The following is a 211,820-nucleotide window of genomic DNA, read 5'->3' as shown; positions in this document are numbered from 1 at the left end:
AATTTCAAAAAAGTGGAAAAAGTCCCAGCATTACAAGATATTTTTGCTTGTGAAAAGCCGAAAAATCTGCCAATGGAAAATGTCAAAATTGGCTTAGTTAGATTTCTTGAAATAAGCCTTCTATATCAAAGGGACTTTGCTGTATTTACTAGTATTACGACATTTTGAGTCTCATAACAAGCTATCGATGCGCAAAAATAGTATTTTTCCCCTCAGAAGTAACATTTCTTTTACCTTCATTCCTCACAGGAAAACAAGTTTGAAAACAAATAAATCCAAGATATTTTTGCTTGTAATGTGTGTATATTTAACACATATCAACTTCCAGTTGTGAAATAAGATCAGAAATTGGCATTTCGAGGGAAAATGTCATCACTGACTAATATTAGGAAGCTGTAATAGCAATACGGTTAATGATTCAAGTCATTAACCTACTTCTTAAAAATAAACATAAAAAGAAACAAGTCTTGCACTAAATCACCCCAAACTTATTTAGGCCGTGAAACGTCCTAAAGCAAAAAGTCGTGTATATCTGCCAAACAACCTCCTTGATATACCAGCAAAATCTTTGCACAGGTAAACTCAGAGAATAGTCAGATACATGACAAGACACAAGCTGATCAACCTGTAAACATTCATTCTTTTTACAAAGTTATTGTAATAAATAACATTCAAATGATGGACTTACGGTCCATTAATATTTCACATAATCACATATTTCACTACCCAGAAAGTGATTGACTCAACATTGAAATATTGTCAGGCTGAAGACTGGAATCAGCATTGATGTCTGACATTGACAAAACACTGAATGTGCTCGCTGTGGTCAACATTGAAATAACACTGAATTGCCAATTAATTGTGACTATAAATCAACCTTGATTTAACTCTAATGATCAACATTGACATAATGTTGAATTTCCAATCAACTCCAACAATGAATCGACCTTGATTGTACTATATGATCAACACTGAAAGAATATAGAACTGCATCATATCACTTTAATATAACCACTTTATTTCTCTATTTATGGAATAGTTCAACCGGGAGCATGCCGAGGTGGTCTACTTGTCAGTGATATCACTGCCATAAGCCTAAATGGCAATGCTATCACTAATAGACAAGTTTGGAGCAACCCCCGCAGAACTTTAAAACACCAACTAGAGTTGAATGATTTTTTTCAAATAAGGCACATAACAAAGGTCAAATGCTCAAATGGTCTATTAAGTACGCTGTAGTGCGGTGGTTCTAACATTTTTATACAAAGATCCCACTTTACATTTGGCGGATCCCATACTTGATTGTAAATATGTCAGGGGTGAATATTTGGAAAATGTGTTGTGAGCTTGTAGATTGGCCATTTCCATTTCTTTTAAGAAAACAAGGTGAAAAAATAGAAATCTGAAATGACATCACCGACCCACCGTCACCTCATCACCATCACATGACCAGAAATGATCTTCAATGACAAGCCAACATAATAATCTGAATATTTCGACATGATTCACCTCAATCGACATTCTCCTGATATGTTGTTGTCTTATGCTCCATGTTGACTCGCACAAGTAATTCCACTTCTTGTAAATCCAGCTGGGCCTTGGAAAGGGGAAGATGGACTGATGCGCATGCGTTCTTTCTTCTTCTATGGTTTGGTGTGTCACGCGGTTCTGTCTGCGTGTCTGTTCACATAACCACCCGTAGGTGTGCCTTGTGTATTACGTTGTTTTCACTCAGTGATCTTTTCCCGTCTGGATGCAACTATTTACTAATCCTGCACAGTGTGGACGCACATTTTTTTCAACCCACAAAAAAAAAGGAGCATTGCCGTGTGGACAGGGCACTAATGACAATAGGGTTTCTTAAATTCAAAGGATTTTAGACACAATCACACTTTTCCCATTCATATAATTTGAATATGTTTCATGTTTGTTGAACAGCTCAGACATCCGAAAACAATGAGTGTGGTGATCAACACGGCATGGGAATAGTGAGCATGTGCACAAGTAACCAAATATGGTAACATGTTGTCGACAATAAATGTTGGCTGCACCGTGGCTGGAGCGGTTGCCATGTTGGACGCATCAGGTGACCTGGGTTCATATGTCTGCTGGAGCAGCTCTGTGTGGAGTTTGCATGTTCTCCCTGTGGATACTCTGGCTTCCTCCCAAATTCCAATAAAAATATACATGTTAGGTTATTTGGTGACTCTAAAAATTGTCCATAGGCTTAATGGTTGTTTGTCTTTTTGGTAAAATCTCTGTTGAAGATCAATGAAGAACAATATCCTTAAATCTAGACTATGTAATCTTTTTTTAGCCTCATAAAAGCACATGTTATCTCAATATATGAATCTTATAAGAGCGTTTGACTTAAATCTTACCTTGTTATTAGAACGTTTTACTTAACTAAGCTATTTGATAAGAATAACTTGCTTAAACTTTAAATTTAGTTTACTCCATTAAAATATTTTTTGCTTGAAATACGAAACGCTGATAACAATAATAAGATAATTTGGCTTGATTCAAGTATGTCTGTCTTTGCAGCGTGTGAGCAGAGGCTAGGAGAGGGAGGGGGAATTGAGCCAAAGTCTGCAACGGTACGAATGGCCTTGTCCGAGTACACCCTACGTGTGTCTAAACTTGCACAGGTTTATATAATTGAAACCAGTTTTGGGCTAGAGCTGGAGATAGTTACACTAAACAGTATTGACCAGCATGGCTGTGTGTGATGGAGCCCATCTGGAAGGAAATATAAACTGATGCATGCCTGAGTCTGGTTCATAGCCTTGACAAAGGTGTTGTGTAAAAAACAACCTAGGCACCTTTCAGTCTGAGACAAAAAACAGCCAGTGTAACACAATCCAGAAAGAAAAGTTTTAAAAAGTCCCAAACTGGAGGTCAAAATGTCATTTTACGTGACAAGCAAGACTCCAGAAACTCTCATGAGACTTCAGTATATCTTGTGAAAGTGTAACCCATTGAACATCTGAAGTAGAACATCAGTCTTTTTTGCACCAGGGACCACCTGCATGCATGATAATAGCGCAAGAGGGTAGCTGTTGGGGGTAGTACTGGGCGGTTGTTTTTTTGATTGCGTACAAAACAGTACACAATCAAAACAACAGTTAACATAATGCAAAGGCAGTCAGTGCATCTTCATTTCTTTTTTTGTTTTATTTGTTATTGCAACATCAAGATATATTCAATATAATACTACTCACCATAACGCAGAATCAATGAGAGTCATGATCTTGTTTCACTGTACCACGGCACCTGGGGGTGATGGGGAACACCTGTAACCAGATGACACACATTGATGTAGCGCAGAAGCAGAGCATGTGAAACAGCTGTTGCAATGAGGACTCTTTGTATTTGACTGATTTCGCGAGTTCACAAGGTACAAAGTGTACCTTCCCCCTTTATGATGAAAATGATCTTCGAATCATTTTCTTAATTAATTTATTTGTGTTTGTCACATTTAAAGTTGATAGTTTTCCCGTGTTTTTAACGACACATGTGTGTGTTATATTGTATTGTGCTTTCTCTGAGTCCCGCAGCCGTGCCAGTACCATATGCATTTGTTGTTTGGCAACAAATGGCAAATTTTGTATGTATTATAGTACTAGACCATCAGAATGCCTCTTTGAGAAACCCAGCAAAGATCACTGCTTCCTCGTGAACTGCTTTAATGTGCTAAGCTTTCTCAAGACAAGTGCCTAAGTTTGGGCTATCATTGTGTTACGTTCCACGGGCTCTTGCTGGTTACCCCTGTCTCCCGTGCCTTTTTTGTGTTTCTGTCCAGATCCTAAGTTCCTGGCTGGAGGCGGAGCTGCTGAACGCACCTGAATTTGAGTGCCTACGCCACTACTGAGGCTGGCTACTGACAGCTGGAGAACGCCGGATTATACCTTCGCTACACCACGCTCCAGCTGTATGCGTTCCTTAGCCTAACAGTACTGTTTCCAGTCTCTTACTTCGCTACACCACGCTCCAGCTGTATGCGTTCCTTAGCCTAACAGTACTGTTTCCAGTCTCTTACTTCGCTACACCACGCTCCAGCTGTATGCGTTCCTTAGCCTAACAGTACTGTTTCCAGTCTCTTACTTCGCTACACCACGCTCCAGCTGTATGCGTTCCTTAGCCTAACAGTACTGTTTCCAGTCTCTTACTTCGCTACACCACGCTCCAGCTGTATGCGTTCCTTAGCCTAACAGTACTGTTTCCAGTCTCTTACTTCGCTACACCACGCTCCAGCTGTATGCGTTCCTTAGCCTAACAGTACTGTTTCCAGTCTCTTACTAGCGCTCAGCAGACTCTGCCTTCAACCGCCATTATTTGTGTTCAATTTCTTCATGGTGAACCTGTTTTGTCACCATCGCTTTGCGTTTGAGTTATTAAGCAGAATAAATTCTGTACTCGCACACCTGCCTCCAGCCTCAGAATTTGGGGTTTCCAGACCGGCACCTAACCGCACCGTGACATAGAGACTGTTTAAATATGGTTTAGCTCGCCAATAGCTAGTTCGACTGATTGTTTTGTGATACTATACCATGTAGTCTTCAAATGTCATGGTCTTTAAATCTAGCTTGCTGAAAATCACGGCTGCTCTTCATCTGCTAAAAACAAAAACCCCAAAAACAAGCAGATCACTGTCTTGCTATTAGCTGGATGGGAAAAAAACATGTGACGTTATTGCTCTCCCACACGTTAGCTAGCGGTATACCGTACTGTAGTAGGCCGTTAAAGAAATCAACTCAAGACCACATTTTCAGTGAAAGCCTTCTAAAAGACACAGAATCTAGAATTACCATGTAGATTCCAACTATCTTGCTGTTCGAGTGGTTTTGCGTAAATCATTTCCCCTGGTTATGATGGTCATCAGGAGAGGTGTGGACTCGAGTCACACAACTTGGAATCGAGTCAGACTCCAGTCACAATTGGATGGTATTTTTTTTTGGTAAACACTTAACAGTGCTTATGACTTGTAGCGACTTGAAAATTTCAAGCCTATGACTTTGATTTATGACTTCGATTTATGACTGTCTTGCCTTTACTTGAGACTTGACTTGAAATTTGGGATTAAAGACTTCAGACTTACTGGAGACTTGAAACCCACTGACTTTCTCCCACTTCTGGTCATCAGTGTAAGGTGGTTACTTATGGTTTTTTCTTTTTAAATAATGTGTTTCCCAACTGTAGTGTGTCTTATAGCCCTCTATATTATTCATTTAACAGTTGATGGATCCCAGCCCAATAGCCATCTCAGACAAATGTGTTCCATATATCAAATTAAAGGACCTGATGAAATCTACTGTATCTGATACTGACAGAGTAGTGGCGCAAGGTGAAATAAAATTGTGTGTGTGTGTGTGTGTGTTGTTTGTGGGGACTCACTCCTACAAGGAGTAATTACATTGGCTCTGTATAAAGTTTGTTGAAATGTCCTATATCACCGACCTAACGTACTCTAATATGGTGGCAAGGCCCAGCAGCAAACTGTGTTATGTCAGGTCTGTTGAGGAGAAATCCATCAATTGTGAAGTTTTACAACATGGCCCAGCAGCAAAATGATGCATGAGCACGGCTGGCTACTCATCAGGTGTGGACTCAAGTCACGTGACTTGGACTCGAGTCAGACTGGAGTTGCAATTTTGATGACTTTACTTGACGATATCATCAAAGACTCCCTACTTGACTTGGACTTTGACATCAATGACTCGGAACCCGACTCGGACTTTAGTCAGATGACTAGAAAACATCGACATTTTCAGTGAGTGTGTTGAGTAAAATGTGTCCCCATTCAAAGTATTCAACTAACGGGATCGTTTATATGTCATTATGTCAAGTTTTAAAACAGAATCTGCCTCATTGACTGCATCTATTAACATTCGTTAAGGTTTAAGAACAAAAAAGGAGGGTGTAGATTACTTTGCTTGAGACTTGACCCGAGACTTGAGATTAAAGACTTACTTGAAACTTGCAAAATACTGACTTTCTCCCACCTCTGCTACTCATACACATACACATATTGATAACTGGTTATAAAAGTGCACAGACAAGACAGCATAAAGCACATTCAATAAAGTAAGCGTCCCGAACATGAATTTGTAAATATGCCAAAGTGTGTATCTGCATGTATCTAGCTCTCAAAATTGAGGTTTTTGAATTTGAATATTTAACCCGAACCTTGCATATTAGTCATGTAAGCATGTGGTTTTTAATACCGTAAAGCACCGTGTATAAACCGCACCCGTGTATTACCCGCACCCCCATTTTCAGGCTCACGGCGGGGAAAAAAAAAAATGTTTAGTTCATAAACGCTTGCCAAATCTTTCATCTTAAATCAACATGCGTAAAGGTGCTAAGCAATTTCAAAAAGAAGAATAAAGGAGAAATCTGAACTTCGGCATCTAGCTCTTTAATATTATGGCTAAGCACAGATTAATAATAATAATAATAATAATAATAATAAAAAATCAAAATAAAGAAATTCGCAATTTTCAGAGATGTTTTGATATCTTTCACTGCTTCTCTTTTTCTCTATTATTATTTTATTGCATTGCATCCAACGTTGTATTGTATTTGACATCATCTGCAATGTTTTAATGGAAGCTTAGGTTAGCTTCAGTGTATATAGAGATCGTTTCACTGTGTGAAAATACAGACAGCCGTCATAAGTTAGTTGCATACACTAGCATTTTCAGCAACTGTACAGCAGAGGGCGTTAAAGTCAAAGCAACTGTCTGACCCACAGCCGGCTATTCTAAAATGGACTTCTAGTCAATTTCTGCGTCTGGTCACAGACCTGTCATCATGTATAAACCGCACCCGGATTTTTTGCTTCTTACCAGTGGGAAAAAAAGTGCGGTTTATACACGGTGCTTTACGGTACTTCTTCATGACCGGTTGCAATACTAAGCTTTTGTACGTGTAATGTACAAATACACATTGCTATGTATTTGTTGGTTAACAAATTGTTACAAGTTGTTGTACAGTCGTCCCTCGCCACGTCACGCTTCGAATTTCACTTCACTCTATCACGGTTTTTCAAAAATATACTGTATTAATGAATAAATCCTACTGTTTCATGGTTGAATACGGCCTATTATTAGTAAACAAAAATACATATTTAAGACATTTTTCGTATTTATTGCCTAAATTAAGCATTTTCAAGTGTAAAAATGGCGAAAATTAACTCAAATTCAAATATAAGGCATTAAGAAGGCGCATTGAAATTGAGAAAATATGTATCTACACTGGTCACTCCGAGTCAGTAATTTTACTATAATGCTTGGTGAGACACACAAGCACCAGACTTGGAATAAGGAATTCACTTGCACGGAATTTGGTTCTTACGGTCAGGTCTGGAACCAATTAACCACGATAAACAAGGGATTACTGTAAATCTTAAGTGAGAAAAAAAGTAAATATTTCATTTCCAAATACGATGCATACAGTGGAGATAAGAGTTTATACCATTTGTGTTTCTTGTTTCCAGATATGTCAGCACACAGCACTGTACTGTGTTGTGTTTCTCTTCTTTGTAAAATATATTGTTGTGTTACAATATCTTACATCTATTTTCAGTGTAATTGTACTTATCTTATGCAGCTATTACCACTCCAACTACATGCAAAAATGACCCTGATCAGGGTGTAACAAACCATGATATGTTAAACTGAGCCATACCCGTCAACCTTCCCGCTATTACCGGGAAACTGCCATATTGTGCCCTTTCTTTCCGGACGTGTTCCTAATTTAACAGTTTAATTAGTTTAGTTGAATTATTTTTTTGTATTTTCCCCATATTTCAATTTTCATGAAAACAAAAAAATCCTCGCTCGTTCTGCCGGCGCAACACAACTCCTGGTCCAACATTCGGGCAACATTTGTGTAATACATCCTGAAGCTGATAGGCTCACACCTTCAAAATAAAAGAAGCACGGCAGTAAAATAACACGGTTTAAGCACAGTAGGCAGTCAGGTCTTTACACCAGCACGCCCGACCCCATGTTGTAAAAAATGTACTTGCATCGGAGGTCGGGGTGCTGTTACGTTATTATCCCTTGTTCTGTGATGCAAATATTGACAGATGTGAACTGAGCTGAGGTGAACTGCTTGGTGGAAACGCAGCTTTTGACGTTTTTTCTTTAGTATGTCACTGACCTGTGGTCGTAGGGGGGCCACAATTAGTCTCTCCATCACCTTCATGCAATGTGATGTCAGTCCAACAAGTCCGTAGCCATTTCTGTGGTACCAGACAGGAGGTTTTTGGATGTTTCCTGAGTTTTACTTTCAAAGACAAGAAATAACATCTTGTGAGGTAATTGCAGTACCAGAGTCCAACAAAGTGGCAGAATTAGCCTGCATCCTGCATAGCTTGCCTGATTCTGTCCTGAAAATGAAGCGTTTCCTGATATTGTAATGCAAGTTTTTTGTTGTTGTTGTTGGGGAAACGGTCCTTGATGGAATGATGAAGTTGATTTATTCGGTGATTCAGTCTGTGAGGTCATCAATATTGGCCCCATGTTGATAACATAAAATGTCACACTTGACTTCTGACTTCATTTTCTAATGAGTTGGGAAGTGACAGGAAAGCTGCAGTATGAACTGCAGAAACATACGGAGGTCTGATGATCCGAGTTGCGGGGAGTGGTGAAGCACTGTGTGTAACACCAAGGATGCATGCATGTATTTTCTCTTCAACTGGCCAAGATTAATCCCCACATTAAAGGCAATGTATTTTCCATTAGCCATTTCCTCTCATTGGAACGCATGCAAGCCAAGTTCTGTAAAAGCTTGTCCATCAACAAATTCTGAGAAAGAACATTTCGAACAAACAGGCAGGATGTAGCACATTAGCACAAAGCATGCAATCTAATTTCCATACATCCAGTATAATCATACTCTCAAAAGATAATAAATCATTCATGAAAAACAGAGACAGAGACAAAAAAGAACACCCTTTTAAACAGTCCACATGAACGGGCGTCTCTGTTCCATTTCCAAATCCAAACGACTCTGATACTCACCACAGCTATTTCACCCTCAGTCAAATTGAACCATCGCTGGCGTGGAGGTCAGTATGAGAAGCCGTTCTCAGAGTAAGAGGAGAAAGACTGAAAATACAGACATTTGGAGTTGAAGAGCAGGAGGGAGACCTGATTGACTGTGTGGTAAGAGTCAAAAGTCTGTTTCATCTGTGCTACATCATTTCACGGAATTATGATTAATTATTAATCAATTGATCAAATTATGATTACTTTCATTTTGAAATAAATGCAGGCAAGTAATTCACATTTTGTAGTAGTGTCGCCAAGACAAAACAAACTTCAATGAAAGTCGGGATGTCATGTTCCACGTGCTCTTGTTGTTGTGCCCCTGTCTCCACCTTGTTTTCTTTCTTTTCTTTCCAGATACCCTGGTCCCGGCTGGAGGCGGAGCTACTGGGCGCACCTGATGCTGATGACTGCCAAACTTTTTATGCTGATTGCTTCCAGCTGGGAGACGCCGGTTTATTCCTCCAGGTCTCCTGTGTTACACATGTGCTGCTATTCCCTGCTACTTTGCTTAACCCTGTTATTCGCCGTACTACTGTTTTTGTGGGTGTGTTCCAGTAGTTACCGGCTTCAATCAGGCCTTTTGCGTTTTTTTTTTTTTTTATAAACACTGAACTCGCCTCACCTGTCTCTCACCTCTGCATCTGGGGTCCAGACTTGCACCAAATTAACAAGAGACTGGAAAATATCATCTATGAATTTCTGTATGTTTTCAACATGACTGACGAAATACAAAAATACTTGGAACCATGTGGACCTTCTTTGATTTTCCCCACAATGCGTGCACCTTATTTTTCTTTCCCTGCCATTCCTGTTTGTATTGTTAATTTAAAAAAAAAAAGGCTGATGTGAGGTTGGCAGTATACTGTAGAACAGAGCATAGAACTGACAGGTCGGCTGTCGAGAAAGCAGGCTTAAGTGGTGCATGGAGACAAGATAGGAAAAGTAAAAGCGTGCCAGGAATCCTGAGGAACAAATGGTTCCGAGGAGGCACGAGGGAATAAGTTTGGCATTGACTAAACAGGCTCGCCAAAAGAGTAGCTGCCACAACAGTCAGCTCAACAATGTGACAAAGGGTTGGTGGGGAGCCAGGCGTCGTGAGCTTCTTCACTGATGCAGGTGAGATGAATCAGCAATGAGGAGAGACAGAGTACATCACATAGAGGTATGGGGGAGGCAGGCAAGACACTCAAACACAATAGCCTCTTTTCAAACAATGTCCAGGAACTTTTAGTTCTTGGTAATTATACTGTAGTTTCTGGAACTAAAAGGTTCCTGTGTTTTGTGTTTGCACAAGGTCCGCGGAACGTTTATATAAATCAGGCTGATGACGACTTTACTTGATTGGACAGTACTGACTTACCAAACACATCATCCGTTTTAGAAATAACAGTTGTGCTTAAGCAATACCACACTACCTATAGATTAAAATGTATAAAATGTAGAACAAACACATATGATATGCAAGATTAATGAGCAGACACTGAAGATGATACGTTTATTGTGCAATACAAATGTGTGCAAAAAGAAATGTGTGCTAAAAGGAAAAACATTCGTAGAAAAACATTAGTAGACCTCGTCTAAAGCAGTGACATTCTGACTACTGTCAATATGAAAAAACAAAAAATAATAATGATAACATAACATAAATATCAATATTTGTCCTCTGATTTGTGTATAAATGTATATTCTGTATGATTGCAATAATATTAAGCATGTTCTTAACTAAAAAAATCACTGATTTAGCTAATTTCCAGATCAAATTATTCTTGCTGATGGGACAATAAACTGTGGAGAAAAGACATAAAGTAAGGCAGACAGCTCTCTGCCACACCTGAGGGGGGCCTTCATGTAAACTTTGGAGTCAGTGCCTCACCAGCCATGAAACTCACCCCGCATCATTAGTCGAAAGTGTCATTTTCTTATATTCCCTCCTCAATTCAGCACGGATCCTTAACTCCATGTCCGTCGTCAGGCCCTCTAAATGGAGCAGCATCGTGTTGCTGCCCAGGTTGAGCTCTCCATCCTGCAAGATGTCCAAGTGTCTGTCCCGCTGTCTCATTCCTCCTAAACGCTGCACAGAAACACACCACAGCAAAACAACAACACAGTGTTGCATTCTACCACTCATTCCTGACCAACAATACTGCTCTTTTGTGTCTTAACCAATTACATTACAACGTAATGCACAAATAATCTTAACTCATGCATGTCTCATGTATGCGAACTGATGGCTGGTCATAAAATGCTTAAAGTAGTCATCCAATCAGATATGTTCAGCGCTCCAAACCCCGCTTAAAGGGTCATAGGTACTTAGAAAGTACTAAAAAATGACCAGGAATTCGATTATGCCGGCCGATCTAAAAAAAAAAACAAAAAAAAAGACCAGGAACTTCATTGCGGCCCCATTTCCCACAGTCCAAACACACATAGTTCTGGGTTCTTAGCTAGTTCATGGGGAACTAATTGGGTCTATGAAGTAAGGTTTTCCTCTAATTTATTCATTAGTCACTAAAGGGTAAAATACAGCAGTTTGTTGGGTGCAATGTTGTGCAGTATCAGAGATAGTGTAAGAGAGCCAAGGCAACATTTTCGTCAAAAACCAAATCATACAAAAACAAAGACATTTGAACAGCAATGGTTGACTATATTTTGATATTGAATTCACCTTTTTAATATTCATACACCCACGACTACATTTGTGTGTGTAATAAAGATGTGTCATTCAATTAACCTTTTTAAAAAACAATCAACATATTTACACACAATTAAGAGTGTCATGATCGAGCAACACAATTGTGTCATAGTTTTGTGATTAAATGTTCGCTTTCCCATTTAAACTGAGCTCCCACTCCGTCCTTATTCTATTGGTTTGATGGAAATTGCTGTGGTGTTTAAAATACACACTGTAGTGTTTGTCACTTTATGGATCGGAAAGCCCCCTGAGATGCAGCATTGCATTATTGTGGCGAGAAGAGCATAAGGCTGGCACAGATACAGCCAAACTTAGATTTAGATTTCAAAGTAATGGCTCCAGATCTTATCTGAACTCAGTAAAGAACATCCAGCTTGACTGGATGAAATGAAAGATTTGTGCCACCTGCATCAAATTCCAGACAGATAGTCAGACATACCAACAGGGGGAAAATAAACACGGCAGCCCTGCAAAGGCATGAGCTGTCACAACCACCTACAGACCAATATCTAACCTGCCTTTCCAATTCATTGACAAAGTAGAAAGCAAACACTTGTAAAAAGAACATCACCTTTAAGAAAACTACAATAACAAAATATGGGACTGGACAAACAGACTTTTTCATTTAACTGAGTCACAAAATGCAGGTACATTTTGAAATGTTGTATAACTTTCCATGCATAACCTACTAAGCATGATGCTTTTAACTGTTTCCAAGCTTTTAACTTTTTTCCACCACAAAACAAAACAAAAACTAAAAATGATGACAGCTAAAATAATGACGGCCGTTGTTGCTGCTACTACTAATCATTCACGTTCATATGTAGTTATGTAAAGAGATATGTAAAATAGATTGTAGATTGCAGTAGATTACTGTAGTTTTATGTTTACATTACAAGAAGTACAATTCCCATGATGTTTATAGTGCGGAAGCAGGAAGTAGTGAATTTTTTGTGAGTGTTTTGATATGATTCATATGCAGCGATCGTGTTTGATTTGACAAATCTTAAGTACGTTTGATCAAATGTAGAATTACTACAGCTTCTGCTTTCTGCTGTTGAATAAAAAAAAGCATTCCAATGATGAGTGAAAGACAGAGGTAGGTTGGATTGCAAGGTTTATAGTGTGCACAAAGCACTTCATGTGTGGTTCCAATCCTGCCTCGTACACTTTCACTTCCATATTGCGTGTATTATCATTCACAGTAGTGATGCCATAGCTCACACTGTGATAGGCTGCTCTGTTCCCGCGAGACAGCTTTTGTCTTCATGTTTTCATCTCACGAGATTGCGAGACCCCTCGTTATTAGCTTTAACACTCTTTCAATTTTTTGTCAATAAGCTTCAGGAACCAGCTCACAAAACTGCAGCCGTTTTCTTAACTGATTTGTAACCTAAACTTTTCTTAAGGCTATTATTTAATGTTGCTTGTGTGTGTGTGTGTGTGTGTGTGTGTGTGTTTTTGTCATACTAATAAAGATGATTTTGATCATGATAATAACAGAACGGAATGCACACCACAAAGTTGCCTGTGTTTTGAGTCTTTCTCTGCTAATTTGCTCACAGCGGTTAACTTCTCATTACTCATTACTGACAGTTAAAATGTGAAACCTGGAAAAAAGATGCACGTACTGCAAGAAGAGAGCAGTCTATGGGAGTTCGAGGCTTTATGGTGTGTATATATGCTCCCTCTAGTGGTACACCAATGTTGATTGCGCAAAACAGGGAACACACCAAAGCAAAGATAAATGTAATTTATCTTTATTGTTTAAATTCACCAAAACTTTTCTGCAACTACATCCAATAGCATTCTATGTTGGCGTCACTGCAACACCAACATCAGGATGTCGTCATGACGTCACAGCATAAAGACACTGCAAAAAAGAAAATAAAAAAACAAGACAGTTCATCCCGTAGTCCATCTTGAATAAATGCATCTCGCCACGTCCCGGACAAAGCACAAACATTGCACATTAAGTCATCATAGCATTGCATTAAATCTCTGTCCTAAAATAACTTCGTAAAGACCATTTCCAAGCTTTTTTTTTTCTGCGGTGAAATCAGATGAAATGTTTATGAGTGGTGATGGTAATCTCTTCAACTTGTATTACAAAACACTGTCTGCGTGAGCTCAAATGTTGTGTCGTTTTTTTAGTGATTCTTTGAATGATTCAAAGCAGAACGGCATCGATCAAAACGCTCCAAACAACAACGTCCACGTCTTTTATATATCATGCACAGGCCAACAATACTGCGTAACAAAATACTTCATTGCCTTCTGATTTCAATGGGCTGATTCTAGAATGCAATCAGTTCTATTTTAAATGGGTTTTGCGTGTTTAGAGGATTTACATTGTAAAGCGAACACACGTTTGAACTGTTATGGTTTCGCTAAAAGATACTATGATTGTGCAAATAATAAATGGATCTTACATAGGTTTACCTTTTAGAAATTGAATGCTATACAATAGCATCTTTGCATTGATTCTGCCAACTTTCAGGCTTTTTAAAAAGTGCTAATTTCATGTTAAACTATTTTATAAGGTTTATCTGTCTATATCTATACTACATCTCAAGTGGACACAAGCCCTCACCTCGTCTCAGGCATACTCTCTTTTGGTAACATTGGCTGAAAAAACATTGTACATATTAGCTGTTTTACTTCCACTTGGCAAAAAAAAAAAAAAAAGATACATATGGCTGTTATCTCCTTTGGTGACCATCTCGGTGATTAGGAGCTCTTTGTACAGTACACATAGTACCAAGGTTTCCAGTTCTCTCGAGAGGCAATATTTAGACTGTGACATTCTTGTACAAAAGATTGCAATATTTTGACGTGTATGGCTATATCAGCTTGTTCAAACATTGGAAATGCTGTAAATGCAGCAAACAGATGCATTACAGGCATCACCTGCCGCATGTCCCTCTGAACTTAACACGTTTTGTACCATTTTTAAAAATGATGTCATATAATGATCTTTTTTGTAATACAATGGGACAAGACGTTGCTGAAAACGTGTAAAGCCTTCACAAAAGTCAATGAGTCCATCATAAATGCAGTGAAAGAAACAACTCATCAGAACAATGCCAAGAAAGTATCCCTCCCACGCAACTTGCATAAATATCTTCGATAAATCATCTGCTATATACAGAAGTACATGAAAATGGTACATATACCGCTTGCCCAGTACCTCGAGGTAACTCGAGCAGCAGTACTTAGTGCAGTGACTAAATATCCATTTAACTGCTCCCCTGTTTAAGACCTAAATGACCCAAAATCAAGCGTCATCATGACATCTTTCAAGTAAATCATTCATTTTCTTAAAAAAAAAACAAAAAACAAAAAAAAACATACTTGGGTTTCAGTCGCTGAGGGCCGAGAAACGACTCCCATACCAGTGAGAGTTTGCACCCATGTTTGCCTCATGTTTCACAGACAAAATATCATAAGCAAATGACTGACAAACATGTGAGTGATTCCTTTTTTTCCTCTCTGTTCAATCAAATGAAAGAAAACGGTAAAGAAAGTACAGAAATGTTTCTGTATTCATTTTTTTTTTTTTGCTTTGAAAGGTGGTGAGTGAAAGAAAAAACTCACTTTTTTAGTTTGTTTTTTTTACAGTAGTCAATGCACAAATGTAAAGACGAAAGCACACATCTAGAACCAAAAATTTTAGACATACAAGATAGTTAGATTTTTTTTTTCTGGTTTCTTTCACTTTTTCTCACTTCAGTTTAAATTACACAATAACTAGTGGCAAAAGGTTTACACAGACATTTAGATTCTTCCGAAAAAAGAAAAAAAAGAAAAGCACAGTTTCATATCAGTCCAGCTTTCTTGGTTTGATGGTGGACTTCATGGTCAAGCCCAGGATGGCCCAGTCCTGTGTGGGCCAGTTTAATAGTGGACCAGAATACTGATCTGTGCTGGGGCTCGACGAGACTGATGATATTGCGGCATGTGCTGTCTCGTGCTGGGCAGGTGGCAGTTATGGTGACCGAAGACGGGCCGGTCACATTGCGTCTGTTGTGAGAGGCACAGCTTCACGCTATTGAAGCGCCGTACGGTACAGTAGGATGAGGATCTTTTTGCTGTACAGTGCTCACCACACAGGAGCCAGGATATAGAAGTTGTGGACTCAGTGGGCCCAGTGAGGTCAGGGGCTCAGGGAGCAGAGAAATATGGCTGTTGGTGAGCAAAAAGATCTCTGACCGTGTGAGGGGGGCCGTACAGGACAGAGGAGTTTCAGACAAAGTGGGGCGAAGAAGCGTCAGGGCTGAAGGTCCAGCAGAAAATAGGAAGATGTGCAAGCGAGGGATCCTCCACTTGAACAGGACAAATTCAGACAGGAACCGGAAAGAGAGGGAGGCCATCTTCCCACCAAAACAAACACCTGTGGGAGAGATAGTGACAATGTAAGACTCTTAACGGTGTTCTAAACAAATACATTTGGTTCATAACTGTACGTTTACTCAGAAGCAAGCTTTTCCCCGTATGGACTTAATGTCAGCGCAAATCCCTTACTGTACATGCCGCAGTGGCAATGCTGTCATTTGCAATCGTTCATTAAAAAAAAGGTTGAAAAGCAGGATTATCTATTATTACGCTATACGGACTCACGCCTTTTTAAAGATTTTGAGAGATTACGTCAGATTGTTTTCATATTTTTGTTTTACTACACTCAAACAAAAATATAAAAGCTATGTAAAGACTTGTTAGCGCCTACCTTTGGTGAAAACAAAAGAGCTAAAACTTTTTCTTTGTACACAAAAGGCCTATTTCGTTCACATATTGCTCACAAATCTGTGTTTGTGAGCACTTCTCTTGTTCCGAGATAGACAGACAGCGTGATTATTGCACAGATAGGCTGCCCACAATAAAATGCCACTCCAAAAGGTGCAGTTTTACCTTCATTGAAGGCGTGAGACAAAGACACGATGTAGCAGCGGGAACAACACGGACACCACCTTTGTATTGTGCTGAGTTATTTCTTCGATTGAATTCTTGCATGTTTTTCACCTTCTGTATCAAAATGCTGGCACTTGCAACTTTCTACGTCTCCATTTTAGGTTGTTTTAGGTTGTAATCAAAACAAAAGCAGAGATTTGAGGTGACAAACGCTAATGAATTCAAGAAATAAATCATAGCAAAACATGAAGGTGGTGTCCATGTTGATCTCGCTGCCACAGAGTGTTTTCGGAAACAATCACGTCTTCAGTTAAGGTAAAAGTAACCTTAATTGCTCATTTAGGCCAGGGGTAGGCAAGCAGTGGCTCCGGAGCTGCATGGGGCTATTCAGCCTCTTTATTGTGGCTTTTTTGGTCATAACAAAAGCAAAAAAAAGGTTATTTATTAATGAAATTATTATCTATATATTATTTTACTTTGGTTTATTATATACCTTGGAGTTCGAAGTGAAACTTTAACATGAAATTGTAAAAAAAGTATGACCCTCGCCTTTAGCTGCAAGAGGCTTCTTGAGTGTGCAATGCCCGTGATAAGCTAACCATGAACGCATAAAAAAAAAAAGAATTCATCAATATTGGTCGCAAATGAGAGCCTACAGTCCTGTGTTAAGAGCAAAGTCACATCTTATCATCGAGTATCATCGGGCGCCACAAACACAAGTCACATTTAACAGATGAGAACACTAGCATTTAAAAAGGCTGTTATTTGTCAGAAAAAATATACATTTATACATTTCATACGTTTTTTTTTATAATTTTTTATTAAAGTGGGTTACATTTTAATTTAATTTTGCACAATTTAATAAGAGAAGGACTCAAAATAGCCTCATAAACTCCTCTTCTGTTTGTTGTATTGTTTTGTTGTAACGGGTAACATTAAAAAAAGACTACAACTCTTGTTACGTTGGGGGCTCCAGACTATTTTTGTTGAGCATTGAGAGGCCTATCCCTTTCATTCATCATTTATAGTGGTGTGAAAAAGTGTTTGCCCCCTTCCTGATTTTTTTTTTTTTTGCATGTTTGTCACACTTAAATGTTTGAGATCATCAAACAAATTTAAATATTAGTCAATGACAACACAACTGAACACAAAATCCAGTTTTTAAATGATTTTTTTAATATTAAGGGAGAAAAAAAATCCAAAGCTACATTTCCCTGTGTGGGAAAGCGATTGCCCCCTAAACCTAATAACTGGTTGGGCCACCCTTAGCAGCAACAACTGCAATCAAGTGTTTGTGATAACTTGCAATGAGTCTCTTACAGCGCTGTGGAGGAATTTTGGCCCACTCATCTTTGCAGAATTGTTATAATTCAGCCACATTGGAGGGTTTTCCAGTATGAAGCACCTTTTTTAAGGTCATGGATCAGCATCTCAATAGGATTCAGGTCAGGACTTTGACTAGACCACTCCAAAGTCTTCATTTTGTTTTTCTTCAGCCATCCAGAGGTGGACTTGCTGCTGTGTTTTGGATCATTGTCCTGCTGCAGAACCCAAGTTGGTTTCAGCTTGAGGTCACGAACAGATGGCCGGGCATTCTCCTTCAGGATTTTTGGATCGACAGCAGAATTCATGGCTCCATTTATCACAGCAAGTCTTCCAGAATTTGAAGCAGCAAAACAGCCCCAGACCATCACACTACCACCACCATATTTTACTGTTGGTATGATGTTCTGTTTATGTTAGATGTAATGGGACACACACCTTCCAAAAAGTTTAACTTTTTTTCTTGGCAGACCACAGCGTGTTTTCCCAAAGGTCTTGGGGATCATCAAGATGTTTTCTGGCAAAATTGACATGAGCCTTAATGTTCTTTTTGTGCAGCAGTGGTTTGCGTCTTGGAACTCTGCCATACAGGCCGTTTTTGCCCAGTGTCTTTCTGATGGTGGAGTCATGAACACTGACCTTAACTAAGGCAAGTGAGAACTGCAGTTGTTTGGATGTTGTTGTGGGGTCTTTTGTGACCTCTTGGATGAGTCGTCGCTGCACTCTTGTGATCATTTTGGTCGGCCGGCCACTTTTTTTCTCCCTTAATAATAATAAGTTTCATTTCAAAATTGCATTTTGTGTTGAGTTTTGTTGTCGTTGACTAATATTTAAATTAGATGATGATCTGCAACATTTAAGTGTAACAAACTTGCAAAAAAGTGCAAAAAAAAAAAAATCAGGAAGGGGGCAAACACTTTTTCACACCACTGTTTTTCTATGCATTTCTAATTGTTTTTTGCATATAACGATAATTGTAAAACTATACATTTTTGTCCGTCTGGAATGGACGAATGGGATTTACATTATTTCTTATAAGGAAAAACTGATTTGGTTAAAGTACATTTCGGTTAGAGTTGGACCTCGTGGAACGAATGCAATTGCAGCATACTTCATATTTATTTATGTTCTTACTGATTCGTCACCACATTGTAGTTGAGCAGATGGTTTCATCAAAAGACCCGTCAACAACAGATGTCTTTGACGACTCAGACAATAAACACTGAAATACACAAAATGTGACGTGTCACTCAACAAACGATCAAACTTCCAAACAAGCTACCGACTCTTACCACTCAGTGATGTGGGACTTCAGCAGATAGTTTCGAGGTGGCGTGAGCTCTGTGGAGGAGAGGGAGTAAGAATTTCTTCGTACACTGTATCTGAACACATGATATACATGCGTTCGTTTCGGCAATGAGTGTCTCACCGGGGGGTCGTTCCACTGCCGCGGAAGGTCTTCTGGCTCAGGTGGGTAGGACATCCAGGATGGGCTACGGTACGAAGATGGAGGCGACATGACAAAGTAGTCTGAGTAACCTGGGTGGTTGGCTGATATTGCGTACACTGCTGTTATTGGGTTTCCTGTGACACGGAAAGGGTACATTTCATTGTTAATGTATATAAAATCACTGCCAGACATTCAGTATACACCTTTTCCTGGGTCACAATCAAGTTTCTTTGGAAAAACTTTCAAATATTAAGCTTTTTTTGCAGCCCAGAAAAAAATACAGATACAGTACATCCCCCACTATGACAAGTTAGATAAGTCAAAATGATCTACCTCTTACTATAAAAACATGTAACATATATAAATAAAACTAACCGGTAGACTTTTAAAATACTTTACTAAATACTAATGATTAGTATTTCACATTCACAGTTTTAAAATTCACAGGTGATCTAAATAGTTGATATTCAATAATTGACAATTATTGAATTACTATAATTCCTCAATAGTTGTGTCCATAACTTCAGTAGTGTTTCGGTCAAAATAGCTATGTAGCATTCATTATACATACTGTTCATTCATTACGTCCGGTTACTATTTTTCTATCAAACATTACAGATAAAATGAAAATGATAATGCAAAGACAATGTAACAGACGTCAAGACGACATATTAAGAAGGTTTCAGGAATGGGCACATTTTCCAATTAATCATGATATAATAGTTGCACAAACGAAAGTGTAGAAAACACATTTCTATAGTGGAGTTCAGGAAGCACAGCGCAGCCATCAAGCAATTCACTTTTTTCTACATAACTAGTTTGTAAAAGTGAACGGATAACTTCTGATATAGATATTGGCATCTTACCGCTCCGTAATCGTTTATGACGTGGGTGACACAGGCGAGTGACGGCTGTATAATACTACACAGCGTTTTTGAGTGCGTATTCTGAATGCCTTATATTTGTATTTAAGTTCATTTAGCATTTTTATGCTTCAAAATGCTTAATTTAGGCAAAAATACATCAAATGTGCGTCAAGTATGCTTTTTTAAAAATGACTACTAATAGGTCATATTCGACCATGAAACAGCATGATTTATTAATTAATATATTTTTGAAAAACCTTGATAGACTAAAGCCGCAAAATTTGAACCGCTAAGTAGAGAGGGATGACTTCATATTAAAAGCAAAGGAGAGAAATCAGCAAATATGCAGGGGATTGAATGCCGAACCATGAATAGACGGGAATCTCCTGTGAATCTTTATCATAAAATAAGAGTATAACTTTCTGATAAACTAATTACATCAAACCCTCCATACAAATCTGTGCACTTTTCTTTTAAATGCAACACCAAAATTCAAGCATTTTCAATAATCTATGCTCCACTTCTCTGTTTTTTGTAATTCTATATTTGGTTTAACCTGAGTAGGTGCTGATGGACTGGTCAACAGTAACAGCAGGGAAGGTGGTCCTGGACAGTGGCAGGTAGGGGGCACCGTTGTGCTGTTGGGCCTGCAGGTCTGAGGCCTCCGACACTCGAGGTTTCAGGCTAACATCAGGAGTGGAACTGTAAATGGAACAAAGGCTAAGGTGAGCAGGTTGACCTCATGTACTGCTGATTGTCAAAAAGAACGAAAAGTCAGAAGCCTTCAGTAATCGGTGCCAGTCAAGTGGTTAATAAGCCTAATAAGCCTTATCAAAACCTATTTTTGTTTTGCTTGTTCGATAGTGAAGGCATTTCTGTTTTTCAACATGCTAGTACTTTTTTCATCCAAAAGACTAACCCTAAAAATAAAATGGCTGCCCAAAACACTGATTTGGATGGGTCACCGCTTTGCCAAGACCTTGAAAAACCACACACTGTCACCCTCAGACGAATGGAAATTGGTGAGGAACCCAGCAACAATATGTAGCAATATATACTTTATACAAAACATTTGGTGTCTATCACATTTAAGTTGGAATAGAAATTGCATGTAATAAAAGCATATCTGACATAAGACGAGAGTAGTGCTGTAGTTTTCTTGATAGGCTATATTGCCTAGGCAGGCTACATCACAACTTTTTAAATTGAACTGGACACAAATGCAGATGTACTGTATGTTATGACGACAAGAGATTATATGAGCTAGGATAATTTCCCCAGCCTTCCACCAGATGGCGATCACGCTCTTTATGCGATCCAAATCCGTGCTGAGGTGCTTGGCAAGAAAGCTCACACAGCAGTTGAATTTAAATGAAGAAGCCGCTTCTTCAAATGATGCAGTCCATCATATGATGGGGAGAGGCGGAAGTGATGGAGGGAGGACGGTAATCAGTTCAAATCCTGCTGCAGTTATCTTTTTTCTGTATTCTTCTGAGCACAGTTCACCCCCAAGTGTTTTTGTTTATGTAATTGAGTGATTAGCCTCAAGGATGCATTTGGATTTACTGTGGAGTCTTTGAAGTCTGCTAAGAGTCCTGGGGGGCTGGTGTCTACACCAGCTGACTTCGGGTGAGAGGTGGAGTACACCATACACCAGTCAATCACATGCACAAATATTATATTAGTATTATTTTTTTCTTGTGTCATATGCATGTGTGTGTGTGTGTTTGTGTGTGTAATTGCATGATGAGGAGTACCGTCGCAGTGAAGGTCCAGGTAGTGGTCCTGGTCTTGAGGGGATTAGTGGCGGAGGAGTCCCAATGCCCATATCAGGGAGCTGCGTGAACCGGAAACCCTGCACATAAAAGCATGATTGATGTACACCACGTACTCTATGACCTTGGAGCAAGAGTCAAATAATTTGGACCACAAAAGCAGGTAAATGTCAGATCTGAACATGGCACAAAAAAATCAGAGAGATACTAAAGCAGAATATGTAATGCAAATGTATTTGTTGGCACGACTCCACTGGTTGTTTTAATCTCTGTAAAGCCCTTTCCTTGCTAATCAGCTGTTGGTAAAGCACTGGCTGATAGCATTAAATGACAGATTTTTCACAAGTCCACACACACATATGAAATATCCAACTGCATGACCTCATCTACTGAGTAGTAGTGATGGGAATTTCGGCTCGTTTTAAGGGAGGCGGTTCATTTGGCTCACCCCTGTCAAAAGAGCCAAATCTTTCCTCAGGGTTTTTTTGTTGTTGCTTAACTTGATTTATCACCAAAATAAGTGTAAAATGAATTTGTCATGTAAAAATAGAATTATATGAATTATTTATATGGCTTTATTTACATGCTCAACATGGAACAGATTGCTACAAAAAACAAATTCTACACCACCAAAAGAAAGACCCATCTCAACCTTCCGGTCCCTTCAGCAACACAAACTCAACGTAACACTTCCTGTATCCAGTAAAACAGGCACTGACAAGGACTTTAACTTTATTCATTTACAATACAACCTAAAAAAAATCCAGCAAAATCCTTTCTGGGACACAGGTGGACATCTAATTTGTATGTATTTTGTAATAATATTTGCCAGAAGAAATAATGTCAATTAAAAGATTTTTCTGTCATGCATAAAAATGTTTTTTTTGAAAGACAAGTTATGTGTAGTATTCTGGACACTCGGCGTCAGTAATGTTACATTGATGGGACATATTATCTTACATTACGTGAACTTGCACTGGAGTCAGTCATGGCTGCAGAGTCTGACATGACAGTGGGGAAAAAAAGTTCTCCTCCCATGCTGTGTGGAAGTGGTAAGTTTTTGGCTTCTTACTTTGTACTTCTTCCCCACTCAGTTTCAAACCCTTTCTTAATGGAGAATGAATAAATTGGAGGCTGGCTTGCTAGCTCGGTAGCTTGCTATGGTTAAAGTGGCAGCCGTGTCTTATGTCCATGCAGAGAGTCGCGCAATGTGGTGTAAACAAAGAAAGCAGGAGTGCAGCATCATTTTACAAATGTATGTGTATGTATGCCAGATGAAAGTCAGCTTGGCTGTCCTGTACATCAATCAAGTGACAAACGGCATTAATGCTATATGATCGACCGACATTACGTTTGAGATAATGCAACAAGGAACTTTCCCAATGCTAACGTGTGAGTTATTACCTCTTATCGCTTATCATGTCTACTTTATTGTGTAATACGACTATAAAGGTGACAAAGGGGTGTTATTTTATGTCTACAGGGCTAATAGTGTTAGATTATAAACAGGTTTTCTATGCTCTAACTACAAAAATATTACATTTATTCACACTGAATCCTACTTTGCGGAAATTCACTTATCATGGCCAAGTCTGGAACCAATTAACCATTATAAACAAGGGGCGACTGTAATATGAAACTGAACGCAACTGAAATTACTGACATTGATGATGTTTGATGTTGCATAGTTAACTCACAACCTACAACTTAACATTCTTAACTGTCATTCGAGTGTAAATGCACGGTAAAAGTTGGGCTATTCACTTTAACATAAATCACGGCAGCTTTTGTAGTCCAATATCCTATGTTGCATTTGTTTGTTTGTTTACTTATGTGATTAGGACAGTGCATAATACTCAACATGTGAGCAAAAGCATCACAGTAAATATGCCAGTTAGCTGAAATAGTTAAATTTCATCTGTTGTCCTAAGGCATAAAACACATACATTTAAAAATGACACCAGCAAAAAAACGTTGCATTTCCATTTCTATGGTATTCATCATTCATCATTCAACTCCATTGAGGGGTTCCGGTTTGGTGGCTGCAGGATTGGGTCTCTACTTTTTTCAAATTATGTGGTAATGCTGGCTTCATCGAGCCGTGAACTCTCACTGGACCGGTTCGCAGCTGAGTGTGAAGCGGCTGGTATGAGAATCAGTACCTCCAAGTCCGAGTCCATAGTTCTCGTTCGGAAAAGGGTGGAGTGCCATCTCCGGGTGGGGGATGAGATCCTGCTCCAAGTGGAGGAGTTTAAGTACCTCGGGGTCTTGTTCACGAGTGAGGCAAGGATAGAACGCGAGATCGACAGGCGGATTGGTGCTGCGTCTGCAGTGATGCGGACTCTGCATCGGTCCGTTGTGGTGAAGAGGGAGCTGAGCCGAAAGGCAAAGCTCTCAATTTACCGATCGATCGACGTTCTAACCCTTACCTATATGGTCATGAGCTTTAGATAGTGACCGAAAGGAAAAGGCCGAAATTAGTTTTCTCCGTAAGGTGGATGGGCTCTCCCTTAGAGATAAAGTGAGAAGCACTGTCATCTGGGAGAGGCTCGAAGTAGAACCGCTGCTCCTCCGCATTGAGAGGTGCCAGATGAGGTGGCTTAGGCATCTGGTCAGGATGTACCCCGGACGCCTCCCTGGGGAGGTTTTCAGGGCACGTCCGACCGGTAGGAAACCTCAGGGAAGACCCAGGATACGTTGGGGAGATTATGTTTCTCAACTGGCCTGGGAACGCCTCAGGATCTGCCGGGAGGAGCTGGACAAAGTAGCTGGGGAGAGGGAAGTCTGGGCTTCCTTGCTTAGGCTGCTTCCCCCACGACCCGACCTCAGATAAACGGAAGAGGATGGATGGATGGATGAATGGATGGTCATCATCAAGATCCTGAGGCCCATGTTGAAAGGACTTGTAAACAATGCCTGGAAGCTGAAAACAACCCAGTTCTTGTATGGCTATCATACTAACCAGACAAGTCACCTATTGAGCATGTTTGGGATGTTCTGAATCAACGTATACAATACTTGAGGCAAATGGTGGTCACACCAGATACTTACTGGTATTCAGTTTACAGTGGGTTCTTCCAAAGCCTTTTCAAAGCTTTTTCCAAAGCCTCCATGCCTCTAACAAGTTCAGTAGAAATATTTTTTTTTATTTTTTGCCTAATCTGTATGTGTCCTACTTACTATTTATTACTATTTTCTATTTACTATTTTCTGTTTAACTGTGTTAAAACGACTGCAGTGCATTATGTTGAGTTGTTTAAGTCTGCTGTGTGTTAAAACAACAAAGTTAGTGGTCACCGTTTCACAGTTCTGGATGCGCTCACCGGTTTGGGCAGGCTACACTGGTGTAAGTCATCGTAACCCAGGCTCCTCTGTCTGCTTCCACAGGGATGGTTCATGGTCCCAGGGGCGCTGGTCACTCCATCACTGTAGTGGCTCATGTGGGACGGCTTGTAGGCGCTGTGGGCACGGTGGTGGTGATGGTGGTGTCTACATGTTAAAAGAGGGGGAAATACCGTCAATAATCTCCTGGGAGTCCTGGGTTACTCTCCAACATACTCAACATTACCAAGTTAACTTTCAGTTTCAAATTTCAAATACTTTGCTCTCTGCATACATTTACACAAAAATGCTCAAATCCAGCCTTCAGGCACTTTCATAGTTTCTTACAGACAAAATAGTGAAAAACTTGGAGAATTGCTACATGACTTGCACTACTATGAAAATAAAGTTTTGTAAGGAAAGTAAATGTACTTAGTCGGAGGAGAAGGTGGGTCATGGTCTGAGGGTGCCAGGCTGAAGGCGTTGCCAAGCAACATATGCATCTGTGTGCGAACGTCGTCAATGGATGGCTGAGAGCTGAGTGTGGAGGAGTCTGAGCCACGGTGCGCTTTCACCCCCAGGCTACCATTCCCAGTGCCAGTCGATCCACCTCCATAACCAAGAGAGCTCATCAAACGGTCCACATTGGTCTCCTCATATGGCTCTGGTTCACCCTGCATAGCACACACACACAGAAAGACTCAGCATCCTAGTCATTGTAAAATGAAGATGCACTAGTTTAATCCATTCATTTTCTATGCCGCTTATTCTCATTAGGGTCGCGGGGGTATGCTGGAGCACAGCTGACTTTGGACGGGAGGCGGAGTACACCCTGGACTAGTCACCAGCCAATCATAGACAAAATCATTCACTCTCACATTCATACCTATGGACAATTTAGAGTTGCCAATTAACCTAATGTGCATGTTTTTGGAATGTGGGAGGAAACCCACACACGCACAGTGAGAGCATGCAAACTCCACACAGAGATGCCCAAGTGAACCCAGGTCTTCTCGATCTCCCAATCTCCTGACTGTGCGGCCACCATGCGGCCCCACTACTTTCATGTGTTATTCAAAATAACCCAGCCTCTTTAGGCAACAGTTTATTTACACACAACCATTTTTGTTTCACATTTTGGCTCTAAAAAACCAGGTCGATTATTTGCATGTTTCAAAGAAAAAATACCACTGCAATATTAGAAAATAAGGCAGCCTTAGATTGGCACAGTGACATGTTTCATATTACATTTACAGACTTATATCGGAACATCTTGAACACCCTATCATGTTCCGAACAGGATTAAAATGTTATTCATTAATTGCTTTAGAATCAGGAAAAAAAATCTGAATGAAATTATGAGGTGACAGATTGTTGCCCTATTTTTCAACAGTTGGTTTAGTCATATTTTCACTCATAGCGCATGAGAAATGTAAATAACAACTATCGCCACTTCGCAGTTTGAATTTCGCGGCTTCACCCAATCACCGTTTTATAAAAATATATTATGTTGTTTCTTGGATGAATACTCCCTATTATTAGTCAACAAATATGCATATGGAAGCAAAGTTAACGTATTTTTGCCTAAATTAAGCATTTTCAAGCATAAAAATGGCTAAACGAACTGAAATACCAGTATAAGGCATTCAGAGACACGATGAATGATATGTAGCATTCTACATTGGTCACTAGGTGTCGGTAATATTACACCAAACTTGATTTCCACAACAACAGGCTTTTATTACAGGTTTGAATTCTCACAACAGGGACAAAAATACGTAAAAAATCTCCCTAATAAAACCATGGGCTATTGTTGTGGCAGTAACCCACAGCAAGCTAAAACCCTCCGACGTCACTTCCTGCCCACCCGACACCCAGCTCCTCTATGGAACGCATTTATAGCAACACACAAGCACTGGACTTATGTCTTAAGTGGTGTATTTTTACGCTGATTATGTTTACTGCATTGGGTAATGCAGGTGTAAAGGTGACTATAGAGGTGTTAGTTAATGTATAGAGAGCTCTAATCATGTTAAAAAAACGTATTTCACTTATCACGGTCAGGTTTGCAACCAATTAACTGTGATAAACGGGGGATTACTGTAATGAAATAACAATTGGTTATTCAAACCATGTGCCTCTAGTAAATATGCATGTTTCCTCACTGTAAGACGTTATAAATTCCACTCAAAATGTAATATAATAAGGTAAGTATAAGATAGTTAACAGCATATTGACTATTTCTGTATGGATTTTATTCATGGTGTACGGATATATGTGCACACAAACAGTTTGAGCAAAAACATGCATTTTGAAATGTACATTTTAATTGTCTAGGTCAAAGGGGAGTTTTGAATTATAACATATTATTAATATAATTAGAGTACACTGTGAATGAAATGATCGCTAACTGTATTTACAGGGGGTGTGCTTCTTGCACACCTTTGAAGCTGATGAATGACCTTATTGTACATTTTGTAATTCAGATGTTTTCATGCAATATTCAGGCACAAGCCCAAACAAAATACGTGTTCTAATTGTGCTTTGTTTCAAATACTTTGGCCAAGCCAAGGTTATGAACTCCTATCACATCATCATCATATGCAGTCACTGACATTCAGAAAGATAGCACTATTACCGTGGTAGCCAAGAGGCAGCAGAAAGCAATTCCACTCATTCCTTCTGCCCCCATTTGTCTATCCCTCTCCCTGCTTTTCCACCTTATCTTCTTGTCTTTCCTTTCTCGCCTTACTTTCTTGTCCTTTATCCATGCGGTGCAGTTTTTCAAGGGTACTCAAAGCATCTCATCAAGTCAGTGTGAGTTTAAAGGAAGGGAAGTTAGAATTAAAGTCATAAATACTCTGAGACGATTATCTTATCATTTGGGCATAGCAGAGCTTTACTTTACTGCCATCATCATCACATGGTTTTCATCATCACATTTAAAGTCTGACTCACCTGCCTAAAGGTCACACCTGAGCTTCTTTAATACAGTTTGTAAAAGAATCAAACTTCAAACAAAATTGAAAAAGTGCTCAGTCTTCAGGCAAAATTCAGTACAACTGTCAGAGCCTCTACTCAGGAACCTTAAAACTAGTGACATGCAGTCAGGGGAGGCAGGTGAGGCAGAGAGATGAAAAATTTAAAAAATGAATAATCCATCCATCCATCCATCCATCCATTTTCTATGCCAGTTAATCCTCATTAGGGTCGCGGGGGTATGCTGGAGCCAATGAAAACGAATAATGATAACATTAAATAAATATTAATACTTGTCCATTGAACTGTATTATAAATGTATTTTCTATTTGATTCCAATTGTTTTTTTTTCTTTTCTTAAAGAAAAATCTCTGAATTTGCACAGCTCCTGATCAAATACAGGGCGGAAACCGAAGATGGGGCTGCAGCGAATGTCTTCTTTCGGCTAAGTGCGCAAGCCCAGCCTACCGTCTGAGTGCAGTCAGTGAGTGCACTGAGTTAGATCATGGCGCCTGCCAGTTTGTTAGTCAGCATGTCACTGATAATATAATGTTGCAGAAACATTTATTATACACCATGACTTTCTACAGCCCGTGTATTGTCTTTAATGTAAGTATGACGTCATTATTTTTCCTCAGCGCATAATAAAATACATGGAAATGTCATATGGGAGGCACTTGCGGTACTCAACACATCCTGAATGGATGGGGCATGCTTAAGCTGGAAGGTGCTTGTCACTGCCGTCCTTCCATCAAAAGGAAAATTCAGTACCGTTCTCCAGCAAGTCAAATCTAAGATTTTTTTATATATATATTTGTATTTGACTGCCAACATGAAGTATTTGCATGTACTTCATATACAGTTACAAGGCGAGACCACAAATGTTTTTCATGTAATAAATAAATGAGATTAAGAAGTATTTGAAAACATTTTCTTCACCAAATGAATTATTCTTTTCTTTTTCTTGTCTTCTTAATGAGCAACCTGTATTAACATTAAAAAACAAACTCCAAACGAGTCATGAAGCTCAGCCATGAACCACACCGCATGTCACTGCTTAAAACGTAGTCACAAAAATGTCGGCAATTTTTTATTTTTGAGACCATTCAACATCGTAAACTGTCTCTGCACACTCACATCATAGCCATTGTTGCGGATGCCCCTCCGAGATCGCTCCCTAAGAACCAGAAGGTCCATCTCTGTCTCCACTGGGCTGGGGCTGCTCAGGGACTGCCTGCTCCAATAGGTGGGCTCCCGTGGATGGGAGTACCTGGCAAGTGGAATACATTGCACGTCAGATAATGGCAGAACATTGTATTATTTTTTTTTACATCCATTTCATCATGAGTTCTCTCCCTCTCATAATTGAGCAAATATGACCTGTATAGGTAAACTTTGAATGCAGATGATTTGCCCCCACACTAGTGCTATACAGTAATAACTCGTTTACCTCAGTTAATTGGTTCCACACTCGACCGTGATGAATGCATGATGAATGTATTTCCGCAAAGTAGGATTCCTTATTTATAAATGGAACATTTTTGTAGTTAGAGCACAGAAAACGTGTTAATGACCTTCTAAATACGTTTTTTTAACATTAATAGAGCTCTGTGGAGACTAAATAACACCCCTCCAGTCACCTTTACACTCATATTACCCAATATACTACACAAAATAAGAATAAACAAGCCATTTAAGAAATACAAAAGACTCATGCTTGTGTGTGTTGCTATAAATGGGGAGCAGAGTGAGTGGTGGACAGGAAGTGATGACAGGGGTTTAGAGGTGAGTTTCATCTTGCTGTGGGTTACGGCTGCAACAGTAGCCCGTCTTTTTATGAGGGATTATTGTGCTTGTTGTGAGATAATTCAAACCTGCAATAAAAGCTTGTTGTTCCAACGATCAAGTCTGGTCCTTGTGTGTGTCATCAAACATTACCGTAATATTACTGACGCCTAGTGACTAGTTTAGAATGCTACATCAACGTCTTTGAATGCGACTTTTGAATGCCTTATATTTGTTGTATTTTAGTTTATCTAGACATTTTTATGAAAATGCTTAATCTAAGCAAAACATATGACACATTAGCTTAAATATGCTGACATTTTCACTAAAAACAGGACATATTCAACCACAAAACAGCATGATTTATTAACTGATATATTTTCTGAAAAACCATGATAAAATGAAGCCACAAAATTCGAACTGCCAAGTGGTGAGGGGCGTCTGTATTTCTTCACAATGCCTTACCTTTTATGACATCCGGCAAAGGAGGCCCTCTTCTCCTCAGCAGTCATTGGTTCCTTGATTCCGTTGTCATGTCGACCGTGCCGGCTGTGACTATAACCATGGCTGCCACTCTCGGAAAGGGAGAACTCTCCGTAACCCTTCCTGCGGGCTTTCTGGCGCAGTTTGTTTCTGTAGTGTTCAATGTCTGACTTCGGCTTCAGCCCGCCATGATTTGCCTGTAGGACATATGTTTATCTCTCCAGTATTTGTTTCACTTTTGAACCACTTCAATGATTTCTATCTGGCACTATGAGAGAACACTTCCCCAAGTCTTTGGTCATCCCCTACACGTGACATTTTCGATATGATAATTATTTTCAGGTAAATGATTATATTCAAGGCCCTCTATAGTTATTTTCTAGGGTAATGACAACACACTGAGAAATAGCGTCATTACGGTGAATTGCTGCCCTTGATAGAGAGAAGCGAGGGGAAAATGTGATGCTAAAGAGTGAAAGATGACAGACTGGGTGGGAGGAAAGCGACGGGAAGCGATTAAAGTGGAAGGCAGAGTGTTTGTTGCAATAACAACGCAATTCATCAGCAGTGCCAAGTATGAAAGGAGATGTTGGGAGGATGCTACAGTACATAAGTGGGCCGGATGACAGAGGCCTAATAGTGTTGTGAGTAGGGGTGTCACGATACATTCAGCTCACGAGACGAGATGATGCACGATATTGGGTTCACGGGATGAGACGATACATTAACATTACTTTGAAGAAAACTACAATACAACTAAAATATAGAACTTGACAAACAGACGGATTTATTTAACTGAGCCATGAAACAAAGCTGATACATTTTGATTTTATAACTTTGCATGCATAACCTAAACGTGATGCTTTTAACTGTTGAACTTCTTTGCACAAATTGAAACAAAAACTAAAAATTATAAAAGTTAAAATAATGACAGCAGTTGGAGCTGCTACCACTCATCATTTATGATCATTTGTAGGTACGTAAAGACGCATGTACAATAGTTTTCAGATTACAGTAGATTAGTTTTATGTTTAAGCTAAAAGAATTGCGGTTCACATGATGCTTGGAGTGCGGAAACGGGAAGTAGTGAATTTCCTAAATAGATGCTAGTATGACATTTTTTGATAGAAGTCATATTCACCAATTGTGTTTTGAGCGGACAAATCTTAAGTAAATTTGATCAAATGTAGAATTACTACAGCTTCTGCTTGGACAATAACACCGCTGCAGTTCAGAAAAAAACACATAACACGAGTGACGCTGGGAATGGCGAGTGCAGGTAGGATATCAACGTTTACTAAAGCAATTAATGTGCGCTTCCAATCGTCCCTCGCGCACTGCCACTTCCATATTATGTGTATGTGATGCCATTCAAGTTGCACTACGCTGCCCAATTCTGTCAGGACAATGGACATAAGAGTGTGTGTGTATATGTATGTGTGTGTAGTCTCACCTCGCCATTAATGATGACAGAGTCTTGGCTGTGGGAGGAAGATGAGGGGTAGGAGTAAGTTGGCTGGGCTGTCAAGGGTTTGATGGTGATGAGCCGGAGAGAGCCTGTATGATCTTCATACGGGTCTGTGAAGAGAAAGAGGATGAAGGTTAGCTGTCGCTCCAGGCTGCTATGATGTTACAGTCAGAAACATAGCAATGTTGCCACATCAATTTGTCTAAATCCTCCTTGATGACAAATCTTGTGTTTAATAACTATAACTTAACATGAAAACAAGAAAAGAAGTGTACTTACCCGCATATTAAACCAAATAATATGTGTGCTTCACTTTTATTTACTTTGTGTAAAAGAGAGTATAGTCACAATACTTTAAACATATAGACATGTATGACTGATAAGTACAATTCTGACATTAACAAAATAAATGTGAAATCAAGTATAATGCCTTGTTTGTGATATAAAACTATCAAAAAGTGTGTGAGAGATTATTTTCAACTAATTAGTAGACAGAAAACATTTTCAAAATGAGCAACTGTTGAAATCTGTGAATATGACATGTTGGAAATCTCAAGCATTACAAACGATTACAGAAAAAAGAGAGAGAAGTTTAGCGCTTTCAGTTGTTTGAAATGCATGGTTTTAGTATTTACTGTATGTGTGCATGTTATTGCAGGCAGCGGCATATGGACAGTGTTGTGTTATGCTCTGGAATACTCTGACTCATTTCCTGACATCATATGGCAGACGGCTTCATTGTAGGACTAAAACAGTCTGCCATCAACTCAACTTGAAACCCACACAACCGCAATTCATCCTGGCTGCAGCTCAGCTGTCCATTGTTATTTGTTGCTTCTCCTGCACCTTAAATCAAAGTCAAAGCCGAGGTCTGTTGTGGTCAACGTAACGCAATCGCGAGAGCACAGCTACAAAAGGCACAGCACTGTGCAAGCACAACGCAAACTCCACAACACAACTGCATATTAGCACAAATGAAGTGACCCACAGGGGAAATGCTTCTCACAACAGAAATAGATGATGCAGTGCAGGCCTGAAAGACTGAGTTGTGAGAGGAAAGTGAAAAATTGTCGCTAGATAACTGTAATTATTGCTCTTATGTGACTGCCTTAATGAGCAACATTTAATAATATGTTATAATCTGCAACAAAACTCCAATACATAATATGAAATCAGCATTAGCAGTTGCATTCCTTGTTTGTGTTTTTTACCATTACACATCAGGAACAGCAAAGCTGTGTACAAAGAGTGATTCCACTTTTCCATGGTTATTTTCCTTCTACAGTCATGGAAAAAAATGATCAGACCACCCTTGTTTCTTCAGTTTATTGATTCATTTTAATGCCTGGCACAACTAGAGGTACATTTGTTTGGACAAATATAACTCATAAGAGTTGAATTCAAGAGCTGATATCTAGCAACTTCTATTGGTTAGATGGAGGCAATTGATTCGCTGCGGCGACACCTGAAGGGAAAAGCCGAAAGGAAAAGAAGAAGAAGAGGATATCGAGCAACTTCCATGGTTTTCTTGATAATAACCAAAATCACTTACTGTAAGTTCTTTCATGAATAGCTACGGCATTGTACTGCCAAAAAATTTAACTCTTATGAACTATTTTTGTTGTCATTGTTATATTTGTACAAACAAAGGTACATTTAGTTGGATCAGGCGTTAAAAGAACAAGAAACTGAAGAAACATGGGTCGTCTAATCATTTTTTCCATGACTGTACATGTTTCCTGAGATTAAATGAACGGTATGTCAAAACGGTTATTTGAAATAGGAATAGCATGGGCATCAACTCATATTTGTCGCATTACGTGTCACATTTGGAGTTGGAGCAACTTGTTCACTGAACACAATACATTGCATTGGACTGTGACCGTGTACTTTATCAGTGCTGTGTGCACACTTCTATTTTGGAAATATTAATTGCTTAGTCTGATGACAGCAATTTCCCTCATCCAATTTTTCTACTTTATCACAACTTCTGTAAGCTTTGGGAACAGCAGTGAGAAAATGAGACAATTACCCAGCCTCAACCCTCCTTTGGGTATTCATTCATTTGCTTGTATAAAAGCCATAAATCACACAAATCACAGGGAACACGGCTGTGCTGAGATTGGAAAGCGATGAAGAACAACAGTGACGAAGAAAATCATCAAAAAGAGAAGGTCTGAGAACAATGTTCATGCAACAAAATCAGAATTGGCCCAGATGGACAAAGAGCCACCTGTTGAACAAGTCTACACGGTATGAAAGTGGGGAGCACATCTTTTATCATTGTCAGCTAAAACTGCAAAAACAAACGTAAAGCCTCAACGGATGTTTTACATGATGAAGCAACATTTTTAAATGTGTTATTTAGGGATGTCCGATAATATAAATTGGGATAAAATAATAAAAGCAATAGAAAAAATCTGAAACAGATAAGAGATATTTTAACTTGAAAAACGTATAACTCACCGATCAAAAACAAGAATAGATCTTTTATTCTCAAAGAAAAATGAATGAATCGTTAAAACTTAAAATTTTCTAACTGGTCTTTCTGATCACACTGCCATCTTTTTTGCTAGAAAGCTAACTAAAACAGAGAGTAGGCAAAGAAACCAAAAAGCCCACAGAAGCAAAAAGGAGAGGAGTGGTAGTCCCTTATGTAGCTGGGGTCTCCGAAAAATTCCAGAGGATCTTATGTCAACACAAAATTCCAACCTATTTTAAACCAGTAAATACCCTGAGACAAAAATTAGTGCATCCTAAAGACAAGGCTCCAAACCAAAAACAGAGCAATGTGGTCTATTCCATCCACTGTAAAGAGGAGGAATGCAAAGAGCACTACATTGGGGAAACTAAGCAAATGCTCCAAAGAAAGGTTTTATCAACACCACAGGGACAATTCTAGTGGTCCTCAATCAGCAGTACATCTACACCTTAAAGCAACCAATCACTCTTTTGAGGACAGCGAGGTAAAGATTTTGGCCAAAGAAAACAGATGGTTTGAAAGAGGAGTAAAGGAAGCTATTTTTGTCAAACAACAGAACCCATCATTGAATCGGAATGGTGGTTTGAGGTTTAATTTGGACCCTGTGTTCAGCAGGTTACTGAGACCGAAACCCACAGCTCTTAGTCATACAAATGAGGTGGAGCCAGGGCCGAGCCAGAACAATAGATGCTAACGAGCCAGTATCAGAGTCGTTCATACCCAACTACAGGGAGCTACACTTCCCTTTGATCGGAGGTGCTAATGGCAAGAGAGGATTAGACCACACTCCGCCCAGGCTTAGTGTAAAGAACCAATAGGAGGAGGGTGTTGGCACACCGATTCCGCCCACTCTTACTGTATTTAAGGCCTAGGCTACCAGCACTTGTTAGTTCGCTGACGAAGCTCTTCGGATGAGGAGCGAAACGTCCAACACCTTCTTCACAGAAGTACAGATGACGTCTCAAGAAGCCTTTCCCCCGTCTAACTAAAACACGTTTTCAAATGTCTTGCGCCATTGCCTTTTATAATGTAATCCCAACAAGCCAACATCAAAATCTGGCAGGGAGATAGATCGGACTGAAATTGTCTCTTGTGACAACGTCACAGCAAATAGTGTTACTTGCTACTCTAAAATTAAAGATATCTTAGCTTCATTTACAAAGAGGAGAAAGAGAAACAAAACCACTAAAGGTGATCTACCATGGCTCGATAAGGAATGCAGGAAATTAATGAAGATGAGGGATCAACTACTTAAAAAAGCACTTAAAACTGGACTAGCTTCTGATAGACGACTGCTCACATCTGCAAGAAACAAAGTAATTCAAACAATGTGCAAAGCCAAGGCAATTGTTTTATGCCACTGATTGAGTCTGCTCAAGGCAATGGTAAAAAGATGAAGGTACAAATCAATAATGAAGTTGTTACAGATCCTGTCATTGTGGCAACTGAATTTAATACGTTTTTCAAAAATTCAGTGGAAGAAATTACACAACTTTTTACTTCATGTGAAAATGTATCCTACCCAATTAACGAGTCCCAGCCTATCTTCACAACAGCCCAAATCAAGGAGTCAGATGTAGCTTCTGTTATCAGTGAATTAAAAAGTTCAAAAGCTAAGGATGTGTATGGTCTGGATACATTTTTTTATAGAGAAGCACAAAGATTCCTTAATATGTCCAATAACACATCTAATTAATCTGTCAATTATTCATTCTGTTGTTCCCGTAGCATGGAAAGGGTGCCACAATTACTCCCATTTTCAAATCCAGTAACAAAGCAGATTTTACGAGTTATAGACCAATCAGTCTATATCAATGCCTTTTGTATCTAAAATTATTGAAGCATGTTGGCCACACAGTCAGGAGATCGAGAAGATCTGATTGAATCTCTGTTGGGCAACTCTGTGTGGAGTTTGCATGTTCTCCCCGTGCGTGCGTGGGTTTTCTCCGGGTACTTCGGTTTCCTCCCACATTCCAAAAACATGCATGTTAGGTTAATTGGTGACTCTAAATTGTCCATAGGTATGAATGTGAGTGCGAATGGTTGTCTATATGTGCCCTGCGATTGACTGGCAACCGGTCCAAGGTGTACCCCGCCTCTCGCTCGAAGTCAGCTGGGATAGGCTCCAGCATACCCGCGACCCTAGTGAGGATGAGCGGCATAGAACATGTATATATAGTATTAGTTATATGTATTGTCATTTTAATGGAACAGCATTTGAGGGCTCATTAAAGTATGTTATTCATTGATGTATAGTACTTCTGCAGTCATGTGGAAAAATAGGACATCCCATTAGATATTTAGGTATTTAATGAATAAGAAACAGAAACATCAATAATTTATCTTCTTTCAAATGATATATTCAGATAAAGGTGATGTGATGAAATCACAACTGATTTAATGAAAGATATAAACAAAAATGAAAATCCTACTGAGGAATAAGTTAGGACACCCCATGCTCCAACAGCTGCCATTTCTTCCCGTTGTCTTAAATGACCTCTATGAGACATATTCTCTCATGTCTCCTGTGAATGTCAAACTTCAAACAAATAATAGAATTGTATCAAGTGAAGTGAAGCCTGCTTGTTGCATGGCAGTAATAATCTATACACCTGCATCATGTTTACTTTGCAACCACATTAGAAGGCAATATTTTGCAGCAATATCCACTTTCACCGACAATTATTTACTCATAATGCTCGCTCGCAAATGTGACACAAAATCCTTTGGCGGTGAAATGAAAATCCTTTTATTTAGTTACCCTTGTTCCTTCCCACCTCGGATTACAGCTTCTGTCTCCTCTCACAGCGGCAACATGCTGCCACTGCCAAACAAAATCTAGTTTATCAATCTCCATCTCGAATATAACACTGTATACACTGTATAACACACTTTACCATTGATCAACAGATTAATTTGTGATTGGAGTGAGTATGATTTATAGAAGAAAGTTTGCAGATGCACGCTTTTGTAAGTTTAAGTAATTTTCAGCGATAGTGCGTACACACACCTTTAGTAAGAATGTATAAATGAGACCCCCAGGCATGTTGGCAGATGTTTTAATTCAGGGGTGTCGAACTCGTGCCGTGGAGGGCCGAGACACTGCAGGTTTTCTTTCCAGCCAGTCACTAAAGCAGGTGATTTTAATGATCAACACCTTCAGTTTGAGGGAAGGAGCTCATCAATTAAATCACCTGCTGAAGAAACTGCTTGGAGAGAAAACCTGCAGCGTCTCGGCCCTCCAGGGCACGAGTTTGACACATGTGTTTTAATTGATCTCCACTTGTAAATTATTTTCTGTAGAAGTGCTGATTTTATTCTTTCCCATTCTTTTCCCAGACAATGCATCAACAATCTTCTTTTCTGAAGGCCTCAGAGAGCTCTTTGGATCTCACCATGTTGATACCACTTACTTCAACAATGAAGTTCAAACGAAACTAAATCTGTGATGTTCAATCAAGACATTTTCCACATGCAGTTGCCCTGCAAAAAAAATCTCACCAATCTCATGTACAAAACTGTGTTATGTTCATTTTTTCTTGAATCTAAATTGCTTTTTTTCCTCCAGAGGGTTCAAACACCTAATGCATCCTCCTTTTTTTTCTCAAGTAACCTGCTGCGATAATGCTCTAAAATGTTCTTCCAATAATGCTCTGTGATGAAAGCAAATGAAACACGGGTCACTCTAAGAGCAAGTAATAATGGTAGTAATAATTAGTAATAATAATAAATAAAAGTAATAATAATAATCATAAAAGTAATAATTTTATTTGTGTGACCTCAAGAGTGCACAGTGTGTGTCACCACTAGGTTGCATGATGCAGCAGCATGCTGACTCACTGCGTGCATGATTGTCTTCAATCTTTTAGGTCATGCGCACTTCATTAGTTTGCAGGAATTATCCTTCAGGCGAGATGTCACCAAATGAGAATGTTGGCAACACAAGTGTAACAAATGTGTGTGCATGATGGGCCAGTGTACTTAGTGATTACTATATAATTAGCAACCTACTGTCGCGGGAAGAAATATGAGGAGATGAAGACTTCCTCACCATCTGTCTCTCTCTCACTCCCTCTGTCCTCTCCTGTACTTCCCAACTTTATATTCTGAGTTTTAGCTGTAGTATTTTAGCTCCGTGGTCATCCCCACCCCCTCTCACCATTGGTGTTTCTCTTGTGCAAATCCTCCTTACCGTTTTTGCAGCTGCCGCCAGTGGCTGTCTTCCGGGCCGAGGAGCTCTTGCTGGCATTGAGTTTCCCGGAGCTGTTACTTGACATTGAACCATCCTCGCTTGGCAACCGCCTGTAGTAGCCATGGGAACAGAGAGAGGTGCGGAAGACAGGGACAGGGGGAATGTTTGAGTCTCAGCATGGACACGAACACTCAACTCAAACTCAAACTCAAAGAAAATAATGTCAGCACATCCAATAAATAATCCCAATTTCTTAAACATGTAAAACGTTGTGCATTGCCAGATGAAGTCATAATAATGTCCTTTTAGTTATTCCAGATTCAAAGGCTAATTTGGTTTGGCTGTCAGGCGTGAACTGACATTTACAAACTCTTCATGGATGTGACTTATATTTATGAGCTTTCATAAAGAGAAGTTAAAGTATTAGACAGTCTTTATTGTTTCATAGAATGTAGTAAATTACTTTTTTTTTTTTAAAAACACTTGGTATTCAGACAAAAATAGACCTTTTCTATTTGTTTTTGTTTCTGCCTCAGAGGCACCAAGCATTTGAACTGTGTACAGGCCCCCAACCACACACAACCCCCATACACACATACTGTACATACATGATTACACACACACACACACACATGCATGGACAGCAACATATTCAAACACACACACACATACGCACACTGCTTTGAGGCATGTAAGCCACAGTAGGTACACAATGTGACAGGTCCATCTACAGGTGGTTTGACGTGCACCGATTCCCTAGTTCAGACATAAGTGCCACAAGCAAGGCTAACATCCAGGAAAATACACACACACACACACACACCCACACACACACACACACACACACACTGGGCCCAGTGTTGCATTCAATTCAGTCAAGTCACATCTCAAGTCACGTGGTCAAAGGCAAACTGCCAGAGAAACAAAAATGCAATGCTTGTGCTGTTTACATTTGTCAGGACAATGTTGTTGAAGTTTATTATTTCTTTTTCTCATAAAATTTTTGATTGCGGGTTAAATCAGATGGAAAATGCAGTGGTAAATACCCTCCACTTTCAAAACGATTATCGGTGTCTCTCTGTTTTGCCCTTGTGACAAGTAGACAATCAATGGTTGAAATGATTGCTCGTGTGGCTCTCAAGAAAGACAAACTATTGTGTTAACCTCATTCAAAAAAACATTTCAAGAAATAAAACGTAATTGTACGTATTTGCCATGATCTGACTCGAAAAGTCGGGATTGCACATCCAGGCTATTCAATCCTAAATTGTGTTGTTTTTGCACATGGATGCATTTGGGTTAAGCAACACTGAAGCAGCTGGTAGCGCCAGCTGGTAGTTGGATACATAATTTTTTGCCTTATACTCCAAAGTGACTCGGGGAAGTATTTTCATTTCGTCATAAGTCTAGTATGGGTGTGTCAAGTGTTTCTGTCAGTGTGTCTGTTTACAGCGCCATATGTAGGCGTCCCTTATGTATTACATTGCCAGACAGGGGACAGGGCTGCAATGTACAAAACATTATTGTTTTGTTCTATTACTCTATAAATCCTATTGAAGAAACTGTGCAACATGCAAATATTACCTCTCCACTCAGCATGCTACTGGTTTGGCGCTAGCTGCCTGCATCTTCCTTGTTATTACAAGACAAAACAAGTCAAGCAGGCAAACACAACGGGAGCGTTCAGCCACAAGCAGTTTTGCCAAAGATGGGCTTACACCCGTCACATATAAACCGGGACACGGACAGAAGTCTTATCAAATGGAGTAGAGACAGTAAACGGATTGATTAGCATTTGACTATTTTCATTATAAATTATTATATCAGATTCTAAAATAAACGCAAGTAGAAGCAGTTCAGTTTGAGTACTTTGCTGAAAGAACTTGAGTTTCTTTGAAAAAATATCACACAAGCAATATATTGGAAAATTCAAATAACAATTTGAACACATCAAATAATCGAGGAAAAGGTTTCTTGAGACGTCATCTGTACTTCTGTGAAGAAGGTGTCGGACGTTTCGCTCCTCATCCAAAGAGCTTCGTCAGAGAACTAATAAGTGCTGGTAGCCTAGGCCTTAAATACAGCTCTTAGTCTTGCAAATGAGGTGAAGCCAGGGCCGAGCCAGAACAATAGATGCTAACGAGCCAGTATCAGAGTCGTTCATACCCAACGCAGGGAGCGACACTTCCCTTTTGTCGGAGGTGCTAATAGCAGGAAAGGATTATACCACTACTCCGCCCAGGCTTAGTGTAAGGAACCAATAGGAGGAGGGTGTTGGCACACCAATTCCGCCCACTCTTACTGTATTTAAGGCCTAGGCTACCAGCACTTATTAGTTCGCTGACGAAGCTCTTCGGATAAGGAGCGAAACGTCCGACACCTTCTTCACAGAAGTACAGATGACGTCTCAAGAAACCTTTTCCTCGATGGACAACTCCTGTACGACTGAGAGCCTACACAGACGCACATCAAATAATGTGGATTCTACTTAATTGGTTATTTCGGCTGATCACCAGGACCTCAGTGACTAATTTTATTATTTTCTCAAGCAAATGTAGACAAGGATGACAATAAAGTCTTTTTGAAAATACGCTTGTGTTCACTCATCTTATGTCAACCACAACTCTCTTGTGATCAATGTTATTATTTCCATCAAATAATGCCCTAATGCTCGAATGCCTGCCTGCTCCCAAATCTTTAAACCTTTTTCAAACTGTCTAATCGTTACTCCATTTACCACTCGGCCCACATATCCTGCAACTAGACAGAACAGCAAGGTTCACTAACTGCACATGTACAATCATGGCCCAAAATGTTGGGTGTGCCATTTTGTGCTTCACTGACTTTGCTTCATTTTTGTAATCCCCATAAAAATGCTTGTTTTTTCAGTACATAACAGACACGTACAATTTTTAAATGTAAAAAAAACCCACTGTGGCAGCAGAATTAATGAAACACCAAAACCAAAACTTTTGGCTATAATGGTACTACTGTTTTCTTGTGGAAATCATATCTGCTTGATGGTCACCCTTTAATTTGGCAAACAAAGCTTGTTCCGAGTCAGTGTATTAAAAAAAATACACAAGAAGTCCATGACTAATAGTCTGATGCTGGAGTATCATCTTATACTGCAGCACTTTATGCAACAGATACTGCCCTACTTTGTAATTACCTCCATATACAAATGGTGGAAAATGTCAGCCCTCTATGGTTTGGTAAAGCTGATTATGCCAGTCTTTTATACGGTCATCATTGTTCCTCTCCCTCTGGCATGGCTAAAGTCAGGGTTATAAATAAACATGTGTTTATTGTCCTCAAGGGGCAAAGCACAACTAATCCCACCTCAATGCATTTTCGTTTAGTGGTGTGTAAATATGAGCCTGATTTGTGTGCACGTTCCTCAATTTGCATTTCTGTAAGGAGGCAAAATGCATCTCATTTGTGCCTTCCGAAAGTAAAGAGCACTAGCGAGTGTGGGCGAGTGGATGGAAATGTCTTAGGATAAGACATTTTTTAAGTCAGCTTTTTGGATTCTGTTCCAGTTTTCTGTAATTATCCAAAATGTATTCTATTATAAATCATAAAGATTATGGCTAAGGGAATGTTTTGCACATTTGGACATAGTTACATTTGAAAATTGACTAATTTGATTTATATTATTTGAAGCGCTGTATATTAAAATTGCACGTTACCCATGCATAAAACTACTACACTACAGTGCAGACAGATAAAACACCAGGAATAAAAAATAAGCATTTATAAATATTGTCATTGTCCAATTTTAAAATTAGCATTCAAATATAGCCACTATGAATTTCTATCACCATTCTTTTTCAGTGAGTCGGTCACCATTTCACATCTTGTTTTGGCAAACACAAAGATAATAGGTCTGCTTTCATGGATGACGAAAGAAATTATAAAAAAAACACATTTCAAAGGCTGTAATCAGAGAATATTTACAGTACATATTTCAATAAAAAAAAAAATTAAACAATTACCAAAATAGTTAATTGGGTAATCAATTAACCATCGATTAATCGATTAATTGTTGCAGCTCTAGTTGGGGGCACTCCCTTTTTATTTTTTAAGAATTACCTATTTTTGAGAATTGTCCTAACATTTCCCCCCTATATCGCGCCCCTGGCCAAAAGCCTTCATCATAAATAAATTGAGAAATTTACAGTTAATCCTTGTAATCCGTATCGGTAATGTCCGATCTCACGCATGGATGATTGGTATCTGACTCGGCAGCATAAACCCTGATTGGAGTCTCCCTAATTATTATTATTGTGCCTGCTGTGAGATAATTCAAATCTACAATAGAAGCCTGGCAATCAAGTCTGGTGTTTGTATGTTACACCGAACATTGCAGTAACATTACTGAAACCTGGTGACCAGTGTAGAATACTACATATCACAATTTGAATGCATTTTCTTCATGCTTTTTGTATTTTAGTTAATTTAGCCAGTTCATTTATGCTTGAAAATGCTTAGTTTAAGCAAAAAAAATGTATAATTTGCCTAAATATGCACATTTTTTTCACTAATAGGCCGTTTTCAACCACAAAACAGTGTGATTTATTAATGAATATATTTTTGAATTGTGCTAAAGGCAGACAGATGATCTAAGGGCATACTCATACATTCTGATTATTTGCATAAGGTGGCAGCTGTCTTTAATAACTTGAGTAGCTTCCATGAGGAGTGCATGTGCATGTGCTCTGACCCACCTCTTCCAATCCAACAGAGGAGGGGAAATGTGCCGTGTGCGCACCCTAACCATGCTTTTTGTAGCATGACGACTGGCCTAGTGTGAGAACTGTACTCCTAAAATAACATGTATTAAATATTAAAAGGTGCAATGAGAAGAGCCAATGATTTTATGGGAAAAAGAGAAAAGTTTGCCGTGTAGTGTTTTTCTGTTAGTGTGTTTTTACATAACTTCAAGTCTTCAGCTCTTACATTGGGGGATGTCATAATATTTTGGTTAAAATAAATACATAAACAAAATAAATATATTATTACGCTAGGCTTTCATGCACTAACCCTAATACTTAAACTGACAGATACTGATAATCGGGCCGTTTTTGCTCTGATTACAGAGTCATGGGTCATGGGTGAGTTATTGGCGACCTGTAGCGTATCTAGAGCGAGAGGCAGGGATACAGATACAGGATACAGGGATACAGGTAGGAAACACATATTGGCAAACAACCATTCACACTCACATTCACACAAATGGACAATTTAGAGTGTACATTAATTCCCTAGAGGGGATATACACTTTCCACTATAGGGTGTGCTATGTTTGTTGCTATCATTAAACAAACGCACAGATAACGTACGCACAACCCATGTTTCATGGGTTCTATGGACATACAGGTGCTCAAAAGGGCGTCATGCTCTTAAGCCAGGCAAATATCAGGTTCTAAATACTGTAGCATTTAAAAATGGGGGGCGAAATTATTAACATCCCCAAACATTGCCCCCACCCCTCCAGGGTGTTAAGCCAAACAGTAAAACAGAGTGGACTTTGCATGTACACACACACACACACACACACACACACACACACGCAAACATGTGCACACACATTACTACAGTAACCAGATCTGAAAACCTAATAGTTTACATCCTCTAAATCCAGTAAATGCCTGTGTTTTGCTGTCAAAGTGTCTGCAGACAGCTTCTTGTTAACACAGGACTTATCTTTAGATCACATCAATCTGTTAGAATCTTCTCTGCTTACTGGAGGCTTCTGTCTTGCTTTACACAAACACTGACGTCTGCTTGTGCTGAAAGACTCTGGATTTTGTCATTGTGTTGATCAGTGACAAGAGCAGCCGTTCCAGCACAGCACGCCCGGCTGAGAACAGTATGTGTATCAGAGGACAGTTCAGTTGTTATCTCACCCTCCTTTGTGTATGTCCGCAGATGGTGGCCTCTTGTTGGCAGTCCCATCCTGGTAGACCTTCTTATCCAATGACATTGAGAGCGGGGCATCTCGCACAGGCAGGCCCAAAACCAATGTCTCCTTATTTAAAGAGATGGCCTCATCACCAGTTCGACCCATGTGCTTCTTGGCGTAGTCAAAACCCTGGACAGGCTGGCACAGACAAAAACACTCAAAACTCGTTTTAAGGCTAATACACAACTACTTCTTTTTTGGCTTCTCCGGGTCAGAAAGCAAATTAAAAAACAACAGTAAACAAGTTTCCATTGTTTTCCTTCCTAATTGCAAAGCACAGGCAGATGACACATTAAAATGACATGGCGAGTGCATTGACAGATGTAATCATCAGGCATCAAAGCACAAGCGCATACTGTATAAATGTTATGTACCATTTGTTTTCATGCAAATATAAAGAAAGAGTGTTGAAATACTGAAACGCCGAACACTGCAGCATATGGAAACCCTTCGCCGTTTTTAACCTTTGTAACGGGTTGGTTGACCATGCTTCGTAATTGCACAACAAAGCCATTTAAGAAAATATAACACAAATATAACAAGAGTATTCAGGGATGGAGATGGATATACTGGACATATTGTGAAGGTTGATATAATATCTAATGACCACACTTTGTTTATCATTTACAAGCAAGAAAGAAACATTGTATGAAGCACATTATGGAGATGCATGCTCCAGCAGGTAAACAATGGGTGTGTGAAGATAGCCCGCTCCAGTTCTGCTTATCAGTTCCTACATTCACATATTCCAGTGTAGTTCTTGAGTGGTTTTCTTCGAAAAACATGAGCAAAGAGCACTCCAGTTCATCCCTTGGGAGTGCTCTCTAGCTCAGAAACTCCTTTAGCCACGATGGAAAGACAAGCAAGGATAAATGTCACTGAGCAGACACAAGATTTGTGGTGAAAATCAGCCGCTTGGAATGGCAGATTATGCTTACTTCAAATGGAAGATGTACTGAACCATGTATAACTTTAATCACACAAGTATCCATGGGTTTATGTGGTATTTCCTCGTGACAGTGCATGGAACATCTCGCAAAAATAACACTGGAACCTACAGTACAATAACAAAAATCTCAAAAATAAATGTTGACTTCTCATATAAAAATGTTGTTCTTTGTCAAACTAATTGAGTTGACCACTAATTGCAAACTGTCAAACTACATATCAGACATAATTAAATAAGGGTAAACACATAATGCAGTGCATTGGAAGTCAGGTAAGCGTATGGGCATAAAAAGAACAAAGAGGAGAAAAAGCATTTCCCCAAACCTTGTCATAAATACAGACATTCTTTGCACTCCTACATTTCTCTGTTCTTGCAGTACAGAGGTGTAGGAGAAGAAAGGGAGCGTCAGATCATTTTTATGTTGCACAACAAAGAAGACGAAGCCCAGATTTGTGCCTCCTTTCTATTTTGAGCGTCTCTAAAATGGGCTGCCTAAAGTATTTGATGATGCATACTAAATCCTGAGTGCATGTGAGGTTAAGCAGAGCGGGCATCAGGCTGACAGCATTGTTAATAATGCATCCGTAATACACACCACTGTGCCATAAGCAAGCCTAAAAACACATGGCTGAGTGTCAGGGAAATTGATACATGCTCATGTTGACACATGCACACAATGATGAGAGCGGTACTCACGATGGCATGAATACACAGACAGGGGTTGAGTATGTTTGCACTCCAGCAGCTTAAGTGATGACTAATGGCAGTTGTGTCTTTATTTGTTTGAAAAATACATGGAGAGTGCAAACAAAACTTTGGCTGACACCCACTGCTGTTTACAGGTTGTGAGGGACTTAAACTTTATGTGTGTGTGTGTGTGTGTGACGTAAATAAGGGGCAGTAGGCAAGGAAGGGATGAGGGAAACAGGAAGTTATACGGTTATAGAACGCACTCCATAAATCATTCCTGCTGTACAAAAATACAATAACCCAGAGCCATCACCCATGTCAAGTATGGTATCTCATAAGACTTCAGCTCAGCAAGCATCTAATTGATTGACTGCACGAATATGTTTTGCTTTGTTATGGCTTCCACAGAAAGGTAAAGAGGGAAATGTAGTGATGACCATAGAATTGGAAATGGAACTGAATGAGACAAAGCAAAGCAGCAACTGTCCCAGCTGGTCAATGCGATATAGCTAGGGACAATAGCTCAACGAGAAGAATAAAAGAAGAACAAAATGTGTGCTGTAAAAGAGGTGCTTTAAGTCTTTATTTAGCAAGCATAAGCAGTTACTGTATCTCGCACAGTACATTTTTCACTCGTCTATGTTCGTCTATATTTATATTTCCTATTACAGTAATCCCTCGTTTATGTTTTCAATTAACTGGTTTCAGACGGAACCAAGGTAAGTTTATTTCCGCAAAGTAGGATTCCTTATTTCTAAATGAAATATTTTCGTTGTTTATTTTTGCCTGTTTACAACCTCACCGAACATTACAGTAACATCACTGACACCTAATCACCAGTGTGGAATAATGCATTTTCAAGCATCATTGAATGTGTCTTCTGAATGCCTTATATTTGTGTATTAGTTCATTTAGCCATTTTTATGCTTGAAAATGCTTAATTTAGGCAAAAATATATAACATTTGATTAAATATGCATAGGTTTTGACTAATAATAGATAATATGCAACCAAGAATTTTAGATTTATTCATTCATAAATTTTTGAAACCGTGATGGAGTGAAGCTGTGAAATTTGACCCGCAAAGTGGTGAGAGACGACTGTATAAGCTATTGGGAAAATGTTAAATGAGGCCGAATTGAAGGTCAACCTTATAGGCCCCACTGCATATATAGAAATAGAAGGAAAACATTAGACACGGTATGGCGTGCTGGGAGGACATGCTGTATCACTGAGAACCCATTAAGCACTGATCATTGGCATTTGTGGATGCATCATCATGCATTGATTGTGTAAGCGTTGTCACGCGTAGTGAATGGTTATAACCTTGAAAAAGACATCTGACAGTTGTTGTTGTGTGTCTGTTTTTGTCACTGTGCATCTAAGCTCACCTCCTTGTATTTGTGCATCTCTTGAACAGAGAGAAAATACGGTCTGAGCAATTCTAAAAGGTTAAGTGGCTGAGCGAGCGACCACTAACACTAAATGTCCTTGCATTCCTTACCTGCACTATCAAACAGACACTTCTCTACCTGTGCAATTGTACCTTAGATAGCAGCTTGATTAGGTGCAGCAGTCATAAAAATCTATGTTTAGCACCAGCAAAGCTTATAGCCAAAGCGCACGATCATGCTGCATGCACAGAATGTGGCCTGACGTGCACCCCGTGACAAGAGGCTGCACCAAACAACAAAATCCTAAATAACTTAAGCCCTTCATGTACTAACAAATGCATTGCATACCCTTTGGTGCACACATGGGAATTTAGAACTCTTACACCTTTAACGGATCCATATATGGAGTACAGACCATTTAGATGAATACCCCTGCTGCCCAAGAGTCACAGTGTTAAAGTGGTCCGAATCGTCATTATGCCATCCTTAAAAAACAAATCCAGGCATTAGCGATCCCAGAATGGCCGTCTGACTGTATGAGTCCACCCAGTGACTGACTGATGATCAGCCAGGGTATACCCCACCAATCAGCTTGAATAGGCCGCAGGTTCCTATGAGCCTGAACTGAATAAGCAGTATAGAGCTGTCACTGTAGTTTTATTTTGTTGATATAATTGATTTAGATGCAATTGTTGTGTGATCTAAATTCATTGGTAACAATGATAATATTTTTGCATTCAAAATGTAATTTGAGGAGCTTCTATGTACTGGTGTATTAACCATTACAGAAATATGAAAAAAACAAATTAATAATTATCAATGCTGTTAGTTTAGGACAACTGTGAAATAAATCTTACACTGTGGTGGTGGTCTAATATATCGACGTTACATCGCTAAACATATATACACTCCAAAACGGCAACTCACATTTTTATGCAAAGATAAAATAATAATAGTGGCAATACAGGCTGCATGATGATGATTTTACTTTCTTACTGTAAAACTGTTTTTACTCGTCCAAAATCATCTGAATTTGTAATCACTGTAACTGTAAAAGTGTAGCGTTGCAAAAGCAGCATTGCAAGACATACGATAATTATTGTATTTGTGCAATAATTTCACCCACTGTCTGATGTATGAACAATAATTCCACGATGTAGGATCAATGCATGGCTATGAGCAAACACAAAGAGGCTACATCCTGCACTGTGCCTGACATGCGTTGTCTCACGTGCCTCTTTACAGCCAAACAATGCAGCACGAGTGACGCACGACATAGCACGGAAACACAAAACCTAAACAACAATGGACAATGAGCAGGGGCAGGCACGCAAAAAGAAGGAGCGGGAGGACGAGGAGGCAGGCACGACAGAAAAAAACATGCAGCAACATTGCCAGCAGTGAATTGACTGAGGTATATTCATAATGTATTAACAGATTAAGCGTAAAAATATTTATTATACAACACCTTGATACATGACGAGTAAGAAGATCGTTAATACGACCGATGTTCGCTGTTGTTCAGTGCAGCGGCTCATCCTGCACACCACACAGGTGGGGATGTTGTTCTACCATTGGCAGTTTTTTTTTGTTCAATAGTGCTTTAAATTTATTCAAAGGTAAAGTTGTAGCATATACAGTCTATGGAAATGTTTTACCGCAGCAGATGGTCCAGAGCAACATCAAATCGGGTATGTACGATAAGTTTCCTCTAAATACAATCATTTTAAGCTTCTGGTATGATAATTAGTCATTTCCCATCTGGCAACACTGTGCAAAAGTAAAGATTGTCAGGGACATGTTCTCTTGGGTGTACTTTACCCTTCCATCCCACTTTCAAACATGGATAAAATAACCCATAAATTTGCTGGCACACTTCAGTATGACAAGGACAAACAATAGGAGGACCTCTTGATTGGAAACCACATTTCTCTAGGTATGTTACCTTCTGCAACCACCGTTTCACTTGGGGAAATTTAATATATTTTAACATATAAAACCTCCTCGGAAAATAAGATCGTGTGCAGGGAAAGTCGATAATTTGTTGCTTTAGCCAAACGAAAGAGAAAATCAAACTGAATTGAAAGTAAAGATAAATGTGAATGAGTCAATCTGAGCAACTGAAACAAATTTTTGTCACTTTTTATGGATAAGACAAAAAACATTTAGACTACAGGTGTTAAGCTTTTCCCTTGTTCATAGTTATGAGCCTCAGTAAAAAAAAAAAAAAGGCTGCTGGCAGTCAGAATTAAACCCATTAGGCTGCTTTTACAGATGCCGTGTTTAACCCAGCCAGTTGACTCTAACCCAATAACTTTAAATCTTAAGGAACAGGCTAGGAATTTTACACGCCTATTACTTTCACTTTCACGTATCCTCATGACCCCTCCACATCTCTCACACGTTCTAGTGATCTGTCATGGCCAGTGAGGAGAATGGATCACATTATGTTGGTAAAACAGCCGCCACTGCACATGATTTCACAAAAGCAGCACATATAGTAGCAATGCACTAATCCAATGATGGAAGCATTCACTCAGAAAGTCACTCCATCAGCCATACAGTCTTCCACTAAACCCATATGTCTTAGACAGTACCTGGTGGTGGTAACTGCCCTCCCGCCGATACGAGGTCTGAACAGGAAAGAGTCAAAGGCAAAATGTCAGGAAGGGGTTAATAAAATTTAGACGAGAATAAAACTGAAAAGAAAGAAAATGAGTTGACTGTGATTTTTAGTTAGCACAAGTGGTTTGATGAAAGGCATGAAGGAAGGGTTTGGGTGGGCATCTTGGGTTGTCGGCTATTCGTGCATGTCTTGATGATTTTGGTGTCTTCAAATTCATGAACTTGGTGACATACATGGTGGGTGGTATCTCGAGTTTTTACAATACAGTGATATATTTTCTGAAAATACAGTGGAACCTTCGTTAGCATCCGCCCCGGTTAGCGTGCTTTTCAGTTAACGTAAAAAATTGACACCAAAATTTTGCCTCAGCTTACATACATTTTCCTCTTAGCATAAAATACAGTGCGCGTCTTCTCGTGTTATTATTACACTGCATGAGTCCAACTGTGTCCTTAATGTATTCTATCACAAAACGTCCTTAGCTTCTAACAAGGTTGCTAACAAAATGGCAACCGGAACAGGAAGTCAGCAACATAGCCCGTCTATGATGTCACCAGCGGTTGACTCTCAAAAAAAAAACACAAAACACATTTTTATAGTTTTACATGCATAAAATAATTCTAAATGCATACAAATGATGAATGAAAGAGATGATCACTGTGCTGCACTTTTGTAGTTTTTGTCATAAGAAATTATTTAAAACATTATCTCATGTTTTCAACCTTATTTAACAACAGAACATAAAGTTACTACGCGCACGCACGAGTAATGATAAAAACGTTCACCGTGACCCCCGGGCTGCATGTAAGTGATTTTAAAGCTAATGTACACCATGCAGAACAAGTGATCAAGCAGCCTGGCAATGACGAGACAATTAAGACCTATGGCGTGACATTAGTGCCAAAATCTGCATGTGTAAAAACCATAATCAGCACGTATAAAGACACTCCTCGCTCACGGCGTGTATAAATAACTTCATAAAATGCCCTCATTCTACATGCTCGGAGTTGCTAGACACTTTAGCACTCTGAATCCCCTCCTTTCTTTCACCTCGAGCGCAAGGAGAGTGGTCTTTATGTGCTGATTATGGTTTTTACGTGTGCAAATTTTGGCACCAATGTGACGCCACACATAATGAGCCCATGAACACGAATGAGCCAGTATGGCAAATTTATTTTAAAGTGCTAGCAACATAAAAGGCAACACAACGAACTTGCAAAATGGTGTACGTTCACAGAAAGTGCTACATCGCAAAAGAAATGCTTCTCTTTAATATAGCTGAAATGCTGGCATTTCAAGAAATGCTCGTTAGAAATTCCAAAGTAGTTGTTTGTTTACATTACAAGAACTACAGTTCCCATGATGCTTGGAGTTCTGTACCAGGAAGTAATGATTTTTTCACATTTTGATAGAAGTCATATGCAGCAATCATGTTTCAATCTGACAAACCTTAATGAAGTTTGATTAAATGTAGAATTACTAAATTGCCAGAGCCGTTGAACTCCAGTAAGAAAAAGCACTAGGAACACGGAGGTAGATTGAATTGCAAGGTTTATAGTGTGTGTAAAGCAGTTATTGCGCAGTTCCAATCCTGCCTCCTCACACTGCCACTTCCATATCACCTGTATTATCATTCACAGTAGCGGTGCCAATCTGACTTCTGGATGACCTGTCAATCACGTTTTAATCTTGCGAGATCTCGTGACACAAGATCACGTGACACCCTTACCTCTCAGTGTGCCAGAAAGAAAATGCCAGAATACATGAGAAATGTTGTCACTTAACTGTTACTATTACAAGAGTTTCACAGCTTGTGGTGGCCCAAAATATGACTTATTTAGGTTTTTCCACAGTTCTAAATTCTAATTACTTTGATGTCGGCACAGGGGGTCGGCACTTCCCAAAGAACATATCATGAATCTACGTCAAAGTTGTGATTTTTTTTTTAATTAAATGAGTTACTTCTTTGTTTTTTGGATACGAAGAAAAACTCTACATTTGGATGCTTTTCATTACATTAGTTTACGCAGCACCATGGCATAGTGATTAGCATGTCTACCACACAGTTGGGAGAACCGAGAACCTAGTCCAAATTACCACTGGTGCCTGCGTGGGTTTTCTTTGGGTACTCCTGCTTCCTCCCACATCCAATAGCATGCATGTTAAGTTAACTGGAGACTCTAAATTGTCCGTAGATGTGAATGTAAGTGTAAATCGTTGTTTTTCCACATTTGCACAGCAATTGACTGGCTGACCTCTCGTCTGAAGTCAGCTGGGGTAGGCTCCAGCTCACCCACGACCTTAATGAGGAAAAGCATTATAGAAAATGGATGGATGGATGAATATACAGGGTCACTGTACTGTACTGTGGCCAGAAAAACAATATAGGCAAGTCAAACTAGTCAGTACAATCTACAAAACACATGCTCTTTAAAAAAACAGTTTAACCTCAAATGAGTGTCTGTGAATGATATAATTTTAAAGAGCACATATAACCTAAAGGATCCCTTCCAGTGCAGTCATCCTTGGTTGTCTCCTCTCCGCCCATTAGTCTTTGCAGCATGCATGATTAGCAATGACCAAGGGCTATTGGACAGCGAGAAAATAAATGAGCCAGACCCACACAGATGGGATTCAATTTTCTTGTCCTGAAGGGACAACTTAACACGATCAGTTCTGAGTGTAAGTGTCACACATCCTGGTTACGTAATCCAATCAAAACTGTTTATGGATTGGGTGACGGTGAGGTTAAAAGAGCCTGTGTGTGACCGAACACCACCAGTGTCATTGCGTCATTGGAAAGCGAAAAGGGGAGATTTTCGGAAATCGCAGATTAAACATAAAGTTGAAGGGTCAATGTCATTAAAATCGCTGCCTTACTTTGGTGCGGCTCTTGAAGGTTCTGAAGGCACCAGCTTTGAAGATGACCCGGTTCCTCTTACAAAGGATGAAGACCACCATTCCAATTACCACCATCAACAAGAATAGAGGTGTGAGAACAGCCATGATCCACAGGTTGTTCTGTTGTATTTTCACCACAGCTGCACACAAATAAGGACCCTTTGTTAGCATTTACAATTAGATTCATGTCAAACCAGAAAAGGAAGAACCAGGTAACAACCATTCGGAATCAGCCTTTCCGATGGTGATTTCAGGGAGACAAGCCCATTTTAACTTGAACTAGCTATCTTTTTTACTATGCTTGCATGGATTGTCTCTGGGTACTCTATTTTCTCCCGCAGTCCAAAAAAGATGTGAATGGTTACATCTACATGTGTCAACAATGCGACTGACAGGCAATCAGCCCAAGGTGTACGGCACCACCCATAGTTAGCCTCCAAGTAAAAAGGCAGCTTCCCCTTCTCACTGAACTGCATAAGCTGCAAAATATAGATGGATGGTGGTTTGGATGCATTTTAGTGTTCACCTCCTTCAGCACTACTTCAGAATTAATGAAGATATTTGAATGTCCCAGAAAATTCAATGTCTTCCTCAGGGCAAGTCCAGAGTAATGGGTAGTGAAACCAGGTATTGCAGGGTGGCGTTTGCACCACGAAGGCACAATTTTACTTGTACATATCTCTCATCCTCCAACATATTCTACCCCTCCCTGTCTCTGTGTGGCGACTGGAGGCCTTCGCTAATTAGGACAGGGTGGAAAAGGCAAGAAAATTGACACAGGTCCAAAAAATTTAGTGTACAAACTTTCCATCAACCCAATAAAGACCTTCAATAGATCTAGACCCAAAACTATTATTAATGATTTTGTGGACATGTAAAATGCTAACACTCAAACCTTTTTCTTTGTTTCTATCATATTTATTATTTAATAAAGCACTTTTTATTTTATTTACCTTCAAACTTTTTTACTTGGATTCAAAAACTGACTAATTAAAAAAAACATCTGTTAATTCTGAATATTGTTGAACTAAAAAGAAACTGCCCACGCTATTATGCTAAGGCTTGTAGGACACATTAAAGCAACACTTGGTACGATGATTTCTGAAGTCCAGCTCACTTTTAGCTTTGCACTACCAGACAATATTCGGCTCTTTGTATGCTTTGCTTCCCTTTTCTGACAATGACAATAACAGATATGAAGACTTTTGGTTGGAAAGAAGAAATTGGGCTCAAAATCGGTCCAATTATCTTTGTGTGTCCTGGGCTTTAGTTATGCTGCTAAACGCCTAGACTGAGGGAGGTCCCAGGATGAACTGAACTAATCTCTCCTCCTCTCCATCTGTATATGTTCATGTTTTATTCATGTATAATTTGTGACAAACACTGCATCTTCTCGCTACTGTTGCTGTGTTTGATAAGGGCAAAACTAAGGTAGCGTACAGTATATGTGTAGCGTAGGGCTCCATCTTGAAAGTGGAGGGTGATTAATGAAAATTGCCTGCGATTAATCTAAATCAATACACAAGAGGCCTCTGATTAATCAGATTAAACATTTTAATTTTACCCCTAAAATATGTCCAGTTTCTTATTAGTACATCATTTATAAAATCAGACCAAGTGAATAAAATTGGTGGAAACAAGCTTACGTTCAGCCTGCACTTGTACAAAGTATCCCAGAGTCAGTGCCATGGTCTGGGAGTCCAAACTGCTCAGTGTCTTGGCGGCAGTGGTTCCAGTGATGGGTGCTCCATTCAACTGTGCATAATATGTCATCTCCGCTGGGTTCTTGGGACCAGGCAGCCGACGCATGCTCACCATCTGACAAAGGACAAGGAGAGGCCTTTAGTGAAAAGCTTTGTGAAGACTTATTGTGATTGAAGTGCTAAAATGCTATATGTCATGCTATAAGCATTTGGAATGCATGACTCACTGGATAGTTAAAGCCACAATAAATTTAAAATATATGAAAAAATATATGAAAATTCACCATAACCTTCACGGCTGAACTTTGAGCTTCTGTGAATGCACATGAACAACCGTTCATTGCTTCAGTAATTTTTGCACAACTTGCTGTTCGCTAACAAGGCAAAGCAACATTGTTTATAGCGCACAATTCGTACACTGAAATTACTTGATAAAAGCATTCTAAAACTTTACATAAAATTCCATAAAATCATTCCATTAGTAATAATTGTACCCCGACTCTCGCCCGAAGTCAGCTGGGATTGGCTACAGCATACTGTACCCTCGCGACCCTAATCAGGATTAGCGGCATAGAAAATGGATGGATGGATGGATGGATAGTAATAATAATTCAAAGTGAAGAGTGCAGATAGACGTGCAGATGCATAGCTAAATAGAAGTGTTGCCTGGATTTGAACATTGTCAAAGTTGAGAAATAGTACAATATAGAAACAATCTAATTAGTGAATCCAGGTATGCAATATTAATATAGGCTTCCTATGAAAAATATACATCCCACCCACCTGTACGGTGTAGGCCCCCACTGTAGTTGCGCGCCTGGACCGTAAAGTTTGAGAGCCCTGCCTGCCAGCCACATGGAAGAGTTCAGCTAACCGCTGCTCCATCAAATTGGCAAAACTTTGGTAGTTGGCCTCCAGGGAAGACCTGTCCACATCCTGGATCACTGTGTGCAAAAGCATGAGAAGACATAGGATGGATTGGAGAAAAGTGTGAACAGAAGGTGTGGGAATGATAGTGCAAGCCAAGTGGAGAGTACAGTAAATTGAGGTAGTGAGGAAGAGAATCAACAGAAGGGAGAATGGGGGGACAAAAACTGGACAAGACAGTTCAGCTCATGCAGTGGCACACTGATCACACAATTTCTGTTGGTACTCTGTACACAAACACACACGCACACACGCAAAGCATCCATCAGTGAGCAAACAAATTAACCGCAGATGCTTCAATTTTGCTACCGAGTACATCTCCTACTACAGCTAACGAGAAAGCCAGAAGAGTGTACAGAAAGACAGACATTTCAGCATCATTCACACTTGACCACAATGTGATGTGAAGCGATTTCTCTCTCTCTCTCTGCCAAACCTGTGAATTATACATCAATAGCTTTTTCACACAAGCAGTGCAGCTAAAGAGAAGTACGAGCCAGCATGTAAGGGAGCCCTTGGATGAGTTGTGGAGGGTTGTTAGGACAAATCACTTTTTTATACTTTCTTGTTTGGTTATGATGAGCAGATTTGACTTTGATTGTTTCAGCATTGCGTGCTGAAATGGCCAGAGATTGTGTTGGGCTTGTGCTTAAGCCAGATGATATCGAGCACCCTATGACATCTGTTTTATTTTTACCAATTCCGTGTTATTTTTTTCAAAACTCCACTTTTTCCATTTTAACTTTTTAGAATGATTTTTTTTCCCTTTTATTACTTATTTAAGCACCATAGAGTGTGTGCTTTTTGGGTTAGTGAATAAAATGTCCGTTATTTAAATGCAAAAATCCTTACATTTATTGATGCATCATGGGGCAATTTTGCCCAATATTTCAGAAACGGATGTAGCTTGGCTAACTTGTCTGATGGGATGAGAGCCTCTGCACACATTGCTACAAAGTCCTCAACAATCTGTAATACCCATGCTTGTGGATTAAGATATTTTTTATGCCACCCTTAAGACAGGATGTGACGAACAACACACAACGGTGTAAACACACTCATCCAGCCAGACTCACACACACACATCCGCACTAGCATGCTCTGTTAAATTAAGCTAACTCAGCTAGCTTCTATTCGTGCGCCCTTGAGGGGAGTTTAAAAGTTTTGTCACCTTTTTGACATGATTACTTCGGGAAGTGGTGGGCTATTGTTTGTGATGATATCCCGCCAGGATTGAGCGGTCCGCTGGGGAAATACTTCCCCACACAAATATTGTTTCTTCTCATGATGACGGCATTTCATTCACATTATTTCAATTTCCGCAAGATTCAGTGTTTAACAGTAGATTCTGTTTTTATTGGCCAATTCTGCGATTGCCTTAACACAGAAATCATAGAGCCCTAAACATCTCACCAATAACATCTGCTGGTGCTGACTGGCCACCCCTCAGAAAGGTTCACTATACTGTACCAGCATATACAGAGGGGTAAATAATTATTCAATCCCCTGTTGAATTGAAACAGTCTACATTTTTTAGAGATTTGGTGTAAGATGACAGAATGTTAACAAGAAAATACAGTCAAACTTGTCTATAGCTGCCACTAAAGGGAGTCTGCAAAAGTGGCCGCTATAGACAGGTGGCCTCTATAGACAGGTTGGCGTCCAGTTTGAATGTTGACCAGTAGAGGAAAAAAAAGAAAAAAAAGGGAAAAAAATAATAATAATAATGTTGACCAGTAGAGGGCACTGCGGACTGCGGATAAAAGTTGTACAGCACTACTAGGCTTGTTATTATCATGGTTCATGGTTCATGGTTTTAATTCATCCTGAACATGCATGAGTCAAACAGTAGCACATCACATAGTACAATTCACAATTTTGCATGTCCAAAAAGGAGTAGGAAGAAGCAAAGCTTATTTAATCCTACCCCTCATCAGTTTCACATCAGTTGCAATACATTTATTCACCTCTTGTTCTTCCAAGTGTACTTTGTAGGTCTACATGACAATGTAGTGCAATCATAGCCAAGGTTTTTACTTACTAAAAGGAAGCTACAGGCTTAATAATAACTGATAGAATATATCCACGACCCACAAAACAAAGCTGTGCTAGTAATGTCTTACGCTTGTTTTTAATATTTTACTTTTTATACGGCAGAGTTGTCATTACAGCTTATTTCATCAGGAAGTGACGGGAAGTGACGGTGGGCGTCCCGAGCAGGAGAGCTAGGCTCAGTGCTAGCTGTGAGTTTCGAGAGAGTTGGGAAGTGTGTTTATGTTGGCGTGGATGTAAAGTCCTGCAGTGTTCTTCGCTGTTAATAAAGCCATTAAAGTGCATCGGCGACGTGAGTCTCTTCTTCCCCACAACGAGCGGCATTACAGTATTGACCAGTGCACACCAGGAAATAAACGGAGTCATTTCTTACAGGCATTGGCTGGACAGCTATGTAGTGGGGCTTGTTTAACCTTTGCCTTGTGGGCAAGCAGGAAGGAGAGACGATGCTGAGAGATGTGTGTGTGTGTTCTAAGCTGCTGTCTGGTGGCCGCGTTCAATAAATAAAGTTGGCAGAAGAAACAGGAGAAGTTTCCTTCTTTGCTTCGGAGCTGAATAACACTGACAAGTTAACAGACTAGTAGCGAACGGAAAAGAAGACGGCTTTGTTTGTGTCGAATACAGAAGATGAGGACTTTGATGGATTTGTGGATGAGGATTGATGAAAAATAACGTGAGTACATCCTAAAATACTTCAATTAAGTACAACCAAACTCAGTTTTGCTCCCGCTGCCGCATGCATGCTAGCGTATGTTTTTTTTTTTTTATTGTAGCGTCGCTGGGAGCACGTCCTGTTCTCAGCCTAATTTGCGGTAATGTTTTGGTGCAAATGCTCTTAAAGTTACATGTTTGACCAGGAAATAGCAAGCTCAAAAGAAGACGGCTTTTTTATGTGGAACAACTGACAGTTTGTGTGGATCTTGTGAATGATTGTGACTGAGCTAGGACTCAGTAATTAAAGTCTACACACAACGGCTTTATTGATTGAAAAACAAAACTTTTTCGTGCATGAAGCTTCTACTTGAGTTGGTAATTTGGCCTCTATATGCAGGCAGATATTGACCAAGGGAGACAAAATGGGTGGCCGCTGGCTGCGTTAGACAGGTGACTGCTATACACAGGGTCTATAACATGTAAATTTGCTGGGGGGGATTTTTCAGTGGCTGCTATAGGCAGGTGGCTGTTCTATACAGGTGGCCGCTAAGACAGGTTTGACTGTACAGACAAACAATACTTAAACGTCATAAATGATTGTGCAACAGGGGAAAAGAGAGTAGATAATCCATGTCATGCATATACAGTACCATAATACAGCAGCTTACCTGTTATAACCCAGTAGTCCCTGGTCGCAGTGGACGTGTTGAGATTGTGGTATTCAAGGGCTGGAATGAGAAGAAAAAAAACACATTAATGAGGGTTTAGTTCATGTTGTAGTTTAAAACACCAAATAACATAAAAATAACACTTTAGTTTCATTGTGTGGAATACAAGACAAGGCGTTATCCAAATATTTAAATATTTTGAAGCTCTTCACATCTACACAGTATATGTGAATATTCCATGCGCACCAGTTACATTGTTGTCTGCTAATTAAAACAGCAAAAGTTTAACTTTTAACATACGCTGTCATATAGCCTATCATCAACCCCATGACTAAAAACTGTTGATCACCTCTCTGGGACTGCTTCTCTGTGTGTGCATGTGCTACGGAAGTCTACATGAATACCAGACACCTGTGTCATCTTATTCGGGCCGAACGCCAATTTATGCCAATTTTATGCAGTTTTTTGGACAGTCTGTTCTTTTCAACCACTGTTGGTACCACATGCTAGCCAGCGATGGTCTTCTAATATTGTTTTGTTGGGGAAAAAAAAAAAAAATCCTGTATCTTTTAATATTTGGATTCTGAAGTCTTTGAACCAATGTCATGAACCTGCTGTCTTTTAAAAAATTAGGTTAATTTTACACACACACACACACACACACACACACCCACACACACACACACACACACACAGGCATGTACTAAATGAACTGCAACTCAACCAAGCAAGGTTTCTGGCAAGTAGTTACTGCAGTTGTAAAGGCAATATGTGTATAATCATTGATCACATACATATTCAGGTTAGTTAGAAGCCTTTGTGGTCCAATAAAATAACAGCAAAAATGTGAATTTGTTGATAAGATTTAAATTGAGTTCAATATCTGTTATATAGCTGAACAGCTCTCAAATTCAGACAATATACTGCATGCAACCAACTCAAATTGTTCTTTAATTGGCCAGACTCAGTTTAGGAATGAGCTAATCGGCCTTGAATAATTATTTCTTGCTGGAAGCGCAGATAATTAAACTAATCAAGGTTGCATTGTTAAGCCTCTTGCCTCTTAGTGTGAAATTCCCTGTTCACATACTGTACACCCCATCTAACCCGTCATTGGGCCGGTCTCTGCCTCTGCCGGTTTACCTGCCAGCACCATTTGTCTCTGGATCCTTTCCATCCAAACATTTCCAAGTTGGCCTTACTTCAGTTTGTCAGCCTCTCCCTGGAACCCTTTTCAGTCAAACAATATTCTGCCTGCTGACACCTTGCTTGACACCGTGCACATCAAGCACAATCATGATGTGTAATTTTGTGCCTCGTCCATATCTGCTTGAGAAGAGCATTTAACAGGAAAGCTGTTCGACTAAAACTAATCCAATACAATGGAAGCTCTAAAAGTCGAGCAAAGGCTGTTCTGTGCAAGTCATTGTCATTATGCTTTTTGACGACATGCTATTCATACTGCTAAAATAGCTTTAATACTGCACTGGGCAGCAATGTTCCCTCTAAGGTGCCCGAATGCGCAATTGCTAAGGAAGTAATGAGTACCGTAGTTGCTGAGGAACTAAGGCAAATACATTTAGAGTACTTACTGAGGAACTAATAAGGAACTAATGAGTAGTGGTTAGGGTTATGGTCATTCCTCATTAACTACTGTAATTTTGTATACCTAATTGTAAGGTTTTACTGGTGAGTTTTTTCTTTTCAAATAAGAAAGGGCTGCTCTGAAAAACACGCTGCCAAGCAAAAGTAGCCAGCCCCTTTTCTGAGTAAAAAGTGTGGACTGAATGTCTCGTGTGGCTTGACCGTTCATGTAGTACTGCCGTGCTTTTATTTTGATGGCCAGACTTACTGGATGTTTTACGCCGAGTTTGTGTTGCCGAGGGGACCATTATTTTGACATTTAAAAACATTTTCTTTTCATTTACACAAAAGTAAACATACACAACAAATATGGCATGAATTTCAAGTAAATTTCCAGGATGAAATAGCGCCGGGACAGGCTGCTGCAAAACAGAAAGGAAATAAGGAAATGAATTTATACATAATTAACAAAATAAATGCTAAACAAGAAAAAAATAGAAATAATACATAGATAAACTAGGGGTTTCCTATAAGATTCAGATCATTAATTGGATGAGAAGATAGTTCCATGGCATTTATTGTTTGACTTCCTTAATTCTGAGGAAGTCCGACGTAGCGCATCAAAGAAGAGGTATTCTGTTATTTCAACACCATGAATGTGTGAACGTTAATCATATTGATTGTGCACCCGCCTTTGCATGATATCACTGTGTTGCAAATGTTGCACTGAGCCGACCGCTCTTTTTTATGAAGTTAAGCCAAACTTTTTAGCCGCTTCTTCTTCGCTGGTGCTCGTCAACTTCCTCGTTGTTGCTCGCGTCTATTTGCTATTTCTTCCGGTTGGCAAAGTGGGCATCAAAATTAGGAGTCAAAACAAAAACATTTGAACGATCCCGGGAGAATGGGAATGTTAGTCCCAGTTCCCATCAACGGTCAAAACTCGATGCCCAACCCTATCCGTCACCCTTTCGCGGTTTTTCAAAATATAATTAATTAATTAATGATCGCTGTTTTGTGGTTGACTATGGCCTGTTATTAGTCAAAATATATTGAAAGACAAGTCATATAGTAGTATAGTATAGTATAGTATAGTATAGTATAGTATAGTATAGTATAGTATAGTATTGTGGTCACTAGGCATCAGTAATGACACAAAACATAGATGAGACATGACATAACATTACATTACATGAACACCACATCAAGTCAGCCACGGCATGTCTAACACGAAGCTTAGAATGAACAAATTGGAGGCTAACTACTGTAATTTCCTCACCGGAGCTGTTACCTAGATTTACCTACCTGTTTATGTGTCAACAGAGCGTTTTCCCCTCTGTCTCTTTTGGTTTGCTCCAGTCTTTTTGTGAATACCTGCGCCGGTTTCATTAAAGATTCCTTATTTTTGCACGCCATCGCCTCGTCTCTGCATACCAGGGGTCAAGCTTTCGACAGCAGAAACCAAACGTGATAAAATTAATTTTAAAAAATATTTCTCTGCTACTTATATTTTTATAATTTTATTACCTTCTTTGATTTTAATTTTTAAAATTATTTTTAAACACAACATTTTTCATTTTTGTGCATAATATGTGCGCGCACAAATTCAAAATGGCCACCAACCTGTCTATAGTGGCCACCTGTCTATAGTGGCCACTTTTGCCGTTTCCCTTTAGCGGCCGCTATAGATAGGTTTGACTGTAGTTAGTTCGCTAGCATTCTATGCTTAAAGCCGTTGCTGTCTCTTGTGTCCCTGCAGTGATCTCGTAGCCTGCACATTTGCAATGTGGTGTAAACAAAGAATAAGAAGAGTGTAAAGGTGACTATGGGGTGTTATTTCATGTTACAGGGCTCTACTAATGGTCGAAAGAATATATCTAGAAAGTCATAAACAGGTTTTCTATGCTCTAACTACAAAAATATTCCAGGTATTAATATTGAATCCTACTTCGCAAACATTCACTTATCACTCTGGAAACAATTCACTGCGATAAAGGAGGCACGACGATACGACTGTAGCCAACTAAGATATACAGTATAAGATATCAATGTGGAGGGGATGTTTGGGCCTGCACTGTATGTTGTTGACAGAATGCAGAAACAGATACGGATCTAATCTTTCAGGGCTAAAATTAGCTCATTCAAGGGCCATGAACAGCAGACTGCCTCTGGCATGATTCGGATGGTAGAAGCTGTGCAGCTGTTTGCCCTTTTAAAGCTCAAAGATGGAATTAAGGGGGTGGGCTGTGGAATACAGATCAAATCACCTATGAGGGCAACATACTTTTAGCTTATGTCATATATATATATATATATATATATATATATATATATATATATATATATATATATATATTCTAAAATAATATGTTAGCATTTGTATTATATGTTCAATGATATGTTATATAATATATATGTACCGGTAGATCTTGCTTAGGTTCATGGTTGAGACTAGGGATCTTGGGCAAAAGGTTGGTGGCCGCTGCTCTACACTATTACAGTAATATAATGGCACTGAAATGAGCTAGGGTAAAAATGAGGTATAGGTACTGGCGAGTCAACTGTGGTAACAGTGTTTTGCTGACATGAGTTTTTCACCTGCACAGACGACAGTGAGCACCTAGCTGAAATGCTCAAGTTTGGTGGTTCGTCACCTCAAAAGATACAGACTGCATCACCTGCAACAAGGTTGACGGTGATGTTGTGCAAGTAACATCTTGTAAGTATCTTCATTTTGCTCAATTAATACACAACCCTTGTATGTAGGATTAACTAGCACAGCTGCAATGCTATTCAAACACAGACACACTGTGTATCAATTATCAATGTCAAGATTTTGTAGAATGTATGCACTTAAAATAGCATAAAATCTTGCTTTTTTTTTTACATTCCCTGTGTTGTATGTCACTGCTGGCTTTTCTGTGATAATTATGAATTTTATTTCATATTGGTGAATTTAGTACTTAGTTATATTATTGAAGTATATACATGACTCGTCTGTTAAATTTGCATTTAAAATTACAAAATTTGTTACAAAATTCTGTAAGAAGAAAAAGACATTGTTTTAGGACCAAACGTGTAGGTTTTCCTTTTTTAAGGACTGGTTTGGGCACCTTTTAAGCAGCAGAACTGTTTTAAAATTACTGATTTGGCATTGATATCAGCTAATACGTAAACGACACCTAACCCTACCAATAACCATGCATGTTAGAAAACGGTAAAAGGTAAAACACAAACAAGTATCTGCTACTGAGTATCAATGGCAGGTGCTTCCACAGATGTGAATTACCATTCTTCATTCTGCAATGACTTATACTACTGTTTTTTTTTACAGACAAACTTATGAAACACCATGCAGGTATTTGTGAATAGGCCCCACTGTCCCTAAATTTCAGTTTGGTGGTCAACGCGTGGTACAATATATTGCTCCTCTGGCGAACCATGTTCCCTTTTACAGAAGAAGTGACTTTTTATCCTCAAATCTACTGTGAATAATGAGGAATTAATCAGCAATGCATCAACTGTGCTGCAGTGGGTGGTAAGAGGTCCATCAAATAAATGACTACTGAGCACTTCACTTTTATTTATGTTTGATAAAAAAACATTAATTATTGAGCATCCGTGCCCACAGTTGAGTAATGAATGAACAATGAAATGTCCTCAAGCAATTTTAATTAAAGTGGTTGGAGGCCACATAGTCATAAATGAGGAGCTTATTCTCTTGCACAACAATGTGTGACCTTTCATACATATGACCAAATTAGATGTCTGGATTGTGACATTTTGTCTCTATCAAAATGCAGCGGAGAAAAATTCTTCAGGTTGAAATGTCCACTGCAGTGTCTACTTCCCCTGGAATTTACATTTTAGGAGACTGCACTGGTCATTACATGGACCCTCTGTGTTTTTTTTTGTAAAAGAAATGGTCCCTGGGCCACACTTTGAACACCTTTGCTACTTGTTCATGGCCTAGCAGAAGATTTTGATCAATTTTACTTAAGATTTGTCAGCTCAACCTCATGTAGGTGTTTAGACTTGTCTGCACCATTAATCACCGATGCTCTTGCCTCTTACTTACCTACCTGTCGCTGTGAGTACCTCTCCCTGCTTGGTAGTTCTGGCAGTGGTTATTGTAGCCTCATCAGCTAAGAGTAAAGTTACCTGGTTGGTTTTCAGCAGTGTCTTTTTTGTTATACCTGAGCAGTGTATTATATATTTTTTCCCTGTTTGGTTTTCAGCAGTACCTTTAGTTTTGTATTGTACATTCTTCCTGATGTTACCTTTCCAGCAGCGCTTTCCGTTTATCCTTTTTGTGGCTTGGCCTGATATTTTTGTCTTTTTGGACTGTACCATTTTTTGTATCATTTTTGTATGTCTTTTGAACTCCTGTGGAGCTATCTTTTTTGAATCAAATATTTTGTTTACTACCACTGTTGTCTTCTCTGCATCTTGGGTTCCATACACTAGCTTGCGCCACTTGTGACAGAACAATCTGGCCAAGATGGACCCCGCAGAGATGGAACATTTTCGGTCTGCCCTGTCGCACCAGGGTCAGCTTGTGAGCAACCATGAGAAATCCCTACGGGAGATCATGGAGGCCATTACGGCCTTGTCGGCCATTATGGGGGCACTAGACTAGCGTCTTGAGCATGTGTTGGCTCATGGCCTACCGAAAGAGGCCACTCCTTCTCCTAGAGTAGTCGCTATAAGCCCTCCACAGTTCCTTCAATGCTTCCTGGTATCTGACCAGCAGCCTGGCACCTAGGCTTCGGACCACTCCAACGTAGCATTTATCACGAGTTTGTTCACGGACAAGGCAGCAGCTTGGGCCATTGCTATAAGCAAGGCGAAACCCGAATTCCCTTTTTTCTTGCCATTTTTGGAGCAACAAAGTCAACTGATGTTCACAAGGGTATATATATATATATATATATATATATATATATATATATATATATATATATATATATATTTGTGTCCCTTTTGTCTCTTTTTGTATCTTGGCCAGGTCTCCCTTGAAATGGAGGTTATTAAATTGCAGGCTCAATGTGCCAAAACTGCACAAGTCAAACATGTTCCAATGATGAACTGTGTGTTTACGTACGCTCAGCAATAACCAGGGGTGGGTAGAACAAGAAGTAGCCGACCAGCTCAGCAGTCAACTGGTTGAGGAGGCCGCTTGAGATGGTTCCATTCAGTTCTGTGTCCTGATTCTTCACGACGTACACGAGAGAGACTGATGGAGATCCCAGGTCCTGGGACACGCTTTGAATCTGATGAAATGAAATGGGATAATTGAATTCAATGTGCATCATTTAAATCTCCTAATTCATTATTCAACTGCATACATGAACAGGCTGCAATGGACTAATGTATAATATATACATTTCTAGAGAAGCATGTAATGGTATTGTACAAAATGGTGATGATGGCCATAAAGAATGCATAACAGAGCTCCAGACACAGTATGACACTCTGAATGTTGTTCCCCTCACCCATAATAAAAAACCTGTGTACTGCTTGGGAACAGTGAAACTGAGTCACCACAGCAAAGTGGATGATACTAGGAATTCCTATCAGATGGCTCCATGTGTGTAAATATTTCAGAAGATGAATTATAAATGCCCCCTATATCTGCCACTGCTTGCGTGTCTATGTATATTCGTGCCAACCAGAGGGATGATAGAGAAAGGAGAGCGAGGGAAGAATAGCAGAGAACATGAAGGAGCAAAGATTGTTGACTGTTTATTCAAAGAAGGATGGGCTAAAATACACCTGTATGGGCACATACGGACAAACAAAGTTCACACCGATGGTTCATGTAGGTTTTGGGGATGTGGGAGGAACCCAGACCACCCAGAGAAAACCAAAGCAGCAAAGGGAGAACATGCAAACTCCAGAACATGGCGTAAAACCCGGACCAATGAATTGCCGATGTGCAATTTCCTTTGTTTTACAATAGAATTTGCAGAGAGTGAGAATTAAAACTGGGACAATCACGCAAAGGATCAGCAGAGCTGTGGCTGGCATCAGCAAAAGTGTACTTTCAGCAAAAGTCCCTAATAATTCTTTATTATGCATTTTGTTCATTGGCATCCACCACTAATAATATACACGACAAATCCATGCACTACCTCCACAGTGAGCCTGCTGTAGGTCTCTAGCACTTTGTCTTGAGCCTCATCGAAGGCGCTCTGCAGCCTCTGCTCCAGCATCTGGACAAAACTGCAGGAGTAGATGTTGTCTGTCGGGCCAACAAACCTCAACACTAGAGAAGGGAGAAGAATAGGTAAGTGACAAGAAAGACTTTCTATTGGGATTGGATTCTTTTTTAAAAATCCCAACAATTGTAGCTATATGAATGTGGTATTAATGAAAGTGATATAGTGTAAACATGTGCCCTAATCCTGAAGTAAATACCTTATTTCAATATAAACTCAGCTTTAAAAGGAAAATCAATTCAAACACTGGTGATTAACGCTTCACTGGTCTTATAATCTGCAACACATGCAGACGTAAACAAGGTTGACCCAGTTGCTAATCTTATGCAGATTGTGTTGCGGTTGATAAAATGAGATATCCTCTGTATTTCATTTATAGCTCAGCCAGTTTTTATAATGGAAATTTGCATATCCTCCAAAATGTTCTGAAGAGTGATGTGATGAGCGGCAATGAATAGCAAAATCCCTCTTCGGCATGAAAATGAACTTATTCCCAAAAACACAATTTCCACTGCATTTCAGACCTGCCACAAAAGGACCAGCTGACATCATGTAAGTAGTTCTCTAGTTAACAAATGTGAGAGTGTTGACAAGGACAAAGGCTGAAGATTATTATGTCATTTTGAATTAGGTAGAATAACAGACTGGAAGTTTTAAAAAGGTTTGAAATATTTTTTTTTCCTCTGTTAACTATGGTTACCTGCAAGGAAACAGGTGCAGTCATTGGCTCTTTGCACAAAAAGGGCTTCATCGGCAAGAATATTGCAACTAAATCAATCATTTATCAGATCATCAAGAACTTCCATGAGGGGAGCACAGGAGCTGTGGGATCTGGACGCCACCAATGCAGCGCTTGCTCAGGAATGACTGAGGCAGGCGTGAGTGCATCTGCTTGCACAGTGTAATGAAGACTTTTGGAAGATGGCCTGGTGACAAGAAAGGCAGCAAAAAAGCCACTTCTCTCCAGGAAAAACACTAGGGACAGACTGGTACTGGCAAAAGATACAGGGTTTGTGCTCCTGAAGACCGGGGTAAAGCTTTCTGATGAAAAGGTGAGCGCTAACATCAGTCCTGTTTCATGCCAACAGTAAACCATCGTTATGAGCTAATAATTCTGCCGATGCTGACGGTCTTGCTAGCGTTCAAAGCTAGCCCTCACCCCAGCTCCTTTGGATTATGCCAGTGAAGCAGGTGATTTTATTCATGCGTGGTAAGTATAGGTCTTCTGTCAAACACACATGCCATTTTCAATTATTTATTGACACAAATTAGTCTGTTCTTGTATCAAAATAGGCTTTTTATAACAAAAACAAAAGACGTTCTTTACAAAAACGTATGCTCAGAATCAGCCGTGGTCACCCCTCATGTAGTCAGAATGGTACATATTTGATCACATGACATTTTTATAACATTCAACGGCAAAATTGATCATCAAATCAGACTCCTCCGAATTAAATCGTCGAATAGTCGACTATTCTAAGACACCCTGGATAGTACAGTATGACTATGATAGTATAGTATGAGACATGATCAAAATCATATACCTGAAAGTTGATGGAGAGTACGTCGTTTTCGATCAAATTATTTTCTTATTAAACTATTCCGTGAACCCTATGGATTGTCCTCCAGTTCACCCACTGTCATTTTTCCCAAAGTTTAAATCCATGCTTTATATAATGCATCTTTTTATACTTTAGATTTTATCACTTTTTTTTTAAATTACATTTAATTTTATTCAGTCACAGCCAATCACAAAAACACATTTATTTCACCAAACAGCATCACAACAAGTCTGTTAAATAAGCTCAAGGATGATGGAGAATGTTGGTAAAATGTGTGTTGACGAACACGTGCATTGTACATCTCCTTTTAAGTGCCAATTTGCTCAGGACCAATTTGATAATCACATGGATTTTCATCTTGATCCCCATCCCATTAGACTCTATGATTCCGTAAGGCATGTAGACATGCATTTTCTTACAAAGCTAACTAATTGAATGGACCAATTTCCCTTTGCTTTGCAATCATGAGGGTTTGTACTGGATTTAGTGTATCAAAGACAGGGCAGGTACGTAATGAGGAAATCCTATTTTTGTCTTTGCTCTACCATTCTCCACTTGCAGAATCCCTTTGGTCTACCACTGGAATATTTTCTGCCATGCCTTCGCTGTTTTTTGTCTTTTTACTTTCATGCACAAGTAATGCTGTGGATTTGGAAAAAAACAAAAAACTGTTGGAACTATAACACCTACCTATAAGATAATTTTAGCCAAGTACATGCCAGAACAAAGGCACAATAACAATGATGAATGGAGGGAAAAAGACAATCACACCTGTGTGCTAGCTCATCTTAAATAATTCAGTTCACAACATAAAAAAGAAAAACTATCAGTGAGCTAAATGCCTTACATTACTAAATATTGTACACTAAACAAAAATATAAACTCAACACTTGTTTTTGCTCCCATTTTTAATGAGCTGAACTCAAAAACGTACAACGTTTTTGATGTAGACAAAAGGCCTATCCCTCAAATATTGTTCACAAATCTGTCTAAATCTGTGTGGCATATCAAGATGCTGATTAGGCAGCATGATTGTTGCACAGGTGTTGGCCACAATAAAAGGCCAGAAGGCCAGGTCAGAAAACTAGTCAGTAAAGCCAATCCAGAGCATCCCAAACATGCTCAAGAGGTGACATGTTGGTGAGTATGCTGGCCATGCAAGATCTATAGATTTTTGCAACATGGAGCCATGCATTATTACACTGAAACTTGAGGTGGTGGTCATGGATGAACCGCACAACAATGGGCCTCAGGATCTCTTCACGGTGTCTCTGTGCATTCAAAATGCCATCAATAAAATGCACCTGTTTTGTGAATTGAGTGGCCCATGATGGCGGTGGAGTCATGGTATCAGCGGACGCCTGTTTGGGATGCTCTGGATTGGCGTATAGGGTATTTGAGGAAAATGATGGTCACATCAGATAGTGACAGGTTTTCAGACCCCCCTACCCACCCTGGACCCTACCCCAAATACAGTTAAACTGCACATTTTGGAGTGGCCTTTTATTGTGACCAACCTACGGCACAGCTGTGCAATAACCATGCTGTCTAATAAGCATCTTGACATGCCACACTTGTGAGGTGGATGAATTATGAATGCTCACTAACACAGATTTAGACAGGTTCATGAACAACATTTCAGAGAGAGAGGTCTTTTTGTGTACATTGAAAAAGTTTTACATCTTTGAGTTTAGCTCATGAAAAATGGAAAAAGGGTATATAATATTGATAGAATTAATTATACACAAGTATGTGTGGCCGTGGCTTTGCAGCGTACCTGTTTTCAGTTGCAGGTGGATGTTTGGCGTGGGCATCCAGGTTGCCACGGGGACCAGAACAGCCTTAACCAATGGCGTGTGCTGCCTGATGTCAGACAACAGCTTATCAAAACCATACACACTGAGTGCCTCAGCTACATATGAAGAAATATAGACAGTTTTAACACCAGCCACATAGTAGCCCAGTGTTACATTGTATGGGCTGCAGTCATCACGTTCCACCTGTGTGAGAGACAGAGAGAGAGGTACTTGGTTCCAAAGTACATGCAAAAGCTCAGCACGGGCATTTTTTCGTCTGTGCAGAGTAGCAAATAAAAAAGCTAACATGTTGTGTTATTTAAATCACGGGTGACAGTTAAACAGATCAGCTGAACATTTGGAAGCACGTAAGAGCAATATGCTGGCCTATCATTTTTTATTATTATCTTTTTCATTTCAAAAAAGCACAGGCAACACAACCCATTTATTCCTTTAAGATTCAAAACTGACATTTTAAACATCTAGTAGGCACAGCAACTGGCAGATTTTGTAGAGAGAAAAACAATTTGTAACCCAGACATAGGCCAGTGAAAAATATTCCAGGCCAACCCCCTCTTGGCTGAATGTCAAATTAGCTGCTGCTTAGCTGGCTCAGTTGAATCAGGGCTGCGTATTAAATTAATAATACATATTTGTGACTGTTGTTACTGATCAGTTCCGTGGCGGGAAACATTTTCATCGTTTTCATTTCTTATTTAGTGTTTCTGAAGGAAATTAGCTAATAATTGATCAATCACTGTGATTGTCTCTGACCTCAATTCATTTGCCACATCCTACTTTACAAAATTGACTGCTGTGTTTGTGATTTTATATTTAGTGACATTAACTGGTATGTTATAGGCAGTACTATTCATTGAGGTATCCTCCAAAGTCAAATTGTGTGTGTGTGTGTGTTTATTTTAAGGTTTCCCAATATGAAAACTATTAAATATATTCCCAGATTTGATCCCACATACATTTTTCAATATTTCCCACTGTAGATCTTAACTTCTGGCTCCTGACTGTTTACCAGTGTTTATTATTTCTTGACTTGTTTAATAGTAAATGCGACTGCACAGGACAGACTGACCTGTGCATAAGCAGTGGAGTCATTCAGGGCTCTCTGCAGGGCATGACTCAATCCTTTAGCTAGATTCTGTTTTAGGACCAGATCAAGTCGGTTCTTTTGGATCTCAATGGACAAAACTGCGGAGAAAGGCACATGGAAAATGCAGTGTGATCGCATAATCTGTAACGCACGATAGTTTGTTTCTTTTTGTAACATGAAATTGAACTGTGAGAACTGTCTGCATGTCCTTTCAGCGAGGAGGCCCACTGGCAATCAGGGTAAAAGAGCATTTATTTTACAACAGAGCATTTTGCAGTCTACATCATCTTTTTAATTGTTTCATGCACTGGGAAAATCTGCCCTTGCTTTAAGCACATGTTTTAATTAATCTGAGTGCATGTAATTACATCTTGGTCCCATAATAGGTACACTGAGTCTGAGCCGCTGAAATGGCACCCTACCTGTTCATCACAACTTCATTATCATTTTTATAAGAGCATGGTTGAAGCCCACCCTTATAGTGTATAATAATTATTTCAATACAGCAATAAAGTACCTGATGTAATAACTTTTATTTTTTTTTTACAATTTACCCCCTAAAAGTAGGAACATATAATTCAATTGTACTGTAGAGCTGCAAAAATTAATGAATAATCAATTATCTAATTCATTGTATTATCTATAGCTATAACTAATGAATCTAACTATTTTGGTATTCAATTAATTGTTTATTATAAGAAAAAATGTTAGCCTCCCATATGTCAATATTTGTTAATTTCCTTAGTCATTCCAGAAAGCAGACATGTCTTCTTTCACATTCTTTTCGAAAACACACATTTCCCCTACTTCAGTGTTAAAAAAAAATCACGACCCCAGCAAAGGGAGCCGCAACAAGGAGCCTTAAGAGCCACATGAGGCTTCGGAGGCCCCTGGCCTAACCGATGACTCAATTAGTCGAAACAACAAGCTTCAGATTAATAGACTAAGGAAATAATTGTTAGTTGCATGCCCTATTCAGTTGTTTCACTTTGGTGAGTAATTCACAAAATAAGTCGAATGTGAAGACAATGTAGATAGATGACTGATATTGCTTAAATCATTGCTTATTGTTAATATTCAAACAACAACTTGAAGGTTATTTACCTGTTTTGACCCAGTACTTCTCTGTGATGTTGCATGGCAAAGGACTTTCCTCTGTAATGGTGCTGCTTGGCAGTTCTGTGGTCATAGCTGTTGGTGGTACAGTTTGGACTGGGACAAACAAGGTGGTAGGAAGTACCTTTTTTAAAGTAGTGGTTGCTATGGTAGTAGTAGTAGTGGTGGTCGTGGCTGGAGTAGTAGTTGTAGGTGTAGGTGTAGTGGTAGTGATTATTAGAGCGGGGGTGGTTGTGGTTGATGAGGCGGGTGTAGTTGTAGTGGTTGGCGGTGTTGAAGTAGTAGTGGTTGTTGTTGCAGGCTGAGTTGTAGCTGCTGTTGTTAGTTTGAGGCTTGGTGACGGCTGCATGGTTACAGCAGCTGTAGTATTTGGGGAGACTGTTACAGTAATGTTTGTGGTCACTGCTGGCATTGTAAAAGCAGAGGTGCTCACAGTCGAAGTGGTTACTGAGGGCTTCGCTGTTGTCAGTGTCTCGACCCGCAGGGTGCCATCAGTAACGCTGTCCAAGCTTGCGGTGGGTGGAGCAACAGTGGACACCTGTGTTATCGTCACACTCGGAATGGTGTTTGATGGTAAAGAGTGTGTGGAGGCGGTGGTGGGCGACAGCGTGTCCGTGGTAGTTTTTGTAGTAGTTGTAGTCTGAGTGGAGTTTCTGGTGTGTACGGGCACAGTGGTATTCCATTGGTGAGTGGAGAAAGGGCTGGTGACATTGTCAGGAAGTGTGATGTCATGGTCACCCGCTGTGGACAAGAGAGACTCTGGAACAGTGGGCAGATCCCAGGCTGGCAGGCTGCTCGCTGATTCCTTTGTAGATTGGACAGCATCTGCATCAACAGTGTTAAAACGTGTTAAAAACAACCATTCACGCTCACATTCATACCAGTGGACAATTTAGAGTTGACAATTAACCTAACATGCATGTTTTGGGATTGTGGGAGGAAACCGGAGTACCCGGAGAAAACCACGGTGGGGAACATGCAAACTGCACACAGAGATGCCCAACGGGGATTCGATCCCGATCTCCTGCCAGTGTGGCCAACATGCTAACACTAGGCCACCGTGCAGCCCCTGCGTTTAAACGTGTTAATGGAAATAATGCCACTATTTAACACTTTACCCAATATAGTAGATAGAATCAGAAAAAATAAGCCACGTAAGACAAATAAAACTCATGCTCGTGTGTGCTGGAGTAAATGTGTTCCGGATGTGCGGAAGACAGGAGTAGATCAGGGTTGAGTTTTTGGTTGGCATGGGTTACGGCCGCAACAGTAGCCCGTGGGTGCCGATATTTGGAATTTTGACGTATATCGGTATCAGCCTTTATTTAAATCCGACTGGCCGATATCAAGAAATCAATTTAAAACTGGGTTATTTCGGCTCAGAGTAGCTGTGTGTCTCTCTCTCACCTTCCACTGCTGTCTCCAGCATTGCTCCATCCACGGCGCCATCTGATTGGTTAAGCAAGCCACAGCACACGTTAGTGACAGAGCTAATCTGAAGCGGACGCTGTCCACACACACACACACACAGGTGGAGGTGGAGATGGAGGAAAGTTTTCTCGTATAGAGAACTGAGAGCAAACACACATGTCAAGGAAAAATGCAGAAAACTTTCTCGAAATTGTCTCGAAATCCCAGTGCTCTACATCTCACAACTACTACTGATATTACAGTGTGTGGCAGAATAACGTAAGAGCGGAGTGAACATTAGCGCCAGCGCTGCTAGCTGGTAGTACGTCCCGACATATCTGTGAATTACTTTAAAGAAAGCTGCTCATAATGTCCACAGTCGAAACAGTCCGTGATAGTTAAAGTATGTGAGTGTTTGAGAGAGTGCTGAAAAACTTACTTCACTTGTTTTATTGGAGGGAAGCCCGCCAAGGTGGAGGCTGGTTAGCTAGTTTACCATAACATTAGTCCGCCCGTCTGGCTCTGTCTAAAGGCTCAGCAGACTATATATTAGCAATGGGGAGAATGTATGTAATGTATGTAATCTACAGATCACGACTACTACAACAACAACGTAACGTTAAGAGCGAAGTAAACACAAGCGGCAGCTTTGCTAGCTCGTAGTACCTCCCGATACGTCTGTGAATCAGATTGTAGAAGCCTGTGTGTGTGATTGTGGGAGAGAGTAAGAAATTCAGTTCAGTCTTGTTTTGCTGCAGGGAACTACGCTAAGATGTAGGCTGACATTAGCATCATCGTCTGCTCTAAATGTATAGATGAATGTTACTTTATTTACCGTGGAAACATTTCAGGGAGTTATTTATTTCAGTTTTTATTCAACTTCTAAGAGATGCTTCTGAGTCTAGGAACTCCATGCTCTTCTGGATCTATTTTTCTATTTCTTTGGTTAAATAAACATGCTTTAGGCAGTTAAACGAGGTTAAGTGTTTTTGTATTATTCAACATTTTTACACCAATTTTTACACTTTTACTGAATTTCGGTCATCTGCCTCCTTAACTACTATCGGTATCGGTCCTGAAAAACCCATATCAGTCGATCTCTAGTATTCCGAATATTATTATTATTAGGGCTGTCAAAAATAACACGCCAACGGCGTTTATTTAATTAACTGGTTTATCTAATTAATTATGTGTAATTAACGCATGCGCACCAGAGCAAGCACGCCTCTCTGTTATGATGGCAGACAGAATGACAGTGGCGTGTCCTCAGGCAGTCACAAAGCGTCTGCCGCTCTTTTATAACTTCATTCTGACCTGAACACATCAAGAGTACAATTCCAACACCACATACTGTACGTATCGCCAACTCACACACGTCTCTAGTCCGTTCATCCTGGGGACGACACTCATTCTCCTTACAAGAACGCGAGATGCGATTCAGGGACACTCCGAACATCACAAAAACGGCTTTGTAGTACTCGTGTCAAAATAAACAGGAAGATAAAGAAAAACATGAAGTGGGTATTCTTAACACTCACTCTTAATTCGGATGTACAATTTTAAGTATGCTGGAAAATACACTGAAAACAAGTAAAATTACCTTAAATTACGTGATGTCTTTGAACGCAATCCCTCATTGCTCATAATAACACGGTTTAAATGTTGCTACTATTAAAGAGACTAGTGTTAGACAAATAGAAAGATAGATTTAGACGTGTGTGTTATCTTTTAGCTTGATTGGCGTATTCCTTTTATCTGGAGCTGTATATTTGTACATACAAATATATAGATAATATATATAGAGAGATAATCCTTATCTTCCTGTTAATTAAATACAGCCAAAATTGGCATATTTCAGACATAGTTGCTAATGGTGATTAATCATGATTAATTAAAAACTATGATTACTCTGATTACATTTTTTAATCATTTGACAGCCCTAATTATTATTATTATTATTATTATTATTATTATTATTATTATTATATTATTGTTATTATTATAATAATTATAATAATATTATTATTATTATTATTATTAGTAGTAGTAGTAGTAGTAGTAGTAGTATTATTAGTATTATTATTAGTATTCTTATTATTGTGCCTGTTGTGAGATAATTCTGCTGTTTATTGCAGGTTTGAATTATCTCACAACAGGCACAATAATAAAAATACTACTACTACTACTACTACTACTACTACTACTACTACTACTCCTAATAATAATAATAATAATAATTATTATTATTATTATTATTATTATTATTATTATTATTGTCGTTGTTATAATGTTATAATTATTATAATAATAACAATATAATAATAATAATAATAATAATAATAATAATAATTTGGATGATAGTGATATAGCCAGATTTTGAACAGCCTCAGTTTAATGTGACAGCTCCATGATCTTAAGACAAAAACTACTGTTAAAATCAATGATGAATAATTAAAATAGTTCTGATCTGTACAAACATGGGAATGTGCGCTTATGTGTGTACATTCTTCACCTGAACATATAAAGCAATGCAACTTAAACTCACTTACAGCAAGCACAGAGGAACAGGTAAGTTCAACGTGTGCTTATCAACATGCAGTGTGAGCAAATATTGGAACCATTTTGACACATTGAAATCAGATTTTGAAGTGTGAACCACAGGGTAATTGTAATATAACTATTAATTATTTATTATACTGTATCTGTAAACATGAGATGCATGCCAATGGGAGTGAAAGAAGATGATGGAGAGACCCAACAAGGTCACCTTTTATTGTGACTGAGGTGTTATTCTGTGCAGTACCTTGTTAAGTGCCTGTATAATAAAATCAAGTGAATGCTAATCTGTGTACAGCACAGAGGTTGTTTGATGTGCGTGAATTTACTTTGAAATCATACTGTGTCACACTGCAGTCACAAGTCAGAAATCTCAAAAGTTTATATACAACTTCGAGATGATTTGGGATAAACAGCTTTCTAGACTTGTAGAGAGCATTTACTGTAGGTTGCGCTGATGGCTATTATGGTCCCACACCTTTAAAAAACTGCAATGTCAACTGTCTGGCATCACGAAAACAAGCAAACGTAACAGAGTTCATTTTAACCAAACCAAACATGACAAGTGTGAGCACATCCTTAATGCCATTCTATCCGTTTCATGATTTCCTCAACTGTGAAAAATTGGGCTAATCGGATATTAAGCAGTCACAAACACAGATTAGAGTTCTGTTAATACTGCAACCCATCAACATAAAGTAACAAATGAGGACAAAACTTATTCAAATATAAAACTTTAAAATCAATGTGCCATCTCGCCACAGTATGGAAATGAAGCTGTTAATTTGCCGAGCATGAACGTATGAGGGTAAGAGAGAGAGGTTATGGCGTGATAACCTTCTAAAAGTCTACTCGATAGCTGGATTACACAAAAACGACATAACCCAGTCCGTGTGGAAGGAAACCAAATGTGGTGAAGAAGAACCTGGGTGCCGGCCAATAATTTATTTTCAGTAATTGTTACAATCCGCTTGCATTGGCTGTAAGTGGTGTAGTCATCATTCAGTTCCAGCAGATGGACCTGCACCAACAGGGCTTGAGTAAAGTAGAAAATTGGAACATCAGTTAGCGAACGCTTCAGTTAGCCTGTTTTCTGTTTGTGTACATTTTTCGATTAGTGTACAATATGGCACCCGTCTTGTTGCTTTATTAACACACTTCATGCGTCCAACTTTCAATGTATTTTTATCACAAACGTCCTGTTAGTGTCCTTAGCTTGTTAACAAAATGGCAACGGGAACGAAAGTTAGCGATGTCGGCCATATATAATGTCATCAATGGTTTCGGTTTATTTGAGAATATATTTTTCTGAAAATGTTGTTTCATTGTATAGATGCATAATTGTATGGCTCTCATTCTCAAAAATGTTCACATAAAAAAACGTTTATATAGTTTTGCATGCATAACATTTGAAAATGCATATGAAGGTATATAAATGATGAATGATGAATTCAATGGATAAATGAACATATAAGCTTACTTTTACCTTCACTGACGAGTCATGTCTTGCTGCCACATTGCGTCTTTGGGAACAGTCATGTCAAGAATCACGTGTTCAACGAAGGTAGTAACCTCAAATGTTCATTTATCCCTTTCCTTCATCATTTATACGTATTTACCGCAATTTCCGGTGTATAAAGCACACCAGTGTTTAATCTGCACCCACTAAATTTAGAGCGGAAAACAGTTTTGTATATATATAAGCCGCCACGGACTATAAGCCACACATGGCCACGCCATAAAATGGCATATTGTGGCACGCATTGAGTCCGTGAGGATGAGGCAGCTCTTTATTTGACAGGAGCCAACCATGAGCTATGAAAAAACTCACAACGAGTTTGTCGACCCTTTGGAAATCGCAGGAGGTCATTACTCAATATAATAACAGTCTGACTGACGGTGTCATCTTGCAAAGAACACTAATATCATCACACAGCAACTTAACACTCAAAATGAAAATGTAGCTAAGAAATATACAAGTTCCAATAAAAGTTTAAAATAAAAAACAAAAACTATTTTAACGGCTTCCCATCAAAGCATTTCATTGGACATGGCTGCAGAGGGAAAGGGAGAGGGAGGAGCCTCCCTCTGGGCTCCTCTGGCTCCCTCTGGTGGACAAAGGCAGGCAGCCATGTCCAATGCTTTGCTGGGACGAAATGCATGATGGGAAGTGGTTGAAATAGTTGTTTTTTTCAAATTTTTTTTATTTTAGGACTTGTATTGTTAATTTCTTAGCTGCCTTTTGAATGTTAAGTTGCTGTGTGATGATTTTAGCTTTTTTTTTTGGTTGTAATTGTCATCTTACAACATTCAGACTGTTTTATGAAGTAATGACCTGCTGCCATTTCCAATTGGCTGGCAAGCACGTCGTGAGTTCACTTATAGCTCGTTATTGACTCCTGCCAAAGAAAGAAATACCATTTCCTCACTGACTCGCAAGCGGCACAGTATTTAAACGATTAGTAGTAGTTCTGAAGTCAAGGAGATGTCACGAGATTAGAACATAGCCACATATTAGCTGCACCGCTGTTTAAGCCGCAGTAGTAGCGGCTTATACACCGGAAATAACAGCATATGCATTTCGAACTGTTTTCTGCATGTAAAACTATAATTGTAAAATTATAAAAATGTTTTGTGTTAGCATTTTTGGCTTTCTGGAACATTATTCCTTGTGGAAAAAACGTATTCGGTTTCAGCTAAAGTCGGACCTTCTGGAACAAATTAACAATGCTACCAAGGTTACACTGTGTTGCCTTGCATGTCATCATTTGTCAGTCAAACAAATCAGACGCACTTTGATTGAATTGATTGGTCGGCGTTATGCTGAGTGAAATCTAGTTTAATAAATTCCTTCATCTCAAACTTACCTAAAGTCATGCTGCTGTTGCTGTCCGAGGAGTTCTTAGAGCTGTTGCTGACATCAATTACAGAGACAGTGTTGAACCTCACTGCCTGTATGCCACCATTAATGGCTGGCGTGGAGGATGAAGACGTGGATGGTGAAGGTAAAGTTTTTCGTGTAGAGCTTGAAGAGGAAGAGGTTTTGGATGATGATGACGATGAAGAGGATATTTTAGTCCAAGCAGCCTTAGACAGCAGTCCTAAAGGCTTTGTCCCTGCTGGTGGGTTTGGTGTCTCTGCCTCCATTGTAAAGACGGATGAGGAGGATTCCTGCCCTCCTTGGTCCTTTCCAACCGCCTGCAACCTCTTCTGACCAGACCAGAGAGCCAGGTCCCTGTGTGAACTTGGCGACTTTGGTTCCACCAGCTTCCCTTTAGCCTCGGTTCTTGTTGTGGTTCCAGGGTCTGATATGACTTTGCTGTCTCTTCCAGCAGCCGCTCCACCTTCTGATTCTTTCCACTCTGATGTTCTATTCTCAGCTAACACTTGACTCGGGTCAGTCCCTTTTGTTGTGTCTTTGTCATTGGTCCCAATCGCCAAGGTGGCTGGGAGGCGCGAGGGCAAACTTGGCAAGACAGACAGCCTTGTCAAGTCATGATAATCGGCCTCAGCTGAAGGAAACACAGAAAAGGAAGGGAAATGAGTTGTCTGCACATTTAATGTATTGATAAATGTTAGATGAATAGGAAATTGAAAGTTTGACAAGAACACGGTTGTTTTAATCACTGCAGCTGTAAAAATACGTGTAGTTTTTTGTAAAAATATATTTACACAAGCAGGCTTCAGGACACAAAAACACAAATAGCATGCATGCATGTTTCTACAAGCTGTACAACTGCTACTGTGGAGAAAATGTAATAATAATATCTAAAGTAGGCCATGTAGGTTTTGGAGGATAAAGCATAGGGAATTAATTTAGATGTCTCAGAGTGACTGCATTATACTGATGCAAAAACACACACATGCATGCCCACACCCACACCCACACACACACACACACACACACACACACAGTTGCTTGTAATTGCATAGATGCTAATCTGATGTGTTGTGTTGTTCATGCTGGATTCATTGTCTAGGAACATGCAGAACCACTCAGGCTGGGGTAGTGTATCAAACCCAAGAAGATTTAGGTGTCACTTTCTCCCCCCAGAGACGCAAACCTATCTTTCTATCTGGGAAATAGAGAGTTTTACAGTAACAACCGCAGACCCGAAATACACTTCCACTCACTGAGCATTCTCTTCATAACTCCAATGCTTCATACTCATTTTAAGAGATGAACTCAATGCAATATCTTATTAAAAGTGATACTGTCTGATAAAATACACACTGATTTTAAGTTTTGTAAAGTCATCCCAAGTATCTCATAGTAGATGGATTTTATTAAAATATAGAAGTTTTGAATTTGAAACCGGCACAACGTTTTTCATTCATTAGCCATTTATGTGATTATTTAAATGCAAAATTAATGCAACAGAATTTGTTTTTTGCTATAACCGTAACGGTACTGATTTTGGAGCTCTTAGTGTCTGTCTGACATTGTTTGTGTATCAGCCAGCCCTCCCTGACCTCTCTGTGGCAGCTTCCAGTTGCCAAGGAAACAGCATGGTGAGTGTGACTGACTGGCATGTGGCAATCTATAATTTGTACCTGCGAGTGGTCGCACAAACACAGTCTGAACAGGCATGTTGATTTACGGCGCTGAACTTGATAGCATATCGACACTTAGTGTATGTGTTTTGTGTCGTGGTCTTAAATAAACACACTTGTGATACACGCATACAAATGTACACTACAGTCTAAATTTAAAGTCTAAAGTGGTTTGTGCCCCACCAGAATTTTTTTTTTATATAAAGATACATTTGCATATTTTCCTGAGAATATGAGGTAGGAACAAATCACATTCATTTATTTTCTCCATTACTATGTAGAAATATATGAGTAACATAACATCACTGCTCAATGTTATTGACAAGGTGGGATGTCCTGCACATTATAAAACTGAAGCGAAAAGGCCAAAATACAAAAACACTTAATAATTGCATTGATCATTAATTCGAACTCCTATTGTAATCAAACTGAGGAGCCTGGTGTGTATTTCATAGCATACAAAAACACTTTTCTCATCAAATTAACTCAGAATATCCATGTTGTGGTATAACTAAAGAACATTTTGCTGTGTTTGCTTGTTTGAATGAACGATTGGACAGGCAACGGCTGAAGGCAGCGGTGGGTGACAGGATAGATAGAAAGATTATAGCATATGCAGGAATGTTAGCTGTGCCTTTCTCCCCCAACTGTTTACCAACTGCTCTGACTGAGCGCAACATATGCGACCCAGCAACCAACCTGTGACATGCTAGGAAAGAAGAACCTCCACTGAGAACAAATATGGACAGGGTGCTTGGGTTAAGGAATGGATGAGAGGTTCAGTGAGGGCTTGACCTGCTTTAGTACTGGACAGCACATCGGGTGGGGCAAAAGATACATCATGTCATATACCGTAATGTGATCTCTTATGCACCAGCAGCACATATCAATATAGTCTGTTTCTGATTAAAACCAGGTCTGCAGAGTTCAGCAGAAATATGTTTTATTACATAATGTTTGTGACAGTTGACTGCTGTGCTGCTGTCCACTTTATTCACTTTTTTTTTTTGCGTTATCAAGACCATACCTGTGAACATTTGCGATGGAAAATTAGGGACATTTTCCGTAAAATGAAGAAAAATAAGCCATCGTCAATGTCGATAAAAATAAGCTATGCATTTTGTGCCTCCATACACTATATGCAGCACACATGGAACAAAACAGTAGTGTAACTTGCACTGTTGACTTCTGTGAGCCGTTACAACACAGGAATTGACTGTAAATTCTTGTCAGCTGACATCATTGCCCATCTGCTGATGGAAGCTGTAAAAGCCAGGCCACAACAAGCTTCCAACCATTCATACTTGCTCTCCTATGGCAGTGGTGCCAAGACTAAAGCCATGGCTTTAGCCCTGCGTTGTATGACACGTGTGTGCCACTGTAGGTAGGCCAGTTGGGGAGGAAGCGTGACAAATGGCACTCTGCCAACTGGTGCTCATTTTGCAGCTCAGATAAAATGAAGGCGAGGGATGGAATCTGTTTAGTTACATTTGCCAACTAGTATTCAGTGATTAAGAGCGCAGATAAGTCCGAACAACTGCGTGTTTTGATCTGACAGTCTGAAGTCTGCATAAACACCTCCACAATGCAACCTAGCCCCTGACCAGCGCCAGGGCCAAGAAGCCAGAGTTTGTAATGAGAAAAAGCTAGAATATTGACACTAAGAACTAATAAAAACACAAACATTTGTCTTTAAATATATGTATAACGTTTTGTTTTAATTTTTATAAGTCGATAAGTCGATAAGACAAAAACAGGGATCTGGAATTGTTCAACTACACACTGGAACTATTAATTCTGCACTTCAGCCAATAAGGGACTGACATATAGCCTTGTAACCTAGCACTTGTAATGTAAGAGTTTGTTTTTTAAGCGGCTGCTTGGCGTAGTGGGTAACAACGGCACAAGGGACAAAATCCTATCAGGGTAAATGGCAACGTATGACAATATTATTAACAATTCAATTTTTATCATAATTTTTTTAACAATACTGCCTCTCACAGTGTCTGCCAACATAAATTCTGACTGGTCAAGTCCTCACTGAAGGCCCAGCTGCCAAATCCACCATCACACTGATAATTACACATCGACATAAATGATTAGTAGCAGCTACAACGTCCGTCATTATTTTGCAAAAAGTCTTTCCGTCTTCCTTACGTCTTATCTTCATATTCAGTGTTTGTGTGCAGATGTTTGCTTGCCTTGATACCTTATAAATTACTACATAATTGTGTGCAGCTTTAAAAGAACTTTATTTAACAGCAGAACACGTCTAATAATTTGATTGCCTTACACAAACTACTTTCATTTTGTACATTTCATAATGACAGACTGCTGATTGTAAACGTAATCACTCATTAAATTGATGAATGAAGGCGTCAGAATGCTTCTGGTGGGCTAAATCGCACGGGGCTAAATCTGTTGGGGAATGGCCAACACAGGATGAGGCCATGTGATCTCACAGCTCCCTCAGCGTCCTCGCTCCACCGTCACTCCTGTTAGCATTTTTTAATCCTCTATTTTTCTGGTAGCCATTGATCATCAGTGCCAGTAAAATCATTCTTGGCATTGATGTTATTCGCTCCACTGTCCTGCAGTCTTTGTTATCATGCTCTGCACCGGACCTCATGGATCGTCACACTCATCATAGAACTTATTTTCACAAAACACTGGTGCATTGTGATAAAAGATCCCTGGTGCCGTAGTGGTACATGCTTCTGCCTTTCATGATATAGGGCACAGACTCGACTCCTGGCCAGGGTTGCATCAGGAAGGGCATCCTCCACAAAAACAAACCCAAAACCATTCATGTGATTGGACATTTCCCTAACAGGAAAAATGGGAAAAAAATTATACATTCTGATAAAAACTAAATGTGCATCCTAATATTATTGATTCAGAGCCAAAATCTTACTCCAAATGACGTACTCCCATGTTCAAATATAACCAACGATTCATGATGTCTAATTTAGCGGACACATGATTGATCTTCTTGCCGTCACACTACAACGCTTGGAAATGTCAACAATTACAAAGCTCCTTAGTTGTTGTTAGTTGTTGTCCCCGCATTTTTTTTTTACCTGCAAGAGCCTCCCAGGAGAGGAAAAAATGCACATATAATTCTTTTTCTGCACCGCATTTCTTTTGGCCATAAACGCGGAAAATGAATATACCGACTATAAAAGACACAAGCACAAAATTATTTCCAAATCTTGGTTCTGAGGACTTTTTTTTTGCACTTACAAGCATGACCAGTGCTTTACTGTGTTTACATTTACTGTGGTGACTGATGCAACGTTCAAGCCTCGAGACTCATGCATATGGAAAAAGACAGTTTTTGAATAAGTGTCCCCTGCAGCCCACCAGTGGGCATGTGCATTGTGTGTGGACACATGACAAAAAAGGTTCTTGCTATCACCATCTCATTGAAAGATGGAGGTGACAGCAAGAAGCTTTCTAGAATAAGGCATTGGCAAATATTATTTGGTGAATAAACTGCTGGATGGTGGATGAATGGGAGCAAAAACACAGAGATTTTCACTTTTCAAAACTCACCATAATATTTAACAACTTTGTAGAAAATGTATGAAAATTCAAAGAGAGCGAGTTCTAGAGAGAGATCTTTTTTTTTTTTAAACTATATGAGATACAAGTAATCAGTACCACATTCAATTTGACAGCAGTGCTACTGCTGCTGCTGGGTTTCCACAGCAACCGTAGGGATGCTGTCACCAAGGTGACCATTACCATAGACAAAAAAGGAAGCAGTACTGTGCTTCTGTGATGGACATCCTGTCCACCATGTATTATGTAACAACAGGGAGCTGGGGTAAACGCGGTGTGATATCATTATTTTATCAAAACAAATACACACAGTAGCACTACACAGTTTATAACAAGCCTAAGAAGTTTAATTTGATATAGACATGATGAAATTAAGGCTGCACCGTGGCCTAGTGGTTAGCATGTTGGCCACACAGCCAGGAGATCAAGAAGACCTGGGTTCGAATCTCTGCTTGGGCATCTCTGTGTGGAGTTTGCATGTTTGGGTTTTCTCCGGGTACTCCGGTTTCCTCCCACAACCCAATAACATGCACGTTAGGCGAATTGGCGACTCTAAATTGTTCGTAGGTATGAAAGTGAGCGTGAATGACGTCTATATGTGCCCTGCGATTGGCTCCCGACCTGTCCACCCGAAGTCAGCTGAGATAGGCTCCAGAAAATAAGCAGCATAGAAAATATGATGGATGTTGAAATTAATAAATTGGAAAGTATGAAAAAAATGAGTGTTAAATGATAAGCATAGTCAGCTACAATAAGAGAAACGGACACTGACAACATGTAAGGCTGCTTCCATTTTAAATACTTTTCCAGATTTCCACATGAGAGATGACTAAAGTAGAGGTTTTATAAAGCAATGCTAAGAGTTCCAGTCAGCTCCAGCGCTCATGCAGCCTGCAGGCGGTTCTGTTTGATGAGTGAAGTTTGTGGGCTCAGTAGTTTGCCCTCACACCGAGGAACCAATGGGGAAATCGTTTTTCAATTGACTGCTGATTTTGGACGTTTATCAAAAAGATAGTCCATCATTTTTAATGTACGTTTATTTCAACAGAGAGGGACAGAATATCAACATCAAATTCAGAAAAAAACATGAAACAAAGGTTAGGAATTATCGCGTATTTGCTGAAATAAAATAAGTATTTGACTCCCACAGGCCAGCTACGTACCCATGACGTACACAAATTACCCTGTCCCTTCACCAAGAAAGTTATTTTCTTCTCAATTCACACAGTAAATTGGAGGTTGAACATTTCGTTTTCGTAACCCCATGAAATATAGCAATGGCTATCTAAAATAGCAGTGATCAGGTGGAGATGAGTCAGTCTATTGTGAATTATCGGCATGGCGTTCAGCAACCAACCTCACACTGAACACCACAAAAACAAAGGAAATAATACAGTCATCCTATATCGTGGTTTGAATTTCACTCCTTCACTATATCGTATATTTTTAAAAAAGTAATTAATACACGATCGCTGTTTTCCGTGGTTGACTGTAGCCTATTATTAGTAAAAAAAACAATATTGAAAGATACGTTATACGTAGTATTCTGGTCACTAGGCATCAATAATGTAATGAGACATTAGCTTTTACACTGCATGGAGACTGACGAACGAACATGCCATGGCTGAGGCCGATATGCCATGGCGGAAAAAAAGGTTCTCCTCTCATTCTGTGTGGAAGTGATACATTTTTGGCTTCTTTGTCCTTCTTCCCTTGAAACTAAGCTAGTGGAGACCGTCTGTCATGTCCCTGCAGTGATCCCTTAGCCTGCGCAATGTGATGTAAACAAAAAATGATAGGAGTGTAAAAGTGACTACTGGGGTGTTATTTCATGTCTACGGGGTAGTAATAATGTTAAAACCCATATTTAGAAAGTCATAAACAAGTTATTTATTAATATTGAATCCTACTTCTCGGAAATTCACTTATCACGGTCGGGTCTGGAACCAATTGACCGCAATAAACGAGGGACGACTGTACTGGACTTCAGGAAGAACAGTGCAGATGCTGTCTGACAACACCACAGCAGTGGTGAAGAAGCCCCAGCAGCGGCATCATTTCAAGCACCTTTGTTTTTTTCGCACATCTAATCTCGGTGTATGCAAATACAATGACAAAAATGCTTAAATCTTGAATCAATAGCTTTTAAGAGTTCTGCAAATCTCGCGAGACACCACCATGCCTCATGAGACTTCAGCATAGTGAGCATCTAAAGCGGTATACGTCTCTGTCCTGGCTGCTCAATGTAGCATTGTATGCACACTGGAAAGTGAGCTGTATTTAACCCCTTAGGCAACCGACAATTTTTTTCGGGGGATCTTGTGTGTCGCCACAGTTAAGGAGCGCAGCACTGAGCAGAGTCTCTTATGTGAAAGCCACACCTATCCATTAGGAGCACAAGATTTTGGGCGTCTTTTAGAAGCAGCATTAGCAGGATTACTTCTACTTTCATTGAAGATGTGATTGTTGACAAATACACAATGTGCCAGCGAGATCAGCAAGGGCACCACCTTTGTGTTTTACCATGAGTTATTTCTTAAATTAAATAATGTTTCTGACCTCAAGTCTCTGCCTTTCTTTTGCACATGACTGCAAAATAACCCAAAACAGAGTCAAAAAACCTTGCCAGTAAGTGAGAAACGCTATTGAATTCAGGGAAAAACTCATAGCGAAACACAAAGGTGGTGTCCGTGTTGATCTTGCTGTCACATTGTGTCTTTGTCAAAGATCACATCTTGAGTGATGGTACAAGCAACATGAAATGTTCATTTATCCCTTTCATTCGACATTTATATGCATTTAGAATTGCTTTCCGCATGTAAAACCATAATTGTAAAACTATAAAAACGTGTTCTGTGTTAACATTTTTGAGACCTGTGGAGTCATTGTGTTAGAACTACAGAGTCACGACATCATAGACGGGCGACGGAACTGACTTCTGGTTCCTGTTTCCATGCATTTGCAAGCTGCTAACAAGGATTTGTGATAAAAATACAACAACACAGTTGGACTCATGCCATATTGCTAACTGGAAAATGTACGCAATGTACGCATAAAACACGCTAACTGAGGTTCTAGTGTATATGTACTGTATAACATCAATTCCACATCGGTAATAATGCTCCGTTCTGGTTGTGCCAATGGTATTATACAGATAGATATGTTTTTATTTTCTCCCCTTCATGTAGCTACTGTAAGGAGGAAACCAAAATATTACAAACCCCACTCTGTACAATAAAATGCTGTGTGCAAATTAGACCGCAATAATATGCATAGCGCCATAATATATTACACAGCTCTTGTACTGAAGCTCATTAGATGGCGCAGGTGCACCTCATGTGAAATGTGGTTGTTGAGTGTTTACAGTACTGTTTGAGAATGTTACCAAAAAAAGGATCCACCATTAAAACACAGACAAATAAAATAACCTTGGTAAAGAAGGATATTGTTGGTAAGGAGATCCACTTTGCATTTGTGCAGTAATTAAGATAAACACACGCAGGCAGGCTAACACAGTCATATGACGAGCTTGGGGGCACTCAGTAGGTCAGCCCGTCTAGCAGCATAAACACAACGCGCACACACACGCGTACACTTTTAATTGGTACTTGCACTTCCAACACACATCAAGCCAGCGGACATACTCTGAGAAAGACAGTTGGCTCTCACAAACAAATATTTTCAGGGACAAAAAAGATGCACTCCTACAGAGCCAGAGAGACGACATGGACGTGTTTTATTTTTTGATCCTTACTATGAAGTCGTGTTAGGAAAATGCAAATCCAGCCCACCATACTTGCTTCAGTCACGTTCAGTCTCAGCCTTCGCATGAGAAAATAAAATTACAGAAAACTTTCACAGAACCTCAAAAGCATATTTAGGCATTTACGCTGAAGATGGCTAAACGATGCATGTTATGGCGTAGAAAACCTGTTTACAATCTTCTAAATACGGGTTTTAACATCATTAAAGCCCTCTCGACATGAAATAACAGCCATACAGTCACCTTTACATTCATATTACCCAATATAGTACACACAATCATAGAAAATAAGCCATTTAAGACATAAATAAGATAGGTGTGTGTTGCAGTAAATGTGTTCCGGATGTGTGGAAGACAGGAAGTGACGTCGGCGGTTCAGAGTTGAGTTTTTGCATTGCTGCGGGTAAGGGCTGGAGCAGAGCCTGTGTTATTATTATGATTCTTGTTATTATTATGATTATTATCTCATTTTTATTGTGCCTGTTGTGAGATCATTTAAACCTGCAATAAAAGCCTGTTTTCCCGGTCATCAAGTCTGGTGCTTGTCTCACCGAATAATTACTGACACCTGCTGACCAATGTAGAATACTACATTCACCTTATGAATGGGTTTTGCTAAACACTTGTATTTTAGTTCATTTTGCTATTTTTAAATAATAAAATAACAAAAATACATAACATTTGCTGAAATACGCATTTGTTTTTACTAGTAGGCACTATTCAACTATTCAACCGAAACAACATAATTTATTAATTAACCCATTGACTGACAGCCGTGTTCAGAGCAGAGAGTTCCGTACTGCCAGAGTTTTGGGGCATTTTTGTTAGGACTACATAATCATTGAAAATATCTAACGAAAATTTTGACTGTCTTCTTTCATCAGAAAGTAAAGTTTGTTTCTAGCCTTTTTGGGTCTTTAGATATTGGCGGTAGAACATATGGACGTTTCATATCTCGGCTCATGGCTCTGTGTATGAAAGATCCGCTATAGTCCGCTTTCTACTTTATGCACTAATGCAGCCATTCTCTGTTTTCCGGTTTAAAAGGCTTTGTAGGCGACTCAAGTTTATGTCCGATTTGTCCCTTATTTAATGACACCCTAACACAGAGTGTCCAAGATTTTTCCACAAAGGGCTGCATCCTCCAAAGGGGAACTCTTATATGTATTTTAACATTTTGTAAAAAGGTTTTTAAAAATTACAGCAATCCCTTGTTTATTGCAGTTTATTGGTTCCAGACCCGACTGTGAAAAGTGAATATGATTACTTCTTTAAAAATTGAATAGTTTCATTTCAAAATAATTTTTTGACATTAAATTTGTTGAATACATTTTTTAACAAAGTGTGAAATAGCACCAATATATTCACATTTACATTCGTTTTACCCACTATAGTATATGTAATTTGAGAAAATAAGCTGACATGTGTGTTTACATTTGCTCCAGTGCTAGTAGAGGAGGAGAATGGATGGCAGACAGGAAGTGAGGGTTCAGAGTTGAGTTTTAGCTTGTCTTGGGTTATGGCTGCAACAGTAGCCCGTGTTATTATTATGATTATTATTATTATGTTACAATTATTGTGCCTGCGAGATCATTTAAGCCTGCAATAAAAGCCTGTTTTTCCGGCGATCAAGTCTGGTGCTTGTCACATCAAACACCTAGTGACCAATATAGAATACTACATTCACAATATGAATGTGTTTTCTTAATGGTTTATATTTTCCTTCATTTAGCAAATTTCATGCTTGAAAATACATACAATTTGCTTAATTCTATGCATATTTTTGACAAATAGTAGGCCATATTGAACCATGAAACGCCAACGGTTTATTAATGAATATATGTTTGAAAAACTGTGATACAGTGAAACCATGAAAATGTTTTGGTTTAAATTTATTAGTACATGTTCTGCAGGCCAAAAAATGGCCCCCGGGCCGCACTTTGGACACCGTTGCCCTAACATGTTACCTTAAAGAAATTACATTTGGATCTTTGAGGAGTTTTGCAGTCTTTGTGTATCAGTAAATCTGTTGGAAAAACTTGACAGTGCAGATTACATTTGTCAGAACTCCAGAAGATTTGGAAACAACCATAAATGAAGCAATTGAAACATGTTTTGGACAAGGAAGGATAGATAGAACGCTGAGAGAAACAAATGTGCCAGTGATTAGGTTGTGTGCAAGGTACAGGAAACTGCAAGATTATTGCAATTGTATTTTCAGCTATTTATATAGTAAGTGCTATTGTAAATATAAGCATATCTTTGGTTACAAATCCTTTGTTGTCAAAGGCTGACTGAACGTTTACACTTCAATTCCATCCCGATTGCTTTATTTCAAATGGTGGTGTTTATTAGCAAAATCACAAAAGCTCTCTTACTTTCCAGAAACTTCTGGGCCTCACTGTAGTTTTTCGTATAAAAAAAAAGGACGGAGCTATTCTAGAAAGAGAAGTGGCAGCAACAGCTCTGAACAAAATCTGGGCCCACTGGCTTTCACCTCTCATAGCAAGTGTAAAACCTTTATACTGCAGGAAAGAAATAATGTGTTTTAGCGGGGATCTTTTTTATGGTTGGAACGTGGCCAGTGAGTGAAACATCGAAGGCTTTATGATGCTGCTCTCTAATTGTCAGGATTCAGTGTGTGCTGCCAGGGCACTACTCAGTTTGGCCAAGATCTCCCCATCCTTCCTCCACCTAATTGGTGTTGTTTTCATGTAATGTCATTTAATTGGAGCATTCTTCTTGAAAGCGAAGCTGTCATTCATATGGATGCTGTGAGGGTGTGTGTTTGTCTTATCGCTGGTATTTAGGGATGAAAATCCTCCTGTTTCTATGTGAAGTATGCAGGCCAGGAACACTAAGTGTGGTAAATTGGTGTTAAAATATGTCGACTGGATCAGAGAGATGTGTATGTGAATTGGGTCAGCTACAGTGGATCCCCACACTTTCGTGATTCAGCATTTGCCACAAATTCACAGATTTTTGGTCAGAATTATTATTTTTTTTCAACAAAAATAGACAGAAAATGGTAATAATATATACATACGTCATAATATTGACATGTCTACTGTAGGTCTTTATGCTTCATTGAAGTTTTTTGCCAAGATGTTGCATTTTGTTCAGCGGACCTTGAATGCACCATAGTTGCGTACCGGGATGACAGGCGGTGTACACCAGCCAATCACAGGGCACATATAGACAAACAAGCATTCACACTCACAATCATACCTATGGACAATTTAGAGTCGCCAATTAACCTAACCTAACCATGTTTTTTGAATGTGGGAGGAAACCGGAGTACCCGGAGAAAACCCACGCACGCACGGGCAGAACATGCAAACTCCACACAGAGATGCCCAAAGGAGAATCGAACCCAGGTCTTCCCGATCTCCACACTGTGACTGTGTGGCCAACGTGCTAGCCACTAGAGCAGGGGTCACCAACGTTTTTCCTTGTGAGAGCTACTTTTACAAAATGAAAATGGCCAAGAGCTACATTTATTTTCAGAGCTTATTTTAAACCCAAACAAAGCGAATATGCTTGTTTTACCAGAACATTAACAAAATGCTGGCGTCCACAACTCACATTTTGTATTTCAGAACGCATTTCTTTCTGCTGTTCTTTCATTATTAACTGAAAACCTGAATGAAAAGCAGGCTTGCGGGCACCTCATGTGGTCGTGGGGGGCTACCTGGTGCCCGCGGGCACCACGTTGGTGACCCCTGCACTAGACCAACGTGCGGCCCGGAAGTGGAACATATGTATTTAAAATAAATAGCAAAATATAACTGAATTATTTCTAAATAAATAAATAAAATGCAGTTCTCAGTGCAGTCTACTGTGGCTAATCGTGCAACTCAAGTCACAACAAGGAAAAGGCTTCTTGAGACGTCATCTGTACTTCTGTGTAGAAGGTGTCGGACGTTTCGCTCCTCATCCGAAGAGCTTCGTCAGCAAACTAATAAGTGCTGGTAGCTTAGGCCTTGATACAGTAAGAGTGGGCGGAATTGGTGTGCCAACACCCTCCTCCTATTGGTTCGTTACACTAAGCCTGGGCGGAGCAGTGGTATAGGCCTAAGCTACCAGCACTTATTAGTTTGCTGACGAAGCTCTTCGGATGAGGAGCGAAACGTCCGACACCTTCTACACAGAAGTACAGATGACGTCTCAAGAAGCCTTTTCCTCGATGGACAACTCCTGTACGACTGAGAGCCTACACAGACTCAAGTCACAACACAAATATCTTTTTATATTTCCTTGCTTTTTTTAAAAAAAACAAATCAGTTATAGTGATTATAGTTTTTACAATGATGTGCATTACAGTTCTTGTCATTCTCATCACTATCATAGTTAGTCATTTCATTACTACTATTATGTGTGACTGCTTCAATGCAGTATTGTCGTTGCGGTTGTTGATATTATTTTGTCCTTTCTGTCAGGGTCTTTATAGTCATCACAGACATTTGCTGTTTGTTTCTGTTGTTCTGTTATTGTTGTTGCTGCTGTTGTCCTTGTCTCTGTCTTTTTTTTGTCCCCCTCTTATCCCCGCACCACCCCCTCTGTTCTCTTTTCTCTTCTTCTCTGTCCCCTCCTGCTCCAGTCAGGGGAAGGGTATCTCACACTTTTCCCTGACAAGTAAATCTGTTGAGCACTTGAGGGCATTTAGATCTACAATTCTATCTGCCTTAAAGGCTGGACAGGACAGGGGGGAAAAAAAAAAATCAAAATGCCAATAAATGGAATCAAGTAGCTCAAGCAAGTCATAACATAAATAATTTAACAAAAAAAAGCGGAATGTTACGTTATTATTTCATAGTTGTGAATGTGCAGGTCACACTTCTGTTTCTGGGTCATGTGATTGTTGTTAGCAACTGAGACGTTGTTAAGTGGCTGTTGCTTGTTGCTCAGTGGAGAATAAGGGTGATACAAATTATCCTCCACTCCCGTCTCGTTCTGAATCACATCTCCACATTTTGGTGACCCCTCGACGTAAGCAATATGTCGACCGACAATGGTGACAACAGAGCGGCCATTCCGGCCCCGCTCGATGCTGAAGAGACAGCTAAACACGGAGCTATCTATGCCTGTGATATGAACACATTGAAGCCCAGTTTCAACTGCGAGGAATAAAACAGGATGTGACAGCCACACTGGACCTCCACTTCCTCTCATATCGTAAGAACGGTATGACAAACTGAAACTGTGACTTTTTCATACCGTGGTATACCTTGAAACAGGTAACTGGCCCATGTCCAGTCACCAGCTGTCAACTGCAAAAACAATCGTAGCACTGGTGCCTCAACAGCCAGTAACAGGATCAGTCTGTCAGCAGTCAGCTACTAGTCAAATTAAATGGTTCTTGCACAAGGAATTATTGCATTACTGCTGATGCCTCCTGCCCCATGTTTCTGCAAAACCTCCACATTATATCCAGGATTCTTCACTATGGAAACAGACCAACTGAGCAGCAGTGTGACAAGCCAGCTGCTATCAGAGTAGTGTGAGGCAAAGCGCTCTATAGTAACAAATGGTTATTGTTTTATTTAGTAGAAGGCAGGGCTATTATATAATTTGCTTTCTACATTCTTGTCTTGTCTCTAGCACAGGGTCTCACACTTTTTGGGAAAAAGGACCTCCTCGTAATCTTCATGCCGATTAAAAAAAATTCTGCCATTTGTAGTATATGCCATAGGAATGATATAAAGCCATGAAGCTAGCATCATTCATTTGTTCCAAATGGTCGCACGCAAACTGAATCAAATTCTCCCATAAGAAATCATTTAAATCCAATTCATCCATTCAAGAAAGCCAACATGTTTTTTTTAAATATGTTTTTATAGTTTTACAAATTATAGTTTAACATGCAGAAAACAATTCAAATACATATACTATGCATATAAATAAATATAAATGATGAAAATGAAATAATGAATAAGGATAATGAAAGGGATAAATGAAATTTAAAGGGATAGTTTGGATTTTTTGACATGAAGTTGTATGACATCCCCATCGGCAGTGTAGACTTACCCCCCGCTTGGTGTCCTATGTCCAGTTCCGGTCAGATTTGCGTGGCGAACGCACAGGCGACCGTGCGTAGGGATACGGCGGGAGACAAATATATAACGCCAAGCGTTTTGTGAGGTCTGATTTTTTTTGAGAAGGCATTTTTGTGATGCAAATGTTTTAATCTTTTGAACGCATCTTGCTTTTAGAAGCCAAACTCTTTACTTAATTGTCCCCAGCAACTAAGCGGAACTACGTTCTTCATCACAGAAATCTGACCAGAACTGGACTTAGGAGAATAAGAATAGCTGTTTCCGCACCCATGCAAGGATTTCACACAGCTAAAGCCCACTTATTAGAACTGGATGGTCTGATGCTGTACCACGACCGTACTGTGAATTCCCTCTAGTTTTATAGGTTCCTCTAGTGTTTTTTGTCAGCCACTGATAATGATGAGAGTTGAATTTCAATCACATGTACCGTATGTCTGCATAACTTCAACGCCGCTGTCACGCTCAGGTTTGTATACATTTTCATAAACAATTCTAAATGTTTTATTAATTTGCTTTGGGTCAGCAGAAATACTACCATCTGAAGGCTTAATATTAGATATATGATATGATGATAGGATATGATCTCTTGAAGATAAATGAAGTAAAGTATCTAGCTAGCTAGCTAGCTAGCTAGCTAGATATCTATCTATCTACTTACCTATCTATCTATCTATTTATCTTCCTTCTAGTCATCTGCTTCTTTAACCTTAATGGACGGAGCTTTCCAGTTTGCTCGTATATCCATCCATCACCCATAACAATAACAGAATCAGCATAATCTGCCAATTTGAGTTCCGTTTCACCAAAGAATGAGGGTTTATCATCATTGGGTGCATAATTATATGTTTACCAATGTGATATTATTATTATCTACTTAACAAACATGTATCTGCCCCTTGGATCCAAAAATATGCGATTTGTAATCACTTTAAACATTTAAACAATACTGCAACACCAGCATTTTTTGACGACAACCCAGAACCCAGAATTATTACCCCAACCCACCACTTTTTAAAATATTTCAAATGTTCAGTCTTCAAGCGTGTTTCCTGCAGAAAGGCAAATCTCAATAGAAAGGTTGCTTACAAGTTTCATAATTTTTTATTTAGGGGTCTATTCTCCCATTTGCGCTTAAGTGTTTTCCTACGCACGTTACGCAGGTTTCCCTTATTCGTATTCTCCCATTCACACTCCTGACACGCCCACCACGCGTAAAGCAGACCCATGCGCACAGGTTTTTGGGCAGTGTAAAAACCATGGAACATGGAGTTTTCCTAATACTTGCGAATGTCAGTGAAAAAAGAAAAAGGACACTTTTAATTTGAAAAGGCCTTATCCATCGGGGAACGGAGAATTTAACAGGTTTAACTGATAGATGTGCCTTTCACCGAGAAGACTATTTGGCTACATTGTACTCTGCCGCATACCCTCTTTATCTGTGCTTGTGTGCACGTGTTGTCACGGTGATGTGAGCATGTGTACATGTGCTACAACCAGCGCCTCTTCTTTTTGGTAGTATGTAAATAGTAGCTTCGTAGATGAGTTTATTTCAGTTGTTATATAGTGCAGCGACCCTGAACTTATGTGTGATGCTAAGTGTTCTGTTGTGTGGGCCCGAGGGGGAGCGTGACAGTTTGACAGTCCTCTACATTTTTCTCGCATTCTGCCTGCTACATTCTTGCTGATCTTTGTGGCGTGATTGTTGATTGATCACTTCGGCCACCTCCTCGTCCTTATGTATACAATATGTACTTTCTATTAGTCGCACAGTTCAAACCGTCAGACCGTGAATGATGGACTGTAACGGCTGGAAGTAGCTTCCCTGTTCTCCTGGCTCAGGCTCTGCACACACGCTTTACCTCGCAATTGAAGCAATCGGATGACTGCCTGATTGATAATCATCACTGAATCTTTTGTGTTCATTTCAGATGAATGAATGGTGTAGTGAAAAGACCCCCAAATTTGGGAGGTTTATAATATTATCCAGAAAATAAGAAAGAAAGAAAGAAAAGTCAATGAAAAAAACTTGGTGACAGTCACAGTGTGAATGGATACAGATTAGTATGCTACAAACTTCAAGTGCAATATAATGTTTCACCTTCCCCGGGCGCTGGACTTATTGCAGCCTCACAAGCGCTCAGGGACGAAAGTGCTTCAGTGGAGGGGAGAATACGGGCAAGGCCAGATTGGACAGGAAACGCCCACATTTTAGGGTTGCTCCACCCAACGTGCTTATCTTGAATGACTGTGCAGTGACAGACTTAAGTGTGTGTGTGTGTGTGGGGGGGGGGGGGGGGGGACACCGCGCATCTGCGCACCTTTTCCTGGTAACGCACATGGGCGAATAGGTTCCCTTACACTCTTTACATTCCCAGATGTAAGTCTCAAACCCTTTCTAGGCATTACAATAGCCTATATTGTTTGAGTTAGCTGGTTTGCTCCCTTGTGTTTAACAACAAATTTGATCTTTGATTTTTTGGAATAAAATTGACTTGAATTTTTAGAATGGGGTACCATACAGAAAAAAAAGTTACGATACAGTTCTTTGTTTTATATGATTCATTGCGTATTAATACAGAATCTGAAACAACAAACTGAATCCCCATGTTATTATGTAGAAATTATGTTGTTTTGTAAAATAAAATGTAGTACATCTGAGTCATTTTTTTCAGTATCACAAATCTGAATGCATCTTCTGAATTCCCTACATTTTGTATTTTAGTTCGTTTAGCCATTTTTATGCTTGAAAATGCTTATTTAGGCCAAAAATACCTCAAATTTACTTCAATATACGTATGTTTTACTATTAACATACTGTAGTCAACCACAAAACAGCAATGACGCATTGTCTGCACTCACTCACCATCAAACTGAGTCTCTGTCAACTATTTCATCAGCTATTATCAATTTCCTACCATGATAACGTCGGTTGTACATTGAACAAATGTATTGCAACTGATGTGTAACTGATGGGGGGTAGGATTAAATAAGCTTTGCTTCTTCCTACTCCTTTTTGGACATGCAGAATTGTGAATTGTGTCATGTGATGAGCTCCACTGTAATTGTGTGCATGTTCAAGATGAATAAAAAAAAAAAAAAAGAATTAATTAATCTGTTTTGAAGAACCATGATAGAACAAAATGGCGAAAGTCAAAGTGCAAAGTGGCGAGGGCCGACTGTAATTAATTTATTGCAAAAAAAAAAATAATTGCAGACCCCCAACTTATTGCCCCAGCTTGAGAATCCCTGCCCTATCATACACTATAACAATATATATATATAATATATATAACTATATAACAATCTGGCCAAACAAACTGTTTAAAATCAAGTCATACAACTTATGCTGCCATGGCCTTGAAGACTGCTTGTTTTCAAAAGGCATGTTTAAAATTACTAAAAAACCAGCCATTCCCTCTGAGGAAGATCGAAATGAGGTCAGGCCTCTTTGTAGTGTGACACACAAACACATGCACCCACACAAGCACTGTGCACAATCTAATTCTTATTAACTCAAGCGGGCTCACATAACAGAACACTTGTGCCACACTCACACATGCTCAGACTGTTACGTGAAAGCTTGATTTGAATGAATTATTTAAGCAGTCGAATGATTTGAAATGCTACTAGATGAGACAACATAAATGTGTGTGTGTGTGTGTGTGCGCTATATCGATTTCCTACTAAAACGCATGGTAGCAAAACTGCTGCAGGATGCCTCATGTGACTGCACAAACCAATGAGTGAGCTGCGTGCACGTGATTGGCCTTGAGCTCTTGACGTGGCTTTGCCCTTATTGTGTCCCCTGTGGCGGCGCTGTGAGTATAGGTGTGGGAGTATAAGAGTGGATCTCATATGAAGGTAGCTTCAGTGACACTACCTTAGCGACTGTAGACATCAATTTGAATACGCGTGGCCATATTACTCACTGCCTCAATGCAGTCAGGATGTGATGATGAAAATGACAAGATTTATGAAAAAAAGAAGTCTCTGCAGTCTGTAAAACTTTCCTAAAGAGAATGAAGTCGACTCTAATTAGTCGCTACCTCTTATGTAACAAAAGCAACGCACCCAGAAGAGCTATGAGCATCATCTTCACAGGCTTCGTAGTAAATCTCACCCAACCAGTTCTTAATAATTCCATTTTAAGAACCACAGTTTAATTAAGTTCTATCTGGTAATCTATAGTTCTCCTCATCAATCTGAACAGCATGTACCCATTATGCATGGTTGGGAATATTTCCTAATGTACAGTGAGGTCTGATCTGTGCAGGTTGGCTTTCACTGACTCAAAGGGATAATTACCTTCCTCATTGATGGCAATTGCTGTGCTCACACATCAGTGCACCTTTGTTTCACCAGACAAACATAATGAGAAAAACAAGCTGTCATGTGGAAATGGATTCACTTAATTTCCACTGACTGAAGGAGTTTAAATCTACTCATAAATGAAGTGGCTTGAAATGCGTGTTGACGAATGAAGTCCATCCATCCATGCATCCATTTTCTACTGCTTGTCCTGTTCAGGGTCGTGGGGAGCTGGGGTCAATGCCAACTGACTTTAGGCAAAAGGCGGACAACACCCCGGAGTGGTCACCGGTCAATCACTGGGCGCATATACTGTAGCCAAACAACCATTCATACTCACATTCACACCAATGGGTAATTTACAATGTCTAATTAACTTAATGTGCATATTTCTCCCACGCAAGTCCTGTGATTGACTGTTGACCAGTCCAGGGTCATTCGCTGAATGGCAAATTTGCAGGGGTCCACTATACTGTAGAACAATTTTGAAACAAGAAATTGTAATTGCTTCGTGTAAATGCTAATAGATGCTGTTGCCAAGCCAAAATCCCCAAGAGAGAGGACTTTTATTCCAGCTGCATGGCCCTAATGAGGACAAGGGCATAGAAAATGGATGGATGGAAATGGATGAGGGGGCGGAACCAAGTGTTGTAAAAGTTTGGTTTTTTTTTTTGTGATATTATCATTCAAACAAGCTCTCTTATCTGAGCAAATAAGTCCTAGTGTAGAATCAACCGTGGGCGTCTTTGACCTTTTAGACTTCAAGCCGGCAAACTGAATTTGGCAACATATTCCTCCTGAAGGAAGTTTTTTGCACATAATTGAATTGTAGTTGTTGCTGTTAAGGGTGGCCCAACCAGTTATTATGTTTAGAGGGCAATCACATTTTCACACAGAACCACGTAGGTTTAGATTTTTTGCTCGCTTAATAATAAAATGTTTCATTTAAAAACTGCATTTTGTGTTCAGTTGTGTTGTCATTGACTAATATTTACATTTGTTTGATGATCTGAAACATTCAAGTGTGACAATTAACTCATTCATTCATTTTAACTCATTCAGTGCTTATCATAACCAAAAGAAACATTAATGCACTACTTTTTTAAAAATCACTACTTTGGACATTTTCATTTTCCACAGAATCACTTCATTGCAACAAAACAGAAGAGAGTCTTTCATAGAACATGACCAAATTTCTATTTCTAGTCATCCTTAATAAGCAAGCTTTCAGGACAGTTGTGGCCACCAGCTTCAAAAGAAACATACAACATTAAATAAAACTAAGCCGTCTGTTCAACTCAGTTTTTAGCTTCTTGGCCTCTGTAGGCTCGTCAACAGTCACGGCAATTGATGCGTGAAGAGACAGACGAACATGTTTAGGCAGGAAAACAAAAATCCCAGACACACACACACACACACACACACACACATCTGTGACTCCAAGACCCCACAGACTGTGACTGTGTTATGGAAAGGTGGTGAGCAGCTGCAGTGATACGTGGGGAGTTGAACAAGATGAGCCCATGCAGATCTAAATCCTTCTCTCCTCCAGTCACCCTAAAGAGGTGACAACTGATTCCTTTTTCATTTTGGTCTCTGGCGTCGTTTCCCCCCCTCCTCTCTCACTTGCACAGATGCTACAATCGAAATAACTGTCTCACACCCATCTGTTGGTGTGTTTGGATGCCGAAACAACCTCCTGTGGGAAAAAGTAACTAATCAACATTCAGCTATTTTTTTCAATGCCCTGGCACCTCTTCAAAGTTGAGGATTTTCTGCTACACTGCAAAAACTACATTTCAAAAAACGAAAAATGCCCTTTTTAACGAACAGTTTTTTTTTCCTAAAAAATCATATTTTCACATGAGAAAAATAATCTTATATTAAGAAGGTATATCTAGCCAATTCTTATGAAGATATTTTTTTGCCAGAAATGAGTTATTTTTTGTAATAACAAGCTTTTGATTCAACAACATGTTAAGAACATTTATCTCAAATTACGAATAAAACTAGTGACCTCTTTTCATTCTTTCATTCATTTTCTATGCCGCTTGTCCGCACTAGGGTCACGGGGTTATGCTGTAGCCGATCCCAGCCGACTTTAGGCGAGAGGCAGAGTAGGGTTAGGATAACCCTAACCCTAACCCACTCCTAATCCTAACCCTAAACTCAAAACCTAACGTAACCCTAACCTTAGCCCTAACCCTAACCCTAACCCTTAGCCCTAACACTAACCCTAACCTAACCCTAACCTAAGCCTAACCGGTGGTGGTGGTGGTGGTGGTGGTGGGGGGGGGGGGGGGGGGGGGGGGGGGGGGGGTGGATTGACTTTTGTTAAAAAGCCTAACCCTAAACCGTAACCCTCCTAACCCTAACCCTAACCCCAACCCTAAACCTAACCGTAACCGTAACCGTAACCCTAAACCGTAACCCTCCTAACACTCCTAACAATAACCCTAACCCCTAACCCTCCTTACCCTAACCCCTAACCGTAACCGTAACCCTAACCCTCCTAACCCTAACCCTAACCCCAACCCTAAACCTAACCGTAACCGTAACCGTAACCCTCCTAACCCTAATCCCTAACCCTAACCGTAACCCTCACCCTCCTAACCCCTAACCATAATCTAAATATAGAAAATGTTACGCCTCACCTGGTCAAAGGCATTGTAGGCTAATTACCATGTCAACAAGTAGGAAATGACCTTAAGCTCATCAGACGTATCAGAGTCTCCTCAATGTTAATACGCCCCAAAAAAATGAAAAGAAAGGAAAAAAGAAAACATAATGATTGTTCACGAGTCCCAAAACACACGTCCGAATCTGAAGTCTTTTGAGCCCAAATACAAGTCAAGTCTGAAGTCTCTCTGTGTGCGACTTACATGCGACTCGAGTCCGAGTCGCAAACTTGAGTCCATCTCTGACAATAGGTTTTCTTACATTAAGCAAATTTTAGACACAATCGCACACTCGTTTTTGTAATGAAAAAGTCCCATTCATATGAGTTGAATATGTTCAATGCTTTTTGAAAAGCTCAGACGTCGAAAGGAAGGTAGGTAAGTAACCAATTATGGTAACGATATACGAGTTATATGAGCATTCGGCATTCTTACCTCATAATAAGAACATTTGATTTAAATCTAGCTGTGTGATTAAGAACAACTTGTTTAAACTTAGACTTGATTTCTTATTTTAGGACTTGTCAGGGTTCGTTGGAGCTGTTGGAAGGTTGACCCCCAGGGTGCAGAGAGAAGGCGGCGAAGTGCAAAAATAAAAGTAATTTTATTGCACAAGACAAGAAAAAACTAAAAGTGACAGAGGAAAAGCTCTGTGGGAAAAATAATACAAAATCTAAACAGGTAGGTGACAGCACTGGAAAGTTAACGAGGTTCAATGACAGTGACAACCACAATGAACCAGCGCCGCGCATTCGGCGGCGCTGGCCTTTTAACCGCCGCTAATACAAATTGTCCGCAGCTGTGCGGACACCAGGCGTGGAGCGGCTGTATCTTCCACCACACCGGAAGTACACCTCGCCAAAATAAGGGCGCAGGACAGGGAACACTCGCTCCTGTCCTGCAAAACATGACACATTATATTCTTAAAAGTCACAAGAAAAATATTCTAGTTATAAGAGTTATAGCCAAGCACATTTTGCTTACCCCATTGGCAGAATTATTTGTGCGAAAAAAGATTTGGCCTTTTTCAAGTATGGCTGTTTTGTAGTGTATACTATAGATCCATTTAGATCCATGCTATTGCGGGGGTTACTCTCTAAGACCACCCATGAATGGCAAAAAAAAACGCAAATAATTGTGACGCCCATGAAAATGTCTATTTTTGACACTGTAATCAAGCCTGGGTTATGCTGCTACATCTAAGCGCCACCGTAAACTACACGGCATCGCTCCTCCCTCTCCAAACCTTAGCTTGAGGTTGACTCCTCCTGTGAGATTAGATCAACATTTGCAATAAAAGTGACTGTTGCGATTCTTAGGTTAGATTCATCTGAAATACGCCTCTCCATCTCTTTAATTGCCATGCCTCACACACATTTCAATTGTAAAATATACACACCACTAATCAATTATAGCGATGATGATGAAATTCGTCGTGCAGTATGAAGGTGGTGAAGACATGTACGGCACAGCACGTGCGCGAGCATGCCTTGTGTTTGTGTTGATTGCACCGTGAGTGAGATAGTTTACTAAGCTACTGTTGGCAAATAAAATGCACTTTATGAGATGAGATGGGTTTTCTGCAAAAAAAGGCCTATGTTTGGTGTTTGGAGATAAAAAGAACAAATGGGTGATTTTTCTCACAAAAAAAAAATAAACCTGAATTTGCGGGGTCATGAATGTTGAATCGTGCAATTGCAATTGCCTCATGTGAATGCCAATAGATGCTGTTGCCAAGCCAATGTACCCATGTACACAGGTAAATACATCGCAGCATATCATACCATGTGAAATGATACTGTATCAGAGCAGTCTGATTGGATGCATAGATGGCACAATAATCTTCTACTGTATGATACCATGCATGATATCACTGCTGTATTGTTGGCTGCTGTGCAAGGAGCCCTGGAATGACCAGATCAAGTCCAGCTGCTTCTGTGGATTGTGAGTGAATTCATATTAATGTAACACTTTACAATACGGTACACAAAATTAATGAGGAACGAACCTACCTAACCCTAACCACTACTCATTAGATCCTCATTAGTTCTTCATTAGTTCCTCAGTAGTTACTGTATTTTTGTGTACCTTATAGTAAAGTGTGACCCATATTAATGACGTGAAAGTGCTCATGACACCCAAACACATGTTAATCTTGTTATAAACAATGCTTTAGAAATACGGTAGGACTGGATTGGATCAGAAAAGGCAATGCTACAGCATCATAACCACAACATATTTTTTCTTATGGCAATGAACTTGCCTTTCGGCTTGCTGAAGAAAAAAAAAAGCAATATTTTGGTGCTGATGAAGTGTGGCCTGAGACGTGTGGCCTCACGTGTCTTCAACTACCCACGCATTTTGAATTTCGGACACGGCAAAATCTTGGAGGGTCTGATAATGTCGGCGATGAGGATGATGAAGCAAGCGCTAGTAAATCAAATGACTTCCGTGGCTGTCCGACTGCTGCTGTCTTTCAGCACAGCATCATCACACGGCACAGTGTGTACCCTCCTCATGCGCTGTAATGCCGGACGTAGCTAATATTACCTTGCATGATTGGTTTATGATGATGTTGTTCTAAAACCCTTTCCATCCAATCAGTCCTACATCAGCGCTGAAATGTTCTTTCAACCCACTGGCATAAATTTGATTTCCCGACCCTGAAAAATCATGAACAGAAAGACAAAATTATTTCTCAAAAGGATTCTTAAACAAACATAATGACATTTATCTCTACATTATTTCTACGTCCTGCAGAAAATAACTTGCATGAATGATCTCATAAGAATCTGAAACATTTGTGAATGTATTCCAGACATACCAGATATACCCTAAGTGGCCACAACGTTACGTAATGCTGCACAGTCTAATTACATGGACTTCCTCTATGTCGCATGTGTCAAACTCGTGCCCTGGAGGGCCGAGACGCTGCAGGTTTTCTCTCCAAGCAGTTTCTTCAGCAGGTGATTTAATTGATGAGCTCCTTCCCTCAAACTGAAGGTGGTGATCATTAAAATCACCTGCTTTAGTGACCGGCTGGAAAGAAAACCCGTAGTGCCTCGGCCCTCCATGGCACGAGTTTGACACCCCTGCTCTATGTGAAAAATGTCTTGAGAGTAACCTTTTTAACCCTTTAAGGCCACCATACTTAAGGCCAGCAAAGAACATCTTTGTGTCCTTTCACATGCAAACATAAAGTAAATATATTTGTCCGTCAACTGCTGGGCCAGGACCCAAAAGTGGATCCATTCTTGGTGGGTCGTACGCAGCCAGTCAAAAATTGCATTACAACGTGAAATATACAACTGATATCTGACTTGTTTGTTTTTTTTATGATTATTTTGAAATAAAATTGAGCAATATTTTACTCATCTTAAGTGTCTATAAGTGAAACATCTGATTTTGTGTTATTTAGTGCAATTTTGATATTTCGTTAATGAAGTACTTGTTTGCATGCAGTTATCATGCGTGCCCCCCCTCCCCTTCGTTTGCTTAATAAAATGCCTCAAGAAACAAACAAAGAAACAAAAGCATTTTCTAGGTTTGACTTGTCGTGACTTAATGACCCGACCGTTTCAGAATCACCGATGTACACGTTTGTCTGCTCATTCCTATACAGTACATACATACCGTACAAAATGGAGAAAACAAAAGGCGCTTTGGGGAGCTCTAACTGCTACACCGGTTATGGAGGGAAGCCAGAGAACCCGACCAGAAGAAGCACTGAACCTTTAACCTTCTTATTATGGGGCATCATTGTGCTGCCTCAAATGCATCGGCCCAATGTTTCCAAAAGCACGACGCATCATATTTTGAATTAGCCTTGATGCAACCAAGGACAATTCTGGGCATTTGACCTTCAGGATTTCCGTAATACTGTGGTCAGTCCTCTCACTATAACTTACTGCGGGTCGTGATCCAGCACAGCAATAAAAACCCTTTCCTTGCACGACACAACATCTGGAGGAGATGCTCAGTGCATAACAAATAGGTGTCTCCATTATCCAGTTAAACACCTGCACACTTGGCATGTGGGACAACTTCACACATTCCCCACAGAGGAGAGGAAAACCGTGTTGCTAATTAGATGGCAACAATATCCAAGAAAGCTCCTATCTGTATACTTGTAACTGAGCCTTGCCTTGCATGATGTAATTAATCTCATCCAAAGTGAGGGAATTACTTTTTATCTGATTACCGCCCTCTCGTCTGTCTCAGTCCTTTTGTGACTTTGAGCCTATTTTAGTCTACACAGAGACACACGCCTGGAATACGGAGATTAATTTAGACTAGCAGGCAGGAGCTGTCCGTTACTGCACTTTGCTTTCGACCTTTGTGTGTATTCATGTCATTATGTGAGATGTAGGCTAAAAGACTGATGTGTCTACAGTCTCTGAGTCGGTCAAAGCAACATTTGGGGCTGGGGGGGAATGCTCACAAAGACATCAATACGGCTTGAACCAGAAGTGTGTCTGCGGAGTTCATCAGCGCATCCCTGTACAACACCATCAAGCCGCTTCCATGTTTCTGCCTGGCAACAGAGGAAAGAATAACAGCGCTGCCTGTGGACCCTTATAATGCTTGTCAGTAGTAATGAAAAAGAGTGAATATATTTTACAAACAGCTAATAAAGCAACGAGATTGATGGTTGGCGTGGTCACTGGAGATTATTTATTCACATCTCCAAGGTCATGCTGTTTTAAATTTAGCCTAAGATGTAAAAAAAAAAAAAAAAAAAAAACACATTTTCTTTTTTTTCTCTCTCGCGTCAGTCCGAGGAAGAGTGTGAAGAACCACAGCGATGCAAAACCAGGGCAGCACAGAGAACAGATTGCAGCCATACAGAGTGAAGTGAAATTAGTAACGGCTGCTTTAATGCTGGGAACACGTGCAGGGTGCTGATGTACCGCACCTCCCTCGGCGAGGGGGACGTGAAGGACCTTTGGCCTTGGACTGATTCCTGCCAGAATCATCTTAGATGTAATGGCACACCTCTGATCGCCTGCCATCTTAACACATCAGCAAAGACACAAAATGTAAATACAGGATGGCAGTGGAGACCTGAACAAGGGAAACGTTGTGGCTTGGTTATGTTTATTATCATCTCATATTCACCTTGATGCCGGCAGTCCGCAAATAAGTTGACAATGATTGACGCCTTACCATTGTGTACTTGTTTGTATGTTTATTTATGCAAAGAAAATGTAGAGTTGCACTCTAAATCATTCAACCCATACTTGAAATCCTATTTCCAAAGTTTATACATTTGTAGTAGTTTGCAATAAACCATAAACAACTGCAATAACTCAACACTAGAGCTACAACAATTAAACGATTAATCGACGATTAATTGTCGATTAATCTGCAATTAATCAACAAGTATTTTGGTATTTGATTAATTGTTTTTTGGTGCAAATATCCTCTGATTTCAGCCTGTCACACGTGAATATGATTTTATTTCCTTAGTCATCCGTGAAAGCAGAACTATTATCTTTGTGTTTTAGTAGGAACAAGATAATCACACACATCAGCTTTGACTCTGGGAAACCGTGATCAACATTTATGCCTCTATTCTAAAATGCAGCACTAAATGTTTGTGTTTGGTTCATACTGATTGGGTCCATCTAGGGCAGTGGTGTCCTAAGTGCGGCCCGGAGGCCATTTGCAGCTCATGACTCATTTATTAACGGAGAGTGGATTTTAGAGAAATAAAATTAAACACAAAAAAACCCCCAGCAAAAATGGAGGGAAAAAAAGAGCAAAAAAGCACAATGTACAGAAACGAGCTGGAATTAAATGACATTTTTTTAGTTAAAAATTTGAGTAATCGGATAAAATTATAAATCCATTTTCTATGCCGCTTGTCCTCACTAGGGTTGCAGGGGTATGATGGAGCCTATCCCAGCTGACTATTTAATAATGAACAACCAATTGGATTGAATTTTTTAAATAAATTAACAGTTTTATTTCTTAAAGGGATAGTTTGGATTTTATGACATGAAGATGTATGACATCCCCATCAGTGGTGTAGTGCATCAGCAGGGACTTACCCCCCACTTCGTCCCGTGAGCCGAGTTCTGGTCGGATTTCAGTGATGAGGAACGTAGTTCCGGTTCGTCGGTGGGGCCATGATTTTGGAATGTGGGAGAAAACCCACGCACGCACGGGGAGAACATGCAAACTCCACGCAGAGATGCCCAACAGAGATTTGAACCCAGGTCTTCCTGATCTCCTGACTGTGTGGCCAACATGCATGTTAGGTTCATTGGCAACTCTAAATTGTCCGTAGGTACGAATGTGACTTTGAACGGTTGTTTCTCTATATGCACCGTGGCTGACGACCAGTCCAGGGTGTACCACACCTCTCGCCTGTAGTCAGCTGGGATAGGCTCCAGCACACACCGACGACCATAGTGAGGAAAAGCGGGATAGAAAATGGATGGATGGATGTCTACTCAAAGGTCAAAGCTCTCGGTGATAAAAGGACATCTGTGCTCACAGAAAAACACATCTGCAGTTTAGTACATACAAAAACAAACAAGTCTGTAAAACCATTTAGCCCATCACAAACCTCAAGCCATTCATTTCCTCAAGAGGTTGCATGAATTAGACCCACTTTAAAAGCCCTAAATCCTGACATTTATTAGAGAAAAATAAACCCACTTAAATGCAGGACGCAACAACACAGCTTCTCTCCCTTCACATCCAAATAAACTTGGCGAAGTGAATATGTATTTGTCAGCCTCTTTGTGCAACTGCAGTGTGCAAGCTCAAACTAGCAAAAAGTTACACATAACAAAAGAATTGTTTGCTCAGAGCACACGTCAAATTTTTAATAAAATGTGAGCTCAGACTCACAGAGATGCTCCACAGCCAGAGGGCAGGGAGGAGACAGACGAACTATTATGCACCTACTCCTCATGCCTTTAGTGTGCCCTTTAGTTCTCTTCAAACCCTTTCTTTAAAAAGCAAACCAAATCAAGCACAATTAATACCCCTGAGGTCATACATTTCATAGTTCAACTGAGATTTTTTCGGGGGGAAAAACTCCTCTAAAGTTGCACAAAATCCACTGAAACCGCTGTTTTTGGGTTTTTTTTGTTACACTCAACTCAGTGACAGGGTTTCCGCTACATGTAATGGACGTGGTGCAGCACCACGGTAAAATAAAAGCCGCCACACCTTGGAAATGAGAAATGTTTTTTTACCTGAAAACAATGTTAAGTAATCAGGGGTGCCCATTACGGCGGTGTCGGTCGCGTATCACCCACATCATAAGCATCGCTTTGCAGATTTTACATGACATCAGTCAGCTGACATTAAGCCCCCTCCTGATTTGCTCCTGTGCTGCGGTGGCGGCAAAAAAAAAAAAAAAAAGTGGAGAACAGATATTGGCAGCCACACACGGAAAATGGAACTTTCATCTTTATAATGTTTATAGTAGGAGATAGATCTTTGGAACGTGGTCATATTATTTTTTTTTTTTTTTTTTTTTTTTCCCCTGTCCTGTCCAGCCTTTAAAGCAGATAGAATTGTATACCTAAATGCCGTCAAGTGCTCAACAGATTTACTCTGCCAGAGAGAAGTGTGATATACACTTCCCCTGTCATACAAAATTTATTCGACCTTGATGCTTGTTATAAAGCAAATTTGGAGCGCCCGGACCGGAGCAGGAGGGGACAGAGAAGAAGAGAAAAGGAAACGGGGGGGGGGGAGACAAAAACAAAAAAAAGAGAGACAAGAGACAAGGACAACAGCAGCAACAACAACAATTGTGACAGAACAACAGAAACATACAGAACGACATCAGCAAATAAATGTCCGTGACAACTATAAAGACGAACAAGGATAAAGGACAAATCAATATCAACAACCGCAATGACAAAGCTGTCAATGACAATCAGACATAATAGCAGTCATGAAATGATGAACTATGACAGTGATCACAATGACAATACTGCATTGAAACAGTCGCACACAATAGCAGTCATGAAATGATGAATTATGATAGTGATCACCATGATAATACCGCATTGAAACAGTCACACATAACTGTAGTAATGAAATGATTATCCATGATAGTGAATAGAATCAAAGTTACTGTAATGCACATCATTGTAAAAAAAAAATATACATATACACACATATATACATACATACACATACATACATATATATATACATATATATATATATATACATATATATACACATATATACCGCACATACACACATATATATATATATAGTCATACTGCTGAAATCACCGTCGCTGTAATAAAACCAACAACATAATAACACCCTGGATAACTCAGTGAGTAATGTGGGGAAGTACGTATGTACTGTGAGTGTGCACATGTACAGGTATCTCTGTATGTAAGGAAGACTTCATATATATATATAAAGGTGCAGGAATGTGTGGGCGTGTGATTGTCACTGAGAGTGCATGAAAGGAAAGGGGCCGCCTTCCACCTCCCAGAGAGCCCCGCCCCAAATAGCAAGGCCGGGCCCCGGCCGCCAGAAGGCCACCAGGCCCATAGGGGCAGGCAGCACAAAGATCAGTGCCCCAAGAGCCAGCCCAGAGAGCCCCCCCCCCGGGAAGACCAGTAAGGGGCCGAAGAGAGGCAATCCCAGCCAAGGACAGGGCGCCAGCGGGCCGGAGGACTGCCAACCCCTGAGACCAGCGAGAGATCACACCCCACAAAGGCAGACGGGTACCGGGGGCCACAAACCGGCAGGCCCAGAGACGCCTCCACAGCCGGAAAGAAGCCCGCCCGCGCCGGAAGCGCCAATTCCCCCCCACCGCCACCCCCACCCCCAGGGAGCGGAGCCCGGCCCGCCCCGGGCCAACCCCCGCCCGACCCCCGACACAGGGCCGCCCCGCCAAGGGATGCAGGAGGCACACCCTCCACCCACCCGGCGGAGGCACGGGCGGCAGAGATGTATCGCCCAGCACCTGACCCCACGGAGCAAACCCCTGTATGCCCCCCCCCCCCCCCCCCCCAAATAAATAACTAAAATAAATAAATAAATAAAAATACACACACGCACGCACATACACACTCCTACGCACCCACACACACGCACATAAACACTCCTACGCACAAACACACCCCTATGCGCACGCTCATACACACTCTTACTTACTCAAGCGCGCACACACACACACACACACACACACACACACACACACACACACACACACACACAGTGGTCGACTGCCCGACACCCGGAAGCCCCACCCTATCCCCCGTTGGTAACCCAAGGAGCAGCGGAGCCGGGGACCCCGGGGTCCCAGACATACGATTCAGAACCCAGGGGCGGAGAGCGCAGACCGCCGGGGAGCAGGAAGACACCCGGCCACACCCCCCCAGCGGTAGGACGCCGCCAGCGAGGCAGACAGCGGAGTCAGCGAGGAGGACAGCGGGAAACCGAGCAGGCAGGCGGGAAAACGGGCGAGCAGCCAGGCGAACCACCACACAGCGCCAACCGAGACCCGCGGGCCAGCAAACCCCGAAGAGAGAGCGGGAGCACCACACCCCAAGCCGCAGGGAGGCCAAGCACCAGAGCCGAGAAGGCGAGACCAGCAGCCGACCAGCCGACGTGGTCATATTAAAAGTAGCCCACAGGCTGAAAAAGTGTGAGCACCCCTGTGTTACAGTATGTAGATGCATGTATCGCCTATTATTTAAATATTGACCACAATTAATTTGAAATATAATATCAAATATCAATATCAAATATTATTTTAAAAAACATGCACCGGAATCACCTGTCTGCCCTGGTGGCACTTTACAGATAAGGAGAGGAAGAAAAAAAATCCTGCAGCAGCAGCACGATACAACGACGGCAGTCCGCCTCACATGCAGCCCACCACCACAGCTTCGAAAAAAAATCCTAGGGGAAACCCTGAGAGAGCTTCTAAAGCAGGGGTCGGGAACTGAGGCTTCATTTAAGAAGCGGACAGGCAAGCTTAGTGGCACAGGAAGAAAAAATATATCCACTCCTGAAGAACATTTTAATACAAGTTGAAAAATTGCAAGAATGTACATTTTGCACTGTTGGATCTTAACGAGGCTCTAAGTAGAGTTTAAAATGCAAAATGAAGAGAGTGAAACAAAAACTATTTTTGTTTAAGCAAACCAGTATTAAAGTGAAATCGGCTGCTCATCAGTTGATAAAAAAAAACCCGAAACCGCCCTAAAATAAAGATAACATTTTTACAGAGTAATGAGTAGCTGCGCCATTCTTGTTAATCACCTCAAAAATTGGTTTGGGCATGCTTGATGCTAGGGTTTCCAGGAGGCTAGTGGGAATTTTGCTCCAGGTGGTGAAGATGGCTTCACCAAGCGTACAGATCCACTGTCTGGAACTGATGTCCATTTTTGTGCAACTGCCATCCACGCCCAAATGTTTGCAGGAGGCACGCATTTTCATATGGTGTCATTATTAAAGAATGAATAATAATACAGAGGTTTTCATGACACACTGACTTACTAAGAAAATCTACAGTGGAACTCCACAGCAAAAAGGTTGCCAACCCCCGAGCTAGCGAAGAAATCTCTCTGTTCTCTTGTAATTATCGTCGCCATTCTATTCTTATGTAGACAGCATGGACTCAAGAAATAGAGGTAAAAAAAAGAACAGAATGTACCCTGCAAAGTCAGCTGTGTTTAGTCTCAATGCAGGGTAACCTGCATCCTCCCCCCCCCGCCTTCCCCGTGTTTGTCATCACATACATTGCGCATCATCAAAGTGGAAGGACTCTACGGTGGCTGACAGGAGCAAACATGCAGCGACAATCAAACACTCCAAACACAGAAATGATCCAATGCAAAAGAAAAAGGCTTCAAATACAAAAAACACACACAAACCCCCAAAACACATGCATGACAGAAATGCTGCGAGCTCACAGGACAAAAGAAAAGTTAGCCAGATTCCCAGGGGCACCTGACCTGAGGGGTGCCCTTTAAAGGCACGAGCGGCATGCTTAGAAGAAAGTAATGGAATCATGTCTTTGTTCAACACCTGGTCATAAAAAACGGTTTCACTGTTGTCTTAACAATCGCAACCTTGCGTTTTGGCACGACTTTAATGACCACATAACTGGAATGTCACTTATTGGGGCGCAGACCTTGTTTGTTTGTCCATCTGTTTGTCAGTTAGCAGCAGGGTTGAGCGATCATTTTTCTATTCCACCATATAAAAAATAATTCTATAATTCTTCCAGTGATAAGAAAATGACTTATTCCAGTAAAAATGACCATTTAAAAGTGCAAAAAAGCAGAGTTTATGACATGTTTTTCCTGTGACTGAGCGACGCACCGCACTGTATTGGCGCTCACGTCTACCACAACATGGTCCAGCGGTGGCGGAGAAAGCAGAAAAAACAACCAAAGGAGAGAAAATGAGCATGCTAAGGTCCATATGGCCCAACCATAGTAGGGAAGCTACTTCCTAATTCATGGAGGATGACAAACAGTCAGGCCATTAGGATTGCTCGGGTTGGACCAAACTGTAATAATAAAATCCTGTACAATTGAAATGTCTGTTATCATTATGTCTGTTGAAATGATGGATTAACTATTTCTTTGTTGAATAATTATTGAGGAATATTGAAGCCCAATGGGAGGGGCTTCAGATTTATAAGGAGAGCCTTTTCAAGCAGGTAGGGAGTCGACCAGAAGTTACAATGCAAGTAGCATGGTCTGCGGCTCTTCTTGTGTTCCCATTGAATGGACCAGCTAGTTAAGGTAGAACTCAGAGGTTGACTCCTTTATTTTGTTTATCTGTTTACTGTTTTTCGTAGTTAGATCATAGAAAACCTGCTCACACCCTTCTAAATATGTTTTTTTTAACATTATTAGAGCCCTCTAGACATGACCTAACACCCCTATAATAACATTTACACTCTTACCACCCAATATAGTAGACATAAATAAGTTTTGTGCTCGTGTGTGTTGCTATAAATGTGTTCTGGTGCTACGAGAGCACAGCGGGCGAACCGGAATTGACATCAGGGTTCAGAAATGAGTTTCATCTTGCCTTGGGTTATGGCTGTAACAGTAGCTGGTGTTTTTATTAGGGATTATAGTGCCTGCTGTGAGATCATCCAAACCTGCAAGAACAGTCTGTTGTTCTGGCAATCAGGTCTGGTGATTGCCAAACATTACAGTAATATTACTGACACCTAGCGACCTGTGTAGAATACGACAGATCGTTCACAGCATCTCTGTCATGTCACAACAAACGCAGGCAGACAAACACCGGATCGTCGTTCCTTCCTTGCACTCATACAGTCACCACTCAGAACAACAACACCCTTATTAACATTCAGCGTACCAAAGGAAAGATTAGATTCTTGTCTTTCACCAGAAAAAAAAAGTTTGTTTCTACCTTTTTCCGTTCTTTAGTAATCAGCAGTAGAACATTGGTAAGTTTCGGGAAAATATCCGTTCCCAACAAGAAAAAACAGCTTTTTCAAGCATAAGTTCCACTGTGGCACAATTTTTTTGCTTTTGTGACAGCTCAAATATCTAAACAACTGCACCACAACATAAACAACGCAAAAAGGGTTGTTTTAAAATTACAATTTACAAATATAACACCAAGAACTACAGTATTTACAATTTTCACATTTGGAACTAAATTGCGTGTGTGCACGTGTGTGTGTGCATGCGTTAAAATTTCCTTATAATACGTAACCTTCTGCACGCTACACTCCTCCACGCTCTCTCACTTCCTCCTTTCTGTCGAATGTGTTAATACATGCAAATGATCCATGCCGAGCTCTTATCAGTTGCACTTCTACCACCTTGTGGCCGTTTTTATGGCTTAAAACTGCTTGAAAAGTGACCTTTTTTAATTGGGCACTTGCGTAATCACCTCTTTTTGCCTCTCACGCAAACAAAATTTCAAAGACATATAAGTACGTCTTTGGAAACCGAACGTCCGGGTTTAAAAAAAACGTATAAATACGTCTTAACTGTTGAATTTGTTCCATTCATCCATCAATTTTCTACGCCGCTTAGCCTCATTAGGGTCGCGGGGGTATGCTGGAGCCTATCCCAGCTGACAGGAGGTAAGAGGCGGGGTACACCCTGGACTGGGTGGGGTACACCTATGGACAATTTAGAGTCGCCAATTAACCTAACATGCATGTTTTCGGAATGTGGGAGAACATGCAAACTCCACACAGAGACGCCCAACAGAGATTCGAACCCAGGTCTTCCCGATCTCCTGACTGTGTGGCCAACATGCTAACCACTCGGCCACTGTGCGGCCAAATTGAATGAGTTAATTGATTTTATTAGTAATTACTTTTTTTATGGGCCCTCTGGCAGGCAAGGAACCTTGGAATTGTCCTGACTTTTCCCCTTTATGTGGCAACCCTGGCCAATAGCGCTAAACATAAATAAATTGAAAAATGTAGAATTAATGATCAGTTTCGGTATCGGACGATTTCAGTCCTGGATGACCGGATTAGCATCCCTAATCACAACAATAATTTCACAGAGTAATACGATAGTGATAGCTTCATATGCCCTGTTAGTGTTGCTTATATGCCGTCAGAGTATGAACGTTCATTTCCTGTCAATCCAGCACGCAGATACGAAAGCTGTCAGCATTGTGTAACATGCACAGCCAATGACTGATGCAACTAACAAACGAACGCAGTCTTGAATCCTGAGCCCATTCAACACATGCATGAATAGCATCCCTTCCCTTAACACCCACGGAAAAAAAGTTGCATCAGACCTCACAAATTATGCAACCCGCTTACAACTTTGATGAGGCCAGAACCATCTCTGTCACAAAAAAGCCTGAAGACATCATGGAAGTGAATAACAGGAACAGTAATCAAACCGTTTGTCCTTGTCTGCAATGTAATCAAAGAGTGATAAACACACAACGCATGAAAGTGAAGAGTAATCAGACATAGATATAGACGTAAAGGCTACAACATTTCATCACATTTGTGACAGCATTTTGGGGAGAATGTATGGATTGTGGCGACGAATAAAACCAACATGGCCGGAGTGTGGATTGTTTATCAGTGAAGGTATTGCATCTGACATATGGAGCCACGCTCTCACCTAAAACGTACTCTCATGTTATAACAACCACTGACTGACAAATACCAACGAGCAGTGAGACAACTACAGACTGCAGATCTGTTCCCATGGTAACACGGACCAAAGAATCTCAGCTATTGACGGTGCATGAAAAGCTGTATAAACCTATGTTTACGAGTGTTATTTATAAAGGGAGATGGAGAGTAAAATCATATGAAAGTGCTGTTATGTAACCAGGTAAGGAAGTCAAATCGTCTTTCACCACACCGTACAAAATCTTACTCTCAGCATTCGGCTATAAAAGAGGATGTGTGAGAAAGTGGGCAGTTATCTCAAACGTAACTAGGGTGACTTGCCAAGTGTGTGTTTTGTCCAAATGTTTTGGCAAGCTTCTCCATTTTCTGTTTCTCGATATTCATTCTTAAATCTATTCTTGTGCATTTTTTGTCAGGGGAGCAGCAACAGGGTACAGAGGCTTGTGGCGTCATTGCTTGTCCGCGGTGCTTGTGCACGCCTGGATAGTAAGAAAACTTGGTTTGAAGTCACAATGTCCTAGCCTCTGATGGCTTTTGTCCCAAAATGCCACTGCCCATCTAAAAACCCAGTAAAAACAAAATTATATCATGAATTAATTATATTTATTCTTAATTATTTGTATTTGCTTAAGAGACGATATGTTTGTCATTTTGCAACAAAAGACTTACACCTGCAAGTGCATGACAATGTATGGAGATCATTAAGCCTCTCACCACCTTTTTCCTTACAAAATCCTTAATTATTAGTGAAATCATGAAGATATGAATATGGCTTTAAAACAATCTACACCAGGGGTCACCAACGTGGTGCCCGCGGGCACCAGGTAGCCCCCCACGACCACACGAGGTGCCCGCAAACCTGCTTTTCATTCAGGTTTTCAGTTAATCATGAAAGAACAGTAGAAAGAAATGCATTCTGAAATACAAAATGTGAGTTGTGGACACCAGCATTTTGTTAATGTTCTGGTAAAACAAGCATATTCGCTTTGTTTGGGTTTAAAATAAGCTCTGAAAATAAATGTTACAAAAATGAGTAGCTCTTGGCCATTTTCATTTTGTAAAAGTAGCTCTCACAAGGAAAAACGTTGGTGACCCCTGCTCTACACCAATGTGGTTGTTTGTCCCTTAACGGCTTTATTTGTGATGGAACACGTATGAATGCACAGGAGAAATATTTTTAAAACCAACTTTGGATAAGAGAGCCAGAAAGGCACTAATTTAATAATAGCTTTATTATTGTAGCCACAGTTTTCAGTGGTGTAGAAGTGTACAGCATTATGCTGTGAGGTATTTCTAATAACTTGACACCCTCTTACCTTGAGGGCGCCAACAGTGGAATGTTCTGCAAGTATTACATCCCGCCTCTTCCTGCTCCGACATTGCAAGCCACGCCTCACGTAACACACAAGGACTAGTTATGTTTGTTGTCAGCTAATGACAGCGATTTCGCAAAGTTTAGCTACTAACGTTAGCTATCATTGAATGTATCTGTCTATACAGTCAAACCTGCTTATAGCGGCCACTTTTGCCGTTTCCCTTTAGTGGCCGCTATAGGCAGGTGGCCGTTATAGACAGGTTGGCGGCCATTTTGAATTTGTGCACGCACATATTAACATGTCTGTGATTAGAAGCTTGCTGTGTTTGCAGATACTGTACATATACAGTACAGTAATTATACTGTTACATGTTGACCAGTAGAGGGCAATGTGGGACTGCGGATAAAAGTTGTAAAGATCTACTAGGTTAATAAAGCGATTAAAGTGTATCAGCTGTTCCTGACTGTCCCCAAGACAAAACGCAAGCTCGGAGGGGACCGTGCATTGGCCAATGTGGCCCTCAAGCAGAGGAATGATCTGTCATCAGACATTAAACAGGCCCCTAATTAAAACCCATTTATTTTCTCTGCCCTTTGACACTATTTGAGTTGTTTTGTTTGTTTAGTTTTTGATTTAATTTGTATCTGTTTTTATTGTGGTTTATTCTGGCAGTTACTTTTATCCACATTTCTTAATTTTATTTTCAACGTTTTAGCTTTACCTTGTTCTTACCTCGTTGCCTTCTGTGCATTTCTACACTTTTATGTATTTTATAGATTCTACACGGCACTTTGATCCACTATGGTTGTTTTTAAAGTGCTTTACAAACAAAATTGGATAGGATTGGAACTGTTTTCCATAGCAAGTGCTGCAGTGAAAGCGATACGTGAATGTCTCTGCTGCTATTTTGGTGTTTTCCTGGGATGCTGGGAGGACAGGGAACTCATAAATCATTGATCTGTGTCGACAATGAAACGTCCCCTATGGGTGTGTTGGAGGTTGAGAAGCTGGAGGCCCGATGCTCCATGAATTAATAAAACTTGCCCGCTGATTGCAGAGGAAGACCACGGTCAGTGTTGTTGTGTCTGCTTGTGTGCTCTTGGTGTGCGATTGGGGGTGGGAGGTTGAAGCGACGTTCAATCACACAGCTTTAAATACAACTCAGACACGGTTGGGGGGTTGTTTACGTAATCCATCAAAAGAGTAAGATGCTTGAGATGACCCTGTATACCAGGTGTACCCAAACTTGTTCCAGCGAGGGCCACATACAGAAAAAATGAAGGATGCTTGTTGCATTTTGTGTGTTAAAGAAGCTAAAACCCATCCAGTGTAGGTCAGTACGCTAAGATAATGATTCCAAACTACTGTGCCGTGGCATAGTGCAAGAGATCATCAGGAAATCATCCAATTTCACTGAATTGGTTTGAATATTATCATTTATTGACTACAAATAATAAATCTTTGTTCATGTATCTATGCCAGCAAAGCATAGCAACAGGCAAAACTATTAAATACTCTTCCAGCAGATGGCGGAAGCTACATAAATAACCCGCGTATCCACCTGTTGCTATTCATACATTTTGGTTTAGTTGTGTGCTGTGAGATTTGACCCACAGGGTCAATCACATAAATGCTGCAAGTTAAAAAACACACACAAACCCCCAAAATGTTCCTCATGGAACAAAACTACCAGCGAAGCCAGACCTGAGGGATGTTCATCTTTAAAGACATGAGTGGGATTCCCAGAAGAAAGACGCAGAATGTCAATTTTTCTTTGCGTCTTTGTTAAACACTTGGCCGTAATATTTAACAATATCACAATACAGAGCAGCCGATTTACGCAGCTAGTGTTAGCGCTAGAATGAGACCGGGACATAGAAAACACGACACAAACACCCATAGAAGTACACACTGTACTCTCTTTCTGACGGTAGCCTGGTAAACTTCAGCTTTGTTCCAGCACGTGTCTCATACAGTTGTTTTGGGGGTTTGTGTGTACTTTGGGTTTTTGATTTGGATTTCTGTTTTTGGAACATGCCTTGCTGCTCTCTTTCGGCCGCCGTAACCTTGGCTCAATAAAAGTTGGCAAACACTGCGCTAAGCTCTGTGACGAAAACACACACATACTTGCTCCGTGTAATAGGTGACAAAGCAAATAAAAATATATATCATTAATAATAACTTCATTGTGCAAAAAAAAAAGGAGCTGCTGGTGGAAAATGTCCCCCGGGCCGCACTTTGGACATCCCTGTTGTACACTTTAACCACAAAGTTCACCAAAACTGCTGCAAAAGCGTCAACATTTGTTTCTAAGAGTCATACCTTATATCCAAAAATCGAAACAATTCCCCTCAGAAAACCATCCAATTATGGTTCCCCTGTATGTTAATGAATCAAACAAGCCATGTGACATTCACAACAACACACACCGAGAAGCCATGTGATTATCTTTGAGATTTTGGATATAAAGGTTGGATAAGCATGAAGAATCGGCGGCTCACCATCAGCAGCAAAGGAGCACTGGATCAGCATCAGCACCGCACCGACGCTCACAAAGCACCGGCCCAGCATCCTCTTCCCCTTCCTCGACGAGCTGACCGCCACCGTCCAGGCATCCAGGCTCCGTGCCGCCGGACAAACCCTGGGGCCACCGCCACTGCTGGGAAGGAGCACATGTTTGGGAGCCATCGGTCAACCAATTAATCCTGAATGGAGAACACCTAACGGCGGCGCGGAGGTGAAAGGCATCCGATCAAGCTCAAGCAGGCGCCAGTGGACACAAGCGAGGCTCTGCTCTCCATGGGCCCGCTGATGGTAGATGGTTTGGATCCCTACCGGGAAACAAAGCCCTATTTATTTCTTCCTTCTCGCGTCACACTGCCTGATATCCTGACTGTGACCGCAAAGATGCTCGCCAGCACTTCAATATCTGCTACGAGAACGGAAGTGGTTGAAAGCGCCTTCAAAATAGAAGAGTACACGGAAATGCATACACTAACTGCATGTCTGCACAATACCAGCGCTTAATCAAGACGAATGGGGGGGTGGATGATGTGTGTGTGTGTGTGTGTGTGTGTATGCGTTACTTGTGTGTATTTTTTCCCCAATTAATAGTGTGTGTGCGTGTGTGTGTGTGTGTGTCTGTAGTCGTCAACATCAGAACCAAAACCCAGGAATGCTGTGCAAATGTGTTTTAGGTGATAGGCGCCCCATGGTGGCAGCTGAAGGCATATTCATACCAATAAAGTGTTGTGAGCATGCAGGCCAAATACTCATTAGGCTCCCATTGGGTCCAAATTACTATAAAAAACCCCATCATGGAACACTAATTAGATTGCTACATAAATAATGGCCGGATCAAAGTAAGACAAGTAGTGGAAAGGAGAAAGCTGGAAGGCGAGCAAAGAAGAAAATACAAGCTAAACCAAGCAGTAAAGATGACACCAGTGAAGAATGGAAAGTGATTATTACAATGAGCAATGATGAACAACCTTTTCATCCAGTTCATCTGACCAAAGCAATTCAAAAGGAAATAGGGAAAGTCAAATACGCCAAAATGCTAAACAAGAGAAGGATACTTAGTACTGCAAATAAAGTGCGCTGCAAAGCTGCCTCTGTCCACCACACGGAGTCAGAGGAGCCCCGAGCCCAGAGGGAGGCTGACATCATTGCAGCTCCCCGGCAGCAAAACCCAATGAAATGCTTTGCTGGGGCGAACTGCATTATGCATTACAAGTTAAAATAGGTGTTTTATTTTAAACTCATATTGTATTATACTGAGTAATGACAAGCTCGTGAGTTTTTTCATAGCTCGTGGTTGGCTCCTGTCAAATAAAGAGCTACCTGGTCCTCACAGGACACCACAATGTGCCATTTCATGACATGGACATGTGCGGCTTATATTCCAATGCGGTTTATGGTAAATGGTCTTTTACTTGCATAGCACTTTTCCACCTCCAAGTCACTCAAAGCGCTTTGACACTGTTAGCACATTTACATACTGATGGGCAGCATCAGGAGCAACTGGTTGTTCAGTACCCTGCCCAAGGATACTTTCACATGATTACGGAAGCTTAAACACTGGTGCGTTTTATACACTGTAAATTATTTTTTTTTAGGATTAAGGATTAAGATATAAAATAAAGTCTTTTAAATATTATTGTATAAAGTCATTGAATCAATATGTCTGTTGAGTATCTCCACTGTGTTGCCACAGTAAGGTGTGAACTAAGACAAAAAATTAGCAGTGGACTTTACAGTTCAGACTGGGGCCACCCCAACACTCCAAAATTTATAAAGAAGCTTTCCAGCGTTGGGATCAAACATGCACCTTCTGCCTCACAGGGGAGCAGCATGTACCATTACACCAACAGAGACTGGCAATGGAATTGATGTGTCTGATGTCTCACGGCAGCGTTGCGTACCCTTTCAAATTTCGCAGGCGCCAGTATTGAGCAACACAGCACCGATACAGTTGGGGTAATGTGCCGCAACGCTTCACGAGGCCTCAGTACAGTATTTGCATACCCCTGGATGTTCAGTTGTGTTTGAAAGGTTTGAACAGGTGTCTCTGGTTCAAATTAGAACTATTGACTATCACATTGATTAACCATTGATTATCACATTTATCGCATCCATCAGAAGTGAAATAATGGGCTCTATTATCAGGCAAACCAGTGGAATCTGTTCAGGGGTTACAGTGCAAAAGAATTTATAGCTTCACTATTTAGGAAAATAACATGTAATGTCTAGCAGTGAATAAAAGAATGTTGTACACAAAATTCAAGCAGTTGAAGCAAAAGAGATTTTTATTTCAAAGTGAATCTTGACATTGTACACCATCAATTCATAATTTGACATTTTCCATAAAGTCACCAAGAAGGAACCCGCTTTTTGTGACTTGAGTACATAACAAGGCCTGGTCACACGATAACTGAGAACTCCAGTTGGGGCGGGAAGAAATCAGAGTCTTAAGACACACAACTGCCAAACAATGATCGTTTTCCCCAGTCCTCATAATGTTGTATATTGCACAGTGCAGTTGCTACATGTCAAACTAGCGTAGCATTTAGAACACACAAATCATAAAACCCACACAAATATACACTCATTTGGAACAGCAATGGTTTCAACTTTCCAACCGTGTCTACATAATTGAGTAAATAAAAACAAACAACCAAATAATTAGAGAACTGTGGTAACAAATCATACTTTGAATGAGTCTATGAGGACTTTTTAACTCAGCATTTTTGTAGCTCGGCACACAAAAACTAATTTTCCACACTTGTATGATGAGTTCACTTCATACAAGTACCAGCACAGTAGATGCAAATTAACGGACTACATGGCATTGCATGTTATTAAATACAAATGCATTAGAATTTGAGGGAGATGTTGAAATCTGAGTTGAAAATACGCCTGCTTTGTTACTTAAGGCTGCTGTGCTCTATGTGGCTGTGGGACCGTTTGACCCTTTTGGTGACTTTGGTGAGGCTGCATGGATTATCTAGGCTACGTAATCCAACCAAAGTGGTGGGGGATTACGGGACGTCACTGAAATGAAACATGTTTTCATCTCATCACAGGTGTTGCTGACAAACAATAGCGTTGTAAGTGAGATACTTCAAATGGGCCAGCAATGGAGGAAGAGAACATTTTTACTGTGCCACAACACAGGGACAAATACACAAATAAAATTAAAAATCTTGGCTGCACAGTGCAGCCTCATTTTTTTTTTTAGGGCGATTAACAAGGTAGCAAATTAGATAGGTATATAAAATATATCTTTTACATAAGCAACATAGCAAAACCATTACAATAAATAGATGAGGATTGGGCAACTTTAACTTTGACGGATAAAGCATTTTAGAGGAACCCCTGACTCAAAACATACGCCCACCTATGGCAAAAACTGCACACAAAGAACCTTATCACAAACGGAGACAGCTCTTTGCTCGGCCATCATTCTCTGTCTACACAAATACATTCAAGGTGTGACGGTAAAGCTTTGCATTTGTCTAAATTCAGGTCCTATGTTTTTGATTACTGCACCATGTTCTTGGTGAGCGCAATAAACATTCCCTGACTTGTACTTTCTTCCTAGTCTATATATTAAAATGTTTTCAAACATCCTGTTGGTGATGTCAAAGTTAGGGGTTGATCCTCTGAAGAGGATCTAATACACTCATTTGCGAGTCATATCAATGCCAGACATCCTCCATCAGCCAGTTTGGAGTAAGGCACTCGTTGTACAGTACAAGCGTTGCAAATACAGCCCGATATGGAAAAAGCCATGTCACATTACAAATTATAACAAAGATAAGTGAACACCACACTGATTACACAATCTAAGAGTGATCTCAGCCTACATTTCAAAATGAAATACTGATGCTAGAGGCACACACACAGAACACCCTAATAAAAAAAAAATGCTTAACTTCCATTACAGCAGTTTAAAATGACTTCAAAACAATGTAGCCAATATACAGAGGTGCTAGCATGTAAGGATAGCATTCAATATACTCTATTGATCAAAATAAGCCACTTTTATTGTCACCACAACTACAATACATACAAGATAATTGCAGGCTTGCGTGAGATTAATCCTCTAAATTCACAGCTACAAAGTGGCAGATAATCAGTACATAGCAGCTTAATGTCGATACATTCCAAATACAAATTTGCCAAAATAGCTCAGAAAAATAAAACCTCAACCTCATTTCCAAAAACAGGTTCGACAATATATTCCAACGTCTAACTGCAACAGTTCGCTGGAGATGAAAGAATAGTATCAACATGCCTCAGAAATGATTGATGAACAATGTCTTTGGTGCTGATTGCCATGAAAGACCAGCTGAACAAGTACAGACGCAACAAATATGAAAAGAATAGCACAACTATGCATATCCACCCTGAAGGAATGTTCAATACAGGACAGGTTTGTCTAGCACAAATACATGAAATTAACACCCAATAAGGTTACTGTAAGTTACTAGGTTCTTTCAAACATTGGGAGGCTTATAAAAGAACAGTCCTTTTTAGGCTAAAGCCACTCCCAAACTTCTAAAAACTGCACATCTAATTGGAAAAACACACAGCAACCCAGAGGCTAGATTGTATTGCAGTTACAGTAAACAGTGACAATACTGTTCTGAATTAAGTACTATAGTGAGTAGAAATTGATTATCAAAATATCAAATCACTCTTTATATACATAAAAAATTCAGTCAAAGCCCTAAATGTGCAGCCTGTATCTTAAGTATATCCATACTTATCAAGCAAACTGAAGATGAACATTAGCCGATAATAGATCAATCAATCCTCATTTTGTCCAAAAAGACCATTATGTGGGAGGAACTGAGTTCAGAGTCTCAAGTGTAAGTGCTGCAAGTGACATCTTGGACTGTTGTTAAGGCACTGGCAGATGGCAGCGGCAACACAACAACAGGGGCGCCTTCAGCCTGGTTAACACAGACCAGAATGGCTTTAACGGAGCTGAGTGGTTTGCACATGCTACAAGGCAACAAAGACAAAAGGGAAAGGAAGCCACGCAAGTGTTTCCCCCCCCACCCCACCCCCCCACAAATAACATGACAGAAGTTAACGTGCAAAGGACAAAGCCTTAAATTTCTTTATCACTATTTTGAATGTGTTCCCTCTCCCAAGCGCTATAAAACTTTGCAAAATGTATTTTCTTGCAGACATGATTTTACAGGGAGACTGTCAGAGCTGAAGTTGCTCTGACCAACTGACTTATAAACCTTCATATTAGAGAGGACGTGAATTTAGCTGGCCTCCGAAAAATAACTGCATTGCTTTTCACACTCTCAAATGTATTCTCTTATTTGTGTCATGTGTTTGTTTTGTGCTCTGGCGGATGCTCTACCAGCCCATGTAGCAGCCACACTATGTTTATCAATGGCCTTCCTGACCCTAGGGGACTGCTGCGGACATACCCTCCTCCTCAAATATAAGAGAACTGAGGGTGGTGGCTGAGCTTGGTGGGACTCAGAGGGAAGCCTGTATAGGCAGCTGGTGAGGCCATGTATGGGACAGGAGGGGGAAGTGGAGGGGGGAAGGGAGGCTTGAACTGGGGTGTGTGGTGGGCATAGCTGGGCTGTTGATGTGGGTGGACTGTTGGTGAAGGGAGGAGCCTGTGTGGGTGCGCAGGATATCCAGGATGTTGAGTGTGGCTGCTGATGCCCATGGTCACCTGGTGAACTATAGCGCCGCCCTGGGTGTGGGAGAGGCTGTAGCCGTGCTGTAGCATAGGAGGATGAGAGGTCAACATAGGGTGGGGGGCCGTGGTAAGGGGGCCGCTGGGTGGGTAAGACAACAAGGTGCGAGTGGGCAGGCCCTGAGTATGTGCGTGGGGGGCACCTAATGTGCGTGTAGGGCTGCTGTGCGGCAGGTGTGGCAAGTTGTGGGTGTGGACAGTAGGAGGAATGTAGGCGTGCGGCCGTAGTGGCCCATGGTTGCCGTTCCACTCTTTGTTGTTGTGGTTCGAAACGTACGGCTGCACCTAAGGGAGGGAAGAAAAACAATTACTGTTTAAATTCAAACCACTTTGAAATAATCTCAGAATAGTGTGTGTCCACTGCGTTGCTGGTAAATCATCCAAATGTAAACTACTAGAAATTAAGGATGCAAAAAGGTTTCCTATCATTTTATATATATATATATATATATATATATATATATATATATAAAAACTCCTGCTAAACTGAAGAATAAATGAGTGTGTAATGGTCAGCCAAACCCTAAAACAACTGTACTACAGTCATCCCTTGCTACATTGCAATTTGAGCATGGCTAATGGCTTTGAGCCTCAAAAATAAAATAAATGATCACTGTTTTGTGGTTGAATGCGGCCTATTAGTAAAAACATATGCATATTTAAGTCAATTTTAAGTATTCTTTGCTTAAATTAAACATTTTGAAGCATATAACTGGCTAAAATACAGGCATTCAGAAGATGTCTTCTGAAGACGTGACACTGAAGTGCAATATCTGTGACTTGTGTGCGCCTTTAAGGAGCGGGGTATGGGGAGTGACATGCTGTCAGCTAGCTAGAGTTGACTGTTTAGCTGAGGTTAGCAACAAAGACTTTGATGAGAAGTGCATGTGTTCTCTGCTTGTTAATAAAGCAATTACAGTGCATTGTGAGTCTCTCCATAAACAAAAGCAGCATCTACACTGGTCACTAGGTGTCAGTAATGTTACATTGATGAGACAAAAGCCACCGTTGGAAGTACGCTGTCAATGCTAATGTGTGAGTCCGTTATGTCTTATTTATGTCTAAGATGTCATATTTTCTATTATGTCAACTATATTGGGTAATACGAGTGTAAAAGTGACTATAGGGGTGTTATTTCATGTCTAATAATGCCAAAAAACTTATTTAGAAAGCAATAAACAGGTTTTCTATGCTCTAACTACAAAAACATTCCATTTATAAATAAGAAATCCTACTTTGTGGAAATTCATGATTACAGTCTGGTCTGGAAGAAATTAACCGCAATAAACGAGGGATCATTGTACTTGAAAGTCAAAATAAAGGGAAAAATAACAAGACCTGTCCAAGGCCTAAGGGGTGCTGCTGCCCAGTCACTTTTTGTTGCCATGACATAAGAGGTGTGGATTGGAGGAGGGGGATGGAGGAGGGAGTGCTCTGTTGTCCTGCAATGGTGCAGCGCCCTTTGGATCGGGACCAGGACTCTGAGAGTGTCAGAGAGAGAGAGAGAGAGAGAGAGAGAGAGAGAGAGAGAACAAAACAGTCAAACAGGCAGATTTAGCCCGTTAAAGCAGGGGTGCCCAAAATGCGACCGGGAGGGCCATTTTCGACCCACGGCTCATTTTTGTTACCGGCCCTGAACATACACTCCTGATCAAACTTTTGTTAAAGTTGAGCTTCAAAATGCAAAGAGTAAATGAGAGTGAGACCAAAACAAGTTTGGGGAAGCGATTTATTGCAAACAACAATTAAAGTGAAATAGGCTGTTCATAAGCCGATCAAAGGTTTAAAACCACAGCCTTTAAAAGCCCAAATCTTGGCAAAAATGTGGAATCAATGTCATTGTCTGTCAGGTAGTGACGCTGTCATGATCTTGATGGCAAAGGCAAAAAAGCTTTCTTTCTCTCTTTTAACATGGTCAGATTGTTGAGCTGCGAAAGCAAGGCCTCTTGCAGTGCACCAGGCTATTTAAAGACATTCAAGTCATTTCAAACGGCTTAAAGATCCTGAGGGTTATGGAATTAAAAAGTCAGGTGGCAGACCCAAAAAATGTCACGGGCCCTCAGCCAGAGGATGCCATTGGCTGTCCGTCAACACACGGGGAGATCCTTAGCCCAAATGAAGGTTGTTACTTGTGCTGAGTGCAATACATTAACCATCAGACGGCATCTGCGAGTGAAGTGTTTTAAGATCAAAACATTTCTTCAAAAGGCATCTTCTCCTTCAACTCCACAAAATTGCCCGTTTGGAATTTGCACAAGACCACCAAACATGGGACAATGAAAGGTGAAAGAAAGTTGTATTCTCTGATGAGAAAAAAAAACTGAACTTTGAACATCCTGATGGCTTCCAACATTACTAGCATGGCAATGAGATCCTACCTGAGATGTTTTTCATGAGGCACAGTGAAGGGGGACTATCTATCATGATCTGTGGTGCTTTTTCCTTCAATGGAACAATAGAGCTTCAGGTTGTGCAGGGGTGTCAAACAAACTGGCTATGTGGAGATGTTGCAGGGCATCCCTCATGACTGAAGGACCTCGTCTGTAATGACTGGGTTTTTCAACAGACAACACTGCAGTTCACAATGCCCGCCTGACAAAGGATTTCCTCAAAAGGAATAATGTCACTCTTTTGGACCACCCTGCATGTTCCCCTGATCTAAATCCAATTGACATTTGAGGATGGCTGGCAAGGGAAGTTTCAGACAGTGGATGCCCTCTTTGAAGTCATCTTCACCACCAACACTGGCATCAAGCATGCCCAAACCAATTTTTGAGGTGATATATCTGAGCTATGGTCTTAAACTTTTGATCGGGGGAACAACAGCCTATTTCAGTTTAATGGCTGTTTGCAATAAATTGCTTACTCAATTTTTTTTGTCTCACTCCCATTTCTTCTTTTTGCATTTTGAAAGCTCTGCTTAGTACTTCCTTAAAATCCAACAGTGCAAAATAAATGTAAAAGCTTGCAATTTTTTCACTTGTCTTAAAATATTGATCAGGGGTGTATTGCAAAAAGAAAATTAATTAATTAATTATTGATGAAATAATGTATATTAATTACATATTTTATTATATATTATGCCAATTTGCTTTGTCACCGACGACAAAAAACGAAGATGTCTATGTTTTTCACATAGCCTCTGTTTGTGGCCCTCTGTTCCAAAGTTTGGACAACCCTGCTGGAAAGCCGTAAGTGTTTAAATTGCAAGAACGATTTAGATCACATGGCCTGCAAAACTAGCGACAAGGAAAATCTAAAAGTGATGAAAAACATCAAACAAGCATGCAAACAATATATCCCGGAGTTAAATTTGGAGAAGCTGTTCGCCACGAAAATTTTAAATAAAAAGGTATTGTGTAACAATGTTTCACTCCACCAGTAAACCATCACTTGCACTGTAAAAGCAGTCCCATCATTCAATTTCTCCTAAAAATGTAAAACGGTTGTGAAAATGAACGACTTGTGCACACCATAAGTGTTCAGCCAAGGCATGTGTAAGCATGTCAAAATAATGCAAAAAGTACACTATGCTTACTCATGTCATTTACAGTTGTTTCTTGTGCTTAGAGAGTCATGTAAATAAATTAAATACATTTGATTTCCACCATACAACAAAAATCTTGGCTGCGTAATCAAAACATTTAAACATATTCATGTAGCTGTGAAGAGCAGCATTTAGCATACAGTTTTAGGCCTATTTCAAGCGGAAACAGACAGGAGCCTAAATGTACATTACAGCCAATGATTGGAGTTGCAAAAGCATAACCTCTGAATACCTGCATTATTAAATTACATATTTAAAGTTATAAAACACGCCATCAAATTTTACTCCCCATTTCAATTCAAGAGGCATCAGGGAAAATAGAAACGTAGAAGTGACGATACACCTTTTGCTGTACGAACCGCCACACAAAGAGAAACAGATTCATTATGAAAATGCATCCATCTTTCCCTCCAGTCTGATTTTTTTTCCTTACCACCATTTGCTAACAATGGTAGTTAATGATGTCAGTGTTTAGCAAGTGTTTAGGCGCATTCAAATGATCACAACTATGACATGTAGTGGAAGGCATTTAACATTATTCATTACGCATGGATTGTACATAAGTTTAAACATAACATCTAAAAGAAAAGTTATGGTAAGTAGGAACAACATTTTCTGTCTCTTCCTCTGGTAACCATCTTGATGAAGGCCACTCAGATGGAGGGAAAGTCATTATACAAAGTTGTCAGCAACATAAAATATTACTAGTTTGGATGCATCTCAGTGATAGATTAACAAGTGAGGTCAGGCCTCTGCTTGTCTATGATCACCTGGTTAGGCCTTTATGGCCCACTAGGGGGCGGTCAGCCCCTACTGGTTCCTTCTGACCTGCAGAATAAACACCCAAAGAACAGGTGACAAAGTGACTGGTAGCAAGATAAAGGCACATTAATGGTAATACCCTTTTTTTTGGGTATGTTTGTAAACGTGAATATGTAGAGAATAAGACGATTGTCTTTGCTTGTAATGATAACATTGAGGTCTAAAACTGCTGCATAGTGGTTATATGCTTACAGCCACATTGGCACAATGCACAGAATGAAATTTCAAGTATATCTCCAAGTTAGGACGAACAACATTATGACATGGCTTGGCCCAGAAATTTGGCAGATCTTGCTTCATTACAGTCGGTCAAACTTTTGCTGGAAACTTAGATTAATTTGGGGTCAAAACCGTCTTTGCTAGGACAGATAATCCGCCAGCATCATACAACTTGTTCAAGAGTCCGAATGAATTCCGTGGGCCCAAATCATGAAATTTCCTTTATGTTAGTACTGATCTGTTGGAATAGAGCACTGACGAAAAACAAATCAGGGCTGTACCCAGAGTGGCAGTTTCAAACCATGTACCCCCTCCCATGAAGACAATTTAATCAAATATAAAGCTCATCCACAGACAACAGAAACGGTTGTAGGCTGTAGAAAAAAGAAGACACAAACCTGTTCTCTGGAAACGCTCCTCTGTCCCTTGGGTGTTTTTGTTCTGCACTCTCATTGGTGGAACAACCATTGTCCTGGCATCCCGAGGACTCCTACCCTGCATTGCAGGTGAGGGCATCGGTGCTACCACAGCAGCAAAGGTTGGGCGGCAATTGTTGTTACCACTGTTGAGGAAACAATACGGACTGTTTCCATGGGGAGATGTCGATGTGTTGGAGGTAGGGGAGCCCTCCACCGTTTCACAGCCACTCTCATGACCATCATCTTCAGACATACTGGACAAGGAAGAGTAACAATACATTCAATTAGACCCTGCATGGGTAACCAGACACCTAAATTATTTGGACAAAACTCACCCACAAACTACAACATTACCTGTTGTGTCTTTTGCAGGGTGAGGCCAATGGGCTGGAGTGAATGGAGTTGGACGCAAAGGAACTGGTGCTGAGGCTGCTGTCAGGACTGCTAAGGGAACACACTCTTTCCATAGTCACACTGGTGTTTCTGCATACCTCACATACACACTGCTCTCCACACCTACACAGAACAAAACAGGTTATTATTCTTGGAGGCCATAATTCCAATGTAGTATGATGAGTACATGTCAACCTGCTTAGAAAAAGGAAATGTATCCAAATGCATTTTATCTCATCAGGTGTGTCCTATTGCCACCGTTTCCCCAGGTCCCGCTCCTTAAAGGCGTACACAAGTCATAGATATTACACTATCACATCTTCAGAAGCCGGTCTTCTGAACGCCTTTTATTTTTATTTTCGTTAATGTAGCTATTTTCATGCTTTAAGATGCTTAATTTAAGCGAAAAATGCTTACAATTTACTTAAATATGCATATCCAGTGGTGTGAAAAAGTGTTTGCCCCCTTCCTGATTTCTTTTTTTTTTTTGCATGTTTGTCACACTTAAATGTTTCATATCATCAAACAAATTTAAATATTTGTCAATGATGACACAACTGAACACAAAAATCAGTTTTAAAGTGCAACTTAAGTGAGAAAAAAAAAATCCAAACCTATATTGCCCTGTGTGAAAAAGTGATTGCCTCCAAAACCTAATAACTGGTTATGACACCCTTAGCAGCAACAACTGCAATCAAGCGTTTGTGATAACTTGCAATGAGTCTCTTACAGTGCTGTGGAGGAATTTTGGCCCACTAATCTTTACAGAATTGTCGTAATTCAGCCACACTGGAGGGTTTTCCAGCATGAAGCGCCTTTGTAAGATCATGCCACAGCAGCTCAATAGGATTCAGGTCAGGACTTTGGGCTACTCTAATGTCTTTGTTTTTCTTCAGCCATTTAGAGGTGGACTTGGTGTGTTTTGGATCACTGTCCTGCTGCAGAACCCAAGTTGGACCCTGGAAGGTTCACCACTGTTCCATGTTTTGTCCATTTGTGGATAATGGCTCTCACTGTGGTTCGCTGGGGACCCAAAGCTTTAGAAATGGCTTTATAAGCTTTTCCACACTGATAGATCTCAATCTCAGTTATGTTTTAACAGGGAGGAAACCACTTTTTCACACAGGGCCATGTAAGGTTTGGATGTTTTTTCTCCCTTAATAAAAAAAAAAAAAATTAAAAACTACATTTTGTGTTCCAGTTGTGTTGTCAGTGACGAATATTTCAATTTGTTTGATGATCTGGAAGACTGAAGTGTGACAAACATGCAAAAAAAATAAGACATCAGGAAGGGGACAAACACTTTTTTACACTAATGTATTTTTACTAACAGGCTGTATTCAACCACGAAGCAGTTACTTATTAATTTTTGAAAAACCGCAATGCTTGAATTGAGATGTCTGAGGGGACAACTCGTGCAGTTGTTGCCACCATTTAATCCCATAATTTAAAGATACTCACTTCCTCAGACAGCACATCTGTGGTTTGTCTTCCTCCACTTCATCATATGTTGGTTCACTGTGGATGCTGATTACGCTGGGTGCCGGACTTGGTGTGTCATCCATGAGAAGTGGCACATCTCGCTGTAGTTCCTTGTTTGGTGCATCCTCTGTGTGACAGTTCACTTCCTCTTCAGAAAAAATTTCCTCCTCATCTGAGTTTTGATTTTCTTGCTGCTGTGTTTCCACTTGAGGAACCTCTCTCTGAGGTTGATTCCCTCCTAACACTGCCAGACCGACAACATTAGCCATTTTGGGAGATCGACACTGTGATGCGTGGTTGTTAACTGGGTGGGATAGGTTCCTTTAAAATGTAGAAGAATTAAAAAAAAAAAAAGAAAAAAAGATGAAGTTGGTTTTGAATGAAACAGCAGAGAAGGAAAGTTTCAAATACACAAAAAAAGTCACCTGTTGTGATGCTGCCTGTTTCTTTTATTAGTTGGCTGGGGCCACACAACATGTGCAATGCCAATGTTGAGTGGCTGATGGCCAGAGACAGACTGCATCTGACTGGTCAGGACAGGCTGCTGAATCAATGCACTGTAATGCCTAGTGTGGGGACGCACTTTCCTGAGTCAGGTGGGAGTTGGGGGGGGGTCAAAAGACTCTTAATGATGCATATGTCTATGTAATGCACATTTGTAAACCTATTAGGCAAATTAAGTTCAGAGTAACAAATGGAATAATCGTTTATTAAATACTTGTCATTTAAAAGACAGAATGCATAAATTTGGAAATAATTAATTTTGTTGACTTCTTATATGGAGGACTTACCCCCAGTCACTGATCCTTGGGGGCCCAGCTGTTGTGTCTGTGGTCAGAGAAGACTGAGGTGGTGGAAGAGGGTGAGACGGAGTCACACCCACTGCAGTCATCTGTGGCCAGGCAGCTTGGACCAAGAGCTGCTGACCCCTGCTAGACCAGGCTGGCTGTAAAACAAGAGAAAACAATGGATGTGGATGTGATCAGGTGTTGACCCCAATTCAACATCTACCACAGTCATGCCTTATATTAAGTTTGAAAAAAACATAAGGAAAAAAACACTTCCCCCAGGTTTCTAATGACATCTCTACTTAAAAGGAAGAAGCTAATATTATAAAGAGCAAAGCTTTAATTTGCATCTTACCTGTGTTATTATGCTAGGTCTCACTGGGAGGGGCTGTACAGGAGGAGCCTGGGGTACGAGAGGAACTGAGTACCCTACTGATTGGTTAAGGTTACCTTTAAAAGAGCAAAAAAAACAATGGGTCAATCAGAATAAGACTTTGGTACATAACCCTGGTGAGACCACATCATTAGTAATTCCTTTGGTTTACAGTAATACTGGAACAGGTTTGTAAAACTGGTCCAAGCCCAGTAAATCACTAATTAATGAACTATTCACATACCTTGTATGTTGGGAGGGCATAGAAGAATAGGTGGGAAAGAGTCGGTACATCCAAACTGTCCATTTCTCGCTGTTATAGCTATCCCAGGATGCAACACTGAAGGAGCTGATTGGGCAACAGGCTGCATTGAAGAGAATACAAGCAGTTAATAGAAAAGAACAAAAGCATTTTAAATCTCAAACAACTTTTTTTATGCTTAAAATTATTTTTGTTATTGTTATGATATATAATGCTGCTTTTATTTGAAGTGGATACTGATGAAGTGAAGTTACAAAATGTGCCAGCCAATATTAGTTCAAAGCTATATATATATATATATATATATAGTTAAAAGGTTATGTGTATTAATTATATCTTAGCTATTTTGTGTTTTTATTTGCATTGTAATTGACAGCCAATATCTAAATATCTCCCAATATTTAACCCAAAGTTGCATTAAGTTAAAACTCTACAGAACAATTCCAAAACACTACCTGTGTGTGAACTGGTATGTTGCTGTAGCCCAGAGGGAGGCCAGAGGAAGCAGTTTGGCCAACATGAGGTCTTGGGAAATGAATGGTGTTCTGGTTCAAAGCATCAAACACTGTGTTGTTGGGGCGGCCATGACACATGTCCATGATCCGAAAAGATGACTGCACACTAGCATAGAATTGAGCATAATAGTGGTTAGATAAAGTGAATATTCTAAATAAGTTTACATGCACAGTTTTAGTGATGCTACCGCTATAGGTCAACAATAAAATTTCATTGTGCATAGAATTTAATACCCCCCACCACCACCTCCAGCAATGCTGTCAAAACTATATCGTAACACTGTATGAGTCCCAAATTGTTCTCCCAGATATAAAAAAACAAAATACAATTCTGAATCATCAGTGTATGCATGAGTTTAGACAATGTTGGAGACATTAGCAGTGTAGTAAATGTACAGTTTGCTGGCGGAGCCTCATTAGCAGGAATGCAACAGCAATATTGTAGTCTATTGTTTTGGCTGTCACAGCTCATGCCCAGACTGAACACAACATACAATTTCTGTTTTTCCAAGACTACCATTTTCATGAGACTGTCTCATACGGGGACATACGGGGGGAAAAAAAAGTGAGATAACGCAAAACTCGCAAAACGCTTAAGAAATCTTGCAGAACTTTCTAAACTATGTGAAGTTACTTCCGCCCTACATCACAAACAGGAAGTCATGCTCTTTAAGTTGTTTACACTAACGACACCATTTCTCAGATTCAGTGGCCATTATCGGCTGTTAAACCTCAATGGTGACACTTTGATCAGGAATTAGATTAGATACCTTAACACTTTAGCGCCTACTGTCACAAATAAGTGGCATACCATTTGGCAAGCACTTGTTTCAGTAGGATCAGTACGTGACAGACATTTCCGGCTGATGCAAGAGGACAACTCAGTTTGTGAAGTGGAGAACAACGAGGTTGGAAATCAGTAGTAATTGTAGTCATCGGTAAGTTGTGCCAAGATGAAAACACTCACCGTCTTTTAGTGTTCTTTTGCAGTCTACGTAATGCGGTGTAATGAGCATTTCTGAAGTTGTACTATTTCGGTTTGTTTGCACATTAGTGACATTCGGACATAATGCTAAAGCTAAACATTAATCTTTATAGAAATACCATGCTGGTATATAAATTCAAGATACAAGCGGCAGTGCACCTACTGCAAGAAAGAAGACAGCTGCTACTACAAGAAGCAAAGACACAAAAAGCGGTGTGGACGACAGTGAACAAACGTCAGAACTCTGCAAAAAATGTGCAACTGTGGCACGATGCCCTCCCAGACAGTGACACAATCAGATAATCTATTGATTATTTCAGACAGTTTTTTGACACATAACTTTTGGATGCTCTTGTGAAGCAAAGCAGTCTGTACTGCACAAAATGTAAACCATGCCCAGATTGGAAGGAAATGAAGCAGTTCGTTACAACAGTTGTATACATGCCAAGGAAAAAGAAAGGTTTCTGTTTAAAAATCACTTGTTACTAGGGGTGTCACGAGACAGTTTCAAGCCTAGCCTCGTCTCAAGCCTAGTGCACATGACATTTTTTTTCTGAACCAGAAATCTTGTCACGTTTGACTCTAGCGACACCCAATATTCCCACCAATTTTTCTGAGCATACACACAAATGACCTGAGCATTGCCCCCTGTGAGCTCCTTCATATGTGCACACTTTTAGTATCACACCTGCCCAAAACCTGAGAACTTGAGGTAGTCCAATTTCAATTGGAGTATTTTGTATGTGTGTTCAAAAGGTCAGCAAGGCTTATTTCACAATATAGCTTTCACAATGTAGCTTTTTTTCTTGGAGGAAACTTCTAGTTTATCATTTCATTTTCCGTTTTTCTTTTTTTACCATTTATCTTATTATGTATACTTTCATTTCCTTACTTCCTCTCTCTTTTGCAGCAACCTGTTCTAGCACTATTTCAATCTGGAAATTTGCTGTCTGTGTGTCTAAATAAAAAATTCAAATATAACATTTTCAAAAGATTTTCTCGATGTGGAGGCAAGCTATTACCAGAAGTGTGTCGTGTAGCTTCACAGTTTAAAGTTTGGCGAGAGCTTGCAAAGGCTATCGCCAAAAGTTACTGTGTTATCTCGCAAAAATAATTTCGGTTGAAAAAAAACAAAACAAAATTAACCCTTGTAGGAAGACTACCCAGTAATTGAATACAATGCACTTGTACAGTTTGTCTTACTGGTTACTATGGAAGTGGTCCAATAGATGAATCATAGTGAGGAAGGGATGACTGAGGATGTTGGAAGGAACAGTTCTTTCCTCTGCATCAATAAGCAGCATGGTCTTCAATAGCGAGACAAATTCTCTCCTGTCTGCTTTCTCTGCATGCATGTCACTGTTGTCAGGACTCAGCATTGAGTTCACCTGACAGGAGGATACAATGAAACAGTAAACAAACAATGCACATGAGAATCACTAGCAACAGTTACCTAAAACATTGAAGGCTATTTTGAGTTAGGAATGGTTCCTTTGAGATATGATCAGTAGGCTAAATTTGCATGACTCCTTTAAAATGAATATGGACGCATCGACAACCTGTTTAAACTTACGTGTGCAATGTCATCCAGACAGCTGAAGATATATTTTCTGGTTTCTTTGGATTTAAGTCCTGTCTCTTTCTCATGCTCTTCTGTTGTCTGGGGGAAAAACAAAATGTAAAATCTCAAATTGAGAGCCTAAAAGAACCAAAAAGTCACATTATAATATAGAATGCTAGGAGTTGAATGAAATGTACACAGTCGCTTTGAATGACACTATCCAAATCACTTGCATTCTGTTGGGACGTACATGCATAAATATTGAATTTAAATCAAAAAGGGATTGAGTATGAGCTCAGCAAGTAGACAGTACATGATCTCACATTTCCACAAGAGAACTGACATCACCTCCAATGTTGGGACCTGTGTGATGTGAACACAAACCACTCCAGGTACACCTTCGCATTGTATTACCATTGTATTCATTTAGTCCCCATCAGGCATCAGAAAAGATAAGTAGGTTCCATATAAGAAAAGGACCATATAAGAAAAACTACAAACAACAAGGTGCAATTGTGTATGTTTTGATTTGTGTATAGGTACTTTTAGTCTCCAGGAGGCATAAGGAGAGTCTGAGTCTTTGCAGAAGAAACGAGAGGTCTTGGTGCCCTTTTTTAGCAGATGCTCTGCAGGGAGGCCCTGAGTCTGGGAGATGTATCGGATCTGAGTAAGTCAAGACAGAAAATGGGTTACAAAAAGGAAAATGGCTAAACACAGTAGAGTACTGTTAAAGACAGACACAGAAAACATACTGCAGGACATATGTGTGTTATGCACCCTGCAGTCTGCCCACAATTCTGGGGGTAAAAAGCGGTGTCAGTCTGCCCCAGGGTAGGATGGTGAAGAATGGAGTGCCCGACGTGTTAAGGATCCTGTCTCATTTTTTTTGGCCCACCCAACTGTGGTAGGGAGGAGCTGATTATCTCTTCATCTGTCTTGATCACCCACTGCAGTTTTTTTTTTTCTTCCAGCAGCTGTGTAGCTGGAGTTGTAGCTGTGTGTAAGGATGCGCTGTCAATTGTGCAGGGGTAGATGCTTTTCAAAAGTTTCTGGGAAGCAAGTCCTTTTCGGTGTTCTCTGGAAAAAAACAGCCTCTGCTGGGCTCTTTTTACGCTGCGAGACATGCTCTGGCTCCAGGTCAGGTCCTCTATTATGTGCACCCCCAGAAGATGAGGTTGTCTTTGCCCCAGGTGTACAGTCTGGACTTCATATTTATTTCACTGTTGTTGGATAGGAGTCCCACTATGGTAGTGTCATGACTAGAGTGTTGAATTGTGGCAGGGAGTGCAATTCGCCTGAAGACGCAGCCTTGGGGGACGCCGGTGTTGGGAATGATGGAGGTGTGGAGGCCGATCCTCACGATTCTTTGTTTTCTTACAACACCTGCATGCTGAGTATGCAGAGTATGACAAATTTATGTGTTGGCAGGTCTGCACTAATATTGAAAGTCCTCCCTGCCTCTCACGACCCCGACAGTTTACCGTGCCGCCCCACGGGGCCTGCCCCACTATTTGAGAAGCACTGCACTAGTAGCACATGCACCAGACTTGATCGTTGTCAACAATTATTGCAGTTTTGAATTATCTCACAACAGGCACAATAATAATCACAATCTTCATAATAACACTGGGTACTGATGTGGCCATTCGCCAGCTAAAACTCTGAATCCCCCGACGTCACTTCTTGTCCACAAGCGCAGACATTTATTAAAACACGCAATAGTCGCAGGTCTTAAATTGATTATTTTCTCAGATTACATCTACTATATTGGTAATATGAGCATAAAAGTGACTGTAGTGGTGTTACTGTATGTCTAGAAGGCTCTAATAATATTAAAACAACCTATGTAGAAGGACGTAAACAGCTATTCTATGCTTTAACTATGAAAATATTTGATTTATAAATAAGAAATCCTACTTCACTGAAATTTAGCGTGGTCAGGTCTGGAACCAAATACCGTATTTTCAAAACCATAAGGCGCACCGTATTAAAAGGCACAGTCTCAGTTACAGGTGCTATTTCTGTATTTAACACATACATAAGGCGCACCGTATTATTGGGTGCAGGAATGGTCAAACATACAGGAGCACGTATGCACACTAAAAAATACTGTCTCGCTCAGGAATCAGTGAGGAAGCGATAGTGCTTTATTTCTTTGGACAGATTAAGAGGAGAACTCTCATTCAGCTTATCAAACCCACTTGAAATCAGGAAGGTCATCACTCAACACAACAGTCTCAGTCATGGTCTGAACAACTAAAAACATCACACAGCAACGCAGCAGATAGACAAAAACAGACAAGACACTACCGCTATTTGTGCAGAACAATAACTAACAACTATGTAGCTCATACATGTAACTTTAAGAGCATTTGCACCAAAACAGTACCGCAAAGCACGCTGGGGAACAGGAAGTGCTCCCAGCGATGCTACAATACCTTAGCATGCATGCTATCGTATGTTTTGAAAAAGCCAGCGGGAGTTCTGTTGTACTTTATTGAAGTATTTAACAATGTACTCACGTTATTTTTGATCAATCCTCATCCACAAATCCATCAAAGTCCTCCTCTTCTGTACCCCAGATGAACAGCGGTGCAAGTTCTACAGTACATCAAACAAGCCAGGTTCCCTTTCATCATTGTCAGAGTCAGTCTTGTTGCCCAGTGCAACAGTGCAAGCAGACACGTTAGCCCAAGCATCCACAATCCATTCACAAATTGTGGCGTAACTCGGGACGGCGCTGCCTCCCAGTCTTAGTGAAGCTGTGTTCGCCGCTCACAACTTCAATTTAAACGCCCTACACCGATGTCCAGCGGCTGGAGTTCCTTCGTCAAGCCTCCCAGAATGATGGCAAGCTCCGAGTTCATTTGCTGCACTATTTTTTTGGTTTTTCACAGCGGCTGTGAGATGGGCGCGCATGGAGTCAGACGACATGTGGGAAAAAAACATCTGGTCTCTTTCCGCACACGTCACTCAGCCATTTCCTCCTCGTCCTTCCAGCCCTTTCGAATAGTCTTAACGATGATTCCGGCTGGAAACTTTTCTTTAGGCAGCGTCGTCCTCTTAAAAATCAGGTGGCAGGTGGCAGTTTCTGTCCATTACCATGGCAACCAAGTAAAAGCCGACTTCTCGTGCCCCGTTGGAGGTGTTTGTCGGCATTTTTTTTTTTTTTTTTTTACTGCAGTAGGAGCGTAAGATAGCCAGCTTTTCCTTGTAATCCGCTGGATGTTGCTGCGCCACGGTAGTCCTTGTCCAGATGGATAGATGGCGCCGTTTCATAAAATATACCTGTATAACTACAGGGGGAGTGCTTTTAGCGTCCTCAGTCACGTCCGCCTTTCCTCTATATAAGCAGCGTGTCGGCAGGAGATGCTCCCAGTCAGTCGAGCGGAGCGCTCATCAAAGTCAAACAGCAATGCTTACAGATTTTAGAACTTGGTGAACACACAAAGAGCGCCACATTATAAGGCGTCCTGTCCATTGTGGACAAAATTATAGACTTTTAAGTGTGCCTTATGATCGTGAAAATCGTGAAAAAGGGATTACTGTAATTCATTTCTAAGGGCTTACTTTTGTCCATATTTCTTCCTCCCCTCTAATAGTAATACAAATAAATGGGCTGTGAGTGTGTGTTAGTGAAGAATATTACCTGGTCATATTCCAGAGCACCTGGATATAGGGGCCAGCCTAGGAAAAGCTCAGCTATAACACATCCCAGTGACCACATATCGATAGCCTCACAAAATGGCAAGCCCAAAATAATCTCTGGAGCTCTGAAAAGGAAAAAAACAGAGGCTGTTAAGACGCATATCAAATACAGGAACTCACAAGAGATCTTATAAGACCGCTCAAATGTATTTGCTTGGCAACACTTGGTGATAAATGGTCGGCAACTAATGCTTAAGGAAAAAGTAATATGCTGAGAAAACAGTAATTGGGTGATAAATTGCCACTGTCTTGAAGTACATGCAGCCAGCTAATTAACTTTAGACTATGTCATTTAAAAAAATGAGATTTATATTCACATTTACAATAAGAGGTTAATGCACAGTAGCTCTTGATCCAATAACTTCATATTTACTCAAGACACCCTGCCAAATTAGCCATACATGTTGAAGTGTAGGATACAGTGTTGCCTTGGTTAACATCAATCCATTCCAGAAGGTCTCACTCAAACCAAAACAGACTCCAACCAAAGCCAATTTTCCCATAGAAAATAATGTAATTCCAATTAATCCGTTCCAGACACCAAAAAATGTTAACACAAAAGACATTTTATAGACAATAATTATAGTTTTACACGAAGAAAATGATGCAAAAATAATTACAAACAACAAACTAGACAACTGAACACAAAATAAACACATTCTGCTACAACCGCAATTTGCTAAAATGGGAGAAAAATAAACTCAAACTAAAACATTCTAGAAACAACAAACCTCTACCTTGCCGTTTAATATATTTAAAAGAAAAAAGAAAAAAAAAAAAAAAACAACCACGGTAGTGATGGCACAAGCGCACTGGCAGGATGCCTTATGTTTGGTGACGTGTGCTGTGTGACTGTGACCCTCGATGCACCGCCGGGTTGATACAGTGTTACATTGGACGCTGTGTATACATGTACTGTATGTATTCTTCTTCTATTCTTCTCTTTAAGCCGTAAAATTCTGAGGTCTTGCACCCTTGTCCGAGCACTGTTCATCGCCTTTCTCTTTTGTGTGGGTCCATGTGTTTGTTATGTTGTGTATCTCTCTACAACTCCAAGATGGCGACGTAAACAAACTGGACGGTATTTTGGATGCTAAACAAGCAGGCGAATGCAAGCCAAGGCAAAATTTTTGCACCCATTTTGGTTGTTAATCAAAAAACGCGCTAACCGTGGCGGACGTTAACCGAGGTACCACTGTATAGCTATTCAGCACAAGTATTTGAGCTGAGTGGCTTAACCTGGAGTGAGGACAAACGGAGTGGCGGGTACCCTCTCCATTAAACCTCATGGCAACATAACAGCATTCAACAGACACATGACCACATCAGTTAAAAAAAAAAAAAAGTAAGTCCAATTCCATTATCTTATTTTTTTTTTTTGACCCATAAACTGAATTGAAAATGTAAGAAAAGAAAATATTTCAAATGGTAGTAATTATACAGAATAATACCTGCCACTGTTTAGAGTATGTACAGTATATAGTCTCAGAGGAAAGAAGTATGCAAAGTATGCGAATGGAGTATGTCAATGCCCAATTCAAACAAGAGCAGTAAATCTGCAACTGCTGTAAGAGTCACCTGTATGAAAACAATTGCTTATTAGGGCTAAACACAGTCACTGAATAATAGCGCTAGAAACAGCAACCACTGCTGTGACAACCACAGGGGTTGTGTGTTTGGGGGGGCGTTGCCGAGCAACAGCTGGACCCATGAGTGTAACATTACATTACGTCATTTCTCAGCATTGGACATACAGTATATTTGACAAAAAGTAGCTGTTACAGTATATTTGGGCCTGCATGTAAACAGAAAACAGTTGACGAAAAGCTTTCAAAGTATGATTTATATTTTACTTCATCGGGAAGAGGGAACAACAGCAATTTCCTATCAATTCTTCAAGAGGAGGAAGTTGCATTATACAATGCTACAAGCCTTACGCAAAAAATAATTTGCTCATACGTGGTTTTGTTCAATACAGAACAATTTGCCAAATGCATTGTTTATGAATAAAGTGGGGAATCTCATTGACAGTACATTTTCATGGCTTGCTCACTCACACAATAGATAAATCAATTATACACAATAGATAAATCAATTTCTCAGTCTAAAACCAACAAAAATGTATATGCATACCAGACATTTGACCTATACATTGGACCCATCGTAATCATAACACCTCACACACACAATCAGTATGCTGTAGTAGTAATAAACCTTCCAGTTGGTGGTGTTCACTTGCCATAACAGCAAAAGACCATCTCTCCACAACATGGGAAATGAACAACTCAGCCTACACCACCATATTTAAGTGTGACTGCCCTCTCAGATGTCCTGTAAAAATGAATTTATCAACATAAAGAGGAGCCTGTGTCTTGTTACCCCATGCAAAACTAACAGTCATAAAAAGCTATGGCTCTTACTTTTCCCTGCCATCATCACAAAATACAAAACAGCAAACATGCAGGCCAGCCTGGCTTCACAACTAACTAGTCATGCACATTAAGCACAGAAATCAATACAAAAATTAACTCAATACGAGGCTTATTAGTGAGCTAAAATTGGCATCTAAGCTCAAACAGCACACTAACATTGAGTTATGATTATGCAGCCAAACAAATATGAACATTTACGCTCAGCACAGAACAAACATGAAAAATTCATTTTTCAACATTTCTGAACAAGGACGAGGTGGAAGAAGAATGGGGAAAGCACGGAGAAGAAACTCATACAAATAAGTTTCACTTATGCTTCACAGAACACAATTATGGTGTGTTCATGACGCCGAACTATATGGGCCATCAAAACAAAGTACCAACAAATTATTAGTGAAGCATAAAAAACAAACATGCAAAATTATAGGCTTAATAACGATGGCTGATAGAGCCATTCAACAAAAAACACAAAAGTGAAATAAATACAGCAAACCATACAAAGCATAAAAAAAACAATTCATGCAAAGCTAGATAACGCATACAAAGACAAAATCAAAGCTAACCCACGAAAGTGAGTTTATTTTTATTCAAAGGGAAAATTAAGATGACTATGATCCCACAAGCATGTGTGGAGTTGGCGCTGTGTCTTTGTAGCGCACTGCAATGCACCAATTCAGACCGCAGTGTGTAGCTCTACCACACATGGGTTGTGTGGACGCAAAACAGGACAACAGCACAACGCAAATACAAAAGGGAAAAAGCTTATACGGGGATGTAATAAACACACAAGATAGCTACCTGCAAAGAGGACATTTTCATTAACATGCAGTTTTGGGGCCCCGACACATTCGCCTAGTTCACATATGGCAAGAATTGGACCAGATTCCAATATATCGTTAGCAAACGTTTTTGCCTGTAGTTTTTTCAGTTCTGAAAAAAGAAAAACCCTCAAAAGTAGTTACATAACCAGGAAAGGAGGGCTTACAATTTCTCCACTTTGCACAATGGATATTACAAAAATAAAAAGATTGATGGTAACATTTCTTGGGTGGGGATAGTGACGTCTATTGCACATGTGCAGTACAAATTAGCCTGATGCGTGTGTACTCTGTAACTGATGTAAAATAGGTTGACTCGTCTCTGTTGTGAAAAAAAAAACACTCCAATAATAACCACACACACAGTTATATAGTGTATTGTTATACTATTTGAGCTGGCCCACATATCTGTGGTGGCAGAGTATGCCTAAATGGTGGAATAAATACTGTTTGTCAGGAAAAAAAATCTCACAGGGGCAGAGCAGGCATAAAATAATGCCTCAGATGAACCCTAACATAACCTCAGTATGCTGAGTGCAGTATTCCCTTCCACCTGATCTGCTTATCTGAATTATTTACATAGCCTAGTGCTCCATTTACATTGTGGGAGGTGGTTTTACGTCACTAATCCCCACAGGATTCTGCTCTGTCATGCCGCCATGGCAACAACACGTATCAACGATCTACACATAGGTAGCCAATGGGGTACAGCATACACAGTAGCTGTAAATATGTCTTATTGATAGCCTTATTTTTGACTGGAGATATCATGGTCCTAATTTATTCAGAGCCACAAAGTTTTATGACAAAAATACTCAGTACCAGTACAAGGCACATTTAGTATAGTCACTATAAGAGACGCAAATAGAAATACACTTATATGGTGCTGGAATTGTACCGCTATTGTTGTGTGCAGGTCAGAATGAAGTTATAAGACAGCGTCAGACTCTGTGTGACTGTGTGGGGATGCCACACTGTGCTTCAAAGCACAGTGGAGAACTCGGTCTCAATTTGAATATACAGGTAGTACCTCCAATCTTTGAGAAGCGCTGCCTTAATTAGATATTGTGTGACTTTTTAAAGAGCGGATTAACATATCTAGATTACACAAATGAAAACGAGGTCCCTCTTGCATGAATACACTTAGAGCGGAGCAAGCTTTCTACGCATTGGCCAGTCTGCATGGAGTGTACTACAATGGGGGCACTATCATTCAAACGTACTATATCCCGCTCTCTTTGTGCTTAGCCATGACTGCCAATTGTCCATAGCCTGAGACTGTGTGAATGTGTATGCGCGCGCACACTACCGGCACGTGCCTGTGTACAGGCCATGATTGAGTAACAGCCATTAACGCCACTCCTTTTTTTCGTCCAAAAGACAAATCTCATTCTATTTAACACGTAATTCTGAAGAATAGAGGGTTTTTTTGTGTACAATCTGTTCTCTGAAACCACTACAGTATATGCTGCTAGCTGGTGGTAATGTTTTTGAAAAAATTTATTTGGTGCCAAGGAGGGATAGCACCCCGATTGACACCAATTAACATGTAGCACTCTCTTCCTCTACCCATATAGCAAGCTGAAATGACCACAGTCCCACTCTGTTGTGTTGGAGGCACACAGCATTTAGTCTACCATCGAATTAGAGATGACACCTGTAAACGAGGAATTCACATACACATGTGAAAATGGAACCGTTAATGTATGTAAACGTGGTGCATGTAAACGTATTGAGTGTGACTCCATACACATATATCCCTTGTAAAGTTGAATCAATTCCTTTAAAACTAATAATGGGGGGAGAAAAAAAGCATTGAGAGTTTTTGTTGGGTTTTTTTTGTTATATTATGTTATATTCCACAAACTTTTAGGTTAGCTTTGTGGTTCAAGCACAAACTGGTTAAAAGTCATAGACCACCATTTGTATTCCAAGAAAATCATTTTCCATGTAACATCACATTTTATAAGCTATGTTCAGAGCGCTGTATAGCCTTTGTGAAATATCCAGCCTTTGGAGCTGGTCCACAGTAACGCATACACAGGAATGTCTGAATGTTTTTCTTGGATCCAAATGTGGGTTTGGACATACCACATTCTTCGGCTGACTATGTCCTGAATAACCTCATCCATCTCCCCCAATGCCTCACCTTTTCAGTCTGCAATAACGCCGCTGCTCAATAACAAAACATACAAAACACAGAGCCAGACACAATGAAGAAGGACAAGTGCAGCGCAAAGCCATATATGTAAGATCTAAAGCCCCATGCTCAAACCCTGAGTGGAGACTTGAGAATGGCTTGCTCTTTGCTGTAGCAGGGGAAGCACCTCTGGATTTCACTAGCACTTTAAGAATACATTTTCAATTTCTATCTATTGAAGTTAAATTGTGTAAAACTGTACATGATAGTAGAAATTTTGAAAGTAGTACTCTGCTGAAATGAATTCAATTGTGGCTGTGTGCATTTCAGGCATGCACAAACACGATGTAACAGAATGTGTCATGAATTGCACAATAGTTCAAATGCTCCAAACCAATGTACTTGCTGGGACTTGTGAATAGACAATAGACTATAGACTAAGTGAATAGAATGGCTAACCTGTTGTATTTTGATTATGGTAGAGGAAATACTTTGCTTTAGACAACCTTTAACATAGACCCTTTTTCCAACAAGAGACAAACACCTTAATATTCCGATGACCTGCCCATGGGCCGTCCTGTACTGCAGTGTTTCCCAATGTTTTTTGTCATACCATGAGTACCCCCTCACTCATACGTGTCGATAATTCTCCATGAACACAACTGGGGAAACTAGTTGTAGCGCACACGTTCCATTTTATTGTTGAGATTTATTTGCAGTTGGCATACGGTGATGCCTCACAGGTGAGTTGCATTAGTGTTGTGTGTGTCTGCAATTATAATTTTATCCTGGTGCTGATGCCGTATATCAGTCGAATCGCAACAAAATAAGCTTTCGAATAATGTACAACACGCTGTGGTACACAAACAGGGGCAATTTAAGATCCCGGTTTTGTTTGTAAAATAGATCAGACATCCCAACCAGGGGTATGCTTACCTCTGGTGGTACGTGAGCAAATTGTAGGGGGTACGTGGAAACATTTAATTTCCAAGATAAATTAATATTCTCAGTCATTTCTTATTAAGTAGGGCCGATTTCGACTAAAGATTTTCATAGTCTAACCTTTTGTTAGATTTTGTCCCTAGTCGAATAATAGTTAACTATTTTTTTGTTTTTGTTTTTCTACTCCAAACAGCTTGACGATAGCTTTGCATTTACTTTGGTTCTGACTTTTTTTAGGCCCACAAAGGCACCGGAATAAACAGTGTATGCTAGGCAATAAGATACCATAATTATTCACATAATTTACTCTATCCTTTATACTCTACAGTGTGTGTGTGTGTGTGTGTGTGTGTGTGTGTGTGTGTGTGTACTTGATGTAGCCATTCAATCTACGATACAATTTGAGGTAAAGGAGAACTAACTCCTAAGTATTTCAAAGAACGGTTCCTCATAATCATTGTAGTAATCTTGGTTATGCAAGATGAGGTTTTAACCTGCTCAGCCTGGACCATACATACAAAATTCTGCAAGGTATCCAAAAATGCAAACATACAATAAAGTGCAAGGAAGCCATACAAAGAAGACAAAGCAGTGTAAAAGTTGTACATGTTAATGTGGTCCCAGTGAAATTATGTGGGTTCATACAAAGCACAACCCATTGCACAAAAGAAGAACTAAACATAGTAATCCTGGGCCACACTTTGGTAGGGGCTCAGGGAAACAATCATCACCAATGAAGTCAACCTGATGGCCTCTTTTAGTATCTTATCTTCTTATAAATACTCTCCATGATATTCCTACTGTTATACTACCATCACACATTTTCGAAATGGCTCAACAACTAACCTTCAACACAGTACTTTTAGTTACTGTAATAATTCTTTAATGAAATAAAGGCTGTACATTGGTTCCAAATGAGATAGTCCCACATTACAGATTAATATCTGATTTGTCTGAACTGAAATCTTCTGATTTCTTGGGATATTAAAACAAATGGTTAATACCAAAACATGCATAAAAATAAAAAAAAATAAATAAGCATACATCTTTTGGAGAGACTGCATCTACTCACCTGTAATATCTGGACTGCAGGTAAGTGGAGCAGACAGCCTTTGAGACATGGCTGGCTGAGCCAAAGTCAATAACCTTGACTCTGTATGGCTGCCTGGACGGGTCTACCAACATGATGTTCTCAGGCTTCAGGTCAGCATGAATCAAACCTAGGGACTTTAGTTTCTTTAACGCTGTTGCTACCTACAAAAACAATATTAAAAATACAAAATAATGAATTACAGGTTCTGCCTCACATATTGAGGATTTATTCTAAGAGAAAAAGTGTGCACTCACTGCTCAGACAAGTTTGGAATATGATAGAAGTTGGATTTTGAAAAGTCACATTGGGAGGAAAAAAAATACACTGACGTGACAAATCGCCTGTACAAAAATGTTCGCATTTTGGTTTTTCAGTCGTACAGACAAAACGATGCATGCCAGAATACTTTTGCTTTGCTGTTTGCACTCACTTCCTGGGGAAAAGTCCCTTTGGGACTTAAAACCGCAGGCGTAAGACATGGCTTTAACTGTAATAGTACATACAGTATATAACTATAAAAGCACCTACTTGAGTAAATAGAAGACCAAATGGCAACTTAGCCTCATTCTGTCAGTTTTGTCATTTTTTGTAAAGGCTGCTCTCCGGTTCAAATGGAAACTGAGGAGGCACCATATTTCATCCATAATGCATTGTGCCTTCTTCTTTTGGTGACCAACAGGGGTGTGAGATTTCATTAAATATTAAGAAAACTAAGACAGTATATGTGGTGATTTTAATATTTAAATATAGGATCTTGTCTGAACAGAGGGCATGCTTTAAGATGGCTTTGTTTACACGAGACATCACATCACCTGCAGCAGAATAGGCCTGATGATTTTGAGTGGCAACGGGCTGAACTTGTTCTGCTTGAGGAAGTCATAGAGGTTTTGCTCTAGCATCTCAAATACCAAACATGTGTGTCTGCGGTGCTGAAAGCACTCCAAAGCGCGCACCACGTTGTGCTCATCTGCATTCTCACTGCTCAACCGAGCAAGGATCTCCACCTGGAAACAATAAAAACATGTTAAGGTCTCATGATGCAATAAAATAAACTAAAAAATTTAAAAAATGCGCTTTTCAAAAGTATTAGGCAAATTAAAAAGTGTAGCACACAAGGAATTCTCACCTCAATTTGTCCCTGGCGTGCATACGAGGGGTGGTTCTTCAGTATTTTGACGGCCACCACTTCATTTGTTCCCCTCTTCCAGCACTTTACCACCTGACCAAAGGTTCCACGACCCAGGAACTCCAACACCTCATAGCTGTTCTTCATGGAGCAAAGCACCTCATGCTGAATTAATTGATAATCACCATCAACTGTTTCTGATCTGTTTATTGTTGCTCCAACCACCGCTTCAGGACTGCCGTTAGACCTTGTACCACTCAATTCATTCTTAACACCTGTCCATGTGCCAACCTTGTTATCTTGAGAAGGCAGGGTCCCCTTACCTTCTACACTAACAATGTCATCGTTCTCAGTGCTGGTTTGCAACATTGCCACAGGACCAGGAAGTGAAGGTATGTCAGATACCTCATCCACTATTTGCATGATTCCAACACAGTTCTTATCCCGCTGTAGTTCTCGGACTTCACCAATCTTCTGTTTGCATCTCTGGGTCTCAGTTGAGTTTAGGTTTACATAGCCCCCTTCTGTTTTGTCTGTGCCCCGTTCCTCTTCAAATCTGACACAATGTGTACTTCCTACCACACAATTCTGTCCTCCTCCTTGTGGCCCTCTGCTATGACACAGACCAGGCTGATCTTTAAACTTAGCAAGGCCTTCTAGTCTATCCAAGCTCTCAAAGTGCAATCCCGTTGGATGAAGTGCCCTCTTCTCTCTTTCTTCAGTTGCTGTTGCCCTGTGCAGTCTTTCAAAATCAGCATCCACTGTTGATGGGATTACATTGTTTGGGTAGGCAATTCCATAGTTGACTCCAATCACATATGTCTTCTGCGGGGGTTGGATGTGAAAGGCTCTGCTGGCGTGATTAATGAGGTGGGCTTCCCCTGGGTGTCTGCTGTTGCTGCTAGTTCCTAAGGCACTTGTTTGAGCTGAGTGCACATGTGATGGCTGAACCAAGACTTGTGAGGCCATACCTGAAAAGAAGAGAAAAGTACACAAAACCAGTCACATCAAGGACACACTGACACCAGGCCATTCGTACTGTGCTAGACATGGGCGTGATTCACCCGCTCTCCCCTGGCCCTCACAGAAGCCCTGCTTCTCAACAACAGAATACGGCCACAAATCCTTCGCAATAAAAGTTGCGATTGACATTGTTGGCAGCAATTTCAGCTGGCTGTTTTTCCTCCTGGTTCAGGTGAAAACGTATGTGGTTTCTCTTACGTTGTGTTCCCAAAATATTTTTAGCTTGTATAAAAAAGCTTGCATAATGTCTTACTCTTGTCCAGCTCATTTTTACCTTCAACTGCATGAAAGCCAAAGTGCCTCCAGACGCTCGCTTTAAATCCAGCTGGGGCGGGTCGGAGTTTGTGCTCAAACATTTTGGTAGCGTCTTATGAGCACCACACACGGGAAGCGACATTGTCTCTACCCCATTCATTTTCAATGGAACCTGCACGTTAGGGCATAACGTGTGTCACCGCCCTGCCATGCGACACACAAAATTCGTGTGTGTGAAAGTTTGTGCACATCCATGTTCGTGCACACGTTGACTCCCAGAAAGTTGAAAATGTTCAACTTTTCATCACTGTCGCCCAGACAAGGACCAATCAGGGGGAGGTGCACTGATCGACCAATGAGCAGACAGGATGCTTATCAGTATGCTATACTTGCCGTGTCAGATTTTCCGGAGCTATCTGACATTTCATCAAAAAAATTTAAATATTAGCGTTTGCGATAACTTGTAATGAGTCTTACAGTGCTATGGAGGAATTTAGGCCCACTCATGTTTGCAGAGTTGTTGTAATTCAGCCACATTGGAGGGTTTTCCAGCATGAACCGCTATTTTAAAGTCATGCCACAGCATCTTATGTCATAATTTTAAAAAATTGCAGCAGCAGTCCCATGCAGCCCAGCAGCCCACCACCACAGCTTCAGAAAATCCTAGGGGAAACCCTGTACTTTGTTTACTGCCTGTTGGTATAAGCTATTTTTCTGACACTCTTATTTTGTTATAAGTGAACAGGATGTAGCCAATGGAGCTCTTTGAAGGCCGGAAGTGTGTCGTGTGGGTTGAGAAGGTGTCTGGCTGCTAAACTAAAAAAATTGCCTCCGAGAGCCGTCGCTCCTGTCATTTACACCGAACTTCTGCATCAGCGGGCACCCTGAAACCCTCGGTGACATTGGCATGAGACAGTCTTCATGTATTGTTTGACTTCCCTAAATTGGATTGCTTCTGGGAAGTCCGACGTAGCGCATCAAAGTCGAGGTATTCTTGTCATTTCTACACCATGAACCTTGAACTTTTTAGCCACTTTTCCTTGTTGGTGTTTGCGGCTATATGTGAAAGCATCAAAACTAGAAATCGAAATGAAAATGTGAATGATCCCGGGAGAATGGCAATATTAGTCCTGGTTCCCATCGATGCTTGAGACTCGATGCCCAACCCTAGTTGACAGGGATTTTTCCTGATACAATTCCGTGTGGACAGATAACTTTACAAACACGGTACAAAAGATTTTCCTAAAGGCAGCCACTGCAATACACACTACAGCCAAGGGGAACTAGTGTACTGTAATTGGAGATGAGGGAACCCTTTTGTAATGTAGTGGGTCAGTTTCACACCAAATACAACCGCAAAGCAAGCAGGATACAGGGAAACAGTACACCATGAAGCATCAGTTGCTGTGTGTTGACTTCTAACAAATTAAATCTTAATAGATGTAAGTCATTAAATGAATGATCCCTTGAGTAAAACAGGACTTGTCCTCGAACTAACATAATTGAAGGCCATTCAAGAAGTCAGTAAAAAAAACATGTCGCCTGGACATATGGGTTTTGTTGTTGCAAATCTGGAGATCTAAGTCTACATTTACTAAATACTAGTCTTACATCTGATCTAAAATTAAAAGCACTTGTCAAGCAAAGCCAGCAGCAACATTGGAACAGTATGCAAGGGTGTTTTGTTACTAACAGAGACCCCCCCACCCCCCCAGACCTGGCATGCATTTTCACCATTGAATATGCTAGTATGCTTCGCTGCTCTCAGAAAGCACTTTGTTGCATTTCGCAGGTTCAGTTTCCTTGATCAGTCTCTCCATGTAGCGTGTCGTGCACCCTCCAAAAAATCCTTGAGCAGAGGCGATGCCGAAGGTTAAGGCTGTGATTGGTCAGCTTGTAATACATTATTTCCTGGGTGTTTGCGACTCGTTCAGAGGGCAGACAGCCCACCTTCTCCTACAATTTCGGATCTACCAACTAGGAGTGTAACGGTACACTAAAATTTTATTTTGGTTCGGTTCAGTTTCTTGAAGTGCTGGGTTCCGTTAATTTTTGGTACAAAAAAGGCAGAAAAAAAATTACAAAATGCCTTTATTTAAAAAAAAATGCAAACTTTTAAAAAATAATTAAAAGCAAGTCTTTTAGACTGAGCTTTTTTAAATGGAAACATAATCAAATAAACTGTTGTATTTAAACAATTGTTTAAACATTGTGGCGAAATGTCATGGACATTTACAGTTAAATAGCCCTCTGTTGCGCATGAAGTACAACCAAGCATTGTAAGAAATAGCGGACACGTGATAGCTCGTTGATGACATCACTTTAGCTTTTTCATAAAGTGCTGGTATAACTTTCTGGGAAAGTGAGGATGTGGTGGCATTTCGTAGCGATGTTCAAGAACTTTAATCATATACAGTCATGGAAAAAAATGATTAGACCACCCTTGTTTCTTCATTTTATTGATCCTTTTTTAATGCCTGGTCCAACTAACGGTACATTTGTTTGCACAAATACAATGATGATAACAAATATAGCTAATAAGAGTTGAATTTAAGAGCTGATATCTAGCAACTTTCATGTTTTCTTGATAACCAAAATGGCTCAAGTTCTTACATGAATAGCTGTAAGCATTGTGCTGCCAAAAAATGTAACTCTTATGAGCTATTTTTGTTGTCATTGTTATATTTGTCCAAACAAAAGGTGCCTTTGGTTGGATCAGGCATTAAAATGAACAAGAAACTGAAGAAACAAGGGTGGTCTAATAATTTTTTCTATGACTGTGCTTAAAGCCAACCGAATAATGGACGTCATCTCGTGGCTATAAAAACTCCAATACCATGTGTTACTGCTTTGGCCCGGTCAGAGTTGCTCGCTAGAGGTTGTTTACATGTGAAGTTATCGGTGTTTGCACTAAGCTGGTTTTCTTTCTTGTAGATGTAACATTCACTGCCGGATGATGTCCTTTTTAAGTGCGCAAACATGTTAGAAGTGTTTCCTGCAGCATACTCGATATCCGTGGAACAATGTCGACACACAACATTGGATTGATCCACTTGCCTTTGTCCAACAGTTATTTTAACAGAGAAGCCAAAGTGTTCCCAAACAGGAGACCATAGTGAGATGGGAGGGTCGTCCATCTCAGGATTCTCGCTTGCATTTGCCATGATGCCATTTGACACGCCTGCGAGCTACTAGCGTTCTTCCCCCTCAGTCAGTAGTGTCCGACAATCAGAGGCGTCCGTGCGGAAACTCGCCCAGGACTTTAGTTCCGCGTGAAGCACTCACTCTAGTAATAAATTTAATGAGAAAAATAGCATAAAATATAACCGAAACGGTATGCAAGTGGACTAAACCAAACATGCAGAACCGAAATAGTTCAATACATCCAAGTGAAGCATGCACCCCTACTACCCTACTACCGACTGTTGTCATGCATCGATTAGTTCAAGCTGCAATAGCACTTCACCTTTAACATTTAATTACCATCCTGTACTCGCGACATGAAGCTGACAAGCTAAGCTTGTTAGATAACGTAGGAAGATCAAAAGGCATAATGTAACGACAAAAAGCTGAAATGTTAATGACTAATAAGACAAAGCTTTTTAAAAATGAGTCACATTTTTTTTTTTTACCTTAAAACAACTCCAAACGATGTCAACACACCTGCCTGTATGTAGCCCTGTAAATCATGCCATATAAGACCTGGAGCATGCACTGCGTGGGTTGGTGATTGTGGAGATTGAAATTGATGACATGAACAATATTCTCACATTGCTTCTAAGGAAAATGCACTGTTTGTATGATGGTAACTCGTCACTTCTGCTTTGCTATCGTCACAGGCTGGGGGGGACGAGACGAGATTTTAACATTACTTTTAAGATAAGCATGAAGATTTTTTTTTTTTTTTTAAACATGACACCGTTGCAATCTACTAATTTAATAATTTCTACAATGTTGTGTGCTAGCGGCCCCGCCTCCACCCACCGTGACAGAGACTGCATGACTGACAAAAGGGCTCAGTCTGTTAATGTCATTGTTCTTTTGAAGAAATGCACCAAGGTGCTGAAACCAATGCACAGAGTGAATCTTCTTCCTGCCTGTTTGGAGGCGAGAGAAGAGGAAAACAGACATGCATGCATACTGGCAATACATTGAGGCCGGCCAAATTATCGAGTTCATTTTCTTTCTTTCTTTCATTTATTGTCCCAGGCCTAGTGCCCATCAGACATTTGTTTTCTGAAAGAGAAATCTTGTCACTTTTTAATCACGCAAGATCTTGTGACTCCCCTAGAAATAACTCATTCGTCATTACAGGAAGGTGTTGTCCATGTGGTGTCTCACTGCCACATTGTGTCTTCGGGAACAGTCAAATCAAGAATCACATCTACAATTAATGTAAAAGTAACCTTAAATGTTAATTTAGCCCTTTCACTCAACATTTATATGCATTTGGAATTGTTTACTGCATGTAAAACTAATGGTACTCCCATAAAAACACATTTTGTGTTCACAATTTTGGCCTTCTGGCACAGATTAGATTTACAGTATGGGAATAACTTTCAGTTTCAGTTAGCGTCAAACCTTCTGGAACAAATTGACACTAACCAAGGTTCCACTGTACAAGAACATATTCATACACACTGACATGGTGTAAGAACACAGATAGAAATGCTACTTTAATGTGCCACATGAATTATGTCTGACACAGAAGGTAAGCTTTCACAGCTGTTTGATTGCCTTGTTTTCAACTAATTTCTGTTTGCAACACATCATGCACACTCACATAATTGGAGCAAATCATTTCACCGACTTGCGCCAATATTCGCTTTAATCTGCCCAATATTGTAAAAAAGATACTGAGTGTGAATGAGGTCATATTCATTTTTTGACCCCCGGCCAGTCATTGGAAATAACACTCGGACTGCCTTTAGGTCACGTGTTTGCAACCCAGCAATAGCAACCATGCACAGCTGCAGATCTGGCAAAGTATAAATAGTGACCTGAGTAAGCAGTAATGAAAAAAAAAACAACTATGTGGCTTTTGCTGGTAGACTATTTCACCTTGTGTGTCCTTGCCATGGGACCATGTCCGTTACGGGACAGTCACACTCGCAAACCACATTAGTCTAATACAGCCACCCTGCTGAAGAGGTAGCATGACACACCGAAGTTTGAAGACCAGATCCAAGCCAGAAATGGACATCCACATCGCTCTGGATGTTTGTGGTGTGGTCAACACTTGTCCCAAAATACCAGCTGCACATGCAGTTTGTTACTGATCAATCTAGGACACAGTCGCCATACGGGAGGGGTGGTGTGGATATTTGGGGGAAGGGCAACAACAGTCTGGACACCTGTTGAGCCTCATGTTGTAATTAAGTGACAGTCTGCTCAAATCCAAGTGTTGAGTCATTCCTTTACAATTTGATTTAACACAGCTTTTAAAGCCAAACTAGCATGTACAGTATGTACTGTGCTCGTAAGTGTTACGTGAGCAGCTAGCGTTGCATAATATTAAGCTCATTATTACAGTTGGGTTACAATTTAGTTCGCCGTTAAAGTCAATTAAAACAGTCCCACAAAATAAAATGTATAAGATTAAACCTAGTTAGTGTAGGAAATGTTGGTATCAAAACTAACGCTTTCCTGCAAAGGCGACCACACCGAAGTTGGCTAGCTTATGTTAGCAAACTAGCCAGCTATGGGCGAAGTCCTTTCGACGGCACAACAACGGTGCAAGACACCCACAGAGGACAAACAGCAACATAATATACAGTGTTGTTTGGTTAAATTGTCTTACCTTCAGTAAGACCCGTAAACCACATTACCCAGCGCGTCAGAGAACAGGCTAGCAGCGAGGAGCCACGCCACCGTCAAACCCTGCATCGGTGCTGCTGCCACTATTGCTGCCATCTTGTTCGACGTCGAGCACGGTTCACTTTTTTTACACATTTGGAGCTCCAAAATAACACAAATAACAAGCAGTTACGAATGCCGTGCCATGACTCCTCGTTTCCAGGAGTCCTTAGTTTCATCAAACGCTGTCTTTGGTTCTGCTCAAGGCGAAGGATTGGCGTTTGTAAACTTTTGCATGCCTTGTTGCTGACAGACGTAGCTGCTGCTAGCTGTTGCTTCTCCTCGTGTGGAATGTTGGGGAGGGGAGGGGGTGGAGGAGGTGTCTTAATGTCAACCAGTGACAAAGGCCTTAAACATATGATGACTTCATACATGTCAGATAACTTTGACTTGTGTGAATGCTGCGAGGGGAGTGCAGCATTCATATAACATACAAATTATTCAGCGACTAGTAGCGCAACCTAGCGCGAACCTTTTTGGCTAACACAACCATGAAAGCCACATATTTTAAAATGTACCACCGTGAGAGCCATATAATATTTTTTTTAACACTGAATACAACTAAATGCGTTCATTTTTAAGCAAGACAAACAATTTTAGAATAATTACAATAATAACAATAATAGAGTAATAATAAGAGTTATAATAGAGAATAGAATATTACGAATTTTACAATAAGAATAAACAATTTTAGAATAATTTATTATTTCTAATAATGTTTTTATACTGAAGCTATCCAGTAATAATACTATAATAATAATAAGGTACTTCTTACCATTAATGCAACTTCTGGTGCTGCATAGTTTTGCATGGTGCTCCTTATCTTTTTGCCATCTTCTTTGTCAAAAGGGTTTGCGCTGCAGAATTTGCTAGCTGACTATTTGATTAAATGCTTTTCTCTGGTTTAGGGGGTACTTGGCTGAAAAAAGGTTGAGAGCCACTGACTTGTTTGATTCCCTCCTCAAAGTTATTTTTTGTTTGTTTATTTTGTTCTTTTTAAAGAGAAAATTCATATTGTCAGTTAATGCAATTCTAAAATAACTACAGACTGTATAGTAATGGACCTCTAATAGAGAATAAGTACATCAGCATGACTGTAGAGCTTGGTTTCCTTTAATGTAGGAGGGACGAGAGGCATGATCAATTGAAGACTGGGTAGCAAGAAGTAACTGACATTAGTAGCCTACAAGATGTAGACAGTACATCAGATAAAGGCATAAGTGACATAAGTGGCAAGTGCATGCAGAGCTGACCAGCCCAACTCACCCAGGACCCTCCACATGGTGTATTTTGGAATGTAGGCCCTTAATGAAACATGTCTGGATATTGACCTTTCTCTAAGTCACATCCCCAAAACACTAACTGGCCAATCACAGAGCAGCACAGAACAGGCTCCTTTCAGAGATCATGTTCTTGCCAGTATTCCGTTCAATATCAGTGAGACATGTTGCGATTTTACTATGCTTGTAAGGTAGTTTTGCTGTTTAAAAAGGGAAAGGTGAAATTGTGTGCTTAGCAGTACAGGACAGTTCATTTGGTACCTGGGCCTACAGTGGGGACTTAACCGGACATAATTTTTTTCTGTAGACACTGATTTGAAAAAAAAAAAAGATAATAAAAAGTGCCATTCTGGGGCCTCCAACGACGCTCGCCTGTGTGAAGCACTGCCGATATTACCATTGCGCCCTGCTGGCAAATATGGCAAGTGTCTGCCAGATAACCGCAATACCAATATTGCATTGTTAATAATTAGGAGTGTCACGAAACACCCAACCCACAAGATAAGACGATGCACGAGATTAGAACAAGAACAAGACGACAACAGTATAATGAAAAAATATGACTGGACAAACAAAACCTTTTGCTCTATTTTTCCACTTTTGTTGGGGTTTAGTTTATTTTCTTTCTGCAATGAGCCACATTCCACAGATGGCCCCTGCACCACACTTTGGACACTGATGTGAGTTTTGCCAGGAAAGCAAGGTGTTGCCAGGCGACGGAGACTGTGTCCAAGCTCTGTCTTCTTGGTCTGTCGCTGGTAAGGAGTTCATTGCAATGTGGAGGGGTTTATGCAGCTTTCAGACCGGCAACGCAAGGTGATACTCATGCACAATTGGAGGTGAAGCTCCACTCCACGCCTTCACTGCAGATACTTCACCTTTGTTGACCGCTTGTATTTAATCACCAAATAAATGCATGACGCAAGAAACACTTCCTGACTTTCACTTTTAATGCACACCCCTACTCGCTAAATATGACGACCATGTCGCTAAATTGTCAACACAGATCTCTTCTACACATTAGGTGTTGAAGTTGGCGCAAATTTAACTAACATGAATAGAACTACTCTGTAATTAATGGTCCAGACAAGTGCGATTATCTACACGTTTTGAGCTGACAAATCGTTAGTAACTTTGATCAAATGTCGAATTACTACAGCTTCTGCTTGGACATCGACACGGCCGGCAGCTGTCACCTCTGATGGGGACCACCCACACATCACTTACTGATGCTGACAAAACCAAGTTAGGCTGGATTATAAGGTGTGCGTAAAGCACTGAATGTACAGGTCCAATAATGCCTTGCCTTGGGCACTGCCACTTCCATTATACTGTATTATCATTCATAGTAGTGATGCCACAGTTTAGTCTGATTGGCTTCTGGCTGCCCTACTGTCACGAGACAGCTTTTCTCCAAACACGAAATCTTGACACATTTTAAACTTGCGATTTTATATATACAGTATATGTATATCCCCCAAAAAGACACATCTCAGAAGAAAAGTGTTTAATCCTGCATGGACAGATTATTTTGTCGTCTCTGCAACGATGCTGGTTGTATGCTTGATATGTGGCGAGAAATTAGCAAACAACAAAAAACTTTTGAGGGATTTTCAAAACAACTAGTTGACATTTTCTGATTACTAATTTATTTCAAAGTAGACCTACACATGTAACAGTGATGGAGCGTCAAATCCAGCAGTGCGAGCCAGCAAGCTATTTTACAGACTGTCAATTACATGTGTGCAGGCAACTTCACCAGCTGGCATTCGTTACACATGGACACTACACTTCTGTTTGTTGTAACAGGTAAAATTAAGAAAGATTAGAACATTTACAAGTGTATAACCTGTTATGTTTTGTGAATCCAGACTACTTCTCTTTAATGAAGAGGCCTATTAGCTATTTTGATAGTAAAGGTTACTGACCCCGGGTAGAGTCAGTTGATTTCTGCAAGTAAAAGTAGCTGCAGGGAAGGTCTGGTCAAGCATCCCCAGAGAGGACACACAATTTGATGATGTCTATGGGCTCCAGACTTCAGGCACTCATTGACTGCAAAAGATTTCATCAAAGTAGTCAAAATATATACAGCAATCGAGTCAAACTGTTCCGTTTTGAATGCTTAGTGAATTTTGGTCAATTATTTGTATTGTGTGTGACACAAACACAATAGAACGGTGTGGAGAGATTTCTGGAGTTGTGATCTCTGAATGAAGGAGTGTAACGATCACAGTAATATTGTCTATGGACGTACAGCGTTTATTGACACATTAAATGAACATTTACAACATATTGTATATCTGTGTAAATGTCAGTGTGAATGAGTCAAGAGTGTTAGACTCAACAACAAAGCAAACTGTTACAAGCCATCATTTTAAACATCTTATGAACACTTCTAAATAAATGAATTTACCACAAAATGGTTCAACTTGGTCCACAACACTTTAGTTTCCCTTACACACTCTTTTATAGTTGGTCATTTTCACATTATGAATCTTTTTTGCCAAATGGCCCGTCGATACATAGCAGTATCGCTATTATTCATTGTGTGGGAGAAGAGATGCTCAACTTTTTGGGGTGTAGCCTGGTGGTCATAAATTAATTCACCACAATTCAATGACTTTGTTTCTACAAGAGACTATGGAAACTTCTGAATTGGTTAACACCCATCAAATGGGAAAATATTTGGCCAATGTCAGGACATCAAGGTTTCCCTATAGCTGGATGTGGTCATTTACAGAATATGTACAGTGCCTTACAAAAGTATTCACCCCCTTTGATGTATTGTTTTTATAAATTAAATGACGAGAATTTCAAAAACAAAAATCCTTTCATGTCAAAGTGGATTTTTTTTTTTTTTTTACAAATTAGTATCAATTAAAAATATCTGAGTTAAAATAAATGGGTGCGTAAGTATTCACGTCTTCAGGTCAGTATTTAGTAGATGCTCCTTTGCTTATTATCACAGACGCAATACTTTTGCAAGGCACTGTATACATGTCCCAGCATTATGGCATTCTGTTGCAAACACGGCACCTTCCATGGCTCTGATACTACATACAAAAATGGAATATTGGTTTGGAAAATAGTTCCCTTTTGCCATACTATAGAATATGATTAAAAAGAAGTGAAAGTGAAAGAAGGCACATGCACCTAGTGCTCTCATTAAGACTCACTCAGTTCTTCAGGCATGACCAAAATAAATGTACCGTAACATTACAAGGCTAATTGCACACAGTTTTCCACCAAATTTAGACAATCAACTGCCTGCATGAGCTGACTGGAGGCTAGCATGGTTAACTGAGGTTGGCGTAAACCACGTTGTTGAAGCTATAAACAGTGTACTCTGGTCTTACATTGCTATTCCTAGACTAGAATACGGAGTAGTCTGATACAAACAAGTTGGATTAATTTTGAATAACACTGATTATATATTATTACTGCATTATTTTGCATTGATGCTTAGGTCTTCAGTGGGCTATATTTATTGCCAGCTTAGAAGTGATACTAGTACAATTGAAATGTTCGACTCATAATTTGATTTCTAAAACTGAATATTTTTTAAAGCACATTATGGTCAGTCAATTTGTAAATGCTGAATTTAATTCTCACCAAAACTGGCTTTCCCAATTTAGTTAGCAAAATTTCACGACGATACAATATATCGATTATTAAGAGAGACTCCTGATATTGTTAATCTACAATTACACTTTTCTGAGACTTGCCAGATGTTATTTTTAATTGTGATTATCAAGGGAAGGTGTAATCACATTCAAACTATGTAAAATGTTACTATATTTAAAAAGTAGAAATGTAAACACCCTAAAGAAAACAGATAAAAAAGTATTTCAATCTAAAATAATTCTGACATACCATGTGATATGGTGAATAATTTTACCTGATCGATTCCAAGTTGGCTTGTTAGCGCTAATTTTTGCCTTAGTCCATGTCACGTCCTGGACAAACAAGCCACGTCCTCGACAAACAAGCCAAAGCATGTCATGAGACTTAGTGATTAGGTGACTTGAACTGCTTGGTTGCATTCAGTTTGCACATCGGGAACACCTTTCCTCTTTTAAGAACTTAAGAACTAAGTGGTATTTCCATGTTTTCTTAAATCTTACTTTATCTAACTATAGTTGTCTGCTACCAGTGTTGATGCGACAGCGGTGTTACTGACAGTCCTGAGCTTTTTCTGAGTTAGCGGACAAAACAATTCTGTCGTTTCACAAGGCATTGTAAGTAACGAAGAAGTGTAAAAACATTGGACTTGACAGAGTTGACGTACAAGCAGGGTAGAGGACAGAGGCTTTTTTTTTTTTTTTATTAAGTAATGCTACTTGTGTGTCTTAAATGTTTTTTTCTGAGCAATGAAGTAATTGTCACCATCCACTACTGGTCGTCATTATCCTCAGCTCCTTTAAAATGTAAGTGCTAGCTTGCAGGTCTACTGGACACCACTCTGCAACACAGTTCTTACGTCTCTGTGCTGGCACACTCTCCTGATGGTAAGCATTTGTGGAGAATCTTTTGGTAGAATGGAGAGAACACCAGCTTATTGAAGTTGATGAGGTGACTGAAGCGAATAGCAAGTTCTCTCAATTCCTTGTTGACTGGCGCAAGACCTCCAGGCAGAGGAGGAGAGTTCTTGTGTTGACTGGACTCCAGGAATGCCAGGAGGTAGTTCTGAACTCTAGAGTCTAAAAAAGGGCAAAAGGAGAAAAGAGAACAGTCAATCCAAGCTTCCCCCGCCACACAATAGTCTCTTTTACACAGAAATCTCACAAATTGTCAACACAACATGGCGGGAAAAGTGAGGATCACTCTTGGTAACAGCTGTAACAGTTCTGATGCTACTTCCAAAGGTGGACAATTACTGTGTTGACTTTGTCCCCCATTGAGTGCCATTCATATATAAAAAAAAAAAACACACACAGGAAAAGCTTAGCAGTGGTGTGAAATGGGATGATGACAATGACAATAGCCATTACTTACCCATGACCTTGCGGACCGTGTTGTCCGACTGGATGGTGGCTGAGATTTGCCCCATCAAAGTGTTTTTCTGATCAGAAGATAATGTAGCATAACCATGTTGGCTTAAACACTGACTTAGCTCAATGCAAAGTTTCTCCCCAGTGGTCGCTAAGGCCTCTTGCAGACAGAAGGACCTTGGAAAAAGCAATAAGACATTGGCATGAAGCAACAAAAGACAGTTCTAGGCCTACTAAAAGTATGTATAACACATACAGTGAAAAAGTGTTTACCCCCTTCCTGATTTCTTATTTTTTTTGCATGCTTGCTTGTCACACTTAATGTTTCAGATCATCAAACTAATTTAAATATTAGTCAATGACAACACAACTGAAGACAAAATGTGTGGTTTTTAAATCAAAGTTTTCATTATTAAGGGAGAAAAAAAACAAAACCTACATGGCCCTGTGTGATTGCCCTCTAAACTTAATAACTGGTTGGGCAACCCTTAGCAGCAACTAACTGCAATCAAGCATTTGCAATAACTTGCAATGAGTCTCATACAGCGCTGTGGAGGAATTTTGGCCCACTCATCTTTGCAAAATTGTTGTAATTCAGCCACGTTGGAGCATTTTTGAGCATGAACTGCCTTTTTAAGGTCATGCCAAATTATCTCAATAGCATTCAGGTCAGGACTTTGACTAGACCACTCCAAAGTCTTCAGCCATTCAGCCAAGGTGGACTTGCTGGTGTGTGTTGAATCGTTGTCCTACTGCAGAAATCAAGTTCGTTTCACCTTGAGGTCACAAACAAAACAGATGGCGGGACATTCACCTTCAGGATTTTTTGAAAAATAGCAGAATTCATGGTTCCATTTATCACAGCAAGTCTCCCGGTTCCTGAAGCAGTAAAACAGCCCCAGACCATCACACTACCGCCATCATATTTTACTGTTGGTATTATGTTCTTTTACACCAGATTTAATGGGATACACACCTTGCAAAAAGTTAAATTTTTGTCTCGTTATACTACAGAGTATTTTTCCAAAGGTCTTGGGGATCATCAAGATGCTTTCTGGCAAAATTGACATGAGCTTTAATGTTCTTTTTGTTCAGCAGTGGTTTTTGTCTTGGAACACTGCCATGCAGGCCGTTTTTGCCCAGTGTCTTTCCTATGGTGGAGTCATGAACACTGACTTTAACTAAGGCAAATGAGGCCTGCAGTTCTTTGGATGTTGTTGTGAGGTCTTTTGTGACCTCTTGGATGAGGGTCGTTGTGCTCTTGGGGTAATTTTGGATGGCCCGCCACTCCTGGGAAGGTTCACCACTGTTCCATGTTTTCGCCATTTGTGGATAATGACTCTCATTGTGGTTCGTTCGAGCCCCAAAGCTTTAGAAATGGCTTTATAACCTTTAACAGACTGTTAGGTCTCAATTAATCTCGCTTATGTTTTAACGGGGGGGAATCTCTTTTCACACAGGGCCATGTAGGTTTAGATTTTTTTTTTGTTCCTTAATAATAAAACAGTTTAATTTAAAAACTGCATTTAGTTTTCAGTTTTGTCGTCATTGACTAATATTTAAATGTCTTAGATGATCTGAAACATTGTCATAGACTAATATCTAAATGCCTTAGATGATTGAAACATTTAAGTGTGACAAACAAGCAAAAAAAAAAAACAAAATCAGAAAGAGGGGCAAACAAACTTTTTCACACCACTGTATTTGAACTGCATTAACACGAGTAATTGCAGCTAATTAAAAATGTAATGTCACATACAGTAAACACAGGCCACAGAAATAGGTACACCTACCTAAAATAATTATTGTGCCTTTGCAAAGGTATCAGTACTGATTTTAGATTAAAATACTATAGCGGGGGGAGCAAACTATGATAAACATCTTTAAAGTAAAAGCAATAAAGTTTGAGATCATTGTATACATTTATGCTCGTCACTTTTGGCTGAGTGCCAACTTTACAAGCACCGGTGTACCGCAGATCACCGGTCGAAATTAGTCACTACCTCTAAAGTACAACCAGTAATGTAAGTCAGGCGTATTGGTGACTGTGTATTCGAAGATAAGGAAACATATATGATTATCGATCAATCTACCAGTGATCGCGGCGATCTTAATTAATGAGTTGGATTTCCCTTCACACTATATGCCTAGAGTCTATTACTCTAAACGGCTGACCGTGGTTAGAAACCTTGCGATGGCAAACATTTCCTATAATTATTATTTTGGGTTTTTGATACTGGCTCTCCAATTGTTTGTCTATATGTGCCCTGCGATTGGCTGGCAGTCCATGGTGTGCCCCGCCTCTCGCACAAAGTCAGCTGGGATAGGCTCCAGCATACCCCTGCGACCCTAATGAGGATAAGCGTCATAGAATATAGATGCATGGATACTGGCTCTCCCACTGGAGGCCCAGGTACCAAATGCACCACCCGCCACTGGTAATATCTGTAAAGTTTTAAAGTTGTCTGTGATATTTGTACTCACGGATTGTGCATATCTGCAAGCATGGCATGAACAGTGTTTTTAAGTGTCTCCATGAGCCCTGGAAGCCCTGAAATGGCTTCCCCCGTGGTAGTGTAGACGATGAGTAGTATAGATGACAGCAAAACTAATTGTTCAAGAGTCTGCTGCATTTCCTGGAAGCGAGCCTGATCCATCAACATAGTCTGGACAGGAAAAACAAACTCAGAATACACAAACCACTCGAATGACAAGAATCAAGGCCTCATAAGACATCAGAGTGTGAGTGTTTACTTCAGGGAATGGTTCTGTGAGGTGGTTCCACTTCAGTAGCCGTAAATATGCTTGATTATGGACATTTGCAGGAAGGAGAGACAAGGGATCAGATGATGCAGCAGTGGAAGAAACCTCTCTCAAGTCTTTCACTGTGTCTGTGAGCCACTTCTCAGTGTAGTCTAAAGCATCTAAAAAAAGAAAGAATGAATGGAAGGTATTCAGATATTAGAATTTACGTTAGTGCTATTTGAATAATCAAGTTGGATTCTGTTTCAACTGCAACATTGCTGGACTTGAAGGAACTGTATGCAACGGGTTCCCCGGCTGCCAATATTCTCAAGATGTTACGTGGGGATGTACACCCCACGTAACAGATGCATGAGCATTCGTCATATTTACTGTCAGCTAATGATAGCAGTTTGGCAAAGCTTCTCAAATAACGTTAGCTATCGGTGAATGTATAGCCTATCGTAACAACAATATGAAGGTTAATTGTCGGTCGCCTCTCTGAGACGGCTTTTGTGTGTGTACGTGCCACGGACATGTACGTACAGTAAATAACAGACAACCATGAGTGATAGCCATGTATGGTAGTTAATTTATTTGGGCTGAACAATAAAACCAAAAAATCTATGACACTTTTTTTGCGGTTTAACCAATAGTTCTGAAAAATACTGATTTTTGTTGTGGTAAAATATCCATTCATCCATTTTCTATGCCGCTTGTCGTCATTAGGGTCGCGGGGGTATGCTGGAACCTATCCCAGCTGACTTTGGTCGGCAGGTAAAATATATATTTTTTCAAAACCACTATTGGTAACCTATTCTAGTCGGCGGTGATGTTTTTATATTTTTTTGGTTAAAGAAAATGTACTCTTGAGCCAGTTGCATACAGTCCCTTTCACAGTTAACCCAGAAACAAAAGTCTCTCTCAGTGTCATGCTGTAGAAAATCTATTCGTCATGAAAACGTATGACAGAACTCACAAAGGCTTCCACTTTTCTTGAAATAAGGTACCCTCCATTGTTTTTATTTAGGAGTGACTTAGTAAACATTACAGTAGACAATGTTTAAACAAAAAGTAACACAATGGATTTTCACAAACCCTTAAAACATCACCAAGGAAATATACCTCAAACCTGGCTTGGTCAATAAACACTAGGTAGGCATATATAGAGATAAAGATTTATGAAGAAGGATGTCTTTTAACCTATTGCAAGTAAAAAAAAGAGCAAGTGACTGTGTGATTATGAGAGAACAATTTTTGCATGATACATGATCATTAATAATATACAAATTATTTGTTTGTAAATAAAAAAAAAAAAAATTATAAAATGTTCTTACGAGGTTGTTTGTCCAGAAACTCCTGGAACTTGTTCCTCTCGTATTCAACTGACTGCTGCATCAGATGAGGTCTGATGCTGTTTACAGCAAAGTTAGCCATGTCCAACTTCATAAGGTCCAATAGAGAGAAAATAGCCCTGAGGAAGCATGGCAAAAAAAATTGTGACAATAGGGCATGAATGTACCTTTTTAAACTAATAATGATGTCTGGGGCTAATAAAAACATTCCCTTCTACGGAATAAAAAATATTTGTATCAACAGTGGCGTTAGTCCACATGAAACATTCGCAAGCTGTTGAGTGCGCACTAAAAACAACACATGACGCTATATGAATATGACGCAGGTTTTGCTAATCAGAAGCATTTGTCGAAAACAATCAAAACATTAATGAACATCATATGAGTGGACTGACAGTGGAGTGCGGTTACTCATGAAATCTTAATTAATCAAAATTGTAAATAAACCTAAAAAATATACCATAATGTGCAGTGTATAAGCGGCTACTTTTTTCCTCACGCTTTGAACCCTGCAGCTTGTACAGTGTTGCAGCTAATTTATGGCTAAAAATACATTTTCATGATGCTCAGAGGCAGCTTCAAGAAGTAGTGAAGTGGAAACTAATATCACGTTTTGAAGTCTTATGCAGCACTCGTGTTTTGATCTAATACATCTTATAGTAGGTTTGATCCAGTGTAGAATTACTACAGCTTCTGTTCGGACTGCTCAGACTGCCAATCGTCCACTATCACCAACGGGTTTCGAAAGGCTGGACTACTGCGTGATGAAGAGGATAGCTCAAGCTAAAAGGTTAATTTGCCTCAAGACAAAAGTGACTCCACGAGTGCCAACAAAAGAGATACTAACACAGTGTGTAACGAAAGAATTACGAAGCTGCTCAATTGGGTTGATGAAGAAGACAGCTTTGGTGGTTTTAGTTCCAAGGAGGAGGAGGGGGACGTTGATGAATGACTTTTCTGGTAGGCTACTGTTTAACTAGTCATATTAAATACACTGTTCGGCACTGTAATCAGAAGTTTAAAAAATCTTTGTATAACATCTTTCTGTGTACTAAATATCCCCATATGACGTGGACACCGGTGGCCTATAGACAGGTGCAGCCTATATGCACCAATCTTTTTTCTCTTTAAATTTAGTGGGTGAGGCTAATATACCGGTGCGCTCTATAGTCTGGAAATTACGATAAACTAAATATTGACAAATTGAGTCCTAAGTCATAGAAAAAATGATTAGACCACCCTTGTTTCGTGCTCATTTTTTATGCCTGGTACAACTAAACGTGCATTTGTTTGGACAAATATGATGACAACAAAAATAGCTCATAAGAGTTTCATTTTTTGGCAGTACAAAGCTATTGCTATTGATGTAAGAACTTATTCGATTTTGTTACTATCAAGAAAACCATGGAAATGGCTGGACATCAGCTCTTAAACTCTTATGAGCTATTTTTGTTGTCTGTCATCTATTTGTCCAAAGAAATATACCTTTAGTTGTACCAGGCATTGAAATGAACAAGAAGCTGAAGAAACAAGGTGGTTTAACATTTTTTTCTATGACTATGATAAGTTGGTCATGGCACATTAGTCATGAACACAAGGCAAAACTCTCAGGGCATTGAATTAATCACCACTGAACTGTTCACGTTGTCTTAGTTTCGCCTCTGATCCGGCCAGGCTTCATCAGTTCTTGCTCATAAACTAGATGGGACAGCTCAGGGAATGGTGTTGGATCCAAGCCGTTATTCTCTAAGATCAAAGATTCTCCAAGTCTCAAGAATGGTTTCACTCTTTTAGGGAAGTTGTCTCTACTTTGGAGGATAAATACTTGAAGCCTACACCATCCCCTCAGAGTAAAGCTGTCCTATCTAGTCTTCAATACAACCTGAACAGTCCAATTGTGACTGATTCAATGCCCTGAAAATACAATGACCTGGATGAATGAGAATATTCAGACATGTAAAATGTTTACCATAGCCAATTATACAAAAGATCAGCCTTCAGGAATAAAGGCCTCTAATGAATCTACAGTTAAACAAATCTAAAACGACAAATTGGACTGTGCAGAACTACTATCTCTTGACCTACTTGAGCAGAGGCACAAAATCTGTGATCTCCTTGAGTTTACTGATGTCCTCGTCCCTGCAAGGGGCGCACAAAGAGCCCATCATCTCAATAATGAACTGGGACAGCCTGCCAATGTCAAGCGCTCCATTCTCTGCCTGCTGCTGAATTAGAGCCAAATCCAGAACCTCCTCAATACAGGAACGCAGGTGACCATGGCCCGGAAGTAAGAAAGACAGCAACGTCTGCACAGAAATTATTGATTGATTGAAAGTGTGTACAGAGGGATGCAAAAATATGGGTAATAACAAATCCAAATTTAGTACAATGATCTGCATGATGGTATCTGAAGACAGTGATCTAATGGGTGGAATTTTTGTTTTCTTCAGGTTTGCCAAGTATATGCTGGAGTAGATGTGATCCAGATTTGTTTTAACATGTTCAGATGTTTAAACCAGTGAAATTACCAGGTTGTAATTTGTTGTGCTTATAACAGTCCGACATCGGCACTTTGCAGTTCAAACTTCAGGGCTTCACTTTGGACAATTCTTCAAAAATATCTTAATAAATGATGCTGTTTTGTGGTTGAATACAGACAATTAGTGAAAAAAAAGCCTATATAAGCAAATGTTGGACAAAATGGGGGACGTGTAGACCAGACTTTATCCTCGGAAAAACAGGCTTTTATTGCAGGTTTGAATTACCTCACAACAGGTGCAATAATGACAACATAATACTAATCATAATAATAACACTTCTTCTTTTACTTTCGGCTTTTCCCTTCAGGGGTCACCACAGCGAATCAATTGCCTCAATCTAACCCTGTCTTCTGCATTCTCTTTCTCTCTCTTTCTCATTCTCTCTCACACCAACTACCTTCATGTCCTCTTTCACTACATCCATAAACCTCCTCTTTGGTCTTCCTCTAGGCCTCCTGCCTGGCAGTTCAAAACTCATAATAACAACACTACTGTTGTGGCTAAAACTCAACTCTGAGCCTCGGACATCACTTCCTGTCCACACGTCCACAACACATTTATTGCAACACACAAGATCAAGTGTTATTTACATCTTAAATGGCTACTTTCCATTATTATAAGGGGTTCTAGATACAACCTTTTCACTTCTGATCCAATTTCGATATTGATCCAATATCCGCACAGTTTATACATCCTTTTTTTTGTTTAGCAGCGTGGAATAACGGCTTGATCAAGTGACATTACTCAAACAGAGAATAATAGTCAGCAACAGGAGGCGTGAGAAAAACTGACCCATTTACTTCTTGATGTTGCTCAATTAAGTGTTTAAACCAGACACTACTCACCGCTGACAGGGGCTGGCTCTTTTCTCTTACGGCCAATGACTTTTTCAAACAGGGGTGGATGTTTTAGGAAGCCGTGGTCTTGTGAAAATCCTTCTTTAAATGCTCGATGAGATTGGTCGTATTTAACTTCCCCGTTGTTATGCCACCACGGGAAACTTGTGCATGACAAATGTTGCACTCAGCTGCAACGTCTTTTTCAGACACCTGACATCACCTGACATCACTCATACTCCTTGCTAAACACGCTAGCTCACTCTAGCACACGCTGTTGTTGTGATCACATTCTGCATACTGAATAGAAAGGCTGCTGCTGGACAGAAGTGCTGGCGTGAAGTCTGGAATCGAATGCTTGCATCCGAGTACCGATATATATACGGTATGTATTATATTGGATAATGTGAGTGAAAAAGTGACTATATGGGCGTTATTTCATATCTAGAGGGTTCTAATAATCTTAAAACCCGTATTTAAAAGGTCACAAACAGGTTTTCTATGCTCTATGAACATATGATTTATAAATAAGGACTCCAACTTTACAGAAGCTGGATAAACCTCACCTCTTTCATTTCAGCCAACAGTTTGATGGCATGCATGTACTGCGGTGGATCCTCCTTCAACTGAGCTTCAAGACAATCCCAGAATGCTTTGTGCATGATCTCCTTCACTCTGCGCTCCAAACTGTACAGGGCAAGAGCAGGGGTTGTTATATAGACATGAACTCACAAGTTCAATTCCAGTATGCAAAAACCGTCTCACCTTCCTTCAGGAAACTCAGAGGGTTTAACTTGAAAAGCCTGGTTAACCATTATTTCATGGGCCAAAGCCATGTTGGTGACTCCCTTTGCTGTCTCCATTAACTCCTCTACAGACACAAACCTGGGTGGGCTGGCTATAAAAGAAAAATTAAAAAATGCTCTTACTCTAAAATTAAGCACTAGACACATTAGTAAGTAGACACAATTAGATAACATGATACTAGTTGCAAAATGTGTCACCTTTTATTGCCAGCAAATACCAAAATAATAATAATATTTAACTAGATTCAGAATCTAATTTATTGCCCAAACAGGGGCAAATATGCAGAAACATCCACACACAAAAACACAATAAAACAAATGCAAATGGAAAAATGCTACAAATTACAAATTTGGCAATCACATAAATGTTGCAAGCCATTAGTAGTTAACTGCTTTAACTTCTCGACAAAGTGCCAAATAAAACCAAATTATATTGTGTATTTACCAGTATTTACATCATACAGATTATATCAAATTATTTCATTGGAAGTTGCTGTATATGAATTTAATTGTATAGTACTGGTATACACTTCGGTATACTCCGGTACGCATTTTACAAGGGTACAGATTTTATGCCTAAATGCATAAAATATGTACCACTGATTTTCGCGCATGCGCAAAATCGGCAGGCTTACACATTTTATAGGGGTGTGAAAAGCTTGGTCTCATTCTCGCACTAACATTATGTACATAATGTACATAATCAAAAATAATGTCAAATGTTATGTTTTGTTTCGTTTTTTTGTGTGTGCTTTTGGTGCTTGACATGTTTCTTTTGCAGTTATTTTTAACAATGCAGCTATGTGATTATAATATTTCCCCCATTGCATATTTTTATGGCATTTGTGTTTTGGATAATTTCTGTGTTCACAGCGGGTGTATGTTTCGCCGCCTTTACCCCTATCGGCCACCGTACAAATCAGATAAAGTAGTTTTTGGATGGTTGGACTTGAATCAGTCTTGATGAAAGCGAGGTTTCCTTTTGAATTCGACTATCCCTCACCTTGTGGAGTGTTTGTCCCTCGATGTGGACTAGGAGTTTTTGTTCGGACTCGCTTCCTCACGGTCTGCTTAGAAGTTTCCTGGGCACTCTCCTCAGACTCCTTGTCTCCTCCACCCTCGATGTGGTCAGCTTCCTTTGGCATGCTAGCTGATCGGCAGAATATCAAATACCAAGTCTGGTGACTATATTGTTTTCAAGGACGATGATGCTGTTATGGGGCGCAAATGACTTGGTAATTGTATGGTATGTTGGGATACAGTGTTCCTACAGTGATGCGACAATGCAGTCAGAAAAGAAAATGATGGACTCTTGTCATCCTAAAGATGTCAGGCGTGGCAGCTAGTGCGTGACGCCAAGATAAGGTGGCGATCGCCAACGCCACCAAAACCTCTTTACAATCGTATCTATGGCAACGTCACTAACCTTATAAGCAGATGTCTCTTTGGATTTAAAATAGCTCCTACGTTAGCTCCAATGAGACCCCGTTTTCGTAGCAACAACACAAAGCGGGTACGCGCTTATTCCGTCAAGTCTGCCACTGTGACATAAGTATGTTCTCCGCAGCCACTCGACGTATGTTAATATTGAGATGTCGTTTCATCCAGAACAAAATAGATTTATGCGATCGGCCTCCGTTTGACGTTGAGCACTTCCGGGTTTGGGTGTGGCTATTATGACGTCACGTTCGAGCCCCTGTTTACTTCTCGCTCGTCATTTCCAGTCGGATCTGATATATTGAACATAGCTATTGTTAATTCGTTTGTCATTAATGTATTGTTTCACATTCTGTACTCATACCAAACAACGCTGCTGTCAATTCATAACTTTATATAACTGAAAAGCTGTAATCACCTGCACTATTATTCATACGTATGCTTTTCTTGTATTATTAAAAGTGGCACCTATTGAAAGAAGTGAACAATTTAGTAATTGCTGACATGGAAAAGGCGTAGGATTAATAAGCTCTGCTTCTTCCTTCTTGGCCATGTTGAATTGTGAAACTATAAACATGAGATGTACTTCAAAGTAACCTTGTGTTTGAAACAAACTAAAACCACTGCCAATAAATAACCTCATCCTAAAACAAACTATTCAAACGCATCCTCATGAATATATAGGTTTATTTAGATTGAATTCCAAACAAAACACTATCATTTACATGTAAGCAATTACAAACACACTGCAGGTACATTTCACAAATCTATTCATAACCATCATGATTGTTTCTTTAGGACAGGGGTGTCCAAACTTTTTCCACAGAGGGCTGCATTGTTGAAAAACCAAACAATGCGGGTCGGCCACGACAAAGCTTTTCATTTCAGCCTTATCTCTTCCATTGCGCTCTCTTACTCTGTTTTTCTCATTTTGCTAATTTTTTAGCTTTAATTTTATTTCTATGGTCCAATAAAAAACAAAACACAAAAATGAACGAACCGCAAGTCACAAATGATCCCCCAGGCCGCACTTAGACTGAAGAGCTTGATAACACAAGAAAGTGAAGCGGAAAACTACAGCACATTAACAACAGATTCACCAAAGTACTTATTAAATATCTCTGGGTGGGATTGGTAAAACAATCTAAGTAGGCGCTTTCTCTCCTTGGGTGAGATCTTTGTGTCCAGATGAATGCTGTGAAGCAAAGTCCAAAGTTCTTGATTCGTTGTGTTATTTGTACAGTCGGTGTAAGTCCTGCTGGAAACCAGACAGCCTATGGAACAAAAAAAAATGCCAAACTTGCCTTTCTCCAAATGTTAACACGGACGAACAATTTTTTGGGTGCTTCTCCTATTCATAAAACACACATTTACCAGTATCATTGGGCTCTTCCCTGTGAGCAAGGCCAGCCAGTTTAGCACTCACTTCTTTGTGCAGGGTTCCAGGTATCTGGTACAAAAAGAACAAAAGTGCATAAATGCTTTACAACAAATAGGCACAATTAGACATGATTGAACTTTTCAATACCAAACCTTAATTTATCCTCTTCAGTAACATCCTTACACAAATATGTTATTTTATATTACTTTGCATCAATATGAATGGATGTTTTGAGCAACTGTACAGTATTTTGCATGAAAATGTAGATGTAAATATTTGACCATTGCTGCGCAAAAATCTTCATACTGTGTCCATTTTCTTCAGTTATAACGCTTGGTGAAAATGCATGCGTGTATTCTGTCGGACTTTCTCTACCTTAAAGATTTCCTTTATGTTGCTGAGCATGAAGACTAGCATCAGATCCTCCCTCTCCTTTGACAGTGCCTTGCTGTTAAGGATAGCCCTGGAAAAAGATGTCTTCACTACAAGTCGGTTTTCCTGCTACATGTTTAACATGATATTGTTCATGTTAAATAAAAAAAAAAAAAAAAGAAAAAAAAAAGAAAGATCAGGGATAATGTGCTTTGCATAAAACATGAAAGGGTATTATATAGTGGTACCTCGGTTAACGCCCGCCCTGGTTAGCGTGTTTCAATTAACATCCAAAATGTACAGTCATGGAGAAAATGATTAGACCACCCTTGTTTCTTTAGTTTCGTGTTCATTTTAATGCCTGATACAACTAAAAGGTACCTTTATTTGGACAAATACAACAATGACAAACACAGCTCATAAGAGTTACATGTTTTGGCAGTAAAATGCTATGGCTATTCATGTAAGAAGTGATTTTGTTTATCAAGAAAACCATGGAGGTTGCTAGAGATCGGCTCTTAAATTAAACTATACTGAGCTATATTTGTTATCATTATATTTGTCCAAACAAATGTACCTTTAGTTGTACCAGGCATTAAAATGGATCAATAAACTGGAGAAACAAGGGTGGACTAATCATTTTTTCCATGACCGTAGAGTTAAAATTTTGACTTGGTTTGCGTTCGCCCACAGTCCCCTACTAACGAACATCCGACGTGCGAACACTCGTAGATACAAACACAAGCCGACTGGTCTATATTTTCATGTGTTTTGCCTTATAAGCCCATAATTATTTATATTTAAGTCCATATTTCACATGCTTGACCAGTAGAGGGCCCTGTGACACCCTCTAATTGGACCAACAGGCGATTAAGACCAGTGGGAGGAGACTGAAGAAAAGCTCAATTTTAGCTGTACATGCAACCCCGCACAGCTTGTGATTAAAGTTTATGAAGAGTTAATAGGCCTGTTTATAATTCTACACCACCCACAGAACACTACCTCTTTTGGAAGACGACGACGATTTGTCCTTTTTTCAATAACTCCTCCTCCACCACCACCACCACCACCGACGTGTGCTCGACCACTCCTCTTCAAAGGTAAATAACATTTATCATTACGTATTATATCACTTTTGTTTTTTTAATTAATTATCCTCATTTAATATTACTACCACATTCAAACTCATATTTACATACATACGCATATACTGTATATGTATACACGTACATGTAGTACCTATATCATTGGTAATATTACCTTTTCCCCTACTTAAGAACGATTCGACTTAACGGTCGTCTGGAACCAATTGTGTTCGTTAGTTGGGGACTTGTGTATTCCTACGATCCAACTATACCGATGTTTGTTTAGCAAGTTTCAATTCTGGACGGCATATATCAATTTAACATTGTGTAAAAAGGTAATCAATCGATTGAATCGATACTAGGAAATAAAGCATTGGATTTAAGCATGGTAGGCTTTATATGGATTTGTGTTTAAGCACTTTTAATGAAGACTCGATAAAGACGAAAAAGAAATTCAGTCTGTGACATCATGGTCTTCCGGGTATGTGGTTGTTATCGGAGTTGTAGTGGACCTGTTATACAGTTGATTCGCTTTTTCTTCTTTTGGTCCGTTAATTCACTTCATTCAGTATTCATATTTAACTAATCTGTCTTTATTTGAAACTCCTTTTAAGTGACATTTATGGGGACAATATGCAAAGTAAGGACGCTTTGTACGCCTGGTAGTTTAAGGTCGAGTAGCAGTGACGCTTAGTGACATCATCCAGCGCGGAGTGTCCAGGTCAAAACATACTGTATACTTACGTACGCGGAAGCAATAAATGGCGCGCACTTGCTTGTGCAGGGGAGGATGGAGAAAAGAGGAAAGGCTGGGAAGGCGTACTTTTTGTTGACCGTTTATTCGTTTTGTCACATTTACACTTGCGTTTATGTATTCTTTTGCATTAAAAGTAAAAGTGATGTTAAATGTTCAGTTGTCCATTCATTTGTAAATATGTGTGCATCATTTTCTGCATGTAAAACTATTGTTGATAAAATGTGTTTTGTCTTAAAATTTTTGGATGTCAAGAATTTACATTTTATTTACATTATTTTCTTTGGGAAAACTTGCCATGTTTAAAGTCCGTTTTGGTTTGAGTTGGACCTTCTGGGACGGATGACAGTAACCAAGGCACCACTGTATATGATACAACACGAGGACAGTACAATACAACATTTAGATGAAAAATTACAGAAAAATTATATTCAGAAATATTGAGCAGATGTAAAGTGAAAACAGTGATACAACTTCTTTTGAATTCCAACTCCTGCGTGTTAGTAATGAGGAAAAGACTGACAGAAGGTTGGATTTGATGTACACTCCTGATCAAAATTTTAAGACCAGTCGGAAAAATTGCAAGAATTTACATTTTGCACTGTTGGATCTTAAAAATAGTAGTTAGAGTTTCAAAATGCAAAAAGATTAAACATGCATGTTAGGTTAATTGCCGACTCTAAATTGTCCATAGGTATGAATGCGAGTGTGAATGGTTGTCTATATGTGCCCTGCGATTGGCTGGCGACCAGTCCAGGGTGTACCCCGCCTGTCGCCCGAAGTCAGCACGGATAGGCTCCAGCATACCCCCGCGATCCTAATGAGAAGCGGCATAGAAAATGGATGGATGGATGAAATGGGAGTGAGACCAAAAAACAACCAAAATAGGCTGTTCATCAGCTGATCAAAAGTTTAAGACCACGGCCTTTAAAAAGACACAATTTTGGCACAAATGTGGACTAATGTCATTTTTTGTTAGATATTCATCCTGTCATGATCTCTTGATGGCAAAGACAAAAAAAAGCGTTCTCTCTTTGAAAATTTTGTGTTCTTAAAAAGGCCTCTTCTCCTTCAACGCCACAAAACTGCCCATTTGGCATTTGCACGACAGCATCAAACATGGGACATTGAAAGTTGAAAGAAAGTTTTATTCTCTGATGAGAAATTTCTACCTTGACAGTCCTGATGGTTTTCAACTCTACTGGCATGACAAGAAGATCCCACTTGAGATGTTTTCCCCACACGGCACAGTGGAGGGGGCGCCATCATGATCTGCGGTGCTTCAATGGAACTTTGGGTTGTGCATGGGCATCATACTGCAGCTGGCTATGTGGAGATGTTGCAGGGGGCATCCCTCATGACTGAAGGCTCTCGTCTGTGAAGTAATGACTGTTTTTTTCAACAGGACAACCCTGCAGCTCATAATGCCCGCCTGACAAAAGACTCCTTTTAGAGGAATAACCTCACTCTTTTGGACCATCCTGCGTGTTTTCCCTGATCTAAATCTAATTGAGAACATTTGGGGATGGATGGCAAGGGAAGTTCCAGACAGTGGATGCCCTCTGTGAAGCCATCTTCACTACCTGGAGCAACATTCCCACTAAGCATGCCCAAACCAATTTGAGGTGATTAACAAGAATGGCGCAGTTACTCATTACTGAGTCCTTTTTGGAATATTTTATTTCTATTTTAGTTTTTTTTTTTTTTTTTTTTAAGCTATGGTCTTAAACTTTTGATCAGCCGATGAACAGCCTACTTCAGTTTAATGGTTGTTTGCAATAAATTGCTTACTTTTACATTTTTTGCCTCACTCCTATTTCTTCTTTTTGCATTTTGAAGCACGACTCGAACCTCCTTAAAATCCAACAGTGAAAAATTCTTGGAGTTTTTCAAGTGGTCTTAAAATTTTTATCAGGAGTGTATAGTGGACAGTACGACAACCATAACACATAAAAAAATTAAGATCTAGACTGCAACTCACTAATCATACATAATCAAATTTAAAGAATGAACATCTGGTTTTCCAATGACCACCCACATTAATTTATAAATATACTGTATCAATATACATGATCCTGTACTGCCTCTCTACTGTGTCTGCACAGAGCCTTTTGTGGTTGTGCCTAGCAGAGCCCAGATAGTTTGCTTCCACTTCTCTTAGTGCGTCTTTGGTTAATAAATCTTTTGTTCATTTTTAATACAGTGTCTGTCTGCTTTGGGGCCCACCTACTTACTGAGCCGCCTTATGACAGTCCGGCCAGTCCCCGCGGACCTTGAATTGCGCCTGGACTCGTAAAGGCTTCAGTGGCGTCTTACACCATCAAATTAAGGATTCTGGCCACCGAGAGCAGCTACGATGCCGCCATTTTTCACAAGGGCCTAAGCTGACAGATGAAGAATGAATTGGCAGCCAGAGTAAATCGTTTGACGAGCTGGTCGACCTAGCCATTCGGTCGGACAATCACATTAGGGAGACAGTCTCACTGAAGTTTGTATTCCTGCACCCCATCTCTCCCTTCTCCTGGGACGGCTGCAAGGGATTCGTCTCCTGGATTCAGCTGTGCCATGCAACTACCAGACTCTGCTCAGGTGCCCATGCAGCTGGGAGGACGACATCTCAACCCCACAGAGAAGGGCCGTTGTTGCTGGTTCCATCTGTGCCTCTACTGGGGCAGCTTGGATCATCTTCTGGCCAGCTGATGACATTAGGCTTTTGTCGATTGTTTCATTGACTCTGAATTTCCTAACTTTAATCAGTTGCCCCTTTTACCGCTGGCACCTCCTGGCAGTGGTTTCAGGTAATTATAACGAGCAGATGGAAGTTTTTTTTTTGTCATTCCCTCTGAAGCTGCGCTGGTTCTTTTGGGACTCACCTGGATTCAGCTACACAACCCTTCCATTGCTGGGTCTGTACCCGCTGCTACTTTCTGGTGCCCGTCTTGTCATATCGAAGTTGCACCTGAATCCATTGATGTGTCCTACCACCCGACTATCGTGATCTATGCCTGGCCTTTAGTAAGAATTTGTCTTGGTCAGTGCTGCCTCCCAATCCTTATGATTGGGTCATAAATATGTTGCATTTCATAATGTGTCCAAACTCCAACAGACTGCTGTGCAGGATTACATATTCGCTCCCGGCATTATTCGGCCATTATCTTCACCCTTGGGGGCTGTTTTATTTTGTTAAAAAAAAAAAAAGACAATTCTCTTTGGCCTTGCATTGATTATGAGGGACTTGAGATCACTATCAAAAACAAATACCCCGTTCTTGGACTCTGTTTTTGCGTCTCTCCATTCCAACACCATTTTCAATAAGTTAGATCTCCGTAATGCGCACCATCTGATGCACAGAAGGAAGACTGCTTTAATACCCCCTCCAGTCACTTTGAGTATCTGGTCATGCCATTTAGACTCACAAATGCTCTGTCGTTTTTCAGAACCTCATAAATTGCATCCTTAGAGACGTCACCTACTTACTGAGCCGTCTTCTGACCATATCCGTTCAATGTAAAGTTACTTGTAAATTTATTTTAATTCAAAACAACTCACACATGGTAATGAAGGCTAAAGTCCAGTAGTTGAGTCTAATTCCTTCATAAGTATAGTAATACAATACCAACTAGTTAATAGCATGGTAATATACATTTCCCACCATAATATCAACTGGTTAGTATACATTTTTAATTGATAAAAAGGCCCAAGAACAGAGCTTTGGGGAAAACCAAAAGGTCATACACTCAACTCACACCACCTTACGCACCTCCTTTTCCAGCATTATGCCTTGTGCATCACCAGCCACTGTCATGAAATGAAGAAGCCGACGCAGCTCCTCTCTGCAGTTAGGTGGCAGCAGCTTCAAGCACAGCTGGAGAGCTTCAAGTGCTCTGCCCAATTTTGCATTCACTAGGAAACAGCAGGGTTGACAGTAAAAAGAAGAGAAGGGATTCAAGAGGGAAAATAATGTTCTTTATTTCCTACACAATACAATAGATTAAAAAAAGATTTCACAACAGCATTATGTGGCAACTGTACATGAATAACAAACATGAAAAATATCCATGCTGGCACATATGGTCTAGAGAGATGGTTTGCAGTTCACTTTTACATGAACTGGAAGCAAAATATAATGGATTTGTTTTTTCTTTTCCCAATAATGCTGGAGTTCCTACCTATCAGCTCAGTGATTGCTGTGTAGACATCAGTCATTTGCTCAGGAAGTAGCGGGGGTCTATCTGTGTTGCTGTAGTGTCTCACAAGTGCCCCATACAACAGCAACTTGGACTGAGCTGTATATACGCATTTGTGAGAAACATTTACTACTTGAAACGACATTAAATATACTGTAGGCTACATGCGGGTATCATCAGCAAACACCCTGTTGCCAACTGCTGCTTGTGATAGCACTTGCCTGGGATATTTCCATCAGCTTTAACTTGCTCAGTGCACTGCTGCTCTTGAGGGAATAAGAAAGGCATCTCTCGACTCAGCTGTACTACTGGTTGATCAGGGAGGAAGTCAAGACAGTCCAGGGCAGCACAAAGCCATTCATCAGCCCTGCAAGTTGACAGAACACGGCGTGGGAAATAAAAAGCACACTATTTTATTGTGTCATGGTGATTAAAAAATATATCAACATACTGAGAGTGCTTGAAAGCCCTTAGAATCTGTCTGTCAAGGTGGCTGCTGCTGCTGATCAGGTCAGGGTTATTGGGAGTCAATGACTGAAATGGAGCAGAGCAAGAAGAGATCTGGCTGCACTGAAGCACCCCCTCCAATAGTGGGAGCTCCACCAGGTTTAAAAGTCTGAGGATGGTTTGCTCCTGCCACACCTCGTCTACCACTGGAAAAAGCAGAACAGTGAAGAAATACAAAAGTGTATTACACTAGGACTTCATTCCACTTCTGTCAGTAAGATGTGAGTGTTGTTTACACAAGGAGACGTGTTTGGTTGTTTTTTTTGTGTGGATAAAATATGACCAGCGGGTCTCAAATTCCACCATATTTATATCCACGTAAATAATTTTTATCTGTGAAAACATGGACATAATGGGCGTATATGGCGAAGGCTTTGTGCTCAACATGCAGCTCAAGTTCCCCAAACAAAGTTAAACTGTACTGCAAAGTAGTAACTTTGTCAAGTCCGGTTCTTGGCTTTGGGGTCAGAGACCGCTAACATAAAAGGGGGCATTTGACATATTATTCTACTTCCACACAAAAACGAAGCGATCCCAGTTGGTGTATTTTACACAACATGAGCAAGTAATTATTATGGAGCGTTATGAGGAGTTAAAATTATCACTGCCACCACCAATAGAGCAAGGGAGGACGGCTGGCAGAATAATGCTGTGTGCGTAAATTCACAAGTTAACACTGATTATTGCACAACTAGCCTTTTCATTTATGAACGCTCAACATTGCGCAACTTTGATATATTAACATGTATCCATTTAAAACATAAATTGAAGCAACAACTGTCTTTTCATTTTTCAACTGTCTACTTGTACTGTATATTTTCATATTTTACTGCTATAAAATGCTATACCTGTGGTGACCACTAGGCGGCAGTGTTGACATGTTTTGTGACGACTTTTTTGTGACAAATTTGTCCTTTTTGTTAGAATAAAATGTTTTGTTGCAGTTGAGTGCTTATACCTCTAGAAAATTGTAATCTAAAAAGACTAGCGGGCTGAGACTTTAAGTCAACATTGCTTCTCTGGGATGACTTGTGTATGTGCGCGTGTTACAGGCATGTGCGTGTGCAGCCATGTGACAACTATGAAATGAATGCCAGTCATCTTATTTGTGCTGAGTGGCAATTTCAATTTTCATTTGTAATTGTGAAAAATAAACTTTTCATTTTTTTTAACCCATTCTATTCTTTTAAACCTGGCGGTGGTGTTTTATGCTTTTGTTAAAAAAAAGTTTTGTCGAAATCAGCTTTAATTAGATGTGAGCTAAAAAATGGTAATAAAATACATATTGGCACAAAGTGAAAAATGCAAGTGGTTTGCCATGTGACTAGCTACCCCAGCTATTATGAGTCAAACTCATCATCATCAACGATGGCGCCCTCCGTGGCAGACGTCTCTGTGACACTCTCCCGTGTTTTTCTATTTTTTGCTATGTCATTCTCCCAAGGAAAAGAAAGAAAAACACAAGAAAGAATAAGAACATAAGAAACATAAACACATATACATAAATACCAAGAAATTAAGCAACAACAACAGAAGAGACATTGATCAAGACCTCACAGAACATTGTTGGGGCAGCCCTCCCCTCACTGCAAGACATTTATACATCTAGAGTCCTACGCAGAACACACAACCTCATCAAGGACAGCACACATCCACAACACTCATTATTCACACTCCTGCCATCAGGCAGACGCTACAGGAGTTTGAAGTCCAGGACCACAAGGCTGGCAAACAGCTTTTACCCACAAGCCATCAGGCTTCTCAATGAAGCACTCAGACACGCCACACGCAACACACACTCATAGCACTTTATTTATTTATTTATTTACTTAATTTCTTGGTATTTATGTATATGTGTTTATGTTTCTTATGTTCTTATTCTTTCTTGTGTTTTTCTTTCTTTTCCTTGGGAGAATGAACAGAATAAGATTTTCATTGCATGGTATAACTGCTGTTTTACCATGCACATGACAATAAAACTCTCTTGAACTCTTGAACTTGAACTTGAACTCAGTTGTTACATCGACTTCAATAATTCCTACTAATTTGAAGACATTGCCAGAACCACAACCATTGACAAGTTGCCTCTTAATGTAATAAATGTACCTCCTTACATGACTGTGGTAGAACAGTGTGCGTCTGCCCTCTGTTGGGACTAATATTCAGATTATCCATGCTGGTCTGGAGTGGTAGACTGGAACAGACAGTACTGTCTAAGTGGGGAACTTGTGTGGACATCTGGGTGAATTTCACTGGTGTGGGCATCAGGCATTGTGGCCCTGAGGAATAAGTCTGCTGAGCATTCCTGCATAAAAAAGGCATGGTGAGGTAATTATTCTGCCTTGAAAATAATGTTGGGGTTTACCAGTAATCGTTAAATGTAAATACTACATGGAATAAACTATGATTACATTTAATTTAACTTCATACAGTACCTGTCCGAGGTAAAACTAGAAAAGAGTTCCTGAATACTCTTCAGAAGCACACCTTTCTCCAAATCTTCCACAGTGGGCACATTTTCATTTACAAACCTGAGGGAGAGTTTGAAGACAAGTAAAATTATACGCTGCCCATTTACTCACAAATTGAAACACAAATTTGATATCATGTCGGTCCCTCAGACTAACTTGTAAAGAGCACTCTTGCTGTCTTGAAACTCAGCCCGCTTCTTGTCTTTGCCAAAAACTTTAGTTCCCACTACATCAAACACATTGCAGTCCAGCAGAGCTTGGCACACATTCACCACTTTGTCCCGGGATGCGGTGGCACCTTTCATTATAAGCAATTAGATTTGGTGGCTTTGTAGTTAAATGTGTAAATAACGGGTACACTTGATAATCACAAAGCCACTGTGCAGCGCACTCACCCTCAAAGGCCTTATCATTGGTAATGTGTTCTACCACAACATCCACAGCCTCTGTTCCCAGGAAGCAGTCATTGTGGGATTTCAGGTAGATTCTTCGACGCTTCACTTTCAAAGAGGACCTGAGATGGGAGATGAGGCTGCTTGCCAACTGAAGACACTGGACTGGTTTCACGGCAAACCCATGTACTAAAACACACCAAAAACATTAATCGGCAGTGTCCTTCACATACACTACTCACATAAAGTTAGGGATTTTCAGCTTTCGGATGAAACTGAAATGTACTATAACCTTTACAGGTGAACTAAACCAGGCATCTGTGTGGAGTTTGCATATTCTCCCCGTGTGTCCATGGGTTTTCTCCGGGTACTCAGGTTTCCTCCCACATTCCAAAAATAAGCATGTTGGGTTAGTAAGAGACTATAAATTGTACATACTGTAGGTATCAATGTGAGTGTGAATGGTTGTCTATACGTATGTGCTCTGTGATTGGCTGGCGACCAGTCCAGGGTGTACCCTGCCTCTCACCCAAAGTCAGCTGGGATAGGCTCCAGCATACCGCCACAACCCTAGTTAGGACAACTGGCATAGGAAATGGATGGATGCATAAATTAGGGGTGTCAAAAGTGCAGCCCGGGAGTCACTTGTGACACGCGGCACCTTGTAAAAATATAATAAAGCTAAAAAAAAAAAAAATAAGAATTTAGAGAACTAAAAAAGAAAATACAACAGCAAAAATTGAAAAATTTGCAGTAACTTTACAAGAATTCACAACATTGAGAAAAACAAAAAAAGTCATAATTTTATGAGAATAACGTAATATCAGGAGAAAAAATAACGTTAGCATAAAGTTGTAATATAAAAAAACAAAACAAGAAATAAAGTTTTAATTGTTGGAACATTAGGTTGTGGAAAAAGTTATGTTACAAGAATAAAGTCAAAATATTATGGGAATAAAAACATAATTATGAGAAGAAAATTTACAAAAAAGTTAACCAAAACTTAAAAATAGACATTTTAAAAACAGCTGTAATTTAACAAGAATAAAGTCAAAATATTAAGAGGAAAAAAGTTGCATTTTAATGAGGAAATAAGTCAATTTTACAAGAATACACTAGTGATAGAGGAAAAACTTCATTTTTGTAGTGTTGAAATAAACAATGTTGTAATAATTAAGTCAACATAACAAAATAAAGTATTTTTTTGGAAAATAAGGTTGGGGGAAAAAGTGATATGGGGATAAAGTCCAAATATTATGACAATAAAATCATAATGAGGAGAAAAGTTTAATTAAAATATAAGAAGAAAAATTGTAAATATTTGGAAACTGGAAAAAAAAAAATGAGGGGAAAAAAGTACAAGACCAAAGTTCATACTAACAAACTGCTTTTTATCACTAAAGATGCAATGCAGTTTTTTTTTCTTGAGATATATAACTTCTTAACATATCTACATGTGTTGGTTTACAAAATAAATCAAAGTGGCTTTGCATGCTTTCATTTTTCAGTACGTGGCCGTCTGGTAAAAAGTTTGGACATGCAGATGTTGCACAACGTAGCCGTTTTCTAACAAGGAGCTGACCAGCAAAATTCACAACAGGTGTGTGATCCATGGATCGACCAATACATATCCTGGTTGAATTACAGAAACATTCTTCTTCGTCATTTTGACATCATGAGACCAAGACTACACCCAACATCAGCAGTATAGAGTAGTGTCGTTCAGAAATGAACTAAACGGTGTTTGCGCGTTTAAGGCAAGTCACAGACGAAAGATGAAACTCATGCCACCAACCAATTGTTGAAAATACCTAGAGGACGAGAACGTAGTTTCTCTGCAAGATTCAACGCCGCAGCTCTCTCCTTAATGGAGGCCATGTTTCAAACTTCGAGGATGAGTGGCGGGGAAACGACTTCCTTTAACAACAGGTGATGGAGGACGCAATCAAACTCATCCAGGCAAACAACAGTTATCAAATGTTACCGTTGGATGTCGCCAAAGTCCAGACAGTGACCAAGCCACAGCTTCAACTTCTCTGGATGCCTTTTATCATTACAACACAAAATGTCATAAAATGACGTGTTTGTCAATACCTCGTTGATATTCTTTTTACAATAGCTTATTAAAATGGTGGCAATATTTCAAGTATAACTGCACTATACTATTACCACAAATTATGCATGTATTATAGATGTAAATAATGACTACCTTAATGTATAATTTATTATGTTTCATACGCGTTACAATCGATCGTTATGGCAACAACAATACACAAACACCAAAACCCCCCATAAAAAAACAGCATAGAAATGTAATACTTTCATTGTATTTTTAATGACCCAATTATTGAAAATTTTTCATGTCTGACAACTTTTAAAAAATATAACATATTCAATACACCGTATAATGTATATATACTACATTTTAAATAAATATGCCACATTTACAAAACTAGGGGCATCATCGTTCAGTTTAGAAAAAAGTACCCGTATGTGTGGCGACATTGTGGACTGATAGGAGGAGCTTTTCTTTGTTTTAGCATAATTTTAAAGGTAGGTAATGAGTATTAGTGTGTATTTTACTCATAATTATTTTAAATGAATATAATACTTGATCCATTCGTAGCATATGTCAGATAAAATAATGTTGTTTTGGCTAAATATTTTGGTGGCCAACGTTAAAGTCCATGATGAGTCATGCTAGCAAACAATAACCATTAGCAACGGGTTAGCAAGGTTTTATGTTTGGCTACTGTTTACTAGTCGTTTTAGTGTTTGTTTCATTAATTTTAGACTGTATAGGAACAATTTTATTGAACTTGTAAACTAATACTCAATACATCAAGTCAGTAATCTGGTTAGTATTGTGTGTGTTTTTTGACTATATGAATTGAAATAAACATTTTTCCATTAGAATGCAGTCTATTATAGATATTCACTAGAGTCTATTTGCAATATTTGCCAAATAGGTAGAAATATGACTGCTCTAATTCAGTCTGATGTTTACCTGTATAAAGGTAAAAAGAAAGGAAAGGGAATTGCATGACGGATGATTACAATGACCAGTTTCAGAGGGGTTCTTATACGCATAGGATAGCTATAGTTTGCAATATTCATTGTAGCTGAAGTGGGATTACATGCTGTAAAATAGATAGATAGAGCACGGTGGTCCAGTGGTTAGCATGTTGGCCACACAGTCAGGAGATCGGGGAGATCTGTGTTAGAATCTCCGTTGGGCATCTCTGTGTGGAGTTTGCATGTTCTCCCCGTGCGTGGGTTTTCTCGGGGTACTCCAGTTTCCAAAAACATGCATGTTAGGTTAATTGGCGATTCTAAAATTGTCCGTAGGTATGGATGTGAGAGTGAATGGTTGTTTGTCTATATGTGCCCTGCCATTGACTGGCAAGCAGTGCATGGTGTACCCCGCCTCTCGACCGAAGTCAGCTGGGATAGGCTCCAGCATACCCGCGACCATAGTGAGGATAAGCGGCATAGAAGATAGATGGATGGGTTTCTTGATAGAAGTGTTCCATTCTAAGAAGAGGGATTTGTATTTTCATGCCTTACATATGGTGGTTAATACCTGCTCAACTGTATCTTGTGGTTTACTCCCTCCGTCACACTCGTGGTGACTCACACACGCACATGAAGATACTGTATAATAAGACACAACTCGTAGACACACTACCGTACTTTTCCCTCCCTTCCTCCCTCAGCCTGCGGTCAAAATGTCATTTTATTTACTAGCCAATTCTAACAGGGATCATTTCATCCCCCGACATTATTGATACCTGTGCAGGTTAAATGAGAGAAAAAAGATCTGTTGTCTTACCACATCAGTGGTTAAAGGAGACCTCCCACTTATAGAATGCTATTTTCAGTGAGCCAGTTTGATTATATGGTTGTATGGGTCCGATTAAATAACTTAGATAATTAAAAAAGCATTGACAGAGCAATTTGTCCATTCAGTGTTATTGCATTGACCTCTATTATTGTGCAATGGGTTGGTTCATTTTAATGTAGATTGGTTATCAAAGTGCTCTACTTACGCTAAAGTGCAAGTGGTGTGAAACAAAGAAGATTGTAGTGATTGAAACACATGATGAGGATTTCACGTGCAGACCTATTAATTCTTATATAAGAATTTAGCATTAAAAATAATTGTGGTGAGGTGTTGACTAATTAATTTAGAGGAAAATTGCACATTTTTTTGGAATATCGCCCATCATCCACAATCCTTATGTGAGACATGAACACATATGTCTTTCTCTTTGCTGTATGTTCTAAAAATATAAAAAATGCACGTATTGCACGTAATGGGAAACACCATTTCCATATAATGTGATATGCATATTAACCAAGCTACAGCAACATTGTTTTATTATTATTAACTTTGTTACGCTGATCAAACTACGTTATTGCCGTATTGGTACCTTGCCACACCACACCGGCTAGCACCACTACAAGCTCCACCACACACTCGTCCGCAGCGTGTCAGTGCCGTGCTCTCAGTGCCTCAGGCCACTACCAAAAGGCAAGGCTACATATTGGAGCTGCCGCTACTGCTGCTGTGTTTTTATTTTTGAGTTTGGATAAGTTAACGCTAGGTGTGGCGTTCGTTTCAATGTTGCTATGTGAAATCAATGCGCCCAGGAAGGAAGTTCCGGTAATGCTTAAAAGGATCACAATCTGGCAAAATACTGTAAGCGTTACATGTTATCATGAATGTACCTGTTCCTACATGGTTACAACATGGATATAAAACCATAAAACCTTTTTGGAGGTGTTTTAATAGCGGTCTTTGTAGGCGGCATAGGTGTGTCCCATTACGTACAGTAATGAGCTGTCTCTTTTTATCTGTTTTGATAGCTTTACAACGCACAGAAAAGAGTGTGTTCATATCTCATATCAGGAGTGGGGATGATGCGGCAAAATTCCCCCAAAAAGTGCAGATTTCCTTTAAGCATACTGTATAACTAGAAAATTATTCAGCATCATATGTTCGCCATGACCCTAATGAGGACAAAGAGGTATGGAAATTGAATGAATGTTGTTCTGTTGACAGGGAGAGGCTACCCAGAGCGATCTTGGCCAACTTCAATATGGATTCTAGAGTTCTCTCACCCAATGTCATTGTAAGTTGGGACCACTCACTCACTCATCTGCGAGCAAGCTAAGTTCACCTAGATTGTACTGTACCTTAGGAAAATATTGTGGTGAATTCACCCAAATTACCCATTTCTTTCAGATGCTGCTTTTTAGTGTGTTTGAAACTGCTTATTGGATGCGGCAAGTGGTTGCGACAATGCATACCCATGCTGGAACAATGCGCGTTTTGCGTACTATGTCACCAGATGTAAGCAGTACTTAACTTAGGTGCATATACTGTACGTTGTGCAGTCGCGTGGCATTTCATGCCAATGCGCTTTTGCGCATTTTCGGTCACGAATAGAATGCAAACAGTGCGCAAACTAGTCTTTACGCTTTTCAGGCGTACCGTCAAAATGACAGCCATTGCCACGGCGAATTGCGAGACAATGCGGAGCCAAATTGCATGCAAGTGTAAAAAAATGCTTAACTTACAAGGACATTTTAAAATGACATTCATCAGCAAAAACACTGCTGACTTTGCACAGCAGTTTAACACGACTACAAGCTACAACCTCAATCAGTTTGATGTTAATGGTTTGTATGCAGCGTTGCATGGGAAAATGTATGTTTATGCATTGTGTGTGTACTGCCTGTTCCTGTATCTTTCACATTTATTACTTTCAGTTTATTTCAAGTGCCAGTCTGGTAAGGGACTGCTTAAGTAATAATAATAATTATGTTCAATTAGGTCAGAGGAGCAGTAACTCCAGAAGGACAATCTCTGTTAAACACCCCTTGTCAATTAGAAAGTGGAGGAACCATCTTACTGCAGTTGCTGGAATTCAAAATTGATCTGCTTGAGGCTGTAGAGGAGCTGCACATTCGAAGGGTACGGTAGTAAATGACACATTTTTGTCCATGTATGTTTGTATAGAAAACTGACTTAAAAGTAGGGCTGCACAAAAACTTGTTAGAAAACTTGCAGTCTCGATTCATGTCAACATTCATCTGTCCATTTTCTACCACTTACCACCCGTCAACACCATGAGAGCAAGATGACACCCAGCCATCAACCATCAATACTACGCTACCTCGACATTTCGAGGCAATTTCAATTTTCACTTCATTTGAAGCTGTTAATGCATACAATCATGTCTTGTCATTTATCTTTTAATAAAATACAGGACAAATTGGCATATTTCAGCTATATGGTGATCAATCAACGTCCATTGATGATGATTGATCATGATTAATTAATTAGAAAACTATGATTACTCTTAACACTTTAAATATTTGACAGCTCTAAGTTAAAATCAGGTGTTCATGAACGAAACATATTACACAACTTAACATTTTCATAAATAGGGCAAAAGGAGTGAGTCACATTTTTTAGAATTGTGCAGCCCTACTAAAAAAATATATAGATTGTATTAATGTGACCAAATTCCAAAGTTGAATGTCATAAAAATCGAACAATTGGGAATTTGACCAAACTTGTCAGGAAATGTAAAAAGTAAGGAGAAAATGCTGAGCCAGCATTCATACCGGTGATGAGTTCAACGTGAACAGCCATACTTTTGCATATCTCAGTCAACTTAAGTCAAAATCATAGTGAACATCTTCAGGAACTTCACAAGTGTATTTTGTATTTTCTTTGCCTTTGTGTATGTGCGTGTGTTTGTTGCAGAGGGTTAGCAGTGATAGTAAACAGAAGCAACATGATGAAGACCATAAAACAGGAAATTAACATGCAGCGTCGACTTTGGAGTTACCACTGTACTTTTTAAGGAAAATAATCACTTTCTACTTGGTGCCCGATATTTGTGCTAGAAGTGATAACATGCGTAGTTGAGCTTCCTCTTTGGATTTCACAACCAGAAGAATTGGTTTATTTCATTGGAAAAGAGGAAAAGGCTTCTTGAGACGTCATCTGTACTTCTGTGTAGAAGGTGTCGGACGTTTCGCTCCTCATCCGAAGAGCTTCGTCAGCAAACTAATAAGTGCTGGTAGCTTAGGCCTTAAATACAGTAAGAGTGGGCGGAATTGGTGTGCCAACACCCTCCTCCTATTGGTTCGTTACACTAAGCCTGGGCGGAGCAGTGGTATAATCCTATCCTGTTATTCACACCTACGATAAAAGGGAAGTGTCACAGTAGACTATATCACAGCAGCTGAATCGGCCATCAGGAACAATAACCTTTCTAGAACAGAGGCAGGGGACCTTCGTCTGAGAATATCGGCCCTTCTCAGTAGTGCCAAACCACCACCGTCCAATATCACGTTAGGTGAGAGGAAAGCATTAGCGACTGAGAGCCTACACAGACGCATTGCGACCAACTTTGGGAGAGACATCCTTCTGCTGGTACGTAGCTTAGAAAAGGCCACTCTTAAATTAGCAGATTTAAGGAACCACCTCAGATTTAATCTTAGATGCAGGCAGAGTAGGTTAATCCCCAAATGCATGAGGCAAGCGTCCCTTGAGCAAGGACACTTGGCAAGGAAAATGCAACAAAACTACATCAGAAAAATACAGAATTTGAGAATTAGGAGGCTTAACATAGAGATAAAAAATAAACAGTCTGAAGAAGAAACCTAATATCAGAGATTGCAAACCAAGCTTACGCACGAAACCTATCAGGAGGTTTGTGAATTTACCAAATCAGGTTATATGAAGCACCATAGCAAAACCAAAGAAAGGCATAAGGGAAAATTCCAGAAACTTCTATTGGAAAATCGACCACAGCTTGTCGTAAACACTAAGGATGGGGGGAATCAGACCAATACTAAAGAAAATTGGATCAAAAATCTGTCAGACAGAAGCCTCTCGGAGACAGAGAAGGCAGTATTAACCAAGGGTCTCAACTTCTCAGTGACTCCTAAAACGATACCCACAGTAGACTATATCACAGCAGCTGAATCGGCCATCAGGAACAATAACCTTTCTAGAACAGAGGCAGGGGACCTTCGTCTGAGAATATCGGCCCTTCTCAGTAGTGCCAAACCACCACCGTCCAATATCACGTTAGGTGAGAGGAAAGCATTAGCGGCTCTGCAGAAAGATGAGAGCATCACCATCTTACCAGCTGATAAGGGCAGATGCACAGTGGTTCTCAACACATTGGACTACGAAGAAAAAATAACAAGTCTAATTAGTGATGCCAACACATATGAGCAACTTAAAAGGGACCCATCCAGTAGGTATAAGAAAGAAATCATACACTGTCTCCAAAAGTTAGAGAAGGAAGAACTAATTGACAGACAGATGTATCATAGGTTATACCCTGGGGAGGCTACACCATGTATCTATGGCCTTCCAAAAATCCACAAGGAAGGGTTTCCCCTCAGACCCATTGTCTGTAGCATTGACTCTACCACGTACAATGTAGCGAAATATGTAAAAACAGTCTTATCCCCATTGGTAGGCAACACTGATCATCATATAGAGAACACAAAAGGGTTTGTGGCGAGCATCAAAGACCTCAGATTGGAGCCAGAGGAAACTTTGGTGTCTTATGATGTGACTTCACTTTTCACATCTGTCCCCACCTCAGCAGCAGTCTCGGTGGTGAGGAAGAGACTGCTCGAGGACTCAACTCTGCATCGGAGAACAAAACTTAGTGCTGACCACATCTGCCAATTACTGGAAATTTGCCTTAACACCACATATTTTCAGTTTAGAGGGAAATTCTACAGACAAATTCATGGTTGTGCTATGGGCTCACCAGTCTCACCCATAGTGGCGAATCTGTACATGGAAGAGATGGAGAAACAGGCTCTCACATCCTTCTCAGGGACAAAACCAAGGCACTGGTTTAGATACGTGGATGACACCTTTGTCATAATCAAAAAACAAGAAATTCAGTCTTTCACAGATCACATCAATGCGGTGGACACCAATATCAAATTTACTCGCGAGGACACTAAAGAAAACCAACTAGCCTTCTTAGACTGCAAGGTAATTATAGGAAAGGACAGACAGCTACTTACAGAGGTCTTTAGAAAGGCCACACACACTGACCAATACCTGCTTTTTGAATCAAACCATCCACTACAACATAAACTAGGGGTTATTAGGACCCTCCAACATAGAGCGGAACAAATACCAACTAGTGCTGAGGGAAAGAAAAAGGAGACACAACATGTCCAGAGAGCGCTCTCAACCTGTGGGTACCCACGGTGGGCTTTTAACAAATGTCAAAAGAAGAGAGTAGGGAAAGAAACCCAAAAGCCCACAGAAGCAAAAAGGAGAGGAGTGGTAGTCCCTTATGTAGCGGGGGTCTCCGAAAAACTCCAGAGGATCTTATGGCAACACAAAATTCCTACCTATTTCAAACCAGTAAATACCCTGAGACAAAAATTAGTGCATCCTAAAGACAAGGCTCCAAACCAGAAACAGAGCAATGTGGTCTATTCCATCCACTGTAAAGATGAGGAATGCAAAGAGCACTACATTGGGGAAACTAAGCAAATGCTCCAAAAAAGGCTTTATCAACATCGCAGGGACAATGCTAGTGGTCCTCAATCAGCAGTACATCTACACCTGAAAGCTACCAATCACTCTTTTCAGGACAGCGAGGTTAAGATTTTGGCCAAAGAAAACAGATGGTTTGAAAGAGGAGTTAAGGAAGCTATTTTTGTCAAACAACAGAACCCATCATTGAATCGGAATGGTGGTTTGAGGTTTAATTTGGACCCTGTGTTCAGCAGGTTACTGAGACCAAAACCCACAGCTCTTAGTCTTGCAAATGAGGTGAAGGCAGGGCCGAGCCAGAACAATAGATGCTAACAAGCCAGTATCAGAGTCGTTCATACCCAATTCAGGGAGCGACACTTCCCTTTTATCGTAGGTGTGAATAACAGGATAGGATTATACCACTGCTCCGCCCAGGCTTAGTGTAACGAACCAATAGGAGGAGGGTGTTGGCACACCAATTCCGCCCACTCTTACTGTATTTAAGGCCTAAGCTACCAGCACTTATTAGTTTGCTGACGAAGCTCTTCGGATGAGGAGCGAAACGTCCGACACCTTCTACACAGAAGTACAGATGACGTCTCAAGAAGCCTTTTCCTCGATGGACAACTCCTGTACGACTGAGAGCCTACACAGATTCATTGGAAAAGGAAGAAAGTTGTTATTATCTTGACTTTAAAGAGTGCAAACTGTCTCTTTTGGCTATTTGGACAAGAACCATCTGGGTGTGATGCACATTACATCAGAATGGAGGTCAGAGAAGCTATTTGGCCCTTGACCAATAAGTACAAATTTCATTTGTTTGTAAAAAGCAAAAAATATAAAACATGCCTCCCACCCTCAAGCTACTCCTACCTGACAAGACATCCTCTTAAAGTTGCTTAAAGGTTAGAGGTGCAAAAATGGGATGTCCACCAATTTCAGTTTTATTGTTATAGTCATGTTAAGCGCAGTAACAGTCTGATCCTCCTCAGGCTGCTTCTGTCAAGGCAGCAGGGTGTGTTGTTCATGGGGTGGAGAGGTTAAAGAGCAGGATGTCAGCATGGTGTTGGTCCTGAGCATTAATGTGACGAAACAACACAACCATTGGTTTATGAAAATGTGAATTACTTAAACTTCAAATTAAAACTGTACTTGAAGGTACACTATATATCTGGATGTTTTGACAAAAGACAAAATAAATAATCCGTTTCTACAAAATAAGGACCGTATTGTTACCAATTTTGCCAAATCAGCGATTTTATTTTATTCTATTGGGATTTATTTGGATTAGCATGGATGGATGAACAGGCTCTGTTAAGATTTTTGGTGTATTTATCTCAGCCCCCTTCTTTTGCAGAGCTGTGCTGGGAGCGTAGTTTAATTTGAGCTTTTAAAATAAACTCACAGTTTTAAGAGTTAAGCATGTAAAAAGTCTCATGGACATCCATCCATCCATCCATCTTCTATGCCGCTTATCCTCATTAGGGTCGCGGGTATACTGGAGCCTATCCCAGCTGACTTCCGGCGAGAGGCGGGGTACACCCTGGACTGGTCGCCAGTCAATCGCAGGGCACATATAGACAAACTACCTTTCACACTCACATTTACACCTACGAACAATTTAGAGTCACCAATTAACCTAACATGCATGTTTTTGGAGTGTGGGAGGAGCACCCGCAGAAAACCCACGCATGCACGGGGAGAAAATGCAAACGGCACACAGAGATGCCCAACAGAGATTCAAACCCAGATCTTCCAGATCTCCTGAATGTGTGGCCAACATGTTAACCACGAGACCCATCTCATGGACATTCAGAGAAATTGACTTATACTTCCTATACTTACACTTCTGGAGGAAAGAGGGAAGGATAGCGCTCTATATCACCTCTCTTCTAATGCTTTTCTCTCTCAGTAGGTGCTTTTAAAATGATACAGAAGAATGAATTGGCAAAACTGTCCAGAAAACTTTATGTCCATATGAGATGTACTTAGTTTGACTCATTGTCTGTTTTGAGACTTACCTTGTTTTCAACCTTTTTCATAAACCTCTCTATGGTTCAGGATGCCGAAGGCTGGTATGAAGAGCAGATCAGTAAAGTTGTGTTGGAGAAACAGGAGCTGGAGTGGAAGAAGGTAAAGCTGGGCTACAGTAGGTCTGCATCTGACTTCAAGATTTGTTTTAATGGTATGTCTTACCATTATTTTTTTTACTTCAGATCATCATTCTTTGTGCTTTTGTCCCTGACCATGATAGGAATCTTTACAACATCAAATAGAAACAGCTACAAACCAGCATGCACAGTCTGTCATTGACATCCAAAAGCAGGTACATGAGTCAGGACTGCAGTTTTCACAACCAGTTGTCCATTTCAAAGGTGATCCTAAGGTGATTGTAAGCTTGAAAACCAGATGCTGATGTTATCAAGGTTGCACATTGTCTCACTCATGAGCTGGGGAGTATAGGGACAACAAAACTGCTGCTGCTACAAAGTGAGTATTTAGTTCCCTAATACAAAAGCAGAAAAGCTTAATAAGGCAAATCTTAAGCAGGGAGAGTTGGTGGGAGCTGGTTGTCATATTCCAATTAATGTTCATTAGTTTGAGTCAACAACTAACATCATTTAGTATTATTAAATGATGGTGTGCTCTAGCAAAAGCTGTTGCATTAGGCTGGGCTGCAACAGGCCACAAGCCTTTGTCATCTGTACAGCAGTTCTCAGAATTTCAAAAGCAACCAGTGCTGATTTCCGTACTTTGGTCCACAGAGGGTCTGCTGCCTTTCCCTTTCAGAGTGGATCCAAAATGCTGCTCGTCCTACTGCTAAGCCCTGATACTGTATAGTGAGAAACAACAGCACTGATTTTCAAACGCAGAAATAGTACAGTTAAGCAACACCACTGGACAGCTCATGTATTTACTGTATATTCTTCCCAAGTTCCAGGCCACAATAAGACACACCGAGCAGGAGAAGGTATGAGCATCTCATTCCCAGTTAATTTCCTTCCCTAAATGTTTTCCTCTCCTTCACTCTCAGCAGAGCATGTTCTTTTTCACTGGGCTTTGTCATTTATTGCTTTTTTAATACTATGAAATAATGTAACATAACAGGGGAGATACCAGGCCATCACAGAATTAAAAGAGAAGGAGATTCGCAACTTGAAAGAAGAAATGAAGTCGCTTCAGGTACTGAAAACTCATGTTCTCTGTGTCCATTTATCTTGTTCGCGTCATCACATTTATGACTTTATTTATCTCAACCTTGCTTTAAAAGATAATGCTTTACAATAGACCTGTAAATAAAACAGAAGTTAATCCCCTGCTAAGTCGAGGGCAGTAGGTCTGAGCCAATCTGGCTCCCAAAGTGTTTGTCCTCTGGCACGACACCACAGAGGTGACAAACCGTCTTCACGGACCGATGCACTTTAACGGCCAGCCATGTGGATACAATAGCGGCGTTTTTTGATATTCTATCCGGGAGACATTAACTGCTTTGTTTGGCTAAACTGAGGCCCAGCTGTCTTAATTCTTGTGACGTGGTCCAGTGGTTCCCTCTAGTTTTTTTTTTCACATCCGCTGTAGTTGTCATGTCTTTGAAGGCCTTTAATCACTAGCATCCTTACAATCTGTGACTTTTAAAATTACAAATTGAATTGTGGTGTGGTGTGATTATTACAAAATACAATTTTTGTGATTTATATTTGCAGTTACCTTAATTCCAATGAAGAACTTGAATAATATGCTGTACTCTGTGGAATGAGTCTATAAAATCACTTTAACAGAATATAAATAACTCTAATGATATGAATTATGGCCGCACGGTGGCATGTTGGCCACACAGTCAGGAGAGCTAGAAAATCTGGGTTTGAATCTCCGTTGAGCATCTCTCCGTTGAGTTTGCATGTTCTCCTTGTGTGTGCGTGGGTACTCCGGTTTCCTCCCACATTCCAAAAACATGCATATTAGGTTCATTGGCGACTCTAAATTGTCCATAGGTATGAATGTTAGTGTGGATGGATGTCAATATGTGCCCTGCGATTGGCTGGCAACCAGTCCAGGATGTACCCAACATCCTGCCCAAAGTCAACTTGGACAGGCTCCAGCATACCCCCTAGTGAGGTTAAGCAGCATAGAAGATGGATGGATATGAATTATAACAATTATTTATTTCCGCTACTTTGTAAAAAAGTAAATATATTTACAGTAGATTGGATAATGACACTTGGATTTTTCATTATACTGTGTCATAATTATATCACGATCACTTTGGCTTTATCAGTTTCTTTTTTGCCACAATAGCCTATGCTCATCTTTATAGAAAAGTATCATATTGTTGTGAGTTTACTCTTGTCTTACAGCTACTGAAGTACAACTTGGAAAAGAAAACCAACGACCTGGTGAGGAGTTTTTAAACTTGTTCCAATCGCTGACAGAAGATAAGTGGGAGTGACAAAAATTAAAAGACTGTGGGGGTACAGGAGGACTGGCTTTTAGATTGAAGAGCTCATCACCAGTAACGGATAGGGAGAGTGTGACACTTGAACGGCCATGACAGTATTAAAATATTTTATAACAGGGCCTCGCTTGGTTGAATCCTCTTCATCTATGAGTGGCACAGTCAGGGAGTTAAAGGAAGGTTGTGTATTATGATAGAAGGGAGTGAAATTGGAGAGGAGGGAGGGGATTATTGAAGAATGAGAGTGATACAGACAATCAAACTGTAATGGTAGTTTGAAGAGCTCTAAAGCTCTTTGAGCCATGGACTTTGCCGATGCCTTCATCCCATTGAAAAATATTGGCTATGTTAAACCATGAGTCTCTTCACCACATTTTTTTGGACAATTGTTTGCACTGATTTGCATTTTCTACTTATTGTTTCTTATTTACAGTTTTACAGTGACAGCTGGATTTGTTAGCTTTTTCAATGCATTTATAGTGTTTGTTTTTATCCCTTATGCAGGAGCAGAAGATAGCTTTGCAGATTCAGTCAAAAGACAGTCACTTGAACCAGATGAGAGAGGTGGAGAAACACTTCAAAGCTCTGTCAAGGCAGTGCACTACAGTTAAGAAGGCCCATGAGAAACTGGAGCAAAATGGTAATTGATGGCAAGTTGCTATGCAGATGGTTTTTCTATTTTTTCTTCTTACAATTAAAGGGATAGTTTGGCTTTTTGACAAGAAGTTGTATGACATCCATATCAGCAATGTACGACATCAACAGTGACTTACCCCCGCATTTGGTCCAAGTTCTGATTGGATTCCCGTGACGAGGAACGTAGTTCCGCTTAGTTGCCGGGGCCATTGCCGGGGCCATTTAAGAGTTTGGCTTCTCAAAACAATATATGTTCAAAAGAGTAATACTTTATATTTGCATCACAAAAATGCCTCCTCTTAAAAATCAGACCTCACAAATCGCTCGCCGTTTCTTTGTCTCCCGCCATATCCCTGTGCACTGTCGCCTGTCCATTCTTGTGTATGTGTTGAAGACACACGCATCTTCTTCCGCAACAGAGCCCGGTGGCCATCTTGTTTACGCGTGTGTTCCACAGCGGAAGAAGATCCGAGCGTCTTCGTCACATACACAGGAATGGACAGACGACAGTGCGCAGGGATACGGCGGGAGACAAATATAACACAGAGGTCTGATTTTTTCAAGGAGGTATTTTTGTGATGCTGGACCAAGTTGTGGGGGGGGGGGGGGGGGGGGGGGGTGTTAAGTCACTGTTGATGGACTACACTGCTGATGGAGATGTCATACAACTTCATGTCAAAAAATCCAAACTATCCCTTTAAACACAAAAAACTGTATCAACACCATGATGTACAGTACAGGCCAAACGTTTGAACACACACAACACAACTTGTCCCAACCCCAGTAAATAAGGCAAGAAAATCCACTGAGTAACCATGACAAGGCGCACCTTTGAAGTGAAAACCATTTCAGGTGACTACCTCATGAAGCTCATTGAGAGAACACTGTTTGCAGCGCTATCAAAAAAGCATAGGGTGGCTAATGTGACAAATCTAAAATATTAGTTATTAGTTAGATAATAAAATATTAGTTATTTCACACTTGTTTGATAAGTACATAATTGCATATGTGTTCATTCATAGTTTTGAGAATCTTCAATGTAAATAGTCATGAAAATGAAGAAAACACATTGAATGTGACGGTGTAAACTTTTGGCCTGTACTGTACATAGAATAAAATATGAAATACTGAATATTTCCATAAACCAATTTGCTGACAGTTATCTTGGCTTTTATAAAGACTGTACTCGTGTGTGTCACTGTGTGAGTGTAGCAATGTTTTAGCAGTCGTCTCATATTTTTTTAGAGTTAACTGTTGTGCTCAAGGAATGCCCTCAAGGAAATGCTGAAAAATACATATACTGTACAGTGGAGATGACATCGCTCAGGGAAGCAATATGCTAGAAAATGACCCTTTCCATGAAGCTTTATGTGAGTCAAGAAAACATTGGTAAATGCCCTACTTGTACATCAGTATAGCTCACCTTTTTGGCAGCCGAGGCAATGCAAGTAGTAGTTTATGTGGTGCCAGGTATCCACATATACTGGAATATTGCAAATCCAAAATTACGAATAGTTGTAATCAATCTAATTACAATGGCGTGCCATATACATTGTGGTCATCTATAACCATGCATTTGCTGCAATGTCTATCTTCAAAATGAAGTAAAATGTGTCAGAGTGACTGCATAGTGACTGCATAGTGTTGTGTATTTGAACTTTTAGACAGTGTCTGTCTGTCTGTCTGTCTATCTAGATAGGTACTTATGTTTTTACCTGTTTTTCTTACAGTTGATGAGGCCATGAGAATAAATAAGAAACTGACAGCTTCAAATAAAGAACATGAAGCGACCATTGAGGCACTAAAAAAGGTATTTGAGAATGTTTATGAGAGAGCTCAACCCACATATCAACAAGTGTAATTCAGAAAAATAAGTTAATGGCAACTGTATATTAATAAATAAGTAATATTATGCAGATGTGAATTGTGCCCGAAGGCAGCAAGCACAAAGTGCAGCAGATACTACATACACTTATCAAATAATACTACATATATGCAGTTGTGCTCCAGTAATGATTGTGGCATTTTGTTCATAAAAAAAAAAGTTTCCCTAACCTGTATTACAACAATTATCATCAACTTCTTGGAGGGCATTTTAAATGTTTGAATCAATAACGCATCTCAGGAGCTGGAGGAGGTGAACGCCAAGCTGATCAAGGCAAAGTTGTCATCAGTCCAACACGACAAGGCCTACAGGCCACCGACACACACAGAGCAGCATCTACAGGAGCTGCGCCACTCGCTGAGCATGGTAAGTGGCTTTCAGATGATAATAACGATTAATCAGCTAGTTGTAAGTAAGGTATGACCTTTTGCTGGGATTTGACTGTTTTTTTATTGAGGAAAATGAAATGAACAAGAGGCTAAGGGACGAGTATGCAGCTGTACGGTCAGAGAAACAAGTGAGTGACACAATTGAAAAAGACTTAATAATATTGCACTAAAATATATTATATAATAAAGACTATAATATTGCATGGCTTTAGTAGACTTAGAGTGGTAAATTTGTTTGTGTTACTGTACAGGAGTTGATGAAGTCAATGCAGCACACTCAGCAGCTTTTGTTGTGCCAGACACAGACTGTGAGCAGACTAGAACTGCAGCTGCAGACACAGGAAGAGCAGTACAAGGTCAGAACTTGCGTTACAGTCTTTACTGTCCATCACCACCCTCTGTTCCCCATGCTTTTAATAATTGTATAAATATTGTCCTGCTCTTTAAGTTAAATTTAAATCCGAACCAATATATACTGCATATCATAGTGAATGATTACAGGACAATAATAACAAAAAGGCTTTCCTTTTTCCTTACTGAGGCAGCCCAATGTACGAGACCACAGCTTCCTCACTAAAAGAAGGTGCTTGTATAGGTTCTGTCTATTCTCTCCGGCTTTCCTGCACAGTCCAAAAACATTTACAGTTGTATGAAAAAGTGTTTGCCCCCTTCCTGGTTTCTTATTTTTTTGCATGTTTGTCACACGTTTGAGATCATCAAACAAATTTAACACAACTGAACACAAAATTCAGTTTTTAAATTAAACTTTTTATTATTAAGGGAGAAAAAAATCCAAACCTACATGGCCCTGTTAAAACATAACTTAACTAGGATTCATTGAGATTGTCAGTCTGGAAAAGGTTATTAAGCCATTTCTAAAGCTTTGGGACTCCAGCAAACCACAGTGAGAGCCATTATCCACAAATGGTGAAAACATGGAACAGAGATCGACCTACCCAGGAGTGGCCGGCCAACCAAAATTACCCCAAGAGTGCAGCAACAACCTATCCAAGAGGTCGCAAAGAACCCCACAACAACATCCAAAGAACTGCTGGCCTCACTTGCCTCAGTTAACATCAGTGTTCATGACTCTACCATAAGAAGGACACCGAGCAAAAACGGCCCCAAGACCTTTGGGAAAATAATCTGTGGTCTGACGAGACAAAAGTTGAACTTTTTGGAAGGTGTGTGTCCCATTACATTTGGCGTAAAAGTAACACTGAATTTCAGAAAAAGAACATCACTACTGCTTTCTCACTTTTCCTTATTTATTAATTTATTATTAATTATGAAAATCAGCATCAAATGGCATATGGAAAGAGGTGTTTTAGCTTTCAGTTTAGTGCTTAACACTTTACTGTTTGTTTTTGTTATATGAAAAAACGTGTATTGTATAAAAATGCTATTGTTGATTAATTTTATGTAGGTCTTCAAGCAGGAACATGAACTGATGCAGGAGAAATGCAAGGCAATGGAAGACAAGGTTGCCCAGCTGATAGTGAGTTCATCTAAGAACATTTTGGGAAAAGTTTGTGATAAAAAGTAGCAAAATAATGCTGTTTTATGTATAATGTAACTCAAAATAAAACACATTCCTTCAATGTTTGGTTCTCTAAAAATATAAAATCTGATTCTGTTTCACATCTAGCATGAGCAGCAAGATTTTCAAACACTGAAAGAGGCACACGATGACCTTCAACAGAAGCACACTGAACTGTCTGCACAAGTCAAAATGCAAGTTCATAATATACATGAGGTATGCATGAGATATATTGGAATGTAATTTTATTGAGGCATTAAAGACACTCAAAAAGCAACTGAACTAAAAACCATTTTGGTAGTACACTAAAGCAAATGGCCAATTAAAGCCACTATCTTGCTCATACAGTTATATATATATATATATATATATATATATATAAGAAAACATTAACATCTAACACAATATCATCCTCCAAATTATTTAGTTTTTTTGTGGCCATCATGTTGCAGGCCTAACCCAGAGTACAATGTAAAGCTGTTAGTATTTCACCCATTTACAACCAGTGATAAGGAAACAACCCTCTACAAATTCTTCTACAAATTGTATAAACCTTCCTCTGTGCTTGTCAGGCTACCTGCACCCACTATTGTATTCTGCTCATAATACATCAAATACATCATTGATATCTCATAAACCTGCACATGACATTTAGCAACAAACCTTGCCCTAAACTAAATTTTACAGTATATATCTCTTCCCGGTCACATCGACTGTCTTGTGATTAGTCAGTTAAATATTTATATGGTTTTACATTGTATTGACATATTGTGTTTATTGCCAAAACAGAATTTAAAAGCAATTTTAAAAATAACATATAAAACATGTGTCCTTTTATGTGTACCATTTTACAGGCACCACATAAAGGAGTATTCTTGAATTGTAAGAATTTGGATGTTGTTTTTTCTCTACACACATGAGTGATTACACTCAAAAGCCTCTGTCCTTTTACTCAGATGTTCCCCACTCTAGCAGAGGAAACCAGAGAGAGACCTCCTGATGAACTTCAACCCATCGCCATGCAACACGTCTTTGGCAGCCAGCAGAACTCAGCTGTTTCTCAGAACAAAATTCTGGACTGTCTGGAAGATACAACAGCTATGAACAAACTGGATAGCGAAACAGGAGGTCAGCCAATATAATATAAACAAGAAGATGAATATGCTTTATTACTTGTTCTCTTTTAAGGATTTAGTGTAGTATTTTCCTCAGGATATGCAAACAATCCATTAACAGATAACATTCAGCAATATTTGCCCTTATATTTTACAGGCTTTGTCATCCTTGATCAGTACACTTAAACCAGAACCTGAATTCTTAATCTTTTATGTCCTTGTACAGGACTCGAAGCCCCAAATCCCCATGTAAAGTCTCAAGCTGAGCTGCAAGATCAATGTCAGAAGTTATTTTCCATTCAGTCAACCAAAAATCCTCTGGGACTCTCTGAAAAAACAAGCAGTGACGACATCCTGTTGAATAAACAAACAAGCAACTATAACAGAAGTGAGAGGATGTCTAATCAAGTGTCAGACCTGACTTGTACTACTTTCCATCAGGCTGGTTATGAGTTGGCCAACAGTGAAATCAGTGACACCATCAGTGAAAGCTCAGTCATTGGAATAAACAAATCAAACTCTGCCTGCAGGTCAAGCAATGACTTTCAGACTGAAGACAGAAAGTTTGATGATAGGAGCGCAAGCATGACCAGAGCAGACTATTGTGGGATAGATAAAGCCAATGAGGAAAGTAACAATAGAGAGGAAATGGAAAGAAATACAAATCATCAGAGGAAGACTGAAGATGTCCTAGAAAATGTATATGCTGGAGAGCTGAGAGAAATTCCCAATTCCCAAACAGCAGATAGAGTGAACAGTGAAGAGTGCTGTGGAAAGGGTGAACATGAGTCCAAAACAGAAACAACAGAGTGCATAGATGGAGGGGAAGAGAAAGGAAAGACAGAAACACAGATAGACACCCAGACGACCCATGATAAAATGAGCAACACCCAATCAGACACTGACTTCATGGAGAAAATAGTTGTCTGCGAGACAACCTGCTATCAGAAGGACATGGAGAAGGTTGCATACAACAGTCCTATGAGCACAAACAAAGGGCAGTTGCTTCAAGATTTTAGCAGTCCCACAAACCAAAATCTAAGTGGATGTACTACAGTTATGCATAAGGTTCAAAACTTGTGTCAAGATCAGGTTCAAACCAATGCAGCCTCCATCAAGTCATCACCAATTGCAGCTCATCGAGTGGAAGAGAAAACCCCAGAGGACAGGAGAATGGATGAACCAACAGCTAAACTTTCTAACCCCCTGATTCAGTCACTCGGCTCACTGACGATTCCAACATTGACAGAACCTGGTAATATTACCAGCGATATGACTCTCACAGATGACATGGATGTTATAGATACAAATGATAAGTTTGGGAAAACCATGGATGACACCAAAATAGTGTCCCATAGTCAGAGTACCATTGAGCAGGCAAATAGACTGATGGAGACGTGTGAGACTGCCTCTCACCTGGAAATTGTAATTTATGAGAAGGGTTTGAAAATGTCCAACCAAGATAATACAGCTGATTCAAAGACATCTGAAAGTGTTCTATTAGAGTCAATTCTGCTGAAAGGTGGCAATGATGAATCGGTTGAGGCTGACGCCTCTAAATGCCACAAATTGGTTGTAAAAGAAACCCTTGGTGATGTGAAGGAATTGTCTCTACCTGAGACTTACAAAGACTGCGGTGGTGCTATCAAAGAGACGGTTTTATCTCCAGCTTCCACTGACTCCATCTTGCATCCAAATGTTCAGGTATTCTTGCTGAAATATTTAAGCACCTCACCCTTGCTTGAAAATTACAACACTATGGGGTATACATTTTTTTTACATGATGGTATGTTGCAATTTTAATTTACATTAAACACTTTAGAGTATCTTTGTGTGTTTTCAGAACTTCCCTGTGCCTGAGAAAAATATATGCGGTCCTGTTGGGCTACTTGCAGAGTCTCCCTGCACAACGTTCTTTAAAAGCCAGCACAGTAAAGGTGTGTTGAATGACTACCTGAAAAAGCATTAGGCCAGTATTAAAGAGGTACAGTATAGCACTGTTATAGTGTGCAAAACTTTGGGATCTATTGCATATGTACTTGTTTTCTAAAGAAAAAACATTTTCATGCAATTCACAACAAATCAAATTATTTTAAAGAACGATCTACATTTTATTGTACCTATTATCAGCAACTGCTATCTGCCTATCATCTGGGATAGGCTCCACCTATGACCCTAATGAGGACATATGCGGCCCTCAGTCGGTTAGCAGCCATACGAGGAGACTGATGAAGAAGACTGGCCTCTATAGGTCTCTATGCAAAACTGTAGATCATTCTTTAAATCACCTTATTATTTCAAATCATTTGATTAACTGTCAGTTGCATGAAAATGTGTTTTTCTTTGGAATACATAAACATTTCCAAGTGATTGTAAACTTTTGAGCATTAGTGTATGTCATGCCACATGTCATTGATACGACCTTGCTTTTCTTGCCTTCTCACCTCATTTTTCTCAGTACCCTTGGTGACTACCAGAGCCGCCGACTTGTTTAATGCCTTCGGTGTCTCTGGATACACAGCATTTGCCATGAGACCTCAGCTTGGAGAGCAGAGCGTTTTCAGAGAGAGCTACAGAGAGACGTCAACAGCAGATGTCAGTTACAAAAGTGTAGAGGAACGATTGCAGTGCAGCCAGCTATGCTAAGTTTTATCCACTTTAAAAGTATACGGTAAAATGTTCCAGGTGCAAGGATCAGTGAAGCTAAAATCTGTTTTTGCCAAAGTCATTATTTGTCCTTAGGACATGGGAGTATTGACCAATCATTAAAAAGTGTTGAATTGTGACAGTATAACCACTCTCACAATGAGCTGACATGTGAATGCGCTTTACCATGAAAATATTATCCAAAGAGCTGCAAATATGATAGTCATAAGTCACAGTAGATATGGTCAATGAATAGCATACAACAGAAGGTATACAATATTAAATGAAATACAGATACAATTTTTAATCAGGTCTTAAATGACAATATGAAGCTGATATGCCATTGTTGAACTGAGACAATTTGGAAACAACCAGACAGACAATAAAAATAATGAGCTGTGCAAGAAAGTTTACCAATTGTGCTCAAATATCTTTCCTCTCTGAGTCACCTACTCCTCTTTGTCAGTCTTCTCTAGCTCTTACTTCATCATCTGTCTCTCACTGGCCCACTGTCTTTTTCCTCCTGTACTTCTTGTATTTTCTTATGCTGCGTTGCTCTGTTTCACACACTCCCATTCTCTCTTTTGTCACCATCACTGCAAACTGTCACTCTGCGGTCTATAAGATCCATGTGCTGGCTATTAAAGGAGATATATACTGCAACAATTTTGAAGTGTGAGGAAAAACTGGTCTGATAAAGTAACACATAGCATGCTGAATTATTCGATTGTGAATACTGGGAACTTCTCACAGAGTTCAGCCAGGGCCTGGATTGTCTCTTTGAGCTGGTTATTGTCTGCCTTGTCTTTGTTTATCAGTTCCTCAAGAGGCCTAAAGGAGGTTACAAAAAATGTCTAGTTGAAAAATTTAGACTACTGTTTTACACCACATGGAGGTTTACTATTTTCTTATTTTGTGTAGGGGGGCAGAATTTCCATGTCCGTCCCGTCTTGTCCAGTATCCAGCTTGTCCAGCACACAGCCTTGGCAGCTTCCTTCAGGGTATGTCTGTTCAACACATATTGACACAATCCGCATGTTGGTCACTAAGAAGACTGAAATTTAGAAGGACAATTTAGTACATGAAGTCCAACAAGTCTGACACGGTGAATGGTTGCACTGCAATATTTTGATTTTTTTTTTATTTGAAACATTTGTTCCATTGGCAAACCACCTAAATTTCACAATAATTTACTTCACACTGAAATTAATCATAGTTACTATTGCTAATGTTCTCATCATTGACAGCCCTGCCTTTGAGAGTCATTGTAATGATGGAAGTTATTAAGTCTTGCTTTTATGTTTTGTTTCTTCACTTCAGGTCTAGTAGGCTTCCTGTGCCCAGTCTTAGTCCAAGGTCCGAGCACAAGTTTGAACCTTTGTGCTCTCAGGAAGAACAGTATTCATTCAGATCCCAGATATATAAAATCGAACAGTTCCTCAAAACAGAAAGACTCCACCTGTCCAAACGACGGCGCACAGACAACTAAACTGCCAAAAAAGTTGGTAATGCATGCTTAAATGTTCTGAATGTTGTTTGCACCAGTTATACATCATTTGGTAAATTATACACAGTTATTAGCTCAGCAGTGGTCATTCTTTCAGGATTTTCATTACAAAATATGAAGTTAAATATTACTGGTTTTGAATACTGTTACTAATAATACTGTTAAACACTGTTGTTTTTGATACCTATTGTTAGCATATACACACTTGAAGCTTCTAGTGTTTGTTTTCAGTAAACCTGATCGCTAAGAAAAAATTCATAAAATGACAATTTCAGAAAACTTGATTGAGTTATGTTTTCTATTTTGTATTTTGTTTTGGGAAAGAAAAAACAGTATCTTTTACTATTTTATTTGAAGCTTGCCATTATTTCCACACAAACTGCTCAAATGAATAAACGGCAAAGGCCAGGCTCTGTTGCCAGTTGTAACAGTTAACAGTTAATTAGCATTCAGTTTTAATGACCAATGGTGGTTGCTTGTCTCAGAGGAGCTTTAACTGGTGACACCTTTACTCCATGCCTTGTTGTTGCTGTTGCTGCAATTACAACATGACTGCTCAGAAACAAACTATTATGTATTAACATGAATTAAGACTAATTAGTACGACCTTGCTCATTGTGATTAACAAACATCAATTAGCAGACATTAAGTTCAATTAAAACATTCTAATTAGCCACTCATTAAATTTATGTTCCCTTTGAGAGAAGAACATATGGTTCCTTACAAGCATGAACCAGCTCAGCACAGACAATTGGCCTGTAATTATGGGCTACTTGCTTCCAATATGCCTTGTGTCACTTCTGCTGAATGTGTAAAGGCTGCAGACCTAACATACTAATAATAATTAAGGTGTCAGGAGCCATACTAGGGTGAGCTGGACAGGGATGCGTATTTTAATGTATTTTGTATTTTATTGATGTTCTTGGCTCAGACCTTTTTGTGTTTCCGTGTTCTGGAAAAAACGTATATCCATATTATAATAATATTCTGTTGTATTATTTTCAGAATTTTCAGCATATGTGCTTCAAAATAGCTATTGAAAAGCCACCCAGGCAGCAAATGGAAGCCCCACAAAGGTTTTAATTTATATGGACGATATATTATCTACTTAAGCTATTTAAAGAGCTACTTTAGTTTAATCTAAATTCCTAATTGTCATGTTATTACGAGGGTTTATGAATGCATGAAAAATTTAATTTGTTGTCTTGTATTGTTGCTCTTACTTATGTTTGTTCCATGTTTGTATGTGGAACTTTCTGTCTGCAAAGTGTATTTGCTGCCAGATCCAAAGTTGCTCCTTCCAACTCGAGACTCATTCTGCTTGCTCATTAAAATTAATGATGCATATTTTGATGGTTAGCACAAGGTCTCCGCATGGTCCATTTTTACACTTACTGCTAATGAATACATCTGAATGTTAATGCACTCATAAAGACATCTGGTGCATTTTAGTGGCGATGCCCACCACTGCTGACCCTTATCTTAATTAGGTGCTAGGGAGGGGTTGAGTGTATGGTGGGGGAGGTGAGGAATGTTAAGGAGTATATATTTTCCCACATGCAAACACATAAAGTTTGGTTTCATCTCACATCAAAATTTTGTCTTTTCTCATACATACACACAGCTACACACACTGCTTGGATTATGCAGTTGTGATACTTTGATACAGTCAATTACCCCCTTGCTGGGGAGGATACCTGCTATTAATTGCTGCCCAGCATTTTATATGAAGAGTAAATAAGGTTACCGCTGACATTCACATTCCACCACTGTGTCCCCCAGCACACAATTGGCTCTGGGTTTGTTTGTGGGTGTGTGCGTGCGCGCGCGTGTATGTGTGTGTGTGTGTGTGTGTGAGCGAGTGTATATTTGTATGCATGTTGCATGCAAATATGATAATGCTCAGCTTTGATAGAAACTTCAGAGAGGTATTAATTTTCCAATAGGTCTATTATTGTTGCTATAGTTTGTGGTGGTGCATGGCATCATCATGAGGTTGTTTTCATGTGTTGGTGACCTTAACTACTTACAGTACATGCCAAAAGTTTGGACACATCTTCTCATTCAATGAATTTTCTTTATTTTCATGACTAGATTCTCACTGAAGGAACTATGAATGAACACGTGGAATTATGTACTTGACAAAAAGTGTGAAATAACTCAACCCTTGGAGTTCTCTCAATGAGCTTCATGAGGTAGTCACCTGAAATGGTTTTCACTTCACAGGTGTGCCTTGTCAGGGTTACTTAGTGGAATTTCTTGCATTATTAATGGGGGTTGTGTTGTGTGTATAAAAAAAATAAAATAAAAAAAAATATATATATATATTTAACCTCCTACGACCTGGCGTCCACATGTGTGGACATCACATTTTTGGTTGTCAAGACTACAATGTTAAATTTTGGACTACAAGGGCCTGGCATCCACTTATGAGGACGTTAAACTGCCACCTGGTGGTGAAAGAAGAGTGTAACAAAGCACATGTAAAATTCAAGATGGCTGACAACCCACCCTAACATTCAGATGGCTCCTCCCAATCCAAAAGTTGACCAGATAAAAAATTCAAACAAATTTCATGGCTGATTCTTGCTCAGATATGTCTAGAAGTGTTCAATGTGTGTTGTGGAAGTTGAATTTTGCAAAAGTAAGAAAATTTGACAATTTACCATGCTGCTAAACTTGATGTACACATATGTGGACAGAGGGACTTAGTTTTGTTGATTTTGTTGAACATGTCCACAAATGTGGACAGAGGGAGTTGGTTTAGAATTTGTATTTTGGGATGATTTTGTTAGAAAACGTCATTTTATACAGTACAAACAAATATGGCATGTTTTAAAAATAAATCTATGTAGATTTGTTTTTGGTTTGAAACAAAATGGGTTTTTTCCAAGAGCGTTATTCTCTGCAACAAGTAATGGAAATGCTGGGGTTAATTGGTGGAGACAACTCCGAGGTGGAGGATTTATCAGTCATCGATGATCCTGTGGGAGATGCTGGATATCAACCTCCTCCCACCAGCAGTGAGGAAGACAGTAGTGGGTGTGAGGACCACAGCCCTGTCAGCCTATCAGGGGACGCAAACGTTTGCGCAAGGAATTACAAGGGATATCGGTCAGATCGTGACATTGCCACATCACGCACCCCCAGGCTTCGCTCTCAGACACCGCAGGAAGAGGCTGATGTCTCAGGCAATGTCTCTGAAGATACAACACCAGGACCCAGCCATGAAGAACAGTCCAACAAAGGGTACCAAGTGGTTTGACAATAAACCAGTGTTGATGTCTACTGTACATGCTCAAGAGCCAGAAGACACGTGCCAGAGATGGGACAAGAAACTGAAGCGGTATGTGACCATCTCTCCACCATGTGTTATCCGTGAATACAACTCCAAGATGGGTGGAGTTGACCTTGTAGATAGAATGATGAGCTACTATCGAATGAGTGTCCGGACAAAAAAATGGACACTGCGGATGCTGATGCACTTTACCGATCTGGCTTTAGCCAACAGCTGGCTACTGAACCGCAAAGACCTCACTCTTAATGGCACACCAAAGAAGAACATCATGCAGTTCCTTCAGTTCCGCATTGGAAGTGGCCATGACCTTATCTCAGAAAGACAATGACAACTCTGACTTTTCGGAGCCGGAAGATGACACAGAAGTTTCAGTCCAAGGGAAACAGCGTCCAGTGCAGGCAGTGCCCCAAATCTCATTCCGCAGGAAGGCTAATTCACATCTGCCAGAAGTGGTACACTCAAAGAACGCATCACGATGCAGAGCAAAAGGATGCTCAGGCAAAACTCAAGTGCAGTGTGTTACATGCAAGGTGTTCCTCTGCTTACAGGCAGATCGCAACTGTTATGCTGCCTTTCATACATAGGCATGAACATTTTCCCAAGGGGAAAAAATGTTGGAGCACTTTTGGTGTGCAAGTTTCACATTTCACACCATGTTCAGAAATTGAAATGAATAGTTCAACAGTAGCAATGAAAAATATTTTTGAAGGTTTACTTGTTTTATATCTGTCCTCCTGCAACTGATAGCAGCACTTCATATGACTTGCGTAAAGGGGCACAAGTTGTTGCTTTGAATTTTGTTTTTGCACTCGGAAAAAATGCTGCTGTGTTCAGGCAACAAATAAAGTTTTGCACATCATTACTCAATTGTGACGTTACTGTGTTCACCCAAATTTAAAACGAATGTCCTCATATGCGGACATCATTTTTCTCAGAAACTACATCATGTAAAAAGATAATTCTTTGTTTTTACACTCATCAGGTCCCAATTAGCCTAAATATCAAAGGGAAAATAAAAATGCATGCCTTGCAAGAGTTCGGGTCTTAGGAGGATATATATATATATATATATATATATATATATATATATATATATATATATATATATATATATATATATATATATATCATGATAAATTGGGCAGTTTTACCTTAACAACGATATATGCACGCTAAATCCCCAACCACTATATGTTTGCCATCTGAAAATAATTGCAATATAAAGCCTTCTGAAAAAAACCTCCAAAAAAGCACCAACAATGCTCCACTTCCATATTGTGCTTTGGGTGGTTACGACAGTTTTCATACTCACTTTGGATTTTCTGTTCTTTTGCTCAACATCATCTTTGTGGAACCCAAAATAATCTCCCTGGGACTGCGGTCCACAAATATGAAGGTATCGTACATACCCTGGCATACTATATCCTGTCCACACATGTGCTAAGCTTTCTAACCTCTTACCGTGACATGAACCATCACCTAACGTAGTTGGAACACAGCTACATAGTCATAGTCATAGTCATAGTCATAACCTTTAACAAGTCTCGTGCTCACAAAACTTTTGGAAAGTGTCATACACACATACCACTTACATACAGTACATAGGACTGTACAGTTAGTGGCCGGTTTAACTTCAACTCTGATTTACTGAAGCATT

General features: G+C 39.9%; 5 protein-coding genes across 19 annotated transcripts; 1 reads left to right on the top strand and 4 right to left on the bottom strand.

Annotated features, from left to right (window-relative positions):
• Window positions 1-13,518: 13,518 nt before the first annotated feature.
• Window positions 13,519-120,038, bottom strand: kiaa1549la (KIAA1549-like a). 4 transcript variants are annotated; one of them, XM_054775925.1, is made up of 25 exons: window positions 119,521-120,038; window positions 79,535-80,179; window positions 74,109-74,150; window positions 72,690-73,526; window positions 71,568-71,683; window positions 70,459-70,681; window positions 67,033-67,166; window positions 66,003-66,171; window positions 59,318-59,377; window positions 55,800-55,960; window positions 54,960-55,131; window positions 53,293-53,453; window positions 50,384-50,419; window positions 44,699-44,892; window positions 38,754-38,896; window positions 32,098-32,222; window positions 30,627-30,841; window positions 29,514-29,646; window positions 25,830-26,071; window positions 25,400-25,565; window positions 22,059-22,156; window positions 20,858-21,003; window positions 19,415-19,569; window positions 19,278-19,326; window positions 13,519-16,147 (listed from the first exon to the last, which is right to left on the bottom strand). In XM_054775925.1, the coding sequence occupies exons 1-24, from the start codon at window positions 119,705-119,707 to the stop codon at window positions 19,297-19,299; spliced, it is 4,590 nt and encodes a 1,529-aa protein (XP_054631900.1). In that variant the 5' UTR covers window positions 119,708-120,038; the 3' UTR covers window positions 13,519-16,147; window positions 19,278-19,296. The 4 variants fall into 4 exon arrangements, with proteins under 4 accessions (XP_054631900.1, XP_054631901.1, XP_054631902.1 ...); XM_054775926.1 differs by having other exon boundaries at window positions 38,787-38,896; XM_054775927.1 differs by lacking the exon at window positions 50,384-50,419 and having other exon boundaries at window positions 119,521-120,037.
• A 1,771-nt stretch (window positions 120,039-121,809) lies between these two features.
• On the bottom strand, window positions 121,810-156,305 carry hipk3a (homeodomain interacting protein kinase 3a). Of its 3 annotated transcripts, none has more exons than XM_054776171.1 (19): window positions 155,959-156,305; window positions 148,881-149,851; window positions 148,567-148,758; window positions 147,734-147,915; window positions 140,271-140,394; window positions 137,165-137,284; window positions 136,634-136,720; window positions 136,264-136,448; window positions 134,016-134,181; window positions 133,543-133,663; window positions 133,281-133,375; window positions 132,929-133,083; window positions 132,563-132,724; window positions 132,117-132,458; window positions 130,617-130,778; window positions 130,242-130,516; window positions 129,573-129,630; window positions 126,594-126,736; window positions 121,810-125,540 (listed from the first exon to the last, which is right to left on the bottom strand). In XM_054776171.1, the coding sequence occupies exons 1-19, from the start codon at window positions 155,981-155,983 to the stop codon at window positions 124,846-124,848; spliced, it is 4,260 nt and encodes a 1,419-aa protein (XP_054632146.1). In that variant the 5' UTR covers window positions 155,984-156,305; the 3' UTR covers window positions 121,810-124,845. The 3 variants fall into 3 exon arrangements, with proteins under 3 accessions (XP_054632146.1, XP_054632147.1, XP_054632148.1); XM_054776172.1 differs by having other exon boundaries at window positions 132,563-132,703; XM_054776173.1 differs by lacking the exon at window positions 129,573-129,630 and having other exon boundaries at window positions 124,834-125,540.
• A 3,225-nt stretch (window positions 156,306-159,530) lies between these two features.
• tcp11l1 (t-complex 11, testis-specific-like 1) lies at window positions 159,531-172,248 on the bottom strand. 2 transcript variants are annotated; one of them, XM_054776859.1, is made up of 10 exons: window positions 171,991-172,248; window positions 171,568-171,714; window positions 170,524-170,656; window positions 170,325-170,445; window positions 168,468-168,688; window positions 166,365-166,501; window positions 165,040-165,209; window positions 164,770-164,951; window positions 162,290-162,462; window positions 159,532-161,994 (listed from the first exon to the last, which is right to left on the bottom strand). In XM_054776859.1, exons 2-10 carry the CDS (start codon window positions 171,707-171,709, stop codon window positions 161,771-161,773), a joined length of 1,503 nt encoding a protein of 500 aa, XP_054632834.1. In that variant the 5' UTR covers window positions 171,710-171,714; window positions 171,991-172,248; the 3' UTR covers window positions 159,532-161,770. The 2 variants fall into 2 exon arrangements, with proteins under 2 accessions (XP_054632835.1, XP_054632834.1); XM_054776860.1 differs by lacking the exons at window positions 170,524-170,656; window positions 171,991-172,248 and having other exon boundaries at window positions 159,531-161,994.
• LOC129181530 (uncharacterized) lies at window positions 171,501-208,359 on the top strand. 9 transcript variants are annotated; one of them, XM_054776850.1, is made up of 21 exons: window positions 171,501-174,854; window positions 188,216-188,285; window positions 188,990-189,130; window positions 194,756-194,827; window positions 194,949-195,020; window positions 195,630-195,665; window positions 195,803-195,877; window positions 197,050-197,088; window positions 197,652-197,787; window positions 199,514-199,593; window positions 199,909-200,034; window positions 200,126-200,185; window positions 200,309-200,413; window positions 201,484-201,555; window positions 201,706-201,813; window positions 202,554-202,725; window positions 202,939-204,416; window positions 204,556-204,649; window positions 205,171-205,307; window positions 206,280-206,359; window positions 206,679-208,358. In XM_054776850.1, the coding sequence occupies exons 2-21, from the start codon at window positions 188,253-188,255 to the stop codon at window positions 206,845-206,847; spliced, it is 3,285 nt and encodes a 1,094-aa protein (XP_054632825.1). In that variant the 5' UTR covers window positions 171,501-174,854; window positions 188,216-188,252; the 3' UTR covers window positions 206,848-208,358. The 9 variants fall into 9 exon arrangements, with proteins under 9 accessions (XP_054632825.1, XP_054632823.1, XP_054632826.1 ...); XM_054776848.1 differs by lacking the exon at window positions 171,501-174,854 and adding an exon at window positions 184,763-185,079 and having other exon boundaries at window positions 206,679-208,359; XM_054776849.1 differs by lacking the exon at window positions 171,501-174,854 and adding an exon at window positions 185,646-185,703.
• LOC129181532 (DEP domain-containing protein 7-like) lies at window positions 172,715-185,121 on the bottom strand. The gene is made up of 12 exons (XM_054776858.1): window positions 184,962-185,121; window positions 183,154-183,339; window positions 182,915-183,056; window positions 182,723-182,818; window positions 182,402-182,592; window positions 180,232-180,433; window positions 180,002-180,147; window positions 179,763-179,879; window positions 179,354-179,496; window positions 173,758-173,883; window positions 173,376-173,451; window positions 172,715-173,275 (listed from the first exon to the last, which is right to left on the bottom strand). Exons 1-12 carry the CDS (start codon window positions 185,026-185,028, stop codon window positions 173,076-173,078), a joined length of 1,692 nt encoding a protein of 563 aa, XP_054632833.1. The 5' UTR covers window positions 185,029-185,121; the 3' UTR covers window positions 172,715-173,075.
• Window positions 208,360-211,820: the final 3,461 nt, after the last annotated feature.

This window comes from Dunckerocampus dactyliophorus, chromosome 5 (genome assembly GCF_027744805.1).
Source record: "Dunckerocampus dactyliophorus isolate RoL2022-P2 chromosome 5, RoL_Ddac_1.1, whole genome shotgun sequence".
Classification (NCBI taxonomy): domain Eukaryota; kingdom Metazoa; phylum Chordata; class Actinopteri; order Syngnathiformes; family Syngnathidae; genus Dunckerocampus; species Dunckerocampus dactyliophorus.
This window is presented reverse-complemented; position numbering and strand designations above follow the sequence as displayed.

Excerpts from the sequence above, each read along its gene's own strand:
- tcp11l1 (XM_054776859.1), bottom strand. The coding sequence starts at position 171,709 with ATGCCAAAGGAAGCTGACCACATCGAGGGTGGAGGAGACAAGGAGTCT. Across the intron at positions 165,210-166,364 it reads GTTTCTGGACAAACAACCTC|ATGCTTTAGACTACACTGAG; the intron begins GTAAGAACATTT and ends TTCTTTTTTTAG. Across the intron at positions 162,463-164,769 it reads CTTGCAGATATGCACAATCC|GTCCTTCTGTCTGCAAGAGG; the intron begins GTGAGTACAAAT and ends GCTTTTTCCAAG.
- hipk3a (XM_054776171.1), bottom strand. The coding sequence starts at position 155,983 with ATGTGGTTTACGGGTCTTACTGAAG. Across the intron at positions 148,759-148,880 it reads CACGCCAGGGACAAATTGAG|GTGGAGATCCTTGCTCGGTT; the intron begins GTGAGAATTCCT and ends TATTGTTTCCAG. Across the intron at positions 134,182-136,263 it reads GACCACTTCCATAGTAACCA|TGTGCAGTCATCTTTTCGGA; the intron begins GTAAGACAAACT and ends ATTCTATGCTAG.
- LOC129181530 (XM_054776848.1), top strand. The coding sequence starts at position 185,018 with ATGGAGGCCATGTTTCAAACTTCGAGGATGAGTGGCGGGGAAACGACT. Across the intron at positions 199,594-199,908 it reads CCATTGAGGCACTAAAAAAG|GAGCTGGAGGAGGTGAACGC; the intron begins GTATTTGAGAAT and ends AACGCATCTCAG. Across the intron at positions 206,360-206,678 it reads CCTTGGCAGCTTCCTTCAGG|GTCTAGTAGGCTTCCTGTGC; the intron begins GTATGTCTGTTC and ends TCTTCACTTCAG.
- kiaa1549la (XM_054775925.1), bottom strand. The coding sequence starts at position 119,707 with ATGGCTCCCAAACATGTGCTCCTTCCCAGCAGTGGCGGTGGCCCCAGG. Across the intron at positions 71,684-72,689 it reads GAAGTACTGGGTCAAAACAG|TTTTGTCCATTGAGATCCAA; the intron begins GTAAATAACCTT and ends CTTTCTCCGCAG. Across the intron at positions 67,167-70,458 it reads CCACCTGCAACTGAAAACAG|TGTTGAGGTTTGTTGGCCCG; the intron begins GTACGCTGCAAA and ends TCCCTTCTCTAG.
- LOC129181532 (XM_054776858.1), bottom strand. The coding sequence starts at position 185,028 with ATGGCCTCCATTAAGGAGAGAGCTGCGGCGTTGAATCTTGCAGAGAAA. Across the intron at positions 180,434-182,401 it reads CACTGTTCTACCACAGTCAT|TGGTAGACGAGGTGTGGCAG; the intron begins GTAAGGAGGTAC and ends TGCTTTTTCCAG. Across the intron at positions 173,884-179,353 it reads GCATAATGCTGGAAAAGGAG|CAGGAAAACCGACTTGTAGT; the intron begins GTGCGTAAGGTG and ends TTAAACATGTAG.